The following is a 250,988-nucleotide window of genomic DNA, read 5'->3' as shown; positions in this document are numbered from 1 at the left end:
TCTCTCAGCAGAAGCATGGCTGGGGGATGAGATGTGAGCAGCGATGATTTCTCTGGCTTGGATGGTCCCAGCCTCCCCCGCACAGTTAACACCCTAGCCACAGTGGAACTGGACCGTGGCCAGATCCCAGCTCAGCACCCTGAGCTCAACAAGGCCTGAATGCATCGAGGCACCGAGGATCAATGCATCACTTAAAATAAGCCTTATACAAAAGTCGGCCTTTTAAAAATAGCACTGTGTGATGTGTGATTAAAGACACAGGGAATGCAGCTGCATCCAAATTTAAAAGGTTATTAGGCTTGTGTAAGATTTGGACAATTTGGCATATATTAGACAGGGACAAAAGCTAATTTATGAATAGCTACTGAGCAGACTCCCGAAGAAATCCTCACAATGAGGGAGGATGCCTTTCCCTGAGTCCTTCAGATAAAAGCAGCTAAAAAGGTCATACTCAAATTGGGGTTTAATGTCCCTGACAGTGTTATCCAGCATGAGCTTTACAAAGCCAAATGACATGGGGCTGCATCCAGAGATTAGATAGCAACTAGGGTTCACACAAAACAAACAATTTAGGCAAAACAGCAACAGAAAACCCTGAAAGATTACATGTGTACATAGAGGATGATGGGCCACTGTGGGTCACATGGTGGCATTTTTCTGCATAAAAGTCATGTGCATTTATTAAATCCCACAGGACACTTACCTGACCTCATCTCAAAGATGACAAGACCAAGCCTGTAGAGCTACAGTGTGTTCAGGTAAGTCCCAAGTGCTTCAGTGCTTTTCTGCATAAAATGCTGCACAGGAACGGCTAGTGTGAGGTGGGTGGATAGTCTGTGGCCCTATTAAATATTTAATTATACATTTAGAGTCTTTTGGCCACGTGCTGAATTAGTCATGTCTGATAATGGTGTGCAATGCAGATGACAGGGCTCTGCAGTCTCCAGAGCCCTGCAGCACAACGTGCTTATCCACATAACCAAACAGAGAAAAGAACTTCAGTATGGTGGCTTTTTGTAATAGAAAATGACCAGAATTGAACATAAAAGCCTGAAGTGTGACTCTTACCACATTTAAAGAAAATATGCTTGTTTGCTATAAAATCTGGTCACAAAAGAAAATCGATATCAATTTCATCTGTGTGTGTCCAGTAAAGAGAAAGCTCCAGGATGTGCTTAGCCTGCTGGAGTCGAGCACAAAAGCTGGAGGCAAGGAGAACTGCTTGTTTTCCTCTGCCAGAAGCTAAAGTTGTCTTATAACAACTCAAAAGCTGTCTTAGTTACATAGTGACCAACACTCACTGATCTATTAACCCTAACCCTAAGAGGTTAGAGGTGACTAAACCTGTAAGCCTCATTATATGCAGCCCAGTCTCCTCAGGAATTCTGCTCATATTGGATGTTTTTTTTTGTTTGTTTTATTGTTTTTTTGTTTGTTTGTTTGTTTTTTACATATAATTCCAATGATCAGTATCAATGTCAGACACAGGCTGCTCTTTATGTAGTGAAGTTGGAAGTTGGAAGTTGGTGGTTGTGTGGCTACAGTCACACTTCCAACATTCATGCTGGAGACTTGAGCCCACGTCTTTCTGTAAAAACCTATAGTGTCTATTTTGATGTATTGTTGATTGAGTCACTGCAAGAGACCTCTGTGTTGTACATGATCAGGGCATATCATTAGGATCAATGATATCTAATTAATTCACTAAACAGGAAGATGTTTACCTGTTGTTGCTTGGACACTAGTGAACAATGATGCATTATTTAATTTACCCTGTGATACACAGCGATGATGGGAAGGTTTGCCATGACTCATAACTGACAATATCTTTCACTGTGAGTGAAAGAACGATTGCATGGCAACAGTCTCACATTTAATCACGGTAGGAAGATGACTAGATGGCTTCATTAATGTGTGTTACGACTGCCTTGGTGATGTCTTGGCAGAACGCAGTTGGAAAATAAAACATCAGTCACACTAGCGTGGTAGCACTTTAGGCTAGTTAGCCCTGACATTTTCCATTTTTGTGGAAGCGCACACCAGCTAGAACGTGGCCGACAATGCAGCTACAATGGCTGCGTTCATAGTCACCAACTATGCCACAACATGTTAACACAGAAATACAAACCTGCAAGAACATCAACATATCATCACCTCATAACTCGATAAGGCTAATTTAACAAACGTTGTTTATTTACACACCCAACAGTCACAGAGAAACATTGTCATTCATGTTTCTGGACATCTGATCCAATATTCTCTCTCCTTTTAGCTCGTTAGCTGCTAAACGTTCTGCTATGTTCCCCAGCTCGTCTCTCTCTGTGTCTGTAGAGCATTTTCTCTGAAAACAGCTGGGCTGGGCTGAGGCAGACAGTTTTCCCATGCTCCTAGATTTTGTGCTTGACTAGGCTTAACACACTTTGGACCAACAAATGCCAATTAAAAAGGACAAACCAACATTAAGTAAGCTGTAGTTCCACTGCCATTCCATTTACTATATGTCATTATATAACAATATTTCTGTTGTTAACAGTCACACTCCAGCTTCTTATACTCAGCCCTGATCATACGGTCCTGGTCAGAGCTGCTGGTGCTCATTGGCATGGCTGATGAACCTGAGAGGGGGTCTCCCAGGGAACATTTGTCGTTGTGCCTCTATTGACTCTCCTCTCCAACACACAGCTTTTGTTTTAGGTTTCATCTTTGCTGATATTGCACTTCAGCATTCCAAAGCCCTAAACAAATTTGCTATGAATGAAATTACACACCACATATGGATGTGCAGAGAACCTGGGGCTTTTGGGACTCCTGGGATCTCAGATGTCTTGATGGTTATCCAAACTTTTTCACAGGGACTCAGAAACACAAGACCAACAAACAAAGCCTTTGGGATGAGATCTATCTACAGAAGCAAACACATTACTGCAACACCACAACAAGGCTATAAAATAATGTCACAACATGAAACATGCTGGCAGTTAAAGCCAATGTGCCCAAAATTACAGCTTAATTTTCTCTGTAAAAATAGGAAGGCAGGAAACGTTTACATCCTGGCTTTTGAACGGCTTTAAATGATGTTGAATAGCAACATTCATTCATGCCAAGCATTAATGAATTCCTGGGGACGTAGCGATCGTTAATTCCTCCGTGTCAGTGTGAAGCATTAGGAGACAGGGTATTTCTTTTTAGATGCTCTTTTATTAGTTCAGCTGCTAACACAGCTGCTTTCCCCTCATACTCGTCCCTGTGCGCTCCCCCGTGCTCTTGGACTGAACATAATTCCAACACAAAGAGCTTCAGAAAATGCACCCTCAGCCTCCTGTAAACGCTGTCCATGACGAGGCTGCATAAGACTTTGATTGTGCCAGGAATTTGATTGCTTCATGGGTGCAGCAAAGAGAGGGAATGTTGGCAAGCATTGCAAGATATATTGTGGTATATTCTGCAGCTTTAAAAGGAAATTACCTAAAATATGTTTCCAAAAATCATCAGACAATGCAATTCTAAATAAAAGGTTTGGAGGCATCAATGCTTCAGTCATCCAGTTCAACCCCAGCATGAAATATTCATACGTGAAACAGCTTGCTCATACGTACCCTGACAACACTGTTTGCTAAGTGGTCTTGGGAAGGACTGTGTGTGCGTGTGTGTGTGTGTGTGTGTGTGTGTGTGTGTGTGTGTGTGTGTGTCCTTAAGTGCACTTGTACATGCCTGTTTGTATTTGATTGAAGTAGAGACAATGACAGTGAAGGAGGAAAGATGTATTTGTTTGTGCTCTTGCCTCTAGAAACCTCTGAGATCTCTCTGGGTTTCACATCAGACGGGTTTCCCAGCTGTGTGCTTGTGTCCAGTGGCAAAGCTAAAAGTCTGTGTATGTCTGTGTCTGGAAGAAGGGCAATGCCAGAATACATATCATCTGCTGCATGAAGAGAGAGAGCCTGAGGAGACAGATGCAAACTATTGCTGCGATTTGTCCATGAGGGATCAGGGTCAGGGTGCTGCAGTGGGCACTAACTACTGCTGCACTAACCTCTGACATGAGGCACTTGGACTGAGAGCCAGAGCTGAATATTTACTGCATCGACACACAGCGAAAACTGTTTGTTGAGACATTCAAAGATTCTTCACTGCTCGAGCTCTGCTTTTTATTATGCTACTTTGTTTTGAAATAGATATATCAGTGGCTCATTACATGTGCTTTAGATATTCATAGTGCCACTCGTTGAAGTTGCTTTTTAAATGGTATGACAAATAAAACACAACTTGTGTATCCACCCTTCTGTGTGTATAATGTTAGCAATATTTCAAAGCTAGGGCTAAATGTAAATAAACTGAAACAAATAATTAATTGTGTTGGTGTGTTTACTTAATCTATGATGCATTTCTAACATTTTACTTACTAGCAAATTTACTCATTTCTTCATCATCCACTTATTTGTTTATTTCGATATGCACTGTATTCACAGTCTGTACAGAGATCTGGAAACTCTTCCATGGTGAGGCATTTACAGGAGTCGGCCCAGTTTAAAGAAAAATTACCGAAAGAAGATGAATCAAAACTGTCCCGGCTCAGTGATAACATTGGTTTGATAAATGAATCTCTAAAACTAAGATAGAGGTGAAGTGTGCTGAATTCCTCGTCTCTCTCTGTCGGCGCTGCACAGAGGAGCTGTCTGTGGTCCTGATCCTGTGGCTGTCAGCAGCTCCACACTGGTCCTGGCTGCTCCGGCCTGTCCACCAGTCAAGTAACAGCCAATCACTGGCCGTGTCTAATCACTGAATTCACTTGTTGTTCGAGATATGTGCCTCCTCTTGGCTCTACCTTTACCCTCTGTAATGGCTGAAGTATCCTGCAGCAGATTCGCACCATTCAAAGAAACCTTTTTATACATCAGGCTGTGTTTCGTTTGGATTTCTATTTCCAGGGTACAGTATCGTACATGCAGACTCTCCTGACAGCCTTCCTAGAGCAGTCGAAGGAGCAGAGCCATCATTAATGTTAGCTGTTCCTCCTGTGCATTTCCTGCTATGATAAGCCAAAATTTCTCTTATGAAAAACGTCTGTTAGAGGAGTCAATCACGAATCAATGTGATCGCACCAGTGAATGGTTGAATCTGTTTTTTATGATTTAAGTTCAAATACTATTTGCAAAATACAGATTATATAATCTAGATCCTGATCAGTACTTTATTTGCAAACAAAATGAGGAAAACTGGAAAATAAAGAATAAAGAAGGGCCTTAAAAATTATTATTATTTTTTTTTTTGTCTTCACACTGACAGGAGACTCTTTGAACCACCTCTGCACAGCATAATCATCAACACTGTCACAGCACGGCGAGGACGAATCTTCCTACAGGCCAGCAGCATAAACTAATGGGCAACAAGTGGGTACAAGCAAGATCCTAAATGGACTATCATGATGCATTAAATGACTTTCTTTATAACATTTTATTTATGCTTTTACCCCTTTCAACAAGACACTTTTCAGTGTTGTCTAATGCAAACTGTTGGAAAACACAAGAGGAGAAGTTCAAATGAGGAAGGGGTTCGAGAAGGTCCAGGTCTCATATCCAAACGGAAATATCTTCTTAAAACACAGTGTTTCAATAAGCACAATAAATCAATTACAATTGAGGAAAAAAGTAAACATTGACATAGAAAGAAGTGAGCTTCCAAAACTCTGGAGCTACTCCTCATCTCTGCTTGAGGTACCAGGACAAAACATCCAAATCTCAAATAATTTGATGAATTGCTATTTTTTCGGGGTACATAAAGCCACATTATAACTGCTATAATTTAAAATAACACTTAGAATTTAATAAAAGTAGTTTTTCATATAGCAACTAAAAATCAATATTTACTTAATATATGACCAGACTGGATTATGAATATGATTTGTATTTAATAAAATGACCACAGACAGAGACACCTGAGACCTCTGGGGCCACTTTGCAGTGAAGCTGCCTCGTGACTGTTCCTGGTGCTTTAAGGTAAATGCATGCATGCACAAAGAACTTGGAAGGTGATGGGAGCCCAAACTTGTGTTTGCTGAGGGACCCCTCAGCTGCTTGTATTTCCAGGATTTTAGAAATACTGAGATCATAAATGCTTTTCAGAATATGAATGAATTTAACATTTTATCAATATATATTTAACAAAATATGAATACTTTTAATCCCCCCACATGCTGTTAAAAAGCTTCCTACATAATCACAGGATTTCATCCTAAAGAAATCCTTTTATTTAAATATAATTTGATAATAATATAATAATATCTTGTCTAAAAATATATATCTAAGAATCAACCTCCAAGCCTACTTATATGTAATTTACAGGCTGAATGTCCTTGTTTGTGTGATATGAGTCTGACAAGTTTGGCAAAATGGTTCTTGTTTCTCCCACATAAGCCGGTGCATCACTGAATTAGATGCATTCCCCGAATGCTTTTCTCTAACCTGTAAAGAAAAAAAAAAAAAAGTGTTGTGGCTATTTATTCCGAACATTTCCTCTTTGTGTGGTAAATGTAGGTGGTGCCACAGAACTGACACAACATCCAATTGACGCTGTTCGAATCCAGAAGAGGGGGCTGGTGGGTGAAATTTCTATTGAGAGGAACACCCTTAGCTTTGAACGCAATAAAGGTAGAATCTGGCAGGAAATTGGACAATTTTGCCTTCAAAATAAAAGCTGTCCCAAGGGGGAAACCTGTTTTGGTTGTATGTTGTTTCATTATTGTTTTCCAATACTACCATAATGTACAACAGAAACAAATCTTAGCCAAAAACGTAATTGCACATATATATTTCATAAAATGCAAAGTGAAATTCTGGTACAAGAGCAGATGTGACATTTTGAGCTGTTTTCCACCATAGCTCATGGTAAGAGCTGGCTATAAGCTTATGTGGATGTTTTACCCCCTTTTTTTGTGGTAGTTTGAATACATACATTATGCTAAGTAAAATAGTAACAATATCTAACAGAACACTATGTTTACTTCCTTTTGGCTACATCTTGATCTACACTTATACTCTTTCATTCTTTTGATTTTCTAAGATTAACAGTCTTTTGAAATAGAAGATGACAAAAAACAGAAAACAGAAAGAAGAAAATATATATAGGTAGGAATCTAAAAAAGGAAAAAAAATGTCTGCATTAAATTGTAGTTTAATCTTCATTTAAAAGCAGGTCTCTAAATTGAGTCTTTAAATGTGATTTATGGTTGGTTTGAAAGTGATCCTCCCCTTTCGAAGTGCTGCTTAAATCAAGAGGTCTTAGAGACGCGCGGTTTTTATTTTGAAAGATTTAGCTGGAAGTCATTTTGGTATAACTTGACTCTCTTGACAGTAGCGCGATCCCCGGGCTTCCAAATAAGGAATCCGGCTGTTGCTGCGCGCGGACACACAGACAGACAAGGACGCTCCAGTGCCGCGAGCTGGGGACGGCGGCTTCAGAGACGCGCGCGAGCCCTCTTTGATTTGCTGCTCCGTTAAACCTTCACATTCACCTGGAAGACTGTGTAACCTGACGACGGGGAGGATTTTAGATCCGGAGATTAACTTTTTGAGACGAATCTCAGATTTTCTGGAATGACACAACAACTATTTTAAAAACAAGGACTGTCCCTTCACAGACGAAAGAGGAGCTGAGGACGTTTCATTTTGGAACAATGTAAGAAAACAAGACTGAGTGAATTCATTCGGGATTTTCTGAACCCATTTTACGAACTGGAGGCACAGTCGGGATTAACGGACATTCAGAACTCCTCTCTGAGTTTTCCCTCATCATCTTCTCCCACTAATGTTGCATTCATTTTTCACAGTTTAAGGCGGAAATTCCGTTTATAATAATGCGTGTTGTGGACTTATCCTAGGACTTATCTCCAGGCTTGTGGGATTGGTGACTGCCCTGTGACCGAGCTTTGACCACTGACAGTATGCATCAAAGGGACTGCTAACTTACTGAAGGTAAATTTCCCTTTTTATATTCATCATTTTGACTCTAACTGTCGTCTTTCACCGCCGCTCACCTTCAAGTTTACTGTACACACGTCATCAGCACATCTTTTCTTGTGTTGCCTCTGCGTTTTGTTTTGGTGAGATGCGTGTCGATCTTGTCGATCGTAGCTGGTTTGGGGCAAATTTGTGAAAAAGCGACTGATGTCGAGTTAGTGTATTTTGTAGAGACTGTTCTTTGATGTCAGTCAGGTCAGGGAGTAGCTCTGTATTTTCAAGTGTCACACACCCAAACGGTTTGTGCTCTGGGAGTCGCACAGACGCCGTTTGGGCTACTCAGTCAGCCCCTGAGGATGGAAGGATGCCCGTGTCTCTGGGGAGACAGAGTCGCCTAACTTTATCTAAAAATCATGTCTTTTAATGAGTCTTCACTGATTTGCAAATATTAAACACCAACTAGAACGTAGTTTAAGGCATATTTAGAATCATTACGCACAACTGTTTAAATCGGCACCAGTGCCACACGTCCATCAGAATTTATTTCCCTAAATATACAATTTTTAACTTTTTCACTTGGTTCTTCACATCTACCGCGGAACTTTGTCAAAACGTTGTGTTTCTTAGCCTCGATAGGTATATAATTTTTGGAAATATCCGCTGATCTGCAACTCATAGAATGCCTTTTCAAAGCAGCGGGTCGCTTTGCCAGCACGCACGGCTGCTTTTAAATGGAGGATTTTTGAACAGAGTTTGGTGTGTGGGTTCTCCTCCAAGAGAACGCCTTGCGTTTCTTGGCAAATCTGGTGCGTGACTAATCGGAGTTTGTCATGTTTTCGTTAACTAAAGTCTGCATTATTGTCCTGTGAAAAATGAAGAGAAACTGCTAGAATATAAAAGAAAAAAGAGAAAACTTTAAAGTTATTAAATCATGAGTGTAATATTCCATGACTTTATTCCCTGAAATATTCTTCCCAGTCCAAGGATTTGTCGTCTTTGAATAAATCCTGCACGGCTTATTTACCTGCTGAAATGAACGGAGAATGTGCTCAAGTGTCGTGGAAAGATGTTGATGAGGCGAGGTGAAATCATGTCCAGTGGTGCTTGTGGGGGAAAGCAGAGGCACGTCGCTGCTTCCTTTGCAGTGGAGCAGGCAGATGAACGCTTTGAGCCCGGTGCTGTGGCGCACTTTCACTCAGCTTGGTATCACTCACTGATGGCCAGCAGTCTTATTCGCAACAAAATGGGCTGTCATTCACTGTCCCCTTCTGGTGCAAGGAGCCTCCCTCATCTCTCCTACTGCAGAAAGACTCACTGATGTCCAATGAGGCATGAAGCATGTGCATTCACAACATGATGAATATGAGACAGGGAAGGCTGCTTTTTATGGAAAAAACTTTCCAAACAGTCACTGGATATGCTGCTAGTTAGGGTGAGGTTTGGAGAGAAGGCATCTGCATCCATGTGTATTTTCCTTGTCTGGTTGACAGCATGAAAATAGTCTAACCCCAGACCTTTTAAAATAAGCACAGCATACTATTGGGGGCGCTGTAACACAGAAGCCTGGTCTGTTGGGTAAGTCAGGTTAAATTTCCATTAGCTTACATGCGCTGTACTGATCGCTGCTGATTTATAGCAGCATAATGTTGGCTTTCTTATGAAGGGACAGGGCTTAAAATGCAGGGTCATGCTGCATATTTTCATGAAAAGGTGTGGCATCTCAACAGGTGAGGATGTGGTCTGTAAAAGTCTGTTAAAACAGCAAACTGTTGTCGTTGGATTCAGAAGCTTGTATCGTCATCATTGTTTTGATGCACGTATGCTTGTCTACTGCCAACGATGGAAAATCAAATTTAAGATGTTAGGAATGACTGAAAGAGTGTGTCCGTCAAAAACAGATACCAACATTTCTCCACTCAAATCAATAGTTGGCGTCAAAATTGTATAAAAGCCTCAGTTTGAACTGTTAAGGCACTAAAACTCTCCACTGGTACGGAGATTAATGGGATTCTTTTGGGTTAGCAGCTCTTTAAAACAGTCCGACAGTGCATATTTTTTCACAGGTATACATTAGCCATTTAAAGGTTAAACTGTATTAAAAGTGTCCTTGCCATGTTGGTACTGCTTGTTCCACTGTAAGTTGTTCTGGTATTCAGGCCTCCTGTTCCAACCCTTTCCTCTTTATGCATTCATCCTCCTCTTAGAGGTGTATGTAAAACTCCTTCTCCATCAGAGATTTTTGCCTCCAGGTCACACAGCTGACCCCTCCCATCATATTAAAACCTGCATAACTACCTTTCACCTATGTCACTGTGGGCTGTAATACCCCCAAAACAAATAAATAAATAGTCATGGTTTTGGTCCAGTGATTTGAACTTCATTTTGCCATCACATTAATATTAAAATGTTCAAATCGAGGTCCTACAGGCATTGAACACACATCAACATTAGGTGTATTAAACTCGACAAACAAAACTACAAAGACTTCACGGGGCCACTGAACCTTACCACAATTTTTTCTGGTGTTTTGTTGCAAGAAAAAATGCAGTCACTCTAAAACCCATGCAAGGCCTGCCACAAGACTCTGAGCCAAGCTGAGTACACAGAACTTGTCTACTCTCATGACAACACATGCATTTCTGGGACAGTGCCAAGATCAGGGTCTGAGAACTCCCCCCTCACCCCCCAGGTACGGATATTAGCAGTCAACAGTTTTATCCGCAAGAAAGAGAGCAGATAACAGAAATAGACTCCACAGTAGTGCCCTGACAGGCACGGCTGGCTCAGAGTCACAGGGATGAGACAAGCAGCAACACAACACAGGCCTTTCAAAGGCATTCATGCATGTTTTTTTAACCTAGATGTCCTCCTTTGTTTCTGTATCTTACATCCTCCCGCTGCCTCGGAAAATACCCGCGCCGTCGACTCACTCGCCTTCTCTCCATCTTCTCATCCTCTGATCACTCCCCTCCATACAAGGCCGCAGTGTCCAATGCTGTGTGCTCTCAGAGAACCTCATATCTGAATTTGTGACATCAGAGGGAGAATGAGGAGACACTGTGGGGGGAGTCATTGACAGAGGGGAGATGAATAGATGGGTGACGAGGAGACAGTCAGCAGGACGATAGAAGATGGATTAAAGGCATGATAGAGAGGGACTGTAGACACAGGGCTGTGTGACATAGACAGACAGTGCTATTCTGCTGCCTCTGAGCTCCACAGATCACTTTGTGTGTGACATCCACCAGACTTTGGACAAAATACACAGCAGTCAGTCAGCAGAGATAGGCTGGTCACACACACTCACACACACACTTGAAACACAGGCACTTTAAAGGTGAAACATGCCGATATCTCCATGTCCTGAAAGTTCCTGATGGTTTCTCGACAGTGCTGAGGGGAGGATGTCTTTGGAAGTTGACCAGATCCCGCAACACCATTGGCTCACCTAATTAGGGACTAAACAAGGAGCCTTGGAAGGGTGTTTAATGAGGCTTGGCCAATATGCAGAGTGAGACAGGAACTTGGGGTGACAACCGTATAACAACCACAAAGCTTCACCACGAAGAGTCTCAGTGGTCACATCCAAGCCTCAGCCCTCATGCTCAATTCTGAGTCGCTGTTTGATTGTGACGACTTTAAATGATTTTTCATCACCATCCACCAGTCACACTGGCAGTGTCAGTTTCTAACTGTTCTTTTCTCTTGCTACCATCATTCTGAAGTGATGATGTCCTTCCAAGACAATAAAAAAATAACAGCGTCATTTGCTGAAATGCAGAAGCACAACCTTTGTTCTATTTAGTCCCGCTCACACACATTTTTGTTTTTAACATAATAAATTTAACAAAATAGGTCTTAGGGTTGGGGTGTTAGGGTTAGGTTTTAGGGTTGGGGTGTTAGGGTTAGGTTTTAGGGTTGGGGTGTTGGGGTTAGGTTTTACGGTATTTTTTTTCCAGTAGAACTACCTAAAACATTGCTCGTTTCAGTGAACTTGTGAGAAAAAAAAACTGACAATGCAGTCCTGTGATCCCTCCCCAGGCAGCTTAACAGCCCGTCACACCAGGATTCACGTGGCTCACAAGATGGCCAGGTGGTTCAACGACCCACCCACTCACACCATGACTCACCCATTAACAAAACGTCCTCTAGAACCTCAAGCAAGTCCAGCTACCTTTGGAAAGTATGAAGAAATTGTTAGAAAACAGTTGCCTATTGATACATCCAGCAGACACAGAGAAACATTACTGCTCATTTGAAGACATGTTTCTGGCCATGTGATGAATGTAAATCCAGTCTTCACGATTTTATTTTGCTACTAAATGCTTTCTGCACTCTGTTCATCAGTTCGAGGCTGTGTCTGTCTGCTGTTTGGTGCAGGGCAGGTAGAGCACAGTGGCTTTATCAGAACTCATTCACTGGCAGCTGTCTGCTGCTGCTGGAGACAAGGTCGGTGAGAGTGGTGAGACTGAACCAATCAGAGAAGGTGCAGCCTGTGAAATGGTTTAGCTGGAAGATGCCAAAACGCTCAGTAAACTGTGGTAAGCAACAGTATCAGGTAATAATTCTCGGTAAGATTTGTCACTATGAGCAACACCTTTTCTATTGCATGTTGTTGGCTAAATTATTATCTCAAAGCAAAGCATTGATTAGTGCACTTTATTTATAATTATTGTAACCAACAGCAAATATTTTTGTATCTAAATAAAAGCTTAACCATAACGGTTGCAGGTCAGAAAATGGTCACATGAATCATTTATGTAAGAGTTATTTGTAATGGATCTGGAAGGCACTGACAGTGTTATCCTGCTAAAAGAAGTGTCAGGTCAGAAAATGCTAAAATGAGTCATCTTAAACTGCAGTCAGAATTGACGTATTTTGTCATTGGAGAGGACTTGCTGGTCTAAGTTGAACTTATGCTTGGTCTCTTTATAAGAACTATGCTTTGCTTTTATTTGACAGTTCACAATGTGCGGTGTAGACCATGTGGGCAGCAAAGACACCTGAGAAATTATGCAAGCCTCAGGCAGAATTGTGAAATGTCATGGGTCACATCAAGGACTGTCATGCAGTGTTGGATTACTTGGTGCCAGGATGTGAGACAACATTTATTCCAAACGCATGGAATTATTCTACCTGTATTTATTTCTCTGGAGGATTTTATTGATCCTTGAGGACCTGAACCATCTCTTTGAAGGACAGATGATCCATTTCTAAACTCCTTCTCCTGGCCAAAATGTAGAGACCAAAGAGTAAGCTGATCATGAGAAGAAAACAGTATAGTACAATTGCCGCAGATTTCAAGGTGATGTGTGGAACAAGCAAGTCTCTAGCATGGTAACCATGTTGTGCAGCAGTTTTTATTGATTTATCTAAAGCATTTGACACTATTGACCACTGTGAGCTAAGATGACTTCAAAGTATTGGGTTATCTCAACAAGCAGCAAATGGTTTGAGGGGAGGAGGGAGATTGGGTTTATGACAAATATACTCTGACTAAGGTTAGGCAGCGAATTAAACGCAGAAAGAATGGAGTTAACAAAAAGGAAAATGGTCAAGTGCAGGTCTGGAGTGAGTTGAGTCTCAGCTGTAAAGCTGTCCTTGATTCCTGACAAAAGAAAGTAAATGCTGCTCTCAGGAAACAGGAACAGGTTCCTGCATAGGCACATTGTAACATCTCAAGGCAAAGGCAAAGCAAAGCTGCTTCCTTTGGTAAACACTTGAGCATTTTAATCAGCAGTTGTCTATTTTAAACTGCAGGGGGATAGATGAAACTTTTTATTTCAGAGTCCTGTCCTCTTTGTCTGAGATCTGACATGTTCTTTTCACACAATGCCGTAGGTTTGGACACCAGGAGCAAATTTATGGCACAATCACTGATTTGTATGCTGTTGGATGGTCTGTTCACAGGCCGACATTTATTTATAAGGCCATCCTGAGGTAGTCTCCATCGTACTTATAGGTTTTTAGGGCTCAAGTCTGTGGGCTTCAGTGTGGTTTAAGGTCAAAAGACTCTTCTTTTCTGTGTTCCAGCTGAGATTTGAACTGAACTTGGTTAAAAAAAAAAAAAAAAAAAAAGCGTTTAGTATGCTGTTGTCTGGAATGACCAACAAAAAGACTTCAAATCAAAAGAACAGAGGAACTCAGGGTCAATTCAAGTGTCCTGACTTATTGGAATTTTTGTCTGATGCTGTTTATTATTGTGTTCTGTCCGATCTGTAAGTGCTTGTTTTGCTGCCTTGAGCAGGTCTCACCTGTAATTTGGAATCTTTCCTGGTTTTAGGTGTTAGTGTTGTTAATAATTGAACTGGTCCTGAAAATAAACGTGCTCTCAGGCAGAGGTAGAGCCTTCAAGTGATTCTCAATATCTCTGGCCAAAACTACACACTAGTCACAATACTGAGACCCCTTTGGAAAGAGGCTAATTCTTTTCAGAAATGCACAAAGAATCTCCCTGTTAGTGTCATAGTACAGTCAGACCAATTATAGTCATTTTAGTCTTTTAGTAAAAGTCAAGTGTGCAATCCTCTGTGTCCCTTTTCACCTCGGATGTGACAAATTTGATGCTATTCGACAACAAGAAACTGATTTAATATTACTTGTGATAAATGAGAAAAATACCAGCAAAGGTGGCTTTAGAAGCCAATGCTGGTGGAACCCTTGTGTAGTAGCGGTACCAGTATGTTAGGATCTGAGCTACATCACTGTGAGGCAAGGTCTGCAATTAGCAGGATTCTCTTTTTCTGTTTGCTATTTTTGTCTTCATGTTAGCGAGTGTGAGAGAGAAGCAGAGGAAACACCTTCACACCTCAGTTTGCTCCTCTGGAAGCCTCGAATGACAAATAGACAGAGCAGCCAATAGATGAAACCATGTGACCTACACATACATACATACAGTATAATGCTAATTATGAACGATCAAATATTAAATAATATTTAACACCTTTTGTGACAGGTTCATCTGATGATGTCATGGCTTCATTTTAACAAGTGGAGCTTTATACTTTCACATCACTGACAGTTCTGTACTCATGTTTCTCTCTTAATGTTTTCTATTATAGAGTTAATCACTCGCTGTCAGTAATTTGAGTTTTTTTTTTTTTTTTTTTTTTTTTCAAATTGGCAACTGTTATGAATGACCTTTTTAGATATGTGTAGTCATGTGTCTGTTGTTTATATGGTCCAGTTTTTTGGCTATATTACTATATACAAACAACAAAGTGACTTAACACCTTCTGAAATTCTTGTTTTTTTACTGCCAGTATTTTCAGTTGTAGCCTGTATGGCTGTACTCCAGGACACCATGACATCATTGTTGGGTGTGAGTATAGATGTACTGACTGAGATTTCACAAATCTATACACATATTTACAAGTTATGTAGCTATCACACTGACCCTGTATATTTTCAGTTTTCCAGTAGTGTCTTACTCTCATATGAATGATTTGAATAGAAACTTCAGTTTCGTCGATTTGGAACTCAAAAATCCATTTAACAGGATTGTCAGTGGTCACACCTGAAGGAGGGGTTGCTCTCTATTCACAGGCTTCTGTTTGCTCGGAGAAATTGTGAAAAACAGTGGGATCAGATGAGACCAACAAACACCATCTGACTCATCATTATTATCACACCAGCCATGAGTTACAGTAGAGGCAGTGTTTGTCAGTGTGTGTGATGTGGGAAATGACACAAATTAAAACCTCTGTACTGCAAGTGAAATAATGTCAGACATGTCGTCGAGGTGTACGATGTGACCTAAGATTTATATCACACTATTTTTATTGTGTTTTTTCCGTGACAGTATTCATATCACGTCATTCATTCAAAGCACGATTCTACCCCTTTTCACTGAATTAGCAACGAAGGGGAACTGATAGTATCTTAAGAAAGAAAAAATGATAAAAACACAGACGTGTTAATTGACTCTAAATAGGAATGAAAATGAGGTGTGGGCCTACAAGTGTTTCATGAGGACTTTCCCGCCCCATAATGCAGGTTAATTGGTAAATGTAATGCGATTCATTCTCAGAGTCAGAGGGGGATTGGGCATCTCAACAGCATCTATTTGGCAGAAAACCCAAAGTATGTGATATAAGTAGAACAGTCCCTATACCACAGAACATGTCCATCACCAACATTTACATACAGCAGCGACAGACTCACGCAGCACAGGGGGCTTTCCTGTACCAACAAAACCAGCTGAGCTCGTGTTGCAGTATGAAGTGTGGAGATAACGTTTGCTCTGGCAGTGAGACCACATAAAGAGCTTCCATGCCACTACTCTGCTTCTTTTACTGGCTTCAAATGAGGCTTGACATTCACACAGTTTCTGACCGTCCGTCAATATTAAATAGTCCAGTTTGTGGGTCTACAATAGATGCTACCAGTCACATGAATCACAGAAGGTGCCAACACCAAATTCAACAGGCTCACCAGCAAAACTGCAAAAGGTTCTTCGTTTGAAGTCAGTATCAATCTGTCCTTGAGCCTCAGTTGTGAAGTGAATCCTGCTTTGTATCAGCCCTCAAAGCAGTCTGAAGTCAAACACATAATGATGTGTGCTAGCCTCAGAGTTTTCTAGCTGTTTTGGTGGCATTTCCATTAAGTTAATCCACTGGGTGTTAATTTCCTCAGATGATGGGAGGAGATGAAGGCTTTTGTGTTGGTTCTTGCTGCCAACAACAGACACATTTCCATGTGTGGCTTATAATGTTACCCTCTACATCTTTGTGATACTGGTCAGCATTATAGTGAGGAAAATAGTAATTACTGGATGTTCTAAGAGTATGTGCGTCACCCTTTACCTGCATTTTATCACAGCTACAGGTAGCTCAATATTTTTAATAAAGCTTTTATCATGGTAATGAAGGTATTGCAGAATGTGACACTGGTGACGACGCTGGCGTGCCGCTCACACCTAAAATGCAGTCTGAAAATGGTTAAAATGTCAGTCCCTGTTGTAGGGCTGGGCGATATGGCCTAAAAATAAAATCTCAGATTTTTTCACAAAAAACTCGATATACGATTTTTTCAAATTTTTTTCATACTTTTTAAAGAAGACAATAAGTACAAATGACAGAGATAATTCAAAGCAAGTTTTGCTTTTATTTTATCCAAAACTTAAGGTAACCCCTATTTCCCTCTGGGAATTAAAGTGCAAGCTGTTCTTTTGTTATCAGAAATACACTTTGTATTTTGAAAGGAGATAGACTTGTTTAGGTTCACATTAAAAGGTGCACCATTTTCAAAAATATTAACAAGAAATGCTCTCATTATTGAATCTGAAGCAAAATACACAACACTGACAATTTTCAACATCTCTAGCTTCAAACACTGCCACAACTTACAGGGATACATGGCATGAACATGCACTGCAACTTACTCTTAGCAAAAGTCAAATTTTTCTTTTTATAAAGTTGGCCTCTTTCTCACAGATATATATTGCACTTTATATAGAATTTTCAAAAAACCAAATAAAGAGCCTCCTCTGGATATATATATATGTATATATATGGGTACCGTATCCTTAGTGATGTACAAAGCGACCGCTTCGGTGATTGTTCTCCATTGTGCCCCTTTCTTATCATACGTGGTGCCTTGGATAAATGATTCCTCCACAGTAAGTTGCTTTTTAGTGGGAGTTTGTTGGTTGTAGCGGTCTTGTTCCCCTCGTAAAAAGCGGCATTTCTCCCGCTCTGCGGGATGCCTCTGTTTTAGATGCTGGAATAAGTTCGTTGTGCTGCTGCCTTTTGTTGCTCTGCGCTTCAGACAGACTGTGCAGTGTGCAGTCACCTGTTCCATGTCTGTCGCTGCAAACCCAAACCAGTTCCATACCACTGACGATACTATTCCTTTCTTGGGAACAAACTTCTTGCTCTCATTAGCGGTGGCCATGTTGCTGCTGTGTGTGTGCATTTCTGCGAAAGAAACAAAAGGGGAGGGGGGAGGGGGCGGGGGAGCTCCTGGCTACGGAAGCTCCTGGGGGGCAAAAGACGCATCGTAGCAAGAGGAGAAAAAAACTCTAATTTTTTATTTTTCAAATCGTCCACAGCAAAAAATTCGAATTAATCGAAAAAATTGATATATCGCCCAGGCCTACCCTGTTGTTCTTTATTTGTCCATTTGTAGTTTCATGTCGAGTTATTAGCCTCCTAGTTTGTGCTGTATTCAAGTGCATGTAGCACATAATCTTAAAATATCTGTTTTATGTATTTTTTCTCCAGACTGAGAGCCTAAATAATGGAGGAAAGGTATACTGTGTTCCAAGGCTCCACTTCTAGTGTACACTTTTATTTGAGCATTGGCTAAAATCTCAATCTGAAGCCCAACTTCTCCTCAACCTTGTGAGCTCTTTCACTCTGAAGAAATGCCATGGAAGTCAGTCACATGCATGTAGGCATGCCCCCCCCGCGCATACTGCACATAGACACCTTGCTGGAGAAATCACAGATGGTTCACTCAGCTTCCTCCACAGCTTTCTCAGCAGTGTCGTGACCCTCTTTCTGGCTGAAAATGTGAGTTCTTATTAACACATTATGCTGTAATTGCTTGCATTTTTTTTTAACTCCTGGCACTTCATTAATTAATTCATTAAATAATCATATCTCTCTACGCACATTCTGATCACCATTTTGAGCAGCATTTTGTTTTGGGAATCATCTCAGCGGTTCAGTTTGTGTCGCTGCATACTGTATAGCATGATAACCATATGCACATCAATCTGCTTATTTGCAAATGCATGCTGCTTTTGTTTGATGCTGATTTGTCCAAATGCTGCTTGTTCCACAATATCTCAATAAGACAGACACAGGTAGTTCCACAGTGCAGGGTGAAATGATCTTTTCTTTATCCTCTGTGATGAGACTGAGGGAAATCTTTGATCTGGAGTGGCTAGATAATCATCCGTAGCTGAGCCCTGATTTCCATCTCTATTCAACTCTCCCCTGGAAGCTCCATCAACACTGGAACTAATCAGGGTTATTACTACTCTCCCCACTGAACGGCACACTTCTGCAGGTGTGGGATCGGCTCTAGTGCTGCTCTTGTTCTTCATGTGGATGTATACAGTACACTGCACTTTGATTTCTATCTGTTTGCTGATACATCGGGCTGGTGCTGGGATTTTATTAAACACAAAGGTGACGTTTTTTTTAGCATATTTTGTGAACATATTTTAGTGCCATTTTTTTAACATCACATTTTTGATCAGAGAATTCACTTGAGTGTCATTTCACTTGCAGTAAAGCTGGCGTTGTCCTGCCTTGAGGAGCTGCTGTAACACTCCTTATGACTTTCAAAAAAAAAAAGAACAAGCTGCTGCCATCTGATGTTGTTTTACACATGCTAGTGTATTTCCTTGGAGGGCGCAGTCACGTGAAAAATAAATTTAATGTTAGCACTTGTCAGCTCGCCTTACCTTGAATGATGGTTTGGCTTCAGTCACATTATCATGTAGTGTTTGTGATTTCAACCTATCATATTTGTAATTTGGCTGTGGGAACCTGCACATAACATTTGCAGAAGGTGACCCTCTCAAACGCACTTCATTGTTTTAAATCTGTCAAGGGAAGTTTAAGACAGGTCCTAAATCTGTAAGAGTGTTTCAAGTCAAGTCTCAAGTCAAACAGCATTCAAGTCAAGTTTCAGGTACTTAAGGAAAGTTCAAGTCAATTCTCAAGTGTGTGGAAGTGTTCTTCAACGACAGCCTCAAGTTTGTCAGATTGGATGTCATGTCAAGTCAAGTCTCAGATTTGTTAGAGTGTGTTTCCAGTCAAGTTTCAAGTCAGTTACAGGACGCTTCAGGTCAAGCCTCAAGTTACTCAAGACAGCAGTAAATGGTAAATTGACTCCATTTATATAGGACTTCTTTAGTCTACCGACCACGCAAAGTCAATTCAAGTCAAAGTCTCAAGTCTACACCTGTGATTCAAAGAAAAAAACACACGTCACACCACACAGTACATGCAACATGCACGCCATGCTTGGTGAAATTCTTCTCCGCTTTTGACGCATCCTTGGTCCGTCCATCCTCTGCAGCAGACCAGTAGCGGTGGGCTGCCAGCCAACCAGCGCCCGGGTACCCAGTTTCTTTATTGTCGCCATTGGTCAGGTGGTGATCTTCATGCATGTTTTTTAAAGGGGAGGATCCCCCAGGTGAGCACGGGGAGAACATGCAAACTCAACACAGAAAGGCCCCTTTCCTCGAGATAAGTGCGGCAGGCACTGAAGGCATGGTGGAGGACACGCCCTCAGCGCCCAGTGCCCCAGGTGGGAATCGAACCCGGGACCTTCTAACTGTGAGGCGACAGTGTTGCCACCATTCAGAGACCTGACAAACAGATGATCAGCACTGCTGATCTGCTGTATGATCAGCCTGTCCTCACCAGAAAAACAGCAAACAGGTTGTTTGCACAAGCAGAGTATTATCCCCCATATTTATTTGCATTGTTAGGCTGCGACCTCCAGTGGTTAGGGTTAGTAATTATGACAAGAGAAAAGGAGGATGTCACATGACGTAGTATAAAGAGCAAGAAAGCCTGCATATGGAGGAATGTGGAGTGGATGGATGGTGCAAACAGACACAGGATGCTGTTTGTGTCCCACGTAAAACCAAAAGTCAATGATGACATTTTTTAAGTACCTTCTTATGTATTTTTAACCATAACCATGATCTTATACTAAACCTAACCAAGTAGTTTTGGTGCCAAAACACAAGGAGACTGTGACAATGTTTTGTGTAACATCCAATGCAGGCCATGTTCATTTTGCCTCTCTTGCAGCCAGACTCTTCCAAACAGCTGTTTGTGGGGCCCTAGCTGTCACCGTCACTGTCACTGTCACTGTCACTGTCATGAAAAGCTCAGGATTTCTCCTAACAGAGGTCCATACATCCACAACGCATCTGGAGGCAATTTGTCTGATGTTAGATAAACATCTTTGTAAACTTTTTGTCTTGGAAACATGTGGCCCTGAAGTGCTGACTTTCCAATCTGCCGTTGTCAGCTGTGTTGTACAGCAGCTCTGCTGAAGTGAGGCATTTATTTGCAAACCCTCCATGTTCCGCCTCATTACATCTACAATGTTGTTTTTCTCCACTTAGAGGACATTGCAGCTGGATACTGAGCTCGGCATATTTTGTCTACTTGAGCACTTGTTAATTTGCTGTTATTCTCTGTCATGTGGAGCTAATGGTGGACAAAGAAAGAAATGAAAAAACAAGCAAGTGCAATTTGAGAGATCTTCATTTTCCTTTTCTCTCACAGCTGGAACCCTCCAAATACCTGACCTCTGTGAACTCACTGTTTCATTTCTTTAGTACGCTCAACTTTCTCTTCTTCTTTTGTTTCTTCTTTGTAAACTTCTGCTTTTAAGTTTCTCCTTGCAAATATCTCATCTTTCTTCCTCTCTTCTCCTTTCCTGTCTTCTTAAATCTCTGTTCTCCTTTGTCTCACTTATCCTCTTTTCCTCCATTCTGCCTCTTACTTGTTTCCTCTAAATCTATCTCACTCGATCAGGCCCTCCCTCCCTGTCACCATCTCTCCCCTCGTTCTCTCATGTGATCTCTTCTCAGATTTCATCTCCTCTGCTCTTTGCTTCTTAGCTCTAACATTTTGACTCCACTCTCATTTCCTTCCTCTCCTCTCCTCTTCTCTTCTTCCTCTCCTTCATTTCCTTTCCTCTTCTTCCTCTCCTCTCCTCTCCTCTCCTCTCCTCTCCTCTCCTCTCCTCTCCTCTCCTCTCCTTTCCTCTCCCCTCCTCTTCTTCATCTCCTCTCCTCTCCTTCCTCTCCTCTTCCTCTTCTTTCCTCTCCTTCCTCTCCTCCTTTCTCCTTTCCTCTCCTTCCTCTCCTCCCGTCTCCTGTCCTCTCCTTCCTCTCCTCCCTCTCCTTCCTCTCCTCCCTTCTCCTCTCCTCTCCTCTCCTCTCCTCTCCTCTCCTCTCCTCTCCTCTCCTCTCCTCTCCTCTCCTCTCTGTGATGGATGGCGTGGGTCAGTGATAGCGTCTGTCACTGTTCAGAGTCTGTGGCTGTTAGCGTTATCTCGCTCCCCCTCCCCAGCCTTATCGACAGTCTTCTCAGATCATTGACTCAAGTGTGCAGGAGAAGTGGGAGAAGTTTCTTACATTTGTTTATTTATTTATTTTGCTTCTGGCACCCGTCATCCTGAAGCAACAGGAGATGTGATACTGATGGAGGGCGCAGTTGGACTCTCTTAAAAGCTGCTTGTTGTAACATTTCTTGACAACCCTTTTTCCTGAAATCCACCATTTTCCCAGAACCATTAACATAAAACCATAAACCCAGTAATATTCAAAAGCAGCAGTATGATGCATCCATTGATTAGCTGTTAATCAGTGTTAGATATATTCGATTCTGTGCCGGCAGATTCCCTCCCCCCAAATGGGACCGCCAGGCCCCCCAAAGGAAAGAAACAAGATATTTTATTTATGTTATTTACGTAATTTATGTGCACTCATTTCATTTCAGCGCAGAATTTTCTCATGGGAGGCTTTACTGCGCTTTGCTGTCATTTACGGTCGCACTTTGTCTCCTCTGCTGCCTGTGTGTTTCACAGAGGGTGGGGCTCCACCCCCCCCCCCCCCCCACCCCCCCCCCCACACACACACACACACACACACACACACACACACACACAGCAGAGCAGAGACAGGGACACTGCTCGAGCTGATGACAAGGGGTGTTGTTATATAGATGTGTTGCACCTGCTTCCCTTTGGGAAAGTAAAGCATGTTAGATAAAGCAGGAAGTAATGCGGTTCATTTTCAGCTGGAACCTGGTCAGTCAATGTTTTATTATTTATTATTATTCCATAGAATTGAATTTTCCATTAAAGAAATGGAACAAAAATGGTTCCGTATGCTTAGAAATAAAGAGAATTGACATTGGCCAAGCGGCTGCACGGTGGCGCAGCAGGTAGTGCGCGTGCCTCACAGCAAGAAGGTTGCCGGTTCGATCCCCGGGTCAGGCGGGGCCTTTCTGTGTGAAGTTTGCATGTTCTTCCCGTGCATGCGTGGGTTCTCTCCGGGTACTCCGGCTTCCTCCCACAGACCAAAAACATGCTCATTAGGTTAATTGATGACTCTAAATTGTCCGTAGGTGTGAGTGTGAGTGTGAATGGTTGTTTGTCCTTACATGTGGCCCTGCAATCGGCTGGCGACCGGTTAAGGGTGTACCCCGCCTCTCGCCCATTGTAGCTGGGATAGGCTCCAGCCCCCCGCAACCCCGAAAGGGATAGGCGGTATAGATAATGGATGGATGGACATTGGCCAAAATTGCAATCAGCTAGTCAGACTTTTACACTGTCAGTGGAATCGGTGTCTTTAAATATGATTTCAGCAAAATATGCATATATTTAAGAAACAAATGATCAGGATTAATATAAGATCCGAGACCTGTTCATATTGGGTATCTGCTGATTCTAACCCAGTACTTCCAGTATATTCACCTAAATGTAATTTATATCAGTATCTGACTCACTGAAATAACTGTAGCTGCTAAATCTGATACACCATGTTTTTCAGAGGTAGTTGTCTTTCTATTATTTACCGTATGCGTTTATGGACTAAAATGGCATTGTAAATAAAAAATACAATGTATCACCTACAGTAACTGAAAATCTCATTGGTTTATGTCTAAATGTAACTAGATCAGAAAACACTGTGGGCGTTCTGTATTGAGCATCGATTTATTTGTTAATGCTGTTTTTAACTTTTCCACCTAAACCAAGCATACAAACTTTTTGTGCCATATGATGTGTTAGAGGATGACCTGGCAGTCCGTTATTGGCTGAGCCAATGTAAACTTTTTTTTACCAGACAACGTTTTTGTTTTTTTCTCGACCTTTTTGCAATGGCAATCCAGCTAGAGCCGCAATAACTAACTGATTACTGGTGTTCAACTATTGAATTAATTCCCAGCTATTCTCATAGTAGATTTAATCTATTTTATCCACATAAACAACAGTCATTTCAGAGAAGTCTTAAAGTCACTCTCTGTAATGGAGCAAAAAGGTCACACTGACTTTGCCTCAGCACCTTGCCTGTTAGCTGGGGTGAGGCCAGATGTTTCCATGTTTGCCAGGCTGCAGGGTGTGTGGGATGACACTGAAAAATGATAAAATATGTAAGATACTGTTGAAAATATAACTGATATATTGCTTCCTAAGTTTAAGCTTGTTTTGAAGGAGTTATACTCTATGTGATTTGATTAAAGCCACATCAGTGCCTACAGAAGTTATGCCCTGCAACACACGTCACAGTTTTTCTCATTTCCATTAGCACATATTGTAATTTGCCAGTCTTGTTAGCATGCCCACTGACTGGCTTGTCATTCTGTTTCAATAGCCATGTGGCAGCTGTGGCAGGCTAAATCTGCATTTAGCATTTACAGGTGAAAAGTGCTAATGGATCTGTTGAAGGAAGCCCTCGTTTTTGACTACAAAGGTTTAGAGAGTTATGTTGACACAGTGTCAGCAGGCTGTTAACCTCGACTAACATCAGGTCTGGTAGCTCCCCAGGCAGCAGACAGAGAAACAGAAGTTCCTGACTTTCTGTAGAACAGGCTGCCAATCGGGAGGCCGTTTGATACAGAGCCATTGTTTTGCTTTGGCTCAGGGTCAAACACAGAGCAGTATACAAAAACTGACAACAGGAAAATACCAAATCAAGTGTCTCTCGTCCCGTCTCCCCCTCCCCGGTGTCTAACGAAGACGCTAAATGTGTTGGAAGTGATTTTTGTTGTTGGCCTTTGGTTTCGCTCTCTCCACCATCTGCCCTCTCTGGAACCTCTGAAAGCTTTATCACCGCCTGTGCAGGAAGAACAGATTAGATTTTTTTGTCGATGAAGTTTGACTTTCTGCAGCTGGATCTGTTTTCATTGTCATCTCATGCTAACTACCTAAGTCTTCTGTTTCTGCCAAATGAAATGGGAAACACAACATGCTTCACTTGCTGTGCACCCAGAGCTTGTTGTTGGTAAAGACCTCACAAGTACTTTTTTCAGAAGACCAAATGTTAAAACTTTTATGAACGAGCTAAACTTTTATTTCCATCAGTATGAGAGCAGCAAAACAGACATTAATTTAAATGAAAATGCCACAGCCCATTACTTTAATGTAGGGCTACCCAGTGGAAATAAAATGTGGATGGAAATATCTGTTTTGTAAGAATGCAGAACAGAAAGTTTGGTGAGGCAATGGAAACAAAGCGTACTGTAGAGACCAAATGTATTGTGACTAGGGGGGGGGGGGGGGGGGGGGGGGAGCAGGTAGCTGCCATAAGCACAGTGTGCAGTGATGAATTGGGCCTGTCAATGTGTGTAATCAGCCATGTACACTGTGGCCAGCCACCAGGGACACACACACTCATCCTGTCTCTCAAAGAAACACAGCACACACGGCCAGTGATTCACTTGAGATATTCAGTGTTGTGATGTGTATCCTGCTTTATCAATGTGTGTACACCCAGTAACACGACCACGACCATTGCTTGAGGATCACAAATACCGAAGTCCAACTCTCCCCCACCACCCTCCCCACCCCGCTCACTTAAACATACTGTGAAAAAATGTTATTTCCCACCATGAAATCCAAATGCTGTTTCAATGGTTTCCTGAACTGCCAGGAAAAAAAAAAGATCTTTGAGTTTGCTGGCCTAAAAGATGTCAAACTCCCCCAGAGCACATGTCCTCAGTGGTCTTCAGCCCCGGATACAAGTGTTGAAACAGTTAGTCGATGGAAAGTTTTTTTTAACCTTACCCTCTCAGAAATCTGCAGTTGAAAACGTTCTAGAAAAGCTTCTAAGTTGTATTTCTTTATTTTTTTGTCCTTATAGGAAAGTATTGATAGAGGCAGACATGTCAAGCTAACGGTACATAGTCAGTTTGAACACTTTATCAGCAGAAATCCTGGAACGCATCAAACCTCATGCACTGATGCATCGCAGTCTAATGATCCGAGAGTGGATTTTCTTGTTAACCATCTTATCGATGTTTGTCTTTCTCTCTCTGTCAGCCTTAATCCTTACATGCTGGGCTATAAGAACTGTGTGCATGGCCCCGTATAGAAAGGCATATATGCTTTAGGACAGGTTTACTTGAATAAGTCAGTGAGTTATGAACATATGGCTGCAGTGAAGTGAAATGCTCACAGGATGTGTGTGAGCTGTTTATATATATATATATATATATATATATATATATGTGTGTGTGTGTGTGTGTGTGTGTGTGTTGCCGATGGCTCCATATGGAGAGGGGGATATCATAAATCCATTACTCAGGGGGGTAGGGAGATGCTGTGTGGGCTCCATGGCCCCTTCCCTCAGGGAATGATTGTAGAGGAACCACAGTAATAGTGGCTGGCATTGGGTAATTGTGCCCTAAAGGCACGTCATGTTTTTTCACTTCTGCACTGAGGAATCACACCAACACCCCACAGGCGTTTAAAATGAGTGTGGCATAAATGGCAACTGCAGGGAGATATATAGAGGGAGTAAGAGGTGACAAAGATAGAAAAGAAAGAGATACTGAGAGTCTTCTGTCATGTCAGGTTTACAGTGAAACTTAGCGGCCAGCTGAGAAGAAGCTCACTTTCAGCCTCCTAGTGGTAATTACAAGTAGGACATGGGGATTGTTTAGCTCTGGGGTCTGCCTTTTGCCATTATGAACTGCTGCAACACCATCAAAGGGTGTAATTTCCCCTGAGAATGGAGGAGACATGTTCTCCACTCTTTCCACAATCAAGATTTTGACCCAGTGCACTTTTACAGTTTTACACTTTCAGTTCGACTGCTGGAACCTCTGTGAGCACTGTGATGTCACTGTCCAATAAATGTTGACACCAAGTCCATATGTAGCCCCGCTGTCCCTCAGCTGCCTCCCCTCCTGTACATGTACACATCTCAGATGATCAGTTGGAAAAATGGAGGGGTAAGGTTGGTGTTCAGTATTTTAAGACACACAGAACGAGTTCTCATAAAAGAGTCAGGGTATTAGTAGTAATATAGTCTCACAAGTTTCATTTTTTTAGACAGCACTGTAGGTTTTAACAAACATTTTTCAAAAACAGGAGGAAACAGTCCATTTTCTGCAGTGCAGAAATCCACATTTGGTCTTCCAGTATTTTGGTCTGTGTATGTGGGATTGAGTCAAAATAAAATGAAGGAACGTGTCACCCAGTGCAAGAGTGTGGCTCGCTGATGTGGTTTTAATTGTCTTTGGACAAGAATGGAGCTCACTAACACACAGACACACCGGACAATGAGTCCACAAACCTTGACCTATACTGAATAAACAGCATAATCATAGTCAGTTTTTATCAGCTGTGCTACAAAAAATAACTAAATCAGTCTGTGTGCTGAATGAAATTACCGCAGTAGCACCCACACAATACACTTTGAACACGGTGCTAAAATGCTCGTCTGGATGTTTTTTGTTTTAAAGTAAAAATAATTATGTTCTTTTTTCAGATTGCATGTAAAAAAAAGTTAACGTTCAGCCCTGAAATGCAGTTATGCCAAAGTGCCTCGCAGTTATAACCTTAGAGCTCACAGATAGTTCACAGGATGTTGCCCAGTGTGCACTGATATGAAAACTTTTCTTACAAAAGCTGATGCAGAAAAAAATGTTTTGAAAATGTTTGTTATAATTATTAAATTCACCCGTGAAATGTACAATTTCAGTTTTGGAATCTGCCCCAAAAATACAATTGCCACATTGCTGCTAGCATGGCAGCCAATCCACTGATGGTGAAAGTCCAAGAAAATTAACTGCTCAGCTGAAGTAAATGATCAATTAAAACACAATGAAAAACACAACATCGACAAACAGGAAGCGAGCCGTGTTGGCTATAGTTTGTTTTCATTCCAGTTAATCGTAGCATTTTCAAGTTCTAGCATTGAGATGACATCCTGGTCCTCCTTTTTAACACATAATACTATGTGGCTGAATGAGGAGGAACACACATACACACGCACACACAGATTAAATCCATCCAAGTCATTTATTCTTTTGTGCGTATGCGAGCCATTCGCAATGTTGGGTCTACAGGTGCCAACCATAAATTTCCTCTCATTGATTTGTAGTATATATGGATTTTCTTCCCCACCCCAAAGCCCCAGACTAAAATAAGCTTTGTTTGGCAGCTGATGTACTTGTAAATCTCTCTGTGACATTTTGATAGCGTGTGACACACTGGTGGGAGAGCAAATATCCTTAGAATGGGACAGGATTAAAATCTGTCACTCAGAGAATCTATTATCGACAGAACCAGTGTAAGACGCTCAGAGCCAGCGCTGATAGGAAGCTCAGACAGGGGAGTGATGGGAGGAGGAGAAAAGGAGGGATGAAGTTTTAGGTAAAGAGAAGGAAGCGCTTTGGGGGCTGGACCTGTCAGTCAGGACGTCCCCGGTAAACAGAGTGGTAAATATTTCAGCCGTCATGGCCGAGTGTAGGCAGCTGGTCCCCTTTGCATGGCAATGAGAGGAAAGGAGGAGAGCCCGTCTCAATGGAGCCCTTCAACCCTGGGAAACCTCTACACACACACTCACACACTCACACACACTCACCAGCTGAGTGACGACCACAGGACAGTGCAGGTCTGTGCTGCCTCGCTGGCTTCTGTCTTTATTCCCAGAGTCGGACTTCACTGCTGCTCCTTATCAAACCTCCAAAACGAAACACAAACAGCATGAGTTTGTCATTGTTTCTCAGCCTGATTCTGGGCCATGAGGCTGAGGTCAGCTGTCAGATAAAGGTTGAAATGTCTTCAATGCGTAGGCAGCAAATATTTAGTGGCACTGTTCACAAATGAAAGCGTTATGATCCAACCTCAAACACAAGGCTGGTCAGCTGACCTCATCATCGTCTTCACCATGATGAGGCAGCAGATGAACTTCACCTCGACAGACCCTCTCTCTTGCTCTTCTGCTGATTTGTTGACTTTATTTCAACCAAACTAGAGTTGGTGGTGATTGTTGGAACAATAGGAAGCAGATTTTGGTGAGTTTTATTTTGGTTTTGTTGCGTTTGAATGAAATATGTTTTACGATGCTAAAATGACTGTTTCTGTGAATGGAGTCTGGTGGCTTTGGTGAGAGAGATGTAACGGCTGTTTGTAGTGAAACAAAAAGCATCTTACTGTTTCACTTAAAGGTCTATCTCTGTATGGATCCTTTCTATAATGCTGTCAGACACTTTGAAAGACAAACTGAGCCCGTCAAAGACAAAAACAAACACTTTCAGTGCATGTGCATTGATGGTGTGAAAGCGCCTGGAGCGTTTACATTGAAGCGTGTTTCGTGGCTGCAGGCTGCAGCGCTCTCGCCCAGGACAGCGGCACTTTCATTGATCAAAAATAAATGCAGGTCAAGCTGAAACGAGGGCATAATTCAGCAGCACAGTACAGGACATCATTTTATTTGTTTACGTTGTAATGTGTAGGATTGTAGATCTTCTAAAACACATGTATGTTTAAGTAATGTACAAGTAGTCTGTCTCTCGCTGCACTGATTCTCCCTCGTATGGACATAAGGAACAGAAACAGATATTGGAATGATTCAATGTGTTTTTTTAGAAGGAATAATCACACATCATTTTTGACAGCCCTGGTGTGTATGTTGTTGAAGATCAGTGCTCTGGGACTGTCAGATGTAATTCAGCCACTCCTTAACAGAAGGAGCAGTGTACTCAGATGTAAAGTCAGAAGCAGACTCTGTTGTTTGTTCACAGAAACAAATAGAGCTTGTTCTCACGGCTACTTGTTCTGCTGTGACCTCAACATTAAGAATAGAAAACTCTAGATTCTACATTTTCAGTTATGTTGAGTATAGGTAATTATCTACTAAGGTAGATATTCTGGTCTGTTGGCCCTGATCCAGTGCATATTCTTTTTAATCATCTACATACAAATTATAGCATATGAACAGTTTGTGTCATTGTCTACAGACTGTACATATGATGGCAAAAAGCAAATATAATGAATGTTAAGTTCACTGAAAACACTGTGCAGTCTGAACTTCTGTGATTCAGCCACCACTGTCTAATCTAGAGTGCACAAAACGAGCACTAGTTTTTCAGGCAGAGGCTGAACATACCGACACTGTGCAAGTGGAGAGTGTCTTGTCCAATGCGTACTGGTAGAAATGAAGGCTTTTCTCAGTGCTTTGTACAGCAGATTGCTCATTTTCAACACAACAATTAATTCTCCATTTCTCTTTGTCCTTATGTTGGCCATGTCAAGTTTTGCAGTTCTAGTTCAATAAAAAGTTGTTTTTTTTTCTTTTTCTTGTGGCTTTGTTCCTTTAGTTTGTTTTCCAATGGTATAGGAGCTCGGTTTCAACGTCGGCGCAGGCTTTGTCAGTGCACTACAAGTCTCACCACCATGTCATTGATGATCAATGGAGCTCTTTTCTAAAGCTCCACTACACAGACTCCTTGTTTGTTTGGCTTTCAGTGTTTGGTCGTACAGTAATAGCCTGGATTCAGAGTCCTTATCACTGTGCTCGAGCAGAACAGGTTAATGTTGTTCCTCTCAGAGTCACAGACAAGCAAATGCACACACACACACACACACACACGCACGCACGCACGCACGCACGCACGCATGCACGCACGCAAACAAACACACACACACACACACACACACATTCTTCACTATATTCTACTGTAGATCTGTAGTGCGTGACAGTGAAATAGATCCAGGCCTCACAAAGGGAGCAGTGAAGTGTGTGTGTGTGCCATCATTCTGGGTTTATGGTTGAAATTACAAGGCTTCCTTCCACACCTGAAACCTTAGAGGTCTGAATTCAAACGTTAAAGGATTCAATCAGGGATCGAGGTCAGATCCTAAAACACATTAGATTTTGAATTATTTACTAATAAGAAGTTTAGGGTCAAGAATAAAATCTGGTGATGGTTAGAAGGTTTTTATCTGTACAGCTGGCAGCATGGTGTGCAGATAATAGCCTGGAGCTCAACATCAGCAGGACGCTGGAGAAGGTCATTGACTTCCAGAATTAGTCGCCTTCATGTTCCTCACTACTCAGCAATGCAGCTGTAGAGCTCATGGAATCTGTTTCTGGGTACCACAATGGAGGGGGGGAGGGGGGGGCACTCATCTCATGCCATCCGATGGTGTTCTTCCTCAGAAGGCTCGGTAAGATGAGTATCACTCGGAAAGTTCACACCCAGCTCTACACAGCCACCATCGAGAGCATCCTCACCTCCTCTGTCATTGTGTGGTACCCCGCATCCTCTGCCCACAGCAGACACGGACTGGAAGACATGATGGGAACAGCCAGGAGCCTCACAGGAAAGGGACAAGATGGTCCCAGAGCCAGACAGCGGGCCAGCGAGATGGTGGCAGACCTGTCACCGGCTGCAGATTCTGCAGCAGGACCACCAGACACCATGAACAGTTTTTTTCCTACAGTTACCTGTCTCCTCAACAGCCCATCCTAACTCCCACCAGTATCCTCCCACCATCCACCACACATTGTAGCCAACACCTGAGAGACACACACACACACACACACACACACACACACACACACACACACACATACATACCTCTCAACACATACACATACATGTGCACATGCACATGCACATGCATAATAGATAATTAATACGTTTTGATAAGATTAATTTGAGGTAGGGCTGGGCGATATGGCTGAAAACTCTATTGCGATATAAGTGTTTTATATTGGTCGATATCGATAATTATTGATATTTTTTATGACCTATTTAAAATAAGGACTAGGAGAAAAATACATTCAGTTTAAACATTTTTATTTTAAATTGAACCTTCCCTTGATTATAATCCCCTCAGCTATCAAGGCAGAAAGGAAAGCAAATGTCAACACAACCATGGAAAACACTCAAATAATAAATGTAAAAAAAGTGTAAAAATGTAAACAGAGAAACCTGAGAACTTTTTTCTGCAGGTTTAGTGCAGAAAGTTCACAAGCTGCTTCACCTTCTGCTGAATAAAATGTTTTCAGATATGTGCAATGTTATGGAAACATAGCAGAAACTGAGGTGGACTTGACTGAATTATAAAACCAGCCTAGACATATGAACAACTTTAGTCACTCTTCTTACTCTAAACATACATGAACTATTCAATTACATTTTTATTGGAAGTGTGTTTAAGAAAAAAAAAACTACGTGTAAGAGATGTTTATAACCTGGCTTCTCCACAGTGCTCAGTGAAACATGTCTTTAGCTATATGATATGCCGCTGCCTCCGTTACGTCTTCGTGCCTTTTAGATGATTTGTCATCAGGCATTGAAGCAGATACCTCTGCATGGTGGTCAGCTGCTTGTGTGGTGGTGCTGTGGTTGCAGATGTTGTTGGACGTTGGCGAATACGGCTGCGCTCCAAAGAGTGAGCGCGGCTAAGGTGGTCAAATGAGTTTGTGGTGTTACCGGTCTTGGTGGGGACGACAGTCTTGCATAAGTTACAGATCATATTGGTCTGACTACGGTCCGACTTATAAAATCCAAAAAACTGCCAGACTGGCGAGCTGACTTTCCCTGTTTTATCGACAATTTCTTCACTCGCTGCAACGCTCACTTTCTATTTCTCATCTCACTCCTCGCGGAGCATCAAACACGTGACAACCACACAGCGCAACCAAACTTGATAATGTTACATGATTGGCGTGTTAGCATGTCTCTCTCACTGATTAGCGATTGCTCCCTACGTTGCTCCGTTACCTGAGAGCGAGTGCCTTTGTTGATGCAACCAACCTCGCTTCCCAATATCAGGTTTCTTCCGACGAAGAAAACAAAAATTATCGAATGCTTTATCGAACGCATTTTATATTGATATTGATGACGTGTCTATCGCGAGACATATCGCTATCGTTCTATCGGCCCAGCCCTAATTTGAGGTCATTTTGTTTAAATGTGTGTCTTCGGCTTGGAGACCAATGAGGTTTAGCCAGAGTTCAGTCAGGAACTGCCTGTCAGGACTGAGATTTTGTGACCTCCACCCTTTTATCGTAAGTGTGGATGCCTTGCCACCTCCAGTCACACCCTCTGGCTCCATTTCCTGCCACCACCATCAGTGTTTAGGCTCTGAGGGACTTTCAGTCATATTGGAAGCACCTATGATCTACTTCCTGGTCGCCACAGTCTGTTTGTTGATGTCTAATAATGAGCTGAGATTTTTTTAAAGCTTGACTCATACTAGAGACGAGTAGAGGCAAAGCTTCTTTGTCAAATTTGTATGTGTATGTGTAATGTTTACATATTTCTTTTCTTATTTTGGGGGTTTTTGGCCATTATTTATATATTATATTTTTAGGAGGCGGTGGTGACACAACTAGACACAGATTTACATTAAAACAATATGAGCAATCAGTAGAAAATCCAGTTTACTCGTCTCTCAAACACCCACTTAATTAAAAACAAGAAACTAACCTGAGCACACCTTAAACTTTGTTAGCATAATTGTGGTGCATTGTAATTGCATGTGCACACACAACTTATGTACTGTCAGTCATATTTTACAAACTACCATGAAGTTGTTTTGTGACAGTTTTGGTACTTACTTTGATATAAAAACTCACTTTCTCCTCCAAAGATGTGGCTTAATGGGGACGTGTGTGTCTGCGTGCCCTAAAACAATGAGGTCTCTGAGCGAAGGGTTACTGACAGAAATGATGGTGCCTGTGAAGTTGGACGTGTGGTAGTAAAAATGAAGGGAAAGGGTTGGGAAGGGGCTGTAGGAAGTTACAAGTCTAGTTAGACAATATATTTCCAAGTGTGTGTGTGTGTGTGTGTGTGTGTGTGTGTGTGTGCGTGTGTGTGTGCGTGTGTGTGTGTGTGTGTTTACATGGCTGATGAACAAGTACAAGTGCCAAAGCCTGATTCCCCGGCAGTTAACGAGCTGATTGAGTGTGATAGGCTTCCTCCATAGACTAACAGTGAATTGCAGTGATTCACCCACAAACCAAAATAGACAGGAGCGTTCGGAAACCCCAGGAACACAACCTGTGAAATGTGATTTCACTGCCTGAAATAGTCTGAGGAGGAATTTATCCAGGGTGTCTGCCTGCTCACAGCACACTTTTTCTCTCACAGGCTCTTTCATACCTTCATGAGTGTTTTGATGCATAATGGTGTGCATCACGTTTTGAATCTCACAGCCTCACAAACACACACACAGTCTGCTGATTGCACAATTAGTTTTTCTCTCACTGACTTTCTTTTGCTCTTTATTACAGAGACTTAAATTAAATGGCGTTTTAAAGGCCTGTACTGATACAAATGCTACTGTGAACACACTGCTGATTTGATATTCAGAATGACTTAACAACAAATTTCAATCAATCTCAAAGCACAATAAGCTACTTAGTCTTTCTCACATGTTTTAGCTGGTAATTCTGCTGGAAGCAACACTTTAAAAATAGTGCAAAATGTGTATGACAAAAAATATGTAACCTGTCAGACTAAAATATTATTCAGTCATTGGTCATTTTCTTAACCTGTGTGTTCCTTCTGGTGATCCAAAAGCAGACTTGAATAAGAAAACCCCAAGTCTGGAAATGGCACTTATACTCTTGTTCGGATTTTTGTCGACGGTTAGGCTTCATTGGTTGGGGATCCCAGAAGTCATTTAGTGCTGAAGCCTAATTTACTTTGTCAGTGTCACTTAACCTCACCCTGCCTGCTCCTGTCAACTTACTTTCAAAGTCTTAGTGGATTTTTTTTCAGTGAGTTTTGCCAGCTGCCAGCACAGGGGCTTGATCAAACCAACCGTATCACCAGACTGAACACTGATATAGATGATTCTGCAAAAATACACGACTATTTATTTATTTTTATTAATATCTGCACAGGGCAACTTGGGCGCGGTTAAGGTTAGAGGAAGATTGCGGTCAATGCAAATAAACTATGGCTAAGCTTAGGGAAAGATCAGAATCATGGTTTAATAAGACTAAGGGCCCCATATCAATGTGTAAGGAGTGCAGAGTGGTCGGTCTTGGGGCCACGGAATGTTTCAAATGAAGAATTGGCCTCTTCAGGAAATCACGTTGTTGTCTGGATGGTGCAGAGTGGCAGGATGTGAGCACACAGCGCCACAGATCTGCAGCCAGAGGCGAATGCTGACAGTGTTTTTTAAACAGTTAATTTGTACAGTGTTGACAGAAACAAGTCATTAAAAAAGATTGCAAGTGGTTCCAGCGTATTTTAAAATGTGACACAGCTTTGTTTCGTTATGCATCTCAAGAATAAAACAGCTGAATTAAAAAAATTAAAAAAAATCATGACGCACAGCATTAATCTGTCTTCTCCTACACAAGCAACAGTATGACTGACCAGGCTGATGTGTTCGAAGCGTGTGAGGTTATTTTGGAGCAGCCTGGTGTTGTTTACATGATTTAATGAAGGTACACACTGTGAACATTTGTGCATAATGGCACCGTGCTCAGACACAGCACTTCTCCAATCAGAGGCTGCAGATTTGGGAGGTCTTCCAAATTATTCTTATTAAATGCTTTACATATGTTTTATGCATTATTGCGACACATTTGCTCCAGTTACTTTGCTTTTGTTGACAAAATCATCAGATTGGAGCCAGATTGACACTGACGACTGATACCAGACACAGATGTGGATCTGAGATTTTTATTCTCAGTGCAGCTCCAAAACCCAATATCCACCAAAACACCAGCAACTCTCTTTGCGTGGATTCATCTGAGTGAAACTCCCATGCGTGCACAATGTACACTGAGCTGGGCACCAAAATATCACACAGACAGGACATTTACCAAACCGACAGAGTGCTGCTCTTTACTGAAACAGGGCCCTCAGAGCCTACAGCCATGGCACATGCTAACTATGTTCATGGTCACATTCCTTTATGCTTCTGCTTTGCTGAACACAAATTAAGCTGAAGCTGATGGGAATGTCATTAGTTTTTGCAACAACAAACAGCAAATCCTCACACTGGAGAAACTGCAGTCAGAGACATGTTTGGTCAGTCAGTGATTTCAAGGACTGACTAATGGATGAATCAACAATTTGTTTCAGCAGCACTTAATCACTGAAATAAAATACAGTATAAAAGTAACAGAATGATGATGATGATGATGATGAAATTAGAATAAAAACACAAGGTCTTACGAAGACATTAGTTCACACGCAGCTCGGATGTTGAGCTGAGTGCTGAGGTGTTATTCAGTAGAGGCGTCTGTTAGAGTCTTTATCAGACTGTGAGGCTGCGTGTGGACGATGTGTTGCCACGTCATCCGCTAAGGTCGTTTTCACAAACGGCTATTATACTGAGTCATTGCTGCCCTTTGTATGTGTGTGTGCGTGTGTGTTGCACCCACCAACATCACTGGATGTCTTTTTGCACTCACGCATACACACTTTGTCAGTGTGTGTGTGTGTGTGTGTGTGTGTGTGTGTGTGTGTGTGTGTCTGTGTCTGTGTGTGTGTGTGTGTGTGTGCATGTAATTGTGCATATGTTTACACTGGGAGGTGACTAATAATATACATTCAGCACAAACAGGCTTATCATGTCATTCTTCTTCAATATGTCATTAATGGTCGTGTAATGGATAGGCTCATTTTCGTCGTGCTGCTCCTCCACTCGACAGCTTTTAACCTGCAGCTGATCAGGGATCTGCTCTCTAGTGATGTGGAAGAAGCCATGAAAAGGACATCATGCCTATGACAATGTGGTTGTAGATCTGGATGCCTTTCAATTAGAAGAAAAGCTGAATAGAAAGCTAAAAGTGGCTCCATTAGAATAGAGAGGATGAATCTGAAGTGGAGAATCTTTTATTTGTTTTTAAGAAATTGTAAAATTCAAATAGCATGATTGACAGGATTGTAACAACCAGCCAGAGCTCCATTCCTCCCACAGATCATGTTTCACTCCCATTGGAGCATTTCCAACATTTAGATGGACATGAAATTCTCTGATTGAATCATCAGTACAAACAATGGGCCACTCCACCACAAAACATGGTTTAATGAAATGAAATCATCGGTAAACAGATCAAGTTTGGATTGTAAATCAGTTTAACCTCTATGGTGCAGTGTTTTGTAACCGATCGCATTCGCTCCTTATACAATGCTGGATTATTTCTGACACATGGGCAGGAGGTACAGATGGGTAGAAAAAAAAGTGTTGCCTTGGTGAGCCTTAGTATAGATTCTCAGACTTGTCATCAGATTAGTTTGACATTTCACTTTATTATTCACTTTATTTATTATTTTTGGTCATGATTAAAATGAAGCTAAGAGATGAAATTTAAAAGATTGTTATTTTACAATATTACAAGCATTAGTCAGGCCATAATTAAACTTAGGGGAAAAAGCAAAGGATCTGCCAAGGTAGGAGCAAATAACACAAAGCACAACACGTGTACTGTACTGTACAGTCCTGTAAAGTCACTCACTGGTTAAGATTTGATTGCACTTTATTAATCGCCCAGGGGAAATTCTGCTGCCACAGCAGCAATTACAGGGAGTGCACCAATGGAAGGAGAGAATGGAAGGGAGGAAGTGGAGAATAACTCTATATAACAAGCAAAACACAATGAGCTAAATAAAATATGATAACTTGTCAGTGTGTCTGAGTGAGAGAAAAAGTCCTCGGTCTGGTGTCGTCCACTGATCCAGCGCTCACAGAATCAGCTAACACCCAGCTTGTGCTGTGACCCAGTGAGCACTGCTGGAAACACTTTGGCAAGCTGCTGATCCAAAGCTGTGACAACAAGAGGTCCATCACTGTGCTCAGGTGAAACATCTCACCCTCAGGGAGGAGCTCGTGCTCACCTCCTGCTCCGCACTGCTTCAGCAGTACCAGCCTGAACATCTCAAGTCTTAGACTACTGAGTATTGGATAATGTCTGGGACTTATACATGTACACTGTGTGACTTTCCACCTGTTGTTGTGTACTCGGGCTTTACTCAATACTATGATGATGCTCAGATGACAACAAAATGTGCAGACCAAATCAGGAGGATAGTTATTATATAACGAAACAGAAATATGGCATGAAGGAAATGGTTCAACAGTCCCCTCTGTGGTTGCTTCCTCCTCATTGACCTCAGGTAAGGACCAATACTGTTGTTGTTTAGTCTTTCCAGAGAAGGCAGATTATGTTCTGTTAGTGACCCAGTGCTGCAGTCTGCACGGGACTCCCAGAAGATCAGCTGACAGCAGCAAATTCATCAGCTGCTGATGTGAGCATCAAACCTAAACATTTTAATGGTCAGTTCAATGAAAAAGTTAACTCCTTCATATGGTGGACACGTTTTTTTTTAATAGTGTTTGTTGTTGCAATTAGCAGTTGTGATGATCCTGGTGGCGCGACCCCTTGACCTCTCCCTGCAGAAGTCAGGTCATTAAACTCACCTGGACTGTCTACAACATTTCCATTTCCATACAGCTGTGTGTTTAATTAGCCAGAAAAGCCCCTTTACATTTAGAATACATGCAGTCGGTCATCCTGGTGGTGATAGATGCAGATGTACCAATAATTGGAAGATCTTTCATTGAGATTTATAATCAAGATGAATACATCCTCGAGTGAACTGGGATGAGAACAGGCATTAAATGTAAATTGAGAACTGTGGCAGTCTTAACATAATGAACTGTGGGAGTAGGCTTGTTGGAAAAACAGATCTGCGCAAATCAGTCTGAACAAATATCATTGCAGCCTCCCTTGTGGATGCAAATTCAACATAAGAAGAAAGAATAAAGAAACTGTCTTTAGTCCAGCTGATGCAAGCACGTTGAATTCCCATCATTTAGGCTTTCAAAGGTTTGCGTGAAATGTATTTTCCAGTTGGATGGAACAGAGTTGAAATGACATTTGAAAGCAGCCAGTTGCATATGATGTCCTCTTTCAGTTTTAATCCCCTTCCCTTTGTGCAAACACATAGCTTTTCTGATTAACTCATTTTCATCTGAATGTGATCTGGCTTGATTTGATTTGCTTTCCAGAGCAATTGCCTTTCATATTAATGCGATTACGTTGTAGAACAAAGCGGCCATTATACAGAGACTTATGGCGCTAGTGGAAAAAAGGACCATCACATTGCCATCAGTAACATCCCTACTGAGAGATATGGGTATTAGGAGGGAGAGATAACACACACACACACACACACACACACACACACACACACACACACACACACGGACATGCATCATGACTCTAATCTGGCTTTACTTTTTCTTCTGGCTCGGGCAGAGCACTGCTGTGACTGCAGCCATGAGTGGTGGAAGTGAGAATCCAAAAAGGCGAGGATCTGTTTGTCATTATCAGCCCATTAATGTGTTTGTAAAAGCACTTGTGCTGTTTGCTCTGCATGTGGCAAGACTGTAATCTGAAGTTAGACTTGTCATAAATTCTCATCTTGGCGAAATCCAATTAAGTCTGTATTTAACTCTGGATCCACTTCAGTACAGCCGCGGCCTGGTGTGTATGAAATAATTGCTCTCCGTGTTTTCTTATTTCATTTTACACTCAAGAAGAGAACAGCATGCAGCTGAAGCCGCTCAGCTCCGGCAGTATACACAGTCTGTACAGTAAACCTAATAATAGACATGTTCAATTACACTCATGGTGCTTTAGTGTCTCAAGTGTGTAACAGTGCTGTAAACAATGCTGATGTCTGTTTGCTGTCTGCACCCCACACTGTGGGCTTTGAGTGATACACACTGACTGCAGGGCGTTTTTTCTGCTCCACTAGCATGCCGACATGAGGATGACAGTGTCAGTTTGTCAGTTGGTCTGTCTGTCTGTCCAACACTTCAGTAAGGAGAAAGATGACATGACAGCATGACTGATCATGAAATCGTGGATATTCATGTTCCCCAGCCGAGGCTTCCTCATGCTGCTGGTGGGCTCTTTAGTTTGGGTTGTACCTTCATCAGGTCATCACAAGAATAATCCAAATCTAATGGGCAGATTGACATGAAATTTAATGAACACATTTTTGCTACCAAGAGGATGAATAACTTCCGGTTTTGGCAGTCTGCCATTTGACACCATCCTCGGGACTGAATGTCAGCCTAATGGACAGAATTTCATGAAATTTGCTCAGCAATCTCTTGGTTCCAGTTTTAAAGACCCCATGGCCCTTTCTCTAGCACCATTAATTACATTCCCTCCTCCCTAAAACATTTGCACAGCCATTTTCAAATATTTTCAAACCTGCTTTTTCATCTCTGCTATCTTTTCTGTGAATACTGCTTCACTCTTAGCTGATACTGATAATCCTCCTTCTGCTCCATGTTCCAACTGGTCCTCTTCTTCTTCTTCATGTTTTTTTGCTTGTGTGCACGACACATTTCCTTTTCACCATTCACCACATTTCATCATCCGTATGTTGTTTAGGTGGGTTTGTGCCCCCTTAATGCAAGGCCAGACAGGTTGCATAGATTTTTGGACTGTAAAGTAAATTCCTCCCACACAGTGCTGGTATGATTTCTGTATTCACACACACACACACACACACACACACACACACACACACACACACACACACACACACACACACACACATCTGTAAAGCCAACTGGACTCTTTTTGCACAGATGTTAGACTGAGGGGAAAATATATGGAGACAAACTTATTCTTTGACATAAAACAGATTTCCTTTACAATCCACTGCTGTTTATTACTTTATTCTGAGTCAGTTCTCATCAATTAAACATTCCCCACTTCCATTGTACGACTTCCTATTGAGCTCTGTGGGAGCTCTAATGAAATGTGTATCTGAATAATGGTGAGCAAGTTTGTGTGTGTCGTGAGTGTGTGCATGTGTGTGTGATGTCTTCCCTCTGCTTATTAGAAAAGCTTTGACATTTACCACGGTAAACACATTCATCAGCAGAGACAGATGATTATCTGTTTAATTTTGGAGCCTTACAAGTCGTCGCAGATTTTGTTGTTGCAGCCATCAGGGTGCAGCTGTACAGACACAGCGGCAGTTTGCTGAGTAAAGACCCCCGCCATGTTTCCTCCAGCTTGTTTCTCCATTAACCTTCTAGCTCAGGTCAAGACAGGATTCCATTCATGTATTTCTGGAGAGGAGAGGAAAATGGATGGTAGTAGGTGGTTTGAAGACAATTGTCACGCAAGAGAAATTTGCCATGCAGGATTTATGCTGAATTCAGAGTAAGGACTGCCATTGATGTGATGCATTCATACCCAGCTGACAAACCTTAAAGAATAATCCATAGAAAATCACTTCTGCCTGTGTTGTGTCTCCACACCATAGATGATACACTGCTGCTATGTCATTTGTCACCTCCTCATCACTGAAGCTTTGTTGAAAAGGACTTACAGGGATCTACTGACAAAGTGACACTTTTCATGGGACAGACTTAATATATTCATGCATTTTTTGTTGTTGCCGTATCTTGGGTTTGAGTTTGACACCTGAATCAAAGCTGACTGCAGTGACTGACTCTATAAAAGAGCAAATAACAAACTTTTTATCCACCCTTCAATATAACAGATGGTCATTACTCAAAGAGGTCATGTACAGATCTAAATTCCACAAAACCTGGCGTGCATGGAAACTGATTACTTTTTATGCTTTTAATTAATTTTAGAGCTGTTTTATTCAAAAGAATACTTTCCACTCATCTAAAGTTATAATTGGATAAACTTGTCCAGCTTTCTGAGTGACCCTTGATGTCAGTCTACATTCCAGTTTCGTGACATGAATACACACTCATCAGGAGAAAACAAACACTGTAGAGGATGCATTTGTCATGGCACCATAAAACTGAACGTCCAGTCTCACTCCACCTGGGACCTTTGTTGCCATATTTCTTTCTCCCTCTCATGTTTTGGGCATGTCCCTAAACTGTCACAAAAAACAAACAAACAAACAAACAAACAAACAAACAAACAAAAACACATTTGTCAAACAAACAAACCAAGACATTTGACATCCAGTCATTTGATGTCAGTGTAATTGTAATAATTTGGATAGAAATATGTGATGTATGCATCACATCACATTCCTGTGAAGCTTCCTACCAAAAGGCACAGGATCAGTGTTTTTGTTTCAACAGTGAAACAGTGAATTAGGCACCTTAGTAGCAAATGGGATGAATGATGACCTGAATCCTTTGTTGTTTTTTGTCATGGTTCCAAACCGGATAATTCAACAAAAGGTTAAAAGCGACACAGCAGCTGCTGGTTTTACAAACCGCATCAGTATTGTCCTCAACATTCGGTTCACTCCTGCAGCTAAATGTCTGCAGATGTCCATTAGCTCATCTGTCTTTGCAGTAAGAGCGTGACAAGTAACAGGAGGTGACCTTCAAAATCAATGGCTAGGTTATTCAATACGTTTATACAAAAAGGACGTTACATTAGGAAACAAAATCGCTGAGCAGGAAAAAGATCTTATTCCAGCAAAAGACTCAAATCCACTCAATCATCTACATCTGTGCTAAATTAGAAGGTTATATAGAATGTATACATTTTCCTATACTCAGCATTTTATCTAATTGCATCTTTTCACTGGATTTTCTAATGTGACTTATTCTCATGTTGGTAACAGATCAACAATTAATTATGTTGTTATCAGTTAAGTCAAAGGTTGTTTTCATTTGGTAATTAACTGGAACACATCTGATTTTTAACTATCAAACTATTCTCTTCCCATTTCTCCTATACCATGTGTCTGGTCCCTCACCCGAGCAGTGCATGCATGGACTGAATAGCCTCTATGATTAATGTCCAACACCGCCGACTGCTTTAAGTGATGTCCCTGCCAAATATTTTGCATGTGATAGAATTCAGTGACGCAGAGGAGCAATTTTACACAGTTTGTACTTCAGAGAAGAGGGAATCCGTCTGCATCTCGCAGCCCTGTGGCTTTTTGCCTTGTAGTTTATACAGCAGAGTGTGGCAGCAGCTCCCTGTGTTACTCTGCTAATCAGCCTGTAATCCCTGTGCTGCTGATGTGAGAAGTGATGCTCCATGTGACTCTATCATTTTCTCATCAGTGCTCTCTTTGTCTCTGTCTCGATCGCTCTCTTCGTCTAAATCTCCGTCAGAGAGACTGTTGCTTCTCTGTGATTGGGCCATTGTTCTGACTCGCTCACAGAGCCAGCCCGTTGGGCTTGTTTACATGATTCATGCTTCTAGGCTGCTGGCTAATGCAACACCTTTGTTCTTTTAATTGCTTGCTGTTCCAGCCACAGGCTGAAAGGAATGAATAATTCCACTGCTACAGAATACTAAAATTTCCACCAAGTGAAGAACTTCCTCACTCTGAATAAGAATGTGCCCAGGCAGCTCGGTATGTACACAGCAGCTCCACACACAGGAAGTGCTATTGTGTAAACATCTCATGACGCCTGTTTTGGCAACACTCATGTTTAAAAACATACAACCTGTATAGTCTAAATATCAATAAATAAACACATTCATTTGCAATAGAAGCTGGACAATTACTATAAGAGAACTGGCAACTTCCACATTATTTGTAACCAGATCAGCTGTGGTGGGAGCCAGCGATTTGAAGAGCCTCAGAGAGCCCTAAAAGCAGCATTCACTTTGGCCACTGGGGGCAGTGAAGCACCTGAAATCACAACATATATGATGATATCACCTTATCAAATTGTCTGCAAACTGTTCCCCATTTGCACATCCAGCAGACACAGATCAACACTGTCATGCATGTGGAGTGGTGTTTCTGTCCACCTGATGAATGTAAGTCCAATGTTCACTCACTCAGCTCTGTTTTTATTTCCAGTAACTCCTGAGAAAGGTTATCTTGGATTGGCCATGGTGACTGTGAATTTCTAACAGAGAGCTCTTACAAACCAGGATGTGGAGTTTGAAAGAAGTGGGTACTTACCAGTCAGGGAGAATTTAATGAAAGATGCTTTCAGATTGCATTGTTGGTGTTCATATGTGAGTGTGACCCATACCAAGGGCAAACAAGAAGGATTGCTTTACTTTTCTGCACCAGTTTTTGACCTTTTCTTAAAAGTTGTTTTTGGCAAGTGCCCCAGTTTTATGAAAGTGCTATCCTGAATCACTGAAGTACTCCTTAATTGTCACCCAACCCAGGAACACTGAGAACGAATGGACTGAAGCAGCGCATTTTAGACCACCTTTACTGAAATACCATTTTTTTTTCTAGAATGAAAGATGCTAACATCATGTAGAAATTCTACACATTGGGGCTTTTGCGTGTACCTGCCATCATGCACTGTATGCCATGCTCAGTGGATTCTGTGCTCAGTCTAGAAAGGCCTGGAATCACCAGTGCTCAGTATTATTCCGTGAGCTCGGGAAATCCTGCAGCCTTGCACACATTCAAAAATAATAATACAACATGTAATATGAGAGTTTCAGAGAGCTGCATTGATTAATTAAAGGGGAACATCAAGTTAAATCTCCAGGTCAGAATTCATTCAGCAGGTTGCCGCTGTGCAGGTCTGGTTCAAATCTCTGCTTTGTTGGCCATATCCTATTCGCCTCTGCTGCAGAGTAGATGAAAGCGTGTTAATAGCCGCTCTCCATCTGTTAGATTCTCAAACACGGCAGATCGATAGAGGACGGTGGTGGTGTCTCTGTATCTATGTGTTTCAGGGTTGGAGGTAGGGAGGTGGGGGACTGTGCTCGGTGTTAGCAATGAGGGGAGGCTTGACACGAATAGGAGGCGCCAATAGAATACTGCATGTTGGGTGATCAAACTCCCTCATGGCAGGTGAGGAGGAGGAGGGAAGGTGGAGATGTAGTGTGTGGGGGTCTGAGGATAAATGAGGTGGAGCTGTCAATAAATAACAGCTCTTTATCCTGTCTTAAAGCTCTGTTCATTTCATTACTGTCAGGCTTGTCTGGTGAAAGAGGCCTAGGTTGTTTTCTCTGGCAAGGGGTGAAGTTAGAGAGCTGCCAGGCTGAGGGTGAAGCAGGTCGAGTCAGACTGACATGTACGGCAGGAAGAGATAAAAATGAGACAGGATAAATCACTGTAACAAAAGAAAAGCCTTATGGTGCTAAGTAATATTAGATACAGAGGATTTGCTATAGCTTATGATTTTGAGAATTGACAGCCCTGAATTGAACAGGGGTTATTTCCGCCTCACAAATGGCAGTGTCCCGTTGTAAGGAAACATTTTCACTGCATTCCCCTCGAGAAGCCTGCAGAGCTGGCTCCACTCCGGAGGGAGGGTGGCTGCTATCAGAGACAGACTATTACAGCCCTAAGTATCAGTTCAATAACAAACAAAAGTCAGTCTTTCTTAAGTCAAAGTGTTTCTGGTTTACACAGAGGTTTGGGACTTTGATATCATTCACCCAGAGCTTTCTACAAAGTCTTTTGCTTTCAGGATTCTTTTGGAAGATACATGTTGTAGCCATTGTGACACAACCATTTTTTTCTAAATCCAAATTATCCCATGGCTTTGAGGATATGTAAACATGGATGTGATGAGTGCTCAAGGGCGCCTCAGCTTGGTTTGGGAACCAGCCACCCTCCTACGGATTTACGGAATGAGCCATCACCTCCAAACAGTAGCAGTGTCATGTTTCACAAGTCACTGTCACTTGCAAATTGCAGATACATTTGTTAAACATGAGAGAGAGAAAATTATATCTTATTGTTGCAAACTGCAGCTTTAGTGAAATGGGCCCTGAGATGGTCAACAGCACATGGTGGGTGAAAAACACAACAGTTGAGCAAATGGGTGTGTCATGTGGAGTGTCATCAGTGAGGATTCTTTTAGAAGTGTTTGTGTTTTTGCAGGATTTAAAGTCTTGCTTCGTGATGCAGCTCTAATCAAAATCCTCATGTGGTTCAGTGTGGTTTATGCTGGTCTATGACTGCCAGGACTGAAACTGCCTATATGAAATGGAAATGGTCCTGTTGTTTTGAGAGGCATGAAGTCTTTAGGTTCCAGTAATCTTAAGGTCTGTTTCCTGATTTAAAGGGATGAAACTGCCATACATTTGTACACATACTATTAGATTTAATATCATATGGTATAAGTCATTGTTAAATAGGTGTACCCTTCAATATAAAGAAATCACTATTAGAATAAAGACCAAAAAAGCACAGAAAGGCTTTACATTTTTCCCACATCAAAAAAATAATCTGTCTATTTGCTGCTCTGATCTTAGACAGGTGAGACTCTTGAGCTGTTTGAAGTGGCTTCCTGAATGAACTTATTGAAGAAAAAATATCTCTTGTTGACAAGGCCAGACGCACATTTTGATTAAAGTTTGCTTCATTAAGTTTGTTTGGTGAGGAAAGTTGATTGTGTAGCGATGATACAGTGTACTTTCCCCTAAAGGCCTGCTTTAGAAGGATTTTCTGTTTAGATTGCATTTCATTGCTTCTGACGATTTATCTTTAACTCCATCCCACCCCCACATCTCCCCACAGAAACACAGTCACGCTCACAAATGTGATCATTCCACACTCTTTCTGTGTGGCCTGCAGATCATTATGATTGATCAGTGGGAGACTTCATTGTGCTCGTGTCCTTGGCTACAGAGCCCACTGTGGCCGTCAGGTTCACTCCATCTGAAATCTATATCAAGGAGCTGGACAGGGATCCAGTGGTGCCTGTTGTCAGAGCTACTGCCACAATTACCTTGGAATTAATTTTAAAGCTTGCCTGGAGAACTGGCTTTTGGTATCAATAGAACAAGAATCCCAAGGCCCTGGACTCTGATTAGAGCATCTCTGAACACTCTACATCTCCTACATTTTCTGTAGGTTTGTAGGGCTGTTATTGCTAAGAATTAAGGGCATACATCCAGGAGGCAGTTTTGTAGCTTTTCTGCTGTTTGAAATGGTATTGAATAAGATTTGGTTGTTGGATCGAAGTTGGTCGACTCACTGTTATGAATATTTGCTGGCTACCTTGTGTTATGTATTTGGCAGTCAGGGTCCCCACTCTGCCACCACTAAAAGCCTTCTTATTGACTCTTATTGGCTTCATCATTTAAAAAAGTAGGATTTAATTGATCAGTACTATTTTTTGACCAAATAAGCCATGGAATTTAATGGATGTTTTGGCTACTTTGGGGTGAAACAACAAGCTTTATCACCTTATAAAGCTGATACATTGGACATGTTAGAAGGTTACCTGTTTACACATCCAGCAGACACGGAGGAACATTAACATTCATTTGGACTCATGTTTGTGCCAACCTGATGTATGTAAGTCCAATATTTAGCTGTGTTTTGGTCTCTAGTTATTTATCATCCAATAGCATTTTGAGTATTTCAACTCAGGCCACTACTGAACACTAATTCATTGCCAGTGGTCTGTTTTCCCAAGTATAGAATCTGTATACCTTACTGTGCAGTACTACATTACAATGACCTGTAATTAAATTTGTCAGTATTTGTAAGTTAAGATGAGGCCAGGGATGCTGTGGCTATTAAAGTTGAATTTGTGAATGAATGAATGTAACAGTGAATAACTGAATTGACTAACGTGGATTTACGATGTCATGGCAAATACCTTATTTGCTTAATGGGGTGTGTATTGGTTAAGATGCCCATCAGATGTACTACACTAATGCATCCCTGACACCTACAAACTCCTGAGAGCAATATTTAGCTACTAAATGCTCCACTATCTTTACCAGCTAATCGCAGACTTTGTGTGTACTGGGCGGATAGCATAAGGCAAGTTTATCAGAGCTTTTTTACTGAAAAACTAAGAAAAACTAAAACTAGCAGGGGATCCGCAGAGTTAGTGTTTATTGTGGATTGAGTCATTTTTAATATAAAATTTTTTTGTCTAATTCGGCTTTAAATGTAACAGATGTATGACATTTTAATGTTGCAGTTTGTAGTTTGTTGCAGTCACTTTCCCAAAACTTAGATTCATTTAGCTGTGGTGTACAACTGAACATTACATTACAGTCTGCTTCTCATAATTTGGTTATTTTTCATTGAAACCTGCACTAAACATTCTGCAAACACAAACACACTTATGAATATTCCTCAGTACAGCAAACTAAGCACCTTTTGTTTTTCACACAGTTACTTTAACAACAGATGACAATGTCCCTAAAAAGCACTCATTGCAAATCAATCTGTGTACAAGAGCAAATCAGGAGTGTGTATCTGAATCATACTGTTCACCATCCCAAGAAACATTGATTATAGTAACTTAAAATGGCAAAGCTACTCAAGGGGGGGCTGCCCTGCATGTAAAGTAAAAGAGGCATGTAACAGAAGAAATGGGCCAAAAAAAGATTCTGCTATCATTTTTTGAACATGTATTTAAAAGAAAAAAAAATCATCTAATTGTTTTGGCTTTAATAAGCAAAAACAAAGAAGACTATTGATCATGGCGTTGCTGTTGGTGGCTCATCCCTGATAAAGTGGAGTAATGAATGACTGCAGGTGTTGCCTTTCTGTAATTAATAGACTTATAATTGGACAAATTAATGGGCTGGCAGATGAAATATGGGAGCAGACAAGTGAGGAAAACAGTTGTCTCAAAGGAAGAGACCAATCTGAACTTGTGTAATGAAGAAAAACCTAGTCAAATCACTGGCTCCCTCCCTTTGTCTGCTTCTAGTCAGTCACTTGTTGTTCTGTTGAATCGTTGTCGTCACTCTCAGTTTACAGCGCAAACAGTAACAGCTGATAGAGATTTCTCATTGCTGAGATAAATAGAATCAGTGTAATCCCATTCCGTGTGATCAGATATGAAGTCTAATTCATATCTTGTCTCTTCCATTTCACAGGTTCTTCTGAATCTCGGGGTCGACTGATGCAGCCATGGGCCAATCGCTGGATCTTTGAGAGCAACCTTCCTCCCCCTCCTTCTCCTCCACCACATCCTTTTCCTCTTTACCCTCCGCCTCCTTATCTTCTTTCTTTGCCCTACACAGCTGGAAGTTGAATCCTCTGAACCAGAAATCAGCCATCAACCTATGATACCTTCTCCTTCTTTTCATCTGTAAACCATGACAAGCATTGTTTCTTGGATTCGTGGCCAAGCAAGGTGGCCTCTCCCAGTGCTTCTCCTGTATTTTGCCCCCCTGCTGCTGATGGAGGGTTGGTGCCATGCAGCCCCTTCAGGCCCCGAGTCTGACTCCTGCTCAACCTTAGTCCAGAGCCGTTTTTTCGGCTTCTTCCTGTCATCCTCAGTATTTCCCACCATGCCTTGTTCCTGGACCCTGCAGAACCCTGACCCACGGCGCTACACCATCTTCATCAAGGTCACCAAACCTACGGAGGACTGTGTGCCGTCACAGCTCCGCACCTTCCAGTATGACTCCTTCCTGGAGACCACACGTACCTACCTGGGCATGGAGAGCTTTAATGAGGTGGTGAGGCTGTGTGATACCTCTGCCCCAGTAGCCTTCCTGGAGGCCGGAAAGCAGTTCGTCCAAATGAGGAAAGGACTTCCTCGGGCAGGCACACCCATCACGAATGGCAACGGGGACTTCAAAACAGAGTACCTGGTGGTGGGAAAGCGCAACCCCAGCATGGCAGCTTGTCAAATGCTATGCCAGTGGCTGGAGGATTGTCTGGCCTCTAGCACGTCTAACCGGCCCTGTGGCATCATGCAGACTCCATGTTTGTGCTGGGAGCCACCACCGCAGCTCAGTGAGGGGGATAGCTGTTATCACAATGGAGTTTACCTGGAGAACTGTTTACCCAGAGTGAAAGAGAGTGGAAAAGATGCAGAGATAAATGGTGAGTAGGAAAGCTTTAATCGTTTTTAACTCAGAAAAAAGTTGTAAAATATTATTTGCGAAGGGAACATCATTGTTCACTTTCATCATCGTTCACAGATCAACTGCACAATTTCTAAAAGCATGTGCTAAGATTAACGATTATATCTGTTTTTCTGTAAAACAATAGGGGAAGATGAAGCTCGCTTTCATCAAACAATAGGGAAAAACAGATTCTATTCTAGATATCTTTAGCTGCACTCAGCAAAATGACAGAGAAATGGCATCTTCAGCAGCAATCAAGCCGTGAAAATGTGTATGATTTGTGAAAAGCAAGGATAAATGTGTGACATTGGCTCAAAAGCAAGTGGAGTGCTTTGGCCGAAGTAGAAGAAGAGAAACAGGGACAGAAAGCAGCAAATGGGGTGGGAGGGGGTTTAGGGTTTCATCTGATGGAAGTGAGCTCTGTGACCTTGTGAGGTCAGCACCGTATTCTGTCCCTCCGTGGTCCAGGGAGGGACACTTGATCGGCCTCCGGGAAGCCTGTGGAAGCGGAGGAGAATCAAGTGCTGATATTGGATAGCTCTGGGGATGCTCAGAACAGGGCTGGGGGGGTGGGGGCTGGGGCAGTCATGTAAAGAGAGACAAAAGAGGAAGATAGAAGGAGAGAGGCAGAAATGTGATTGGCTAAGGGCCTGTGGCTTGAAGTCTAATTGTCTGCTGCTTGATCCCGGCTCCCCTTCCCTTCCCTCGGCAGACAGGATGTGGCCTGACATCTCTATCCTGGCTTCGTCATGACTATGGCCAGAGGGATGGAACATTTCTCGGCTCCCCTTTCTCCCCCTAACCTTTCCACCATCTATCTCTCCCTCCTTCCTCTGCTACTTTCAGTCGCTTCCCCTAATCAGCCTGTGGTCTTATTCTCTCGGTCCTCCGCCTCCTCCTCCTCTTAGCCACCATCGTTGCCTCCCCATCTTTCCCTCCCCAGGCTGATAGTGGGCTGATACTGAGCCAGTCGTGGGAAGCCAACCAAGCAGAGAAGATGTTGCGGTGGGTATCTCCTGCCTTATCCTCCTCCAGTCTCCAGAGCGGCTAATATCCCCTCGCCGCCCCAGCCTCCTCTCTGCTACTTATCACACTTATGTAATCCTGCTTATGGTGCTCAACAGCGGGGTGTGGGCTGTTTGTGCCTTAAGGTGTGAAAAATAAAAAAGAAATATACCATCCACTATTGGCTTGTGTAGAGATAGGAAGAGAAGGATGCATTATAGCTTTTCTTCGCCTTATGTGTGCTTCAACCCACACAGGCGAAGCGTCTCCTAGATGATAATCCCAGGTTCAGAATGAACGAGTGGTTTTGGAACCCTCTGATGAGCTCAAATGGAAGAGGCAAGCTGTCTGTGAATATTTGGCTGGATGGGTGACTGGATGGATTGAATTGGTGGATGAAGATAAAAACAGGATGGGGAGACGTAATGGATTCTGTGTGGAAATAGGTCGGGGCGCCTGGCAGTTTTGGCCCACTGTGCAGTGAAGAGGGGATAGAGGGGTGACAGTTGTGAGCGATGAATGAAGGAAAGACAATAGATAGAGACGAGAGAGAGTGAGAGAGGAGAATAAAGGAGACTGAAAAGGCTGACAACAGCTGAGAGGGGGAGTTGCCTGAGGTGGACCGGGCTTGATGAGGATAGATAGTTGTTGCTTGGGTCAGGCAATATGCAGCTGGGCCTATTTGGTTTCAATACCCTCAGTAACAGAGGAGTTCATAGATTACAGTCTGTCTCCCAGCCTCCTTCACTTCCTCTCTGCAGAGGGACTGAACGTCCCGCCCAGTAGCAGACGGAGGGGTGAGACCTGCTGTCAGCACTGCTCTGCTCTTGTCCAGCTCATGGGCCCTGGACAAGGAGTTTGGCTTCTTATAGGCAGTTTGAGAGCTTTGCCTTGTGCTCAGCCTCTGCTCATATGGTTCTTTGTATCCAACTGAGACAGAATGACGCAATGCCATTTTCTAAACCCAGTATCCCTAGTTACACATCTGTATTGGATGATCTGCTCATCACAATTTATGATTTGCCCTTTATGAAGCAAAGTGGGAGGTTAAAGGTGTAGAAGTTGGGGTGGTTGATGCATGTGTAGTACATCTGGCTTCCCTCTGGGAAAGTAGTAGTTTATTTGCATTAAAATGATCATTCCCTAGCGTTGCAGAAACCAAGAATTGGCATTTGAATTGGCAGTTGAATCGTCCAAGAACAACTTCTTATCTGGCGAATGGATCGGGTGTTCTGTCGTGACTTCTGTGTGGGTATTTATGTCATTTTCAGTCTGCAGTAGAGGTGGTGAAGAGCAGCTAATTTAACATTTTTCATGATATTTGAAGAAATATGGTGATTTGCTGCCATAGTATAACTTGGCACAGCCCATCGATGTCTTTCTGATCTTTCGGTTATGGTCGGCATGACATTGATGAATCAATAATTCATGATTCGCTGTTATTAAGTTTATTGAATAGGAATTTATTAATTAATATGCAAAGATGGAATGGCAGTATTAGTGCATCTTCATTATTAATAAATTCCACCCCATAATGGCAGAGGTAGCCCTGTGTGTATGTGGGGTGAATTGTTAGATTAACTGATTGACTTTTCTGAATGATAGGGCACAGTACTAAATGCTGGCCTGTGAAGGTGGTCGACCTTTGGTATGACAGATGGGGTACAGCTTCATTATCTGTTTTACTACGTCAATAAGGTCATCAATAGTAAGATCTTAAAGTGTATTGATTATAATGTGACCTTTTGATCAAATTGAAAGGATGAAAGGATGCAATCACATGCTTTTAAGTGTTTTTATCAATAGGGTTAAGAGTCTTAGTGCACCTGAATAGCAGGAAGTTTGGGGGAACTAAAATCAAATGTTACTAAAAATAGTAAAATGTTTGCAAGAAATTCAAAAATAGGACATGTTCATATTTCACATGTCCATAGCTCACTGTTTGAACACCTCTCCTGTGCTGTGTAAGAAATCTTTAACCTTTAAGTTGAGAGGACTTGGTGATTTCAGGGCTATTTTTGGACTGTTCTGACATTCAAATGGTGAAAGTTAAAGGTTTTGGGAGAACATATTGGCTGTTGGCAGCTCCAGTCCAGAAATATTGTTCATGAAAATCCATTTTGGTGGACTTCCAATGCACACTTGTGCATGTGTGTGGATGTGTGTCACGAAATGTGGTGTAGCACGGAGCCGGAAAGGATTCATTTGTTAGCCCTAGGTGGACAGCAGGGGAGGCAGTGAGTGATTCAAGGATGGACGTGTGGGGATGAGAAAGCACACGACTGAATCTGAACAAAAGAGACACGATTGTGATAGCACCAGAAATGACTGACAAAGTGAAGGTGAAGGAGGACAGACACAAATTACTCACAATACCATGGTATCATCTGGGTCGTGCCCGTGGTTGCACATGACGCACTCTCACTTTCAGCTTTGCGTTTTTTTTCAAGTGTGGAATATTAAATAAAGCTTGGAAAATAAACAAACAAGGACTCAGTGTCACAGACTAAAAGCACAGTCGTTGGCAGCGTCATCTCAGTGTCTTTCTGCGTGGAATTTGTATGTTCTTTACATGTTGGAATGGGACGTGCTGATTGGGTGAATATGCAGTCTTTTGCAGTCAGTCTGGCCAACTTCAAAAGCTCCTCCAAATGCGGTCGACAATCACAGATTCCCATTGGCTGATTTTTTTCACTCGTGTACCCATCACAGCCCTCCCACCGTGTGCTGTGCACGGATCAGTTTTTGTCATGAACCTGGTAATCCACCATGTGAACTAGCCATTGAAAAAGCCCCTGCAGGTTGTATGGAAGCCTGTATATGTTGTTAATCACAGGTTGTTATGAAATAAATAATGAAAAAATGTGGATATGCTCACCCTCAGTATGATAGACGATTCACCATGTGTTGAAGTAAACCTTGGCTTTCAGACAGCAACACTTAGATCAAGGAATTGACCCTTTATAGCAAATGGTTTTACAGTGATACTTTGTGGCAAAGGCTCCAAGCTGCAGTGAGTACTCTGCTGGAGAACTAATTTCCCCTTAATAAACACACGAACATTAGATATTAGTTAAATAAACAGAGAGAGCAGTTGGTCAAGGGAGCTGCAGAGGCAAATCAGAAGAGTCAGCGAGGGTGTTTTTAAAGACCCCTGGGTGAAAATGATTGGACGTTATCAATATGTTCTTCAGTGCTTTGCCCAAACATGTCCCAAATGTTTACACTTCATCGAATTTCAGTCAAAAACTGTGACCTGCCTTGTCTCTTGGTGCAGGTTCAGTTTGGCCTCTGAAATTTAAGGGAGGATTCAGGACTTCTTCCATGTTTTTTAGGAGTATGTTCACGCTGATATAGGCTCATAAAAATAAGATTCATTTGGTAAGAAACTGAAAATATGAAACAATTATAGATGAATTAGGCCTAAATATTTATTATTATTATTTGAAAGTCCGGCCCTCGCGGTATCTGCTTTAAAAAATTCTGGCCCTTGGACAAATGCAGTGGAGGATCGCTGTCATATCTCGTGTTATGAATAGGCTACAGTACATTATGAAGTGTAATGTTTCCTATTTCAAAATACATTTTCTATTAATTAATCATTCATTAACATATCATTGACATAGCTCTTGTCCACAGAATGAATGAGTGTGAATGAATGTGATTTTAATGTGGCTGATTTGCTTATTGTTGACAGTGTTGTCATGGCGACGTTAACTGCTGAGCTGCAGAGTTCACACATTAGCGTTACGCCAGAGAATTTTCAGCTCCTAAATCGCAGATACAAAACGTGTCTCCTTTTCTCGGGTACACAATAACTAGTGGAAGTGTAGCTGTAAGAATATGTCTGAGTCAGAAATAAATATGGACGAACTGCGTGAGCCTTGTCTGCCTCGGTTTCATGCTGGCCTCACAAGAGATGTGACATTAATTAATTGCTAAATATTATTTTATTATCACCTCTGACCTTGAATAAAAATCAGATACGTTTGAAAACATCTGCCAAAGACCCAGCTCTTAATGTACACACACTGACGTGTTTGTTTAAGCACACCAGTCGTGCGATAGACTGTGTGGGGTGTACCATGACTCTGTCCCAGTGCATGCTGAGGAATATCAGGATGAGGGGATGTAGAAAATGGAGGCTTGGAGGCAGAAGTCTCTGCTGTCTGTCTATTCTGCTGATCGTGGTTCTCTGGAGACTCTTTGCTATAGTTACTGGTGCTTGAACAAACAAAGATGATCTTGTCTAGTCCTCCTTTGACAGGAACTGCCAACCCACCACACAGTATACATATTTCTTTTTCTATCATCATATTGGACCCTTGGGAATATTTCATCTCATGAAGCACTGAATGTTCTTTTCCTCTTTTCTTTTCCCAGAGCTTTCTTTTTGTTGCTTCCAGTTTTCTTGAATACTGATTCAGGACAGTGACAGTGATGCAGCTGTCAACAAGCTATGACTAGTTGGCGTGTGTGTGTGTGAATGTGTGTGTGTTGTAAAGGTCGCTGTCATGGGTTGTTGGGCGAGAAGAACTGTTAATGACCAATGTGTCTACTTTTTGTTTGTGTTTGCGCCACTGACACAATCAGTGAGCTTTGGTGACTACTGTCCCAACATGTAGAGTGTGACTGATGCATCATCTTGACACACACACACACACACACACACACACACACACACACACACACACACATTACTTTCAGTATAAATACACACAGCTCAAGAAAACAATTACAAAACAAGTTGATAGCAGAAAAATACCATAATAAAGTTCCTTGAAAAGAATGTGATTATTCACGATTCTTAAAATATATGATTTAAACTTGAGTTAAATATGATTCCAACTTTGGTCTCCTGTGGATAAAGTGTTCCACATATTGAGGCCTAAACAGGGAAAGACACCAATCCATAAAAGAGGTGAAAGAAAAGGGCACCTTACAATTCCCCAAAGACACACAAGAAACCCTGGAGGTTTAAAAAGGTCACTGATCACACGAGGACCACTGTTATTTAGGTTTTTATGGATAAGTTTAATATTTAGCAGTTTTTTTGTTGATATAAATAGGTTGGACAAAATGTTACAGAACAGAACAGCTACAACCATAAAGACACAGTGGATATAGGTCAAAAATCATTTTTATATTAGAATATAATCAGTCTCATTTCTCCTCATGTAAAATACTAGATTCTTTGATGAGTCATGTTGAACTCAGGGCATATCCAACCAAATGGTATTTAAGCTAACTAGCCACTCTCCCACCTAAAAAAGAAAAAGAAAAAAACACATTCTGCTGTAGGTTTTTGGGTCATGGTAGCAGGCAGAGCAGTATCTAATTCCTTCGTTTCTTCCTCTTCCTCTTCCAGCTGATCAAACAAAACAGGTGAGGAGGTGTGGGTGGAGGTCCTCTATGGCTCTGCGTCACTCTGTTTTGCACCAAAGCAGTTGTGTTAAATGTTGTATAAAAAATCAGTTTTCCTCAAAAATATAAAGAGGCTTTAACTGCGTGTCCCCTCTGCACACTCATGGTAAACCAACACGGGTGTTTTGAGTTAAATTGCTTCATTAGACCTCTTCTCAGGTCTGCGTGGCTCTGCATAGATTGTGTTTGACTGACATCTCCCTCACCCTGTTAGTTTTGCGACGCTTGTTACACTTTAATAATTGCTATTGGAGCTGGTGTCTGCTGACCTCATGTGACTCCCTGCAGAGCGCCCACCTTCAACCTGAGCTGAGATTGAATCAGCCAGGACAACTGAAAACTCTGTCTCTCTCTCTCTTTCTCTGTACTCTCTCAGAGGCAGTTTTGCCTGTTCCTTCTGCGTCACACAAATCATAGGGCCCTATGTAGATTTTTGTAACTCTCAAATATCTGTTTTGGCCTCAAAATCATCATTTGGGCTGTTCCCACTCGACTCTTTGCTGGCCTCAGACCAGCTGGACATCCATTATGCTGATAGTTCTGAAGGCAGTAGAACAAGGATAGCTGGGTACATGCAATAGACTGACAGCAGGGGAAATAGGACCTTTTTCCTTTTGAGCTTTAACTGTACTGCCCTCACTTGGCCAGACAGTTCTGGGAATGCCAGAACAGTGTTGAGATACATCATTTCACAACTTTGATCACAGTTTAATCACTGCTGTCTGACATATTGATTGTGATGGAAAGGTATAGAAATAATAAAAGACCAGACTGATACATGGTGTAAAAAAAGTGACAGCATCTGGAAAGAAGAAGGAAGAAGTGCTCATAAACCCTCCTGACTTGCACTTTTTTTCTCCAGTTGCTGGCAGCTGGCTGAGGCTGAGGAAGATGAATGTGAGTGCTGTGTCTCTCCCTGCAAGCCTCTGCCTGGCTGGACCACATTGTTGCTAAACTAAGGGATTTCCAACACGCCTCCATAAGGAGCACTGAGGAATCCTAAAAGCCAGTCTAATGCATTAGCTCCTCTTCACACTCATATGCGTGGACACACGCACCTGCGTGCACACACGAATGCACTGTGTACAGCAGTGGCACACACACATGGTGAAATGTCACACCAGAAAATGGCACATACACTGGTGCAACCACGCAGTGGTCCCTCGTGACTGAGTGTGGGTGGCTGACTGAGGGAGAGAATAAAGCTGATTTTGTGTGTGTGTATGTGCGAGCATGTGTAGAGGGTGAGGTATGGTGTTCACCACAGGGGGCGCCGTGTGGGCAGGAATAAACTGAAAAAAGATGGCAGTTAGTGCGATATGCTGGTGTAGAGGTCATTCTGCCCGCAGGGAGCCTCACAGCCTGTTTGGGAAGTTTTCATATGGAGTTTGTTCTTCAGGGATAAGGGCAGGGTGTACAATGAGCAGACCTGCATGGTCCTATTTGTGGTCAGGACATGGTCACCTCATTAATGATCAGTGTAAAAAATAGAGATTGATGGCTGTGATCACAGTTCATTCTTTCCAAGTCAAATCAATCTGATTGACATTTCTCACTGATGTATTTAAATAAGTGCTAAATAAATGATGGGAGAAGGATTCTGATGCGCAATATTTCCCCGTGGGTAAACTTTTTAAAAGGATGGAGCTGTGTTAAGCATTTGGCATCATTGCTGCTTTAATGCTGTGTGTCTGTTGAAGGAACTGCTTGATCAGAATATACCGCTTTTGTAGTTGTCACACAGGAGAGGCGGAGAAGGGCCAGCAATCAGCCTGTAGCCACACATGTGGAGTCAGAGATCAGTACGAGCTGTACAGATAGGACAAAAGACAGAGCTACAGAATATACATGGACACTCGATTTTTCTGTATGCCAGTTTTAATTTTACATTTTAGTTTAAATCATATGGATTTAAAAATGCATCACTCTTTCCATTATTTGATGACAGTTTTGGACTGTTTGGTGCAGTAACTGGCGAATGAAATACAGTGCGATTTCTCAATGAGGTATTTATTGCACAACTGCAAATATGTTGAATTATTATTACTAATATTTTATTTTTTTAATCTAAAACGTCATCAGCCCCTGTGAACTTACAAGCATTCTTTCTTGGGTCACCCCTTAAGGTGTTTTCAGGTTGAACATGCAGCAAAATTCTGCCGCACACAGTCCCTCCCAAAAAAATTTAAAACAATACAGCATGGTATGTATGGTGTGTTCAAAACCTTTCGACATACAGGCAAAAAACCCAAACAACTGACTACTGTGTTCTCCAGGGATGACAGTTGTCAGTTGGTCAGCCAGTCCACCTCTTTGGTGACGATAGGCTGAAATGCTGCATCATCGGTGGGAGATGGGTTACCTGGAAATTGTCGACAGACAGCAAATCTTAATGACTAACGTGATCACCGACTTTTTCTATAGCGGCAAATGTGGTTGACATTTGTGGTTTTGAGTGGAACGTCTCAACAACTATTGGATGAACTGGCATTCAATCTTGTCCATCTTCCCCTGAGGATGAACTGTGATGACCTCTTACCTCTTCATCAAATACCATCATCAGGTCAAAATGTCAATTTGACCAAAAGTTTAGTTTATGACTAAATACCTGCAAAACTCAGCTGCACTATGGGTTACTGCTGATAAGTAAATGTTAGCATGCTAACATGCTAAATTAAGATGGTGGACAAGGTAAGCATACCTCCTAAACATCATCATTGTAGAATTGTCATTGGGAGCATGTTAGCATACTGACGTATACTGACGTGAGTGCAGCATCCCAGAGCTGCGAGCAAGACTGTAGACGTTGCGGGCAGTGTCCACACTGCTTATGAAGTTTCTGGCCTTTCTGGCCAGCTCCACCTGTTCTGTCAAAGGACTCACTTGTGTGAGTGTGAGTGTGAAGCGAGTTGAGGAATTGTCTGTCTCCTTCCTCGAGGCTGCCCATCAGTGGACGGCCTATCTCAGGTCCCTTTCCACGCAGCCTGAGGGTTTATTAAACATTCATGCTTTAATTAAGCAATTTTACCGCTGCTACTTACCGGGTGATGATAAAAGCACTGCTGCAGGATGAGCACGGTGAGCTGACAAATGTCTGTGTGTGTGTGCAAAAGTGTCCTGCGTGAGAGGCCATTAATTTCCTGCCATAAAGAAAAGTGAAAGGATTAGAGAAAAGACAAGTTGAACTTTTTTTACCTCCCTCATCAGTCATGTGTGACTGCAGGAGAATGGTCGGCGGATGATGTTAGGACGCGATAGGGATTCCTCTGTTTCCTGACAGGCACCTTGTCACTGTTTGCCTGTTCACTCTTTCTCTCTTCTCTCTCCTCTATTTTACACTTCATCACACACTTTTCTGGGTGGAATCGGGGAGTCTAGGAGATTTGAAACCCTTTTCCCCCACGGTAAAGTGCTCTATTATTGAGAGACTGCGTTGTGTCTTCGAAGGGTGAAATTGTGTGCATCTGTGTGTGTGCGTGTGCGCGTCAGAGAGAGAGAGAAAGCGCACAAGTGAGACAATAGAGAATTAGAGTGTGTGTTTGTGTTGCCAGTCTCCTTGGCTGTGAGGACATTTAATGTTAGTGCGACTGTCTCACTAACGTTCGAAGGTTTGATGACTTGGACAATGAAGATGAATTACTCGGAGCACACCGAAATGTACAAGTTTACTGCTGTCGTGCGCCAGAACTGGATGGAAAAACTGTCAATATAAGTGTGTGTGAGCGTGTGTGTTGTTGCTTCTGCGAGCCTCTGTGTCCTTGTTAAGAGCAGGCGGTGGCTCTGTGGGACGGCTGTAAAGGCTGCTCTCCTTGGCAGTATCACCTGGAATGACACCCAGAGGTGACACACTGTCAGAACACTCACCCACAAAAGACATTGGACACACACACACACACACACACACACACACACACACACACACACACACCACACACACCCACAATAAGCTGAGCAGATCTTGGCCAAAGCCTGCCAGGTCCACGAAAAGAACTCATTAGTGCAGACATTTTCTATGTGCTCTTCTAACAACACACAAACAGACACACACACACACACACACACACACACACACACACACACACACACACACACACACACACACACACACACACAGTCTTGTTTCCATCATTTTATCATTTTGGGGACGTTACACAGACTTCCAGTCAATCCCTGGAGAGGAGACTTACCCCAGCCAAAACAATATCCACTCCTGGCCTAACCCAAAGCTTTACCCTAACCTTAACCTAAACATAACCTTACCCAAACCATAACTCAAGCCTAAAAATGAGTGACTTATGTTATGGGGACTTGTGATTTGTGTCGCCACAACATGAGTAACAACATGAGTAACAGACGACCACGTACATGCAAGCAGAAAATATACAGACACACTCCAACACACATGCATCAGTTTACATATTAATGGATCACTATCTAAAGCTAAAGTCCACCTTAAATCCCATTAACTCTCTAAAAATGAGCTCTTCTTCTGATGTGTTCAGAACAGACTGAAGCAAAATAATGGATAATGATGGATGGGACATGCCGATTATTGAGAAACCATTATGATTGCTTGTGTAATTATCAAGAGTTACCCACATGTACCACATCAATACATGATAAAAGACGTAGAAAGACTGTAGAAAGACCAATGGAACCAGAATATATGGTATTTGATTCAACATTACAATTGGAATTTGTCATGTGGACATGAACATTTTTAGATATTAAATGATTAGCTGTGACTGTACTTTGTTGTAAATCGTAATGCAATTACAGCTGCTTTTTGAGAGATTTTCATTTTTCATTTCCATGGCAGACTTATAATTATCACTTAAAAATCTCTTGCACATCCATTGGAGAGAACCACACCAGTCATGCACCCACATCACTCTGAATCTGACCACATTCACTGGGTAATATCTAATGTATATCAGTGATGAAAGTGTGGAAACGGGAAACATTGTGCGGCCCAAAGAACAAAATAACAGCAGTAACATTGCAAGAAGACACATGAAATGACACTGATGTTCATAAATCTATTGCCTGATGCAAAAGTACTCATCACTTTCTTTAGGAGAGGTGCCCGTTCATGTTCGTGTCAGTTTCATAGTCAAATTTCAAATTGGGCTGTTGTTTACATGTTGGATAGATAAATGATTTGGTTCTTACCTCTTTTGGTAATAACAAATACAAATACAAATACAAATACAAATGTATGACTGTTTTTATTCATTGCTTGATTATAGATGGAAATGGAATATCCAACATCAGTCTCACATACAAGCTCATGACTGTTCCTTTAGGGGTAATTCCAGCATTTTCAAACCTTGGCCCAATTTTACAACTAATAGGTACAAAAATGTAAGACTGGTCCAGTGGATCACCTCAGCAGGCATTTGGGAAACAGGCTGCAATGTACTCTGTGGGAGCAAATGTGGTTGTCAGAGTATGTCCACTGTGTTGTTGTGTGTGCACTTTTTTTTGCCAATGGCAGGCTCAGATTGTTATTTTAAGTGCCTGCCAACATTATAGAAAGGATAGCTTCAGAGATAGACCTTTATGTTAAAGAGCAAGATACTTTTTAACCAGAAACAGTGGAAATATTGCTCTGCTTAAAGCCACTACACTCCTTTGACAAAAACAGTAATTTTACCTGACAGACCACAGGGGTTTCTGGTGTACTGCAGCCTCCATCTTTGTCTGTCCATAGTCTGTCTGTGTTAGTGTGAGTTAGTTTGGATCCGAACTAATATGTAAAAATTGTTGACATTACCTAAAATTATTACCTATGTGCCTTGATAAATAAAGTGGTGAAATTAAATTCGGAAGAAAGGTGGTTAAATTCAAGCTTTTTTTCTCTTAGAAATAGGTCATTAAAAAGTATCAATAATTATCGGTATCGACATGAAAATATTTTATTATGATACATTTTTCTAGCTAAATTGTCCAGCCCTACTGTAACATCAATTAGATCTAAGAAGATACTGTCTAGTATCATGGCTCTAGGGATAGCAGTATTGTATGTCCAGTATGTTAGTCTGTCTGTTAGCCCAGTGCTTTGGTCCTGACCAAAATGTCTTGAAAACTAATGAGTGAATTGCAGTGAAATTTTGTACATTCATGGTTCCCAGATGATGAATCCAGATTACGTTAATGAAGCCCTGACATTTCATCTTACACCGCCAAAGTTTGCAGATATTGCGTAAAATATCTCAACCTGGACTGAATACTAATTAATGATTCCCAAAGGATAAATTCTATTGACTAAAGGGGTACCCGGTGCAACCCAGTGTGACAAGTTGGGAGTGAGAATGTGTCGTCCCCACAGTAGTGCAGCTGCAGAGGGCTGGGATGTTGATTACATACCGTAATGCTCCCCCATGCAGCCCACTAATCTGAGATAATGGGATTAGAGACACATGTGCGTAAAGGCAGCAGATCTGCCAACGCATCAGCTTCTGTCTAGCACGTTTCAAACTGAATGAGTCAGGGAGAACTCAGACACATCACGCAGATAGAGACAGTTGAAAGTAAATGATAAACTGACTACATTTACATTGAGCTTTTCTGGCCTTATGAACCACTCAAAGCGCTTTACAACACAAGTCAGCTTTCAGTCATTCACACACATTCATGCATTGTTGGCAGAGGCTACTATGCAAGGTGCCACCAGCTCTGAAGCGACAACCATTCACTGATGGGACAGAATCTCCAGCAATTTGGGGTTCAGCATCTTGCTCAAGGACACCTCAACATGTAGCCCCCCCCCCCCCCCCCCCCAGGCTGCTTTAGTAAGGACAAAACCTTAGCATGTGGGGCTAGTGTGTGCCAGGTGAGCTATCGGTAAGTTTCTCGTGTAGTGTACATGGATGCCGTGTGGAGGCTCCACTCCTGCTGCAATGTAGGCATGTGTGATGGTATCACACTCATGAACACCCTCTGCAAAGAACTAACGGACAGCTTTAGTGTCTGCTGTGTGCAAAGCATCCCAGGACAAGCATGCACTGAGCAGAATGAGTCTTATGCTTCTTCTCTCTCATTTTTGTGAGGTGGGGCAAGAGGAGGAGGAGTTTGTCAGGACTTTGGATGTAAATGAGAGATTGGCTAGAAAGTTGATGCGCTCCTGTCCTCTCTAATAGAAATACAGGCGAGTGAGACCGACAGCGCTCATAGGTCATTCTCTTAGCCAATGTCAGAGCAAGGAGGAGAGCTGTTTTAATAGATAACATGTTGAGAGAGATCTGGGCTATTGGCTCAAAAGGGGAACCCCACAGAGCACGCAAGATGTGGTGCTGCAAGCACGCAACTCCCTTTAAAATGAGCTTCACCAAAGGATGTGTGAAAACCTCACCATAGTCTTCATGGCAGCATGAAATGGCCACAGCATACAGTTAATTGGAGATGGGTCGATATACCAACATCTGAAGGTAGGATAATAAAAAAAAGGCAGAGGCCATGATGTGGGATCACATAGCATGATGTAATAGAAGACACTGTTGCACTCTGGATAGTGCACACCACTGCAGGTGGCAGTCCCTTTCTTCCCCAGTAGCACCACCAGCTCTGTCATCAGGGTTGTATCTCTGTCTTAGATAACATGATTGCTTCCAAGGCTCATACCTGGGACCTGGTGCTCGGTTTTTGGGAATTGGAAAACACTGCTTCAGCTTCATGAATTGAGGCCACGGTGGAAGATGTTAGGCCAGTGGCTCCTAGTCACAAAACATCTGGCTACTGGCCATGGTGGGGATGGGGAGGTAAGAGAACGAGGAAGAGAGCTCAAGATGGAGCGAGTTAGTCCTAGCCTAACCGGCTCACACCGACGCAAGCCTCACAGGGGGACTGAAGGTCTGCTGGCAGAATGTAGCCGGTTGGTAAGTGTGGCACAAGCAGACAGCTTCAGACCAGCTGATCATCTTCATCTTTACTTCATGTGGGAGCAGAGCTCAGGTCCTGATGGCATTATATACTGTACTCGCAGGGGGGAACTGTACAGTGTGCATTGCCTGGAAAGAAAATATTTACAACTGCATATATGCACAGGGTTATACCCAATGGCAACAGCTGTTGGGAGATGAGGCTTATTCTAAATATATCTTTGTGTGTAACACCTCATGGAGCCACTAGAATGTCTATAGACTCTTACATAGTCTTCTTATACATAAATACATAACTCATGATCAATCTTTTCTTTTCTAAATACACTACAGCAATATTCACTTGAACTTGAAATTTGCTAATACTAGCATTTTTTTTCTTTTTTCTTTTTTATTTAATTACATTTGTGCCATGTAGTCTTTAGTTCAGAATGAGCATAGTAATGCAGGGACAAAGACAGAGAGAGAGGACATGCAACAAAGCTCCCTGACTCAAACCTGCCATGTTGTGGTTGTATGGTACCAGTCTTAATCACTTTCGCTGCTATTATTTGTACATCAAATGGAGCAATACCTCTGTAATACCAGTCAAACTTAATTACAATAATAGGAAAACATAATCATCATAAGGAATAATATGTATATAACTCAACGCTCTTTGTGTAATGCAGTGAGTTTGTAATCAACTTCTAGGAGCTGCTCGTCTTTTCTTCTGAGTTTAGATTGATTTATTTACTCTCATTTATTTCTCATCAAAGCATCACAACATGATTAGGGTGTGCCTTTTCACAGTTTCTCATTTACGTGCTTGATAGACTTCTTATCTTTTCATTGCTTTCATATCCGCTAAAGATTATATTGCTCAATCTAATCTCAAACGAAAATTACAATTAATTATTTTTGGGCATTCCAAAGAACACATTCTTTTATTGCTGCTCAGACACCCAGAGGCTCAACTGAGAGTAAATCTTTTCAGTCTGCTTCAGCTAAATCGAATTCTCTTTACCCTCCAGATTTTAGCTCTTCTCTCATCATAGTGCAGCAGGAAGATCACAGATGAATTATCTTTATCTGCGGTGTTAGCACTGTTGTGTTGCGCTAATGCTTCTGCTTTCAATTTAGAAGATAAATTTGGTTTTAATGCTTTGATAGTTTGATCGTTGAAGGTTAAAAACTATCCTTGGACACAGCTCTGTGGCTGCTGACATTAACCAAAATCCATCATCTGTGCTCAGTTCAACTCAGTGGAGGAGGTCATTAAAAGGGGGGTGGATCAGGAGCTGAAGATGAGCATCGAAAGGCAAACACCACACACCACAGTAAAATACTGGTAATGTTTGAGGAAAGCATTAATTCACACTTCACACTGTTCTTACATTAAAGCTCAGGGTTTGGATTAACCTGACCCTCCTAAAGAGCTGTGTGCCTACAACTTTGTGGCAACACTTTGTGTTTGTCAGTTTCCTGTTTCAATATGACAATGTCCATGTGCACAAAGCCAGCTCCATAAAAAAATGGCTTCCCCACTTTGGCGTGGAGGAACTTGCCTGGCCTCCACAGAGCCCTGACCTCAGCCCCATCCAACACCTTTGAGATTATCACACAGCTAATGCTCTTGTCTGAATGAGCACAAATCCCTGCAGCTGGCCTCAATGTCTGGTGGATATCCTGAAACCAGAGACTGGTGTACTTTGATCAGACCCCATCAAGTTTAATGGTTTTGGAAACAAAAATACAAGTGGCAGTCACATATGGGTGTAAGGCTCTGATGTCCATGAACTATACTTTTGACTGTGAAGTGTGTCTCCCCTAACTGGAAGAAAATTTGTTTGAAATTTCTGTAACCTCACTGACAAGGCAGTAGATAAATTTGCTTTTCTTTGGATTGTCCAGGTATCTTTCATGTAGACTGTACAACAGAAGACTGGCAGTGCTTCAGTGAAACATCAACATGCCTACAGCTAATTGGATAGACAGAACTTTGAGAGCTGGTGTTGGTCTTAACTTCCAGTTTTCAATCAGAAAAACCACAAAAATCAGTTTTGGGATAAATTTGAATTGAAAAATAATTCTTACCATGTTGTATCAGAATCTTACTTCATTGTATATGTATTAACCCTTTATTTTCCCCTCTTTATTCATTGTGTAGGTTTGCTAATGCTCTTTTTTAGCAGCACCCAGTTACACTGACACATAAAACAGACAGAACCATTGATAGAACAGAACATTAGACAATATAGCACAGCTTAAAAGGTTTAAAAGGTTCCTCAAAGAGTCCATGAGTTCGAGAGAGAGATTCAAATAACTATCCTAGCCTTAAAACTAATCTTGACATTCTTTGTTATGGCTGAGATAATTAGTTCTCAATAGATTTTACTGTGACCTAAATCTCTTTCTAAACATTGAGCTTGCAAAATGTAATCCAAAAACTGGGTAGGGGATACCATTTCTCCAGTGGTAATGAGTTTGTAGGAATCTGATTAAACACACATTTAGCTAGGAATATGAACCATTTAAGCACAATATAAACTTAGAATTAATAAAAGCTGTAATACTAGACTTTTGACTCATAGACCTCTGACAGGCTGAGGGCCTCAGGTTCCTTGAATTTTGGTTCAGACTATGCTTGAGTGGTTCATAGAGTGTCATCAAACAAATTTTCTTTGATTAATCATATTAATGAAAACTAATTGTCACACAGGAAGTCACAAGAAAGAGTGCAGAATTTTTATTATTTTTTTTTACTACTGTGTGTGGTTAAAGCATGTTTATATTAGAGCCTCAAGTAAGTAAGTATTTTCAACATTTCCCGTCAGAGAAAATGATGTCTTGGTGTTTGGGATTTCCTTCATCGCTTTTCATTGTGACTTCAAGACTTTTGTAATAAGTGTTTGTCATTGCAGCTGACAAAAAACTGTATAATGCATTTGCCTCTCTGTTTTCTGTGTTGATTTCCTGCCACAAAACTGTCAGACAGGATTCTGTGTTTGCTTTTCATTTTCTGTTTTGTAGCATTTTATTTTATCCACTGAAATAGAGAATGGTTTATTTGGAGATTGAAAACTGAAATCAAATACAAACACTCAAAAGGCCATCTCAGATGTGCTCAGGCTTCTGAGCCATTAGATTGTTTTTTTTTGTTTGTTTGTTTGTTTTTTTGACTTATCATGCAGAAATTCCATTGTTGCAGAGCACTGTCTGTCAAGACAAAATGAAAACTCACCATACTTAAAGTGAGAAAATTCATTTCCATCCACTGTGGGTCTCAATGTGCCACAAGAGCCTTGAAGACCTATTAGCGAGAATTTCTTCTGCTGCCACTTGGCACTCCTACAGTTTCAGGGTGCAGTTCGCTGTTCCACCACTCCCCTCGTCCAACCACCCCCACCCCAATCTGAGGGGCTTGGACCCGGCAAACATTACAACACGAGAAGCCGAAGAACCACGTTAAATGACGAGAAAAAGTAATATGACAGGATTTACACAAAAAAGACTCTGGATAGATTTACTGATTGTCGTGACATCAAAGATGAACACAAACGTAACAAAAAGGATCATTTGGTTCACTCTGCTGTCGCTGTGCTTTCTGGCTCCAGGGCTGCAGACATGTAGGAGTGTAATCAGCAGCCTGGGACACACCTGGGCCCGGTGAGCACCATGCATATAAGCCTGAGCAGCAGCCAGTCACCCCACACACCTCTGTGTTCTGTTGCTGTTTTAGTTTTTACAGCAGAACACCCATGCAGCACATTTTCTCTCACCCACTCCCCGCACTACTGACTTTGCAGATTACTCCAGTGTGTTTGTTTTGATTAGCCCGCCTGTGGCACTCTCTCCAATGACTAAAGTTGCCAGTTACTTTTGTCCAGCCTCTTTCTTGGTCATTCTCTTTTTCTCTTCATGGCTTCCTCCATTAACATCCTCTTCAGTCCTGTGGCCTTTGTCTTAATGTCTGTACCAGTAATACCAAGCTAGCTTCTCTATAGCTAACTAAACACCCATAGTTGGTGGTGCTGACGTAGTGCCATGAAGCACTACGCACTTCTTAGTAGTAGTCAACCAAGTTACACACTACAAAAATGAGTTTTAGGGCACAGAGTGGGAATGACAGAGGCACCATTCTCCCTATAAAAGTCAGTGTTATTTTATAGTAAAATAGTCATTTGATGTTACTTTAAGTAATCCTTCATCTGTTTAAAAGGCTCTTTAATCACAGCTGAAGGCCTTGCTGCTCCTGTTGCTGTTCGCAGAAAGCAGTTTATGACAGACGTACTACAACACATAAAGTATTGTTTAGCTGTACACGCAGACAAGAGGGTTAATCGTGATGCTTCTACATAGAATCATAAGCATTCCAGACAACTCTGATTTAAAACGGGTCAATCAGCATTTAGAACCCACTGTGTTTCTGAAAGACTGCTAATATCCCACTCATTTCATACATTTTAAAGGTTTATGTTCAGTGCCATCACAGGTTCCGCTGTGGTAGAATCTGGCAGGAGACTTGTTGCAGATATTCCACACAAATGAAAGGAAATGTTCCACATGCAGAGGATACAAAGCTCTGCATTGGTCTCAGACTCTGAAGTGTGAAGTCTAGCCAGAATTTCCACACACCACCCTCCAATTATTACTAAAAAAGACTCACATAAATATAGGTAAGTGTTTCCAGGTTTTTATTTATACCACTTTGGGACTGAGATGGCTGGGTTTTTTTTTTTTTTGGGGGGGGGGGGGGTGGTGCTATTTTTACTGAACATTGGTGAAATTTTTAAAAACAGCTTTAAGCCTATTCCCACCTAAATGAAGATGTAAATCTTTAAAAACAGGTCACCTTTCCAAAAGGTTCAGTAATTTCCTAAAACACTGCAGTGATGCACTTTAAAAAGAAATGTTACTCAGACAGGAGGAAATAGTAAACGTTTAGAAATTTGTTGAACTATTTTCAGCCACTGATATAGACACATTTGGTGAAATAATGAGTATTTATGGCATTAGGATGGTGCACATTACAGCCATATATATATAATAGTTTAACATCTAATAAACTAACCATGAGCATTCATGTGCAAATGTGACATCCTCCATTCTTCTGGAGTCAGTCATTCCAACAAAGCTGCTGGAACCTGGCTGTTAAGGCTTTCCTCATCAAACTGGGAAACAGAGAAGGGACAAACACAGACCACTGACCACTGGAAGCATAGTATTATTCATAGCAGGACTGTAAAAGTCAAGAAAAATGTTTCATATTATACTAATTTTCATGTTTATGCTTTTATTTTGGGTGTCTACTATAAAAAGTTTATTTGCTTAAATGTAAATAAAACAAACATGATCCTTCTCATAATGTCCGCTGCTGCAGCACCTCTATTCACCCTCTACCTGAAACACGGCCCCCCTCCCTTCAAGCCTCTGATTGGTCAGCTCTCTAGGTCTGAACAGGCACCACTCACCGTGTTTCCACATCAGCTCTGTTTTTGCAACCACAGAACTGACTGTACAGCTATGTACCAGTTTAAGTACTTGTAACTGTAACAAGAACATATAGTCAGGTTCAGCACGTAAACATCATAAATTGGCCTACTGCTTTAAGTATTTCAGAAACTCAAACAGCAAAACATAGGACAGTTACAGATGCAGTAGTCAAAATAATGAGAGAGTAGCAATGAACAGTAGCAATTTCAATCAACAAAAACAATATGAACAATAATAATCAACAACACAATTAAGTGTCCAAATGAAATTGCTTTTGAAACTCCATTTGATTGAGCTCGACACCTAACATCTTCCCTTTGCTGCCAGTTCTCTGTCAGTGAGACGTGTCAGGGCTTGATGTTTTGTTCATCATTACAGAGAACAGCTGCTCGTACAGGTGTGTGCTACCTCGCTGCCTGTAGAGTTCAGACACAGACACTCTGTGGGATGGACGGGAGAACTGGCCTGTCCCAGCAAAATTATACTTGGCAAACTGCAAACTGTTACATTAGAGCTCTAAGTCAAACAGCCACTTTTCAGAGCTCTGTTGGCCCTTGCTTTCCATAAAATGGCATATTTTCGCCCTGACTTAGCCAGTGCACCTCTGTGTGGTACAGGTAGGGCACAAAAAAATCAATGATTGTAAGTAAATAAACATTTCAACAGCTGCCTCAAGGTGCAGGTCACTGCAAGTCACTGTCCAGGAGGACTTCCTTTAACAAAACACCAACAGTGTAACATCACTTTTAATGGAATGCAGTCTGCGACTTCAGTGACTGTTACACTACCTTGACCACCTCCCATCTAAGTCATGGCATATGAACTGTCAGACTGTCTTTATTTCTCTCTTTCATGGCATTAACACTGAGACACACAATGTTTAATCACTTGTTTTGGTGTCCTACTCTCGCCCCACTGCTGATGTTGCAAATCTGTTTCTGTTTTGTCTGCTGATTTCAGACCAGGGGACTTGATTTTCACAGTATGAAGTTCGTCTTTTTATTCTTTTGTGAATGAAAATGGAGCAGAAAAGGAAGCCTTATGTAGTAATTTGGAGTGCCAGTAATGCCTGTGATCAAACATGCATCTAGTCATGAACAGGTGGCATTCATCGAGTTCAAATGAACCAGGAAAGTAAAAGAAGTTTATACACGTAAGAGTACTTTGGAAATGAAGGCTGTTGGCTAAACCATGAAAACACACCTGTGAGGGTGCCAGTAAATGTTTGGCCATATGAATACGAGCATGTGGAAAGAACACGTGGAACTACATGAATCTAATTTTGTCAAGAGGGTAGTTCATAGATAAGTCCACTAAAGTGGAGGTGGTTGCTATGAATTTTTGTCTGCATGAATGTACAGTATGTACATCACCCACAGTGACCTGCAAGGCTCTTCCTTCATGGCCCAACCCCCAGCAGCCCCCTGCCACCTCCTCATCTTTCTCTCTCTCTGTTTCTTTCACTCTGTGTCTCTGTCTCTGAGTCACAATGCAGTCACCATCCCACACTGTGTGGGGAGACAAGGGCTTCTGATGTATGAGAGTGTTATAAAGCGTGGGAAGAGTAAACCGCATTGCTCAGAGATTTGTGTGTGTGTGCACGCTTGCATCTGTTTGTGTGCCAGTGGATCCGAGGCTTACAGGTTAGCGATCCCTGGACGCCTCTGAATATATTTCATATACTGTAGCATGCCGTATGGGTTTTAAATGGAGCAGTTAAATGTGCTCCCAAAGTAACTTGGAGAAACACTGTGAAGAAAAACAATGACGCATTCATCATTTGTGGACTGAATGAAGAAGCTGCAGAGAGCTAAGGACACACCAAAGCACAGCGGGGGCGATTTTCAGTCTTAATAGCCATGTGGGGGAAGGTTGAGGGGGTGGGGAATCCACTCAAGTCCGTGGAGGAAATAGACGCAGAGACTGTGGCAGTTCCCATAGGAACACTTTAGCCTGATGCCCAGCACATTGGGGGCACTGGGAGGAAGACAGCCTGTAAACAACATCCAGCTCAAGTGAAAGTACTTCTCAGCAGCTCTTTAACTGCTGTGGAAATCAACGGAGACACAAAAAACAAGGCCGAATTTGGAGCACGGCTGGCAGAGCCTTCCAAAATAATTGCACTGAGTTGTTTGACAAGCAAAGAAGCGTGTGCAGTTGTGCGGCCTCACGCGCAATCTTTCCCTGAGCGTGCAGGCTTTATCAGCAGTCATCTCCGCCAAAGATGGATGTGCGTTGAGAAGGACAAAAAGCAGTAAAAACCTCACTTCTGTGAGCTGTCAGTCAGGCTGGAGAAAAAGTAAGAAAAGCATCTGATCCCTGTGGTGAAAGACCTTTTGAGCATTTTCTTATCGTTCCCTCTGAAATGGGGCATCCATCTTCGGAATTGAAATGTCTGGTTGGCTGACCTGCACCTGAAACCAAAGAGCGGTCCACATTATATGTATTTATAGACAATGGGCTTGGGCTGAGAGCTTCAGAAATGGCGCTGCTGTGGAAGGTGAGGGGTGTAATGGTTTGTGCTCCTCGGTTGATAGGGTTAAAGAGATGACACAGTATTACGCCGAATCAGCGATCAGAGGCAGTACGTTGGATTAATAGCCAAATTGTTTTTGTGAGTGATTTACAATTCTTCTTTTTTTTCTTTTACTTTGGGTTTTTTTTGTTCCTTGCCTTTTTTTCTGTTTTCCAACATGGATTTGACTGATTCCTGGGTTTTAATATAGCCGCTTTCTGACACACACGCCACAGAAATGTGCTGGCAGTTTGACAGGTCGGCCTCATATTTAAGTAGGCGTCTGAGTCACATTTTTGTAGAAATCCAAACAGCAATCTGACTTTTTCGGACCTTGGAACATTCTGCAACACTTTCAACACCACAGCCTTCAATTGATGCCATCGTGTTACTACAAAGACCACAGCAGCAGGTGGGTTTGCACATAGACATACAGTGTGTGTGTGTGTGTGTGTGTGTGTGTGTGTGTGTGTGTGTGTGTGTGTGTGTGTGTGTATACATACATACACTGCCTTTTTAAGAGCACTGTGATACTGAACATGTAAATCATTTCTTATGCACAAAATCACTTAAATGAACTATTTAAACATTTTTATGATGTCAGCTTACAGTTTGAATATCCAGTAAAACACTTTGCACACCCCACTCTACTCCTGAGGTCCAGCATGCCATCTGATGTGTTTGTAAGGATGGCCTTCTTGCATTCATGTTCGATGTCTTTTGGCAGGAACACTCTGACCCATAAAACATGGGCATTGTTTGTGACCATTCCACTATGTTTAATGTGTCCTACTCACAAGGAGTCTTACACCTCCAGTATGAGCTACTCCAGGAACACAAGGGAAACCCCTCGTGCAGTGACAATTTAGCAGCACCCTCTTGTACCCTGCTGCCCCAGTATTCATAGTTTTTGCTCAAGCAAGGAGAGCCTACAATTACATGAGTACCTGACTATACAGCTGAGAACACTGCTTCCTGTATGTCATTGTTTTCCAGCTCAACGCTGTTAACCAGCAGTGTCACCACTCCCTCCCAGGTTCCAAATATTGTGCAACCATTGTGGCTCAAGCTGTGAAAGTCCACTGGTGTCTAAGTAGAGCCTTTACAGATCATCTAGATAATGGACATCTATATTTAAAAACCCAATAGCCATTAGTTGCAGGATATTGGTTGCTGAGGCCAACGCTGTAGCACATTCCATATCTGACAGTGTATGTGTTGATATTCAGTCCATGTTCCAGCCAGTCACTGTGTTATGGTATTATTATATTATTTGAATATGTCTGATCAGAGAAATGATTCCAGTGTGGTGGGAGGATTTCGTGTAAAAGCTGCAATGAAAGCTGCCTCATCCTGCCTGAAGGAACTGTTAACCTGCCTAAAAGAATTTCAGCCTTCAATGGGGAGATTTAGTGTCCCATGATGCCCTAAATGCTGTTTCACAAGCTTTTTTCTCCCTGACAAGAATGAAACGGTGAAGGAAACCAGGTGAGAACTTGTCATCTTTTCATGTGCTGTCTGGAGCATTTACACTTCATTTTAAAGAGAAGAAGGAGCCATGTAACGAGGGCTGTGGCTTGGATTTGAAACAACAACACTGCTTTTTATTTATTGAAGTCAGTGGTCATCTTTTCCTCGCCCTGGCCATTGTTCGGTTGATGATAACAACATTGTGCTCAGCAAGTTCATTTGACCAAATCAAAGAAGTGGAACAGGGCAGAAGACACAGGGCAAACATGATAAGTCAGGCCGTCACACAGGTTTAACAAAGCCCTGGGCACAATGAGTTCAACTTTGACCTAAAATGCTGAGTTTTAGGGGGCAATGAGTGATTATTATCAATGTTCTGGGTGTGTTCACCTTAGGTTGTGCCTCAAAGGGGTTTAGTTAATCTGGATAAAATGTCAGCATATTTAAAACCTGTTGTACTGTCGTCTTGCTCGTTTCTTGCTGCATCAAAATTCAGCCACCTCCTTCTCACACCTCTGCAAGCACTTTTGTAACTCCAGTGTTACCGTAGGCAAAGAAGGTGATTGCCAAAAATTAGCAAAATAGACCCAATGTGTAATAAACCAGAGATATCTTTCATTTCAAAATGAGTCTGGTCATTTGGCTCCATCACACACACACTGTGCTGCAACTCGAAATACTAAAAACTACAGTGTCCAGCTATTAAGAAATTACTGCTTCTATTTTAAAAGATAAAATCTATATATTTTTCAATTTCATCTTCAGCACGTGCCGATGTGTCAGAAGCTATTGAGTGACAGACATATACATTGATAGATTTGTTTTTATGGGAACAACATATATCAAAGCGCAGACGACTGAAAACGTTTAGCACCTGACACTACTGCTCCACCATGATGCAACTGGACGTCTGCATTTTTTTCCAATTTATTTTGCATTAAAAATATTAGTACAGGTTTAAGAAAACGTCTGTAACGAACTGAAGGTGAAACAGAAAATCAGGCGGAACAGAGGTTACATCCACAGGCAGAACTGTGGTATGATGTGTTTGTGACTGCTTGCTTAATGTCACCAGTGACCTGACAGGGGAGCTGAGAGGGTGCTGGGTGCTCTGTGGCAGGTTCACCCACAGGTTAAGCTTCCCACTCTACAGGAAGTGACTGATCGATGGGATGCAGTTATGTTGAGGTGTTCTCTTATTTATTTATTTGTTTATCTAATACAGAGTAAAAACTGCAGGAAGCACATTAGACCTGTCAAAAACGCTGTCTACACACACAATAAAAAGACAATTGAGTATGGTGTTAATATAATGTATATTGATAGGCACTCAACAGGTATATGTTATATAAATTGGAAATGTATTTTTATTCAGCCAGTCAGAGCAGAATACACACAGTGAATAGTATCTCTCACTGCTGAAAATAATAATAATAATAATAATAATAATAATAATAATAATAATAATAATAATAATAATAATAATAAAAGAATAACAAAACATAATTTGCGGCTTTATGAAGACACTTACATATGAGCATCTTCACTGATGTAGAATTCTAACATTCTGTTCAGCTCGGCATAAGCCTGCGCTTCTTTTTTTTTTCCTCTTTTCATTTCCCCCACTCCTCTTATCTGTCCTAACATTTTTCCTTCTTTGTGTTCCTGTCTCCCTTCATCTCCCTCTGCCCTCCCCCAACCCCCCCTTCTCCCCCCCCCCCCACACACACACACCACCACCTCTCTCTTTTCACCGCCTGTTATCTCCACCATGCAGTTGACTGCTTCTGTCCTCTGGGTGTCAGCACTCGCCTTATCCTTCATTCAGCCATTCAGCTCTGTGTGAACCAGTCACCCCATTTCTGCCTGCATTTCATGTTTTCATGATTATTTTCTTCAGTCCTCTTGTCTGTGCCTTTATTACATTTTCCTCACCCTCCTCTCTTCCCTCCCCAGCTGCCTGCTTGTTGTCACAATAGCTGTCAACTTCAACATCATATTTCACACATCTGTTCTTGCCATAACAGGTCTTCATGCACACACTTCTCAATCCATAAATCTGCAGTAACCCTAACTATAAGAGCTCTGTGTGCGTGTGCTTGGGTGGATGTGATTCATCGGTGTGGGGGTGGAGCGGGGCCGTGGGGGGGTTGGTCACAGCTATTGATGATTTCGGAGCTGCAGAAACTAGAGCTGTAACATAAGAAGCCCATCCAAAGAGAATTAAGAATTGTTTTCTTCTTGCTGCTCCTTTCCAATCATGGAGGTGTTGAATTGAAAATGTAAAGTGCATTTATGTACAAATTATGTTGTCCACTTTCAAGAAAGGAAAAAATAAATAAATAAATAAATCCACTCATCCCTCTGCTGCAAAGTGGAGGTGAGGGTGACTTTCAGGAAGTTCATTATAGACACGCACACACACAAACACACACAGGAGATGTAAATTTCTGTCCAAACCCGACCCGAGCCTGAGAGAATGGTAACCAAGGCCAACCTTTTTAATGTCCAAACCCAGCGCAGTTAAAAGCTGAAGCATCGAGTTTGGGTTAGCCTGTCACACATTTGTTGTTGTCATGGTTATAGCCTGCCTGTGAACCCCAATTACACATGAACAGATACCGGACCATCAGAAGACATTGTTTTGTATATCCTATAGGAAGATTATTTTAACACACACACACACACACACACACACACACACACACACACACACACACACATTAAGCAATATCATCTATGTCACAAATAGAAAATAATTTGAGTCTGGCTACTGGTGATTGCACGATGTCGAGCTAGCTCAGCTGATGTGACTGAACCAACCGGAAACTGAACATCATTTCTAAATTTCTGTCTGGGTTCGAGTCAGGTACCTGTCCTCTAATACACTCTGACACACACACACACACACACACACACACACACACACACACACACACACACACACAAATTTGCACCATACACATGCGTGCACCCAGTGAACTGCAAAGCCGTGCAAAGTACACACAGAGTAATTGAAGGAGAATGTGTGTGTTTTGAAGAAAGCTGAAGGTCAAAGTAAAGCAGGGATTTTGGGAGGTGAAGGATGAGTTTAAAGATTATTGAGGTGACGTGGACTCTGAATTATTGAGAACATAATAAAATGCCCTTGCAGAGGGAAAAAGACAACACTGCGTCACTTTCCTCCAATTCTTCTCCCCCTCCCAAGTCTGATTATTGGGCAGAAAAGAAAAAAAAAAAGATCATAGTCTTGTCATTATGTCTTTTTTTTTCCCTGCAGAAGGATGAGTCTTATCTGTAAATGGTCCCACCCCCCCTTTTTTTCTTGCCTTGCCAAAGCCTTCATTTGACAGAAGGAGCTCCTGTCCTTTGCTCTAAACTGCAGTTAATCTTCTTCTGTTTTCATAATGCATATTTGTTCACAATAAACCCGGAATGATTCAGGAGACCAGCTGAAGGTTATTCTGCTGCATTAGGCTCACTTTTGTCCCTGAAACACTGGCATTGCAGAAAATTGCATTTGGTTCACATTGGAATGGTTCCTCTATGATGTCTAAAAGGAAAAGCAAATGTGAATCAAACAGGGTAATAGTATTTCCAATCACTATGTATTAGTTTGAGAAGCTAATTTAATTGATTGTTATGTTTTTTTGTGTGAAAAGATGCACTATACTTGGAATTTTATGTATGACTTCAACAATGAACTTGTTCAGAGAGACCAAACAGTGGTCAGCAGGGGTCAAAGAACAATCAAAAACCAACAGACACAGACAAAGTAAAATGTGCGAAAGCAAGGTTACTCCAAGCTGAATTTAAAGGTCCGCATCTGAATTTTACATAAGGTCAGGGGTCTGGAAGAACACAGACACAACACTCTTAAATAAAGGTCAATAAGCTGTCCAAAGGATAACAACTTAATAGATTCAGCGGCCCATCTTAGAGGGATAAGGTTAAAATTCAGTTTATTATTACTGTCAACGCTTTTTGTCAACAAATCAAATTAAGATACCAAAACCAACATTACTTCTAAATACTTTCTGACTTCCTGACCCTGTCTGTGGTACTCAGCTCCCAAATATGTAGTTTCATCAAAAAATTTGATTCAGTTTTTTGCCAAAACAGCTGATCAATGTAATTATAAGCGAACTGGTGCAGTGACGTAGGTTTTGGACAACAATGGAGCTCTATACTTTGGACACGCATACAATACTCGTGAGGTGTATACTTTCATTGTTGGTTCTGTTTTTTGATGAGATTTCTTGACTATAATAAAAATGTAGAATGTCACAAGATTCATCCTCAAAGTAAAACGGCACACATCCAACAGGACAGCATCAGGTATGAGCTCGCCTGTGAATGGATATCTCTCTGTCCATCCCTTGTCCCCTTCAGTTCTGTCTTATCTTCATTAACTTTCCATTTCATTGCAAACTTGCTTCAGGCATGAGCAATAAAGTTTGCACGTCACTGAATGACGATGGCAACTCGTTGTCATGGCAATGACATTATGCTTCTGGTGTCTGGATTGGTGCGAATGGGCACAAAGGTGTTTCTCTTCAGTCTTCCACTGTGCGAAACACATGTGATCTACACACATAGATGTGTCCCTATGACATAAGAGGTGACACACATTCCAGTCTGTACTGATTCACATTTTGATCTTGAGCTAAAGCAAGTTCACTATATATCACCACATGAAGGTGTTCGACTGAGCAGTTAATCAACAATCAAACACCAATGATTTAGCTATGCCTCAGGCCTTATCATTGCAAACAATGTCAGGTTTGTCCTGAAGATGACATTGAAGGAACACCATGAGGTCAATCAAATCAGGATTGTTAATCCCACCGGGAGCACGAATGAGCTAATCTATCCAATAGACAGATTGCCATAAAATTTACTGAGATACAAGGTCAAGGCTACTTTTAATGTGTCCCATAAGAGAAAATGTCTGGGTTGCTGCAGGAAAAGAGAAAATTGTCAATAAAAGCATACTAACACTAATCTGAACAAAACTCATCAAACCCCCTTTTAAGAGCAATGAGCACTTTTAACATATACACTTCCAAAAAAGAAGATTCACACCGCAACATATTAAAAGTGTGGTTCAAATTAGTTCCCAAATTTAACAGATGGAAAGAAAATTGAATGTTTACAGCACTTATGCTGACACAGCGGGACCCTGTGCTTCATACCAGAATTAGCATATCTTAGCCTAATTAGCATTAGCATTAACTTAAACTAAATTCGGTGCATCAGAACATCAGATAAAATCCACATGGCAATGCTGACTGTAAAAGACATGCAGTGAGGTGGTATGCACTGTGGGTGTCTCTGTGATCCTCCCTGCCATCTGAGATTGGTGCAAAGACAAAGCTCATGGAGTCAGTTCATCCTCTGGAGGGCATAAATGTTGTCAGTAAGTGTCATGGCAACCTTTTCATTTGATTTTGGTTTTTTATGTTTCATCATTAGTTGAGCATTCATTCTTTGTTTTTTGTTTTGTTTTTTTCATATTTTTTTTTAATAATTGTACTGTTGAATGGACAGACCAAGTGACCTACAGACTTAATATGTGATCGACTGTTCCAGAGATCAACAGCATCACCCTAATGTCCCAGCACTGACAGGTTGAAAAAGATATTGATTAAGCACTCAGCCCTTGTTAGGTGGTTTTATAGTGTTTATGCAGAAGCACTACTTTGGAAAAATCCTCCAACCCCCCATTGCACACCTGTTCTGACCATGTGTTTGTATATGTGCATGTGCAGTATACCTTGCGGTAAAGAGAGATGACGGTGTAAAAGAGACAGACAGAAAGTGAATTGATGAGATGCAGGTTGAAGGTGAGCACCTATACATTGTACTCCTCAAACAATACTCGCACAGCAATATTGTTAGCAGCATGCCATGTGTTGTATTGAAGTTCATTATTTCATTTGTTTCATTTATTTCAGACAAAAAGATGAGGCAATCATGCCTGTGGGAAAAATCAGTTACAGCCACAATTACAAGTGATATTCAACAAAGTGAAATGTAAACAGTATAATCCAATAACAATGTCTGACTGGAGATTTCACCAAGACTCTCATTAGTTTCAAAGATTGATGTTTTTTACCTTTTCCTGTTCATAATAATCAGGGCTGATTTGATGGAAATAGTTGCGGTCAAGGTTTTCTTTGAGTAATCCAGGTTTTATTAGAATTTTCAAAAAATGATAGCTCATTAGGGGACAGTAATTCAGTTAATCATAAAAACAAAAACAAACAAACAAAAAAAAACAATATAAGTCCAACAGCAAAATGAACATTTCCAAGTCAAACCATGTCGCTGACTGTCTTTAGAACAGCATGGAGACAGATTACCCACATGATAGCTCAAATGGAATAGGGCATTTGATATGTTTTGTTTTTGATGTCTCAATAGCTGATAGCAGCTTCACGGCTGCACTGACAGTTGGAATTACCAAATTCCTGGTCCAATGACTTGCTATTTGTTTGTTTAGTTTTGTTGTTGGTCGGTGTCTGCACTGGACTGGTTATGTCCTGATTGAGTGTAGTCACAGAAACATGAGCAAATCCAATTTCACAGTCATAAGTAAACTCTTGGGCCACACTTGGTCAGTCTGCTGACAACAAACAGATATTGACTGTGATCACTGGTGCCTGCTAATTTCATTTCTGAAGGGAAAGTAAATTGTTTATGGATATGAACTTTTTTTTTTCTTTCTGGAATCTGTCTCTTTCAATCCATAAAGTCAGACTCATCACGCTGACATGGTGAGATTACTCACAGCTGTACAGGAGTTGTGTGTGTGTGTGTGTGTGTGTGTGTGTGTGTGTGTGTGTGTGTGTGTGTGTGTGTGTGTGTGTGTGTGTGCTGACTTGTATGACTGAATCAAGTGCCCTCCACAGTGCTCTCCCTCATCCCGGCCCTCACCCCAAAGGAAATTGACTTGCGAGTAATTAAAAACGTGTGTGTCTGGATGTTGGCCAACTTCATGTTCTATTCATTTAGATTAATACATATTTGTCGTTGCCTGTGGGGGCTGAAAGGCATCTGTCTGTTCCATTAAACATTCATGAGCGTGCAGGACACACACACACACACACATACACACACACACACACACAGACGTTCTACAGCTCTTTACCTGCTCCTCCTCATATCAGCACACATCTTAATGGAGCACATTAAATCAGTCTGGTCAAAATGGGAATTTCACAATGACAATGGCATTCATCACACTTCTGTTTTCAAGGGAAAATCTCCCCTCAGATCTCCTTTCAGTGTTAGATATCATCAGTGTGTCTGTGTTCATTGCAAGAGTTGTGTTGCAGGTTACTTTTGGTGGATGGTCCCTTTCTTTCAGCTCTTCACTTAATGTCAGTCAGAGTGCAGGCTTCAGTATCTGACCACGATGCAAAAATAACACATGTGGATCAACAGTCAAGCTTTATCTTGCACTGCACAACTAATCTGGTGAAAAACTGGTGAGGGGTTACTGAGGATGAACCTGTTTAAATATTGAACTTAAAACTCTCTTCTGTTGCAGGGTTTTAGTTGTTTTTGTTTTTATTTTGTTTATTTATTTAGTTTTTTACACAGCAGTTCAAACATTTAAATATATTTGGCATTGGTTGAATAGCTCACGGACGGGACGGTGGAGCAGCAGGTAGTGGGTGTGCCTCACAGCAAGAAGGTCGCCGGTTCGATCCCCGGGCAGCCCCCAAGGTATGAGTGTGAGTGTGAATGGTTGTTTGTCTATATATGTTGCCCTGCGATCGACTGGCAATCAGTCCAGGGTGTACCCCGCCTCTCACCCGCTGACAGCTGGGATAGGCTCCAGCCCCCCGCAACCGGCGGTATAGACAATGGATGGATGGATGAATAGCTGAGGCCATAACCTGTGTGGAGAGTTTACAAGAAGATATTGATTCATTTAAAGGGGTCACAGCCAAAAAGGTTGGAAACACCATTCTCACACAATATACATTATAGGATCCAGTTTTTGGTAGAAAGCATTTATAGAGAAATAAACCTCAAGCTGACTTGTGTTTCTTATCCTTTTCTCACATCTCACACAACTCCTGTTGTAGATAAAAGCAAAATGCTGTCCCGTCTCCACAATGGACGAACAAGCTCCCCATTGACATTAGAACAGCAGAAACTCTACACATCTTGTGTGGCAGACTGAAAACTAATCTGTTCAGACTGCACTTTGGACCATTAAAAAAAGGCACTCTTTCTTTGTCTCGTAATGTTTCTAAAAGTAGCAGCAGCTGATGTGCTTGCATGATTCTTGCAAGTTTGCGGTTGTATCCACACGGTTGAATGCCCTTGTACATTGTTTTGGATAAAAACAAAAGCTAAAAAAAAATTAAATGAAAAGTTAAAATATGGTTTATAAGGTTGTATCTCTGTTATGCCCATTCCATTTTACAGTGCACAACACAGGTGGAAAACTATGAAGCCTTCTCTGTCTCTGAGCAGCTATCTACAAATTCCAGTGTACTGACAACAACACACATAACATAAAATTATCCAGAATAGAATGACATAAACCTGCTAAATTAAAATATTCAGCACTAAAATAGCAACTTTGCTCTCATATTCTTTACTGGCAAGCAATTAAACAGTAATCAAAACAAAGTAATTAAATAAATGCTTTCAAAAACTGTGAGCTCAGATTTTAATCACAGGCAATCAAATACAGTTCAATATGCCTCGTACAAAAAGCACAATGTGTCAAACTCCAGCATCCTCCTTAAGTTGCTTTGAGGTTAGAAAACAGTAAAATTATCTTACTACATTCTGTTTGATGACTTTCTTTTTCTTTTCTTTTTTTTTTTTTAAACAGTTGGCTGCATACCATGAGTTTGTAATGAGTGGCCCACCAAGGGTCAAAGGAAGGAAGGTTTTAGTTGAAGCTATAAAAAGTGTTTGACAACTTTCCAAAACTGAAGCTGCACATGCTTCTCTGTGGAATGTGAAAACCTACCAACTCCATCAGATGATCTCAAAAATATGCAGTGGTACATTTGAAAAGCAATGCCATTGTTCTTAAGTGCTGAAACAGAACTTGCATCAGGTGATGCAGGTCTTTCACTTGACTTGAATGACATTTCAAACCTCTTTGATTTCTGGTGGCTTGAGCCACTAGAGAAAAACATTTTGTCATAACTTAGCACTCTCTGATCAAGGGCTGACAACATTTGTGCTTTCTAAATTACCACGGCTATTTGTATGTGTGTCTCTAGGTGGCTGGAGTGTGTGGGGTCAGTGGGCACAGTGCAGCAGCCAGTGTGGAGGCGGGATTCAAACCCGGACACGGACCTGTCAGTCACCTCCGGAGGAGTCATACCTGTGTGAGGGTGTGGTGGAGGAGGGCCGGCCCTGCAACTCCCAGCCCTGCACGGGTGAGATCTTCATTCTGTGTGTGCCTGTCTTCATTTCTCAGTACATCCATATCTGTCAGTGAGAGGCCTTTGCGCTTTGTGGTTAAATATGAGCGTGTGGTGTGTGCAAAGTGTGTTTACAGCTGTTTTCATCTCCTTTCTTAACACTTGTTCATCTGTTTGTTTGTCCATCCTCTCTAAGTCAGTTCTTTGACTTAAGGAGTGCATGTTGGAAAGGGGACTTTGATCGATGACTAATAATAATAATAACATGGTCAACCGTTTTCAAGACCATGCATGCACAGTATGTCAAAGTCATTACTCTTACAAAAATGGCTGAAAGGACACAGGAAAACAACACCTAAGCACTATTATATAGAAGTGCTTCCCCAATAAGCATTAGTGCTTTCACTGAATTGTTCCCTGCTTAGAGTTTTCTTCATTTGTACAGAACTAGCAGTTCTTTTCTGTCTGACAAATAGTTCAAACAGCAGATTGTCATTACTGTAGAGGTGCTAATGTGTTTTTTCCAGTTAATCATGCCATTATAAGCATTTGAAGACTCAGATAAACATCATTATACAACAGCTGAAAACATAAAATGAGCACTGCACACATTTACAGCACAACAAAAGTCCCAAGTTTGGCTGATGCTGTTCTGGGTGACCAATCACGTCACGGTTGTGTCCCAAATATAAGCCATTAATGACGGACCTCTGGTTGCTAACTCCGCCCCCTCCTCCCCCCCGGCCTTGCCTCACCCCCTTTAGGCAAAGGTCGCCATCTCTCTCGCAGCCAATCGCTTCGCTCGGTGGACAGCCGCAAACGTGATGATGTAGACAAGCCCCGCAGCGGACAGCAGAGCCCTCAGACAGGTAAGACAACGGGACGCAGAGGGATCCCATGCATCAGTCACTGTGGCAGCTTGGGTGACCACCACACTTGTACAACATATACACATTGACAACCACAAAGTAGAGAGCTATACTCATTTATAATTTACACATCTATCAAAATCTCCCAAAGTAGTGCTTCATCCGCAATGGACTAATTCCAACATGGACCCTGAATGAACATAGTGAAATTGTATTTTATGTGAGGTCATAATAGGACAGTGTGCCCTGTCTGTAAAACACTATATCAAATGGAGTCCTCCCTCTCTATTAAAGTGATTCTCCACCCAAAACCAGGAGTAGCAAGCACTCAATTCTGTGTAGGCTGAAAGAAATAGTTCAACAAATTGAGACATATGCTTATTTGCTACTTTATCTTTCCAAATGTTAGCTACCAGTCTCCTGTGTGTGGTCGATATGGAGCTCAAATATGACTAGCCTAGCTTAGCATAATGCCTTGAAGAAGCTAGAGCAAACCTAGGTCTGCTCAAGGTAGAAAAGTGTGCCTACCAACACCTCTAAAGCTTAGTGACCTTTACCATTTGAAAAGAACAAACATGGCAACCTCAGAATGACAGCTAACTACTGTATTTGCCAAGAGATAGTTACAATATGGAATTTCCCCCTAAACCGCAAATTGTGATTTTTACCTTTTTCTGTGAATACAGATTAGAGATGTTGGTAGGTGCATTTTTATGTCAGGTAAGCTAAGTGGTTATCATCTAAGTCTGAGAAAGAAAGCAACTATGTGTATTTCCCAACATGTTGAACTATTACTCTATAAGGTGGCTGTGAAATGTTTGTGGTTAGCCTAATCACAGTGACAAGGGGCTATGATTAGCATGCATTCATGTCAGTATTTAGCCATTTTTAACAGAGCAAACGTGGATGGACAGAGGAGAAATGGATCATGCAGGAGTGGCTTCTTCGGACATTTTGACAATGTGTCACCATTGAAATCCACTCTAACTGATATGAATCTAAGCTGGCTTCAACCACTGTTCTTTAGAAAGATGTAAAGTACAAACCTTTCAAGCCTACAGGGGATGTGGGTTTGCTACAAAATGGCAGGTTTTGTTTGAAGTATCACTTTAATCTGCTGATCAGTTCCCCACATCCTGTTTAGTTTTCTTCTCCCTGCTTCCCCAGCAGTGACTGCACAATTTTCCCTTTTTGGTCAACTGACCCCTCAAACTGGCAGTCATGGCGATTGAAAAGATGACTGACATATCCTTCAACCAGTGGCATTCACTTCTCCTCGGAGTCAATGCAAAGGATATGACATCAGAGCCCCACAGATGAAGAAGGACAAGCACAACAGAAGCTGGGGTCCATTTCAGGGGCTGCCTCCTTCAAAGAATAAAATGAGATCCATCATTGTCTTTTCAAGTGACCAGCGAGCAATGGTTTGGAATACTGAGGTCCATCAAGGGCCATCAGTTATGTCCGCAAAAGAAGGTTACATTTATCAACGAAGAACATTTGGAAAGGGACAGCCTCATCCACTAGGCTGGGAATAGTAGGCATTTGAAAGAGGCAGCCCCTTAAAATGTGGCACAGTTAGAATCTACCCTTTATCACACCACGACCCTTCCTCTTTTGGCCACAGAGCCTGCATCCTGCATGGTAATTAGTTATGGCCCTCTCCTTTCCTTTTCCTCCTTTTTCTCCCTCTATCCTCCAATCCTTTACCCACCCTACCTCCTCAGTAGACTCAGCTTCAGGTGAGGAGTGGTCAGCGTGGAGTGTGTGTTCTGCCACGTGTGGGGAGGGCTGGCAGAGTCGCACTCGTTTCTGTGTGTCCTCCTCCTACAGCACCCAGTGTAGTGGGCCACTGCGAGAGCAGAGACCTTGCAACAACTCTGCTGTTTGTCCAGGTAAGATCCCCCCCAACCGCCCCCCTACTGCCACTTTCCTGCGCTCGCCCAGCCCTCTCCTGGACCCTGCCTCACCCATACAAGACCCACCTGACTCCTCTCCTCAGGCACTTAACAAATCCATGGCCCCTGGGATGATTTCTACTCTCTCCTTATAGAAAGGGCTAAGCCTGCAGTTTAGAATGGTTCCCGCTGTAATGACAGATTTAATGGTGTTCCCAGCCTCTCCACATGCAGAGGAGACTCCTCAACTTAGAAAGCAATATTATCACAGGACAACGGATCAGCATAGACGATGCCAGAAAAGTCAAACAGCAGAGGACCTTAATAGTCAATGCAGTTCAGTGCCTCAGTGAAGTTCTGTCCTGTTGTTCTGGTCTGTTAAGGCGCCTGTATTTGTCTGTCTATAAATCATACCCTAGCTGCTCTGATTGCAGTGCATGGTGCTTGGGACGAGTGGTCACCGTGGAGTTTGTGCTCATCGACCTGTGGCCGAGGTTACAGGTCCCGAACACGAACTTGCACCCCGCCTCAGTTTGGGGGAGATCCATGTGATGGTCCAGAGAAACAGACAAAATTCTGCAACATAGCTGTCTGTCCAGGTAAGGAACACACTAATAACCATAAAGGAATAACCTGAGTGTCAGTCTAACTCAAGAGTTACACTAACTAAATCGTTCAATGCATATACAGTAAAGAAAAGCAATGCTGAGAGGATCTGGTGTGCTTCACACAACTTGTTTCGTTGGATTTTCTAATAACATCTCCAAGCCCCATCTCCAGGCACCTTTGTGTTGGTGGCTGCATCCAACAATTGTTTGAACTGTTCCAAAACTGACGTTCATACAACACAAATCACACCCACTTCGTGCAACAATTAGCCAAATGTGGGGAGGTGCAAAAGTAGGCAGGATTCAGCAACACTCTCAGCTCTATTTATTCATTATTCGAGCCAACTATATAATGAATGCATCCATGTGGCCACAAGGGTACACATGACTTTAATCTCCCTGCTTCCTCACAGGTTTGACTGTTCAGAAGAGCCTAAAATGTATGACTGTGGGGGCAATACGTGCAGAGCCATATGTGCTGATAACCATGTTTGAACACATCCATGTCTGCAGACACCTAATGTAGAATAAACAGACCTGTGACTGTATTCAGCATTCCACTCAACTACGTCTTCTTTTTCCTCATGTGTACAACCCTGTAAACAACAGGAACGCCTTTGAGAAGATTAATGGCATCTCATCTACCTTGCATATGTAATGGCAGACGTTTTGCCTTTGAGTGTAACCATTTGGAACAGCTATAAACATTTTTGCATTTCTTTGCATAAACTAGTTGGCTTGAAGCTCACTGAATGAACCCTTACAGCTGGTCCGTATGTTACGACAGTGTTTCAAAATACTACAGTGTGTAATGCACATCAGCGCACGTAATTCTCACTTAGTATTACAAATACACAAAGAATACATGAAGATTTGATATATCAAGTTGAAATACTCAGCAGAGAACATCTTGCATATGTAGAAAGTACAGTCATCAATGCCATTCTTTGAATATTTGAATAAGTATATAGCCCATAATACAGCAAACAACCAACATACATTTGGCTTTTATCGTCTTGTCTGTCTGGGTGTTTGGCTGTCGGTGACCCTGGCGATCCTCAGTGGATGGAGTGTGGAATGAGTGGTCCAGCTGGAGCTCCTGCTCTGCTTCCTGCTCTAATGGGACCATGCAGAGAACCAGAGAGTGTAACGGCCCCTCATACGGAGGCTCCGAGTGCAGAGGAGAGTGGCTGGAGACTGTCGACTGCTTCCTTGGGGAGTGCCCAGGTGTGAAAGAAACAGAACCACAAATGGATATGGTTGTTCAGAAACCTATTTCTTGCTTTTTCACAACATATTAATTAAAAGGCCAACAGCTACCACACTGTATATGAACTAGACAGTCCTGAATAAACGTAAAGCTTTTAGAATGAATTTCATTGTAACTTATTGGGCATTTTGTTGTGGCAGATCTTTTCCGTTTCTGTTGCATCATGTGGCTCTCCACACCACTTCACATTCACCCTTGGGAATGTCTACACAATCACATCTCTTTGAACACACAGTGATGAATAAAATGTTCTTACTATGCTGCATAGCTTCACCTTCACTCTTTGCATGCTTTTTACAATGGCGTGGGAACATTTTAAGTAGATGCTGGGTGAGACAGGTCATTAAAAGAGGAACATGTATCCCTGCCCCTGCTGGTATTCCTTACTAAGAAATAAAAGAAGGTGATACTTGAATACAATAAACTACATTCATAATTTCTCCAACTGTAGGATTTAGACATCAGATTTATATTGAAATATTTCAGATTAAAAAGAAAATGATGCAGATATTCTAAAGGTATACAACTCACTCATACATTTATCTTCTCAACATGAAAAAGGTATGTGCAGTATTGCAAAGCTTATTACCTTTTTAGGTACAAGATAGAGCTCCATAGAGAAATCTAAAAACCCCAAAGAAAACAAAGGATTGAAAACAATTCCAACAATAACCCCTCTGCACAGACCAAAGCAAATCACAAATCATGCATGGCCAAATGTGTGGCTTAACAAACAATAAATGTGAAATTAGGGAAATTTCAAATGCATTCAAAGCCCTGTTGGGGGCTCCTCTCCGTGGTGCTGATTGTCTTTGTTTAGGCACTACTTAATGACAAAAAATATTCACAATCTAGTACAGTCCCTGTGTGTGCATAGCATAGAGAGCAAAAATTGTAAAATACAAACAGCTGACACTGACTCCTATTCATTGATCAGACTGTTTCATTGAAGCACAGTTCTTATATGGCTCTGTAATCAGTCAGTGGTTATTTTTTAAAACAGACGTTGCATTAGTAGGATTTACTTGCTCGCGTCTCACAGTGGCTTAATTGAATGAATGTGTTTGCCTGTCTTTCAGGCTGCCACCAGTATTCATTAATTTACAAATGCTATGAATTATCAATGAATTGCATTAAGCAAGTTTAAAGTCTCTGCTAGTCAATTTTAATGCTCTGGGGAAATGAATACAAACAAGTGGCAATTTTAAAAATCAGAAACAGTACAGTGTTTTGAAAAATGATAAGCAGGAATGTAAAGTGTGTTTTTTGAGGGGCTGTTCAACTCTCTTATGTTGTGTGTGTTCTCCCAGTGGATGGCAAATGGCAGCCGTGGTCTTTGTGGTCAGGCTGTTCTAAAACCTGTGGAGGGGGGAGCCAGCAGAGAAACAGGATTTGTTATGGGCCCTTTTTTGGAGGGCAGCCTTGTCCTGGAGAACGAGAAGAGGTCCGGCGCTGCAATGAGAAGAGATGCCCAGGTTTGCTACTGCTTGAGCTACTTAGAAATGCTTTTTACACTTTACATAACGCAGCTCTATGAAACTCATTTACCCTTCTTTCTTTCTTGAGCAGAGCCTCATGAAATTTGTGGCGAGGACAACTTCTCCAATGTTGTCTGGAAGATGACTCCGGCTGGGGATACAGCAGCAGTACGCTGCCCTCCCAATGCCATGGGTGAGCTCAGACCTTTCCATCCATTACACTCGAACATCCGCTGGTATTTTTCGGAGTTGGATTAGAAACACACTGTGGTGATAGAGAACCCTTGTTTGATGTGTCTGCACATAGGACTCATTCTGCGCCGCTGTACCCTGGACGAGGAGGGCATTGCCTACTGGGAGAATCCCACCTATATGAAATGCATTTCCAATGACTATCGCAGTATACAAACTTTGGTGAGCATCAAGAAGTTTTTCTTTTACACTCCTGGTTGCCTGAAAGCGAAATAACCATATAATGACATTGACTGTGGTTTTTCAATGTGCCTGTCAGGGCACAAAGGTGTGAAATTTCAATCAATTTTAATATTATTCTACAGGATATTGGGTCAAAGCCTGCTGGCATTTTTATATTGACAGTGTTTTCATAAAGCCCTGCATCACAAAACGAGCTAAGTGAAAGACTCAGGGCCAAAATATTGCAAACATAGGCTCTGAAAAAAACAGATGTGCCCTGAGCTGTTACCATAAACATACATGTGTTGTGTGTTGATCGCTTAGTGTGAAATCTAACAGAAGCCACTTTTTCTGTTAGACGCGGGAACACTTGTCCAAAGCACAGCGTGGCCTTGTGGGAGATGGAGTTTCAGAGGTGATGACTAAGCTGAGGGTGACATCCAGCGATGGGACCAGCTACAGCGGTGATCTGCTGGCCATTGTGGACGTGCTGAAGAATATGACAGAGATCTTCAGAAGGGCATACTACAGTCCTAGCACTGCAGACATGAGGGTGAATTGATACATGGATTGACTCTTGCTGTTTGAGGGTGTTTTCTAGCATAGCAATATTACAGTTAGGGGGAAAACTGTGTTTTAATTAGGAATTAAGGGTCAAAAGCATAAAATATAGAAATTTCACGCATTTGTATCACCCTATAATGGACAAAGAACATTAAAGGACAAGATCATACTCTCTATCCTTCTTACTGCTGTGGAGGTTTTGTGAACAGTATCTCCACATAACAATGTTCTTCCGAGTGGGACTTAGTTTCGTAGTTAGTTTTGTTTGTGTCACGCACATGAATCCTATACTTCCCATTGTGCAATTTGATAGCATCTGCTTGCTTGCTGGGGACTATTTTCAGCTGCAGATTAACACACATTTTGTGCTATAGTGAGTATTTGGGGCAGCAGGCTGGTGTATGTGGGATCGAGTCAAAATAAATTATAGTGTGTGTGCTCATGGTAATGAAAGAACATGTCCCCCTGTGCAACAGTGTGCTTCGTTGATGTGTTTTTAATCACCAACAGTGGAGCTCTATGGCACAGAGGGGTCTTTATATGAGATTTGTCAATGAGAAATACACAGACTAGTACCAGTCTTATCTTGTAAATGGATAGCTGAGATTGTGACATCATATGAAACATTGTCTCTTTATGTTCCAGAACTTTGTGCAGTCAGTCAGCAATCTGTTGATGGAAGAGAACAGGGAGAGATGGGAAGAAGCACAACTGGTTCGTATCACCCTTTCTCTTCTAGAACTTAGTGTACAGCAATAACAGCCCTGAAGCCGTAAACTTGATGAGTTTGACACTGTGACAAAGACGCAGGTGGACAAACAGCCCACCTGCGTCTTATTAGACTGACATAGGTAGAAAGAGAGGGGAGAGAAGACATGCTGAAGGACAAAAATAGCTATAGCTAATGAGTAACCGAGTCAACGCAAACACCCACTCCTCCATCTGCTGCACTCATCCACTTGTGCATCTCTATATTTGCTTCTGTCCAGCCATCCAGCCATCCGTACTTTTCTCAGAAGTGTCACCGTTCAGGCATCAGAACAATGACAAATAAACCAACCTGGTCTCCTCAAAATGAAGACAGTGTCATAAAATAAAAACAAGTAAGATGGTTGTTGTTCCATTATGAAAGGGTTATATGATGGAGGCATGCTTGTTGTTGTTGCTTCTATTATCCTTATTATGTTCAACCGTGACATTAGTAAGAGTTTTTCTTAGTTTAACTAGTTTAACTGACCATGATAGTATTTGGTATAAACATAAACTCTCCATCACTGTGGAACAGTGTAGCTATAGTATTTAATATAATTATTATTATTATTATTATTATTATTATTATTATTATTATTATTATTATTATTATTTTTAATATCTATGTTTGGGCTTCTAAGCAGCCAGAGTTGTCCCTTTGCACTCACCTCTATTTTAGGTAAGTGCATGGAAAGAGTTTTAACATATGATAGACATATGATAGCCTCTATATCAAATAGCCTGGATCATCTACAGTTCGCATATAAAAGTAAGAGGGGTACAGATGATGCGACTGTAATTTTGTTCAACACCATAGCAAAGCATTTACAAGTCCCCACACACTACGCCAGAATTCTTTTTATTGATTTTACATCTGCTTTTAATTCTATGCAAATACATATCCTGTTGCAGCGACTTATAGACCTAGGGATTAACGGTGGTATTATCCATTGGATCAGAGATTTCCTCTCTGACCGCCCACAAAGAGTCCTTGTAAATGGCAGTGTTTCTGACGAGATTGTACTGAACACAGGAGCACCACAGGGTACAATTTTTTCACCTTCTCTCTTTTCTGTAACGATTTCAGTATTGATCAAGCATGTTTTCGTTTATTTAAATATGCAGATGACGTGGCGTTGGATGCCCTACTGCAGGAAGGTGATATCAGAAGAGAGAACCTGTATTTCAATAATGTACTGAGCTTTCAAAAATGGTGTTCAGCCAGCTCCCTGGAAATTAATGTTCTTAAGACCAAGGAGCCGGTTCTACAGAATAACAAAAATATTGAGGCCAGTAAATATAGATGGAGAAATGGTTGAAATGGTCAATGATTTTAAATATTTGGGCACATACATCGACAGTAGTCTTACTTTTCAAATTAATACGGATCATGTTTTTTAAAAAATGTACACAATGCCTCCACTTGCTATGCAAGCTTAACAGTTTTGGAGTGTCAAAGTATTTTAAACAGTGTATAAGAGCCTGGTGGAAAGTATTTTATCATTTAATATGATCGTGTGGTACGGAAAGCTGAATATTATAGGGAGAAACAAACTGCAGAAAATAGTGAACATGGCCTCTAAGATTTTAGGGAAGCCACAGAAACATGTGAGCTGTTTTTACGATGAATTAACTAGAAGTAAAGCTGAGAAGATAAATAATGACTCCTCTCATCCCATGTACTGGGACTGGAATCAAATGATAGTATAATAAAGTGACTGCTTATCATTTAAAAATAGTGTATTAGTAGTAGTAATAGTGTATTTAGAGATAATGTACCCTTTGAAGCAAACTTGACCAAATATTTTGTTGCCTAAACCTAAATCTGAATTAGTTTTACTTACTCAACTTACCTGTAAATGCATCCCATAAATTTGTCTTTGGTATTATTAAATAATCCTGTCATATGGAGGACAGCTTGTCACATTGTTAATGTTTACAGGCCTTGTTATGTGTTGCTTATTCCTGAGTTTCAGAGTTTGTCCCCAGAGTTTAAAAACAAAAAAAAGACTGAAAACCTTAAGAGTTCATTTCATATACTGTCATAATCAAAATGAAGAGTAAGACCGTGATGCACAAAATGTAAATATAAATAAATATGAATATTGTGTGGAATATGGTGGCCCTAAACCAACAAGGGATGGTATGATAATATTTCCCACAAATACAACTTTCCTATAAAAAGGCCTTTTGTATGTCAAGTATTTCAACGGCAGTTCAGAATATTCAGCCCAAATCCATAATCCTTTTTGTCTCATTCTACTTTCATGTGTCTGTTTTCTCAGCTGGGGCCAAACATCAAAGAACTGTTCCGTCTGGTCGAGGACTTTGTGGATGTCATTGGCCTGCGGATGAAAGACTTTCAAGACATGTATGAAGTCACCGATAACCTAGGTCAGCCTTATCCCCATCCAGGAGGCCTCTACTGCTATCTTATCAGAACAAATACTGTTGTCATGGCTTTTCTTTCTCTGAAGATTGATCTCATAACTACAATGCAGTACATAAAAGGGAAGACATGGGAGGGAGACCTGATGACATTTCCTGTTCAATTTTACATCCAGCAAGACCTATATGTCCTAAATGTCCATACACAGGGCTCATTCACATTTTATGATCTTGCAGACACCACAGAGTAATATGATTGAAGGGGGTATTGTAGTATTATACTGCCTTAAATTTGCAGGACATCTGAGACACAGATTTAAAATAAAATGGTTGCAATTGAAGCAGAAGAGGCCTAGATATCATGTGTTTCAGTCCCAGTCTGGATCCTACACTTCCCATAGTGTAGCTCCAAAGGATGATCTGGGAATTCCAGAAAAAGAGATTCATTCTCCCTCTCTTTTTTTCTTATCTCTCAAATGCTGATGTAGTGAAGTCTTCAGCAGTTTAAATAGTTTTGGATATCCACAGTAATCTGTCCTATCTATGCAATTTTGTTTTTGTTTTAGTCGCCAAAAATAAAAAAAATATCCTCACATTTCGTCAATAAAAATAGAGCTAGCCTGAAGTCAGTGGAGTGTTGGGAAAGTCTAGACTCTGGACCTGCATCGACTCAGATTGGGTCCTCTAGGATTTTTGGAAATTGAGATTTACCCACAATCCTTTGTTGTAATTTCTCTAATCTAATTGTATTGTATGAGGCATGGTATCTCTCTTTCTGCAGCCTTCTATTTCTGTTCCTGAGTGTATCTACATCAAGACACACACCTATTCATAATTACCTGCTGCCTCTCTCCATTGTCCAACACCTCCAAATGCTCTATCTCAAATAGAGGAAAAATAATGAAGTGTAGTCATCATAGAAGATCTGCGTTGTTACCTTTAGATCAAGGCTGAGTTTGAGTTGAGTCAAGGGAGAGCATGTGGGATTGAGGCCAGATGAGAGGTCCTGTTTATAATGGTGCCACCTCGCTGTCTGGAGCCAAATAGCCGCCCACACCAGCAGCGTACCTCCCCTGGGCTGGCTGACCTGCTCCTCCCTCCCACACTTCACACATAAGCAAAGCTGTGCACAGCAACATTCCATCATCTGCCAACATATAGCTAGATCAGAGTTCATTCCTTCAAACCCATAAAAGTAGTCAAGTTGTTCAGGATGTGGAAATTCACCAGACTTGAACTTCAACTGCCAAGTTGCTAATTTAAATTTGAATCCTCCTAAGAGATAAATTAGTGTCATCAAGATGATCTTCTGCTCTCTAGTTACAGTGCATGAAATACATCAAAACACTTACAATCATTGTCTTCCATGTAAGCTTACCTGCACAGCACCTTGATGTATGTCACCTGGAAAGACAAGCAGAAAGAAAGGAACTTAGTGCTGACTGAAAAATCACTGAATGATGTCTGGCACTCAAGGCTGGAATACCAACCAGGCAAACTGCCCTGTGGCCCCAGAGCTACATGGTCCCCCAAAGCTCCTGGCTTACTGTGTGTGCTCATTTGTTTGGGAGTATGCACTACTAAAACGGACATGGAATGGGCTTTAAGGTGATATGGGCTTTAAGGTGGCTCCTGCTTTATTGGCTGACTGTGAGGCCCAGTCGTTAGAATCATTAGTTGCACAGATTCTGTGAGTATAGATGTAGCCCTATAAAAGCTGTTGCTATTAGGTGTAGTAGAGGGGCTCTTGTGCCCTGGATAGTGGGCACCACTGCAGAGGGTAGTCCTAACCTTTCCAAGTGCTCCTGCTCAGCGGCCAGTCAGACTGCGATTGACCTTTAACTAGGAGATGTTCAGCTGTGACATCTCAGTGCATCTTTGCACCATGGGAGCTGTTAGGATGTCCCGCCCAGCAGCAGTACCATGGTCAGGAACCAAGATGTGATTGCACAGTCTAGTGCCACCAGAATGACCACTAGATTCTCTCCCTGAATGCAGGATAAAATGTGAGAAATCGGAGGAACTTGGGGAAGCATGTAGAGGAGAGCTCTGGGCAATGGTCAGTGAGTAGAAGCATCCACTCCCAGCACACTCTCATGAGCTGAACAGACTGCCCTTCTTCTTCCCGTATCTGTTGCACAATACCTGAAGGAGTATTGAAGACAAACCAGGTGTCTTTGACCACAGCAGGAGGTCCTGGTAATCTACAGCAGCCAGGATGAGCATAGGCCGCCCTTGCAGTTGACTTGCATTACCACTGTTATTTTGTCTGTCCTTACCATGACGTGTGTTTTGCAACAGCAGAACCAAGTGTTTTAACACTTTCAGTGCCATGGACAGCTCCAGACAGTTTTTGTGAAGGGATGGAAGAGTCTACCACCTTACCTCCACCACATGAGTTCCACACAGTTTAGCCCAACCAGAGGTAGACGCATAGACCCATTTGTGTACATTGATATGTTTGCTCCCCTGAAGACCCGCTGTCAGAACACAACTTTCCAGTATCTCAGGTCTGATGCAGTGAGGGGGGGGTGGTCAGCATCAGCCAAACCATGTCTGGATTTTCCTCATGTGCAGGAGCCCTGAGGGTACAATGCCGTGGCATGCTGACATATACCCAACATACGCATCACTGAAAGTGTCATCACCACTCTGTTGGGCGCGATGCAGTGCAGCAGAGCTGAACACATGCAGCCTCGCTGTGGACAGCCTTGGCCTTGAGGTGGCGGAGGTCATTTCCACACGCACTTTTGCCAAACTGAATGTTTGCAGATACAAATACGTCTCATCCTGCCTGTTTTCTTTAGTGTGAGAAAATAACTGGAATAACCCCCCCCTTTTTCCTCTCCTGGAAGGATGCAGATTTCCTTCTTCCTTGGAAGTTCTGCCAGCTCTGCCGTCAGGGCCATCAGGGGTTAGCAAACTCAAGTGTGTAGCCTTTTGAAATTTGCCTTTGCATCCATATTTTCATGGATAGCAGGCTTTGCCTTACTGAGCAGTGCTGTTTTTGCAGGCAGCTAATAGCTTTCTCCACCACTGTGTGAAACGATTGTTCATTCATCGCTGCCCATGGGAATGCCATCTTGAAAGGGCCAGTGCTAGGGACGCCTGATAGCATTTGTGTTCAGCCCCGTGTGCTCAAACCCTGAGTCTGAAACAGGTCATGCTGAGGTAGCCTCACTAACTCGCCCTGAAAAGTGGGAAGTTGATATCCTTTATGGTCAGTAATGCAGATTTTAAGTGTGGATTATGAGACATGCGACCATTCAACAGCTCCTGAGTGTGAGAAGAGTGGGAAGCTGAGACATGTGCACCCAAATATTTCTGCCACAAGCTGCACGGTGGCGCAGCAGGTAGTGCGCGTGCCTCACAGCAAGAAGGTTGCCGGTTCGATTCCCAGGTCGGGCCTTTCTGTGTGAAGTCTGCATGTTCTTCCTGTGCATGCATGGGTTCTCCCCGGGTACTCCGGCTTCCTCCCACAGACCAAAAACATGCTCATTAGTTGATTGGTGACTCTAAATTGCCCCTAGGTGTGAGTGTGAATGGTTGTGTGCCTGTGCCCTGCGATCGGCTGGTGACTGGTCCAGGGTGTACCCCGCCTCCCGCCCGTTGACAGCCGAGATAGGCTCCGGCCTCCCCGCGACCCCGAAAGGGATAAGCGGCATAGAAAATGGATGGATATATTGTCTGCCACGATATAATGTTGGATGTCCCCATCACAATAGTCAGGCCTTCCTGAATTTAGGATGTTAGCTCCAGGAAGAGAGCCCCAGGCTTATCTGTCACAGTGCAGACAGCTGAGGACGGCAGGGCCATGCTGTTCTGAGCTGCATCAATCTGAGCAGCACACTGGTGCAAGCAGTCAGAGAAGTCAGAGAGCATGTCAGTTTCCCAAGCTTTGGAAAATGCTACTTTCGTAAAGGGCTTAAGTGATGCCACAGAGACCATGAGCAGCCGCAGATTGTTCTGCTGCCATCAGGATGCTCCCTCAGATCTTTTGCCTTCCTGGTGACATCTGGCAAGTCCTGGAAAAGTCCTTTGGTGGCCGGAATAATGCTAGCAGACTGACATGGGCAATAACAGACCCACTCCTGGAGCTCCTGACCATTGTGGGACAGGGAACAATGTAGTGTAAGAGCCCCATCCTTGCAATCAGACTCCAAGTCTTTCACAGAGATGGGAGAAGAGTAGAGACCTGAGATGGAGGGAGATGAACCTGTCTGAAGCTGAATAGGACCATCTGGGTCCTATTCCAGAATGCCTGGGAAGTCACTGCTGAAGATTAGCTTGTTAGTCTTGTCCTCCAGAGGGACACCACCACCATCAGCACAGTTTCCGTCACAGCCGCCATCCACTGTGGTCTGGATGAAGGAATTTGCTCATCGCTGCTCCTGCTCCACAGCCAAGTGTGCACTATACTGAAAGATGGCCTGTGGAGTTAGAGCAGTTCCGGCATGCTCAGTTCCAAGACAAGCCTCACAGTGCGGTTGAAGGTCTGCCAGTAGCTGTTTAACAGGTGGGGCACGAGTGGACAGCTTTAAAAAACGTCTTCATCTTCAATCCTGTTCTTCACTTGTTGTTGAGTCTGGGCATGGAGTTCCTTCAGTGTTTAATATGTGCCTTGATGTGCAAACTGAAACCTCAGTGCCTGCTGCTACCAAGTCCTGCTGCAGGTGTTTTGCAGTCACTCAAGGATTTTTGAGCACTTGCCTCCTCAGGAATCTGGTGGCAGCCACTCATAGTTTCCTCTTTCCAGGCAGTGTAGCTACTGTTTCTTTAACTTTGAACTGGCGAACTATGCTTCCAACTGAATCTCTAGGAGCATTCAGAGCTTTTGCTATCTTTTGTGTCCTTTCCATTGTTTGTGCAAGGCAATGATCTATTCTCTGAACTTTTTGCACAATTCTTTTGACTTACCCACAGTTCTAACATGCAATCAAACATCAATCTCAACAAGCTCCTAGCCTGTCCAGCTATTTATGCTTGAAACAGGGGGTTAGGTAATTTTGAGAGTGCAGTCGCAGTTTGTGTTGAATATGGATAAAAATCATGGTAATATTAGTTTTATTAAACTATTTCAACTCTTCTTGTCTACTTTGTTTATTGCAAACAGCAGAAAAATCGCACATTTTGCCAATAAGACTAATATGCAATGGGGGTTGAATAATTTTGATTGCAACTGTATATACTGTACATGAGGACCTGAGACAGGTAACAGTGATGGGGTACAGTGCACAGTGATGGGAAAGAAGATTTTCACAACTGTGCTACATGCAGGGACACGCCCAATGGCGACAGCTGCAGGAGAGCAATGCCTACAGGAAATAAAACTTGATCTATCATCATTTCCATTGATTTTATCATAATTTCCGTTAATTACAGTTTATGTACAGTACTGTGCAAAAGTTTTAGGCAGGTGTGAAGCTGTAACCTTTAAACTAAGAATTTTTTACAGAAATAGAAATAATGATTGTTTATCTGCGATCGGCTGGCGACCAGTCCAGGATGTACCCTGCCTCCCGCCCGTTGACAGCCGAGATAGGCTCCGGCCCCCCCGCGACCCCGAAAGGGATAAGCGGCATAGAAAATGGATGGATGGATGATTGTTTATTTCTATCAATTTACAAAATGCAAAGTGAGCGAACAATAGAAAAATCTAAATCAAATCAATATTTGGTGTTACTATCCTTTGCCTTCAAACAAGCATCAATTCTTATAGGGACACCTGCACAAAGTCATGAATTTTGTAGGATTATAGTCAGGTGTATGATCTACCAATTATACCAAACAGGTGCTAATGATCATCATTTTCACATGTAGGTTGAAACATAGCCATTAACTGAAACACAAACAGCCTAGGGTTTCAAGCTGTGCTGTTCAGGCTCTTTTGAAGAAGTACAAAGAAACGGGCAATGTTAAGGGTCGTAGACACAGTGGTTGGCCAAGGAAAACTTAGTCCAGCAGATGAAAAACACATCAAGCTTATTTCCCTTGCACCCATCTACTGTCTGGGGAAGTCTGTCCAGAAATGGTCTTTGTAATTCCCCCCAGGTATGACGAACACGAGTAGTTTTCTTGAACTGGTCAACACCGTGAAAACATTTAACACAATTAGCAAATTAGCTACTGACCACATCGTCGAACCACACAATATGCATTGCATGTAGCTAGCTTGCAACAGGACGGAACAGTCTACAAACAAATAATAAGATACCTCGTTGGCTGCATGCCACAAAGAGGGAACTATCCATGAGACTTGAAGGTGATGGTCCCTTCATTGTCCTCCACTTGACAAGTTCAAATTCCTAATGTGATCCAAAAGACCATGAGCCATATGACAGTCCATTCATCATTGTCAAGAAGACGGCGGCAGAGAATGACCCTGAAAGAGAAGGGAACCACATCTCCTCGAAAACAGCGCGAGAACAAGCTCGCAGACGCGATCATAGGAATAATCACAAATAAATCAATCCATGCGTCACTCAATAAAACAACATGAAACTACAATCAACAACCGTATATACAAACTGCATATCCACCAGGCATCAATGAACCATGTCACCATACCATATCAACAAACAGTATGCACCATTATTAGGGGAGCACGGTGGCACAAGTGGTAACACTGTCGCCTCACAGCTAGAAGGTCCCCGGTTCGAATCCCAGTTGTGGGCGCTGGTGGCGTGTCCTCCACCATGTCTGCTGCTTGACCTCGGCCTGCATGTCCTCGGCCTTTCTGTGTGGAGTTTGTATGTTCTCCCCGTGTTCACCCGGGGTTTCCTCCTTAAATAACCCCCACTAAAAACATGCAAGAAGATCACCGCCTGACCAACGGTGACGAAAAAAGGATGGTTCCCCGGGCGCGGGCACAGGCATCGGCTGGTAGCTGGCAGCCCACCGGTCCTGGTCTGCCGCGGAGGAACAACGGACCGAGGATGGGTCAAACGCAGAAAAAATAATTTCACAAAAAGCATGGCGTGTGTACAGTCTCCTCCTCCCTGTAGCATGTGTGTGCTGAGATTAATAAAGTACAAATCTTAATCTCTTAATCTTAATCTTATGGATACATTTACAGTCTTCATGGAAGAGTTGCAGCCAAAAAGCCAAGCAACTCAACTATGCACAAAAACATTGGATTGGTGCAGAAAAATGGCAGCAGGTGCTCTGGACTGATAAGTCAAAATTTGAAATACATGGCTGTAGCACAAGGCAGTTTGTTTGCCGAAGGGCTTGAAAACGGTACAATAATGAATGTTTGCAGGCAACAGTGAAGTATGGTGGAGGTTCCTTGCAAGTTTGGGGCTGCATTTCTGCAAATGGAGTTGGAGATACTTGAAGAGACAGAGGGATATGAGGAACTCTACATCCACAGAAGATCTGTGTTTAATTCTCCAAGGTGTTTGGAACAACCTACCAGCCGAGTTCTCTCTTAAGCTGCACTATCCAGTAACTTCAAAAGACCAACAAAAAGTTCATTGATTAATTGAAAGAAAACTCAGATCTTGAGTATTTCTCCATGGCAACTCATGGCTTAAAAAGCAGCACTCAGGGTTTACTAAAACAAATTGTTTTGAATTATTTATTAATAGTTTAGCTTCATCTGGACTGTGTGGGTGTTGTTTATTTGACAGTGGCCTGGCAACATAAGCAAGCACCAAAATTAAGTTCCATGCCCAGATTCCCACGACAGCTAAAACATTCTAAATCAGAAGTTGTTAAATTCTGCTTTAGAATGTTTTATAAATATTGATTAGATAATGTATTTAAGAACTGAAATCATCATTTCTTTGTTACAGTTTTGAGCATCCACAAGCGTCCAGTGGTGGGTCATGCAGACATCAGCTTCCCTATGAAGGGCTGGAGGGGCATGGTAGACTGGGCCCGCAGCTCTGAGGACAGAGTCACCATCCCCAAGAACATTCTGTCTACTGGCAAGCCAGGTGAGAGCTGCAACACACCTCACATCTGTACCTCTATCCCAACCCACTGAGACTTAAAATACAGAAGTAACAGGATAGAAGTGTATGAAGACACCCCTTTTTACTACCGTCAACTGTAACCAGGAAAAAGTGACAACAGGTTGGTCTGTGGGTGTTAAATTCAAGCTATATTTGGCAAAATAATGACTTTCTTGAATGATTTCTTTATTTATTTAGAGCAAATCATGCTCTGGCATGTCCCAAATTCTGATTACAGCAGATCTGCCTTCTGTTTGAGAATTCATTTCAAGAATGTGTGCACTTGAGTATGTGTGTGAGTGCGTGTTTGTGTTTGGTTGAGAGGGGCCCATCAAGACAACAAAGCAGAAATAAGGAGCAGCAGTTGATTTATAAAACAGTGTTTACTACTATTAATCTGCAAAGCACCCGCTCAGACAAATGCACGCAGAGATGGTTGTATTTAATGTTGAAAATAAAACATGCAGGAGAATAACAAAATCATTTTTCATCACCCGCTGTTCAGCATCCATACAGCAAAAAGGCACATTGTCTTCACTAAGGCTAGAATAAGTTTTATAAAATGTTAATACAAAGCCCATTTGCCTCAATAATCTGATAGCACTGAATTGCCAATGTGACCATTCCCATAGCCTACATGCAGTATTTGTTGCTTACAAAGAGAATTATACAACTCTGCTGGTTTACAGCAGAGACCAGATTACCAAACACAGAATTATGTGTCTAAAAATGTTGAATTGTCGAATATGAGGATTTATTGATCTGCTCCATTCCATGTTATTGCTGAAGAGAATGTCCATGTTTGTTTTCGTCATTTAAAGCACTTTGGTCTCTGTATTAATCTATGAAATATTTATTGATCAATCAATAAAATCTTTGAGGATTATTGTGTTTCAGGTAGGAACTGAGCTCAATACCAGACATGCAGGCAGGGAATAGGGGAAAAGAAAAAAGATAAACAGGAATTTATTAAATGTGCAATGAGGAAAGCTGTCTGGGGAACAGCAGGTGAGGCACAAGGTACTGAGGTATAGAGCAGCTCCTACACACGCTGGGGAGCACAGCACTCAGGTTGTCAGAGCACTTGCGTAGAGGGCAGGAGGTAGTGGAGGCACAGATGGAGCAAGGAGGTGATGGTGGTTCAGGGTTGGAGGCTTGAGGCAGGTGGAGGCAAGAGGCTGGGCGGCATGGTGGCAGAGACACTGTAGCTGGAGTTTGGTGCTGGTGAAATCACTGATCCAAAAACAAAAGAAAAAGACACAGGTGATGAGACACTGGGAATAGACACTGGAGAACAAACACTCAATGATAACTAACACTGGTAACACTGGTAACTAAGCAGTGGAAACGATCTGGTAACGAGTCTTCAGCAGTCCACAGTCTTTATACTGTGCTGATTGTATGAGTCCCAGCTGAGAAGGATCCGGCTCCCAGCCACCTGGAGATCCACGCCCAGCCTCTGCCAAAAAGGAAGCACAGGAAACACAACCCCACACCTGTCCACAGCACATGATGAAACAGTTTTCCAAAACATCACATATTGATTCATAAATGCTGAAAACAATCATTAGTTGTTGCTTGTGTCTTACAAAAAAAACAAACTTAATGTATGTTTCAGGACTAAGCCAGTAATCTCTGCTCATAACACAACAAATATGTCAAACATAATGACAGTAGGTGTTCATATCTGGACAACAGTATGAATGTTGTGTGTGTGTGTGTGTGTGTGTGTGTGTGTGTGTGTGTGCGTGCATGCGTGCGTGTGTGTGTGTGTGTTGAGTCACTGTCCACTTTATTAGGTACACTTGTACAGTCTAATGTAATCATAATAATGTTCATTTTTTGTGGGACACAGTCATAGAGGTTATTTAAATCATATATTTCAGCACTGAAGGTAGGTATGTGTTTTCATGAGTTGTGATTAAGAGCAGCACCAGCTGAGCTAGATTCCACTGCAGGCAGGTGCTCGGTACACAGTTTTCAGTAGCAGTAGGGTTATTTGTCAGTTCGGCCATTAAAGACAGCCTAGCCTACTGCTAGCATGCTAATGAGGCCGTCACTCCTAATCAGGAGTCAACAGGAGCCAATCAGGAGCAATTAGAGACAATTTCCTCCCCAGCTGGGAGATGTGTCTCCACGGTGGCAATGTCACACCAGCAGCCAGCCCTCTTTATGCATACAGCATGGACGTGCTTACATGGATTAAAATGGCTCTCTGATGCCTTGTTTACACTGATTGATCGTTCCCTTCTCACATCTCAGGAATGTTCTGAATTTTTTCTCAGGATGGAAAAAAACAAAAAATGGCATGGTCTGTAGGCAACAAAAGAACAGTGAGAAATGCATTTTGTCTAATGCTTCTGAACATTAAATTGAACAGCACTGAGAGGCGAAAAGAAGAATGCGATCTGCCTCCTCTTTGCAGTGCGCAACAAAACAACAATCCCCTAAAATTAAACCCACAGAAAAAACAGAAACTAAAAGAATAGGATTTTTTATTTGAAGTACACATATATAAAGACCATGTTAATAATTTGATAAGATAAAAATTTAAATTCACCACATCATTGTCATTTTGTAGGGGCAGCAGGTAGTGTGCATGCCTCACAGCAACAAGGTTGCTGGTTTGATTCCCGGGTCGGGCCTTTCTGTGTGAAGTTTGCATGTTCTTCCTGTGCATGCGTGGGTTCTCTCCAGGTACTCCGGCTTCCTCCCACAGACCAAAAACATGCTCATTAGGTTAATTGGTGACTGTAAAATTGCCCCTAGGTGTGAGTGTGAGTGTGAATGGTTGTTTGTCTTGTGTGTGGCCCTGCAATCGGCTGGCGACCAGTCCAGGGTGTACCCCGCCTCTCGCCCGTTGACAGCTGGGATAGGCTCCAGCACCCCCGCGACCCCGAAAGGGATAGGCGGTATAGAAAATGGATGGATGGATAATAATCAGTCATCATAACCTTAACTCTAACCTTAACATAAAGGACCATACGGTCATGTTTACAAGCTGTAGCTCTACAAATCTAATCAACTACAAATCATGCATGCTTTAGATTTTTGCCAACCATTTTCAAAAGCATGCGGAACAGTTAAAGCTGATTTGCGAAGCTTTTTAAGGCTAGCACTGGTAACATCCATGTTTAATTGCTAGCAGACTCTGTTGCTCAGTGAAAGCGTGTGAAGAGTGTGGTGGGACACTGTATCATGGCATATGCATGTGCATGTGTCCTTAATTGTGGGTGTACACGAGACAAAACGGGGACCCACCCAAAGAAAACCAGCTAAATAGCGTTCATACAGGTCTAAAACTCCACAGCGGAAAGTTAAAAATGTTAAAAGTAGGACACACTCGGCATGCTGTTTCAGTGGAAGTGCAGAGAGGATAGAATCCAATAAACAGAGCATTATTTTGCATTCATAAGTCATGATACAAGTCAAATTCATTTGGACATCGTGATTTCCATATTTTTAATTTTAACTTCTCTCCTCACTTTGTTGCTGCTGCTTAAAGCCTCCATTAAAAGGTGGTGTGAGCAACATACAGCAAAAGTTCATGTGCATGATCAAAATAATATCTGACAGAGTAGCAAGGCAAAAGTTAAATTTGTATGATGTTTATTCCATTCTTGGCAAGTGTGTTACTGTTAGGAGGTAATGGAGTATATTAGATAAGCACAAGTGCACCCTCGCTGTTGAAGGGTTTTCCAGTGCACTTCCTCTCACCACTAACTGGTTGAGAAGAGCCCCCAATATGACAAACCCTCCTTGCCAACTGGGGTGTGTTGAAGCAGGAATTAGACAAAGCCACAGAATGGATTTCAGAGTTCATGCTTGTGCTACAGTATAAAATGAAGTTTTGTCTGCTCATTACATTATGTGAAGCCATGTGAGTAAAGACCACATGCATGTGCATATTCACACTCCAATATATTGTTTGCAAACAAATATTCAGTATATACATCATACAAACAAATGTACATGGACAGATACTTGGCTATGATCTGTTTCAGTTTCAGCACACAGACATATGACTTATTGAATCACTGGTTAAAGTCCCTCCAGGCTTGTTCTTGTTGGGCACAGACAATCTGGCTGAGCATATTGGATGGGGCAGCCAAAGAGTGTATGAGCAGGACACATAATACTTCATCCCCCTCACACACTCATACACACATACACGTCTTGCTTGGTTCCCCCCTGATGCCCATGGGAGCTCAGCTGTTGCCTGGGAGCTACAGCCTCTGCCTGCTGCCTGGCACACTACTACGTGCTCTCAGGCTGCCATGTAGTGTGCTGGAGCAGAAGCGCTGGATGTCTTCAGATGGCCCGGCAGATGGAGTTGTGTTTTTTTCGCCTTTGACACTGCAGTCAGAAAGTGAAGTCTTTGCCTCGCCTAAGGCCTGTCTATGCCTTCATGTAGTCCAGCAGTCAAGTTTTGAAGAATTTCTTTCGATGCTGGCACTATTCTGTTGTCCTTTAACTGCAGCAGGGGGAGCTCACCCACAGAGAGCTGTATCCAGATCCGGATAAGTATCCAGATTAGCTCAGGTTGCAGCCTGATCGTTTCAGAAGGCTGTGTGTGCGCTGCTGCAGAGGAAATAGTTCCTGTGCACATAAGGCTGTGAGGGGATGGGGGGCGGGGGGGGGAATATTGAGTATTACTTTGGCCTCAAATTAAAAAAAAAAAAAAAAAACATTTATTCACTCTCTTTAGAAAGGTCACTCTTAAGAGTCCCGGCCTTCAGGTCATCACAGCGTTAATTGCTCTGCCCATCTATGTACACAACTGCTACGTTTAAGTTTATAATCATGCCAAACATCTTTGGGAAGCTAAGATTCTTGTGATTCAACTGATGCAAACCTTTTTAAGACACAATCGACTCACAATGAAGTCTCATAGTAATTCACCAATTAGTAAATCATGAAAACGGTTTTGTTACATTGCCAAAACATAAATGGAGATCTGCTGCTTCAGTGGATAATTTACAGTCAAAGCAAGGCATCCAGTGCAAATACAGATATTACACAGGGTTTGAAAGTGTTACATTTCAAAAGAGACTAAAACCATGCATGTACTCCAAATAATTCAAGAACAGCTTATTTATTTAGCTTACTTATTTAATTTACTTTGGTTATGCCATGGGCAGTTGTTTTAGGCTGATTTCACAGTACTATAATGCAGATCATGAACATGTAACTATGGTGAGCCAATGAAACACTGTACGCTGATCAGATCTTCATCATCCTGAAGTAGGGCTTACTATGTCTAATATCAGATTGTTAACTGACAGTCAGTTCATTGGACTTACTACACTCTGTCCAGCACTTCCATTGAGAACAAGGTATTTTCATATAATGAAATTTCCATTGGATCCTACTGTCTTTGGTGACCCCTGATCTTTCTTGTGCTGACACTATACACCAGTTGGACCAGCAGAGTTCAGTGTCAACCTAATTAAATCACACCCCATTTTTCACACCATCATACTATAGCCATTAATTGTATTTTCATTCTGTAATTGTCCTGCTATTGTGATGTTGTGATGTTATGTTCCACTGCAAAAGGGAATCACAGGGAGAGATGCATATGCACTCGACGTGATGCAGAAGACAGCAGTTAGTGTTGGTGTACTTATACAGTTGATTTCTAACATGCAGCATTGCATTGTTGACTGTCCTCGACAGTTTTCATTCTGAATCCTCCTGGGCCACAGTATATTTGGCTGTGCTGTTAACCAGTACTCACGTTTCCCATTAGCAGCTGAAGCTGTATACGCTGGCCCTTGCAGTTGATACATGTGGGGCTTTAGCCTAGTATCATAAGAATTACATTCATATTTGATGATTCTGCAGGTCAACATTTAAATCCAGTGCCATTTTCGGTGCCAGTATTTTGTGTCAATGCAGTATTGGGTATTGGCACAGGTTTTGTGCTATTTCTATACAGAGAGAAAAGGCTGAATATGCTCCAAAACAGGTGTGAGCGCTGGACATTGATGCTGCTGTTTTTACTACATTTGGTGTTTGCATACAGAGGTGTGTTCACCCATCTTTGTCAGCATGTATGGTCCACAAATATGTGTTCTACTCAGCCAACACTTTTTGGGCTGCATACAGATGATCCTCTCAAACATGGACAGATGACAAAATTGACCCTGCAGACCCTTGTGGCCATGCAGCAATCTGTAGCTTCAGAGTCTAGTGTAGGAGACCAGAGGTTTTTTCTTTGGTTTTACCATAATCATTTCTAAACCTCATGTTTTATAAGCCTAAACTTCACCATATATCAATGTGACTGTTTAGTTTCCTATAACCATACCTTAACCATATTTTATTTGCCACAACCATAATCTCTCTCTGACTCTGGAACTTGTATTGCAAAAAAAAAACAAAAAAACAAAACAAAAAAACACTCTTGTACCACTTGTAACCACCAAATATACCAGGACTGAATTTGAAAGGATTTTAAAAGGTGTCTTTATGTTGGATAGTGTTGCTGCATGTACACAACCGGGATTCTGAAATGTTGTATCACCATTACCATCAAGTAAAGACACATTACAGCAAGGCAGGGCTCCTAAGTTTAGTTCCAGAGGCCCATATAGGATCGTTTAAAAATGCCTGTGGTTGTCATTAATGTTGATAATGGTGGTAATATGATATATGATTTTTTTTCTTCTTTTGGTGGGGGTGGAAGCCCCTAAGAAAAGTTTGACCATAGTTTGACAAGCACTTCTGTGTAGGCACTCAGATGCTTTTCTTTATTTTCCTCACTCCTCCACTGCTGGATGGAATTTGTTTTGGTTCGTTTTTTTCTGAGGGTGAGGACAGTGTCACACTGTGCTGTTACTATCTGCCTATCTGGAGATAATGAAAATTAGCAGTGTCAGTTGTGTGTGAATGTGTCTGTGTGTGTGAAAGAGAGGGAGAAAGTGTGTGTGTGTGTGTGTGTGTGTGTGTGTGTGTGTGTGTGTGTGTGTGTGTGTGTGTGTGTGTGTGTGTGTGTGTGTGTGTGTGACTGTAAAGCATTGTAAGAGACAGCGTTTATAGCTGACTAGTCATGTAGGCCAGATCCAGTGTAAAGAGCTCTTGGGGACTGGAGGAGTGGAGGCAGCATGGCTGACCTGCATTCTCCTCTATAGCAGGCCACAGTACTAACAGAGACTGAACCATTCAGTCTCTCATCTAAACACTCCTGTCTCTGTGTGTGTACCTCTGTTTCTCCCCAACACAGATTCAGATGAGTCCTCAACGTTTGTCACTGGCATCGTTTTGTACAGAAACCTGGGCAGCATTCTGACTCTGCAGAGGTAAGACCACCGACTGCTTTACAATTACAATTTAAGGATTAGAAACAGTGTTGATTGTTAACCAGGTTTCCCTTTGACCCTGAAACTCCATCAATATCAGGGTTCCCTCTGCTCATGAAACTCCATATCAAGGGATTTTAGAAAAGTGTTTTCAGACAAGGAAGCCAAGGAATTTGATAAATGAATTTACAAGAGTGTAATCAAATGTATTTTACAGTTTGGTTCAGGTCACTTATTCAGAAATACTTTATAGAAATAGAATGGAAGTGATCTGACTTTTTGTTCAAGGACTGTTGGCCATTAGTGGTACAACAGAGGACACCGGGAGAACTTTGAAGGAATATTGCAAAATGTATTTTACAGCTTTGATTGAGGAAGAAACATCTTAAGATTGGCTCACTATCTTTTTCTGTAGCTTTCAATGAAAGTAGTTGGTTCAGTTCAGTTTTGTATTTTAGTCTCTTTTTAGTAACGTAATTCTATTTAACCCAGTCAATATAGTATAAGTACCTAGTAGTGTGGACGAAACCAAAATTTTCTTTTATCCAAGCCCATTTCACAATTCAAACAAGGTGGTCTTATTATTATATTGTTACCTTATAGACTCAAGAATACATCCATTCCAGACACGAAAGATGCTCTGATTTGAGTTGACAACATATTTATTTTACCAACCAAAGCCGGCTGGCCAGCCATCGGTCCTGTCCTCTGTGTGGGTTGTCTGTCATTAACGCTAACCAACCGCAGCTGCATCTTCTAAATAATGCTGCGAGTGGGAGCTAATGCCGTGATGTCGCTGCGACTGCGCAGTGCGACCTGATGCAGCTCCTGAAGGGAGACTCAGGAAACAGAAATACTGCAAAATAATAATAACAACGCGACTAAATGAGACAAAATAATGTTATAACATTTTGTCTCGTTTAGTCAACAAAAATGAAGAGACATTTTAGCAGTTTTTATTTTATAAACAACAATAAGTCTCGTTTTAATTCGTCAGTATTACATTATATATTTAATTATAGTTATCGTCACATGAGCAGCATTTACATTGCGTCTCGTCTCGTTTTCGATAAAGGTTCGTTGACGACGATATTTAGTTATAATTTTCGTTGACGAAAGCAACACTATTTGAGAAACAGCTAGTATTGTAAGCAGACCTTGAATTAAGATGATTGTGCCAAACATCAAGAATTACTTCACATTCACTATGCATGTATTTGTTTCAGACTACAATTGTTTAATAGGAATATACCAGAATGTACTTCTCAGTAATGTTTTTGATTGTTGTTTTGGTGTTGGAAACACTTGACTGTGTGTAACTGTAATATAGATGAAGTAGCTTGTAGCTTGATTCATATGTCAACATTTTATATGTCCTAATGTTTTTTTATCCATACTACTGGCATGGCTCTCAGTCCATCACTTTGGTCCAACAACTACTGGATGGAGCTGCTAGCATGGCTGTAGACTTCAGCTTTGCTATCAGATCCAAGATGATTACTGGTTGTGTTCTCAAGTTGAAATAAAGTTTAATATTAATCTATAGAGATGCTTTAGAGACAGGTGGAAAGACTGAGAGACAGATGGACAAACACACAGACAGTGCTCCAAACTACTCAGAAAAATATTTTGTTTGTAATTACCTTCCAAAACAACCTCTATAAGTAATTTAGTGCCTCTATGAGACAAACATCATTGTTTGTCAGCTCCTTCCATTAAAAATCACTGTTGCAAATACGGTCATTAGTGTTAGTGTTGTCTCATCGGCCACTATGTTTAAGGCCCAGTAAGCCAAAAGCAAAAGATAGACTTTGTTAGTGAAAATCCTGATCATGGCTAAAAGAAACAAACACTCATTATTGTTAAGAAAGGGGATGTAAATGTAACCGCTGTGTGAAAGCAAACATTTTGTCAACTCATACATCCACTGTGACCTCAGTTCCACCTGTTCTGCCTTTACATGTGAAACAGTCTCATTCCACACAGCCATGCTTTTCAGTCAGCTACTGAGTTGGCTAAGAATTTGTCCAGTCAGAGACAGTCCTTGACACTTGACTGAAAGGCAGCATTATCAATCCAGGATGTAGGAGGATTCTTAGAGAACACAATTACTCCAGCTGATCCAATGAGAATGACTTTGAGGATCTTGTTGATGGAAAAAACACCCAGTTGGTTTAACAGTGTGAAAGTGCTTTAGTCACATAGATCACATGCCAATTGACAACAATGATAATACAATATTGGAATGCTTAAGACATCCTTTATTAAATCAGCTACACATTGAAACAGTGATGCTGTGGAACAGTTAAACAATATTCCAGGTTCTACTACAAAGCTGTTCTGGGTCTTACGGATCATCGTGGCAGAGTAAGGGCATTTTACATCAGTGCTGCAGTGAATGTTTCCAGTTAGTGAAAACAAGGATTTAATGCAGAAACAGCAGCACACTCGCAGTGGGTGGCCTTATGTATGTCTTTTATCTCCGTGAGTAAAGGGATTTCTTGGAGGAAGTTGCTGTTACTGCTTGCATGATGATTAACATACATTTTAACACAGCAGTGTACATGTAGCTCTGTGTAAGTGTGTGTGTGTGTGTGTGTGTGTGTGTGTGTGTGTGTGTGTGTGTGTGTGTGTGTGTGTACTGGAATGCATGCATGCTTTTGCGGGTAACAGCCTGTTATCTGTGGCTGTGGTTGCAGTGGTAAGGAGCTCTCCATTATGATAATGTGGTAAAAGCACATATTGAACTGGTAACATACAGAAAGCAGACCTCTCTCTCTCCAGTCCTCCCACGTTTGTTCCAAATCTTATTGCTGGTGCTCTCTAGATTTTTCAGCTCATCCTCACTCCCTTTTTTCCTTTTCATCCCTGTCTTCTTTTCTGCTTTTGATTCCCCCCTTAAGGAAAAGGAGATGAGTTTGAGGCAAGAGACTACATGACACAAATATTTAAGTTGACTGATTATGTTTTGGAATGGTGCGAGGGCGACTGTGCACAGAGGACACAGTGATGGTGTGAGAAACTGGAAAACAGAGCATGGGCTGTTGAACATGTTTGGCTGACTGGAAGCATTCAGTGTCAGTACTTCCAGTAGCATTTCACTTTTTTCTGATTGTCTCATTTCACATGATTGATAGTACCCATGAAAAGCAGAAATTGCAATGCATACTAAACAGGCAGGGAGAATGTAAAATACAATACCCCCAAAATTTCTTAAGATGAGCCACTGAAAAACAATGTGGACTGCTTCAGATGCTAGAAAAAAGCTTCAGACTGTTTAGGGTTTACTTAGCAGGTAGGATAATAAGTTTGCTCTGAAGCAGAGAACAATGATTCTGAGGAGTTACACATTTTATCATTGATTAAGCAGTTGGGACTCATGTGAAATTTTGTACATACACTCATGGTCCCTAGTGGACGATTGTGAATGACTTTGGTGGTCCCCTGACTTCTTTTTCACCAAGAAATATTTTTGACTCAAATTTCTCAACAATCATTGAATGGATTGCTATTAAAGTTGGTGTGGATACTCATGGTGCCCAGAGGTATGCACAGAGTCCCTATGACTTTGGTGATTTGAGCATGTCAAAGTTATCATGGAAAATATTCCACTGATCTATGAAATGGATTAGCACAACTTTTTGTACAGACATGGATGGCTCCCAAATTGCATCCTTGATCTTCTATCTTTTGAACTAATGCCATTGGCAGTTTGACATTTTTGGCTTAGAGTCAAATGTTTCAACAATTATTGGTTGGGTTGCATTCAAACTTGGCACACTCATGGTCCTCATATGATTTAGCGATTACCAGCAGGTCATATGTTAAATTATCCAGTGAAAAATCTTCTGGATTGATCCGTAAATTGCAACAGATATTAATGATTCGTTGACAAAATGGGGGAGCGTCTGACTTGTTGACATCTATTTTTTTTTTTTTTTTTGTGCAAATGGTGAAACAATGTACCTGCTAAACATTAGCATTGTGTTAGTATTGTCATTGTGATCTTATGCTAGCATTAGCCAAAAATGTTGTCTTTCTCCCGCCAGAAACAGCACAGTCCTCAACTCGAAGGTTTTGTCAGTGACCATCAAGCCCACCCCTGCTTCCCTCTCTGCTCCAATTGTAGTTGAGTTCTCTCACCTGTACAACGTGAGTGACATTTTTCACATAGCACATTGAGAAATCAAGCTGTTGTGATATTAAGTTGTATTATTGGTACTATTTTATGGTGATCATGTGTTTTTTATGTTCATCCAATAGGGCACGACCAACCAGACCTGTATATCCTGGGACGAGAGCGACAGGTAAGATCTACTGCGTTGTTGATTTGTCATCTTGCATGCTAACCTGCTAATGTGTGGAGCTTGATTCATATGACTTGTTGTTAGCTGATCCAAGATACTATTAATTGTATTCTGGGAAATGCAGGATCCATTTTTGGAGCTTGCCCCATACAAGGAACTCAGGATATTTCAGCCTCTGTACATGTTTTGTTTATTTCTGCATATAAAACCTGAATGGAAATGCTGGACCTGGAGTTTTTAATGCTTGGGCAAGGTAGAAATGTTGGCTTAGCAAATAAATTATGATGTTGTGAAACTTCACGAGATGAAGAGATGAAAATATCAGCTGTGGAGCAATAAGGGAAACTGTTTTCTTCCTCAAATTCATACATGAATCAAACTTAGATGTCATAATTCCATCATGTTTTCTGATCTTGTATGTAACATTTACATACCAGTGGATGGAAAGTCAGGTAAATGTTGTGCTAAACTTGGATACAATTGGCGTCAAACCTCTGTTCCCTGTTCTTTTTTTTGTTGTTGTTGTTTTTGTTTTAGGGTTAAAAAACATTATCTGTTCAAATAGTTTCATATGCCAAAGTCAGCCTACTGCTCCCCAGTGAAAGGTGCTGAGTGTGTTGGACAGCTCCGTAGCTCTCGTCTGGGGAAACGCTAACCCCACGCTATCACTGCTACGACACTGATGCAGTATGTGGAAAATGAAAAGTGTCGCTCATAGCTTACCTCCCCCTCCCAGCCCACACACACACACATCAACGTGTACGATAGAGAGCAGTTCAGAGTCTGCAGAGAGAGCGTGTCATGTGAGACAGGATAGAAACAGAGTTTAAAAAATACATATTCAACAGTTCAGTTTTACTGCTTCTGTGGCAGCATTCAAAGTACTGCTCATTTGCTCCTTGCTCTTAAGTGTCCTATTTGTTTAAGACGAGAAAATAGTGTGAGCATGTTAGAGCGTGAGCACTGAGTGAGAGGAAGAGAGAGGGAGAAAGAAAGAGGCAAACATTTTGCAGCCTTATTGCAATTCAGGTTTGGACATTTGCATTTAGATGGGTACGAACATTTGTGTTACAGAGACGAAGAGCAGAACATTCATGGCCTCAGTCAAGGGATTAAAAGAAGTTTGGCTTGGCACATATAGACTTGGAGCAAGACAAAGAGTGGAACATAGAGGCAGAGGTGATTGGGGAAAATAAAGAAAAATTGAAAAGGTGTTAATAAGACAGTCAGCTCTAACAATGAAAAAGTAGAAATGTGGCTTCAAAGTGACAGTTGAAACAATTCCTTCAGTCATTCATACTTTTTGCTTCCAGCCGTGTGAACTACCATAAACTCTTAAATGGATGCTTTTTGCACCTGAACTGCAGATAGAACCAGGCCTTTATTTGAAGGATTATCTTAAAAGATTACTGTTTCTTTTACTAAATAATTGCAGTTGGTTCTGCTCTGCTGTTTTTTCCATCCAATCTTGGAACCCATCAGCCACTGTCTGATGCCAATTTAGCTTCTGGGGGCAACAGCCAATGTCTCAGGCCTTCTGGTGAAGCCAGTGGATGTCTGGATGTTTGATAAGAGATATCTGTGCCAAGTCTTCCTCCTCTGTGCTGTGGTCATTGTTTACAGCCTGATTAGCAACTTGTTTTTGGTCCAGATGACATTCTCCTAATCTCTGGAAACTCATATCAGCATATGAATGCAGATAAATTTAAAAAAGCGAATAAAAAATTAAATCATCATCAGGTAATAGCCGATAGGTTAAGAGATTACGTTTTGGCCAATGCGTTCCACCTCTTTTTCTCTCCACACAGACTCTTAACCTGCATGCAACCAAAGCCTGCTAAAACATGTTTGATCAATGCTACTTGGACTTCCATTTGAAGGTACTACAAATGGAAACCAGAATGCTTCCACACCAAAATCTTGTCCCTTGCCTACAGATTCTGCACTCATATGCAGATATCTGTTTATAGAGATTGCCATCCATTAAAAGTTAGCACTGCCTGCACAGATATCTCACATTAACAGCTGTCTAGTGCAATGGTTCCCAAATGTTTTTAGACCATCCGTTTAAAGCAAATTTTCATTTTACTTGAAATGGTAGCCGGAGCCACCCAATCCTTCATATTACATACATAGTTAAGTTGAATTAAGTTAAAATTCACATAAAAATTTAATATGAAATTAACAATAAGTAAACTTAAATACGTTAATATGTTAATTGTATTTCGTTTATTTTCTTCAAACATTAAAGTGCACAAGGACAAAGAAACCAAACAAAACCAACCAGACTGCACACATTGTGATGGGACATGTGAGCCTCCTGTTGATGTGGGGACAGTCCACAGGTCGGACTCCACTGACAGCTGTGAATACCAGGGGTGAGAGAGCCACATCACCCATACAGCTCATGATACTGGGAGTGCAATACCCCAGTGAATGTGCTATTCACAATGATGGATATGCCTTCTACAGCAGCCAAAACCTGTCTGTTAAACCATTAGCCAAGTAGTGTTGAGTCAGGTATTAGCTTCGTCGGCCAGCTCAGATTAAGTCCTGTCCGACTGTGTTCTTTGAGCTCTGTTTACTGTGTCAAATCTTCCCATTGATTTCTCTGGCGTCACTGTCTTCTGACTTTTACGCTTTTGGAGAATTCCTGAGCCACAAATTGCATTGTATGCCATATTCTTGAAGCCATGGTCATTATTTTAAATAATAGCTTTAATCTGACAATTTATGGTATTTGTCAGTTCAAAACCATGTTCAAAACAGTTTTAATGAAAATGTTATTCTGATACTTGATGATGGTTTTGTCTTTTTGATGCTGTTGACCATGGTCACCTCTGGGATGTCACCACCATCAGCAAGCATGAGAAATAACATAATGAGAGAGACAATGACAGAAACACAGCAAGAACGAAGAGTCTAATCTCTTTAAGTATGGGTGTGGGATTGGGGGGTTGAGGCTAGGTGGAGACGTGATCTATGCAAAATTAAAATCCATCATGGACAACAGCTATGATTAATGAGTTAATATTTAGCAGAGAAATTGGAATCTGAGGAGGCGTCCTTGTCATGTTGATAAGAGCTGTGAAACAGCCTGGGCCTTCACTTGCACCATGCTTTAATCTCCTGAAATCAATAACAAGAACATCAGCAGCTTCTTGCTGTCTTTCTCACTCTCACTCACACACACATTATTACTTTGTTTTGTTTACAGTATGTCTTGCTTGATGTACTATAAATACTTGAACTGAATGTCATTTGGCAACAGACTGCTGTTGCCCTGAACAGCGAGAGGGCTGTGTAATATCTGACATGTCCAGCACTTTCATAGGACTGCATGTGTTTGGTGGATTGTCCTGTTGGGCAACTTCCCCAGCAGGCTTCATAGTAGCTCATTATAAAGAGCTTTCACACAAATCATTTGGCCATTTTATGCCTCTATAAGGAGGAAGAGAGGGATTGGAACATGCAAATATAAATCATCTGCAGCACACTCACCAGGCACACTGCAGTTCATGGTCAGTGCACCAAACCCTGCGGTCAGCAGGTCCCCCTTCATGCTTAACATTTAAACACTCTGTTCTAAATCATATGAAGTGAAGGTGGTGCCCAATGAGATGCTACACAGCCGCATAGTGATATCCTTTTCTTTAATGGACCCTGTTATTGAGAATCTGATTTTAAACTAAAGTCACATTTTGTTGGTATGCTGTCATCACTGTCTTTCAAGCAAGGCCGAAAGAAATGTTTTACAGATGTGGATCATCTGTTGTACTCATCTTGCCAAATCAGTATGATGATAAAGAAACAGTTGTGTAATACAAACAATAATAATTTGTGCACAAATCTATTCATCAGGGTTAGGGTTAATAAAGCTTCGGGCGGCACGGTGGCACAGCAGGTAGTGCGTGTGCCTCACAGCAACAACGTTGCCGGTTTGATTCCCGGGTCCAGCCTTTCTGTGTGAAGTTTGCATGTTCTCCCCGTGCATGCATGGGTTCTCTCCGGGCACTCCGGCTTCCTCCCACAGACCAAAAACATGCTCATTAGGTTAATTGGTGACTCTAAATTGCCCCTAGGTGTGAGTGTGAGTGTGAATGGTTGTTTGTCTTGTGTATTGCCCTGTGATCTACTGGCGACCGGTCCAGGTCTCGCCCATTGACAGCTGGGATAGGCTCCAGCCCCCCCGCAACCCCGAAAGGGATAGGCGGTATAGAAAATGGATGGATGGATGGATGGATCTATTCATCACTAATATTTGGAGTTTAGCCGTGAATGATTTTTGACCAAAAAAACTAGTCAAGTCTGTGGATTATATATTCAATTTGCCACTTCTTCTCACATGCCACTGTCAGTGCTGCTTACACACAACAGCCCTGTAACATCTCATAAATTCTGCCAGCAGTCAAAGCAGGCCAGTTACTTTAAAAACCTAAGACTTAGGTGGCTCTGTGCACATAACAGAACATAAGTACAACTTTTATGACTTCAGTCAGTGCAGAGCAGGTCAAAAGATCTTTTCAGACTGAATCAGAGGAGAGAGGTATTTGTGCGTAGGCTAGACATTGTTTACCAGACTGCAGTCGCTAACTACCCTCCTTTCTGATGATATAAATCAACCTTGCTGTCTCAGTTAGTTTACAGAGTTAGAGCTGATGTTGAGAAGCAGCTCATCAAAGATGTTGGAGCTGACCACGGAGGACTTTTCATTAATTACTGCAATACAATTATAGAAGAGGAGGTGAAGTTTGGTGGGCAGGGGGCATGTTTGTTTACAAGTACGTCTGAATAGAAAGCGGCTGCATTACAGGGAACAGACTGCACATACTCGTCAAATTTTTATATTCAGAGAATCCTAATCCAGTCTGACTCAGCAGCTGTTTCAGAGCACAGAACATTGGTAAATACCCTGGAACTGTTACCCTACAACTGACAGAACATCGGGTGTCAGAGTTTTGATTTCTGAAGCCTTCAGTGATAATAATCCAGCTGAATCAGCTTTCATCATACGCTTTATTGATGCATCCTCTCATTTAAAAAGATGGCATGACAGGTCCACCTGTATCACAGCTGTGCAAATATCAGCTTTAGAAACAATTTGATTCACAAAGATTATTCTTGTTGGCATCTGTTAATACAGGTGATTTTTCTAAATCATGTTTTTTTCACACTCCAAGAAACATCAATCATACAGTTGTTGCTTTATTAATTTGGGAATTTTTAAAATCTGTTTTGCAAATGAACTCTACACACATTCAGTTAACAGGAAAAACAGTTACTATTTGTGAAAACTGTTCTTCCTGCTCAAAATTAGCTGTGTGTATCTGCTTGGATTTGAAAATTCGGTTCAGCTGAATTCTCTGCCCCCCATAGTGACAAAATAGGCAAGACTCCGGGGTCAATTACATATGTTGAGTATACAGTACTTCTGACTCCTGTGTTGCATTTTTAAATATCACTGGGATAGAGGGTTCTAGCAGAATGTGGTGATGTAGTGAGCCTTTAATTCTGCATTGATTTTCTACTTGCAGTGCAACCAACAGTTAGTATCACATTTTACAGCTGTTATAGCAAACATAACAGCAGAGAGGTGCCTGCAGACATAGAGCAGTATTAGCATCCACTTGGAGTTTTGTTTGTGTCCACCTGACAAATTGAAGTGCTACGTTCCCGTTCCTTTCAGCTCTGTCTCCACCATCTCCCCAGAAAAACAGCTTCTTTAACGGCTAGGTGTTGCACTATGTTCACCAGCATAAATGATCTGTTCTTGGTGGTCCCCATGACTACAACTCTAACATGCAGATCGATGCATTGCACATTTACATTAAAGGTATGTTTTTTTTTAATCTAATGTTAACATTTGTAGTCAAGGTGCGTGTGATCAAACAACAATAAATAAAGCTAATGCCATTTTAAATGTTAAATAAGGATTTTAAAAGAACTGTCCAAGATCCAACACATTCAGTCTTTGAATTGTGTTGTATCACAGATTGTTAGTGTTACTGTTAGTACACATGATCTTGTAATGTGACCAGTAAACATCAAGCAGGCCTCCTCCTTATACCTTTCTAAATAAGATATTTATATATTTCCTCTGTGCTGGCAGACTGCTTTTCATCCATGTGGCCTGTTCTTGGCAGAGAACATTCTTCCATGCAGGGCTGCTGGACCAGCACCTAAATTATCCAATTAGACGGTGGGGCAAGGCTGTCTGCAGGCTACTGTGTGGCTCACAGAGAGGCCTAATCACGTCAGCCATACAGAGAAACTGCACTGAGTCCTAATATATTGGATTTCTGTTAGAGGTGATGTGCTAATGTCAGCACTGAGTCACCTCATGGGCTAACACACACACACACACACACACACACACACACACACACACACACACACACACACACCAAACACACAAGCAAGCACAGTCTGGAGTCTGTATTTCCGTCTATGAAGTTATGAGACCAATGAATGTGTGAGGGTGTGACTGTTAAATATTCTTGGGGATTATTTTCATTGTTGAGGGTTTTGTAGCAAATGAAAGGAGAAACCTTCACTAAATGGAAGCATAATAAATGCAGTCTTCCAAACAGGTCATAAGTGGCTCACTGAATGGTTTGATTGCTTGAATCAGATACCATGGCCTTCACAGTCACCAGCTCTCACACCAACAGAGCACCTATGGGAAATTTTGGAGTGACAGCATTCTCCACCATCATCCAAACACTGAATGAGAATGAATATTTTAAAGCAGCGGTTCTCAACTGGTGGTTCAGTGGGTTGCAGGCCTTTGCCTGGGCAAAAAAAGTGAAAAGAGAAAACTTGTGCTTTTATTTTGAAGGGTTTTTTTATGGAGCAGAGTGCCGTCTTTTTTTCCTCAATTTGGGTTGCGTCTTGTAATTAAGGGGTGATGGTGGGTCCCGAAGCCAGACCAGTTGAGAACCACTGTTTTAAAGGAATGTTGTTGATCCCTCCAGCAGAGCTGCACACTCTAGATGACGAGCTCTAGAGTTCTGGGGGCTCAAACAACATACTGAAACACTATTGGTTTTCTTTCAATTCAGCACCCCACTGTATTTAATCAGGATATTAAAGCAGATATCTCAGATTTGGTGTGGACATTAGCCTTCACGTTCAGTGCATTTGGCTCCATGGTGTTCCAGCTGTGTCATGATTCCAGTGTCCACTGAAAGCCGTCCATAAGTGGAATGTCTGTTGTTCAGCTGCCACATTTTTCAGAAGCATTGTTTGGCACACCATCTTTTATGTTTGTATATCCTGAATACCAAATATTTACACAAGCTGTAATGCTTTACTTTGTGGATCTATTTTCACTAATCTTCATAATAAGTTATTAATTATTTCCTGGAAAGTTTCCAGTAGAGGACCAGCTAATTTGGCAGTGATTATAGGAAACACCTTTCTGAAACTGCTGCTCTATTTAAAGCAAACAACAGAAATCATTTCTAAATTTTGTCCCTCATGTATACTGAATTGTATTTTTCCCTGTAGACAAATTGCAGTTTTTTACATGTTCGGCTGATCTGCTGTGCACTGACTATGAAACACTAAGGGAAGGTTAATTAGCAATTCATTGGAATGAAAGAACTGAAAGTGCACCACATTCCAGGGAAGTGACATAAACAAAATATAAAACAAAACATCAATTGTCAATAAATATAGCCATTTATACACACTGACAGATTCACTTCACTTGTCAGAAACCTGAATGGTCCAGAAAAGATAGAGCTGGAGTGTAAAGATAACAGAGCAGAGAAAGAAGCCAAAAGTAAGTCACTCTGCTCAGGCTCTCTGTTGACATTAGCACACTGACTAGAATGACAGCAGAGTGTCTCCAGCAGCCGTAATGGAGCCACAACATGACACAACTGTACTCTTTTGGGGTGAAATTGGACTTGATGTGTCATGTGACGCAAAAATATAAGCCTGCACTCGGTGGATGGTCATGGTAAAATTGAACCAGGGAAAGGCAGAGATGAGCCTTCGGGTCACGTTATGACAATCAACAGGTGGTGATTGCTCACCTCCCATATCAGTGCTGTGTCACCCAACTTGAGAATTCAATAAACCACGCCTTCAGAAGATATCCAGTCACAAACTGCCCCATTAAGAGAAAATGGGAAAATGATGATTACACATCAGCAAGTGTTGTGTAAAGGATGCACCATCATCACAGTGATGGTAATGATAGAATCAGTGTAGATTACTTCCCAAAATTGCTGCAGTTTAGGACCTGATACCCTCCCAGGATGCCATCTATACTCTAAAGTTAGAGAAAAATGAAACGGACTTCACTGAGTCAGACCTATACAACAACAACATTAAAACAAAAATATGATCAATTCATTGTTTTATTCTTTGTTTGAATCGTCTATGGAAGGCAATGTTCAGTCTATAGATTTCTCTGAGCTTTCAAAAAAGCAGCATAATGATTGACATTTCAAGTGCTTGCTATTGTCAGTGCCTGACAAATTAATTTGGATTCCATGGCCGGAGTACAAGTTTACGTCAAAACCCGCGTGCTGCTCAATCAAGTCAATGTAAATTCAAATCAGTCAAGTGGATGTAAATTTGTGCAAGGAGATCTGAAGTCTGTCGCCTGTTGCTGCCTGTTGTTAATTCATAACACTTGGTTGCTTTTTCATCAATTTGACTTGTTTGCTTAATTTCTCTGTGCACTCAAGCAGAGTAATGTGAGGCCAGTTTGTGTTAGGAGCCCAGTCAAATGGAGCTTTTCTGTCTAATTGTGAGAGGTGTCAAATTACCAAACCCTGCAGCTGCTTTGATTCACCAACAAAACATCTAATAAACCCTTTACACCATTGGCCTTCTGCGAGCAAGGTGAAAAGCGTTTTTTTGTGTATTGCTGTGTAGCTTTCAACTGGATTGTGATCATTTATGCTTGATTGGATGCTAAAAGCTAAACCGTGTCCCTATTCCATATTATCCACTACTACTATACAGCATACACTATGTAATGACTATGGTGATGCGTTTGTTATTAATAAATGTACACACTTTACAATTTTTCTACAAGAAATAATACAGATGTAACACACGTGTTTTGACTTTAGAACTCAATCAATCATCATCATCATCATCAATTTTTAATTTGGACATACAGAACAGTAACATAGCCAAAAATATTCATTTAGGTGGGTCTGTGGTACATAATACCTGCAGATCAATCATAACTGTTGACTCTTAGTTTAGATATCATTAAACATTATTCAGAGTATTTGCCTTCATTCAGTTTTATACATTGTATTGATAGCAGGTTACTGGTTTGCTGGTTTACTGTTGCATAGCAACATGTAATAGTTCGAAGAAATGAGGGGGCAGAGGCAAGATGAAACATTGTTTCTTCGTTATTTTCTTCGTTATTTTCTTTGTTATTTTCATTAATTCTTTGCATCATAGCACAAGTGTTGAATAAAATCAAGCTGTGGCGACTGTAATGGTCTATTCAGTGAACATGTGCAGCATTGAACACGCAACTACATCACATCGGACTTTCTAATATCAAAGGATGCCACAACCATCATCAAGGTGAAGCCTATATGCTATTTGCCTGCCACTACATGGCTAAAACTGACAACATGCCATTTACATTCACTGGTTAAGAATCATGTGTCTAACAATATGATAAAGTTTGAGATTAACAAAGTTCATCCTAATTTATAAGATATCATTACATTCACAGTCAAAAAACAACAGGCTACATCAGCAGGTTCCATCTCAAAAGGTACTGTTACCATCAAAAAGCACAATTTATACAAAAAAGACATTAGTACAAAAATGACTTGTAGGTTTCAGCAAACTATAGGAGCAATGTAAGATGCGTTCCACAACATCACAGTGCAGGACGATGGGGCTTGGTCGTGAAAAATGAAATACTTTAATCAAAATCTAAAATCTCTGCCAGCTCCTTTTCCAATGGAAGAATAGATAAACTGTTAAGTCGCCCTGCAAGCAACGTTGCCTTGTTGCTCCTTTTGATCCGGTTAACAGTGGAAAACAAGTGCTCAACTGTGCAGGTTGTTATCGAAAGAGTCATCAGTGCCCGAAGTAAACACTTAATGTTTGGATGTCTTTGGGACTGAAGTCGACAACCTGGATTAGTCAGGGACAAGAATGACCCCACTTCCTTTTCTTTTTATCTGTGGAACATGTTCAGGGCCTTCAATGGAGAGTCCACAATGGCAACTTGGAGACTGCAATTCCTCCATCTGGCCAAATGAGTCCAACATCGGCAGCATTGCCGCAATTGCTCTGGAAACAGTTCCTCGGTTCCATGTGCTGTTAGTAGTATGTGGATCCTGGTTGCTCTGAATGGGTGCAGATGCTCCAACTGTAGATTGACATGACTCACCAAACCTGGAACGCTGTTTCCTTTTAGGGCAGGTTGCAAAATCCCAGTTCAGAACATTGTTCTTTCTCATCACATCATCTGTGAGCCAAATGATTTTCTCAAAATCCCCCTCTGAGTGGCTGGAGCAGGTGATACTGGGTTAGAGGGCTTTGAGAACGTTGTCTTGGGACAGTGGGTTAGAGGAGCGGGAGGGTGGAGCTGCCTCTCCAGCGTTGGCGTCCGGGTTTTCCCTAGATGGCTCTTTTCTGACTGTCCTTGTCTGTTCCTCTTCCTCGATGCATGGCCTCTGAGAAAACTTGTCCAGAGAGCTTTGTTTTGACATCTGTGCACTTTTAATTAAATCGCAAGGCCTAATGCTTGCTAGCTGCCATGACACTGACTGCCAATTTAATAGTATAAAGGCAGCACCAAAGCCAGCCCGCTCTCCTCTGTACTTTGAACTTACATTACAAGTGATGGGAAGTCTCTGTGTCCATTAGTCTACTTTCATTTCACTGTAATATTAATATTATTATTAATATTATTTTTTATTGTTATTATTATTATGGCTGTATGGCCAACTTTAGATTCAGAACAGGAACAGGTACATCCGTCAGCAGAATTAGTAAATCAAAATTTGGACTAATACTAAGATATAAATTCATGTTATATTATGACATAATTATCATTTAATGTGGAATTGATACCTCATAATTGTGACTTATTTTGATTGATATCATTCCTAACTTTGCATCCTTTTTAATGTAATGAGTAATGAGCTGCCACAGGACCTGATCAGAACACGTGTTGAACTTCAATTGGTGGTATGAAGGTTTTAAAACGCCGTCCTCAAATGAATGGAGCAAGCAGAAATTAAGCCTCTTCTTTAAGAGGCCTTCTGTCACAGCAGCCGTTTTGACTTGCCATGGCACAGGTGTAATTAGTATTAACATTAAAGATGGTTCCATTCCATTCAGATGTCTCAGTGAGCCATTCAGGGAGCCTGTCTGCACAATACTAAATAGAATGCAGCCATTATTAATGTTATTAATTACACTTGTGCTTTTTCTAGTGCCATGTGATCTATTGTCAGTTGTCAGCAGGTGTGATTGATTGTTACCATGGAAACGCAGCACTCCTGGGGGGTATATGCACTGTATATATTCAGCCTTCTGTTAAATGCTCTACCACAAGAAATAATGTCTTCAATGAATGGACCAGCTTACCGTGGCTGTAGCTGGCCATTCCCAGCATCATCAGCCGGAGTGTAGCCCGTCACTTTTTCAATAGGCTCACGAACGCTATTATCATATGGGTATTGTAGTAATAATAATAATAATAATAATAATAATAATAATAATAATAAGAATAATAATAAAGAATGCTAATAATAAGGGTAAGTGCTAATAATAATATTAGCACTGACTTATTCCTACTATTTATTGATAATAATAATAATAATAATAATAATAATAATAATAATAATAATAATAATACACTGCATGGAAACAATGAGAGTGGCTGTTTGGAGCTGTTAGCAGCGTGCTGGTAGAGTGTGTCCAGGCACAGAGCTGCAGCACGCCGCCTCACAGCCTCCTCATCACCGCGCTCTCTTCGCTCTGTGCGCCTTCGCGGTGACCGGCGGATGTAAAGTGGATTAAATCGCCGGTGGAACGCGGCGGGATTTGAATGCTTTCTTTTGCTTTTGCCGGGGCTGCCTATATTCACCGCATTGCTCCTGTGTGTATGTGTGTGTGCGCGCGCCTGCCCGTGTGTGTGTGTGTGTTTTTCTCCCGTGCAGCTCCTCTCTGCTGGGATCCTGGTCTGCCAGGGGCTGCAAAGCCGTGCTAGTCGACTCATTCAGAACCAAATGCGTGTGTGACAGACTGTCCACCTTCGCCATTTTAGCACGGCTAAACCCCGAAATGGTAAGTCCGACAGCCTTGACTTCGTTGATGTTAAAGGTATCGGAGACGGTTTGTGTTTTTGTGGGGTTAAATGTGAATGTATCAGCTGTTTTTTTTCCCTCTTTCTTTTTTTCTGTAAAGGGCGTCATTGTCATTACATATCAACAGATCCTCCCTCTCCCCCCACCCTCTCTGTCTCGACATGCCAAGACCATGCTGCAAAACGTTATTATAGGTGTTTTTTTTTTTTTTTGGCGGTGTTTGTGTGTGTGTGTGTGTGTGTGTGTGTGTGTGTGTGTGTGTGTGTGTGGGGGGGGGGGGGGGGGGGGGGGGGGGCGACTTTATTCACCCTGCACCTATAAGGAGATAGGCTGTTTAGGCTGTTTGTGTTCAAGAGGAAACGCACACAGGAAGGGCAGCAGTGTGCTAACCTGTGCATTAATGCATGGCAGTGATCACTGTCAGGCTTTCATACATGACATGGTGAGGTGGATCGTGTTCCAGCTAATGATCATACCTGCATGCCCTCCCCCCTTCACCGTGCCTATTCCAACAGTTATTGGTGTTCACATCAGCATATGTTGATATATTAGACTGTCAGAGGTGTCTCCATGCTCACCAGGCCGCATGTATGGAGGTGGTGCTGCACGGCAACCCAGTATTCAGAAATAAGACCCAGTTCAATAAGCCGTGGAGCTCCAGTGGGCTACACAACACAGTTCCCTTACATTGTGGCTGCAGCTGGACACAGCGAGCCAGCAGTGTGTGTGATAGTGAGATGTCTGCTGAAATCACAGCGCTATCCCACTGACTCAAATGTGCCCTAGTTTCTATGGGGAAAGGGCAGTGTCTTTGTGGGGAATTTTCATTCAGTGCGATTAGTTATTATTAGACTGGAAATTGCCTGGGAAGCAGTTTGTTCACTAGTTGCCCTGGTAACAGCATGAGCAGCGAGGCTTTCTTAAAGACATAGGAGGCAGCATGCTGCTCATCCTGCTGCCTGCTCGGCCTAGAAGGGAGGCTAGGCCAGGGAAACGGTGGATTACATAGATGAAACAGCTTTGGTTTACCACCTTCAGCTGAGCATTTCTGATTCTGTTTGTTCAAGATAGTTGTGGTTTTGATTGAAGCTGAGCACCAAGAGGAAGGGATGTGAGTGGTGATGCTGTACCCTTTGATGGCTTCAGCATCCAATATGTCCGTCCTCATGCTGACAGGCTGCAGTGGTGTGTTCCATTTGTGCTTTGTGTTCTATGTTGAAATGATTAGTTCATCATTTAATTAGTCGACTGACAGTTGGTCAAAGTCAATTTAAAGGAATAGTCTATCATTTCAGGAGATACTCTTAAGTACAAAGCTGGAGTAAGGTTCGCCTAATCTAGTGTGCAGACTGGAAGCAGGAGGAAACGGTTGGCCTGTCTTTGTGCAAAGTTCAATATTATGTGTACCAGCTGAAGCTCACTAATGAGCTTCACCAGCATCACTGACAGCAGCAGGAGCATGAAATGCAGTTAGTATGGTAGAAAGCATGATATGTGTCTAATGCAAAGACAATAGATCAACAAACAGCCCTTGATAATTCAGTAGCGGTAAGGATTCATTTCAATTTTATAATTTGATTGTGGAGGACATTTCTGAATCTTTTCTGACATTTTATAGACCAAATCATGAATGAATGAATGAAAGAAGGGAAATGGAAATTCTAACCATATAAGGCCCTGATCATTTCAGATGATGTTGTGTTCCAGTAATGCTTATTCACATACATTTGCTTGGACTATGAGTTTTTTTTAGGGTTGTCAGTTTAACACGTTAATTAGATTAATTAATTACGCTGCAAATTAACGCGCTATAAAAATTAACGCAATTAATCATGAGTGGCAAGTCAATGTGCAAGCATTTTAAATTTGGCCCTTTGAGTGACCCGTAGGCTGCAGTGGCAGGTCGCATCCTACCTGTGCCACTAGTCAAAAGCCGGGTGACAACAGATATGGATGCAACACCGGAGAGCGAGGCAAGCCTACTTGGACCTTTGAACGGCAAGTTTATTTATAAAAAGAACAAAGACGGGACTATTAACAAGAACGCAGTGATTTGTACCTTGTGTAAAAAAGAATTTTCCTATCACCGTAGCAGCTCCAGCCTGAATTATCATTTAAACGCTAAACATGTAGTTGCTGCTAGTGCCGCTAGTGCTACCGTGAGCTCACTCCGCCAACCCACACTTGCTGAGTTAGGAAAACGAATGAGCAGAGCCACGACAGAAAAACTGACAAACTCAATCGCAAAGTGGGTTGCTGCTGATTGCAGGCCGATTTCAATCGTGGAAGACGAGGGCCTAAAAGAGGCGTTTCAGATAGCGTCATCTGACTCTAATTTCCAGCTACCGTCGAGAACTACAGTGATGAAAAGAATTCACCAGCTGTAATGTGAATGTCAGTGAATTGTAATGTCCTAGAATTCAAATTCTTTATTTGGGGACCTTTAGCAGATATGAGATTAAAATGCGATTAATTAGATTAATTAATTACAAATCCTGTAATTAATTAGATTAATTTTTTTAATCGCCTGACAGCACTAGTTTTTTTTGTTTGTTTGTTTGTTTGTTTTCCTTCCCCCCCCCCATTTTTGATTAATCTGTCAATTACCCTCTCAGTCACCTCATTAATAGGTTGGTCTTTGAGGTTCCATTAATATTTTTTAATAATTGTAAAATTTTCCAATTAATTATTTGGTCTATTTAATGTCAGAAAATAGCTAAAAAAAATAAATAAATTAAAAAAAAGTTTTCTAAAGCCCAGGGGTATGATTTGGTTGATTTGTCTGACCAACAGTTCAAACCCCAAATATATTCAAAATTTGATCACACAAGACAAAGAAAGGCAGTTAAATATGACATTTGACAAGCTTTGCACACTGACATTTTTGCTTGAAATATGACTTAAATTCTAAATTATCAAAATTGTTGTTTCCTAATATTCTGTTTAGCAGATGATTGATTAATGGAATAAATGTTTCAGTTCTAGCTTAACTAAATTATCAGTCCTTCATGGACTCGTTAGGAGCCCCCTGATGGATTAATCTAGGCCTGCTTCTGAGGAATGGTAAACTAGGAAAGACTCCAGAGAATGAGGGCATGTTTCACTGCTCTTCATATAAAATCATATCAGCTGACTTTTGACTCCAGGGATAACAATGTTGGTCTTTTTGGTGATCAGTCAGTCCACCACTTTGGTCCAGATTGAAACATCTCAACACATGTTGAATGGGTCGCGTGGACATTAGACATTCCTGGTTCCCAGAGGATGAACCCCACTGATCTGTCATCCCCTGTTTTTCATCCAGGGCCACCAGCAACTCAAAATTGTCACCCTTATAAATAAACCATCATCCACTAGATGGATTGGCACAATAGTTAGTACAGACACTGACGCCGTTTGTGATCTCATATCTTTGGCAACATTTGTGATTTTGAATGAAATGTCTTGACAATTATTGGATGGACTTCCATGTTTGGAACAGCTATTTGTGATACCCTGTGCAAAAAATGATTTGAACCATTCAAGTATCTATTTTTGCCCATTATTTCAACATAACACTGTCTTGTAAAAGATCTGCATACCTACACATTACAAAATAAACAATTGAAATTATGTCCTATACTGTGTTGAATTATGGCTTGGATAATCTTGACCTATATTTCATTTTCAATCAATGAAAGTGAGTTTCCAGTTGGTGCACAGAGAGAGTGGACATCAGGGAAGCAGTGGGGGGATCCATGGAGCCGAATTTTCCATCTAACTTGGGAATTATTATCACCAGACATTATAACTGGAGTGCTGCTTTTCTTTCACAATTGAATATTAATTTTCACAACTGAATATCTGTTTTTTTTTTTTTTGTTTTTTTTTAACATTTGAGTATATATATATTCAAATTTAAAATATTCATTGACAGTCCCAGTAACCTGTGGGTGAATTATATGAAGCCTTGTGATCCCTTAACTTATTCCGCAGTGCCACATCAAGTCAAAATGTAGATTTGCGCAATAGTGTAGTTTGCAAATGTTAGCATGCTAACACGCTAAACTAAGATGATGAACATGATAAACATTATGCAACTAAACATCAGCTTGTAAGCATTATCATTGTGAGCATGATGCCATACTAGCCTCATCAGTTAGCATAAAGCTGTGCTGTAGCCACAGTCAGTACAGCTTCACAGAGCCGCTGGCATGGCTCTGGACTTTTAGTTTTGTTCAGGTAGGCAAATATGCAGTATATGAATATCAGCTCATAATTATTGCTGAAGCAGTAATGGGATGTCTTCAGTTTGCAGTTGTCCCTGCAGCCTGCCTCCACCTGTGCAGCCTGTTCACAGCTCTGCTGCTGCCTGGAGGCTTCATGCACCCTGAGGGAAGCTAAATTTTGGTGCCTCCTTTTGCCAGAAATGGAGAAAAAGGCAACTCCTCTCCTTCCACAGTCTGCCGTCCCCTTCCCCACATCCTATTATTATGTGAGACAGCCATGGTTGCCATGCTAATTATTCCTACTGCAACACAGTAGTTTCTAAATGGTCCAGCCGCTGTCTGCAGCTAGCCTCCTACAGCTCCAGCATGATAAACACCCCAACCTCCTTTTTCCTCTCTGTCTTCCCCCTCGCTCCTCTCGTCCTCCTATTCCCCTCTTCTCTACCCCTTAGTCATTTCATCACACCATTTTTCATGCTCTGATGCTGCATTATATTTTAGCTCTCCCTCTCTCCCTCTGCTTACTCCATCATTTACTCTCTTGCTGCCACCTCTTGAGTCCATTTTGCTCAGTCCAACTTCGATGCAGGCGTTTAAAAGGAAAAACAGAGAAAATGCACTGCAGTCAAAGGCAACAGCCCCAAAACCTGAGCCCAGTTTACTGCCACTGCCAGTGTGTGTTGAGGGGAAGAGGATGAATGAATGTGCTTGTGCTTGTATCATTTTGGATGTTGTAAGCCTGCGTAAGCCTTTTCTTCAGTTTGAATGTGCTGTCAGGAGCCTGTCAATGCAGTGACAAGACTTTTTGGCCAATTAGCCCACAATCTTAGAGCAACAGATAAGAAAACAGGACTGACTGAGGTCTGCAGGGCTTCGGGCCACTAGAGTGTCAGCATACTCAGATTCCAGGAAGCATATAGTTGTGTTTCATCTATGAAAGGGCACCAAAATATTCATGGAAGTCACGCTTAGATAGACAGCTGGAGCTGCTCTGCTGAAATGTAAAAACATATCCAGTCAGAGTAAAAATGTATGTTTACATCAGAATAGAATATTGCTTGATTTCAAAGGCAAAGCAGATGTTTTGTTGAAGAGACGTCTTGGCTATGTGGTCTGAATGCTGTGAAATGTGCTTATTCATGTTCTTGGTGAGTGTCAGAGAAGAGAGAGAAGAGAATATTGGTACGACTCACATGTCTGTACTGTAAATATGTAGCTGGAGTCAGCAGCCTAGCTTAAGACTGGAGGTGGGATCTGGAAAGTAGCTCTGCCCAAAGGTAACAATATCCACCCACCAGCAGATCTAAAGCTCTTTAATTAACACATTATGCTTCCTTTGCTTAATCCATACCAAAAGACATGTGGTTTTGTTGGGGGTTAGATGTGGGACTATTTCTTCTGGGGATAAGCAGATGACATCAGTCCTCCAGGAAGCTGCACACAGTCACTGTGCCAAGTTCCTGTCCATTAAAGAAAACAGTTCCAGCATGTAACTCACCAGAAAACCACTAATGAAATAAATACAATGTGTTTCCCCCTGCTTCCAACATTTGTGATAAGCCAGGGTAATCATGTTATGACTCCAGCTACATACTTATTGTGCAATCATGAGATTGACCCATGCTGCAGTGGCAGAAAGTATGATTTGCCCTTTAGTACTCAGATAAATGCACTATGAATACAAAACATGTGTACTTTCTCTCTTTTTTTGGCATTAGCTCCTCCAGGTGTGGTTTTATCTCAGCCCTGAATATGGCTCATTCTGTGTCATCAGTATAGTTGTTGACTGACTAATCAATTAATGGACTAATCATTTCAGCTCTAATAACCAGAGAACCTTAAGTGCAGCTCAGAGTTGATCATTAAGCAGATTACAATAGAGATTTGTATACTTTTTCCAGCATCTATCATTCTTACTTCATTGACAAGAATCTCCACTTACTTGGAAGCATGACTTTTCTTTGATTAGTTTTTGGATCAGTAGTTTTATCATCCGGCCATATCCATTTTCATATCCATTCTCTGTAATTGATACCAGTGCGACTTGTTTAAGCAGTCATATTTGTTTGCCATTAATATTGGCAGCAGCTTCATCTGATAGATTTCTGGAGGAATTGGCATCCCGTGGACCTCCTCAGCTGTGGTAGCTGGAACGTCTCTGTCTCTGCTCATGTGGAATAATGCAGTCTGGTCACTTTATTTTGGATGGTAGAGCTCTCGTTTGGACGCAGTGTGAGACCTCCAGTCGAGCTCCGTCATTGGCTGAGGTGGAAGTAAAAGTTTGTCTGTCTCAGCAGACGCCTTTCCATTCCACTGCACTCGTAATCTTTATCTCCCCCTTTTGCTTTTAGAGAAGGAACTCACTGCAGTGCAGATTAATCAGAGGGATTTAATTAACTTGGCCCCGGCACACACATCAAACCTGGAGACAAGACAGGCTATAAACTCAGCCAATTATCTCCTGCTTGAAGGGGGGTGTGGGGGGTGGAACTCCCTCATGTACTGGTCCCCTCATGTCCAACCACCCTTCACCCCACCACCAGCTGCAAAGCTTATTTCATTAAACTGTCCCCTCACTTTACCTTAACGCTCTTCATCTGATCATAACAGCACACAGCAGCATTAGGGTTAGACTGCTGACCTTTTCTCTAGTGTCAGCGTCAAATTAGAATTTTAATTTCTGATTTTTTTCTGGTTCGTTTTATAATCAAGTACCACAAAGCCAATGACATCTCCATCAGCTTTAGCTGGATTGTGTTGAATGATTATTGGCAAATGGGAGCATGCTAATACACTACACACACATATACCTACTGAATACTTACTAAACATCAACATGCTAGCATTAGCACTGTTAGCATGCCATTATTATTGCAGTTAGCATGTTAGCATGCTGAAGTGGGAATTGTGTCCACTTTGGAGCAGGAAGGGCCAGCATCACTTTTCAGTTTGATACGAGAGTTAATTTGGGATGTACCATACAAGTTAGGAACAAGTCGAGCAAGTGTGGAACTTTACTGAATTAATTTTCTCACAGCAGGTAGAAGTCGTTCCTTATTTACTGTTGCCAGGGCAGAACAGTGTTATAATGATGGAAGAGAGTCATTACAGAGCTGGGGGAAACTCTTTGATTGTGGTGTGTGTGTGAGGGAATTTTCTATCACAGGCCCTCTGTGGTAAGGCGCCCAAAAGTCTCAGGGTTGGACAACACAGAGGCCTCAGACACAGACACATCAACATAATATTTGGAGGCCATTCTAGCAGACAGTAGATAGGAAGTCTCTCCCCGTGAGGTAGCCAAGGTCTTGCAGATAAACTGTATAGACTGATATCGGACCAATTCAAGGAGGAATGTGAGGAGACATTTTAAGAGAATTAGGTCAAAAGTGTCCTCAGTTAGAGGGATGGATGTCAGGGCATACGTAAGTATGGCATGAGCTATTGTTTGGGCTTTGACTATCCATAAAGAAAATGTAGAAGAAGGGTACAGAATATCCATAATAGGGAAACAGTTCAAGGACTAGAAGGGAAAACATGTGACACTGGGGGCATTAATACACCCCATTAGATCGGACATCTTCAGAATTTGGTGTGGCACCACCTTGGTTCACTTGTGGACATTGTGTTGCTCGTCAACTTCTCCTTGATGCATCAAGCCTGCAATAAATACCTCTGCATAACACATCTGAAGTCTCCTGGTGAACTCCCTCCTTCAGCTCACAAGAATTTTCACCACAGTGTGTCTTGTAATGTTATTTAGACAAGAGAAGAGCAGGAGAGTGATTTCCTGACTGTAAATGACTGTAACAGTGTTGATTTCAGCAGACTGTGTAGAAGATTCCCAGATTATTAAAATGGTGTGGTCTGCGACATCCTCAAGACATAGATTTGTTTTTTATTATTAAACTAAGAAATTCAAGATCAAAATATCTGAAATGTTAGATATTGTCTAAGTTGATAAAAGTTTGATTTAAATAATTCAAGTACAGAAGAGTAAGAATCTGACCAAGCATACTGATGAATACCTAAAAGGCAGTACATACACACGGATGCAGTGCAGTTGAATGTATTTGATTGGCCACTGATTCGTCAGATGGTACACAATGGAGAGCCAGGAAGCTATTCAGCACGTTACCCTGCATTATGTTGGTATCAAAGGACTCTAGGTTTAGTGATTCATGATAGCCTTGGCTGGATGAGGTACTTGGTTTCATTTCTTCAATATACTCTATGTGTACCTTGTTTGTTGGTTTGGTGGTCTTTATGGGATTCATTGTTTATTAGTTAGTTCTGAGGAAGGTTTCCTTCTCTGCAGAGCTCTCAATCCTTTATTTGGATAAAGGACCATATAAATAAATTAATTGGGCTATATAAATAAATTAACTGGAACTTTTAAATCCATGTCTTATAGAAAAGGAAATTAGTTGAAGAATAGATTAAAGAATCTCTTTTTTAATCATTGTGCCTATATTTAGAGATCAATATTGCAAACTGAAATGCTACAGGCAGCGCAGGCATTAACACACAGCCTTACACAACAGCCATGCACCCTGCTGCTACTGCTGCCATGTTACAGCGTAACCATGGCAACCAAGACAATGTCTGCTGTAGCTTGGGGATGGTGTTTAGCTGTCAGCTTTTATGATAGGACAGAATGTCACTCCTACATGGACATGTTTGTTACACGAAAGCATGCACCACTGGGTTTGTGTGTGTGTGTGTGTGTGTGTGTGTGTGTGTGTGTGTGTGTGTGTGTGTGTGTGTGTGTGTGTGTGTGTGTTTCTGCTGATTTGCAGTATTGTGGTTTATTCATGAGTCACCTTGAAATCACCTTGCTTTGCAATCGAGGCCCAAAAAAGTAGCCAGCCTACTGACACTGACCTCTCCAGCTGTAGATACTGGATACCTGCATGTACATTGTGTGTTTGTATCTGTGTGTGTGTGTGTGTGTGTGTGTGTGTTTTAAATCATTAAATTTTATGATGAAGACTTGGGCTAGGCTTAGGTTAAGGTTAGGGTAAGGTTAGTTTTAGGCAAGTAGTGGTTATGGTTATGATTGGTCTCCAGGAAATAAACCTAAGTCTATATAATGTCCCCAAAAGTGATGAAAGCCTGTTTCTGTGTGTGTGTGTCTGCGCACTCGGTATTCCTCAGGTAATTGTATTCTTGTCAGGGCAGAAAAGCCTACACTGAAAGCCATAGCAGTGAAATTCTCTAAGCTCTCTACGGCAGTGCTTGCTTTCCTCTGGTGTGTATCAGGGTGTGTGAAGTCATTCTGCTAACCTTTACAACTCCGCTCACCACCATAAACACTCTTCTGTACAGCCAGCCAACTGGGGCGATCCACTTAAACTCACTGACTCCAATCATCTGTCTGTGAATCAAATCATCAGTCTGAGGCTGGAGTGTCAGTGGTCATCTCATGTACTGCCTTATTGTCCACAGAACTACATGTGCTCAAAGTCTAAGCTGACAACATGATAGGAGAAAAAGGTCTACAGTACAACATGGCATTACTGCGGAATGTGCTTACAGATTCAACAGAGCACACTCCTGCCCACACCCAACCACACCTATTGGTGAGCCCACCTCACCAATAGGTGTGGTTGGGTGTGGGCCTCTGTGGTCAGAGGTGCAACAAAATTGAGACTTGACACCAGACAAGTCAAGGAAAAACAGATTTTTCAGTGTCACATGACTCTTTAGGTCCTGAAACACACTTAAAGCACCTTAAAAACAGCTCATGGACAACAGTTTGTGATGCAGACCCACCTGTGCTCTCACATGATTAAGAATTCAACCCATTTCCACCTGGTATTAATATGTGGTCTGTAACTGGATATGTTATACAGATAATGGTGTGATCATCGCGCTTTTGTGTTTACACCTGGCATTAAATAAGTGTTTTTGCTGCATTCTGATTGGACTCAGTATGTTAAAAAGGTTGCTCTTCCATGAGGTCTTTACTATACTCAAATACAGTATATTAAAATTATACCATGTGCTTGCTTTTTGGAATCTATAGATATGTTCTATTTGTTTCATTTAAAAAAGAGACTTTTCTAAAAAATAGTCTGTACCCAGTGACACTACAGCGCAGTGCAGTAGCCGCCATGCACTACTCATACTTATGATAGTGTCTGTGTCAAGTTTCACATGTTAGTTCCTTTGCTGTCATCTAACATTATCATTGTAAAAACGACAGATTTCCACACAGTCTAGGAAAGAAAAAGTATGCATCTTCATCATAGTTCAATAATTAAATCCTAACACACGAAGGAGTAATTCAACTTCAGAACTGAGAGAATTGGGGGAAAAATAGATAAATAAATGAATAAATAAGTAAATAAATAAAAGCTTCCATGGGGCAGCCAATGGATGTGTGTGGGGCCTTTAGCAAAATTGAGATAAAACTAAGATGTGAAGTTAGATTTGTTTGGCCGGTTTCATTATTAACAATGTAGCCTTTACAGATGTCTTTTAGTCCTGGCTGTGACCATCTCCAGACGTAGCCTGCTGATCCGATCGCATTCCCATTGAAATGTGTTGTACACCTTAGGCTTACCCTCCAGGAAATTGGTTTGCAGAGGTGGTCAGTGTCTGTCTGATGTAGCTCACTGCCATTTATAAGCACAATGTTATACTTCCTCAAAATGTCATTTTGTTCATTTTGAAAGCTAAATGTTACTTGCTTATTCTTACATTGGTTGAAGTGCACTTCATTTCTGGTGAGATAAGGCGTCTCCACTGTAGAGAGCTGTAGTCTGTTTGAGCTTCTGGAACTTTGTGCAGTCTCTCATTCAGAATTTCATCCATGTTGTTGTTGTGATTGACCGTCCATACAAGACATCAGCATCCACTATAGCTGTTGTCTTTGAGTTAAAAACTGGCTGACGTATGAGCACAGAAAAACTACAGCTTCCATGAGCATCATCGTAACTTGGTTTTGTCTGTATCCATAAAACTCACCAATGCTCTCTTCAAATGTCATTTTTTCTTTTTTTGCTGTATGAAAGCTTGTACAGTGTTCAGTCCTCTCCGTCCTGCTGTAATTACAGATATATCTGAGCTAAGTATGACCCCTTCAGCAGTGTAGGGCTGATAGTACAGATCGCTATATTTTTTAATTTTTTTAGTTGATTGTCCTTAACTAAACTTATGAAGCAATGCATGCAGCAAAGGCTTGGTTCCAAGTCTGGATTTTTAGTCATGTTATTTCTGGAACAGAACTCAAACGTTCCCCTTTGACTTGGTCTCAATAAAACACCACAGGAACCCTACGCCTGCATTAACATGGGTTTTTCATGATGCCATTAAGACATTTAGATACAGATTGCATGCCAAACCCAGATGACAATGAGGGATTGCCATGATTTATGAACGTGCTGAGTCAGTTTTTAGTATGGGGAGAGCCTTGAAGTAAACACATTTTCTTTTGGATTTGTTTTTGTTAAATTGGCCCACATCAGTCTCAGGATGACTGCTACGAATCAGCAGAGGTTTAGATTCCCTTAAACACTGCTGAGATGAAGTAAGCGTTTTTGCAGTTTGACAAAAAAGCATTGTCAATCATTGTCTGAGAACTTTTGCTTAAAAAGGAGACTCAAGTGACTGTAAGGAAAAAGCAGTCCGCAGCATTTGAACCATGAATGACCCAGTTAGGAGGTGAGCTAACAGCAAATCGAGCCAGCAGGGGATTCTCTGCTTTTGTATTCATCTTCTGCCAGCTCCTGTCAAAGTCTGTACACACCACAGATCTGCAAGACCCCACCAAAGTTCCTCTCTGACGGTTTGCAGTGATGGTTTGGAGCTTTTTCACTACAGTGTTTCTACTGATCTTACTGTTAACATGGACTCTGTGTCACATCTCTAATTAGGTGAAAGCTCAGGTTAACATCTTGATCTGCTAAGAGAACTTAATCATGACCGCAACACCTTTTCATATTCTGTGTTCCTTTCCTTTATATTTTTAGAATATGGATAAGACGCAGCTCCCATCTGTGACGCTGATTGTGGGCTGTGGAGTGTCTTCACTGACATTGTTGCTACTCATCATCATCTACGTGTCTGTCTGGAGGTGAGATAAAGCGCCTGCTCTGGAAACAGGCTGCACTGGGCTGTGATTAATCTAAGGTGGGAATGTTAGATCATCAGATCAACAGGTGCAAGTATACTGTACAGTGTGATGCTACACATCTGTCAGTTAACCTGAAACACAGTGTTCGTCAGAGAAAGTTAGAGATTACTCTGCTATCATGTGCTTGAAGAGAAGTTTCTGTATTAAGCATATAGATAATGTAAGCATCCTTTTATGTGTACTTGGTTCCTCCTGACTTCTCCTGTCTTCAAGTGGAAATTGAGCATTCATGTGAGGGAAATGGGAAGTAAAGTACACAGTATGCTGCTGTTTAAATAGTTAACCTCTTGAGAGCACCCTTGAGCAGGTAAAACCATCCTTTTCTGCAATTCAATGCCATGCTGCACAAGAAAGGTTAAAAAAGTTCACGAAAGTTGTGAATGCTACAACAGTGGGTCACCACTCACACAAGGAGCTGTCTGACAGTAAGAGTGCAGTGAACTGCATTCTGTGGCTTCTTTGGCTACTCGCTGATATAGGTCTAATTCATGTGGCCTAGTAGCCTGCTTCCAGACCTCAGAGTCATTCACATCTCCAATTTATTCAGCAATTCAAATTGGTCTGATGTTGTTACAATTACAATCAGTCATTTTGGCAGACGCTTTTATCCAAAGCGCCGTACATATGAATTCATACACTGATGGCACAGCATCGGGGGCAGTTTCGAGGTTCAGTATTTTACCCAGGGATACTTCAGCATGTGGACTGCCGAGGCCAGGGATGAGAACTACCGACCTCCTGATCGGTGGACGACCGCTCTCCCTCCTGAGAAACAGCCACCCTGTTGTTGACATGTTGTTGACATGTTGGCATATAATGTGCCTCAAGTCCATCTGTTCTTCATGTATCCTGGCCGCTGTACACATCTTGATTCTTATCATTGCTGGTTAATGCATGAAAACTCGTCAGACCTATGCTTCAAGGTGCATTACAACCTGACAACTGTATGTTGACTTCTACTTTAACATGTTGGGTGTGGCATCGATTGACACAAATTAAATTGAGAGACAATCTGCAATACAGTTGATGTGTGTTGGGGTAAAGGATGGGCACATGTTCCAACATAGCTACAGAAAAACAGAAAAAATTGCTAGAATGGTGACAAGTTTAAATGACCTGGATGCAGCTGCAAAGGTTACACTGCAGAAACAATAGCTCTTAAATCAGTGAAAAATATTAACCTGCTAGCAATCGCTACTACAGCTTCTCTGTCCACTGAATTTGACATTGGAAGGATGGTTTCACCTTGATACTGATTGATAATAACAAAATAAACCCCCTTTCAAAACAGAATTCGCTAACATGAGCATAGTGTCAGGCTAAATGAATGAAATTAAATGCTATTCAGTCTGATTATCAGAGTGGGTTCCAATGGACCTTGCGTCTGGGGACCACAGGTGTGCAAGCCAATGGGAAGAGAGCAGAGTCCCTCCATGTGAGATGTGTCACTTTCTTTTCTGCCATTAAAGCACATAGACTACTACTTTACTGACAGTATCTTCTGCATAACCAAATCAGCTATACAGTAAGTGAAAAAAATCCAAGAAAGCCACAAAGAGTCAATGTTCAAGTATTTCTGGGCAGATATATAATAATATATCTATGTATATATAATATTATTAAGATGTTTGTAATATTTTAACATTAGCAGCAAATTTATAGCACTTTTATAGTCTGACGACCACTCAAAGTGCTTTTACAACAAGTATGCATTCACACACACATTCATACAGTGGCTAAGCCACCTGCTCATTATGAGCATCATCCATTCACACACACTCACACACCAGTGATACAGCACCAGTGATATGGTGGCAATTTGGGGTTCAGTTTCTTGCCCAAGGGTACTTTGACATGTAGGCTGCCAAGACCAGGGATTGAACCACCAACCTTCTGAGTGGATGACCACTCTTTAGTCATCTTTGTCATCTGATCTTACTATATATAGTGATTTTGTGTTGAAGTAACCATACCATTGCTGTAACAGGAAAGAGTCACATGATCTGATAACAGACACGTTAGCTTTTCGAACAGGCTAACATCACCAGTAGCTTTTCTTTCACACCTAACACGCAACAAAACATAAATGGACTGCATTTATACGGCCCTTTTGTTGCACTTTACGTTTTTTAACCATTCACACATTGACAGTGGCCCGAGCTGCCATGCCCAGCAGGTGCAAGTTTGGGTCAAGGACACTGCCAACCGCAAACCCACTGTACCTCCTGAGCCACTGCTGCCCAACAAGGTAGCTTTTTACCTCACAAAAACATCACAATGACACTGCTTAAATCTAGAGCACCTCACACATGGGGACTCTAAAGGAAATCACACATTCATGCATGCGGACTGTACTCTCTTCTGACTGGCTGGCAGACCCAGAATCCATAGTCAGGTCCACAGTTGGACCCTTATCAATTGTCAGGGTGTGATCTCTGCCCCATGTGAATGGTGTCTGATGCGTAATTTAATGTGCATAATTTGCAACATTGCAACAAGTAAGTCCTGTGGTTTCGAAGAAAAAGTATGTCAAGCAAAATGTGTGGTTTACTTTAATCAAATCATTCACAGCATATATTTGATTGGTTTTAGCTCTGTTGTCCTAGATTCAACCATAATGATTTAGTGAAAACCACAATCAAAGTCTTCTTAATCTCTTTCCTGTCATTGTCCCGCAGATACATTCGGTCTGAGCGCTCAGTCATCCTCATTAACTTCTGCCTGTCCATCATCTCCTCCAATGCCCTTATTCTCATCGGACAGACACAGACACAGAATAAGGTAAGGACTAATCCCAAGACCAATGTGTTGGTTTATCTATATCAGCATTTAATTGACGTGATCACAGTGATATAGTTTTTCTGATTCATTAAGAATCATCCTTCTATTTATTTTCTCTCTCTTCTCCCTTTCTGTCCCTCTTGTTTCAGGTCTTATGTACCCTGATAGCTGCATTTCTTCATTTCTTCTTCCTGTCCTCGTTCTGCTGGGTCCTGACGGAGGCGTGGCAGTCGTATATGGCAGTGACAGGCCGCCTCAGGAATCGCATCATACGCAAGCGTTTCTTGTGTCTCGGCTGGGGTGGGCCTTCTGTCTGCTGTCCATCATGTCATTCATGTGGTCTTTCTCATTTCTCCTGCGTTAATGTCCATTTTTATTTTCCTCCCAGGTCTCCCTGCACTAGTAGTAGCGATCTCAGTGGGATTCACCAAGGCAAAGGGATATGGAACACCAAGCTAGTAAGCATGCTTTCCTATACATCCACTATTGTATATACGTCCACCTCTTTAAGTATTTATGCAGGGATATTACACATGGCTGGGGATTTATGTCTCCAGCATAATTAACCTCTCTTTCTGTCCCATTTATCTTTTACCATCCTCATTCTTGTCATGCATATGCTCCCTTACCTTTCACCTCATTCTGTCCCTCCTCTTTACAACCCTTCATGTTTCCTCCCTCCTTCTTTCCTCATTCCTCCATCATATCCATTTCTTCTCATCATATCTCTCTGCATCTGTCTTTCCCTGCTCCTCTCTTATAGCTGCTGGCTGTCTCTGGAAGGAGGTCTTCTCTATGCATTTGTTGGACCTGCTGCAGCTGTTGTTTTGGTATTTCCTATTTCTTCTTTGGTCTGGCTGTGTTAAACCTCTGCACTAATTCAAATGTAGACCAATAGCAATATTTCCCATCATGTGTTGTCATACATTCACCTTTAAAAAAGCTTATTTAGTCTGCATATATCCATTCATCTATGATTTCTAATAGTAATGATGTTACAGTAGTAATGCCATGTGTTTTGATTAAAACGTGTTAAATATATAATAATAAAAACATAAAAAACCAATACTAAAATGGGCAGTCTCAACAGTCAGCAGTAATGTTAAGTAAAATTCTCAAAAAAGACAGTGAATCAATACTGCTCTCAGAGTCAGTGGATTTTAAAACGTTTCATGTTAAAGGTGCTTGCCCTTTATTTTTAGCTATCATTGTTACATATAATATGTTGTTATGTAACTATATAACAGTTTCTCTAAGAATAGGCCGCAACCAAGTTTGCCCCCTTTTCCCTGTTTACTTTATCCTCTTTGCTCCTTCCTTTCCTTCTGCGCCTCCTCCTTTAAATCCTCCTTTCCATCGCTTGGAAAGTGTCCTCCTTTCTTTGTGAACTTTTCCTTGGTTATCATTTATCTTATTTGGCTCATCTTGTCCTTCCATTCCCCGTTTTTTCTTCACTCATGCTGTCTTTCCTGATTTACCTCTACCTTTGCTTCACTGCCTCCACCTTTCCTTCCCGCCTTTTTTGTTTCCTTATTCACCCCCTCTTTTCCTTTGTTACCTCTGTCTTTTCTCTCCTGCATCCACATTTCCTTGCTTCCTCCTTCCTTTCTTTCTCTTGTTCCCTGTGTCAGTTTGTACATACTTACTTCTTCCTTTCCTTCCTGCCCTTTCCTTTTTCTTATGTATTTACCTTACCAGCATAGATTCATGCTGACATTGGATTCAATTTGGCAATTGATAATAATAATAATAATAATAATAATAATAATAATAATAATAATAATAATAATAATAATAATAATAATAAATTCATTAAATGCAACACAAAGTGCTTATCACTAAAACAAATAATAATAACATTTGTGATCAAACAATAAAAACTAGGAAAATGAAATAAAGTTCAATTAAAACAGACAGATAAAACAACCTTCAGGAAAAAGAAAAGACACTTCAGGAGAAAGCGATGTTAAAAAGATGTGTCTTAAGATTTTGTTTAAAGGTGTCAACAGATTTAGAACCTTCAGAGAGGCTGTTCCAGATTTTTGTGGCTTAATTAGCAAAGGTTGGCTCTCTGTGCCTTTTAGTTCTGGCCTCAGGAATAATTAGGAGGCTTGAGTCAGAGGATCTAAGCGACCTAGCAGGCACATATGTCTTAACCATGTTGGACAGATAAGATGGGGCAACACCATTAAGTGATTTAAAAACCAATAAAAGAATTTTGAAATTAACTTTGTGACAGACAGGTAACCAATGTAGAGATTTTAAGATGGACCCTAAGATAGAGCCAGGTCTGTTTCATCGGAGGTGTGATTATTCCTTGGCCATGTCGAACTGTCGCCCAGTTAGAACTGTGTCAGAGAGACCAACCCAGAGTTTAAGTGTGTCCAGCAGAATATTATGATCTACAGCATCAAAAGCAGCACTGAGATCTATAAGTTATGTAAGCATCCTTTTGTTTACATCACAGGCAACCATCATTCAATCTGTTATGCCATGAAAAATCCTAGCTTCCTGTTTGTTAAAATCATGTATTAGGACACTTCAAACATTCTAGTCCATTTGATCACTGTCAAAAATCACCATTCAGCTATAAGAAACCGCAGGTAACTATGTTTAATAATGTGTTCCCAAATTGAGTCAGTATAGAAAATAATAGACTCTGTAGCAGTTGTTCGGGTTATATTCCTGATTGATTAGAATAAATATAGCATGGTTAGGGTTCCACTGTCTTAAGCTGCTATTTAGATTAGAGCAAGGACTGTCTTGCATTAATCATAAAAATCATAGAGAGACAAATTTGTAAATGTCACCTCGATGCCTGATGTTCAGCCTACATCTGAGGTATCCTAAATCACAGACATAATGCTGGCAACACACATCTGACACTGTCCTTGTTTCGCTAATCAAATCCAGTAGCTACAGTTTCAGTGATTCACTTCCCAGTGCATCTTTCCAACTTTTCCACCTGCAAGTGAACAGCTTGTTTTGGGTGTCCTTTTTACACAAGCTGTTTCATTAATAAAGAGCTACTGGTCCAGTTGGCATGCATACTAGAGGCCCGCCCAGTCTGAATAGCGAGTGACATGTACAGGAGATTTTTGTAGACAGTGCCTCCTCAAAGCAGTAATATTATAGTAATTACTACAGTCAGTGATAACACCTCTCCCCACTTTTGATTTCACACAATCATATTTTATGTATGATTTTTTTCAGCACACTGTCAATATTCAAAAATAAATTTATATGTTAGCAATTCATCATCTCAACTATTTTTATCCCTCATCTGTCATTGGGTGCCTGATAGTCTTTGTCACTAACATTGAAGATGGTACAGTCTAATAAAGTGCAGAACCTTCAGTAAGTACAGCTAGTGTGTGTGATGACTTTTATGAGCATGCTGCTATCATCATCTCGTCTTGACATCATCATCATCATCATTATCATCATTAGAGTAGAGCTGCATGTTCTGAAGTAATGAAACTGTTTTTGCTCTGCTTTAATCCTGTGCCTCTTCTCTTTGTCAGGTTAACATGGTTATTGGGATTCTCGTTTTTAACAAACTGGTGTCCAAAGACGGCATTACTGATATGAAACTAAAGGAGAGGGCGGGGTATGCCTCATGCCACACATCCATTTTACACAGTGACCTATAACCAGCCTGATGGCTCAGCCAGGAGGAGGGACTAGCGCAGTATTGGCTCTTTGTCTGAAATTATCCTTGGCCATCATTTCATGCTTCAGACTGGCAAATTGTTTGAAGATGACACTTCATTTTTAACACAGGAAGATGAGGAGGATAAGAACAAAAGAAAAAAAAAAGATTGAGAAAAGCAACTGAATTAATCAAAAATAAGATAAGAGACCAGAAGAAAAAGTTCTTTTTCCCATATAGCTAAGACTATGATGAATGTTTCTGACTTAGAGCTAAAAGGAGGATAGAGGAATGTTCGAAAAAAGAAAGATGTGGGGAAGGCTGTCTGGTTATTGGTCCTGCACAGACTGAGCAAGATGATGACTCATCTCATTGCTTTCTTTAAGTTTCAAATGTGTCGCATTTTCCTCCAGCTGCTCTTTGTTTGTAGGTGTTGCTATTGATGTAAATTTCTGTAAATCCATCCGTGTCTTTTTTCTCCTGTTTGGTTGTTTCAGTAGAGGGAAGCAGGGCTTTTAAAAAGTAAGACCATTAACATTAATCCAGTTTTCCACAACTTTGGTTTGATTTTCATAGCTCTGTCCATCAGTTTTTCTGGTAACATAGTACTCAACAACATAGCTGAGAGTGCAGAATATAGTGACAAAAAAAAGTTCTTTGGTAAATACAGTATTATCATCACCAATAAAACCAATGGTCAGAGCTACACAAATAACAGCAAAGTTGTGAGAAACCATCGTTTCCCTGTATTTCTTGCCACTAAGCTGCTGTTTTAGAAGTCATTGTCATTATGGTGAGGTAAGAGATAGGGTGAGCCAAACAAACCAATTTGCTGCTTTAAGGAATGGGGTATGGTTAGCCATTTATAAAATGAGCACTCCACCATTTTGGTAAACACACCAGATTGTTTAGGGTCTTAGAATCGAATGAGAAGATGAGTACAATCTCTGAGTCCAGTACAGAGATAGGTCCAGAATGTGTTTGGTCTAGGTTAACACAAACACTGAAATCAAGAGAAACTGCTGACCTAGTTCTGTCAAAAGTCCAAATGATGCATGTCAAAATACCTATACCCATTGTTTTCTATGTAAGACCACATACCTGCAGTGAAGCGATGTCCATTATTGCATGTTTTTACATGTGATACTCATTCTTCCTATTTCCCAGTTTTGATGTGCATCAGCATCAGCTGTCATGTGTCAAATGATGACATGCTATGCATGGTGGTTGGTTCACTTAAGGGTGAGCCCCAAACTAAAAATGAGCCACCATCATGTGGGCTCAACACCTGCAAGGGTAAGTGTAGTGTTCTGGTTTGTCGCAAGTTGGGCAAAAAATTAAGACAGGGGCCAGCGTATACAGTATGTTCCATGTTAACTACCCTTCTCGACGAACAACCACTGTGCTTAATGGCTGCACACAGCAGTTCTTTCCAACCTGAGTGGTTTGAGAACTCTTGTAACTCTAGTATGAGCAAAAACCAGGTGAATTTTGGATCTACGTGTATGACAAGCTTATATGACAGCTTTGGAGTTGTTGGAAAGTCCTTTTTTTTCTTTGGACTGACGCTCTTTCCTGCTATATTACATTACTCTAAACACTTTTCAAAAACTGTACCTAACGCCTTATATGACTGGGTTTAACAGCAAACCAGGATATTCCAAAATGTTCGAGTGCTCCTTTAAAAAACTTTTTTTTTGTAAATATGAATAGGTGAAGAACACAGTAAATAATTGGCACATTGTTACTAACTGTCATTGGGTTGCTGTCAGATTTGAAATGGCTATTGTTCAAACCACAGAGCACATATGCACCCTGCTCCCCTTTACCCTGCAGGCTGTTTTGTCTCCATTGGCATTGTTGGTGCATTCAAATGTTATTTTCTCTCTCTCTCTGATAATGTTTGCTTTCTTCAATGATCTCTCTGGTCTACCGTACTTGTTTTTGCTGTCTGAAATGTCATGTTTGCGTTTGCACAGAATCCCCTCTCTCTCACTCAGGGCTCTCCAATCAGGAACACATCAGTCTCAGAAGCCCCCTTCCATGTCATCAGTGATTGGGTAAAAAATATCTGCCCATCCCACCTTCTTCTTAATGTATGGCTACCAGCCCTGCCCATCACCAAACCTGCTGAATCCTCTAGCAAGCACCTCTGATTGGCTTAGTATTACTTCCTGCCTATTTACCTCACTATTTCATGATTGACCTTGCAATTTATGCTGCCTCCTGTTCACTGGATAGAACATAACACATTACTGCCTCATGTTCTGACAATTTCTGGAGTGCTTTTAGATAAACCGTGACTATTCAACAATAACACATGCTAGTTGCAGTTTAATAATATTAATATTTTCTATTTACATGAATGTTGTGGATGTGTGTGTGCAAGGACCGTGTGGTCAGGTCAGAAATGCATTTATAGTGTATTCTGCATAGACATGTAGTTTGTCTGACATTAAGGACTGGTCAGATTGATTCTTGACTTTTGTTAACTTTCCTGAAGTTTGAATGTCACCTCAGACTGTTTTCTCCTTGGTTTATTTAATTTATTAATTTTTCACCAAACCAAGGTCCAAAAAAATCTTCTCCACTGTTACATGAGTGGTTGAACTTGAATAAGTGAACTGATTAAATCACTTCAGCATCACGTGAGCAAGGACGTTCATTCTTGACACTGGGATCAATATGTCAGAGAAAATCATTTCAACTCAAAGTCCACTTACTACACACAACTCACAGTGTTCATGAGTGAATCAAAGTCTTCCCAGTGGATGCTGTGACTGGTTTTGGTCTGGTGTTCACAAACAGCTGATGCTGTCTGTTTGTAGTGCTCATTCAGTCTCTGGTCAAGGGTCCTTGCTGTTTTACTGGTCCAGTTTTACAGGTACAGCTGTCTCATGCAATGTCATGCTGATGTCACTCTAGTCTTCCATTCAGGAGGACAACTTGTCTTAAGGGAGTGTTGGCAGATATCTTAAGGCATTGAATGGATTTGGATTAAGTGCTGAGTCCTTGATACTTGAAGAGTCTTGTCGACGTCCAGACAGAGCAGCCATGTATATTCCCACTGGGGTCTTTCTGGACCAAAACTGGTCTCAGCATTGCCTGACAAGTAGTAAAATCAAGCAACCAGGAGCTCATGGGCAGCCAGAGAAATGCCAAAATTCACATCTGATGCCAAAGACCATTTTTTAACAAAATATAAGACAATATACATTCCATCTACTTGCTATGACACAAATGACATTCAACATTTCATTGTTTCATTCAAGTCAGAAAGCAACGAAGTGTACCTTGAGTTGAGGTTATTTTGTCACATTTTGAGTCAAGGTGTGCACTGGTGGTGGCGTGTATATCGTAAACCACTGTGCCAAACATTGGCCACTTCTGTGACTCCTCAACCATCTGTTTAAATCTTGTCCTTCAGTGAGTTTTGAGGCTGGACTTCAGCTGCCACCTGTTAAACTCTGAATTGTGTATGCATCCTTGGCTGTATGAATGAGTGCAGCCCATCTTTGGGACAATGCGGCACATCTGAACAAGCTCAGCCTCAGCCATCTCAGTCTTTTTTGGAGGATGTGTTCACTTGCTTTCCTCTCATTCCTCACAGCTGGCATGTTTCTGTTGAAAAGGAGTGACTGGTGTAACAGTGGGTACAACAATATCAGCCAGAGTAAATATAAGAAAACTATTGTAATTATTGCCAGCATTTTCTGCCACTTAGCAGGTAGTCCAAATGTCATTTTTGTCAGCTATATCCTGTTCCAGGCAGATCCCTAGTCATCCACACAACACATAGGATAAATCGTCCAATGCTTTATGAGTCTACTTCTGGAGTCTCCTCCCAGTTGGACTTACCTGGCACACCTCCATAGGGAGGCTTCCAGGTAGCATCCTGATTAGATGCCCAACCATCTCACCTGGCTATTGTCAATATGATGAGGCAGCTGTTTCCAACCTCCTTTCAGTTACATGCTCTCCTCAGCTTTTCTTAGATAGTGAGCCTCGGCATGAACTGGCACATTTGGGAAATGCAGTATGTCCCAGTTGGAACCCCCCGGGGGTGAAGTGGTTAGCACTCACAGCAAGAAGGTTCTGGGTTTTTGTGGAATTTACATGTTCTCCCCTTGTCTGCAGGGGTTTCCTCTGGGCGCTCTGACTTCCTCTCACGGTCCAAACACATGCAGGTTAATTGGTGACTCTAAATTGCCGTAGATGTGAATGTAAGTAAGAATGGATGTTTGTCTCTATGTGTCAGCCCTGTGATTAACTGATGACCTGTCTAGGATGTACCCGCCTAGGGCCCCAGCCACCCACAACCCTGCAAAGGATAGGCAGTTATAGATAATGCATGGATGGATGGATGGGTCCCCCAAGACAAACTGAGGACAATTCAGAAGCCTTTGTCAAGTCAAGTCAAATATATTTAGATACATTTGGCTCAATGTGTGTCACACGACAAGACCAGACACACTGGGGAATGTGACAGACAAGCAGCCAGTGGCTGGGCCTCCTGCCATGGCATCAGGGGCACCGACCACGTGCAACAGAGTCCAACCCTCTGATAGACATAGGGTTCCACTGCATTGCCATCCAAGTGTCTAGGTTAAAAGAGTATGCCATTGATTTAGCATTGCCTTCTTATAGCATTGTTGGACAGTTTTAAAGAAAGTATCAAAAACCAGTGCTTCCTTTTTTTATAGCTTTTTTTCTTCAGTGCAGCTGGACTGGAGATTTTTGTGTGCAGGCTACTAGGTCTGTAAAATCTCTTCTTTCTAACTCAACAACCCCAGATTTTTTTTGTCATTTTCAAATTTTTAGTCTTCTGTCCCAACCAATGCTGACTCAAATCACTGAAGGCAATCTATCAGATTTTTTGCCCCAGAGGGAACTGCACGAAAGCTTTTCACATTCATATATTCAGCAGTATTCACCAAGACTGGTAAACAGACTCTGATGTGTAAAAGCAGTGAAGTTCCTGTTTTAATTGTAAATAGTCACGCAAGTGCAAATTTAAAAGAGAAATGGTGAACATAACACTATTAAATCAACCCTGTCTTTATTGGCTCTGCCTTATTTGGTAAATCACATTTGATCAAGACACATTAGACGTTACTAACTCATCAGCTTATTTGTACTTTGATGAACTCCGTACTATTTCATTTTGTGAGATCCACCACTCAGTGACCTTGGATCTTATCTTTTCCTTCATATACTGTTCACAGTAGGCAATCACAGTCTCTCTCAGGCATTTTCAAGGGTCATGATCAGATTTGAGAAGGCAAATACAAATTGCAGATGCTACATATTGAGGCTGCTCAGACTTGTTGGTTTTCTGAACATGATCTGACTAGTTTGAAATGATGTTTTGTGCTGACCTTGTGGTGATTAGGCTGTCTGTAGTCTTCCCTGTGGTGCCAAAAAAGGAAAGAAGGTCTCTTTTTTCTTATTTTCATTTGTTTCCCTCCACCCACTTGCCTCTAATGAATGTTCTCAAGGTTCCAATGCAGGACATGTTTAATGAAGCTAATTAATTTGTGCAGCATCTAATTAAGAGCACAGCAGCATCTGCATCAGGCAGGTCTGCTCACACCTCAGAGACAGGCCTTGCTGCTTAGTCTCCTTTCCCCAAAAAATTAGAGGTTAATTCACTGAGAAAATTAGAACAGACAGGAGAGCCATAATTCCAACTAGCACTAGAGATTGTTTCCTCCTTAACCCTTCCTTAAATGGTTTCAATCATCAAGCCTATGTATTTACAGGTTGCAATAGTAGGTTAATCAAACATTAGCTTTTAGACGAAAAGGGTTTATGTTGCTTTAAGTACTTCCAATTGCAGTGCTCCCTTTGATGCAAAGCTTTGGAACATGTTGAAAAGCAGGAGGTCTATGTTGGACTCAAGAAGTAGATTGTACCAGATGAATTTGACGTTCGTTCATGTTGGATATATATGTATTTAGCGCCATGCATCTCACCCCAACCAACCACCCACCTTTCCCCTCTCAATCCTTAAGTCTGGAGAAACGGTGTTGTATTTCAAAAAGTCTTGATTGCTTTTTAATATCATTGCCTACAGCCTAGTTTTAGCAGCTGTATTGCCCTTTTACTTGAAATTGAATTTCTTCCATTATGTGATTTTTAATCCAGACGTCCAGGGGCTACAAAAATCGATTCCCTCAGCTCTTCAGCTTTAATTGTTGTTTAGCAGGAGGCCATATGGTAACAGATTAGTTTGTTATTACATGTCAATATCTCAAGCATTGTAGTCAATCTTTGTCTAGCAATGACAGTAGAGAGATATATAGAATTATAAATGGAATCCTGGTGGTTTGTGGATTTGTTGGAGCTTTGGGTGTTGGAAGAAAAATTAAGTGATGTAATTTCTCAGTGATCATACCTGGAAGTGATGTGTTTTCTTATTGGATGCATAGTGTTGGAAAATACATTTAGAAAGTTGATACCCTTTCTATCCTTCTGTGAACTTATTAAAAGCAAAATCCACCCAACACCTTTCAGTGATTATCGTTGGATCCATTTTGCTGTTTTGTCTAATTTTTGTGAATAGCTGTAAGAGGCAGACAATGTGGCACCATACTGAGATATTTCTTTCACTGTAGCTATAATGGATGCTTCAGCAATCTAGAAAATCAATATTAAACATCAGGTTTCAGTGTCAGCCTCGTTGTTTATATATATATATATATATATATATATATATATATATATATATATATATATATATATATATATATATATATATATATATATATATATATATATATATATATGTGTGTATGTATGTATGTATGTGTGTGTGTGTGTGTGTGTGTGTGTGTGTGTGTGTGTGTGTGTGTGTGTGTGTGTGTGTGTGTGTATATGTATGTATGTATGTGTATATATATGTGTGTGTGTGTGTGTGTGTGTGTGTGTGTGTGTGTGTGTGTGTGTGTATATATGTATGTATGTATGTGTATATATATATGTGTGTGTGTGTGTGTGTGTGTGTGTGTGTGTGTGTGTGTGTGTGTGTGTGTGTGTGTATGTATATATGTACATATATATGTGTGTGTGTGTGTGTGTGTGTGTGTGTATATATATATACACACACACACACACACACACACACACACACACACACACAATAGTGTCTTTACTTGAGACTGACATTCAGGAGACATAGAGGGTGACTTAAGTAGAGGAAAGAGAAAGGTGCACAGTGTCAAACAGTAAGTGTATAGTGAATAGAGTTATATAGTTGGGAGAACTACCACTGTAGTTGTTGTTGCAGTTGCTGAATTCATTCGAAATTTAGGGACTATTTCAAGATGTTGAGATGAGGTTTCTATGAAGATTAATCTGTAGCTTCCACACAGTGTTAGCTTAAGCAGACTTCTCTCCATAAAGAAAAACTATGGTTTCTCTATTTTTCTGGCCATTTTTTTTTCTTTTTACTTTTACTGTTATGATAACATTGTACTCAGCATAGTAATTGTTGAGATCTGATGCTAAAAAGACGATCAGGTCATCAACAAACCCTCAGGTTAGTGAGGCTTACTTGGAAGAGGGAATAAAAGCCAGCCATAAATTGTATAGATCTGGTTGTCTGAACACTTTGTCCAAACTGCTTCTTGGTCTTTTCGAACTCTTTCTGTCACCATGTTCTGAGACCTCAACAATTACTTTAATGAGTATGTAGTCATTCCCAATAGAATCAATAGCTAGGGTATAAAGTAAAACCACAGTCTTTCTGCAAGTGTTTATGAACATTGTTTTTGATTTTTTTCAACAAAAGAACCAGATATTTTATTGTCACAGCTTTTTACATTTTATTCTGATGACTGTGCAAAAGATCATTTATCACAGTCTATGTAGTAAATGTAAAATGAACAGGACTCAGCTCTATGGGAGAGGGAATGGTTAGTTAACAGAAGGCAGACAGTTTATTAGTGACTAAATGGCTTGTCATGATTCAACACCTGTAATATACTGAATGTATTGATGTTATAAATTCTTTCATCACAGGTGAGGCAGGATTTTTCCTTTGTGAATACTGACTGTAATGACCAAGTGCTTGCACATGTGTGTATCTGTAGTTTCATGAGAGTAGAGGTTTGAGATGTGTCTGTGTGTCTAAACCTTTGCATTAGTGGTTGGCATTGCTTGTAATAAGCAGTTAGCACAGACTGAAATGACCAGGGGTGAAGCACATCCAGCGCATCATGATAATCGGGGAAGCAGAGATGTAAATCCACAACAAGCATTTGAAATGCATGAAATTAGGTATTTAGATTAAACCTTTTTGTATGGCAAGCAAATAAATGGTTATGTGGGTGAAATACTAAGAGCGCAGAGAGGAGTCGCAGTTCCTTCAGGTCATCAAACCAGTCAGTTGTGAAGAGAATCAGACATCATGTCTAACATGAAATATCCTCCAATGGCTACACCGTGGCCCCACCTTCCCCGCCCCTAGAGCCACACACACAGAAAACCCATACATGCACACAAACCTCCAAGCTGGACTGTAGCCCTGAGAGAGAGATTGTGCGAGAACACTGTGACTCACAGTCTGCGTGACTGTTTGTGCGTGCTCGTGCATGCACGCACATCAGTGTGAGTCTGTGTGTAGGTGCATTGTATCTGTTTGTGTATGTTACAGCGTGTTAATTTGACTTTGCAGTCAGATGACAGTGCCACTGTACAATATGACGCTCAAATGTGCCAAGTGCGGAGTTATCTCTTCGGCTGACGTTTCCACTACAGCTACCAGTAACGCCATGTTAGTCCCGCTAATTATTTTTCCTTAACTCTTCTTACCTTACTCTTCTCTACTGTATGCCTCCCTTCCTCTCCCTCACTTGATTGGTTGTCTTTCCTTTATCCCTCTGTCATCTTTTCTTCTCCCTGATGCCTGGGCAGGGAGGATTTCACCCAATATAAAAAGGCTCCTGAAGCTGCTTCTGAAAACAAACTGTTTAACTGTATACATGTAAATAATTATATATATTGATGATTAAATGAGTGTGTGTGTTTGTGTGTGTTTGTATGTATGTGTGTGTGTGTGCATGTGTGTTTGTCCCTTAAGAGATCATCAGAGTCACGTAACTGATTAGAACAAATGTCAAGAAGGCCATGGCTGTGTATGCAGAGAAGACAGCAATACACTTGTCTCAGTTTGTGTGTGTGTGTGTCTTGCTGTGATCTATGAGTGCCTGGATGGATCATTTCCATAATTATCAACCTGGGCCTTGATTTTCTACTTTTCGCCATGTACGAATAGATTCCAATCATAATTCTAGAAGTTCACTGTGGAGGTATCTGCCTCTTTTTTGCAGGGAGTGTTGCTCTCTGCTACAATCCACACACACACACACACACACACACACACACACACACACACACCATAATTAGCTTTTCTATGTTTTAAATAGCTGTGACTAAACAATTAATACACGTCACATCACTTTATAGTCTGCAATTTGACATTGCTGACACACATCAGACACGTTTATTTTTCTGGCTAGTGGTTGTGAATGCTTGAAGGAGTAAAATGTGTTAAAAATATACAAAATATGTGTAACAAATCGACTCACCCACATAGCACTGCAGCAGATATTTGACACTAGGGTTGGGCAAAATGACAATATAGACCCTGATTCTGTCACTTTTACTAACAACCCTGTATCACACCTCTATATTTATTTACTATCTACGAGGTCTCTTTCAAAAGCACATGGGTAGATCTATATTCAGTAGACACCATTTTTAAATGCTCAGATTATACTGCGGTCCCATGTTTATGACTTTGCCAGTCTCATCACATCCCAGTCATTTTCACTCCTCTGTATTCATTATCTCCGAAGTTGACTACAGAGTCTCTTCCTAAATAGAATGGGTAGGTATCAGTTCAGTTGCCAACATTTTTAAATGTTCAATTAATAATAATTTCCTGGTCCATTGTGGACCACAAGTTTTCCAATCACGTGTCAGCCCCAATTGTAAGATTTATTTAGCATTGTATTGACTTTTTTCTGTCTGACCTGGTCAACATCAGCTCACAACATGTTATCACTCTTGTTTTATGCTTGTGTTGACATGTTTCACTAGTTTGTAATATCAGGTGAAGATAGTGGAGTCAGCAACAAATTATAGCTAATTACTGCTAAAAGGCTGAGAAAGACTGCAGTTTGTATTCACTGGAAATACCACAGATATGAACATAATTAGTTTCCCTTCATTTTAATAGCTTATTGAATGCTATTAGGGTGTTAGTGGGTGAATGAATGTGTTGTAATCACTTTTTGGTGTAACTTAATGTTTCCTGTCCCCAGTGGATTGTATTGAAAAACAGCACTCCCTGCACATATAGAAGGTCAAATTATTTTTGCTCAAAAAAACTGAACATGGAAAACAAGGTCCAGTGTGAAAGTAACTTGAATTATCCTTTAGGAAGAATTCAGCCGTTCAGCCCTTTTCAAGGCAGTACTGACATGTTGTGCCAATTTTCAGCATCTTTAACTTTGACCAATTTCATACCAAAACTATTGTCGAGTGTGTCCTGGAGAGTGTTACCTTGGGCAGGGTGGAAAAGCCTCTGAAACAGGATTCACATAATGACACATTAAACTTCACAGGAGGTCAAGGAAAATAATGGCCAGTGTCAGCAATCCGTTGGTCTAACTCTATTTAATACCAGAGGTGGAAAGTAACTAAGTACTTTTAGTTAAGTTGTGATGTTGAGTGTTGTGTTTTCATACTGCAACTGTGTTTAGGGTTTTCCATTTGTTAGACATATTTAAGTTTTTACATGAACATACTCATCAGTTTCATATTTTACACCTTATTGAATGCAAACTAGATGATTGGCTTTAGAAATGTTGCGTACTGATAGTATTTGAACAAGACTGAGAAATAGATCATATTTTCTAATGATAAAAATCATGAAAGCAAGTGGTTGGCTTCAAAGGCCTTTTTAGAAACAAATATTTGGATTAAATTTATTTTTCTGTTTTGTCAAGAGTAATATCTCGATAGACCTTAAAAATTGTGAAAATTTTTATCCCCCCCATTAAATTTCTATTAGCCTGTGATTGTATAGTGACTGTGTCATCATGGCTTGATTAGTAATGTCTTGCACGAAACACATGCTCATCTGCCTCTTGCATCAGTCATAATTACTGTTTGGATGTTGATATAAACAATCAAAAAATTGTGTTTTCTGAGACCTCAATGTGACAAGAATGCAGCATAAGAGACATGTGTCTTTTCAGCTTATTTGTCCATTTTAAGTACAGCAGCAGCAGTGACTCATGCTGTCAGACAACAATCAGCTACAACAATATCACTCTTTATGTACAAACAACAATACAATAGTATTTTGTAACAGCAAAACAAAAAACAAAACAAAACGCCTTTATTTGAAACAGGGATTTATTAGACAGGCCTTTATACCGCACCTAATTACGCTTGTCTAGTACATATATGTATGTCTTGTTGAAAACAGACAACAGCACTAATTCTAACAATATGAAAACCAAACTCTGCCTTTCTGTTTTAAAGAACAATGCTTACTGTTCTGCCCTCACTTGCAGCTTTTGTGTTCAGTGTTAAGCAGCTATCAATGAAACTCAACTCTTCCTGCACGGATTTTAAACATAAAAAAGCATCTGAGGGTAGCTGAAAGGCCATAATCCATTTCTTTCTGGGCTTTTGAAGTGAAACACCTGCATGATGTGTCATTGACAGTAGCTTAACACTGATCGAAAAATGGCACAGTGGCAAGAACTGGAAATGGTGAGTGACGAGTGTTTGTGTTCCAAGAGTCCCATGGAGCAGCAGATTGGTTACTATGACATAGAATTTGTGCTGTGGAAATGTACACTGTGTCGAATTTATCCTGTGACACATATTATTATTCTTATTCTTATTATTGTCTTAACCTGTTTTATATTAACCTTTTAATGCAGTACTTTAGCTTTTAGTGGAGTCTTATTCTTTAGTACCATATGCAACATATTTTTTCCACCTCTAAAATAAATGTTTTAACATATTATATATAGTTTAAGAAAAAATTATTTCATGACACTCGCACTGAAAGTAGTATTCTTGTTTATTCCTGATGTGCATATTAGAACAAAATATGAGAAAAAAAAGAACATCAAAGTGGGAGCAAAAATATGGACAGTGTGAAGGACACTTCTCCAGATACTCTCTCTCTCTCTCTCTCTCTCTTCTTTCTCCCCTTCTCTGCTCTGCCTCTTCTGTTTGTCTTTGCATTCTGTTTCAGCCTCATTACACTGTTTTTTTTGTTTTTTTTGTCCCCCCCACTGCTCACCCTCGCTCTTCCCTCTCTTTTCCTGTGGCACTAGATCCTCTATGGTTTGACTGAGCCATCTTAAACATACATGCATGTAATATATGTGAATTATGAGCATATATATCTGCAGATAATGTATGTATGTTTTTGTTTGTGATAGTAACATAATTGTTGTGATGTTATGTATTTATGCATGGGAAGAGTTGAAGGCTGCTAACACTATGCTAACAGCGTGGGCAGTTATCAAGGGCAAGTAGGAGTTTGGTTTAAGAATGTGTTAAGTATTACATTCTCTACCTTTTTTGATGTTCCAAAGGAAAAGAAATCCAGTTTATCTCTAGGAGTTTTTTGTATGGAAGCCTGCCTTAGATGCCAGAAAATTGAAGCTAATGACAAATATGAAATGTCTTAAAGCATAACTTTCAGAATGTGTAGTCTTGCCCTCTGTGTCCTGTTTTGTCGTGTTGTTCTTGACTGTGGTTCCCCTCCCATCCTGCAGGGCATCACTGTGGAGCTCCTGTGTGGTTTTGCCCCTCCTGGCCCTCACATGGATGTCAGCCGTCCTCGCCATCACCGACCGGCGTTCTGCACTCTTTCAGATCCTCTTTGCTGTCTTTGATTCATTAGAAGGCTTCGTTATTGTCATGGTACACTGCATCCTGCGCAGAGAGGTACCTCCATGATCACTCGCTTGATGTATGGAATTCTTTCTGGTTTTCTTTGTGGTTATAAAAACATGTTAAACTCCCCCTGAGATTCAGTATATATAGTGATGTGGAATTCAATTTAAAGTCTTCCCACAAAAAAACATAGTATTGGTAAGTTCTACAATAAGTATCTTATCAGAGGCTAAGTTAAATTTTTTACCAGCAGCCTATAAATGGCTATGATGGTATGTCAGTTGGTCCATCCATTCATTCAGTCAACACTTGGTCCAATGAAAGATATCTTCACATCTGCTGGACACACTGACTTGACATTTGGTGTAGATACACAGGTTCCTGAGAGGATGGGAAGATTCTGATAACCCCCAGAGTTATCGATTAGCACTACCATCAACCCAAATTACCTCTTGATCAGTATGATCATGATTCTCATGATCTATGGTGAACACCATAATCTCACAAACCTAAATGCGTAGAGATCATGTCTTAATGTTTTTTGGCAAATCCCTGATCTTTCCTATAGCCAAATATTTCAGCCAAATGTTTGTATTAAAATTTGATTGGCTGATTTCCCTTATATTCTGTTACTGAGCACAGTGATGCTTCCCAGACAATCGACCCTTTAAGGTGTGGAACATCACAAGTTCATCTCTAGAGGCTTAAATGTGGACATATAACAATGAGTTTCATGATCCAAGACTTTTGGGCTGTAGTGCATTAAGATTAGCCCAGACTTTTACTGAATGCACCAATGCATTGTACATTTCTAAGGCACTATTCTGCACATAGTGTTTAATGTGTACCAGACACAATACTCATTCACTAAAAGATGCTAAGATACTGGAACTCAACACTTCCTGCAGCTGTTTCACATTTAAACCCTACCATGAAAAGGCAAGATTACGCCCCTGAGCTGCTTGACAGCTTTTAATGTGAAACATTGTTGCATTCACTATCATTAAGACTATAGCCCTACTCTAATTTCATTCAGTTCTATGTTGTACTTTGTGGTTCTTTTATTGAGAGGTTGATTCTTAATGATTTTGGTGACTCACAACCATCACTATAAGCTCAGATTTCCCCTTGAGCAATGTGGTCGTAAGGGTCTGTTTTCCATGACAAGTTGTATTGGACCCTGTATCCTTGTATTGGATATGAGTGCATGGGCGCAGATGGCCATAACATTCCTTGAGCACATTCATGCCCTCAATGAAAGATTTTGATTCTAATGACCCCATGACCTTTGGCTTGTAGTGGGGCCATCAGGACAAAGCTGACTTTTAAGCCCAACTACTTGTAAGTCTCTAAGTTTCGCAAAATCTGTCGTTCAATCTGTTGTTTTTTCTTTTGTTGTGTTTTTTAATGGTGTGATGAGCATTGCAGCATGTTGGGGCAGCTGTATACCTTTAGTCTTCATTAGTAAAGGCCACTCACTCAGTATTTGTGATCCGATGTATTTATCTTACAGGTACTTAAGGTCATGATCTGTGCTCTCATGGTTTGCTGCAGGTTCAGGAGGCTGTAAAGTGTCGTGTAGTGGACCGCCAGGAGGACGCTAATGGAGATTCAGGAGGCTCTTTCCAGAATGGCCATGCTCAGCTCATGGTATGAATATGCATATTTGTTATCTCACCATTAACAAATGAAGGCAGGGTGTGCACCTTTAATACTATATAAATGGTTTTCTGTCCTCAGACTGACTTTGAGAAAGACGTGGATATGGCTTGCAGATCAGGTAAGCTCTGGGCTGAGTATGTTTGATTTTGTGTTTGTGTGTGTGCGTTTGATTTGACTTTGGGGACTGCTGTTTAAAAGCTACAGATGCCCCTTTGTGCCTCCTATCTGTATTTTGTCGGCTTCAAATTCCTCAGCCTTGTCGGAACAGATGTGAGGCATGTTCCCCCTCAGTTTTGCACTTGTGTCTTACAATCAACATCACATCAGCCTCCTTTCACCAAGGAGCTGTTTTGACGAGATACAGCACATTACGGCTGCATAGCGCAGTTTAGCCCAGGCTGATGGGAGTGGGATGAGCGTGTGCTGAGCAGCTATATGCAGATAAATAGGGCTGTCTGAGTCTCTCCTACACTGCCGCTGTATAATTAAGTCCCTCCCAACAGTGCCGCATCAGATACTGGCTCTGCTCTGATATCTGCTGGGAGTGAAAAATCAGATTATCTCTTGAGACAAGATATCAAGAAAAGCATCTGGAGCAGAAAAGCTATTGAGACTCAGACAAGCCCAATCAAAAAAAGACAGAAAAGAACAGAGAGATGATTTATTATGAGTTTGCATATGTCAAGTATCACAGAGAGCAGTTGTAAGATATTTAGAGTTATGGATAGAGTGTTGTCTGATGTTGTTTTCTTGGACATGGCAGTGCATTATGGGGCTTTCATAGTGAATTATAATGCATTCATGATGCTTATGCATGTTGCCATAAGCCAACAGTTTGTATAGTGAAATAAGGTCAGGTCAGGATGTCAAGACAGGTCTGAGGTCAGCTGTGTACTCTCAGTTGAGGTATTGTAACAGGAGAGGTAAGATCTGAAGGGTTTGGCTGATATGGATGTTGAAAGGGTGTTTAAAAGTTTTGATTGCTTTGTTTATTTTATTACATGGATAAAATTGACTTCTCAGCGCTCTTAATAGTGTTAATGATAATGGTGACACTGATTCTACATTATCTCCAGTGCCAGTGCACCTTTTTTTTTCATCCTTTCAGGGTGTCCCACAGCTAAACCAGTGTTTACAAAAAAAAAAAAATGTTCATTTAAAATTATGTGGTGGTTCCTACATAGAGAGTTGGATGGTACTGATTCAACCAGATTTGAGTTTTACTAGAAGGTTGCTTCAGCATCTGTCCAACCCACGGCTAGATTATCAACTGAGGAAAGCAGCTGCTGTAAGGCCCCCGACCCCAGAGGCTCCAAAAATCCTGTTTCCTGGGTTACAATTTGCCTCACTAAATAACAGTATCGCCTCAGTTAATTGCAGGATCCTTCATTATCGGAGACCATATCCTGTTGAGAAACCCTGTATCAAGATGAAGTTTTACACAGTGTATATTAGCAATACATTTGTGTTGAATTTGTTACCTTAACACAATACAATACAATACAATGTGATGTGAATTAATAATGTGTGGTCAATAGGAACCAACAGCTCATTTTTTACCTCCAGTGAGTCCAAGTGGATAACTGGCCATGGTCCAGCACTTCATCTCAGACTGGTTCTTTGTCTTTCTGTTGCCTCCAGGCACTATGAAGCGCTCATCTCTCCAGGGGGAGGAGAAAGCCTCCTCTGGCGTCCTCACCCTTCAGAAGGGTTCTAACTTTAACACCATGCCAGCCAGCATGGCCAAGGTTCACCTGCAGAATGTGGCTGACTACACCAGCCACACACTGACGCTGCGCAGGGAGAAAGGAACCACTAAGGGAATCAGCACCGAGCTGCCAGGCGCCAAATCCATCTATATCTGTGACGGTGAGCTCTTCAAGCAGCTGGACGGAGAGCTGCCTCGTGGGAACGGCGAGGGCAGCAGCTCTGAGGGCGCTGGCAAAGGCCCGGGATACGTCATTCTACCCACCAACAACACAGGCACCCAGAAGCCGTCCAAGGGGAAGGAGGAGCAGACAGCCAAGTATAACATTAGCATCGAGCAGCTGCCACAGACCAGGCTCATCCACCTGGCTAACCCCGTCAGCGGGGAGCCGGTACCTGGCTTTGGACTGAAGAGCCTGCCTGCTGACCAGATCAGTGTGTCATGCTCTGACAGAGACTCACCTGCACACAACCTGCAGAATATGCCCAGAGACTCCCAGGTGGCCAACAGCATGTGTGACGGGGGTGATTCCGGAAACTCCGGTGTGATGTCCAAGAGTGAGACTGTATCCACACTGTCCATGAGCTCACTGGAGGTAAGACCACTAATACGATGCGCATATTCTTTTCACATTAATGCATTGTCAGCCTCATGCTTCATACATACAATTAGATATGCATGTAAAGTTGCCTTTTGTTTACCTGATTTCTTGATAAATTCAGAATAATATAAATTTCCACAGCTCTGCTCCCAGTGGAACAACAGTGCCAGACTGACCATTCTGCTAATCTCAGTCTCTCTTTTCAACAGAAATACTGTTCTCAATTACTAATTAAGTGCAATGCGCTGCTACACCACTGTCAATAAAACTCAACATTTCCTGTGCAGATGTTAGATATGAAACCCTCCAGCACCTCACAGGGCATAATCCCTTTGTGTCATTGAGGGTTTTTAATGTGAAATGTCTACAGGAAGTGGTGAGTTTCATTAATACAGCATCGAAAAAACATCAGTGGAAGTGGAAGTGATCACAATAAATGGTAACACTCTCAATGAAGACCAGATCTACAGTGCATTATAGGGGCTTTCATGGTGAATTATAATGCATTCATGATGCTGTATAACTATACTCATAAACACACATAATGCTTCCTCCACTATACCAATACTCATGAAACATTAAGATAAGAGCTGCTGTAACAAGCTGCCACTTGTGTGGTGTCATCTTGGACAATTATAAATGTGACTTATGATTGATTATATCTTCAAGTGTCTTATGGATGCTATAACAGTCCATGCAGTGTCATAAATCATGATTGTTTGTGTTAAGTAAAGTGATGGTACATATTGACGCACCTAAAATAATGCAATGCTTCATGATAATATTTCATCGCTGGCCACAGCACTAGCACCTGCTGTAAATTGGAATTTCCCCTTGTGGGACTAATAAAGGTATATTGAATTGAATCAGTCAACCTTTAGTTTATTACTAGTCATGAGCCTCCATAAGACACTTATAGTTATAATTCATCATTAATAAGTAACATATATAATGTTTCATAACTGTTGATACAGTGTATCATAGACCATTATATATGTTTATAAGTGGAGTGGAGTGCATAAAGCATTACGAATGCATTTCAATTCACTATGAATGCCTCCATAACACACTATAGATGCTGTCTTCATAGAAAACAGTATTTGTTTTAAAGAGAAACTCAGAGTAGCAGAGTGTGAATATGACATGAGTGATGTGACTGTTGCTATTCTGAGTGGATTAGTGATTTGGAAATGGACATTTTACTGAATTTACCATGAGAGCCATGCTCTTTGTGTTGAACATCACTTTTCGTCTCATAAAATCTCCTCTTTATTCTCAATACAGGGACATTAGAGTTTAACTCCAAATTACCATCAGCTCCTATGTTTCTGTTCTCTGTGTTTCATATATCAATGTGAATGGTGCCACATGCCATCATGATAGTTTATTGTCGATCATCTATTATTTTGCATGGACCACAACCACTCAGGCAGTAAATTATAGTAACAAGTGATATTCTATAGTCTTTTTTCCAGAATCATCTATTTGGCATGTATTGTGCTACCAGCATTACAGCATTAGTGCACTCTCCATAGATAAGATATGGTGAATGGAGATAATCAACTGGGGAGCCACTGAATATTAATTCATAAAAATAAATAAATGGATCATTAAATTGGTCTCCCCAGGGCAGCACTGTGCTACATTTCTTGCATACTTAGGTCATTCCCCTCTGATGCTAAAAATAGGGCAACAAGCCCCCTTATTTCATTCATAACAAACTGCATCATGCATCACTGCTGCATCACAAAAACTATCCCAGTAGATTCTGGCCCTGTGTAAGAACCACTTCTTTAAAAAGGTTAGTTTTCACTCAGCTACTAGTGCAGACAGCAGTGAAAGGATGAGACGACACAGTGATCAGCACACAGCGGCCTGGACATCTGCCTGCTGTGTCTTTCACTTCGGGGCACAACACACTTCCATAATGCCGTGCGAGGCGGCAGCTGCCACCGTAACCGAGCAGCCTGAAGGTCAGGTTTTCCTTCACCACTCCGTGATGGAGGACTCAAAGGTCATTCGGTCACAATCTGTTAACTACAAACTTGTGCCAACAGGGTCAGAATGACCAGCAGCAAACCGTCCTTTCCTCCCTCATGACTCTCTGCTTTCCTCCGGGTCCCAGAAATACTCTTTCTTGACTGGCTGATGTGGAGATACACAATGAAACAGTTAACAGGCACTTGAGCATTTGTCTGCTCACAAGGCACACAATATCAAGACACATCTTTAATCTCCCTGTCTCATCTCCCCCCAGAGACGAAAATCACGCTATGCAGAGCTTGACTTTGAGGTAATTTTAGTCTCTTTGATTCCTACAGAGCTTTTTAGACTTAGACCAAAAGGCTGAAATGTCTCTTAGTTACCTATTCAGACCTCTAGATGTTTGCATACATTTATCAGATTTATTCAAAGCTTGGGTGTGACTGTAGTATTGAGATTCGAGACATTAAATGTGAAGGGGGTAAAGTAGGATTGATGGGAGCCTGTGCTGTTTACCTTATACGTAACGTGCAATGTTCCTGTGTAGAAAATTATGCACACCCGGAAACGCCACCAGGACATGTTTCAGGACCTGAACAGGAAGATTCACAGTGCAGACAAGGATAGACAATCTCCACCTGTTGATGCCAAAGCTGCCAAAAGATGGAGTGTGTCCTCGGCCAGCAGCGACAAGACCAACATGAGTGTAAAGAGTTCAACTTTATTCTGTTCTGCCCCACCCCTCCCCTATATCTAATGTTGTTCTCCTGTTCTCTTATCATTAGCACAAATCACCACCCATGGGTGGAGTTGCCTGTTTAATTGCAAATGCAGCCATTTTTTATTTGCTTCCAGTGTCAGTGCCAGAGGGAATTAGTTGTGGGGACATCAAGGACCTAGTCAAGTACACATTTTCACTCCAAATGTGACAAATATTTGAAGGTTCTCTCAGTAATAAAACGTGTCAGAACTTGTTGCAAGACAAGGCCTCGTGAATGCCAGTCATATTATAAAGCCCTTTTTGTTGAGCTGGCAGCCTAGACTCTATCTCAGTACAGGCTAAACTTCTGCTACCCAAAGAGAGGGCCATAATGTTGAGGTTGGGACTCTCCTCTCTCTGACTATGCCAGTTATGTGTCTCAGCATGTCATGTGTTCCAACTAGATATGTGAAAGCCAGTGGATAGAGCAAAAGAGACAGACTCAGCCAGTGACTTACATCAGGTCAGTAATGGATGAATGGATGAAATAAAGCAAAGATAAAGCCCTGGGCCTTTGGTCAGGCAGTAGTTCAGCAGTGCAGCTTCCTGCCGAAGTACTTGTAGTTTAGCACTACAGAATTGTGAGAGTGGAGTGAGACAGCCACTGCAAATTCCCATCTGAAACTTTGGCTTGATGATATCTTCAGTGCTGCTCAACATAGAAATGCAGTTCTCAAGAATAATTCAACTATACAGGGATATTAATGACCTTTAGTTTAAAATATTTCAACTCAGTTTGGATTGGTGAATAGCTGTAAATGTAAATACCCAGTGACCTCAGTGACCATCGCTGCAGAGATGAAGCCAGCCGAGTGAAGCAGACAATTAAAGAATCTGTACTTTCAAACACCGTTTCTCATCTTACTCGTGATTAAAAGGTTTATGCCCACTGAAGCCTCGAAAAGCTGCAACTGTCAGTCAAATAATATTGTCTGTGCAGGAATATACAGGGTGATATGCCCCACTGTTGACTTTACAGCTAATAATGTGTTCAGATTCAAGACATTATTATCTATGAACATTTCAGTTGTTTGCTTCTTGGAAGGCTGTCTTGCTGAATAATGACTCGTGTAGTTTATTTTTTCCCCCACTAAACAAAGGGAAACTAGGGCAGGACTGGATAGGCTGGGAACTAGTCCCAAAACAAAGTCACCAACAGCAGATACAAAAGGGAATCCATGTTGGCTTTGTAGCTGCAGTCATTCCATGGCAGTAGATGATTTACATTTCCTTCTGCTGCAAAAACCCTTGATCTCCATTTGTTTCACAGCTTTGGAGTCAGGTCTTCTCTGGCATAAGTCCAATTTCACAAATCAAAGATTTAACACTGATAGTTTCAGAACCCATTCATATAGGTAGGCCTGCATAATCACACAGCATTAGCTTCTCTCCAGATAAAATCAACATCTCCACTATGGGTACAAGATGTGTTTTGAGGATGTGCCTCAGCCACCATCATGTTTGCATCCTAATCCTTATCAATATTTCTAGCTTATCTAGGTGTTTGTGAATATACCCACTTTGGAATGAATCAGCAAGTTTACACCCCTTTAATAGGGGTTATCAGATGAGGTTCTAAGGGATAGCTTGACATTTCACAAAATATGAGTCTGTGCTTTCTTACAGAAAGTTAGATGACAACTTTTATGTCTGTGTGTTAAGTCTAAGTATGAGCCAGGAGGTGGTTAGTTCAGCTTAGCATGAAGACTGGAGCAGAGGAAAGTTAGTCACTGTGGCCAGAAGTTGTTTGGCAAGAAGTAATTCGAGCTCATAACTTCATGTAAAACCAGAAAATAGTTGTTTTTACATTTCTTTTTGTGTCCAGGTTAAACTAATGAGACAAGAATGTGTTAATTACTGAGCTTTAGAGGTCAGTTGGTAAGTTTGGTCAAAGCCAGGATAGCGGTTTTCCCCTGTTTCCAGTCTGTACGCTAATCAAGGATAATTACAATTGCTTCAGCTCCATACTTAACACAGACATAAGAGTGCAGTGATCTTCTTATTTAGCTCTTGGCAAGAAATTGAATCAGTTCATTTTTGAAATGCCAAACTGTTTCTTTAAGACATCAAGGAAACTACGGCTTATGTATAAAAGGCAGTGTGAGGTAATGTAGGTTCATCGAAAGAGGTCACAATGTAACTTCTGAAGTGCATCACAGATTTTATCACTATCTCGGAAAACAGACTTTTTCCTTCTGTCCTCTTCCCATAAGGACAAGCAGCAGACTCCAAGTAAGAGGACATGGGAGGGAATAAGGAAGACCCACTCCCCCCCATCCTGGGTGAGGAAGGACCTGGAGACAGTGGCGGCCTCCCCTTTGGAGCTGCAGACGGTGGAGTGGGAGAAAACCAGCGCCACCATTCCTCTGGTGGGCCAGGAGATCATGGACCTGCAGACGGAGGTGTGACCCAGATTCCAGCTTCCTTTTTTTTCAATGCTCTCAGACAAACAAGCAGACACACCACATACACTGCCCTGCTCTGTACTTCTACTCAAAGCCTGGATGAAGCCCACTATAAGAAAGTGGGGGGGGGGGGGCGAGGAAGAGAGAGAAGCGTCAAAATATCAGAAAATCAATTCAACCAATTAAAGAGAGAACGGGAACATGGTGTCTCTTTCTATGTTGTTTCATTTGATGTTTGGACAGTGTTTTTGTCTGCAAGATACTGATCATCTTCTTGTATATGGTCTTGGATACCACGCTGGCTCACATGGGAGACAGATTGCCAAAGTAGCAGATTCAGCTACTATATGTGCATCATATAGTTATGTAATAAACCGCATAGCAAAGGTAATCATGCAATGTTTACCCCTGAATTAAATGAATACAATGTAATAATCATGATTATGTCTCTTTTTTTTCACTGTTAAGAGTATCATTGCATCACTGTTCTGCTCTCTCTTTCTCCTGATGAACGCTGACGTTGTACACGGCTAGAAATGCCCCTGGACTTTTTTTCTTTAACGTCAATCTCAAAAGTGAAAACAAACAAGGGTTTGAGGAGGCAGACTGCTAAACATACACTCATGTGTCCCCCCAGTGCCATTCCCTCCCCCTACAATTCACCCCAATCCTGTTGGCTCCACAACTTTATCCCTTGTGACCCTGGTGGGGCAAGGTCGGCCCCACAGTGACAAGCTAACGGGGGGTAAAAAAAATCAAAGAGCCAAAATGGCATGTTGCCTTCTCATCGACAGACACCTCAGAGACGCCAGAGAGCAGGCCGGCAGGCTTTGCACTCTAATCGGCCCTCAACCTCATTGCCGCCCACAGAGGGACAACATGGACGTCAGTACGTCAGTGAACCACGCTCAGCAAACACATGCTGTTTGGGTTAGTTTCTCAATGTACAAGCAGGCTTGATACAGTAAATGCAAAATATGACGGTGTTTCAAAGATGCTAAGGTACCTGTGTGTGTATGTGTGTGTGTGTATTAAGTAATGAAGATGAATAAATGACTAGATCTATGAATATATATATATATATATATATATATATATATAGTATGATGATTGAAGGTGATGATATAAACAAGGCAGAGGTCATCAGAAGGATGGTGGTTGCACACAGAGAAAGCACAAGGCTCATTTGGAGTCCTGATGTACAGCATTGTAATTATTTCAACAGAGTTCTACAGAATGGATTTTAGCCTATAAATATCTTTCTTACTGTGCTTGGGGATAGTTGTTATCATTATTATTCATATGAACATGATTATTCTGATACTGATCCTCCCATTCCTCCCCCTGTCCTTTTAAGGTACTGGACTATACGAGTGTTCTGTATCGCAATGTAACAGTGTGTGTTTTGATATCACCGCCAGTCACTCCCACAGATCTGTATTTGTCGAAACCCTGACCTCGGACCTCTGACCCCCAATCTGCACCCCACCCTGCCATGCACACCCCTCCCACCTCCCCTTTTTAATTTACTGGGGTCGCCTCTTTGTTAATGTACAGTTTTCAGAGCACAAAATGAATGTGTCTTATTTCTAATAAAAGCATATAAGCATATAATAAAACAACATTAGTCATCTTTATTTGTTCACACATCTAACCACATATAATGTGATTCCTCATGCAGCCTGTTGTTAGAGAGGCGTATTCGGTGTCACTTTTGCTGAACAGTTGCCACTGTGGCTAAAAATAACACACACAGGATAAGTACAGTGAATTTCAAGATTCCTTTGAGTCAGTTGCTTGTTTTATTTTCTGTGTTACAACTCTTGAAATGTGTACCCATGCTACTCTGCATGTAATGTAATGGTTGCACAAGACAAGAAGAGTCATACAGTCAGCAAACTGACTCAGTAATGTCAGTTACACAGCAGCATGGTTTATCTGATATCTGTGGTTTGGTTTTGTTCCTACAACATAATGATTAATATTGCTCCAGGAGTGAGAAAACCTGCACAAGGAGCATGATGTCATTGCGAATGAACAGGTCAAACAGAAGACTTTCACCTGAGCGACTGGAGTTCATGCCCTGTGTGAAACTGTTGACTTTTTATTTTTAGACTTAGTTCCCTTATTGTTTTAATTAAATTTTCTCCATTACAGTTTGGTTACTTTTAGGCAACAAAACTGTTTCGTAGAAATAGGAATAGGAAAAGACCATGGTTTATCTAATTTCTCCCTTGTATATCTTTTCTTTCCCCCAGTCACAAAGTTTTGACATTGGAACAGCATGATTGGTCAGTTGCAATGATGGTCCAGAGCAACATAAATATGATGTCGTAGAAACAACACAAACACAGCTATATCAGATAATGCAAGCAGTACATACAAGTTTGCTAACCTGGGCCACCATAAGGTGCTGGATATACTTGGTCCACCAAGTAAGACTATAACAGAAAAAAACATTCAATATGAAGAGTTTATTGTATTGAGTCAGCTTGCCTTTATTCCTTTGAATTCAACTTTTCTTGTAGGAGGATTCAAATTTGGGAATAATGCTTATTTGCAGAACAATACTCTTATGTCAGTGCGTATGGTTCCAGAGCCAGCAGGTGAGTCACTGAAGTTCCAACAACCAGACCCTCTAAAGCTGATGAAGGAGCACCTCTTTTTAACCGATACACAGAAAAAAATACAGCAATGACAAATACATCTGGTTTTGGAAGAACCGCATGCTTAAACAATTTCTCTAGTTGTCGTGGTGAGGTTGCCAGGCAACCAGCGGAAACTACAGGAGGTCACTATGCCCTGCTGTAAAAAAAAAAAAAAAACCCATAAAATTGTTCTGGCAGGTACCTCTTGTCATGCCAGGCTAAGCGAATCACCTCCTAACTCCAGCTCCACAGCAGGTGCACAGACATGATACCGTATCAGTCATCTCATCTCTCTCGGAAGAAAGCAAATAAGCACGTTCCCCCAAATAAAATCAATGACTTCAATATTTTGTTGCTGTGTTGCATATTTATTGAGGTGTGTCCATGGGAAACTTGAGGTCATATTGAGACATTTAGGTTAAACTCTTCACAATTACACACTTTGATTCTACTGTTATTATTATGCACTTCCAGTTCAGAGCTTCAGGTCCAGATTTTACCAACACCTTGATCAAGGAAAAGAACACTGCATTACCAGGAATGACCAAAATAGAAAGCCATATACAAACAAGTTAAGGAGCTAAAAGCTGTCCAGCAGCAGTAATCAATAAACAATTAGAATTTACAGCAGCAATTATGTTACTGTCATTGTCATAAAGCATCCTGCTTGACATAGTGATGCAGAATTAAAGTGGATGTTCTGTTCGGACTCCATCAGGGCCGTCATCCACAACGCTTCACAGCTCCCGAATTAGTTGTGGGTCTGACACTGCTCTACTGTACATCGGATGATATGGGGATATGTAATACAGACGTGCCACAGGATTGTACTTTAATCAATCTCAGAAATGCTGTAATGTGACAGAGCATTTCTTGTTTATTTGTTTTTACAATTCCTATTCACTATGTAACCAACTGGTGAAACTAAATTCCATGTATGTTCACCCTCATCATTTGGGCACACATATCTGGGTTCATGTCCAAAGGTAAGCTGGAAACACCTTCATCTAACCAGTTCAATTATTGTTTCTACAACTTTCTTCATTCTTTCAGAGTTTAAAACTGACCACTGAGCGTTGAAGAAGAAAAGTATTTTTTTTATCAGACAAGAAGTTAGTATTGAGTTAGTTCTGTTGTCTTGTAGTGTAACCAAACTCAGCACCACAGAGACACAAAGGCATGCCTGTCTCTGCCTCATGACAGCACATGTTGAGCCAGTTGTCATTTGTTAGTGTCTGTGACAATGACACAGCTCTGTGGAGGAGAGCAGGGCTGTGGTATCACAGGGCACAGCAGTTCTCTCCCTGTGCGACTGCAGCTGAAATACTAATGACTATCACACCACAGGTAAACCTTACAATACTGTGCCGACGTAAAGTCTATTTCAGTGTTGTTTCAGACACATTTCAACAGTAACAACAACCCAGTATCTATCTAACTGCAAGATGAGAAATGCAGTGAATAGTGTAGTAAAGCTTTGGCTTCACTGCACTGGCACAGGGATTGCATGGCTGTGCTAACACTCTTTGCCATGTGTATGATTAGGAATGGGTGTGTATAACTGTGTCTATAATAGCCGCAGTATTGCTTCCCATCCCTCAGATGAAAACCAATCTGGACTACAAGATGGTGGGGAGAGTGCTAATAAAGATTTAAGCTGCCATAACTTGCCAGGCAAATAAATGCTAGGTTTCAATAAGGAGCTGCTTACAGCTGAATTCTTTTTTTTTTTTTTAACAAATTAGCAATAGAAAGATTTGTTCTTCTTGTATACTAACTAAAACATGCTAAATTAGTGTAGTACAGTCTGTGTAAAACATACTGTACATGTGGTTGCCAAGCCTTTTCCAAGTCAAAATCACTTCTCATATCCAAATAAAAGCCAAAATCTAGCATTCATAGATATAGAGAATAAAAACCAAATGCAGAATCTATAATGTGATTTTCTATTTTACTTTTTTTTCCACGGTGGAAGACACATTTCACATCAAATAGTATGTTTGTGCTGTGCAACACTATGAACACCCAACAGGATGACATAGAAAAAATGTGGCTTACCTTGATGATGTGTTGGAGGTGTTCTGTATCAAAGTTTTTAAATTCTATGTTACTTATACTCCTTCATTACTACATTTCAAGTGCAAATATTGTACTATTTACTCCACTTGACCTCTTATCTGACAGCTGGAGTCATAAATTTCAATAGTGCCTTCAACACAAGATATTTTTTGAATGGTACAAGTGTATACCATGACATCACATAACACATTGGCAGCACACTATTTAGAACAGCTGCCTCACATCATGAAGAAGTAGGTCATTTTTGTGTTGAGTTTGCATGTTCTCCCTGTGTTTGCATAGGTTTCCCCCACCATCAAAACATGTACAGTATGCAAGGTTAACTCTCCTGTGTCCTTGACCAAGGCACTGGCTCAGAAATGGAGTTGATCCCCAGGCTCTGCATAGCGGCTGCCCACTCTTCCAAACATTAAGGATGGGTTAAATGCAGAGAATGGATTTCACTATAGGTTGTATTGTATATGATGGTGTGTATGTGACAATAAACAACATTTGATTGATTACACCAGTATTACACATTAAGACAGCTTTGGATTCTGCATTGGGGGATTTTAGAAGGATGATATGCAGCTCTCAAAAAAAAGAAAAAAAAAAAGAAAGAAAACACCAAAATGAAAGCTACTATTCATATCTGACTGCTGGAAAATGAACAAGGTTTGACCTTTGGAGATTTCACAGCACTTTGTTTGGAACAGTAACGCCTACCATGACGGCGGTGTCAAACACACCCACATATTCTCTTACCGCTCATGAACTCCTGACTCATGGTGTAATAACTGTTTGAACTGTGATGACTTCACTTGATTTTCTTCACTTCAGAGGCTCATTTTCGGCCACAGTGCCTTCAGTGGTGTGGTGATGTAGCATGAGGAAAAAGTGGCCTGTAACATCATTAGTACCCATCCAGACACATTAACCTCACGTCATTAATTAGACCATCAACAGGCATTAGCCTCCACTTGTGCCTCGTCCTACAAAGGCCTGACAATGGCCATTAATGGACTAGCACTCTGATGACATTTCCTGACACTTGTCGCTGATCTCTTCAGATAGTTGATGCATTACTGTGGCTGCAGGCAGTGGAGGAGACAGAGCAGGATGCTGATGACCAGCACAGCAGCAGCTGTGCAGTCCACCAAGCTGAACCTTCACACAGGCTGCCACCGTTTGAATACCAAATGAGCCTTTTGAAGGAGCTGATGTGCTTTGTGACTTTATCAACCTCTATAACATTGTTCCATCCTAATATATATATATATATATGTGTGTGTGTGTGTGTGTGTGTGTATATATTAGTGCTGTCAATCAATTAAAATATCTAATCGCGATTAATCTCATGAATGTCATAGTTAACTCGCGATTAATCGCAAATTAATCGCACATCTATTCTAAATGTCCCATTAATTATCATTTTAATACTCTTATCAAGATGGAAAAGTGGATAGGCTTGCTTTGTGCAAATGTTTTTTTTATTGAAAACAACAAAGTGTAGTGTTATATTTCACACTAACATTTTCACTTTGAGCAGTCATTCACATTTGAATGAATCAAATCTCACACAATTTAACAATGTCAATAAACAGATAAAAAAATAAATACTTGGTTACAAAAAAGTCCCTTCAACAACCCTTTCTAAGGGATCAAAACAGGGTGATACAAGATAAAGTACAAATGCACATCATTGTAAACTAGGACTCAGCCTATAGTGCAGTTAAACCATGGCTTAAACTTTCCTTTCTTAAGTTTCCTTTGAACATACAAGCAGTCAGACTATGATGCTCTTCTGTTTATTCACCAGAGGCTTATCAACCCAGCCTCTTATTTCTCACACAAACTGGTAGCCGACTCCTTTACAGCTAGTGAGCAGACAAGATCAAACACGTGCGTGGGGCGTGCCAGTTGTTTTGTTTCCGGTTTACAATCGGATCCTGTAGTTTTTGTAACGTTACTAGCAGTGACCACAGCTTATTAAAAAACTACAAGGTCACTGGGTCACATTAATCGCACAATAAAACTGATTTGCGTTAACGCCTTAATAACGCAATATTTGTGACAGCACTAATACATGTGTGTATGTGTGTGTGTGTGTGTGTGTGTGTGTGTGTATATACACACACACACACACACACACACACACACACATATATATATATATATATATATATATATATATATATATATAGTAACTGAACCCTTAAAACCAAATCTTAACAGCCCTTTGTTGTGAGTACCGGTCTTCAGTATATAGCAAGCACAAGCACATACACACATTGCCACACATTTGCTTGTTGTCTTTATGCTTGTTATTGCTGTTGCTTGTACTTGTAGCTTGTTGTGTAGTTATAATTGGACAGAGGATGTTTACTGATTAAAGTATTATTGATTGCTGATCAGTGCTGTTACTGTTGAATGAACTGTTGTCATTTAAGGAGCATTTGTCTGTGATTACAAACACTGGCTGTGATGGTCAGTGCTTGGATTCAGCCCATCACCTTAGAAATGTAAAAAAGCGACATTTTAAGTGAGTAACACAGCACCTATGATTCAGTTATTAGTCTCTGATCCCTGGGTGGTGCCCCATAATTATTAATTCCTATTAATAATTTTGTTGATATCAATTATTGTCTGTAATATATGTTAATAACTAAACCTGCATCTACCTGTTCCCAACAGTGAGCTGATGCAAAATGGGCCACCGCAGCAGTGCTGCTTTTCTTCCTACAATTGAATATTAATTTTTCCTATCAAATGTCTGTATTTTTTCACAATTTGTTTTTGAATTTAGACTATTCGCCAACCTCTTGTGGGTGTAGTTATTATGATAGGAGCAAGGGAGAACATCAGGTCACACTGTATGAAGAGAAAGAAAGTCTGCATTTGGAGGAAGTTGGGGTGTATGGATTGGAAGACTGCTGCTCATGTCTCATATGAAAAACTAAACCTCACCAAGTAGTTTTGGTGCCTAAACCTCAGCATAGTGTGTTTTTCACAATGTTACTGATGTGAGGACGACGGTCCAGTATGATGAAAGTCATACTGGCTTGTTACTGGTATTGGTTCATTTCTGGCTCAGCTGTTCCTCACCTGTCCACCCAGTGTTTTTGGTGTGCTCCCTCTTTCCTCCCACACTTGTGGATAATCACTAATCACCTCTCTTCTGCTGCCTACTTGCCCAGCTGCTCCTCATCTCCAATTAAGTGTCTATGTGCAATCTGTACCTCCCAGAAGTGTGTTTTCCTGTTCTGATTCTAATGTCCTCCTGATCTTCTGATACTTAGTGCACACTTTCATGGGTATTTTTCAAAAAGCTGTTTTTCCTTCTTCCTTCTAAAAGAAATCCTGTCCATGCTAGCAAAAAAAATCTTTATCCATATGAAAACACAAAAACAATTGAAGTGCTGCGAAGAGCATGCCAAAACAACAGGTAGTGATATAACCCTAATCCTAAAGCCACGTTAATCAGTCAGAAGCCTGAAATACAACTATTACCAGCAGGCTAGCCGCGACTAACGAAATTCGTGGAGGGGTCTGAGTCATGGGAGTGTTGGATGAATAACTGTGTAACAGTGACCACCAAGTCATTCTGACTCCTCTGTTCCTCACTATAGTACACAGTATACTGTATATAAACATATAAAATGTCCTGTTCGCATGGTTAGCGCCAGCACTATTTTGGCTGTGTCCGCCAATCCACAGAATATCCCCATGTAAGCAAAAGAGACAACGATGCACACTCTGTTGTCACACTGGAATGACCTTTTCCAAAAGCTCCATTTTCAGTGACCTAAAATTGCATTTGTGTGTTGACAAAACACCTCCACACAAAGAAAAAGCTACGTTTTGAAAAATAACCGTGTGCTGTACATGTGGACTATGCATTAGTTGTTTGATTTTGCCTGTCTGCCTGATGCTAACTTTAAAGGCTGGGTCCACATTTTTTCAAGTCTTTCTTCAAGCAGTACTGATGTGCTCATATGTACAGTTTTTGGTCACTGTATTCTTCTTCTTGTCCATGCTGGCTGTGAAGGGACCCCTTCATGATGTCAATAGAGGAAAAAAAAAACAACACATTGCACTGGTGGAAATAGCGCAGTCTGTAACGACTTGGGGACCAGAGGATTGGGGAATTCGAGTCTATCATGGATTTGTCAATACAGAGGTGATCAGCTGGAGAGGTGTAAGTTCACCTCTGTGGTACTTCCAAGGTGCCCTCGATCAAATGTCTTTGGAATGTCGTGAAGAGAATGCTTCATGATCACTATGAACAGGACCAATACAGATCTAATCCAGCATCTAGAAAGAGTTCCCATGTCAATATTAGCATGTGAGTATTTTCTGAATATAAATCTGAAAAATTTTGATTCTATCCTTAAAATTAAATTAGCCTTGTGTTACTTTTTGTTGCTGATTATTAAACTACAAATTTTTCAGACAGCCTATGCACCATTCCTACAATTTGGAAACAAGGAAAACACATGCCAGATGACTGCTGAGGAAACCCATTGCATAGCTGCAGTGATATAGGCGAAATTTAATTCACAAGTAGCTGCGTGAATACAGAATTTAGTAAGTAAAATTATTTAGCAGCTGGAGGGGAACTTCAAACGAGATTCAACAACATGCACAGCAGTGAATCACTTACTAACATCTGTTTGTGTTCATTCCCTGAAAATTTTAACTAAATGCTCTTTTCCATCCAAAGCATCAGTTTGTGTCCTCCTCAAACTGCAATTACACCATCAGACAGCTGTCACACACAAATGCTACACAGGCGGACATACAGCTCTGGAACAGATCCTGACAAACTGTTACTTGATAAGTGTAAGTTAATATACTTGACCCGAAGATGTGGCTACAGACTGAGCTACTTACTAGTTTCAAGGCAACAGTTATTAAAATTCAGGGCTTTAGCCATCTGATTACTGTAAGTGGGAAAGACATGAGACACCTCTGAGTCATCTTGGTAGTTTGGTCCTCACAATCCCAAAGACCAGCACATTCCCTCACAATTTGCAGCTTAACAAATCAGTTGCTAATTAAAGTGAACTAAGTGGAACTTCTAAATAGCAGTTCACATGTCTGAAAACCATGCAGCTGGGTTTATGAATCTATATGAATACAGCATACACTATTGACCTATTGATGCCCTTTTTAACTGTATTTTAGACATCAAGTCATGGATGGCAGAAAATTTCCTTCAGCTCAACCAGGACAAAACAGAGGTCTTAGTCATTGGTCCTGAAGGCCAGAGAGAGAAACTTTTACCAAAACTAAAAGATCTTAAACCAACACATTCTGTAAAAAATCTGGGCGTGATTTTTGACTCTGAGCTTACTTTTATTCCACACATCAAAAACATAACAAAGATAGGTTTTTACCATCTTAAGAAATATAGCCAGAGTCCGCCCGTTTCTCTCTCAGGCCAGTACGGAGGTGCTGATGCATGCTTTTATCTCTTGTCACTTAGATTACTGTAATGCCCTGCTCTCTGGTCTTCCCAAAAAGAGTACCTCAAATTTTCAACTACTACAGAATTCAGCCGCACGAGTGCTGACGAGGACCAGAGGGCGGGAGCACATTACACCAGTTTTAAAATCGCTGCATTGGCTCCCCGTGTGTTTCAGGATAGATTTTAAGGTTCTTTTATTAGTTTTCAAATGTCTTAACGGTCTTGGGCCTTCTTATTTATCTGACCTACTTTTATCCTATCAACCCCCGTGGACCCTGAGGTCCTCCGGCTCCGGCCTCTTAACCATACCAAAAGTAAGAACTAAAACACATGGGGAGGCGGCTTTTAGTCATTATGGCCCCCGACTGTGGAACAGCCTGCCGGAGAACCTCAGGGCCGCAGAGACTGTTGATGTTTTTAAAAAGAGGCTCAAGACTCACTTTTTTAATCAGGCTTTTAATTGATATGTCTGATTTATCTCATTCCTTTAATCAGGCTTCTTATCTTATCTTATCATATTTTAGTTGTATGTTTTAACGACATGACTATTTACTATTTATTTCATTTACTCAGTTTATTCATAGTTTATCTATAGCTTTCATTTATAGTTTATTTACTATTTATTCCTTTTATTCCTTTACTCATCTCATTTCATTCAGTGTTCATGTTTTATATTTTGTATTATTTTACTCTATTTTATCTACTTTACTTATTGTCTTATGAACTTTTTTTCTTTTAAATGTTTATTTATTTATTTATTTTTTTCAACTTATTTATTTATTTATTTTTTAATTCCAGTGTTTCCTCGGTGGGTCCTCCACACTGAGAGATGTGTCTGATCTGTTGCAGGGGGGGCTGTCCTCGGGCCCTCTTGGCCCAGCTGGTTGGGGGACTCCCTACCTTGGTGTGGGGTCCACCGGTCTGTCGGGCTCGGGTGGGCCCGGGTGCGGGTGCCCCCTGTGCTCACAGTCCCTGATGTCTCTCGGTGTGGACGACCCCAAAGGTGGCCTTTTCCTCAGTCATTAGTGCCGTGCCATGTCTCGCTACCCCTGCCATCGTCTGCAGTAAGAGTGTGTGTGTGTGTGTGTGTGTGTGTGTGTGTGTGTGTGTGTGTGTGTGTGTGTGTGTGTGTGTGCGTGTATGTGCACATGTGTGCGTGTGTGTATGCATGTAGTTGAGGGTGGGTGCTTGTACATACGGAGGGTGGGAGGGATGGGTTTTTATTGTTGCTTTATTTTGATTTCTATTGTTTTTAAATCCTGTGAAGCACTTTGTGTTACATTTTAATATGTATGAAAAGTGCTATATAAATAAAATTTGATTTGATTTGATTTGATGATACACAATATTGCATGTGAACACCTGATCCATACACATCATTTGTGTTCTTTTGGTCTGTTTCTGTTTTTTCTGGTTTGATGGAGGTCCCTTGGTTTAAATGAAGAGAAATCTGAATGAAACGGCATAAATGATTATTGCAGATAATAATGTGCCTTGGACTTTGTGTCAGCAGTTTGTCCCTTTCCTGGTTTAACACGATAATGCCTTTGTTCACGAAGCCAGCTTCATAAGGAAATGGTTTTCTGGTCTGCACAGAGCCCAGACCCCAACCTCATCCAACACCTATGAGATGAACTAGAATGCTGACTGTGAGTTAGGTCTTATCACCCTGCTAATGCTCCTGTGGGTAAGTGCGAGCAAATCTCTGCATCTGATAACCTGAAACCCGGAGATAGGAGTAATGCACAACATTAATGCCTATTAGTACTGTAAATATGGGTGGAATGTATACTTGACCACCTACACCTACATTATCTCGACTGGTGTAGCTGTATGCCAATTTGGTAGAATAAACCAGTGTGTGAGGAAATGTATGTTATATGTTCCATAGACGCATGTACTTGTGTAGTTTTCATTTCAGAGGCATTTAACAAACACACACACACACACACACACACACACACACACACACACACACACACACACACACACACACACACACACACACACACACACACACACCTTGCAGAGAGATTTTCACAATAAGACACATGTAAGCTACCTAATGTGAGCAGACAACCAACAGGAACATCAATTACTGAGGTAAACGTGTCACCAAGTATATTAAAGTTGTTTTGTTGTTTTTGGCTTGAGAACAAGGGTTTTAGACTTCAGAGCTTAAATGTGTTGTGACACTGCTGCATGCTGACTCACTCACAGCACTGTCCTCCTTTAGGCAGTTTCAAATGGAGATTTAATACATGTAAGAAACAATGCATATGGCATTCTAATGTATCATCTAATGGCTATGTAGAACAACAATGAAGAACAGGTTTTTGTTTGTTTCAAATAATTCTGATTGACAAAGTTAATGTTCGTTCTGAAGCATCATGTGGTGCCTTGGGAAACTGTGCTAACCTTAATGTGCAATATACTGAGCCCCAGAGTGCCATGGAGAGAACAAAAAATATCAAAGCCACATTTTACTACATAGGGCACTCTAAATGCCCTTGTGTGTGCACAAGGTAGAATTTGTTTGTTGATTCATTTGTGGGCATGAGATGAGCATATATACAGAGAGAGATCGTTTTTCCAACCTGCTATAGATGAACCCAGACCCACTTCCAGACGATGAACACCTTCTCAGGGTATGACAGCTACAGTAGCTTGGAAAATCGTGACATTGGGCATCAAGTTTGATGAATTTATTGTTGTTATTGTATAGCAGAGCATGAATGAGACAGGAATCATGTTGGAAAAACAATAGACCCTTGTCCCAATTAGACCCCTCTGCTCTAATTGCTCAGTACACATGGGCAGGTACCACTCATCATGTTTCCTGTCAGCTCTGTCTGTGTTTTTAGCTCCTGCCATGAATATCACCACAATAACCAGTCAGTCAACCAATGAGTCACCACCGCACATGTTTGAACCCATACAGAAATCTGATATATGGCCATGTATGTACATATATGTGACATATTTGCCAAAATATTTTATGATATATGTACATATATGCGTGTGCGTGCCTCACAGCAAGAAGGTCGCCGGTTCGATTCCCGGGTCAGGCCTTTCTGTGTGAAGTTTGCATGTTCTTCTCGTGCATGCGTGCGTGCTCTCCGGGCACTAAGGCTTCCTCCCACAGACCAAAAACATGCTCATTAGGTTAATTGGTGACTGTAAAATTGCCTCTAGGTGTGAGTGTGAGTATGAATGGTTGTACGTATCTATATGTTGCGATCGGCTGCCGACCGGTCCAGGGTGTACCCCGCCTCCCGCCCGCTGACAGCCGAGATAGGCCCCGGCCCCCCCGCGACCCCAAAAGGGATAAGCGGCATAGAAAATAGATGGATGGATGGTACATATATGCAGTTGCAATATTTGCTTTAAACTTATATCCTGAAATACATGTGCAAACATGTAAAACACATATTTGCTTTTGAAATATATTTGAAAATATATGGTAAATTAAGTGGTCTAGATATTTGTATGTGACATATATTCCAAAATAATTGTTGGGATATGTAGTGTAGATATTTGCTCTTTACATACATGTCAGAATAAATGTGCAAATATGTAGTCTAGATATTTGTTTAGAACATATATTTCAGAATAAATGCTCAAACATTTAGTCTAGATATTTGTTTATGATATATATTCCAAAATAATTGTTGAAATTTGTTGACTAGATATTTTTGATCACATATATGTTAGAATAAATGTGCAAACATGTAGTTTAGATATTTGTTTATGACAAACATTCAAAAATACATGTTGAAATATGTAGTCTACATATTTGTTCTTTACACGTCAGAATAATTCTACAAACATGTAGTCTACATATTTTAATGACATACATTACAGTATAAATGTGCAAACATGTATGTAGCCCATGGATTTTTGTGACGCATTCCAAAGTAAATGTTCAAACATATAGACCATAAGTGTTTAAGAGAAAGTATCCCCTATACTTAAGAAGTAAAGTGTATAAAATAAATGCAATTTCATTTACTTATCAATTTTTATTTTATTTTAAATCATGAAATAGCATGTGCTCTCTCATCTATTACAATACATGTATACATGTACAAAAACATAGTCCATGTGCAATACAAAATGCAAAACAAAGAGCACAAATAAAATAAATAACTACTAGATAAATTTAAGGCGTGGGGGGCTTGCTTACAGCCTTTGACAACTACACTGTTTCAGGTTATGGATTCATATCTATTCAAGAATGTAAAAACATAGTTCACCCTTAGCTTTGGCGTATCCATAAATAGGCACTTCATACGAATAGACGAGGCAGGTATAGCTGTAAGGTGCCCAAGAACTTTTCCAACTGGTATGAAATGATGTGGGTTCAGCATGGATGCAAAAAAACTGTGTCGTTTTTCCTCAAAATACTGACCAATGGCATGGCATGATTCTCCTTTTCCTAGATCAGCTATAACAAACGTTTCAACCATGAAAGGACTGTAATGTGAAATCGAATCAATGAGCGTGAAGTTACTCAAAATGTAAACGTGACTGTGCCTCTGAGCAGGTTGAGCGGTCTGCAACGTGATAGGCTATCTTGCCCGGTAGGCTGTGTTCAATTGCACTTGGAACTCGGAAAGATCCGGGTCGGAAATTCCGACTTCCGAGGTAAATGCATTTCATTGCGCAACCGCGGAAAACATGGCCGGCCACAGTAAGTTGATGTTTGTTTGGATGTCTTGTTTGGATGTCGAGCATTTAAAAATACTTCTGGGGAAGCACATCAGCGACCATCTTTGCTTCTGGTCTGCTGAAAAAGTCACATTATCCTGCTGCAGTATGAACACACAAATGGAACAGGAAAGAAACTGTTTCTGGTATCAAACTTAGTACTTTCATTGTTTAGTTGGCTTCAAACAAGACTAAACGTTCACACATTTTCTCTTGAATGTCACTTAGTGCAACATCACTTTTAGTCCATGGGAATAAACAGGCTAGCCAACAAAACACAGTAAAACAACATAAAACATGGAAAAACTCACAGCTTCCAAGTCTGAAGAGGTCTGAAGGCTTGTACCATTACTGGCCCTCATTGATAAAACAGTCAGGTGGAATAACATGCATACAGTTTTGCAGTTGTTGTGGGGACATTTCACTTCAAAAATAAAGCTAATCCAAAAGTAAAGATAATGAGAAAACTGAGAAGCAGTCTGAAGTAAAATGTTGGCACACACAAGAATTTTCCGGTCCTTATCGGAAATTTCAGTCACTTTTCCATCAAAAAATAAAGTTCATCCACTGAGTATGTTCAGTTGGTGGGAGTAGATGCAGACTTTTTGCAGTCCTTCCAGCCAGCAGCAGAGAAATAGGCTGCTTTGCTCATAATGTTACCTCCCACATCTTCATATAGCAACAGCAGACAGCGAGGTGGGCAGGACAATCATGGAGATGGAAGAGTGTCACCATGCTGGATGTGATGCTGTGTTATTTAGTGATGCAGACAAGTAACAGAAATAAAAGATGTGTCTACTAACAAGGTGTTTCAGGCAGCTCAATGGCAGTGTTTTCTGTGGGGGAGATCGACTCCCTTTGGCATAGTCTTTGGGCTTTGTAATTTATAAATGTTTCACATGTAAATGATTCACATGCATAAAAAACCTACATAACACACTAAAGCTGTTACGCTGGCTGTACAGCCGCCGAGTATTAGGACCCAGAGATGCAGACCCAAAACAGAGACTGTGTGAAAACAAAGCCAAATTTATTAATAACAAGGGAAACAGAAAACACGCTCAACGAGCGGATAATACTAAAACAAAAGACGCACTCAAAAGGAGTGGAAAACAGAAGGAGCACCGATGAAGCGGGTATGACACGAGGCACGCGTAGAAGCGGCGGGCAGGCACTGAAACAAAGGAAAACACAACTCACTTTAGAGACTGGGAAAAATGTGGACAATAAACAAACGTAAATCTGATTGAGAGAGATAGACCAAAGACATGTACTTACGAACCATATGATAAGACACCGACACGGAGATCGAGGAATAATCCGGCGACGAGGAGCAGGAAGTCCTCGTCTTAAATACTCTCCCTGATGAGGGAGAGTGGCTGCAGGTGAGTCGCAGTGGGAGGAGCTGGCAGCAGGTGAGGGGCTGCCCAGCCATGGAACCCGGGGTAGACAGACAGACAAACACAGGGGAAAAGGAAAGGAGACACACAGGGAGAGACAGGAAGCCAGGATCGTAACAGTACCCCCCCCTCAAAGGTCGCCTCTCGGCGGCCTAGCAGGACGATCTGGGTGAGTCCGATGGAAGTCGTCGATGAGGGATTTGTCTAGGATGAAAGACCGGGGTATCCAGGAGCGTTCCTCCGGCCCGTAACCCTCCCAGTCGACCAGGTACTGGAAACCCCTGCCACGACGTCTTACGTCCACCAGGCGGCGGACAGAGAAGACAGGATCCCCGTCGATGAGATGGGGGGGAGGAGGGGGATCGGCTGGAGGGCACAGAGGGCTAGAGGAGACCGGCTTAGCTGGGAGACATGGAAGGTGGGATGAATCCTCATGGAGATGGGGAGCTTCAGGGTGACGGCTTAAGGGTTGATGACCTGGCTTGTAATTAGGAGCTGGAGTCTTGTGGCGGTCAGCAGCACGCTGTTTCACCTCCTGTGCAGAGAAAAGAGGTGGCTGATAGCCGGAACCCCGGGGCTGAGGCTTGGGCTGGTAGCTGGGGACCTGAGACAGAGTCTGAGGCTTAGGCCGGGGCGCTGGCACTGTGCTTCCCTGACCACTCCTTCGATTTCCCAGGAGAGGGCAGCGATGACGCGTTCCTGAGGAAGGATGCTCACCGTTACCCCAGAGTCCTCTGAGGGGTTGGGAGTTGGAGTCGGTACGGCTCGTCAGTACCCCCAAACAAATTGACGAGCCCTGCCTTTTGGGCCGAATGGGACAAGCAGGAAGGAAATGGCCAATTTGTCCACAGTACACACACTCACCCGCGGCGACCCTCCGCTGGTGTTCCGTGACGGAGAGCCGTGCTCTGCCTAGCTGCATGGGTTCCTCTCTGTCAACAGGCGGGGGCGGAAAGACGGGAAGCTGGACAGTCTTGGGCTCCGGAGGAACGGTCGCTGATTTCTACCAAAGAAGTGGCGGCTGAGCAGGGGGACGAGAAGAGTGACGCCGAGACTGTTCCCTCCGGTGGTTGTCTGTCTGGACTGCCATGTCAATGAGTGCGTGTAGATCTGCAGGTTTCTCCCGGGTGGCGAGTTCCTCCTGCAAAAACTCGGAGAGTCCATGAATAAACACACCTTGGAGAGCGGTGTCATTCCACCCGGAGTCGGCAGCTATGGTGAGGAAGTCAACGGCATAATCAGCAGCGGCCTGAGAGCCCTGGTTTAACCGAAGCAACCGGCTGGAGGCATTACCCGCGTGGTCGGGATGGTCGAAGACCAGTCTCAGCCTTCTCTCAAACTCAGAGTACGCCAGAGAGCAAATGTCCACGGATGAGTTCAGTGCCTCCGCCCAAGTAAGTGCCTTACCCCGTAGTAAACCGAAGACGTAATGAACACGAGCTCGGTCGGAAGGAAAAGCTCGGGGACGTTGGCGGAAAACAACGCTGCATTGCAACAGGAATCCTCGGCACTTATCCCGAGCGCCGTCAAAAGGCTCGGGATTCGTAGCCAAGGATTCAGGATAAGCAGGTTCGGATGGGTTAACCGTAGGCTGCGACGGGGTGGAAAGGAAACTGGATAAACTAGACATGTGGCGACACAGTTCGGCAACCTGTGCCGCCACATGCTGAGACGATTCACACAATGCCTGTAGCAGCTGCTCATGCTGGCCCAGCAGAGTGCCTTGCATAGCCACTGCTCTTTGTACTGGATCTGCTGGGTCCATACTGGCCGGATTATTCTGTTACGCTGGCTGTACAGCCACCGAGTATTAGGACCCAGAGATGCAGACCCAAAACAGAGACTGTGTGAAAACAAAGCCAAATTTATTAATAACAAGGGAAACAGAAAACACGCTCAACGAGCGGATAATACTAAAACAAAAGACGCACTCAAAAGGAGTGGAAAACAGAAGGAGCACCGATGAAGCGGGTATGACACGAGGCACGCGTAGAAGCGGCAGGCAGGCACTGAAACAAAGGAAAACACAACTCATTTTAGAGACTGGGAAAAATGTGGACAATAAACAAACGTAAATCTGATTGAGAGAGATAGACCAAAGACATGTACTTACGAACCATATGATAAGACACCGACACGGAGATCGAGGAATAATCCGGCGACGAGGAGCAGGAAGTCCTCGTCTTAAATACTCTCCCTGATGAGGGAGAGTGGCTGCAGGTGAGTCGCAGTGGGAGGAGCTGGCAGCAGGTGAGGGGCTGCCCAGCCATGGAACCCGGGGTAGACAGACAGACAAACACAGGGGAAAAGGAAAGGAGACACACAGGGAGAGACAGGAAGCCAGGATCGTAACAAAAGGAAAGGAAAAAAAATGCAAAAAGCATGATATGGCCTCTTTAAGGATCTCCAGATGACCTCTTCAATAGGGGCTCCATGTACCTCTTGTGGAGAGTGATGGTATTACAGCAGTTTAGAGGAAGATTTGTGAAACACACTGTCTACACACAGTGTATACTATATATATGGCAGACTACATTCAGCTTTGGCACTGGGTATTGGCTGAGTATATCCTCAATGGACATAATCAGGATAGCTGGCATACTGTATATACGTGTCATGTTTGGAAGTTATGTGCCATCATTGTGTATTGTATTGATCAAAAGTGAGGCGTGTCAGCTATGTCGTATATGCTAAGACAACTTGCTGAAAACTCCTTCCCATTGGATGTGTCTACATTGCAGAGCAAGAACTACAAGAAAACTACTAGCTTAGTTTATTTCTAGATGTTTTTCCTACAGGCTAAATGATTTGAATTTGGATTTGCAGATGTACTTCTCACAGACAGGTTGAATGAAAAACCTGCAGTTGGGGATGCCAGTTGTTTGCCTTAGAGAGGAGCTTCTTGAGGCATGTAAGCTCATCAAAAGAATCAAGTAATCTAATTAGCTGAGAACCCCTGCTCTAGATAACATCTTGAGACGTTTCTGGATCTCACAGTTGCCTGGAATTTTATACAGATGATTTTTTCAAAACCACTTTTCAGCCATTTAGCAGTGATTGTGATGGAGCCAGTTATCCCAGAGCCCATGTTGTTATTTATTCGACAGACGTATTTCCGTCACAATTAATCTGCCACATCTAAAAACAGGCCTGCTGCAGCTGGACGGGGACAGGCAGTGAAAACAATGACTGGAGGCAGCATATTGCATGTTAAAGGAAGAATTAAATGAGCATAAGCCCCCTGGCTTTATGTCCTAGGTCATCTGTTAATTTTTCATGGGTGCCTCACTAATTCATGAGGACATCTGTTTTTGCAGCTTCTATTTTATGAGTCCCATGTTCGTCGGTTATGAGTGACTCCAGCTGCAAACTGATTAGATGGGACTTCTGATGAAAACTGGAGCAAAGGAAAACTTGCACAAACACAACATAAACACACGGACACATGCTGTCTTATCTTGGCTTGTTACTGCAAAACTAAAAGTTTAACCCCAACTAGTGCTCCCTAGAGGCTACAGTGTTCAACAGCCTACTACAATGTAAAACAAATGACAGGCTGACAATTGTACCATTACAACAGCCTTACCAGTAATGGAGCTAAACAGGTAAAAATTTGTCCTCAAGGTGGTGACACAGGAATGGGGTCATGATAGGGTTAATTCATTCCTGAGGATTCCATGTTTCCTGAGAAGAAATAACAACAGGAAAACACGAAACATTTAGAAAATACTGAAACATGCAACCTGCAACTTTCTGAATACATATGCCACAGCTGTGTGTGTACGCCAAAGGAACACCCTGAAAGCTTATTGTAATTACAAAACACACTGAGCAGTATGAGGAAAAATAATAAAAATAATAATAATTCATCGGTTTTATATAGCGCTTTTCTAAATACTCAAAGCTGCTTTACAATATAAGAAAAACATTTAGACAACAACATTAAACAAACATCAAACAAAACACATCACTACAACAGTAGACAATAGACAAAACATCGAGAGAGAGAGGGTGGAAAGACGGCAGTGGAAAAATGAAATTGTCAGACGTTGTAGGCAGTCCTGAAAAGATGAGATTTAAGCTGTTTTTTTGAATGAAGGGAGTGAGTCAGAGTTCCGGATGGCCAGCGGCAGGGAGTTCCAGAGGGCAGGGGCAGCGATGGCAAAGGCTCTGTCCCCCAGGGTGCGGTAATGGAAATGGAGGAAATGGTTTATCTTTGTAGGGATCCTTTCCATAATGTTGTCTTAGAATTACAATCTGATCATGTCAATGACAAACGCAAATACTTTTAGTGGACGTACCTTGATGGTGCACAAACACGTGGAGATTGCAACCCACTTCCCAGCTGCTGGCTGCAGAGCTGTCACTGAATATCATATATGTCAACACTGTGATTTCAAAATAAGCGATTGTTGGAGCCCCACCCTTACCACTGTCCACATACCCCTTAAATTTAGTCAAGTTTACACACAGTGAATCCAAAAATCACCACTAGGCAACCACTTGCTCAGAGCAACAAGGATTGGGTTAACTAGTTCCTACCTTAGTGACTGCAGTTAGGTCAGAATCAGATGCCTGGTTGAAAGTGAAACGCAATGAACATCCCTGCATTAAATGAAAACACTTAAGGGCAGATAAAGAGATTCAAAGTGGGTGATAATGAAAATGAATGGAAGAGATAGTACACATAAAGTCAATGGTGGAGCATGTTTCTCCTCTTCTTGGTCTACACTTTTATTGGTGGGTGCTGTTTAATGTTACAGCTAATGCTCTACATACTGCCACCTGCTGTACAGCAGGGGGATAGTAAACAGATCAAATAGGTGATTACGGTAGTCTTTTTATAGAGGTTAAAAATATGGGAGATTTACGGTAAAATATTTAAACGAGATGACAGCAGGAGAGCAGGGTAAGTACAAATTTAAAAAAATGTTGTCCCCATTTGTCATGTGGACACAATCTAAAATCATCTATAAAATCTATTGAAGTCATAGCCACTTTTGGCATGAAAGCAATCTAAATTGTACACACTGAAAAAAAAAAAAATCTAAATATGAGCCATCTGCTGTTTCCATCCCATACTGGTCCAACCTAAGACACACACACACATCCTATACACACCCCACACACACCCACGAACTTGTACTCTGACACCCTTATCCATGTCCAGGCTGATGTTGTGGCTGGGTTATTAAAGCAGAGGAAGATAAGGTGGTCAGACAGGCTGGATGCAGGCCTGTGCTATAATAGCCATGAGCTTATCTCTGCAACAGTGCTTCCAATGACAGAGAACAGCTCGAACCAGGAACAGACCTGCTGCCATTGTCTCTATTTTATTTCCTCAACACCAGCTACTTTAATCCCCAGTCACTGCAAATATGCCCTCCCATGAAGTGTGGGAGGAAACATATTCTTCCTAATAATGCCAAGCACTTTTGCTGTGTGTGGAGAGTATGTTGATGTGTTTGTTGTGGTTCTCTTTATTGTCTACCAGTGTTAATAAGAGGGAGGCTTAATAATGCAATGTAGAGACACTGGCTGTGTTCACTCCACATGAGAAGACTAATTATTGTAAATCTAATCTGCAGGAGAGGCCTATATCCAATTACATGGAAATAAAAGCTCAGTTTGTTTCTGCCATGCTGTTATTCTGACGGACATATATATGCTCTCATCTCTCACTCTGTTTCTCCCAGTATATTTCTGTGTATACATTTCTCCCCGTGTGCAGGATCTACGTGTGTTCGTCAAAGAATCAATAAAATACAGCTGAAAATAGTGGATTCTCTCTTTGTTGACATGATACCGCTGACAATCCTATACCATCCTCTAGATTCAAACAAAGGAAATAGTGAAAAGAGGGAAATCAACAAATATTTGTTGCAGAGGGAGAAAGAAGGCTGAGAGTGTAGCCCAAGGTCAAGCTGCAAAAGACATCAGTAAGACAAACATACCTTGTCTTTGTCCGTTATTGTAGCACAGCAGAATCAGTATTTTATATGCATATATCTGTAACTCGAACATACAGATGCATAGAAGACATGGGATACTGCCAGGGATGTCATGGAAGCAACAACGGACACTTTAACTGATGCAGTGCTGGTGATGTGGAGGTTCTTGGGTAAAACTGCACTATGAGACTGACATGAAAAACTCATCATCATTATGAATATCTGCAATTATCACTGCTTCTTAGGTGCTCTTTTCAATAGAGAGATATATAGTAGTGTACTGGGGTTATGTGGGTTGGTACAAAAAAGAAAGGGAAAGGATCTCAGAAGCCCAGCATGCAAGTCTGATTCATCAGCAGTGGCATTGGTCTGTTAACTGATAAAGTGCAGCTTACTGGCTTTACATGTGGTGACAGAAAGTAACACAACCACAGTGCAATGACACAGGACAATACATCAATGTAACATGTAAAGCACACAGAAACAAGCAGCAAGCTCAAAGATTGAGATATTTCAACCAGCGACAACCCATCCATCCATCCATCCATCTTCTATACCGCCTATCCCTTTCAGGGTTATGGGGGGCTGGAGCCTATCCCAGCTGTCGACGGACGAGAGGCAGGGTACATCCTGGACCGGTCGACAGTCAATCGCAGGGCAACACACAAGACACACAACCATTCACACTCACACCTAAGGACAATTTAGAGTCACCAATTAACCTAATGAGCATGTTTTTGGTCTGTGGGAGGAAGCTGGAGTGCCCGGAGAGAACCCACGGGTGCACGGGAAGAACATGCAAACTTCGCATAGAAGGGCCCCGCCCAGGGATCGAACCGGCAACCTTCTTGTTGTGAGGCACGCGCACTACCTGCTGCGCCACCGTGCTGCCCCCAGCGACAACCATATGTTAATTTTACAACAGTACATTTAAGCTTATACAACAATAATGTTTAAAGTAACCCCACTATTATTAGCCTGTATATCTACCCAGACAATAACCACTTTTGATCACTTCAGGAAAGATTAACGTGTTCAGTCCATCTGGTAGGTTCGGTGGAGTTTCCTGCTTCAGACAATGACGTTGGTTTGGTGTGTCACTTCATCGGCAGGTTTAACAGCAGGCTGGCCCTTGTATGGCAGCGAAGCAAACATCCAGAGAAATTATCCTTCTCTTCTTGAAGAAAATGTGTAATCCATATTGTCTCGCTTGTACAGGCAAGGTGAGATCGTTAGTTACAAGGTGATCTTTCTCAAGATCTGTTACCTGTTCAGTGAGTTGGGGGACTATTGCCTCAGCTAGTTAAGGTGCAAACATTTGATTAAGAATGACAGACCTCCAAAGGCAATTTGATACTGTAGTGGAAAGGCAAGGTGTAGTGGGGCACATCGATTCTTATATTCCTTGGTGACGTTATGGCTGTGACCCAGTGTGTCTCGTCCAATGGGAAACCAGAATTTGGATTCAAACCTTATGTCGGACTCAGGTGAGATTTGCACAGCCTGACAGGCTTTTGTGGGTGTAGCAGAACTGGCCTCTAACTGACCTTCTCTTCTCCTCTCTGCATTTCTCAGGACAAATGCAGTTGTAAAACAGACTAACTTTTAAGAATTATTTACCATCTGGAATGTCCACAGGTAGAGGTTATCCCATAAAAGGAAACAGGATGTCTGGCTCAGAGACATTTCCACACTCTTTCAAGGAAGCGGGATTACCAACACCTTCACATCAAAGATTACCTTGCTCACAGTGTTTGTCAAGAGGATGCTAAGGCTCCCTTGTGATAGCCCCATAGGAGATACGGAAAATAAAACTGGCTGGGAACAAAGGCCAGGCCTCAGGGGAGTCCACAAACCAGATCATGCTGATGGGTTATAAATTAGACAGCGCTGAAACAAACTGTTTGTAGGTCTGGGTGCCTTGTTTTCTAGTATACTAGGATAACTGAATCTCTATATTTGACTTAACTTTAGATGTTTTTACATTACTAAGCTCATAATCTGGATAATTATGTCAATGCTTTTCCCGTGTTTGTAGCTTATAAAATGACAAAGCTGTGATTTTAACTTTCCTACAAAATTCGTCTGAGGTTCCACCATGGAGCCATCCTGCCATCTTAGGGTTCGTAGTGTTTAAGTTGATTGTGCTTTATGAGACATATCTTAAGGAGTAGTCATAATGGTGATAATCATTTCGGGCAAATGTAGTCTGCCTTTCTATTATTTCGTTGCTATGTTGTGATAATTATACCTTGAGCAATCATATATATATTCCGATGAGTATTAGAAATTGTCGTCTGATTATTGTTGAATGTTGTCATATTCCGATGAGTGTGGGAGATTATCTTGGTCATTGCTGAATGTTGTCATCCACTCATAAGAATTGCCTAATGCGTGTTGTGAACGATGTTAAAATGCCATTGAAAATTGTCCATTCAAAAATATATGTGATTGACCATAGTGAGAAGCAGATGAGCCCCTCGTGTAAATCATTCGTTACTTCTCACCTCATAAAATGAAATCGTGCATCTAACAACCATACCACATGAGGGACGACCTATTGATTAGACGTGCCCCGGGGCGACTTTTGAATGTCTGCAGCAGCAGAGCGAACTCAGTGCGCGTTACTCAGTCAGTTTGTTAGCTAGTTCTCTTTGTTTTTCTTAGTTTCTATTCTGTTCTTATTTCTGGCAGTCTTAATTTTCTCGTCGTCTCTTACAGTTGAGTTTTATCCAGCCTTTTCGTCTTTAGTCTTGATCAGCTTTGCTCCATTATTTTCACAACCTTTTGAGTAACTCCTAGCCACGCTAAGCCACACGACTTTTTTTTTTTATTAGTAAAAAATTTTTTTTCAAGTAATAATTTTGGAGACACTTTTCGACCGGCCATCGAGAAGGTTATCAATCTTATTGTTATCAGTCTAAAATTGTATTTCACGGGCACAACTAAACAGAGAACCTGCAGCGAGCTGCTGCTGTTAAACGACCACCCAGAGCGTTCCTCGCCTGCCACTGAAGCCGTCGAAATCCAGTTCCTGAAACATCACTGTCCAATATCAGCTCTCAACCTTGGTGTGCCTGGGTCTTCCACCAGACCAACAAGCAGACACTGGAACCATCTTTGGGCCAGTTCAGAGCAGACCTCTACCTCGAACGCTGTCAACCAAGTGGGCATGCTAAGAGGGTTTGAATAAAAGTTGGCCCATGAGGTTATCCATCCATCCATCCATTTTCTATGCCGCTTATCCCTTTCGGGGTCGCGGGGGGGCCGGAGCCTATCTCGGCTGTCAACAGGCAGGAGGCGGGGTACACCCTGGACCGGTCGCCAGCCGATCGCAGGGCCCCATGAGGTTATGATACTGTTAATTTACCTAAATTCTCTCAACCATTTATCCAAGAAATTAACTCTCAATTTGTGCCCCCATTTTTGTTAGGGTGCACCAGTTCCTTGTGTTTTCCCCGTGTTTTCCCTGCCCTTTTGTGTCTTGTCTGTCTCCCCTTGTCAGTCCAGGCCCGTGCTGCGAATCCACCTGTCTATGAGCTCCTCCAGCTCCGCCTCCTCTCACACCTGTAAACCATCAACTCATTCACCGACAATCAGCAGTTGTATTTAAACCCGGCTGAGCCTCCCAGTATTCGTCGGATCGTCTGCTTCCCAGAGTGGTACTCCGTCCGTTCTTCTGCCTGAATCGGGCTTTTTGCCTTGCCTTGCCTGCTACTTACCTGTGCGTTGTTTGTCTTTCTCCAGGAATCTTACTGGCCTGTAAGCCCTCTGCCCAGCCCAGCCTGTCTGTGAGAGGAGTTGGAGCTCGAACTGTTCAGAGTGTTTTCTACTTTCTGTTATTCCCGTTTTGGAGGACACCTTTAGTTATTATCATTCAGAGTGTTTTTACTCTCGCCTTTTGTTGATCCCGTTTTGGTGGACACCTTTTGTTATTAAAACTTTTGTGTTCCAACCCAGCCTGCTCTCCTGTGATCTCTGTAGCTGTCACTCTGAGTTTTACCTGTTCTGGTCCGGTGTGCTCACGCACACAACAACATTGCCCTTAAAACTACTTCTCACTATCGCCAAATTCATTCTGCCATTGTTTTGCCATAAGTTTCTCTCTCCAATTGTTTGTGTTATGCCATATCATGGCATGACATATCTTGTCGTACTATTCATGATACATTATTCATTATCCATAACTGTGTTTAATAAATAAGGCTTTGATTCAAGTCATGGTCAGACGATGTCCTTTTGAGCTGAATATAAACGATCCCTGTATCCAGAGTTTACGCTTCAGATTACCAGACTGGTCTACTGTTGGTTCATTCGTTAGTATTTTATCAGCGTTATAGCAGTTAATTCCTGCAGTCCTTCTTAGCTAAGGAAGGTGATGTCCCGACATTTTATCGAGAAATGTAACATCAAATTAAATTAATTCCCTTACATGGGCATCTCTTGAATGTAGAGTGTATTGAAAAAAAGTGATATCAATGGTTGCCTGCAGAAATGAGTGACTGTAAAATTGTCACTGTGAAGACATTATAACAAATTTTCAATAAAATGTGTTTCATGACACACAAAGAAAAATATTATTTGTGAATAAATTATGGAGAACACAAATCTGTTTTCTTATCCAAAATTACCACTAAATATGACTATATGTCATAAGTATTCCACAAATAGATTGCCAGATATGACATCATTAATTAAACATTTCTTTTTCAAATGCTTCCAGTTGTTTTGCTTTCATTTACACGTTGTTTACAGATTTGCATTCATTAGATGTGTGACACATGTGGTTATATGTGATTGTTCTCTGTGTTACATTGTGTCTTTCAAAGTTGTCTTTTTAAGTTGCTTATTCCACACAGGAAATTCTAAGTGGGGAAACTGAACACACAGTCCCCTATAAACCTCTATTAAGACAATTTAAGTCAGCATGTTCACCCCAGTTTGTGCCTCTCATATGTTAAAAACACCATTCAAATCACACAGCTAAGCACGTCAAAAAATGTATACCCAGCAATCCATGAACACTCAATCTTGGACAAGATAAGATACGATAAGATTTAACTTTATTAATCCCCGCTGGGGAAATTGGGGGTTACAGACAGCAAGCAATAATAGCGTTTTGTACTCTTACACAGTAGATATAAATATATGTAACACAGTAGTAATATATATATATATAGGCTCAGTATACAAAAAATATCTAATTTTGTACAAGATATTACATGGATGTAATAGCAAGATGTTAAACATAAATCATACAGTGCAAAACAGCAGGTATGAAAACAAAGAGCTACATTAAACAATGTTACACAGTGGATGCAGCAGTCTGTTACTGAAGGAGCAGCTTAAGGCCCCCTTCATCAGCAACTTGTGAGTCTGATGAGTTCATTCAGCCATGTCTCCATGAAACACATGATGCTACACTCTTGGTACTGCCTCTGCAGTCTGGTTAGTGCCATTAGCTCTTCCATCTCACATTTGGTGAATCTCACATTCACCATAATAACTAATAACTAATAACTAATAATAAGACAATCAAATCAGCAAGTAAATAAGCAGCATAAGTCTCACCATTTGTACATTTATTTGTGCGCGTGATCAGCTCAACCAGTGATGGAAGAAACATGAAAAAAAACACAAAAAGACAACAAAACTCAGAAAAATGGTCAGAGCTGCTCTAACTAGCTATCACTCGCGGCGCCGTCTTGGTAGTTATTCAGCTATCAAGACTGATAGTTATCATTGAATCAATTTGCCTCACATTGTACAAATTTGCTAGCATATTTCACTGTCTTCTAACCATTTACTAACTTAATTTGGATTAGGTTAGATAAATTAGAGATAGATTAGATAAATGTCTATTGTTTCATCATGCAGTGGATCCAGATGGACAGACGGGTCTGAGGATTCTGGAAATGCCTTCAAAAGATCTATAAGTAGATGTCTAGATATTTATTTTTACGAAAAAAAAATAAAATAAATCTTTTTGTTCACTGATTTGTACTTAAAAGGCTAAAACATTCAGCAACACCAGTATGGTGTCCTCATATTTATCACCAGAGCCAAGAGCAGCATGACGCATTAAAACAGCCTTTGGACTTGCACAGTAACCCCCCAGCATCGGTCCCACCTCCGCAGCTTCCAGCCTTTCACTACACATAAGTAACAGTTAAAGTCAGCTGTGAGAAGAATTGTGTGTTCGGGGGATTTTTTTTTTTCCAGTGTTTGAGTGTTTATGACATTAGCAGCCACCAACAGCTGCTAAACCTGCCACTGATCCAACAAACAAATCCTGATTTACAGCCTGTCACTCCAGCACTCTGACTGAGAAATGTTCCCAGCAGAGGCTGGACGCAAACCTTTCCACATTGATCTGTGTCTGCCCACAGTCAATGATTAATGTTCCTGTCAGGAATCAACTGACACACACACACACACACACACACACACACACACACACACACACACACACACACACACACACACACACACCCAAAGCTTTTCTTTAAAACATTACAAGAGCTAGTCTCACTCCTGGGAGCAAAAGTGAGTTTTTTCTTTCAATATAAACAAAGAAAATGGTATACTAATGGCAGAACAGAATGGGCTTTCATCCACACCTGAATCCTGTTTTTTGACGTAGGACTCTTCGTCTCAAAGTATGGCCCAGGAGTCTCACTACACTGCAGCTGAAAGCAGAAGTTGCACAGCACAGGCCTGCTCCACAGTCTCCTCTGCTGTATAACTTCTAATGAGTATTATTGCTTGCATAATTAGAAATCTCATTAAAAATAAATCAACAATAGTGCTCAGCTATACAATCATAATAGCTCAGCCATCAGTGGCCTGTACATTTGAGACATGATGGCTGTAGAGAAATAGATAAGTGTACCCTGGTAAAAAGATGTCACAATCATGAAAAATGAGCGTTCCTCTTTAGCAAGGCACGCTCAGGAAATTACAAGAAACTGGTGGCATTGTTACCACACTATACTAACAGTCCCAAGAAGCACTCCACGCCATGATCGTTTTTCTTAACCTCCAGAAAAGGGTTTGCAATTGATTCGATCAGAGATTAATGACAATTCCTATGAACTCACTTTTAGATCGTCACTATTTATAGAGGCCAAAAGATTACCACTCAAGTGGCCCACGTTAAAGACAAGAAGTAAACCCTGTCACTGAACCCTGTCTACCTGTCTGTTGTTACAATATCAGCCATGTTGCCATCCATACAGATGTTGCCTTCACTGGAGGTTTGGCTTTGGAGAATGAACTGTGCCACAAAACTTTTCATAGTAATAATGCTGATTAGAAATCACAGGAATACTGATTGATATGACTGGCTTACTGCTATTTCTTAATTACAGTGTACTTACTTTACTGTATATATCTCCTTTTAAGAGTTTATATCCATGCTTTTAGTATGAATGTGCAGTGCTTAGCTTAGCATAAAGACTGCAGGGGAAGACAAAAAAAAGCCCTCCAAACAACTCAAAAGCGTTGGAGCTTGATTTTTTTTAAGACAGAGATGAATAGAAATGTCAAAATAATAAGCTTTTACCATCCAGTATGTCTGTGCAGGATGTGTCCTGAAAGTGCCAGTTGCCAGAAAAGGTCGGTGAGGACATGTTTGGCTTTGGTCACTGTAACTGCCCAGAAAATCAGTAATAAATGAAATACATGACGTGTTTGTGAGCTTTACACTGAATCTATACAGGACAAATTTCAACCATGATTTTCAATTGTCCATCGTCCAATAGAACAGATACACATTTTATTTTACATTTCATACACAGAACATGTTCACAGTGTGGTGATAATTCATATGTTACCTTTTCAGCCTTTTGTGCTGCCAACAAGCTTTAATGTGTCAGGATCTGTATCTGTCCTTATGGAACCCTCCTCTTCACATTATTGCTCCTACAGATGCTCGGTGTAATATGGAACTCTGCTGTTTAGATGCTTTTCATCTCCTTGTTTTCACTCATCCATCACATCTTTAAAAAAATATAATTTCCTGTCTCCATGCCAGGCTGTTGTCTGATACAAAGAGCACCAGACAGGCAAATCTGGAGGAGATCAGGTGGGTGGATTCACATTCACCTTGCAGTAATGTGTTTTTGATAAAATGTCTATCCTATTCTCTATTCATCCATTTTCTTTTTCCCATTCGGGGTCAAAGGTTGCTGGAGCCTATCCCAGCATGCAATGGGTGAAAGGTAAAGAAACCAGTTTCTGGTCTATCATGGAGTAAAGTCATTTCCAAATACTTTACTTGGAGTAATTTAAAGTTCCATGTTCACTACAGCTATGTGCTTTTTGGCTGTGGGAGGAGACTGGACCAAGAACATGTTAACAAACACACAAGCAGAGAGCGCCACAGCCAAAACCACAGTTCAGGAAAAATCGAGGACACAATGAGCCCCACTGTAGACATTTGTTTCTTTATGACACAATGATAGAAATGGTGATTAAAAAAAGCTAACAATAGGGGAACTGGAATTTCATGTATTTTCATATGCAGGACCTGGGAATTATTGTTAGTAACAGTAAAATCCTGCTCAACACAAATACCCATCTATCATCCCGAGGTCCGGGTTGATCGACCTGATTGGAATGTGTGCACTGATGAAATGCATTTTTTTTTCTTTTTATTGGTATCCACCTCTGTTAAGGTGTTTTGATCTTTATTTATAATGAACAGAGAGAGATGCCCATGCAATTTTGTTTTAGGGCCACAGCTTGCTTCATACATGCACAGTGGGAGAGGATGCTCGAATTTAAATCAGCTCAAGGCTTGATGAAGCCATGTTTCTCTAATCTCTAAAGGACCATATACACTGTGAAAAAAAGAGTTTTATGGCTTAAAATAGGTTGACTGACAATGTCAGTGTCTCTGTGAATTCTTGTTATATACTATTGGTTACTTTGTAGACATAGGTCATCACAGCAGTCACATTCAATGAATTCGATGTTATCTAGGACCACCGGTTTGGATGGACAACTTAACGTTTCACCTTGTTTGTTTAGAGTTTCATCTGACAGCCCAACACTGAACTTTTTACAACGCAATTAGTTGTACCAAGGCTCTTCAAAAAATGTAAATATGTAGTTATGAATTTAATGTCTGGAAAATCAACACATTTTGGTCAGTAAAAAAGATGAAACATTGTTACATTTCATTTTTTTTAATAGAAAGAAGAGGTCATTTTTTAAGAGAGACCAAGTCAATTTTATTTAGTAATTCCACAAAAAAAAGAAGAAAAAGAAGGAAAAGCTAGTTGAATGATGTTGCCACTGTGGGCTTGCTCTTTTCTCTTGTGGTTTTTTTTTCTCATCTCATGCTCCTGCACGGCTAAATGTGTCTCTGGGGGGTTTTGAAAGATTGTTTTTCCCCACAAAATATAATTCTCGGCACTGATTTAAATAAATCACCATGAGTCACACAATCTTTATTAATTGCTTTTATTTACCAAAGACAGGAAATGTGACAGATACCAGATTCTGAGAATGCAGAGGTCTTACTAAACTGAGGTGTAATACATTAAAGTCATGTACATTAGATATTTAATGTCTATTAACTCCTGCAGCATGTCATAAATCTTAATTGCAGGCAACTGGCTATGGAGGTTACACATGATAGCTGCTTGGACCATCATTAGTCTTAATGGAGACACTAAACACATTTGTGTGTGTGTGTGTGTGTGTGTGTGTGTGTGTGTGTGTGTGTGTGTGTGTTATGTGCACAGCCAGATAGGTTAAAGTCTGTAAATTAATAAGTGTTGCATTTATATTATGAACATAGCTGTTTACATGCTGATTATGAATTTCGGTTGGGGGGTACTATCATGACAAGATTTACAGTACCTGACTGCAGCACTAGCTAAAGGCCGGCCCATTCATAACACGGTGGTATTTCAGGGATTTATTTTCTATACACCTTTTGTTAATACAGACCAAGTTGCAATAACATATGTGCTTTTTCCCCAGACACACCTTGGTTTACATCAGTGATCATTAGTCCAGCCCCACAGTGTCTGTGACTGTTCAACTGTCCATTAGAGATTTCAGTGTCTTGCTCAAAGGCACGTTGACAGTAATTAAAGAAGGAAAGAGTGGCCATCATAAAACTGCTTTGGTGACTTGAGTCGACAGTCTCCCTTGTATAATCCCACCTCCAGCATGTTTACCGAAGTATACTTGATTACATTTTTTTAGGTGCAATTGTAGAATGAAAAATGAAGAATTAAAAATTAAAAATGTAGAATTAAAAATGTTTCTGACTACATCATACATAATACTTCACACAGAAAGGATGATGCCCACTTCTAACAAGAAGATTATTTTATCTTTCACAGCATGGTCATGAGGTTAACAGTAGAAGCACAGCTCTCGTGCTATAATACGCAGTAATATACCTGGAATGTGTGCTTGCCTTAATGTAATTGGCCACAGCAGCGCATTGAGCCAAATTCAACTGCTTTGGTACATGCTTGTGTCTACGAAGGCATCAAAAATTACACTATTGATGGACATCAAATTAAATAAACTTGTTTTCTAGTCAAACACTTGCAAGTTGTCTGAAGAGTGGAGAAATGTGAGTGGAGATGTTAGAAACAGACAGATACTTTGCAAAAGGTACTGTACTTCAGCACTGATTGTCACTGCTGGAACTATACTATTGACTTATAGCAGCACATAGAGATGCTGGACATGCTGGCAATGATAAAAATAAGAATTCAGTAGACATTTGACATGCCTGGCCTTTTGAACAGAGCTAAAACATCAACACAGCATTTCTAGACTACAATACGTTCTGCTGTATTAGTGGAAAAACACATTGGACTTTGATTTTACAGCAACATTCTCGACCCTGAAACAATTAAAAGCTAACATTGGTCATTCCAAACACATTATTAACTCTGATATCAGTGTGGTGCAGATAACTGTACTGTATTGATTGTGAATTCCCTCCCCTAACCTGCAATCAAACCCATGGTGTGTGTGTGTGTGTGTGTGTGTGTGTGTGTGTGTGTGTGTGTGTGTGTGTTTTGTGAGATCAATGACAGCCCTGGCAGAACCCTCCCTCAGGGACTCTGTAGAGGTCAGTACTGATGTGGGTGGTTGGTAGAGGAGATAATCTCTCAGTCTCCCCCCACAGGGTGTTTCTCTCTCTCTCTCTCTCTCTCTCTCTCTCTCTCTCTCTCTCTCTCTCTCTCTCTCTCTCTCTGTGTGTGTGTGTGTGTGTGTGTGTATAAGAGCAACAGGCTGATGGGATTCAGTCAGTCAGTCACAGGGTAGCTGTATAGCCACTGAGAGCCTTCTCTGTTGTTATTCCCCATGGCTGTGACACTGCAGTTTGTTGTTGGGTGACAGAGATGAGATGACGGCCATCCATTAGATCCAGTGTCAGGTATATTTCTGCAATGTTGCCACTGTGTTCAGATGTATAAATCTCCTCACACCTCCTCCTCACCAAATGCTCAGCTTTTTAAAGCTGCATAATCCTGTTTTATGTAACAAACCATTCTGGTTCGACTACAATCTGAGGTTACATTTTTCACCCCACTATATGAAATTACAGGAAAATACAAACAACATACTGATGATCACTCTGCTCTTCTTCTGGCCTTACTATTTGCAAGGCTAAGAGCATTTGTCCTGTGGATAGCGCTAGAGGAGAGGTCATTAAAATCAAAATGGTTAATTCCCTTGGCAGCATGAACAGGCTAACTGATTTTCATAGCACTTTGCATGTTTGATTATGAGATATCTTCTGTGTAAGTTTGACATTTTCACCTGAAGCTGAAACAACAGGAAAGATCATGGAGTGTCAACATGGAAAGGCTTCACAAAAATCTGTTTGTTACAGTTATTATTTCTGTGTGCATGGAAATGGAAATTTTGGCCTAATATTGGTATTAGAGCAGCAGTTCCCAACCACACAAACTACAAGTGGGTCATGGAACATTTCACAACCAACGATGTGATTTGGATAAAGCTGAAGATAAATAATATTGCTAATGCTATTCTAAGCTATAGAGAGCCAAAGTCCCGACACATTAGGACTAGCCTCTGTTCTGCAACTAAATGGAACTCTCATTCATCATTTCTGTTTCTTTCATTGGCCTTTCTCAACTCATCCTTCTTATTCCACCATGAATTTTTGTTATGAAGCATAAAGTGACTACAACCCTGTGTTATAGAATGACAAATAAATGAACCTTGAACGACAGAGATCATCCTTGCACGATGTCATCAGTCATTACCCACAACTTGATGACAGCTGGGTTAAAAGCTTAATCACTGGGGTTGTTTGACACCGCTTTTGAGAAGGTAGGCGAGACAAAAGACCCAATAATTCAAATAATTAGGCCTAATAAATCAATAATTCAAATCATTTATTAAATATCCAAATGCTTGAATCCACTTTTCCAAATAAAAATGGTGAAAATGCTCAACATGTTCTTACTCCCAATTTGTTCAATATGACAGTGGTTGGTCTGTGGTCTTGTGGTTCGAGCTACGATGCTCTATGTACACCTCTAGCATCAGTTTTGCATGTGCAGTGCTCCATGGTCAAGTTAGTGATAATAAAGATGTCTGGTTAGACTTTCAGTATAAAGCTTGCTGAAAACAAGAAACAGTCACAGTTTGGTTAAGTTTAGACAACGAAACTACTCAGCTAAGTTTAGGAGGGAGTCATAGCTTGGGTTTAATCAACTATATTAGTTCCGAAACTTCAGTTCAATGAGTCCTGTCAGTTTAAGTTTTGTTCAAAATTTACTTTTAACAGTAAAATCTCACAGACTGACAACAATTTTCTGTTTAAGATGATGCTTCAACTGACTTCATAAGAACATTTCCAATTCCAGTTCAAAGGATCTGACCAAAATAATGTTGATGTTGATATCTGCCACTAATACTAAAGTCACTGGAATTTGCAAGGAAAATCCCACTATAAAACTACTAGAACTCCGCAGTTTGAACTTTGACATGGCAGATTCAACTGTATAACAAAGCAAGCAATATAACACACAAATAACAGAAGGAAGACTGTTTTTTGACCAGTGTGTGCATTAGGTCAGGGAGAAAAGAAGCTGCAAGATTCTGAGCACAGTACATGGTTTATGCTTTGTCTGCTCAAACAGTGCCAGAGTCTTTTCAAATGGCCTGTAAGCTTCAAGCAATACGCCCAAACAGTCTACACGCGGTACCTCAGGAGTTTGTTTCTGAGTCCATGAAGTCATGCAGAGCACTGATCTGATTTTTTCTTCATGAAGACTCTCTGAGGGAATTCAAAAGAGAATTTCATTGAAGGAGGTACTCCAAATTCACAGAGTAGATGAGGCTCATTAACATGGCAAACCCACTTGGCACATCTTGCAGTTGATGTATGACAATTATTTCCTCTGCTACCAACACCACATTGAAGATCTCAACTGGAAAAGCATCATCTAGTAGACCTTCATATCTGATGAGGAGTCTGACTTGCATCGCCTTCATGGCAGCATCCAAATTTTCACCAAGAGCCTGGGGAGAAAGAAGTCCATCCATCCATCCATTATCTATACCGCCTATCCCTTTCAGGGTTGCGGGGGGCTGGAGCCTATCCCAGCTACAATGGGCAAGAAGCGGGGTACACCCTGAACTGGTCGCCAGCCGATTGCAGGGCGAGAAAGAAGTCATTAGAGTTTGTTTTCCCCCACAATGAAGATTTTCCTGAAATGCAATGCAATGGTCAAAAGTAGACACTCCTGCATATTTCAAATACCAAAATGTTCTTTAATAGAAAAAAAAAATTCTGTAAAATAAAATGCTAAAAGGGAAAAAAAAAGAATCCATTTCATCACGGCTGTAAAATTCATGCTGAGTGACAACAGATTAATAATAAAAATAGTACTACTGTATAATTAAGTTATAATAAAGCTTTTATTCTAGGATGGGCACGGCGGAAACAATAATCAGGGCTGGCAGGTAGAAGAGGGTTTCTGTGGTGAATGAGGAACTGGATGATACACTGTCCTTTAATTCAAGGATGTCTTTTCACCCTCTGGAATACGGGTGCCAGTGAGCAACGGAAGGAATCTCAGCAAAGCCCAGTTTTCATGTCCATTGCCACCTATTGTCCCCCTTTTTTTTTCTTTCTTTTTTTTTTTGGTTGTATGTAATACAAGTTCTTTGTATTTACTGAGGTTTGTTAGTTTAAAGGGAAATGATACTATTTCATTCTCAAGGTCAAGTAAAATATTTCTTTGAAATGAGATTTGAGAAACTCAGGCACAGTTCAACAGGTACGATTCCCTCTAGTAAATCGTGAAAAAAATCAGGTGGGAATCCTTTTGCTGCATGAAAGTGGGTCAGTCTGTTCAAAGGGCAATTCAGGTGTTCCCAGGGTAAAAACCCCATTTTTGACATCATGGCATTGAATATCTTTCCAAAAAAATCTACAAAAATTGTCCACATTGAAAGATTCTTGGAATCCAGCAAGTGAATGTGCAGGTAGGTTGTCTGCTGAAACACACAAAACTGTCCCTTTAATAGCAGAGCCAAGTCTGCTAACAAATACAGCCTCTTTTTCTCACTGTTCTAAATCTCTGATCAGAGGCTCAAGAACCTTGCTATACCCATAGGCTTTGATATGTTCAGTTTTGCACAACACAACTAGATAAATTGATGATAATGATGATGATCTGAGCCTTATCGGTAAGTTGGCTATGACCCAATACACTCCACAGACGTTGTTCTTCTTTTTTGAAGTATCTAAGGGATTGCACCGCTCAAAATCATCAACATATAAACCTACAGGACCTTGTTTTCTTTGTAGTATTCACCATCTTTGCATGAATTGTAATGAGTCATATTGATTGGTTCCCCCTAGTATTCTTAATATCTCATCTCTTTCCAATAGTTTACTCGGCAAATCTTGAATAGGAACATAGAAAAATTCATTTGTGTTATATGTGTGATAATTATTGGCTGTCTGTGTTCTGTTCCAAGAGGTCCTTTCCCTGAAAGCAAGCTGAGGGGACTTACAGTCTGTAGTTCCTCTGCCAGTGAAGTGCAACAGAAGCATCAGCTATACAACTGTTGTCTTTCAAATCATTTTACATTTTTTGCTTTTGTCCAGCGAAGTCTCCAATATCAAATAACTCACCGTCTATTTCCTGAATTGCTGACTGTGAAATACGCAAAACAGCTTGCATCTGCAGAAATAAAAATGCCCATTGGCAAAGAATTGTCTCTCTATTTCCAAGTATAGGTGTAGCCTCAGGCACAGAGTTCAATGTAGGCAAGTCTTCAGTGTCAGACTCGACATCTAATACAAAGTTTGGGACAGTATATTGCACCACAAGTTCAGGTCTTAAGTTTTCTAAAGGGGAGAACTTATGATAGGGGCTTTTATGAGCAGTAAATGTGGAAAGCACACTTGACTTGAAAGTCTGAAAATGGAAATGCAAGTCTCTCTAATTCTTAAGTGTGTCTTTAAATGAGAGAAATCTTTCTGAGTGTTACTTGGCTCCGAGAATTTGCACAAATCACACAAAATTTTGGCCACAATGTTACAATCTTGTTTTCCGTGTCCAATCAAATGATTTTTAAGTTTCACTTGGGTATGGAATGTGCAGAAACAGTTTTGTATATACAAATTAGGCTTGCATGCCTCCAATAGTGCCCATGACGCCCTCTGTAATGTTGTTATATTGTCTTCTGGGTGTTTGTTGTCAAGACAAAAAACTTCCATTCCCACTTCATTAACTCGACAGGTTTGCCGGTATCTGCAAAAATAGAGACAAAATGTTTGGTTTGATATGATCATGGACAACACTGAAGCGAACACAGCTGTAAACATGTTCTGGTTGTCCACTACAATGATCTTTATTTTCATCTACCAATAGATTTCTAGATAAGCTGTTGGACACCATTTTATTTCTTAAAAAAATGTGATTTTGATTCATGTCAACTAAGTAAAACTATTAATAATAGATTATATTTTTGGGGGATGAAAGGAGTGTGCAAAGTTCATTCAGCGTTTCCCCCAGGTACCTAGAGTGTGGCAGGCCACCACATTTTTTGCCATGGGCTTCCCAACTCGTTTTTAAAAAAGACGAGACACAGAGAGAGCTAACCCCGGTCAAGCCAGCTAGAGACTGACTAAAGAGAGGGAGTGGTGATGGCGACAGCAACCAGCGAAATAAAGCGTTACTTTCTGTTAGTGCCTTTAATGTAGGCTACCTACAATGCCTCAGTTAGCATATACAGACTGAAATGGGGGTATCCCGAGATGGACAGAAAGAGAGGAGAGATGGGAAGAGGTCACATGGAGCTAAAAACCTCCAACTTTACCGATCCTAACACCTGTTGTTCCCTGCGGGTTTGCGAATGTAAAAATATTGATAATGTATGGAAGACCCATCAATTTAACACATAAGTTACCCCAAACTAGCTAGATAGCTAACAATCACCATTGGTTTGATGAGCAAACAGCTGTTTAAACCCAATGGTCACAATAGTGACCGTAAAAATGTTTCTTCGTTTTAAGGCTCTAAAAATGTTACTGAATTATGTATCGATGTATTTCCAACAAATATTGAAATAATAAAGGGTCTCAATGAAATATGTGCAGTGCACATGTTTACTGTAAATTGCCACATGACCAGAGCTATTTACATCCTGGCTGTACAATGAGAAAAGGATGGCTGCGTCAAAGCTCCCACAAAAACAGTTAGTAAAGTATGTTAACATAAAGATAAGAAAAACATTTTTTTTATACATCATGCTTAGGGTGTCTCATATTTATATATACATTTACAATTACTCAAACTTCTATAGTGTAGTCATAGAATGAGCAATCATGTTGACGGCAACAATTATGACCATTGGGATAAGACAGTGTATCTATGTAGACACATGCTAATGTCGCATTCCATTTGCTTGGGAAGTCAGTAGCTGGGAATAACATGACATCCGAGATGCCCATGTTCCATTTAGCAATACTAGTTCTATCTGTGGTTCTAGCTTAGTCAGCCATACTGTAACATTAGCCATTATAAGCATTAGCAATACATACTGTAGCATTAGTTCTTGTTCTAGCTAACATTCTGCTGTGTTCTAATGGCTTAAGTTCATGTGGTGGCAGCACAAAAATCAATGATGACCCAGACTGGGTTGGGTCAGGCACCCAGTGTCGTTCGGTTGCTCTGTCATGCAGAGCAAGCTCAAGTGCCTCAAGGTTGCAAATCCATTCATGGCAACCTCTTTATTTCACTTGCACTCCTCGATGAAATGACAAAAAGAGGATATGGGTACTCTGGAACAATGAGGCAAAACCGTCTGTTTGATGTCCCATTCAAGTCAAAGAAGGACTTCATGAAGTTACCCTGGGGAACCTCTGAGGTTCTGACAAGACGAGAAGTTGCTGCCACAAAACCAGTGAGCTCAGGAAGGAAATCTCTCCTGGCTGCTTACTGTTCAAGATCAGGCAAGATATCACAATGCTTCTCACTGGCCAATCAACACGGCACAGCAGTTCCAGAGATGTCATCTTTGCAACGAACGCACAACCTACAGATGTGAGAAATGCGAAGTTCCACCGCATATCGAGTGCTTCACGTTGTACCATAACCAGTAGAAAAGAAGATAAGAGTGAATAAAAAGGACTGAAAAGCCAATAAAGAATAAAAAGAAACAGCTAAGAAGAAAAGAAAAGCAAGAAAAAGGGAAAAATACAATCAAAAATGTTTCTGAAAGGGGTCAGTTGATTCAAGAGATGGGCAACTTGTATCAGTAGTCATATTGGTGTAGTTGTATTTTTGGTACTTTAGGCCTAAGTCACTCTAGAATGTCATAGAGCATTCTAGTGGTAATACTGGCAACAACCAGTGACAGAATTGTACAAATATTATTAACTGGGGTGGGATATATGTAGTCTAGAAATGGTAGATACACCTTATCCCACCGGTCACAATTGTGACCGAACATAAAACACACTTTTTCACCTACTTTTCCATGAAAATGTTTAAAAATAATGATTGATTATTTCAGAGGGGTTGTAATGACACATGATTTGGATATTTTCATGTATGGAAAAAAATATCGGGATTAAATGGGTAACAGTAGGGCTACACAGGGCATGCTGTCCATGTTAGCTTTATTGTGTGACAAAATTATAAAGTTAACTTTTCTCATGAATCGTTAATGATAAGAAAGTCATGATTTAACTGGTACTTGCCTTTTGTGTGCCTCTGCTTCTCTGGAAGTTTCTCCAAAATTGGCGCAAACTCTGCAAGGACAAAGTAAGCATATTCTTTTGCCTGGTGTAGTCAGGCACAGCAGTTGTATACTCTTCCATCCCATGATGTAAACCCATGAGTCAGATTCATGTTTAATAAATTCATACAAATTAAGTCCAGTCAGATACAATGTTTTGTTTCTGTAAATCTGTAAGTAATACAGTAGTAGTAGTAGTAGAAGTAGTAATAATAATAATAATAATATAATTTTCATGAAATCATTTTTTATGCTAGAGTTAACTGTTTTACATGTTCAGGTTATATGGACATTTTCGCAATGTAGTTCATTTATTTATAGGCCCATTTCACAAATAAAGCTATTTAGATTTTGCACTCAATCATGTTTCCCTTTCTCTCCCTTTTTTCAATCATATAACTTCCAATATTGAGTTGGATGAACACTGAAAACTCTCACACTGTCAAGACAGTGAATGATTTAAAGGTCAAAATTGGAAAACTTAAAAAGTTGAGTTTGATATTTGAAACTAATCATGGTACACTGAGCTAAAGATAACAAACAAATAACTTAAGAGGGGTGTTATTTTTTGCAGTGTAACAATGTTGTTATGACCCAGATCGCTAGGGGAAAGGAAGTAACAAAAAAAAAAAAAAAACGGATGGAAATGGTTGAAATTAGTTATTTATTTAAATCCAAGTGTTTTAAATCGTTTTAGTACACAAACGGCAAAGGCCAAGACAACGAAAAGAGGGAGTGGGTGCTTTTCAAACAAACGAAATAATCAAAACCAAAAAAGAACTCTCTGAAAAATGAGAGCTTACCTTAACCAAACAAAATAGAAATAAAACCCTCTTAAATGAGGCCTACAGTAAAAGGTGAGAAATGGGAATCAAATACAAAATGAAACAGCACCCCTAAGCCTAGTGAGGCTAACAATCAGTATATCTGTGTGCCAAAATCAGTCAACGTCTAAACTAGCTCCATTCGAGTCTGGCTACCACAAATAGGACAAATCTACTACAGACAATGATTCTCTACGTGCGTGAGGGACTGGTCATCAGAAATGCCAGCCTCAGACTGCCAGGCTAAGACGACTCCTGTAGCTGGCAGGAAATAACAGCTTGCAGGGGATTGGGCACCGGCTGGCTTGGAGGAGGAGTCCTGTTTCCGCATCCCTTCACCTGCAACCACTCACACACATGCCAGGCACAAGATCACACACACAAACACCCCCAAGAACGGGGGCAGCCGTAACAATGTAGTAAGTTGGAGGTGATGGTTTTGCTCTAATCTTAAGAGCAAAGATTTTGATGCAGCTTCCATATTACCTCTACATGGGATGCTTTGTGGGCTTTGGTTCTATATTTATCAGCAATGACACATATCTTCATACAGCTCCGTGTATCCTGTGTTACAGCAAATAGCAGGGTAGACGGTGCACCAATGGCTTTAGGGAGCAGTCCATAAAGCATATAGCTGGTTCAGTCAAGGAGCCATTAGAGGAGATGGAGGAGACAGCATGGTTTATCGATGGGATCCATAAGGAAAACTTCCTTTATCGCTTTATTCAAGAGGGTGGGAAAATGACAAACTGCTGTCTCCTCCAAACCCATAGAATCTAACACATTACTGTTTGGTAAAGGCCAACATCCCAAATGTAACCTACCTGTGGGCCAGTTCCTGAGAATGTCTGATGGTGTATTTACAGTTTGAATCCTCTATGAACAACTTAAAAACAGTTATTCTGAAAAGAATACTTCCCAACATGCAGTAACTACAGACACATATATAATGTTAACCAATAAAACTGAGAGAAACCCACCAAGAGAATACTTTCAAGAGAATTTGCATTCTGTTTTTTAGTGATCCATCTGTAAGGGCTATTAAATATTCAGGTCTTATGTTTTTTCTGGAGAAAAGAATCACATGTTAGAACAAATGTAGACTAAAACTACATTATTGTACGGAAAGAGCATTCTTTACATTAATAGGCACAAAGGAAGGTGGGACCAAGATATGCACCATATCAAATAATCGACCATACCAGTAAAAATGTATTTTCTGACAGTTTATGTCATAAATTTACACTAATTCAGCCTAAAGTTGTTAACCTGAAAATATGGTCCACTGAGGTACATAATTGTACTTTTCAAGGCACAAATAGTAGGATTACAAATCTTTACTTGCAAGACAGGCTACCCATACTGCCCCAGCGACAAGCTATTACAGTATCACATTCTAATTTTCAGAGGCTGCAATCTTCTGAAAAACAACATGTTCAATTTATGTGTCCCAAGCCACACAGCACTAATTGGCTGCTGAGACCTCCAGAGGGAAGCTGTAGGTTTGTGGCCATAGTTCTCATTGTTATAACTCTATCAACACACACAAATCATATACTAACTTAGAAAAAATATAAGTAAAAATAATATAGTCTCAATCACTTTGATCTTTCCCCCCATGATGCAGTTTGATGCTGTCAACAAAGACAAAAATCTGTATTAAGGGCTGCATTAAGCATCTTCTTTAAGCATAATGTATTATAATTTGACTTAAATCAGGCCTTCACCTACTGTTCAATAATACGTTAACAGGTCTTTTTATACAACAGCAAGTGTGAATAGCAGGCTAAGAGCAGGAACTGATTATTAAACACTGTTTCAGCAAACATTTTATTGGGGTTATTTTTTATCCATGTTGTTGCACTTGCTACAATCATGCTTGTATTTCACCATGCTTTCCAGAGGAGAGGACAACCCCCCCCCTTGAATAGTCTGGAGGATGGTGATTACTGGTATTTTGCTGATCAAAGTTCACTTCGAGCCCTGCATAGAATCAATTCTTAACAGGAAGCAAAAGTCACTGCCTTTGTCACTGAAATGAATGGGGAATAAATTCTTGCAATTGTCATGGTTTGCATGACAAAATGAGGATAAAATTATTAACATTATTATTAATTATATATTGTGTCACTATGCAACCTTTTCTTTTTTATAACAAGGTGCTCTTTGTTCTTGCTCAGAATTTCATTAATTTAGCTGTTTCACTGGTTGTTTGTGTTTGCTACAGCATGATTGCTATCCTAATCATAGCATTTGACTGCATTATTATGCAGCCAAACACAGTTAAACACAATTTACAATGACAAAATGGAATTGAGACCACAGAAATGTGTTACTAAGACTGAAGCTGATGGTCAGCGCGGCTGAGCTGCTCAAACAAAAGGTGGCTGATGCTTAATAGCCATTTAATGTCTGCTAGGACACTTATCCATTCTGCAAAATCTTGCTGAATATGTCTGAAACCCTGTACAGGACCCTACCCACACATGGTCCATATAATCCTGAATCTGGGTTTCAATTTGTTGTTGTTTTTATTGTTGTTGTTGTTCGTTGATACTCTGTTGCCTTACTTCCTTAGTCATATTTGAAATCTTGTAGTTCTGCTGTTGGTTCCTCCAGTGTTTGACAGCAGAAGACTGAGAAGCTGCGGTCAGGGCCCTCAGGCTCCGGAGTGACTGTATTCCTGTTATACCTTAAATTGCCTTATTTGGTACTGAAAATTCCCCCCACGGAAAATGGCTATCAGGGTGATACATCAGGCTCAATCAAGAAGTGGTTCCTAAATAATCAGTAGTAGCCTATTTTTAGCCATGCTCATCATCAAGAAGAATTGTAATCGCTTTGGTGATCCCCAGATTTTTCATCTTCTTGCATCAGGTCAAGAATTCGAATGAGAATTTGTCCATTTTTTTCTTTAACCAAGTATTATCAAAACTAACAACATTCCAATCAGTCTCAGATTTACTTTCTGTTTATTCAAATTAGCAACTTTTTTTTATCATTTAGTTTAAAGCATACACTTACAGTGGTGCTAGCATGGCTGTTCTTCTAAGCGTGTAATATCCAAAGAGATTTGGTTTTCACTCGAAAACTGAGCTATTCAAACATGGATGTGTCAGTCACTCCCTCAATCCTTACAACACTGAGGCACAGATATCAAGAAAAATAAAAAAATAATAATCACAAAATTGCCCAAATTCCTCATTAACCAACAGTTACGTCGAGCCAGCTCAGTAAAATGATTATACTGATTTGAAAACATGTCACTGTGTTAGTTAGTGTATACTGCTCTGATTCTCTGAACCAAATCTGCTTCTGAGATGGTTAGTTGTGCAGCAAAACTCATCAGAGCGATTTACCAGGTTAAAAGTGAGCCAGCTTTGTGAAACCAGGAAGCCTGAGTCAACCCCAAAGTTAGCTGACTGACGTTTGGTCATAATGAGACATCCATCCATCCATCCATCCATCCATCCATCCATCCATCCATCCATCCATCCATTTTCTATACCGCCTATCCCTTTTGGGGTTGCGGGGGGGCTGGAGCCTATTCCAGCTGTCAACGGGTGAGAGGCGGGGTACACCCTGGACCGGTCGCCAGTCGATCGTAGGGCAACACACAGACAGACAACCATTCACACTCACACTCACACCTAGGGGCAATTTTAGAGTCACCAATTAACCTAATGAGCATGTTTTTGGTCTGTGGGAGGAAGCCGGAGTACCCGGAGAGAGCATGCATGGGAAGAACATGCAAACGTCGCACAGAAAGGCCCCACCCAGGGATCGAACCGGATAATGAGATATCAGAAACTAAAATGTGCATTTTCATGAGAATATTAAAATATTTATGGTCCCAATGAGGTGCATCCTTGTGCACATTAAAGGCTAATGTTATCAACATGAAATCAATAATAATAATAATAACTTTATTTATATAGCACCTTTTGAAAACAAGGTTTACAAAGTACTTTACAGAGCAGAGGGCCCAACAGAGGGCCAGTTAACAGGCTGAACATTTTTCAGTCAGGAGCAAATAAAATTAAAATGATGGAGGAGAATAGGAAGGTCAATAAAATTATAATAAAATAAATAAAATAAAATAAGGTAAAATACAATAAAATGAAGAGATAACATTATAAAAAGGCCAATCTATAAAAATGAGCTTTAAGGAGTGATTTAAAAGAGTCCACTGAAACTGCGAGCCTTATCTCCTCAGGCAGGTCATTCCAAAGTCGAGGGGCTCTGACAGAGAAGGCGTGGTCAGCTCTCGTCTTGAGTCTTGACTTTGGAACAGCCAAGAGTGACTCACCCGAGGATTCAAGGCTACAAGTTGGTTTGTATGGCATCAACAAATTGGCGATAGAATTTGGGGCCAAGCCCTAACGAGCTTGAAAAGTGATCAGTAGAATCTTAAAATCAATCCTAAAGCACACAGGGAGCCAGTGGAGGGAAGCTAAAATCGGGGTAATGTGGTGATATCTATTAAACAGGTGAGAAGCCTAGCTGCGGCGTTCGGGATCAGTTGGGGGCGAGAGAGTGTTTTAAGTGAATTAAGTGAGCCCTTTCACAATCTCTAGTTGATAAACCTCCATTTTTTTTATTTATTTATTTTTTCAATTTCTCATGAGCTTTCACACAAGCCTCAGGTTTAAAGTGTCATCTTTATACAGAAATTATTTTGTTTTGTAACAGACAGTTTGCTCAGCATTTTCATGCTGCCATGGGGAAAAACCCTTTTGATTTTAAAGGTCCCATATTATGAAAAACAAACGTTTTCTGGGTTTTGGGGTGTTATTTTGGGTCTCTGGTGCTGCCACACACATACAAAGTGTGAAATAAGACCGTTTGTGCTATTTCCAGTAAGATACGGATTTCTGAAAACACCCTTCCACACGAGCCATTCGCAATTGTCGGTCGCTAATACGCAATAAGGGAACATGTTCCCGCCCACCAGCCAGCGCTCCCTCCCCATCTCCCCGGTGTCTCTCCACCCACCAGATACAGCGCTACCACAGATACGCCATTTCGTTATCGAAAGCACCGTGTAGGTAGGTGCGCTACACGCATGGTTCTGTTGTTGGCTGTAAAGAGCAGCACAAATCGCTCCATCGGCTCCCAGCCGCAGAGGACAAACGAGCGGCGTGGATTGAATTCATTTTTGAAGGCAACGTCCCATCTACAGTTGGCAAAAACCTGCTGGTGTGTGCTAACCACTTCAAGGCTGACTGTTTTTCCAACCTCGGTCAGTACGAGGCAGGATTAGCTGAGAGACTTCATCTAAAGGAGGGCTCACTTCCAACTTCGCGTAGAATACCTGCAGAGGAAGGACATGTAAGTATACAAATAATTAGCTATGTGTTTCTTTTGTAGATTAGCGCGAACTCCTGCGTGTTGTAGCGTGCTTGTTTTGCCATTGAGAACGACGTAAGGCTAACCGCTAGCTTCGAGGCTACGGCTTCAGCCGTCAAACGTTAGCTCGCTGCTACCGTAGCTTCTGGTACATCACACCACGTTTCTGGTCTTGTAAATGATTTAGTGCATGTCCGAGGGAGATGCCAGCATTTACAAATGTTTAGCTGTGTTCATTTTTCAGTTCTACACGAACTAACAAAGTAGCGTTTTGCCATATAGCACAAGCTAACGCTAACCGCTAGCTTCTAGTTAGCAATCAGCACGGTCTTCATATGCAACCCCAGTGACCAGGTCGGTCAAGCGATACATACACGGTGGCTTCATCGGGTCTAAGCTTTGGCATTTGTGAAAATAATGCATTTGGAAATATCTTCTAAACTGGTGTATGTTAGAAAAGCCCAGGGCAAAGCGAGTGTATGGTTGAGACTGCTGCATCCCAGCACAATTTACACTCCAAGCATTTTTTCTCTGGATTTTATTTATGAGTGATCCTTTTTTACGCTGCATGCAGCTGTTGGCATAGCTATACACGTAAGATAAAGCTGATGTCACTTCTCTCTTTTTACATAGGCCAGTGCATCATTACAGTTACCTGCTGTTGATCAAGTATAGCAGTGAGCTGTTGCAGCCTTTAGTGCTTGAATTGACACTGTAAAAATATACTTTTGCACTGCATTACAGCGAGAATGCTGTTAGAGGACAAACCACCACATCATCAGGGGATCCTCTTTTCAAATTGAGCTTTCCAAAGTTCATGAAGAGAGAGTGCAGTGAAGACTGAGGCCACATTCGTGTTAGCTTTTTTTTTCTACTCAAGAAACAAACATTTATATTGTACATGTCACACAATAAATAAACCAAAAACTACACACTTAACCACAGAATTCAAAGTGCAAAATGTCACTATATTAACAGTTGTTGAATAATCCAATAAATGATACTAATGATTCATGTTTTCTGTGTGTCTGTGTATTGCACAGGGTATATTGATGATTTGATGGACATGCACGTGATGGGATGACTACACAAATCTTCTGGCCAAGGAAGCTCCAGCACCAGCTCACAAAACTCATATAGGCTAGATACCTGAAACAACTGAGAAAATTGAACATTATGTTAGTCAAAAGGTTCTATAATGTCAACATCTGTATTCACATTTTTCTAATATGGATTCAGTGATTCCTTCACTTGTACTGTATTTCCATGTACAAATATTCATGTCAATAAATATGTATTCTATATCTATAAAATGTTTCATGTGAATAAATGTGTAATATACAGTATTTGCTAAGAAAAAACTTGGCTATATGTTCAAGAAAAGATATAACTGACTTTATTTAGTTTATTATGGCGTATGAACAATGAAGTTAGTTAAGATGAAACTCGCTGCTCTGTCCCCCATAGCTGTAAAGGACCGTAGTCAACCCTGTAAGTGTTGTATGCACATTTAGGCAAACAGGTTCGAAACCTGGATGGTCAATCATGCCTGGAGGCCTTTCATCCAGCTGCTGCAGCCGTCTTGTAACCTGTTATGCATAACATAAGGTCAGTATCTACAGTGGCATGTTTTCTGCAATCATACACTGCAATCATACTGTAAGTGCAGGTAAAGATACTGTGACCTGTGGCACCTCCTGGCAGCATATATGTTCTCAGGCTCTGAAAGCATTGTTGCACAATTTCCACATGTGTACTGATACAATCAAATAAAAAAAAAAAGACAATTCATGCACGTATAAAGCTAAAGAAATAAGAAACGTTGCATACCAGCATTTTCAGCCAATAACAGCACCCCTTTTTTTTTTTACATTTGAATGTGTGTGCTCTAGCTAGCTACTTTTCCTCAGCCTGAAGTGAATGGTCAGTAGTGCTGCTCAGCAGTGTCGTCTGTGTGCTCTGCCCCTGCATGTGTTAATGAGACGGAGCGCTGAAACTAACAGCGCAGTTAGACTGGTCAATGTCTCAGCAACCCAGTGACTACTAGAAACCCCCTCCTCTTTATGTAAACAACCAGGACCTTCGGACTCTCTGCTTTCATGTGATACCAGGCTTGTGTGGTTTGTGTGACGTGGTGAAATCAGCAGACGCGCTGAAGTGGACATAAGCTATTTCAGTGTTTTCGTCACATGCCCATATGATTTATTGCTGTATGAATTATGTTTCGTTTGGGTGCAAATGCTTGGTAGAGGCTTTTAGCTGAGTTTCTCCCCGTCATTCTGGTATGCTACAAGTTAGGATTGGTGCTTCCTAGCGTGATCATTGACAGTCTGAACTGGGGGCCTCTCATGCTGCCTCCTGTACAGGCGGTGCTCATACTGAAGAGAAAAAAGTAGAAAGACGTTTTTAGACTAACCTTTCAGAAGCGTCCTGCTGAATTCTCTGAGGTTCTGTAGGAGCCTCCCCTCCCTCAGGATCCGATTCAGGTTCGAACACGTACGTTCAACTACTGACGAACTCGGTCTATTTACTGCCGCCATGTCCGCTACTTTCACATGCATAGTGCAACGTGAGCCTACGCTCTCCCCGTTACCATGGTAACATGGGTGGGACAGCAGCAGCTCATTTGCATTTAAAGCTACAGACACCAGAAACAGCACATTCTGAAAGGGACTGAAACAGAGGCAAATAGAGGGAGGCAAGAATCTTTTCCTGAAAGCTATTTCCAGCAAACAGCTTCAGAAACATGTTTTATGGAAATCATAGACCTATGTAACATATTGAAAAAGCTTCATAATATGTCACCTTTAATCACCCCACAATTTTTTTTATTCCTCCTTTAACCCTCATCCCCCAAGAAAAATCTTAAATATTTAGCCAACATTGCCATTATGTTGTCCATGGTATCCAACACTTTCACAGAGAGAACACTGCAGCCTCGTGGGCCCACTGCTGTAGGATTCACACCTCTACTTTTGTTTGTTTACACCAGAGAATACTGATTGTATCTTGTGTTTTTGTGTTTGTTTGCACGTGTGGGAAAGGGAATGGTCCCTCTGTAAGCCCTTGTGTAGATAAAGGTAAAACTTGAGAAATAAATAATAAATCTCCCAGGGGAAAACCTGTAAAATGTTTACATTTGACTGTTGCAGAGGTCTCTCTCTCTCTCTCTCTCTCTCTCTCACACACACACACACACACACACGCACACACATATGCACACACACACACACACACACACACACACACACACACATAGTTGGGTTGAGGTGCTAATGGTTCTCTATGAGCCGTTGACCTCTCAGTGCCATTCACAGAGCAACCACTCACCATGAACTGCTGAATAATACATCGACAGAATGTGGAGTACAAAGCGGAGCAGCTCTGCTTGGGAGAGTGACTACGATGAATCACACATGCGCGGCAGTTTGTTACATCTTTAAAAGTCAAACTGCTCAGCCTGTCTGTTTGCATTGCTCGAGTCTTCTCCTCAGAAATACCCTTGACTGAAAATGCAAGCAGCTGCAGAATTCAAGTGTTCACTTGAGTGTTGCCTCTGAGCAGGAACAGAAATTGTTTGGATCAGAAGCAGTAGAATGGGTCTGTGCTGAGGTCTGGACATGAAATGATCAAAGAGCTGCTGTGGCAAACATCTAACAGCTTTTGGCGAAATGTGAAGTGAGGAGAGGAAACAATTTGTCCTCTCCCTTGTCTCCACTTTTTCTTTTATTTCTCTTATATTGTGCTTTGTACTGAAGCATACAGCTGGAGGAGGAGATGTTGATTTCACTGTGGATTGCACATTTAATGCAAAACAACTACCCTGGTTTTGATCCATATGTTCTGATGCCAGGTTCTTACCCTGTTTGTATGTCACCTGGTAGAAAAAGACAACAAGCAATCATGGTGGAAGCGTTGAAATTATATCAACAGGAAACAGCAACAAAAGCTAATTAAAACAGGAGTAGATCAGAAAACGTGCAGGTATTTCATTCACATTAACATTCTTATAAAACAAGAGAAATTAGAAATAAAGGCCTGGCTCTTTCAGCCACTGATTTAACCATCCTGTTGTCTTCACGGTCAAATCTGACTGATTGAGAATTTCTCTCTCTAAATTATGTAGTTGATATCATCTGTTTGTCATAAGATTCCTTGACTTTGTTCACCCATGGCATTTGAACACACAAAATGAATTTTGGGATTTTTTTGGATGTTTTATTGAACTTATGTACACTCTTGGTCAGAAATGACCGGCCATTAAAAATAAATGGGTAAGATTACAATTAGTGCATAAAATAAAGGTGTGTGTGTGTGTGTGTGTGTGTGTGTGTGTGTGTGTGTGTGTGTGTGTCACATTGTGGGGACAAAAATATGTTTACACAGTCACATTGTGGGGACTCGCCTCCCTTATGGGGACAAAATGCAGGTCCCCTTAATGTAAATCATTAAATTTTAGGGTGCAGACTGAGGATAGGGTTATGGGTTAGGTAAGGGTTAGGGTTAGATTTAGATATAGGTGGGTTAGGGTTAGGGGTAAGGCTCCAGGAAATGAATGTAAGTCTATGTAATGTCCCCACAAGTGATATAAACACAAAACTGTGTGTGTGTGTGTGTGTGTGTGTGTGTGTGTGTGTGTGTGTGTGTGTGTGTGTGTGTGTGTGTGTGTGTGTGTTGTAGTATAATTTTTTCCAACAGACATGTGAAGAATTAAGTATAACACTGTAACTAATGGTAGACAATAGTAGCAGCTCTAAAGAGCATGATATGGTAGTAGAAATTGATCGCTTGATTGCTTGAGTAGTAGAGAGATGAAGAAGAAGCACGTAAAAGGTCAAGATGGCATGGTGCAAAGACAAGCAGAGAGGTTGCTGTGCAGTGATGATGCTGTGCGGCAATGACACCGTGCAGCTGAGATTATGGGAGCAAGGCACCCGTATCATGAATCTTTGGGTCTTTCCATGGCCTTGCAGGTGTCTCTGCAGCTGTTTCAGCCAGTCCTAACCAGTTTTTGGCCAGGGTTGTTGTGACCTAATATAACCCTACGTGTCCTTACATAACCTTACTGTATTTAATCCATGTTTGAATATTTGTTATAATCATAAAAGAACTGAACGGTCTTATAATCACACTATGATTTACTGTGCTTTAATGAATGATGGTTTGGGATGATTCAATATACTTTACTATGCTTTAATACTCTCTCTATGTGATATGTCTTTATGTTTACATGCAATTATGGTAATGAAATGTAATTTGATGATATTTTTAAAATATTAGAACCCATGACAATCAAAAGCTAATGGTGTAATCTTAGAGGAAAAGAGAGAAAAAGAGAGGAGACAGCAGCCAAGAAGTACCTAATGGTGTAAAAAAATAGAAGAGCCTTAGAAAAAAGAAAAGATGCCCCAAGGACGGGGATTACCTTGAGCAGAACTGTATAAAAGATGGAGCACTGACCATTGTGAGTAGAGACTTCTTCAGAGTTGCACCCTGTGTGTTTCTGAATATCTCTCCTTTGTTCTCGCGACAATAAAGTAATTTGCTTCTCGGACTCTGACTCCTGCAGACCCTTTTTCTCGAACAGCTGACTTTTCCTGGCCTGTTGTGGATTGTACATTCGGCCTTCACTTTCCACGACAGTGTGTCACTGCATGATAAGTAGCATTTCCGTCAATTATCGTCACTGTAAATTGTCGTGGAAGTTCTCTCTCAGCCCCTGTGACCATGAGGTGTTAAAATGCAAAGGCAAATGCTGCAAGCTATACAAATGCAAATTAGAATTGTGTGTGTGTGTGTGCGTGTGTGTGTGTGTGTGTGTGTGTGTGTTCTGTGCCTACAGAATACAGACAAAGATTTTTTTTGTGTGTGTGTGCATATGCCCGCCCATGCCCACCCGTAGCTCCGCCCCTGGTGCCAGTATGACCCAGAGGCAGCAAAGAAGCATTTCCAAAGGCCTTAGACTCTTTTTCATGCACCATGGACCAGCGGCATGGCCCAACCCAGAGACTCTTATCAGTGAACCCCTCTGCACATTTCCTTGCTTTTTTTTCCCCAGTCGTCACTTATTTCATTTGGTTGATCCTTGTTGATGTGTGTTTGCCACGATTTCATTAAAGACTTTTTCAGAATGTTTCTGTCAACTGTGTTCTTTGTGTTCTACTGTGTGGTAGTGTAGTTTTCAGAAGGTGGATAGTCAAATAAATGAATCATTAAAATATAATATATTTATACACATACATACATATACATATGTATGTGTGTGTGTGTGTGTGTGTGTATATAAATTATAATTATTATTATTATTATTTTTGTGGTGCACAGATGACCAATAACAGCCTGAGTAGATCAACGTCGGTAGCATTCATGTGCTAATTAGAGCTATTCGCACCTTCGCGGAGGCGCAAATAACCACGCCCCCCACCGACAGAGGGTCCGTTTCCGACGATATTCAGAGCGGGCGAACTTCCCCGTAAACTGGCCGTAAATTGCCGATAATCAACGAACTTCGCGGGGGTTTACTGGTCATAAATGTGGTTTTTCATGCAGTCTGTGCAGTCGTGTGTGTGTGTGTGTGTGTGTGTGTGTGTGTGTGTGTGTGTGTGTGTGTGTGTGTGTGTGTGTGTGCTCTTGTTTTCATGACATATCAGGACATTTTTATGATAACACACCTACAGTATCAGGACACAAAAATGAGGACATTCTACAGTGTTCTAGAGCCCCCCAACATGCTCCCAGACCAAAAATCTCCAATGTCCTCAAATATCACAACTGAAACAACTATGAAATTAAGTGTTAAGTGTGTTTATCATTTTTAGTCATTTTTGGTTTTGCCACCCAGTGGCCATGTTTGGAACTTAACACACTTTTAACACACTTTCAGGGCAAGTACTCATATTTCACTTGGTTCAGACACACTAACACACTCTCCAACATTTGAAGCAGGTTTTGGCATTACTCTGATACACATATCCCATATAATTACATTCAAATAAAAATATTCTCAATTCTCACTACTGATCTAAGCCCTTTTTTTTTCTTACATTAGGTTTGCCAGGTCTACTTCTGTATTCATAAGAATATTATTTAATATTATTATTCATTATGAGTATTCATAATCTTTGCTTTGCACTGCACAATCAAGTTATGTACATCATTTTTTTCAGGACAACCTGAGGTATTAGAATTTTTATCCTGTCACATGCATGTATAGCTGTACAACCAAAGAGACAAAAGGAAAAATAAAATGGAAATTTTCACAGAACTTTATTTAAATCACACATAGAACAATTACAGACATGATTTGTGGCTTTTCAAAATTGTTCTCACAAGTCTTGGCCATCAGGCAGTCATTCTAACACACATCAAGAGCTTTTCACATTTTTTATACACACTTGGGTGGGCCATAAGCCCAACATCCAAGGGAAAACCAGAGGACATTTTCCTCATTAAAAATGACCTATTTCAACCAAAAATTACAGTTTTGTGCGATGTACTATCATAAGTCATTTAGTTTTGGTTTCAAAACTGTGGGCCGTGGCCTGAAGTTACAGAGTGCAGAAACAGGCAGGAGAATGGCCGAGTGGCTGCGGCAGAGACCCTATTCATGCTGTTACAACTCACTCTGACATTAAACAGATTTTGAAACTATTATTGTCAGGGGGAAAAGCTACATAATGTTGCTATAACCCTCTGGGGTATAAGGAAATTTCAGGGCTTTAAATTGGTTGTAAAAAGCACCACTTACACAAACTCTTGTCTTGACAATATTCTCTGTGACAGATTTAGAATCTCTGCCGAGGAAATATTTTCTATAAGAAAGCTTGTTGAGCCACATCTTAGTAATATCTTAGTAATGGCTATGCAGTTACTGTGTCACAAACTGTATGCATCGCATTGCATTTTTTTTTTTTTTTTTGGCACTTTTTGTACATGCTTTCAGTCGTTGGTGCAGAATATCTGACCCTCTTTCCAATCCTACTGCTTGTATTATATTAAAGGCTAAATACAATAACAAGCTTGCTTAAAACTCTACCCAGTAATGGAAATGATGGAGAATTTCTTTTTATAGATTTCCTCTTCACAATGTATGCTCAAATTTCAATATTGAATTTTAAATTTTGCTTTTTCATGTTTTCCCTTTAAATTTCATATTCACGTTTTACTTTTTATTATACATTATTCATTTTAATGGCTTTTTTTTGACTTACTTTATCTTTTTTGTTTAATTACAGCCTGATTACACTTCCTAGTATAATTAAAGCACATCTTGTATTTGTGTATATTATTTGGACTTTTAATTTTGACCATAAATATTTTCCTTACAGAGGAGCTCTGGGCTCTCTGAAACTAAGACTGTAAATTTCTAGACAACATTCCTGACTGTATTGATCAATGGTATAGTTAATTAACTGCTATGCTAATGGTTACCAGTAATCACACCTAAAATAGATGAGGAAAGATGAACCGAGTGAGGCAGTCTGTCTACCTGTAATGAACTCTCACCAAATGTTTTAACTGATTGCTCCTGTTTCCACCCACACATTTAGAAGACATGTTGTGCTTATGAACATGAACATTGAGTATAATGTTTCTTGTAAAGTTTACTTAGACTTCAGTGAAGCATAGACAGACTTTTGAGCATGTCAGCATCAGAGCAGTGTTTCTGTGTCTGCAGCAACCTGAGAGCTGCCCCAGCCCTCCTGAGTTTGAATTGATGTGAATTTCTTCACTTCAAAATGAAACACGAGGTTAAATGAACAAAAATATTAGCAAATGTAGTTCCCTAGTTTTACGTGATGTAAACAGGTCTTTGACGCTGTGAGCAACGTCATAATTATGCAACACAACAACGTTTTTTTTTTTTTTAATCTATTGTATCCATTCACTGTTGCAGTCCTACACATTATCATTCAAATCTTTATCTCACTGTTCAAAAGTCTTGTTTGTTTGATCTGCACATGTTTTGTGAATAGCTAATCCCCTTCAGTTAGTATACCTGATTTGAGTTGAATTAATTGTGACTGTAATCGTGAACTAATTTGTAAACTTTGGTGTATTAGGACATGGTGTATTTGTCTGTGCACCAGTTGAAAAGGGATCCTTTGTGGTCGAGTACCGTGGTGAGTTAATCTCACAATATGAATGGGAAAAGAGGCAGAAAAAGTACACAGAGAAGCAAAATGCTTTCCTGTTTGATTTTGAATGGAACAATAGCACATGGTGGTAAGCAAAGGCCTGTGAAAGATTGAAAGATCAGTTGTTTTTTAACACCATTATGGTTTTAATGGAGAAAACTTAGATATATTTCCTTGTTCAATTTCAGCATTGATGCCTCCCGTGAGGATGGCTCCCTGGGCCGGCTGGTTGATGATGACCATAAGTCCGCAGACTGCAAAATGAAAAAAATTAACGAGTTGAAAAAAAATGAAAAAGTTGACAGTTGAGGGGAGACCTCATCTTTGCTTGTTTGCTATTGAAAATATACAAGCAGAGAATGAAACAACCTATCACTATGGAGAATCTCAGTGGCCATGGCGAGCTCTGGTGAGTAAATCCTTTTAATAGATTGTATAGGATAAGATCTGTTAAGTATTGGGACATAAAAAGATGCCTATGAAAATAAAATTTGATTTATTGATCAAGGTACAAAGATCAATTTACATCAGCCTGGGGTTTAGAACTTTGACAACAACAGGAGAAGATACAAGTCAGGAGCATGGACTCTACATGTGTGCTGCCATCATGTCCTCATATTGTTTTGTGCTGTGAGAGTCTTAAGTGTGTTTCAGGTGACGTCCTTAAATGGGCTTATTCTGCAGCTGTAGAGTGTGTGTTAAATTGTCCTCATATTGATTTAGGCTGTGTGAGACTTGAGTGTGTTGCAGGTGACGTCCTCATAAGGTCTGACCCTGCAACTGTAGAGTGTGTGTTAGATTGTCCTCATATTGTGGGTAGTAGATATTGTACAGTGTGAACACTGTCTGTAGAGTGTGGCATAATGAACTCAGATGCTCAGATGAATCATGTCCACTGAAACAAATATGATCATCAGTTTATTAACTAGTTCTGATCTATAATACAGAATATTTCTGACACTGCATTCTTGTGTTTTGTTGCAAACATCAAGTGTTCAGATCCCGACTCAACCTTCTGCTGACCCAGAGGTGAGCGAGAGATCTACTTCATCCTTCCAACAGGTAATTACACACTTATTATTTTATTTGGAATCAAGTATATGTCTCACTTAGGTCCAGTGCATAAATAAAATGCCCTTTTCACTGTATTAAAACATTCCGTTTGAGTGAAGTGAAATTACCATAACTTGTTTGTAAAAACCTTAGCAGAAAAAGTTAGCCATAGCATTTGTTAGCACTAACGTTCCCTTAAAACTTTCTTCTCAGTAACTTCTTTATTTTTTGTTCTTTGGTAAGGTTTTTATCCATTTAACCTCCTGTTGATTTGTTTACATGACTGGATTTCTGCGAACCTAGATGCATTTACATTGGTGTTGGTTTTAGAACTTTCTTTGACAACAACAGGAGAAGTTAGAAGTCAGGAACATGGACTCTACATGTGTGCAGTCGTCATGTCCTCATATTGTTTTAGGCTGTGAGAGACTTGAGTGTGTTTCAGGTGACGTCCATATATGGGCTGATTCTGCAACTGTAGAGTGTGTGTTAGATTGTCCTTATATTGTTTTTGGCTGTGCAAGCCTTCAGTGTGTTTCAGGTGATGTCCTCATAAGGTCTGACCCTGTGACTCTAGAGTGTGTGTTAGATTGTCCTCATGTTGTAGGTAGCAGATACTGTACAGTGTGAACGCTGTCTGTAGAGTGTGGCATAATGAACTGAGATACTCATGTGAATCATGTCCTCTGAAACAAATATGACCAGTCACGAGAAAACCAGCAACGAGTCTCCTGGGGGGCATTTTGAGTTATTTCCAGAAAGTGAAAATTCTGAAAGTGTAGTTTCTAAGATTTCCAATGATGTCTAATACATGGAAATCTGAAAATATTTGAGGAAGATGTTGCCATTTGAATGTAGGCACTCCTCAAACTAGTTTTTTGAGGAATCCAGATTCTCACCTACCAGGGGAGCCAGGTAACACAGTGCTATTGTAGTAGTTTGAATAATGGTTATCAAATGGAAATGGACATTCTTTTTGTACAAAAAGCCCCTGAAAAACTCGTAAAAATTAAAAAGAAGAAAGGTAATATACTTAAGAGTTAGAAGGCGCAAATGTAGATACTTATTTCTAATATTAAATAAAATAAAATAAATTCTGTCACTCTGTGGTGCAGTGGGATGGATCAGTCTGTTGCTGAATGAGCTGAATGAGTAACAGACGCTGGCACTGGATGATCATAAACTCCATGAGGGGGGAACAGTGTCTACAAATCACCACAGCGTCTTGACACCAAGCATCCCTCATATAAACACAGACCCCGCCTCCTTCAATGAGGGCTCTGTCTGCTCGGTAGCATGTTAGCCGGCCCAGCTGGGTGGCGGAGTCTGGTATGGTGTTATTGAGTCATGTTTCCGTAAAAACAAAAACACAGCACTCTCTCACGGTCTGCTGGGTCGATCTCAGAAGGTGTATATAGTCCAGTTTGTTGTCCAAGGAGTGTACATTGGTGAGTACGATAGATGGTATAGCCGGCTTGTGTGGATTCGCCACTAGCCTAGCCCGGATACCCCTGCCCCTTCCCCGGCTTCGGCCTCCTCTTGCACCGCCCCGGCGCTTCCTCTGCGGGTGTGCTGCAGTAGTGAGGGTCGGTGTCGAAACAGGCCGCCGGAGTAGGCCGAGGTCGAATTTGCAGATTGCTGTGTTGCTGATGTCAAAAAGAGTGCCACGGCTGTATGTGCGCATTGCGACGAAAGCATAAAATCACTCGAACACACCAACGAAGACAAACATGTAGACACCACATTATTGGGACAGAGAAGAGCCGCTGCGTTCGCATGCGCCGCCATCACTACTACTACTCTTCGTCATATTCTTCATCATCTTCATCTTCAGCTCAGGTCAACTGTAGATTAGGGATGTTCTCCAGTGTAATGCAGTCACTCTCGTCGATTTCTTCAGTTTCATCTTATCTGACACTGTATTGTTGTGTTTTGTTGCAGACATCAAGTGTTCTGATCCTGAACTGGATCAGAGCTGAGGATGAAACCGAATCAGCCAGAGATGTATTTGGTTTTGGACAAATACTTTTGAATTGAGTGAACATGGACACACACTGAAGGCCGTAAAAAAGAAGCAGCAGTGCAGGAAACTAAAGTTAAAACATGATCAAACAGGACATTTTTTCCTTTTCCCTGTCTGCAGGGAAACACTGCAGCAGCTACAAAGTGCAAAAGGCAACATGACAGAAAAATCAAAACAGATAAAATCTCCTGAACAATGAAGGCACTGAAGGGAAGCGCTGGGCAGAACCAGCAACCTGAGCTGCAGATACACCAAGAAACCTTTTATAGAAAAGAGATGCAGAGCTTCAAAAAGGAAGAAGAGGCATCGGAGGAAACGACCACATGTTCATGCTGCCGAGGACAGAGTTGGCCCTCGGCCTACAGGGGCCCCAGAGGAGCTCAGCCTTTCTAAAAAGGTCATTTATGAATTTATAGATAAACCTTGATTCTGTTTGTGAGTTCAGGTGACGTTTGTGTTTAAAATGTTTGGTTTTTTTCTGACAAAGGATAAAAACACCAACACTGTTGGTGCAGCTGCAATTTGGTCACAGATGGTTTAGAGGTCCCTTACTTCTGCCATTGTGCAGTCGGGGCCAAGAACCTTTTTTCCTGTCAGGGCCACTTCAAGTTATAACATCCATCAAGGGCAATACTAAATTATTGAACGCGCTAACCTCCGCGATGGCTGAACCGCTTCTCTTTGCCGATGATGATGATGATGATGATGATGATGATGATGATGATGATGATGCCGCCACTGCTATTCGCAGCTAGTTTTCCAGCGTTGGCTCAGTCAGTGCTGAGCAGAGCTGCTCCCATTTGTAGGTCGCTCAAACAGAGATGCAAACGTTAGTGCAGTTGTTTGCAGCTTTAAGCAGGTCATTACTTTGCTAGTTTGCTTTGCTAGTTTATAGTGTTCCACAAATACCTTTGAAAAATTGCTTTTGATCTATCATGAAATATGTTGAGTTAAACCTGACAAACTGTCAAATTTTTCCCAATGGTACAATTGACTCAATCTCAAATTGAAATGTGTATAATAATTCATAGGCTCTCAATAAGATCTGAAGATATATATCATGTTTGAATGCTTTTTCATCATGACCGTCTCTGATAATGCTTCCCATGTGTAAAGCTTTCCTAGCAAAGAACCACACCTTTCGCTGTCTTCACATTTTAATATATATCTAATTTCTCAGTATTTCAAAACAAGAATCATTCAAGAATCTGCATTGGTTAAATCTTGTTCCAGTATGTGGTTTCTGCTGGCAGAAAGCAGGTTCTTTTAAATCTAGTACTCCTCCCCCATGTCAGTGGAGTGTGAGTGTTTTTATGGAACCAATGAATCATTGATATCTTGAAGTGCAAGGCCTTGTAATGCTTTGTAATTTAGAGGCAGGACTTTATAATTAATAAAGGCAATTGCAGCAAATCTGACTATATTCAAGTAAGCTTACCATTTTTTAATGTTGTAAAACATTAAAACATGCATATATGATATTAAAAGTATTGTGTGTGTTGATGGTAGAACAACATAATCCTGGGTGTCCAGCCCTCCCCTGTCTCTACCCCCATGAGTACCTGTTAGCATTAGCATAGCCAAGGAGATAGCATATGTCTCATTTTGTCTAGGGCTCTTCAAGGTTGCTTACACAGATGCATCACTGCCAGGTTCATCAGTTCCATCACTACCCCCCCACCCCCCCATAATGTTTCACGTGTCAAATATGAGCTGTTACCTTAATTGATAGCCTTAACCATCCAGACAATGCCATTTACATAATCAAGCATCCTAATCCCTGGGGAAATACTAGGTCCAATATCATCTTCAAAAAATGGGAAACATCTCTCCTACACTGTCAAATAGACATAATTTCATAAAGTGGCATGTTTAAATGAATTCCCCCTTGCATAATAAATAATAATCATGTGTGAAATGTGTTAATAATCCTTTTTACAGAAATAAAATGAAGAGGCTACACTTAAATTTAGTCAGTTGGTTCAATTTGTGTCTTAAGGGTAATCATTATTCAGGAAAAGTATTGTTAACAGCATTCATTTTGGAAATTGCAAGGATTTTACACTGTTAATACTCCATGACTATTGAAAGAAGATTGCCCTGATGATGATTTTGAGGAGATTAGCCTATCGTTATCCTATTATTACCATGCTTTACTGATATGTTCAGGCCTGTTATTCCTTTGGTGCATTTTTTTTTTTTTTAAACTAAACCCTTACATCACCAACTAAATGGTAGTATTACCCATATAATCCATTGTCATTCTCAGGGCATCAAATGTTAACATTATGGCCTTTATAACATGACGTTAGTGTTGTGAAACAGTTTGAGTTTGATTGGGTTTAGGCACCAAACATATATGGTTCACTGTATCTACGTAAGTTAAAATAAGCAAACAGTGATTTTTGGTGTGAATGGGACACAAACCTCAATCTTCTGTGAAAGCCCTGTGTTTTCCCCATCCATCCACTCTGACCTCCTCCACGCACAGACTTTATCGCTTTTTGTACTACGTCGCCTTGCTGTGAGCATCTTAAAATGACCACCGATGGGCCTGTGTACTGAAATGTTGTTATAGAAATTTCTGTGATTGCAAGTGAAAGGAACAATGTGCGGTTGTCTGGTTTGTTAGGCCATAGTCTTCTCCTACACACCTGTCCACATTTTCAACAAAAATAAAGGAAAACTAAACACCTGAATGGAAACACTAGAAAATCAATAAATAACTGGCTCAAAGGAGATAATTCCATCTATTAAAACAACAGTGAACAACTAAAGAGGTCCTTGTATTTTTTTAGCAGGAACCGTAAGTGGTGGGGGAGGCTGAGGCGGGGGGTATTCAGTTGGTACCAATCTGTAGCCTCACTGCTAGATGACACTAAATCCTACACACGTGACCTTTCATGACATCATTTTGTCACTTCCCTTTAATTAAGAGCAGTATGAAAACATGCACTCTATTTTCATTTTATCTTGTGGGCATTTTAGCCCAAACTCGAAACTCATAACAGAACAGTTCTAACAGTATTGTTATAACCACAATAGTGCCTAATTATTTAGAATTATTAACCTGTTATTACCTAATTTAATGCAGCGCTGTATGGTTTGTGTCTCAGTTGTCTGTCACATGTGGTTCTGCTTATGACTCTGGCCTTCCTTGCTCGCTATACTGTACTGTATACATTGCTCTGAATTTCACCATAAGTGCAAAGTATACTGATATCTGGCTTTTACAAGCTGTGACACACACTATATTTTATGTTAATGCAGACAACATGATTCATGGTGTTCTGTGAAGAAGCTATCAGAGTTACATAATGACTTTAGCATACACTTATATACATAGATACATACATACATTACATAGCATACACAAAAATTTTACAGATAGCTAAGTGCATTTTATTTTCACATATGCAGTCTCGATCCAAAAATGCAACAGCAGAATTTCTTTATTTAGGGAAGGTTTAATGATCATGAGTAGGCTCAGTGATTAATTGAACAGCTTTGTTCAATGCTACATGGTAATTTGAGAGCATAATTTGACATCAACTGTCACAACAGCTTGTCAGACACTGCTAAATGAGAACATCACTGTATTTTTAAATGGGTAGTAGGAGGATGTTTCCAAGAACAATATAAGCCATTCACTTTAACTGAATAAACTATGATTATATGTACTGCTCGATCATTCACCTAAATGTTTTTTTTTTTTTTTTTTTTTTTTTTTATGAATACAGACAAGCAGTCCCAGAGGATGCGATACTTACATTTGGATGTCATGGTGGTAAAGGCGGTAAGTGCTTGAATCATGTCCCTACTGATGGCTAAAAAGAGTCACTTACCCCATTTCATGCACTTTTACTCTGGAAAACACCCACTGACAAATGGGCTTCCACATCAGGGGAACACACTGACAACATCATCCCATGACTATCTTCAGTTTCATGAAAATCCCGTGATTGAGCATTGCTCCTTTTATTCAATAGGGTTGTTGTTGTGATTAAAACAAATCCAAATTGATTTTTAAATTTAAAAAGTAAAACATTAAAAAAGATCAGATCTCAGCTGGTTCACTCTAAAGACATATGATACCTCAGTGAAGTTACTTCAAATAATGACGACTGAGATCTCAAAGACAAGTGAGCACTCTTTCCATTGAGATGTGATTCAAAGCGAGGGGAAAAAAGGTAAGTGGACATTGGACAGGCAAATCCAATTATTTAGTTATTATTCAGTTCAAATAATTTTGTTAGTTTACTCCCTGCTGTGGTGAGCTTGGTGTTTTCATGTGGAGTAAATGTTATTCTCCCTAAGGATAAATTTGTCTTGGGCACAGTGCTACAGTCTATTCCATCCATCCATCCATCCATCCATCCATCCATCCATCCATCCATTTTCTATGCTGCTTATCCCTTTTGGGGTCGCGGGGGGGGGGGGGGGGGGGGGGGGGGGCGGAGGCGGGGTACACCCTGGACCGGTCGCCAGCCGATCAGCCGTGCCAGCAGGGCACATACACACAACCATTCACACTCACACTCACACCTAGGGGCAATTTAGAGTCAATCAGCCTAATGAGCATGTTTTTGGTCTGTGGGAGGAAGCCGGAGTGCCCGGAGAGAAGCCATGCACGGGAAGAACATGCAAACTTCACACAGAAAGGCCCGACCCGGGAATCGAACCTGCGACCTTCTTGCTGTGAGGCACGTGCACAACCTGCTGCGCCACCGTGCAGCCTTCTATTCCTTCATCTAAAGATACAAATACAAAAACATGAAAAATGTTTGCTTCATAATGATGCTTCATAGATAGGTGCTGGACATAAAAACATCTTAAAGCATAAAAGAGGCATTTCACTGTAAATTTGACATTGACAACACACAGCTGGAAAAAAATAGTGTGTTTACTGCATATTGCTCTACAGCACTAAAATTTAGCATTGGAGTGAAGCAGCATGATGGAGGCTGGAACAAACTGCTTGGTTGCTTCAAATTGCTTCAAGTGGTTTGGTTATGTCAAAATTGACATAAAGGTAGATGCAGAGTATTCTGCTTTCAAGAGAAGTAAAAGGCAAGTCGTTATTCCTAAATTTGTTTGTAGGGATGCAGTGATAAAAAAGCCCGAACCAGGGCAGCATTACAGCTAAAAACCATATTAAACTGGATGAGCTGCAAGGATAAATGTGCTTGGATAAAGTTCTTTAGTGGAGTTTGGGAGCCCAAGAAACAGGACAGTATTAGTAGGCAAGCTTCATGTGTGACCTACAGATAAGATGCTGAAACCTCATTCAGAAGCAGAATTTGTGAAGGAGTGCCTTGGTTTCTGTTTGTCTTAGAGTGATATATGTGTTAAATAACTTACAATTGCCACATCTGGAATCATGCAGAAAAGAAGAGTTGAATGAAGCAAAACATGTTCTATATTTTTGATTCTTCAAAATAGCCAGCATTTGCCTTGATGACAGTTTTGCACACTATTGCCATTATCTTCACCAGGGAATCACCTGGAATGGTTTTCACAGGTGTACTTGTCAAAAGTTAATTTGTGGAATTTCTTGCAAGAACTTTGAAGGTATTTTCAAGCACAGTCGCTGTTCCAGAAGAGGAAGACCGAGAGTTACCAATGGACGTTAGACCAGTGGAAACCTGTATTGATTTTTGGTTCCAACCACTGTGTCTTTATGAGATACGGAGCAGGTGAACGGATGGAATCTGCATGTGTGGTTCCCACCATGAAGCATGAAGGAGGTGGTGTGATTGTGTGGGGATGTTTTGCTAGTTACACTGTTGGCAATTTATCAAAATTCAAGAAACAATTAATAAGCATGTCTAACGCAGCATTCTGCAGTGACATGTGATCTGGTTTGTGCTTCATGGAACCATCATTTGTTTTTCGACAGGACAATGAATGAAAACACATCTCCAGGCTATCTGACCAATAAGGAGAGTTATGGAGTGCTGCATCTAGGGCTGGGTGATAAAACCATAATGATATGTCTCGCGATAGACACGTAATCAATATCAATAAAAAATGCATTTGAGTCCTTTTTTTTTTTTTCTCCATTGGAAGAAACAGGAAGTTACAATGCAAGGTTGATTGCATGAACAAAGTCACTCACTCTCTGGTAACCTAGCAATGTAGGGAGTAATCACTGATCAGTGGGAGTGACACGCTAACATGCCAATCATGTAACAGTATCATGTTCGGTTGCGCCATCTCGTTTCTCGTGTTTGATTCTTCGTGAGGAGTGAGATGAGAAATAGAAAGTGAGTGCTGCAGCGAGTGAAGAAATTCAATTCAATTCAATTCAATTCAATTCGATTCGATTCGATTCGATTCGATTCAATTCGATTCGATTCGATTCGATTCAATTCAATTCAATTCAATATACCTTTATTAGTCCCACAAGGGGAAATTCCAATTTACAGCAGTACCAGTGAAAGATAGATTAGATAAAAAACAACAAGTAGATTCAAAAGAGCGTAATAAAAATAAACATTATCATAAATTATAAATTGTATTTGCAGACTGTTATGTACAGGATGGATTGCACAGATTATTGCACCAATTATTTCCCAGATTATTGCACAGGTAATTTACGTTGTTGATAAAACAGGGAAAGTCAGCTCGCCAGTATGGCAGTTTTTTGGATTTTATGTCAAACCGTAGTCAGACCAATGTGGCCTGTAAATTATGGAAGACCGTCATCCCCACCAAGACCAGTAATACCACAAACTTGTTTTACCACCTTAGCCATGCTCACCCTTTGGAGCACAGCCATATTCGCCAACATCCAACAACATCTACAACCGCAGCACCACCGCACAAGCAGCAGACCGCCGTGGAGAGGTATCTGCTTCAGTGCCTGATGACAAATCATCTAAAAGGCACAAAGACATAACGGAGGCAGTGGCATCGCATATAGCTAAAGACATGCTTCCGCTCAGCACTGTGGAGAAGACAGGTTATAAAAATCTCTTAGAGGTGCTTGACCCACGCTATGTTATACCTGGCCAAAAGTACTTTTCTAAGACTGCCATTTGTTTTTTATGTTACAGATGTAAAGTCTAGCTCAGTTTTATTTTAATTTCTCCTATGTTCACAAAACACTGCGCATATTTTAAAACACTTTATTCATTTATTCATCAGTTTGTGAACTTTCTAGTACTAATCTTGCAATAAAAATATAATTGAATAGTTCATGTATGTTTAGAGTAAGAAGAGTTATTCATATGTCTAGGCTGGTTTTATAGTTCAATCAGTGTTACTGTGCTGTCTATCATGTTTGTTTGTTTGTATGTTACAGATGTCAAGTCTACCTCAGTTTCTGCTATGTTTACAAAACACTGCACATATTTGAAAACATTTTATTCACCAGAGGGTGAATCAGCTTGTGAACTTCCTGGCACTAAACTTGAACTTAAAAAGTTCTCTGTTAGGTAGTGCTTGTTTTCCTCCTTGCCCTATTGTTTCTGTGTGTCCCCTGCCCTCTTGTGGTCTTGTGTTGTCTTCCCTGTTTTGTCTAGATTGGTGTATGGGCTGCACCTGCCGGCGAACTACGCCAGACCTGCCACACCTGTAAATCATCAGGTCATCTCTCTACCCCTTCACCTGCCTGTATATAAGCCCGGCGCAGTTCACCAGTATTCGTGGAATCGTCTGCTTGCCTTAGCGGTATTTCTACCCAAGATCTGCTCAACAAACTCTCCTTTTTTGTGCCGATTCTAACCTGGATTTTCTGTTCTCCTCTTCAGAGTTCGTCCTGTCGGTGAGCCCTCAGCCCAGCCCCGTCCTGCCTGTGATAGAAGAAGACTCTTTTGTTTCCTGTTCTATTCAGAGCTCCTTTTTGCTCTCGCCTTTGTTCTCATTTTTGGACTTCCTTGTTTAATAAATAAGAGTGTTTATTTTCGTATCCACCTCTCGTCCTGCGTCTCTCCCTGGGTTCATCACTGTGGGTTACTCGTCCTGTTCGAGTGTGTTTTTACAACACATGACATTCTCAGGTTTCTCTATGTTTACATTTTTACACTTTGCACTATTTTGTTACACTTTATTAAGCATTTGTTACGTATTCATTATTTTTGCACCTTAATGTTAAGAAATAATTGTTAAGTGTTCATTGTGATTGTAGACTTTTATTTACATTTATTATTTGAGTGTTTTCCTTTCTGCCTTGATAGCTGAGGGGATTATAATCAGAGGATGCTTAAATTTAAAATAAAAATGTTTAAATTTAATGTATTTTTCTCCTGGTCCTTATTTTAAAGAGGTCATAAAAAATATCAATAATTATTGATATCGACTGATATAAAACACTTATACTAATTAAAATATTAGTAGCTGTTGTCAGTTAAACTCGAGTAATGCATTACAGGCTAATAATGTCCAAGATGCTTTGTGAATAGTATTTAATGTTGAAATTTGTAATAAGCACTACTTTTCCTAAAAGTAATTTTGTCTTGTTTCTTACACAAGAACACTTCGTTTGGCCTCTGCACAAACATGGAAAAATGGTGAGGATAGTCAAGACCAATGGATGACAGATTTCTTACCCAGTACTTATCATTTTTAAAAGATGATTCCTCATCTGAAGAATTGCTGTTCCTTTCTTGGATCATCTTATCAATTGGCCTTGGAGTATTTTTACTATTCAAATGCAAGAAGGTTTGTTTGTTGTTGAACTTTGATTGCACTTAATACTTTTGCATCCTGTTGCAGAGATAACAGGAAAGTTAAATAAGTTACATTAAAAAAGATAGCAAAATTAAAGTTGTTGATGTTTTTTTTGTTTGTTTGTTTTTAAATGCATAGGTCTACATCATTTTTTAACTCAGCTGATGGTGTTCACTAGATCAGCTTCTTCACTGCCTGATGGTTCTGGGGACTGCGCTCTCCTGCCTCTCCTCCGGGTCCCAGCAATGGAGGGTTGATTGAGGTTGCGTTGGTGAATGTCATTGATGAGGTCAGGATCCAGGATGTGCCGGGTGGGCACCCAGGACCTTTCTTCTGGGCTGTATCCCTTCCAGTCGACCAGGTAATGGATACCTTGACTTTGTAGGCGAGAGCGCAGTAATCTCTTGACAGTGTATGCTTGACCTCCTTTGATGATGCGCGGTGGTGGAGCTGGTGCTGCAGGGGCCAAGGGACTGTCCTTACAGGGTCTCCAGTGAGAGACATGGGTTGATGACCCGTTGGATGGTAAAGGGTCCAATGAATTGTGGCGCCAGCTTGCAAGACTTAACCTTAAGGGCTCGGTGCTCGGTGGACAGCCAGACCTTCTGTCCCACCTGGTACTCTGGCACAGGGGAGTGAAGATAGTTGGACGGAGTAGTAGTCTACAGCTCGTAGCAGGGCATTACAGGCCTGGGACCATATGCATTTGCAGCGCTGGATGAATGACTGGGCTGAGGGGCAGGAGGGGGTGGAACCCAGAGGAGAGGCTGGCTATCACTCCCAACAGGTTGTAGAACTCCCTCCAGAAGATGGCTGTGAATTGGGGGCCCCGGTCCAACACCACATCCCTGGGGAGACCATGTAGGCAGAAGCCATGGTGCAGCACCAGCTCAGCAGTCTTGGCCAAGGGGACGAAGTGTACCATTTTGCTGAACCTGTCCACCACTATCAGCACCACTGTGTTGCCACTGAAGGAGGGCAGTCCTGTGACAAAGCCCAATGAGATGTGGGAACAGAGTCGATGGGGAATGGGGAGAGGATGGAGATGGCCAGTAGGTGCCTGATGCGAGGGTTTCTTTGATTGTACACAGCGCATGCCTGGACACACTGACGAGTGTCCTCCTCCAGTGTAGGCCACCAAAACCTCAGACACCTCCTCACGTGTCCTATGAGCTCCTGGATGACAAGAAAGATTGGCATGGCCCCACTGGAGTACCTCGAGCCTCAGCACAGGGGTACCTATCTGGTCTTCGCTGGTTGCCCAAACTCTCTCTTCTATTCACCAGAGGACTGGGGCCACCAGACAGGAAGCAGGCAGGATTGGTGGTGGGCTCCTGGGGAACTCTGTCCTCCCACTGAAACTGTTGTGAGAGAGCATCTGGTTTGCCATTACGTGAGCCAGGATGATAAGAAAGAACAAAGTTGAATCTGGTGAAGAAAAGTACCTACCTGGCCTGCCTGGAGTTCAATCTGTGCGCAAATGTACTCCAAGTTTTTGTGGTCTGTTCACACCAGGAATGGCTCCTTGGTCCCCTCCAACGAATGGTGCCACTACTCCAAGGCCAACTTTACGGCCGAGAACTCCCGGTTCCTGATGCCGTAGTTCCTCTCAGCCAGGGAGAGCCTGTGGGAGAAGTCAACGCGGGGGTGTAACTTCTGGTCCTTGGAGGAGCGTTGGGACAGGACTGCCCCCACCCCCCATCTGAAGCATCCATCTCCACCATGAACTAATTGACTCATGATCAGGCAGTTGCAGGATGGGTGCTGAAGGGGAACCTGTCCTTCAGGGTCTGGAACACCTGCGCCGCCTCTGGAGTCCACTGGAACCCCACCTTCACTGAAGTCAGGGCTGTCAGGGAAGCCACCATGGAGCTTTAGTTCCTGATGAACCGGTGGTAGAAGTTGGCGAAGCCCAGGAAGCATTGTAACTCCTTTCGGGAGGTGGGAACAGGCCAGGATGTCATGGTAGAGACTTTGGCAGGATCCATCTTGATGTTCCTGGGGGAAACGATGTACCTCAGGAAGGTGATAGAGGGCAAGTGGAGCTCACATTTCTCCACCTTGGTGAACACGGCAGCCACCTGGAGTTGATGCAGGGTCTCAGAGAACCATCCTTCTTGCCCACGAAGAAGAACTGCGGTCCTGCTGGTGAAGATGATGATTGGATGATCCCTGCCCCCAAGGAGTCATTGATGTTGGCCTCCATAGCCTCCCTCTCAGGGCCAAACAGGGACTACAGCCTACCCTTGGGTGGGGTTGTGCCTGGGAATAAGTCAATAGCACAGTCATATGGGTGATGCAGCAGCAGGGAAGTGGCTTTGGCCTTACTAAAAACCTATCAAAAGTCATGATATTCTGTTGGGACATTGGAAAAGTCCAGGGCCTCTGGCGGGGGTGTGGCTCCATGCTGACAGCTGGCTTACTTTAAGCAGACCTGGTGTCACCCTGAACTCCAACCCAAGATGGTGCCCGTCTCCCAGTCAATGTGGGGATTATGCCTCCTGAGCCAGGGGTAAACTAGGATGAGAGGGATCTGTGGTGAGGACAGGATATGAAACTGCAGTATCTCATGATGGTTATACAAAAGTGTTAGAGTCTGTGTTATGTTATGTTGAGTTGGGTTTTTTTCTTTTCCATATGGGTTGTTTATGTTTTTGTGAACCATTCTCCCTGTGCAGTGAAGGCGTGGCCTGGCAGTGCGACAAGCTGATGGCGCACCTGAGGCTGATCTCCACTGATTGTCTCATGATTTAGGTGGCGTGCCAGAGTTGGCACGCTGTCAGAATGTCAGAGAATCTAGCCGAGACTTTCCAGCCATTTGTTCTTGTGACCATAGCTTCCTTGTTCCCATCTCGTTGTCTTAGTCGCCTGTGTACAGATCTTGTCCTAGCTTTGTTTGTTATAGTATTGAGTCTTTGGTTAGGTTGCATTGTAATTGTGTGTTTTTCCTTCCTACCCACTTGCCACAGTGTAGCAAATGTTTTTGTTTTCTTGGGCTGATTTTGTGTTCACTTGTTATTCAGGGTTTTGTAGTGTTTTTGTTTATTCTGTTATTGTTAATCAATCGTTTGTTTAAACGGCTCCCTTGGTTCTCTTGCTGATTATCTGCCTCTTGGGTCCTGCTAAAAACACATTGATTTACAAATCATAACAGAAAGCAAGATTGCAAAGGAACAGTATGATGTTTTACTTGCCCAAGTATGTGGCAATCCAAGGCGCTGGCAGTGATGGGTTGGGAGCTCCGCCGTGCTGGATTGCGCTCTCTAACCGCTCCAAGCGGCTTTCAGGAGGGACCAGTTGTGCTGGGTCCATGTCTGGGCAGATTGTACTGTAACGGGCTAGTGGAGGACAGATGGAGTAGTCAGGAACAGGTGAGGTCAAATACCAGAGATCAAGTCGGCAAGGAATGCTGGAGAGTCTGGCATGACCCATAGACAATCTGGCAACAGGAAAGAATGCCAGTGCTGCTTAAATACCCTCCTGATGAGTCTAATAGGCTAGGTGTGCAGATGGGCAGGTGTGGGGCGTGGCTGAAGAGCTGCAGCAACAGGTAAGTGCTGGGCTGGACTGTGACATCTGGTGTGTTTTCGATGGTGAAATGAGACACCTGCATGAGCAAGACTGTGAAAATGATCTGTTGATATTTGTATTGATATCATACCAGCTTTTTACTGCAGTTTCAGTGGCTGTATTTGTAGAATATGTTACAGATATGAAGAAATATTAGGTGAAGGGAAGTATTTTTTGTCCTCTTTCGCTCTCTTTCTGAATGAGGTTGAACAAAAAGTTCATGATATTAGACATGATATGATATTATATGTTGATGACCTTTATCAAAGGCAAACCCAGTGTAGAAAGCAGCATGCGTTGCAGCAGCAATGCTGTCTGAGTGGACACTGCGTGTGTGCGAGGTGCAGCCGTCATGCACAGGTGACATTGTGTCATGGGCTCAACTCAGTTCACTCACCAGAATCCCTCTCTGTCTTCACAATTTGCTTGAAGACCTTCCTTTCCTGAGAGAACTTGTGTCAGCGCTCAGACATTTCTTTTTACAGGTTTCACTTCATTTGCAATTTGTACATGTTTAAATCTTTGTGTCCCACTACAAATGTTACCTATCTCACTTCTGTTATGTGAGATTGTGTGTTATTTGTCACTTTTTACTGAATGCAATGTGTGTTTTTCAGTTGCATTCCTCTGTCACTACCTCATGAATACGTATAAAAAAAGAGCTTCAAGTGGACGGGAGTGTAATCTGCTCCTCTCTGTGTGCTACCTGCTATTTGTAGGGTGCAGCTCAAATTTACAAAGGATTATTTGCTGGAGACTGCAGTAAAAATCTCTGATAGTATCTGACTTTTAGCCCAGAGTCAATTTGTCTCAGGCATCAGAGAAAAGCTCAGAGGGATGCAATTAAAAGTTTTATCAAGGCTGTCAGAGCATGTAATGGTGCGGGCTGAAACGAGATCCACTGAGTTCACTCCATCAGTTGAGAGGGGGCAGTTCTGGGATTTTATTGGCTTCAGTTTGTTGACCTGTTTACTGTAATGCAAAACAACACATCACCACTATTTACTGCAACCTTGAATGTGACTTTACCAATGCCTCCAAACAGTGAAGAAAAAAGACGAAACAAAAAACAAAACTGTCTGTGCGTGCCTCGTAATAATCAGTATGATTACAATCAGACGAGCAGAAAATCCTGACATTTACGATGTTATTGTAATTTGATTCAAACAACACAACAGAAAGTGACATATTGTATATTGATACACTCTCTAGTCAGTGGAGTCTCTGTATGTTACTGTACGTGTGTGCCATGTCACTTTAAATCAGCTAGTCTAATTACAACAAACGCCTAATTTGTTCCAATTAACAGACGGCAACTCAAAAAAACTGATACTGCACCATGCTTTCGGTGCTAGGTGTAGGTAAAGGCAAAGTCAGCTAACATCTTTTTCCACTCTATAGTGTTGTATCCAAAATGCTTCATCACATTGCTTCTCAGACAGATGGTGATTCAGACAGTTTGCCAGTTTTTCCATTTAGTGTTAGAGAAGAGAAGAATTGCCTAGTTAATGAGTAGGGTAACATGGTAATAGGTTAATGTTATGATTAGTGAATTAAAGTAAATTTTGTAAGACCCAAGAGGCAGACAATAAACTGAACTTGTACAAAATGTGAACCAACAAAATATAATCTCAGAAAAACACAAAATCAGCCCCAAAACAAAACATCCACTACACCGTGGGGAGCGGGTAGGAACAAAACACACTACCATGGAAGAAAACCAAAACTAGGAAGCTACACTATGACTAATAACAAACAGAGAACAGATATGCATGCAGGCAACTAGGACATGAGACAAGGTTCTAGAAAACTATGAGCACAGGGAAAAATGGCTGGAAAGTCTAGCATGGAGCTCACAGCACCTCCAGGCCACACCTCCACTGCAGAAATGGAAAGGGGAACACACAACAAATACACAGAATAACAAAACAAAATAATAGCCACGCACAACAATTAATCTATTGCAGCAAAGAGGCCTACTACATTCTGCTAGCTGTTGGTAGAGCTGCTATAGATGCAGCTATAATTCCTTAACTCCAAGTCGAGATTTTCCCCACACTGTTTTCACAATTTGGCTCTTTTTTATGTTCATAGTTAAAGATACTGCATGTCAACCTCTATTGGAGCAACTTGAGAGACTCTGTAACAACTACATTTTTGCTTTTTTTTTGGCGTTAAAGTGGGTTAACTCTGTTATGAAAGTCTGGAGTAATCACGATCAGTCAATAGAAATCCTGAAACACTCAGCTGTGTAATGGGATAATGGAACTAATTTGTTACACACCTTTTTCACATCAGGAACATTTCCTGTCTTTAAATTCCCCTTGTTTAGGCATGCAGTCGAGCATCACTCGTGCTCATCGACTCTCCATCTGAAAGGTTCAGATCACAAACCAGTCCATCTGCTCAGATCAACGAAAGGTTGCGACCTTCAAATTGGTATTTCACTGACTTTCATGCCTCTCTCCTTGAAAATAAACACAGCAGATCAGAAAGCTGTCCAATCAGTATCACAACTGATAATGCATTTTATTTCCTGGACGGTGTTATTTATGAAATGGCTTTAGTGAAGAGTCTGTAATTGCAATGTGCTAAGGTGTGCCAACTGTGAGTGTAATTGCTATTTTCCAATAAACCGCCATGCAAAATAACACCTGACAGATATAATCTAGTTTTTATGAAACTACTTACCTGCTTGCTTTACTGTACTCCCACGTCAGGTATGATCCCTGGGGCTGTCAGTGTTGTGACAGGCTGTAAAGTGAAGTAATGAGTCTGCCTGCCTTCTGGTCAGTCTATGTGGCTACATTTCAGTGGGCCACAGGGGAAAGATAAACTCACAGTCACAACTGCACACAGACAGAGGGATCAATGAGTTAAACTGAATCAATATCTGGCCACAATTTCCCTAGAGGACAGATTGTGCATACTTATTACAGAACATTAGGAACAATAAGTTTGCAATGGTCATAATGCTAAGCCGGTTGTTTAGATATCACCTAAGGATGCAGTCGATAGCAGGGACCAGATGCTTTGTGACGATTTGGAGAGAGGTGATGTTACTGACCGGGATAATAGGATAGGATAGTACAGTAACATTATCAAACTGAATCAGATCCACTTTCTCATCTGTCAGGATTGAAAAGGTGAAGTTAAATCAGTAAATGCTGTCGGTGTTTCCAAGTGTGTTCAGACAAAGTAAAATTTTAGAGGGAGTACTATTGCACATAAAGTTAACACAAAGACACGAGTGGATGTGAATTTTGTGCTTGGAAACACATTTTGTGTGGTGGCACACACGTGTGGTCTGGGAGATTTAGGCTGGGGGAGTGTTTGAGCTCAGGAGCTCTGAGCTGTAATAAACTCTGGTGATCAAGTGTCCCCAGTGTGTCTGGTGTTGACCTGGTGAACCTGGGGTAGCCAGAGACCACCAGGTCATCCAAAGACAGAATGTGAAAAGCCTCAATAGATGTAAGCTGAAGGACCCCCCCCCCAATTTAGAGTCAAAGGTGGAAGTCATGAATCAGTGGTGACAGGGAAAGCGAGCATAAAGATACATACAGTACAGTATGCCCTGAGAAATGGTGAGAAAGAAGTGTTTGTTGTTGTCAGACAGGTCTATCGACAAAACAAGAAGGAAGCTTGTGTTACAAAGGCTCCACTGCTGCCCTCAACTACGACACACTCCAGCAGCATTATAAATGAAAATAATTAATACACAAACATATGTCAGTATGAACTGAAGTGGACAATAACATAAGGAACTTCAGTTCTTTATGTTATTGTCCATTGGTGAGTCCTGAGTCTGAAATCTTATGGAAACATGCACACAGACACAGTTTTGGGCACTAGTTAGCGCCAGCTACAGCCTGTCTGGATAAACTCAGACTTTGAAAACATTCCAGAGGTCAAGTTTTGCAAATATTGCAAAAATTTACAAACACAACTTCAGAAAGCTCAACATATATTCTAGATACACAGCCCAAACCACAATATCATACAAAAACTATACAGATATACTGTATGATGCAATGTCACAATTAAGCTAGGCTTGATTGACAGATTTCCATCCATAAGGGCACAGTACCACTGAGGTGTTTGGGGCAACATGCCTTTGAATAACATTAACTGCGAACACTGGTGTTACTCTTGGTAACCATATCACCTACATCACCTTAAATAAGAAGAAGAAGAAGAAGAAGAAGAAGAAGAAGAAGAAGAAGAAGAAGAAGAAGAAGAAGGCAGGCACTGAAGGCATGGTGGACGACACGCCCCCAGCACCCACAGCAGGAATCAAACCCAGGACCTCCTAGCTGTGAGGCAACAGTATTGCCACCATGCCACCATTGGTGGTGAGGTGGTGAGTGATGAGGTGTGTGGTGTCAGTGGTATATTTTCTAATAGTTTTGTACATTTTGTCCATTGTTAATGCAGTGCGATGATTTTCTGACACTATTTTCAGTGGTCTGACTGGAAAAAGTAACTAGTTTGAGAGAGCCACATACCGCAGACAGAGACACACAACAGAGAGCTTGATTGTCTAAATTCCTCCTTTGTATTGACTAATATAATTAGTGAGAAACTTCTCACTCCCCTTTATTGTCATTTTTCGATGTGTGGGGTAGTATTATAGACTTTTATAGACAGCCTATTCTCACTCCCAACATGTTAAATGACATAGTATAAATCAAATGACGTGATATATAGAGTGAGTAAAGTCCATGTTTGGAGGAAGGTGCGATGGTCAGATAGGTCAAGCACAGGACTTTCATGCAGGAGGCAGGGGTTTGAATCCCATGTGAAATCAAAAGTGAAGATTCATTACTTTTGGGAGTGAAGGAATGTAATGTACAAAGCTTAATGTCATAACTAATGTAATTCTTTTAAGATAAACCATGATCTTTTCCTCAACCATTTCATGTTAACGTTTATTGTTGTTATCAGCAAGCTTTATTTTGAAAGTGTAACCAGATATTAACCAGACCTTGTTGACTGATTATTACCAACCTGACCTTCATTCATGTACAATATAGTCAAATATTTACAGAAGCAGAATACAGATTTAACACCAATATTTGTACTATATTTAATATGACACTTTGTAGCCAATTGTACTATCATCTTACATTACTGTAAACCTCACTGTCTCTTAAATCTTTAATATTGCATTAGTAATACAGCTTGCCTTGTTAGGTTTAATCTGAGAGAAGTGAGGCATGTTGTGACAATTGGCTATGGCACAATTCATTAAACACAGCACCTAGAAATCTTAGAGGACATTACTTACTGACATAACGTTAGAGATGAAAAGCATGAAATTACATTTTGTTTGAATGAGGGCATCATTTACAGTACATGTGATTTGTGTTAGAGTTGTGGAGCACCACCACTGGGTTAAGTATAAATCTTCATTAACTTAAAGATTCACGGATTGCCCAAACTCTGCAACCACTTCAATATGGCTACGTCTAACATGTGTGACACTGTGGCTCCTTTGATTTCTGTGGAACTGTATTTCTTTCTACTTTTTGCTTATGATCAAACCACAACGTTAATAATGTTTAACACTGTTGTGTGCGTACTTGATTTGGTGATAGTTATATGATAAAGATATGGTCAGAGTCAAAATTTAATTGTTTTTCACTCTGCTAAAGAAAACTGCCTGTGCTCTTTTAAAGCAAGGTCCCTCAGCTCATTTTTTTATCGCGCGATTAACGCTCTTTGTGACCTAGTGAACTTGTAGTTTTTTATAAGCTGTGGCCACTGCTAGTAACATTATAAAAACTACAGGATCCGATTGTAAACCGGAAACAAAACAATAGGCACGCCCCATGCACGTGTTTGATCTTGCCTGCTTGTGAAAGAGTAGGCTACCGGTTTGTGTGGATGTCAAGCGCAAAACGCCAAATTAGATGCGAACAAGATTCTGAATGGAAAGTTTAGTTTCAAAAAGTTGCCAGATGGGTCGACTGACAAGACCAAAGTTATCTGTGTGCATTGTCGGTGTGAACTGAATTATCAACGTTGCACATCCAGTCTGAAATACCACTTGATGGCCAAACACACGGCGAATGCGAATTCTCCACCGCCTGCTTGTCAAAACCAGGCGACAATGGATGGCTTTCGACAGAGGCATATGGATGCTTGTATGTTCAGAGGAAACTTAAGAAAGGAAAGTTTAAGCCATGGTTTAACTGCACTATAGGCTGAGTCCTAGTTTACAATGATGTGCGCTTTGTAACTTTATTTTGTATCACCCTGTTTTGATCCCTTAGAAAGGGCTGTTGAAGGGGCTTTTTTGTAACCTAGTATTTATTATTTTGTCATCTGTTTATTGACAGTGTTAAATTGTGTGAGATTTGATTCATTCAAATGTGAATGACTGCTCAAAGTGAGAATGTTAGTGTGAAATATAACACTACACTTTTCCATGTTGATAAGAGTATTAATATGACAATTCAAGGGACATTTAGAATAGATGAAAATGTGCGATTAATTTGCGATTAATCACGAGTTAACTATGACATTCACGCGATTAATTGCGATTGAATATTTTAATCGATTGACAGCACTACTGTTTACCCATTTGACAAAATTAAGAAGCAGTTACTCTTGGAGATTTGTGCTGTATCAAGAGGATTGTACTTTTATATTACAGTACCTACAAATGCATCAGTACATGCTCATTGCTATGCATTTTTCACTGCAGTTCCCAGGGATGACATGTCTAACAGTCTGGTCAGTACTGTTGGGACATGGTCATTAGCAGATATTATGGATAGTTATTGATACCAACAACTGCATCAATATCAAGAAAATTATTGATCATAATGGGGCACCACCCTGAGATCAGGGACCAATAACTACACGTCAATAGAGTTTCACAAATGGCTCTTCACTTAAAATGCCAATGTTTAAAATACCAAACACCTTTTGTAGAAACTTCACAATGCAGTGGAAAGGAGAGGTGGGCCAGTAAGCGTTCATTTGTATATCTTTGATGACGTCTTAACCGTGTCATGGGGATTCTTCTAAGTCTCATCCAATGGGAAATCAGGATTTGGATTCAAGCCAAATCTGACACGCAGGTGTGATTTGCAAGGTCTGACAGGATTTTTGCACTTTTTTGTTGTTCTTTGTCATGAGTTCTTTATCAGACATTATTTTCTGTATGTGGCCATTTGTTCAGGCTTTTAGTTTCACATGAAGGCCTATCTTTTTTCATCCATGTGGCAAAGTCCCAGCAGCTAACCCCTAACCCCCCCCCAATTCTCTGTTCATGTGGGTGGTGCTGATTGTGATGACTGCAGCAAATCAAAAATAATAACAGATCTTCTTTCTGTCCTGAATTTCTACCTGTTGTTACTTTCTTCTATTTTTGTATAGCAACTGGGCAGCTCTGGTCTGCTCTCCATTGCTCTTAAGTAGAAAACATCTCAGCTCTTAATTGTGGCACTAAAATTCATACAGAATTATCTAGAGTGAAATACAGCTGGAAATAGGCCTGTGATTTTCCTTGAGGGAATGGCACGATTCACAGTTTCCATGGTGCTGATGTCATTTTAATCACTGCTGCCTGCTCACATAGCTGCGTGTTATGAGTGCAGAGCAGCTCTGAAATGTCTTTCTCTGGGATGGTCCAGACAGCAGCAGGACCACAGCAGTTTTGCTTTTATTGTTCCTGGGTGGATGGCTGTATGTGGGTGGATAAGGTGAGGAGCTGCTGTTCTTGTTTGAGCCAGCTGCAGTTATACACTCTTGAGAGACAACAATTAAAAAATTTTTGCAGTGGTTTTACATGTATTCAGTCCATTTACAACAAATGTCTCACTATGAGCTATTTTCCAAAGCTTGCCAAGCTGGTCCATGCTTTTTTCTACCTGACACACAGCTAGTTGTAAAATAAGGACTTTGGTTGAGCTTCAAATGAATTAAAGCAACAGTCTCACACCATATTTACATTTGATATGAAAATTCAATCTGTATATTGGGTATTTTCTCATTGTCAGTCAACTGATGCGACAGGATATGCCCAGTCAGAGACTTGAGGCTTAGATGCAAATGGTCACCGCAAATATATCTGAAAATTATTTTGTCTATTTTAAAAAAAATAATAAATTTAGCAGTATTATCATTATAGTTTTGATATCCTTGCACAAAAAGTAAGAAATCAGTTGTTCAACTTGTTCGAGCTTCCTGTCAAAAAGCTACAGCTACTTCTGATAAATAAATAAATAAATAAATAAATAAATAAATAAATAATAATAATAATAATAATAATATTATTATTAATAATAATAATAATAATAATAATAAGTGGAGCCCATAGCAGCAACGTTTCCTTGATCTGGGGTCATAGAAGCATTAAAAGAGCTAGAGACATTGTTACCCTTTAGCAGTACCTCCAGTGAAAGTGAAGCAAAACAAAATCCCATTGTTCTCATAGACCTCTTTTATAATAAATGGTATCTGTATGACTAGCATAGTTATATATACGGTTTTCTATTATTATTATTATTATTATTATTATTATTATTCTAAAACTTTCCAATAACCTAGAAAAGCACATTTCTATGTGTGTCATATCATCCTAGTGTAAAGTGTGTGTGTGTGTGTGTGTGTGTGTGTGTGTGTGTGTGTGTGTGTGTGTGTGAGAGAGAGAGAGAGAGAGAGAGAGAGAGAGAGAGAGAGAGAGAGAGAGAGGAGAGAGAGAGAGAGAGAGAGAGAGAGAGAGAGAGTTAGGTCAGGTAGGCAGAGGTCAGCAGGAGGTCAGCAGTCCTGTACCTGATTACAAGCCATACTGTGTATATGTGAGTGCAGTCTGCTGTTAATAGCATTTTTATGTTTTTATTCAGGAGTGGGCTGTGTTTCTCCAAAGTCACTTCACTATTACTCATCTATTACACCAGGGGGACAGATGTTCTGCCATACTGTATCCTAACCTTGCCTTTTCTGCCATTAAAAATAGTTTGGGGAAAGTGGTTGTACTTTGTACGTAAAACTGTATGTCACGTCAATGTCAAAGCCAAGTGTAATAAGAGAAGGAGAGTATGAGTAATGCCAGTTTATGGTCAGTGGTGGAAGGCTGATTTATTGAGGCCAGTTTTAGATGTTGCCATACTAGAAGAAGTGTGCTCCCACAGTCCAGAGATAGAGAGAGAAATATGAATGAAAGGAAGAATGTTCTGTGAATTTATGCTCTGTGTGTGTGTGTGCGTGTGTGTGTGTGTGTGTGGGGGGGGGGGGGGGGGGGGGGGGAATCAGCATTTTTCTGTTAGCAGTTAATGCATTTATAATGACAAGTTTTCTGCAGATAATGACAATATGCTACAGGTTTGAGTGGAAATGCTGCTCTCTAAAAGCTACAATTACTAATAGGATATTTGTGTGCATGTTTGTGTGAGTGAGTGAGTGAGTGAGTGAGTGAGTGAGTGAGTGAGTGAGAGTGAATGAATAAGAAATATGTTTTCTGTAAAACTAATTTGGCAACCCTGTACACACCGCAGAGATCAAGGCTGTTGTGATGTATTTTGGTCATAAACTGGCCCTCAGTGGCCTCTGTGTTCACTTGAGCAAAACAGCTATGTGAATTTTGTGATGATTTGTTGATGATCTTGTTTTTCAAAAATTAAATTTGAAAATAACAACTATGACAAAGTGTATTTATTTTCAGCTATGAATGAAAACTAAATAATATTGTGAGACTAATCATTGGACAAATGAACTGCTGCTTGACCTGTTACACCAATTAGCAGCATTAATAGAATGAATAGAGCTTCTTAATAATGAGGCTGCTCTGCAGTGGAGAGCACTGGTAGATACTGAGTAAGCAAGGACAACACATTGTCTTACATAGTCACATAGTCTTGTGTCAAAGTTACTTATTAGTCTTAGTCACATTTAGTCATTCACATATCATTTTTTGTTAGTCATGTTTTAGTCGACTAAAAGTTGTCAGAACTTGGACAGACAAACTGGGGACCCACAGAGCAGACCAGAGACTCACAGGTGAAGAGAGGCGGTTTATTAACAGTCCAAAGTCGGTACATGGAAATCAGTCTGGAGATGCAGCAGTACAAAATCACTAGGCAGATCGGGAGTCACAAAACCAGGCTAGGGTTCAAAACCAGATAAACCGTAAGGCAACAAGAGACAAAACAGGTCGAGACATAAGGAGATCAAACAAAAGGAAACACCGGAAAGCTACAGACACAAGAACGCAGACAATCTGACAAAGACACGCTGGGAAGGGCAGGTATATATACACTCGAGGGGGTGGAACACTTAGACACAGGTGCAGACAATGAACAATCATGCACATGGAGAAGTCAAGACACCTAACAAGACACCACAAAACAGGAACTGAAAACCCTTACAAAATAAAACAGGAAGTGACAAAGAATAAGACCTGACAAAAGTCCATCCATCCATTTTCTATACCGCCTATCCCTTTCTTGGTTGCGGGGCGGCTGGAGCCTATCCCAGATTCAATGGGCGAGAGGCAGGATGCACCCTGAACCGGTCGCCAGCTGATTGCAGGGCCTGACAAAAGTCTCAACATTTTAGTCTAGTTTTAGTCAAACGAGAACTCAAGGTATTTTAGTCAAGTTTTAGTCAAAACATTTTAGCCTTTTTCTATTTTTTATTTCAGATTTGATTTTTGTTTATTCATTCCAGTTGAATTGTGTTCCACTGCTAAAATATTGATTAAACATCTGGAATAACAAACATCTTGAATGAATTGAATTGAATGAATGAATCTTCAATGCAACTTTGCTAAAAGTGTCTGGTTTGTTGATTCAAAACACATTTACAAATGATGTACCACAAAAGGATAGACTTACTGTAGGCCTAATTACAGCTGAGCAGACACAGGTTCAAATATAATAAAAACTTAAAAGGATAGACCTACTGCAGACCTAAAATACAACCATGTTGGGTTGTTACAATCACATGTTGGGTTCAGTTCTGTGCTTGAGATTACAGTATAACAAATACAATTTTGTTCTGAACAGAAATAATGCTAAATGCTAAAATGCTAAAACTAGAATAGACTCATTCAGAAGGAAAATCCACTACGAGATGGAGGTCTAGAAAAAAAATGTCTTTAAATTAAGGGTTTTTAAAGTGAAAAAATAAACACAGAAAACACCTATAAACAAATCAGTCATGAGCAGTTATTCTACTACACTCCACTTATCTTTATTGAGCTTCAGGAAAGCATTTCTTTCCAATGTAACTCTTGCTCTGTTGCGGCAGCCACTGGAAAGGTCTCCAGTTAAACTAAAGACCCACTCAGCAAAGGCTTGGGAAGCTGGCATTGCCAGAAGATCTAATGCCAGAGGTTTCAGCATGGGAAATGTGGTGGAGCTTTGAAAGGACCAGAGCTCATTTGCAATTCTTCTGGGTAATGGGACAGGATCTCTTTGAACTTTTGTAGCTCTTGTTTTATGTTGGTCTTGGAGCCCCTTGTCCTAGGTGGCTGATGGGCATGGGCACTGAAAAACCTAAATCTAGGCCGCTTTTGCATAGGTGCCTCTGCAACCTCTGCGTTTCCAATGTCCTCTTCATCAGTAGCCTCTTCTTGATATGGTACACTGCGAATGATGTACTCTTCAGCTTTGCCTAGGAGATTCCGTATGTCGTCATTATCATTGTCAATCAGGATTTCTGCTGACACACTAGCATCAACAAAACATGCAGCTGCAGCAAGAAGAGAAAACTTGCTTGCTGACACATCCAGAAAACTGCTAAAGCGTGAATCCATGTTTAACAACATCTTCTGTGCCACTGTAGCTACATCCCTGTAGCTCCTCATATGATCAAGGGAGAAGTCAGACAGGAGGCTCTTCAAGTCCAGTAATGCAGGCACAACCAGAGAGAGACAACTTGTGTCACTTTCAACCACTTTTTTGTGTTCTGCAAATGGAAGAAGCAAGTCCTTTAGGACGGTCACCTTCTGCCACTCACTAGGAAGTAGGCAGTTAGCAACACACACACACACACACACACACACACACACACACACACACACACACACACACACACACACACACACACACACACACACATATATATATTTGAACAGGTTAAAAGAAAAATAAAATGAATAAAATATACAATGTGCTTTGGCAAAAAAAAAAAAAAGAAAAAAAAACAAAGAGACAGCTCTGTAGCAACATAGATAATCTATGTTGAAAGGGTGTAGGATGAAGTTAATAAAACTTATCTAGTCCTACCGCTTTATTGATGTGTTTATATAATTTAATCAGTCAGAGCATGTGTAGGAGAACAGCACAGGAGAAAAGAAAATTACCCATTGTTATAAATTCATGTTTCCGTTTCTCTCTTGTATCCATTCAGAATGTGGTTTATAAAAATTTGTTTGAATTTATTTAGTGATCTGCAGGTTTTCATTTCTTCACTGCAGCTGTTCCACAGATTAATTCCTTTGACTGATATACAGTGCACTTTTCTGTTGGTACATACAGGTTGTTTTTTAAAAATGCATATTCCCCTGAGATTATGTTTGTTTTCTCTTATTTGAAACAACTTTTGGATGCCCTTTGGTAACTGATTCTGATTTGCTTTGTACATGATCTCAATTGTTTTGAGGTCGACCAAATCCTTGAATTTTAGTGCCTTCAGTTTGATGAAGAGTGGGTTTGATGGTTCTCTGTAGGTGCTTTTATCTACAATTTTTATTGCTCTTTTTTGAAGTTTGTATATTGTTTCCGTATTTGTTTTATATGTGTTCCCCCACACTTCCACACAGTAGGTGATGTATGGGAGAATGAATGAACAGTACAAGGTGTGCAGAGATGACTGGTTTAGAAGATGTTTGACGTATGTAGTATTGCAATTGACTTTGCTATTTTTGCTGTAATGTACTGTATATGTGGCTTCCAAAATAATTTGCTGTTAATTACGACTCCAAGAAATTTTATTTCATTCACTCTCTCTATTTCTATATTATTGATCATGAGTTTCTTTTGTGAGTTATATGCCCTATTTCCAAATATTGTGAATTTAGTTTTGCTTAGATTTAGTGTGAGTTTATTTGAGTCAAATCAACTCTTCAGTTTCTTTAGTTCATCTGCCACTGTGTCCAAAAGTTGTTCCAAATTATCTCCGCAGCCAAGCAAGTTAGTGTCGTCTGCAAATAAAATGATTTGTAGTGTAGAGAATGAACAACAATGGTCCCAGCACCGAGCCCTGAGGTACCCCACACTTAACTTCCTGCACATATTGATTTCTATTGCTTAAGTAGCTGTTCCTTCACTCCAAATAAACGAGACAACATCAAAAAAAGTGCTGGACCATCTGGTACAACAGTCTTTCGTGAGGACAAGTCCAGTCTGTTTCAATAACTGTTCTGTGGCAACAGATGATTTGTGAAACTGTTTCACCAAGTGATTGGCCTTGTCCAATAGATGTTTGATTCTATGTTCCTTCTTGATCATGTTAACGACAAGCTGAAGTGTATGGACGACACATGCCGTCCTCTCCAAGGTTCCATATCTGATAGAATTAATTGTGATTGTGTCAACTATCTATGAAAAAAAAAATCGAGAACTTAAAAATTAATCAATTGCATCACTGTATTGACACAAATAAAAAACTACACACAGCAAGTGTCTAATGCACAATTCATGACAACACTCGATACATCACACAATACAGGGTGGCACACTGAAGCACATATTAGTGGGCATCACCAGTTCAAGTTAACAAAATCCAAACAAAAGCATGAAAATACAACAGTAAGCCTATCTGTAAAACACATATTAAGGTATGTTACAACATATTAGACTACAACTTAACACACATACCATACCATGCCAAGTATATGACAAATAAACAGGTTGCTACACTGGTGTCTATTCTGCCAGCAACTAGCAGACTATAGATAATGTTGGGCAATTCAGATAAAAGCACCAAATACCTGTTTGTGTCTTGGTGTAAAAGAAATTAACTGGGTACACACTGACTTCTTACTTAAGAGGTCCAATTTGTCCTGATGGATGTGACACACTGCAACATGGTT

The 250,988-nt window shown here is 41.1% G+C and overlaps 1 protein-coding gene across 7 annotated transcripts; it reads left to right on the top strand.

Moving 5' to 3' along the window:
• Window positions 1–7,403: 7,403 nt before the first annotated feature.
• adgrb1a (adhesion G protein-coupled receptor B1a) lies at window positions 7,404–167,424 on the top strand. 7 transcript variants are annotated; one of them, XM_070965714.1, is made up of 33 exons: window positions 7,404–7,671; window positions 7,874–7,967; window positions 48,694–49,651; window positions 82,704–82,862; window positions 83,612–83,716; window positions 85,444–85,611; window positions 86,049–86,213; window positions 87,285–87,449; window positions 88,803–88,967; window positions 89,062–89,163; window positions 89,278–89,384; window positions 89,743–89,937; window positions 90,594–90,662; window positions 92,984–93,092; window positions 100,883–101,026; window positions 108,273–108,348; window positions 112,398–112,500; window positions 112,612–112,655; window positions 124,826–124,952; window positions 137,154–137,257; window positions 139,996–140,098; window positions 140,248–140,398; window positions 140,487–140,556; window positions 140,862–140,928; window positions 143,623–143,708; window positions 152,428–152,526; window positions 156,563–156,734; window positions 158,238–158,333; window positions 158,424–158,463; window positions 159,987–160,648; window positions 162,912–162,947; window positions 163,185–163,343; window positions 165,611–167,424. In XM_070965714.1, exons 3-33 carry the CDS (start codon window positions 48,916–48,918, stop codon window positions 165,803–165,805), a joined length of 4,779 nt encoding a protein of 1,592 aa, XP_070821815.1. In that variant the 5' UTR covers window positions 7,404–7,671; window positions 7,874–7,967; window positions 48,694–48,915; the 3' UTR covers window positions 165,806–167,424. The 7 variants fall into 7 exon arrangements, with proteins under 7 accessions (XP_070821815.1, XP_070821816.1, XP_070821814.1 ...); XM_070965715.1 differs by having other exon boundaries at window positions 7,406–7,967; window positions 85,447–85,611; XM_070965713.1 differs by having other exon boundaries at window positions 7,406–7,967.
• Window positions 167,425–250,988: the final 83,564 nt, after the last annotated feature.

Source organism: Chaetodon trifascialis, chromosome 7, assembly GCF_039877785.1.
Source record: "Chaetodon trifascialis isolate fChaTrf1 chromosome 7, fChaTrf1.hap1, whole genome shotgun sequence".
In the NCBI taxonomy this organism is placed as follows: Eukaryota; Metazoa; Chordata; class Actinopteri; order Chaetodontiformes; family Chaetodontidae; genus Chaetodon; species Chaetodon trifascialis.
The sequence above is the reverse complement of the archived record's forward strand: the minus strand, read 5'-3'. Positions and strand labels throughout refer to the sequence as shown.

Coding starts and splice junctions, on each gene's coding strand:
- adgrb1a (XM_070965714.1), top strand. CDS start 48,916: ATGACAAGCATTGTTTCTTGGATTCGTGGCCAAGCAAGGTGGCCTCTC. Junction 82,863..83,611: donor CAACTCCCAGCCCTGCACGG/GTGAGATCTTCA, acceptor CACCCCCTTTAG/GCAAAGGTCGCCATCTCTCT. Junction 156,735..158,237: donor ACTGCATCCTGCGCAGAGAG/GTACCTCCATGA, acceptor GGTTTGCTGCAG/GTTCAGGAGGCTGTAAAGTG.